General features: G+C 43.9%; 3 protein-coding genes and 2 long non-coding RNA genes across 10 annotated transcripts in view; 4 read left to right on the forward strand and 1 right to left on the reverse strand.

Moving 5' to 3' along the window:
* The first annotated feature begins 63,900 nt into the window (after positions 1 to 63,900).
* Positions 63,901 to 127,071, forward strand: LOC140063967 (sodium-dependent neutral amino acid transporter B(0)AT2-like). Of its 4 annotated transcripts, none has more exons than XM_072110298.1 (12): positions 63,901 to 64,025; positions 104,362 to 104,618; positions 108,516 to 108,673; positions 109,181 to 109,307; positions 112,659 to 112,825; positions 114,007 to 114,117; positions 116,448 to 116,689; positions 117,609 to 117,783; positions 117,865 to 118,066; positions 122,263 to 122,422; positions 124,502 to 124,664; positions 124,891 to 127,071. In XM_072110298.1, exons 2-12 carry the CDS (start codon positions 104,432 to 104,434, stop codon positions 125,206 to 125,208), a joined length of 2,010 nt encoding a protein of 669 aa, XP_071966399.1. In that variant the 5' UTR covers positions 63,901 to 64,025; positions 104,362 to 104,431; the 3' UTR covers positions 125,209 to 127,071. The 4 variants fall into 4 exon arrangements, with proteins under 4 accessions (XP_071966399.1, XP_071966397.1, XP_071966400.1 ...); XM_072110296.1 differs by lacking the exon at positions 63,901 to 64,025 and adding an exon at positions 81,859 to 82,060; XM_072110299.1 differs by lacking the exon at positions 63,901 to 64,025 and adding an exon at positions 92,157 to 92,177.
* A 176-nt stretch (positions 127,072 to 127,247) lies between these two features.
* LOC140063969 (uncharacterized) lies at positions 127,248 to 147,973 on the reverse strand. Of its 2 annotated transcripts, none has more exons than XR_011847670.1 (3): positions 147,706 to 147,973; positions 137,936 to 137,969; positions 127,248 to 127,458 (listed from the first exon to the last, which is right to left on the reverse strand). It is a non-coding gene; the product is annotated as an uncharacterized lncRNA (long non-coding RNA). The 2 variants fall into 2 exon arrangements; XR_011847669.1 differs by lacking the exon at positions 127,248 to 127,458 and adding an exon at positions 128,123 to 128,809.
* Positions 147,739 to 165,236, forward strand: BAX (BCL2 associated X, apoptosis regulator). Its single transcript, XM_072110301.1, has 6 exons — positions 147,739 to 147,977; positions 157,889 to 157,937; positions 158,069 to 158,230; positions 159,917 to 160,052; positions 162,079 to 162,183; positions 162,924 to 165,236. The coding sequence occupies exons 1-6, from the start codon at positions 147,878 to 147,880 to the stop codon at positions 163,023 to 163,025; spliced, it is 654 nt and encodes a 217-aa protein (XP_071966402.1). The 5' UTR covers positions 147,739 to 147,877; the 3' UTR covers positions 163,026 to 165,236.
* A 34,805-nt stretch (positions 165,237 to 200,041) lies between these two features.
* LOC140065804 (uncharacterized) lies at positions 200,042 to 253,192 on the forward strand. The gene is made up of 4 exons (XR_011848058.1): positions 200,042 to 200,101; positions 204,698 to 204,771; positions 250,084 to 250,169; positions 251,917 to 253,192. It is a non-coding gene; the product is annotated as an uncharacterized lncRNA (long non-coding RNA).
* Positions 253,193 to 283,878: 30,686 nt separating this feature from the next.
* LOC140063970 (galactoside alpha-(1,2)-fucosyltransferase 2-like) overlaps positions 283,879 to 288,358 on the forward strand; it is an 11,317-nt gene continuing 6,837 nt past the window's right edge. The window contains exon 1 of one of the 2 annotated variants that reach the window (XM_072110302.1): positions 283,879 to 284,083. The gene's annotated coding sequence lies outside the window, so the exon portion shown is untranslated. Of the gene's footprint in view, positions 284,084 to 287,096; positions 287,333 to 288,358 lie in introns of those variants that run through there. The other variant, XM_072110303.1, reaches the window with a different exon arrangement.

The raw sequence follows: 288,358 nt of genomic DNA on the forward strand, positions 1-288,358 counted from the left end.
AACATTAGCCCCGCTGTCGATCCTAAACTCCTCTCTTACCACATTTGAGGAACTTTGCCTCACCAAGACCCCAATCACACACACCATCTCACTACTATATGGAATCTTTTTGACAGGGGAGACAGGAGACTGCAGACCGTACTACGCTAGGGCTTGGGAATCAGCTATTGGTAAGGAGCTAACCCCAGAGCAATGGGACACAGTTTATTCACTAACTCATGTTCTATCATCATCATGTAAACTGCAAGAGCTTAACTTTAAAATTCTTTCATGCTGGTACCGTACTCCGGTAAAGTTGAAACAAATATACCCCCAGGTCTCGGACCAATGCTGGCGATGTGAGAGGCATGTCGGAACAATGGTACATATATGGTGGAGCTGTCCCTCAATTGTACCCCTCTGGCATGATGTCAATCTTCTATATAATGCCTTAACAAAATCTAATTTGACTTTTACTCCAGAACAGGCTCTGCTTTCAGCTTTGTCTGGGCCCATCTCAAAGATTAAAAAAGGCATGTTGAGGCACTTTCTTGTCGCCACACGCCAGATTATTCCCAGACTTTGGAGGTCAACCACACCCCCGTCGAGAGCTGACTGGGTGGCTGCCATGACATACATTCATAGGATGGAAGAGCTCAAGGCAATAGATGAGGGTAGAGTGACGGGATTTCACGCCACGTGGTCCACCTGGCTGGTCTTCAAAGACTCACCTGCCCTCGCTACGTGGGTCTCGTCTGGGGTGGTTCCTTGACTTAAATGTACCTCACACCTTTACAGATCATCCCTCAGGATACCGATGCTTTCCTTGGTTGTATATTCTGATCTAGACGTGCTCCACCTCCTCCCTGTGTCAATTGTTGTATGCTTGGATGTATGATTGTAATTGTGTTTTAATGTTTGTTCCTGTTCTTAAAAACTTTTTACACGCATGAAGGTAACTCTGAACTGTTTGACGCTGCTCATCACCTCAAGCCACACAGCCTCAGCCCTGACCAGGCACATAGATAAGTAACATGAGTTTATCAGTTAGTTGACTATTAAGAGGCCATGTTAGTACTTTTGAATTGACCAAAAATTGTTTTAAGTCAGCACTGATCTGACATCGGCAATACACTTATCCTAAACTGCATGATTTTCAAGCCTCATGAGGCAAGAAGTTCAGGGATACAAGTTACCGGTTCAGAGAACCATCACATTGTTACGCTACTATTGTTACTTTTGTTTTTGGATTGTTCAGAAATACTCTTTGTATAACTTGTCTTGTACTTTCCAATAAACGTTTATTGACTCTAAAAAGGAACATTCTCATGTTAATTCTTTCATTTAAACCTAACGGACCTAAAGCATTAAAACACAAGATCCATTTCCCTTCCTTTTGAAGTAATACATGTTGCCAGTAAAAGTTGATTTTAAAGGTGGTACATGCTCTAGCACAGTAAATCACCAAACTCTCGGATTTCCATCATGTCATTTTCTTACACGTTCAATTAATTTAGGCGCTCCCTCACCAGTTCTTATGAATCTAACATGCTCTCTGAACCTCACACAGAGCATTCTTATTGTCTCTCTGTGTAATAAAACCCACAGGGATGAAAAATTATGTAAACATCATATCAGGGCACATTTACTTACCAGGTCAGTACCAAGTCAGTAGGTGGAGTTCACAGAAAGTGCATTGTTTGTGTTTAATGCTGCGTACAGCGATTCACTAAGATCGTGCACCTGAAATCATGAATGTGTCGCTTCCCAGCACAGGTCCGACGGAGCTCACCATCTTTTTTGTGGTGCATCTGTAATATACAGCGTGCAACACAATTTGAAAGTGAAATATGGCGCTCAGTCAGTTTGTCCGATGGCACACCCCTAATTTGTGTCACATGGAAGCCAGCACAGCTGTGCCACAAAAGTGTAAATACCTGTGCAAAGCCTTTAGTGTATGTTCCCCATTCTGTTTTACAATTCAGAAATTGTTGAATAGGGACCTTGTGGACATTAATTACAAATCTACTTGTTCTGTACTGTTTATTCTCCTGAGCCTCAAAAACTGATCAAATGGTATCAACTTCTTTACGTGGTAGGGGTGGTTGTTATCAAAATGGAGCAATGCAATTCTTGCAGTTGGTTCCCTAAAACCAGTGCTAGTGAGTACTACCAACTTGATCTCTATCAACACATCCAAAAATTTGAGGCGGTCACCTCCTATTTGATAAGTAAAAAACATATTCATGTTGTTGGACTTTTTCAAAACTTTTATTATCTCCTGTCCATACAATAAAGATATCATCCACATATCTCTTGTAGAAATGGATATATCTTCTGTACTGATTCCGGGTGGAGAAAATATAGTTATCTTCTAGTATGGCCAGAAAGAGTTAGCATGTGTACAGGATACTGGTGTACCCACAGATGTACCCTCTCTCTTACTGTTCCATTTCTCTCCAAATCTAAAAGCATTATGGGTGAGGACAAAAAAGTAAACCTTTACTGACAAAATGTATGCAATTGTCCTCTTTCCCAGCTGCTTGTAAGACAGTACAAACTGCTCCCACCCCTTGTTGATACGGACTAAATGTGATCAAATTTCCACATCTATCGACATTAGTTATATAGTCCTATAACTGAAACTATGGGCCTTTAAGGGGGTGCCGTTATGCTTTTATGGACTTTTGGAACAAGATACCAACTTGTTTTTTTAGGAAACTGTGTCCATTTTTTAGCTGTTTTAGATAAAAGTCCTTTTTCCATGTTAGTTCTAAGGAAAGTCCTCAATTAGATTTTGATATTTCAAAGTGGGATTTCTAGAGTATATCATATGTACATGTGTCTCCTAACAACCTATTGGCCTCGTGTAGGTAGTAATCTTTTGACATAATCACTAGACAATCTCCATTGTCTAAGTGTGACCAAAGGTTTAGGATAATGTAGAACACTGTTGTAATTTTTTTCCTGATCCCCTTTTCTGATGAGTGGCAGAAATCTCTGCAAGATGTCTCTCAAAGACTAAATTTAATCTCTTACAGCAAAAATGCTATTTTCCATTCATGATGACCCAACAATGTGTGGACCAGTATGCATGAGAAAACAAGGACAACCCTGGTGATTAGGAAACAAGGGAAATATGGCTATGTATTCAAGCTATGACATTTCGGAAGGCCTTGGATCTTCCCTCTTCTAGCAGCTGCACATGACTTAACAGGAAAAAACACTTTTCTCCGTAAACCAATACAGCGTAACAATAACGTTAGAAAGGAACCGAAGGAAATAACTGAGACGAAACGTTGCAGTTGAAGAGATGTGGGGTTTGGAGGATGGGGGGGGGGGACTTGGATGCAGGTGACAAAATATCCCACGTTTGCATAATATCCTGTGTTACTGTTTACACTGTAAGGTCTTTGGTCTATTTGTGTGATAGAAATGTTTGGTAATGGCCGTGCGGGGGGCACTGAATTCTGGGAAAATAAGAACATCTTATTTTCCCAAATTACAATGTAAGGGGAATCCTAGACACAGACACTGTACACACATAGTATATTGTCAGTTACATTCCAGACTGCATTCTTCACTCCTATTCCCCAGGCAAAGATGCTGAAGACTATTCAAGCCACAAATCAGCACGTGAGTAGGTGAATCCTTTTTATATTGGCATCCAGGGAGACAAAATTCTTCATGGCTGCCAAATGGGATCTCTTTGACTGGTATTTTAAAAACTAACTTCCTTTTTTTCTCTCTAATTCCTAAGCACAGAATTCAAAGACTTGCCAAAGCCTTTTGTTAAAAGTACACTCAGGGCAGGACATCACTGCTTTTTATTTTCTTTTATTGCATCAAAAAGTCCCATCTCAGTTTTCATGTCACTTCAACAAAGAGGAATTAATCCACAGAATTAATAATCCTATTCAAGATTGGATTCATGAGTTGCAACTTAAAAAAAAAAAAATCACATAAAAAGTTGTACGTTCTTTCCAGTCCCCCTTGGCATATGTGAAGCACATGTGACTTTTTCACAAAAAGTACCAAAAAATCCAGTAGTGCTGAGGAACACTGCCTCTAAAATAAATCAGACAGCAGATCATAAAAGGTGATCATAGAACTAACCCAAGGCACTTGTCAAATTCAAAATAACCCCCAGTGAATTTATTGTGGTGTGGACTTGCCTAACGCTGGCAAGTCTGTACTACAAGAAAAACATCAGCGCCTTAAAGGTAGACAGAGGGGGGCAGCACAGCACCCCACTGTTACCCTCTCTGTAGGATACAGGTCATTGTGCATGATGAGGTCATCAGGCACGCCGGCCTGTGTCTCTACACAGAACATGGCTCCCAGCGCCAGCAGGCAAGGTGTCATGGGAGAGCGCTGTGGCTGGAGGCAAGTTCAAGTTTTATTTTTTTATGGGTGTCATAGCTGTATTTACTGGGGGGAGGCATTGTATATACTGGGGGGTGTATAAAGGGGAGGGAGGCTGTGTATACTGGGGGGGCTGTGTATACTTGGGGAGGGGGCAGGCTGTATACCACTGGGCAGGCTGTATATATACTGGGAGGAGTCTGTGTATATACTGGGGGACGGCTGTGTATATACTGTGGGGAGGTTGTGTATATTCTTGGGGGAGGCTGTTTATATACTTGGGGGAGGCTGTTTATATACTTGGGGGAGGCTTTATATACTGGGTGGAGGCTGCATGCTACTTGGGGGAGGCTGTGTTTTATTAGGGGTTGGCGTACTGGGGTTTGGCGTAGCTCTATATACTGTCCATGGGGGGGATCTAAATATAAGTAATGTCACAATCTTGGGGGATAAACAGTGGACTCCCTGGACCACCGCGGACGATAACAGGACCACGGATGGCAGGCAGGACCTCGGATGGCTGGCAGGACCTCGGATGGCTGCTGGATTACCGGAGCGCCACAGGATACCAGGACCGCCACAGGATAACAGGACCGCCACAGGATAACAGGACCTCCACAGGTTGACAGGACCGCCACAGGATAACAGGACCACCAAAGGATAACAGGACCACTATAGGATACCACGGAACAAGGGAACACAGGAAACCAGGAACATGGGAACACCACGGAACACGGGAATCACAGAATCCACAGAGGCGTCTGGAAACGCTCGGGAACACGGAGGGCTTTCTCTTCAGTAACAGGACATGAAGATCCGGCAGGGAATGCTGGGAGTAAGTAGATAGAGAAAAAATAGGTTTAAATAGCGGCTCTCCTTTGCCTGAAGTCGTGCACGTGGAGTACGTCCGGACCTTGACGTGGTAATGCAGCTTGTAAACAGAATCACTCCGGCACTGACGTGGCTTGGTTAAAATATTTTCGTCTTTTATTGTCGTCCAAAGTTAAAACATAAAAAGCTGACAACCCAATGGCAACACCAGTTGTTACGTATAGCGGGACAAAGCCTACGCGTTTCAGGTGCTACACGCACCCTTAATCATGCCATGATTAAGGGTGCGTGTAGCACCTGAAACGCGTAGGCTTTGTCCCGCTATACGTAACAACTGGTGTTGCCATTGGGTTGTCAGCTTTTTATGTTTTAACTTTGGACGACAATGCTGGGAGTAGCCAGGCTATATAGCAGAGCCAGGTATGCCAGCACCAATAAGGAGGACGCTGGCCCTTTAAATTCTTAGAGAGTAGGCGCGCACGCGCCCTAGCAGCGGGAGCGCGCGGCCTACACAGGAGACAGACCTGCAGCCTGGACGGGACCGCAATGGAGCCAACAGGAGCCGGGACAGGTAAGTACTGACCCGAGGGGAACAGAGGAGCGGCAGCAGAGCACGGGTGCACCCGCGATCCGCAACATGGATCGCAAGGACACCCGTGACCGTACCCCCCCCCCCTTAGGGCCCCTCTTCTCTTCTTCTTCAGCCCGCTGTCCTTCCTTCTTCGCCTCCTCCAATTCTTCTTGATGATAAGACACCTTAGGGGGAGAGCAGGCACCGAGAAGACTTGGGAAGCCGCAGGCTGGGTTGGCTCTAGGCACACCGATGAGGCCTCAGGGGAGGCCGGTGGAAGCACTGGAGCAGCCTCAGGGAGGCCGGTGGAGGCTCTGGAGCGGCCTCAAGGGAGGCCGGTGGAGGCTCTGGAGCGGCCTCGGGGGAGGCCGGTGGAGGCCGGTGGAGCGGCCTCAGGGGAGGCCAGTGGAGGCTCTGGAGCGGCCTCAGGGGAGGCCGGTGGAGGCTCTGGAGCAGCCTCAGGGGAGGCCGGTGGAGGCTCTGGAGTCTGCGTAGTCAACGAAGCAGCACTGGCAAGCTGCGGAGGCTGGGATGACTTCTGGAGAGCCAAGGGAGCAGCACTGGCAAGCTGCGGAGCCACGGGAGCAGCACTGGCAAGCTGCGGAGCCATGGGAGCAGCACTGGCAGGCTGCGGAGCCACAGGAGCAGCGCTGGCAGGCTGCGGAGCCATGGGAGCAGCACTGGCAGGCTGCGAAGCCACGGGAGCAGCTGCGGGAAGCTGTGGAGCCACTGGAGCAGCTGCGGGAAGCTGGGGAACCACTGGAGCAGCTGCGGGAAGCTGCGGAGGCTTGGGCACCGCTGGAGCAGCTCTGGGAAGCTGCGAAGGCTTGGGCGCCGGTGGAGCAGCTCTGGGAGGCTGCAGAGGCTTTTGCGCCACTGGAGCAGCTCTGGGAGGCAGTGGAGACACTGGGGACACCGGGACCAAGCTGGACAGGCGAGATAGCCGAACTTGAGGTGGTTCAAACCTGGACCGGATTTTAGCCAGGAACTTGGTATGCGAGACCATGTCCGGGTCACCACTATCCAATAGGGGGGTAGCCCAGGCCAGGGCCTCTCCAGAGAGCGGACAGTAGATGAATGCCACCTTAGAGCGTTCGGTGGGGTACTGGGAGGATAACAGTTCAAGATGCTGCGAGCACTGGGAAATAAATCTCCGGCACAATTTGGGGTTGCCATCAAATTTGTCCGGCAAAGAATTTCCAGGTACAGTTTCTACTGTCAAAAAACATTGCGGGGTGACTGAAGCAACGGGAGGAGTCGTGGGAGCCTGCTGCTGGGAGGCAAACATCCGAAGAGTGGCAGCAAGTTTGTTCAAGAGTTCCTTTTGGACAGCAATCTCTTGGGACTGCTGGGCGATGGTGCTAGGGAGGTCACCCAGTAGCACGTACGGATCCTCGACACAGTCCATGGCTTTTGCAGGATACAAGACCTTGGCGGAGTCCATGGCCGGATCTTACTGTCACAATCTCGGGGGATAAACAGTGGACTCCCTGGAGCACCGCGGGAGATAACAACCATAGCCACACCCGGGAGCGGAGTCTAAGTGATCTCCTGATCTTCGCCAGAGCCCGCCGCAAAGGGGGATGGCCTTGCTGCGGTGGGAGTCACCAGGACGCTCCGCGGGTGTGACTAGGCCCGTGGTGGCAGCCAAGGTAGGGACACGGGGACCACGGATGGCAGGGAGGACCACGGATGGCAGGCAGGACCATGGATGGCAGTCAGGACCACGGATGGCAGGCAGGACCTCGGATGGCTGGCAGGACCTCGGATGGCTGCTGGATTACCGGAGCGCCACAGGATACCAGGACCACCACAGGATACCAGGACCGCCACAGGATAACAGGACCGCCACAGGATAACAGGACCACTATAGGATACCACGGAACAAGGGAACACAGGAAACCAGGAACACGGGAACACCACGGAACACGAGAACACCACGGAACACGGGAATCACAGAATCCACAGAGGCGTCTGGAAACGCTCGGGAACACATAGGGCTTTCTCTTCAGTAACAGGACATGAAGATCCGGCAGGGGATGCTGAGAGTAGCCAGGCTATATAGCAGAGCCAGGTATGCCAGCACCAATAAGGAGGACGCTGGCCCTTTAAATTCTTAGAGAGTAGGGGCGCGCGCGCCCTAGCAGCGGGAGTGTACGGCCTACACAGGAGACAGACCTGCAGCCTGGACGGGACCGCGATGGAGCCAACAGGAGCCGGGACAGGTAAGTACTGACCCGAGGGGAATGGGGCAGCGGCAGCAGAGCACGGGTGCACCCGCGATCCGCAACATGGATCGCGGGGACACCTGTGACGAAACCGGGGGCGGCGCGGCAGACCGAGACACGGGTGACCCCGCGATACGAGACATGGATTGCGGGGACACCCGTGACAAGTAATAATTAATATATGTAATAAATTGTGGGTGTTGTAGACACTGAAAGTTATTCAGGGGACTATATAAAGAATGATTTATGTGGGGAATAGTGTGTTTATTCATGTTGTGTATTTAAGAACATGATTTTTTATAGTGTAAGTGACTGTGGTTCTTAGGGGTGCCGTGTGGAGATAAACCATAGATGGGAGAAATCGTAAGAAAATTCTCCTGCTGATGTAGCAGATCATCACCTGTCACCAATTCACTGTCTTTGTCATTTACTGACTATTAGTGTGTGAGGTTGCATCATCGGGGGCCAGCATTTTCAATTTTCACCTCAGGCAGAAATAAATTCTAGAATCGGTCCTGTACTTGCCAAACTGTAACAATGCACTATAGAACTCTTTGGCAACAGTGAGTAGTTTTTCTGGCTGGCTCATGCCTACCATATACAGCCGTGTGTATAAGGCCTTTCTCTGAGTTGTACGTGCTGCTTTCCTCCTCATAGCCATTACCAGCCAGGGTTTGTATTTCCAAATTCTATCCAATTGTCACACTTGCGGAGGGAAAGTGTGTAAAAGTCTCTTAGGGAAGAGTCTGTGGACCATCTGGACCACCGCGCGAGATGGTGTGAGGCCCGCGGTGGCAGATGTGCAGGAAACAGTCTAAGCCTGGGATGACAGCAGGAACACGGGGGAACATTGGTAATGCTGGCAGACAGGACTGAAGACACCTCTGGACTGGAACCCTGGAAGGCACAGCAGGAAGCGTATGGAAACGCTGCAGACAGGAGACACGGAGGCGTCTGGAAACGCTGGAAGAAAGGAGCGTCTGGGAACGCTGGTGGGCAATCACTTCAACAGGAACCACTGTGGAAAGCGAGGTGTGGAAACCTTGGAAGTTCCTAGAATGCTGAAACAATGCTGAAGATCGGACCAGGAAGGAAGGGAGGTGCCGGATTATAAAGGGTGGGCCAGATTAGCCAGCACCAATCAGGAAGACGCTGGCCCTTTAAATCTTCAGAAGTCCACACGTGGGTGGCCTAGCAGTGGGAGCGTGCGGCCTACACGCCGGGACCCGGAGTACAGACAGGAGCCAGGTGAGGTAATTGTGGGCAGGGGACAGGGATCGCGGGAGCAACCGTGACACCAGTCAACTGAATTTACCACACCACAGGTGCTAAAATTTAAATACGTATATCCATGCAAAATACAATTTTTTCCTGTTGTAATAAAGTTTGATTTTATATTGTCACTATGGGTTATTATTTTGTGTTGTTTTTAAACACATTTTTAATTGAGCAGCTACAAAGCTGCATCATGACTTCTCTCTACCCCCTGTTATTCATTATTCTTAATACAGTCTTCCTGAGGAAATCATATTTTATACCATCCTAATTAATTCAATTATATGCCATGATCCATAGTAAATAATAGTACATTTGGCGGTCTGAAAAATGGTGGAGGGGGGGGCATGGGACAACCTGACGGATTCGGACTACTCGTGGGATTTAACATTTTGAATTGTGTCACAAGACACGCACTTACAAGCATCGGAAAGAAGAAGGTGAACTCCGGCGGTCCTCAGCGGGGAAGCAACGGATGCAGGAACTCAAGCGCACAAGCTACGTGAATCGCCCCAGACGTGTATTGCGCCGGACCAGGTAAGTAAATTTGCCCCTGTATGTTTGTAAATGTAATTCACTTTGTATTTCAAAATAACACATTTTTTTCTGCTGGAGGCCATCGTAGGGGGAGAAGATCTAGCAGCAGCTCTTCATTCTTCACTGAGCTCCTGCCACTGCGCTGTCCCCACATACTCTGGTCAGCCAGTAGTGCCAGCTCAATGTGACTGTGAAAAGTGAATGTGAGTGTTTGACTCCTCACTGCCTGAGCGCTGCGGGAAGAGCAGAGACCTGGTTCTGGCTGAATAAACCTGTCTGCCAGGAAGAAAGTCACCTCCTACTTCTCCAGGTTTTACTGAATGTGCATCCTCGCTGATGCAGCTACGTGCAGGCACATTGGAGCCTGTGCAGATGCCTGCCAGGAGGTGCTGCATGTTTTATTATGATGAGGGGGTGGAGCCAACAGACATCGGGGCCCACCAATGAATTCACCGCCGCATCAGGGGTCCAGTCCGAACGACGCACTTTCATCAGGTTCCCCGAATATTTCCGCTTTGCGCCGAATTACCCTGGGATTTTGGCGCACGTGATCGGATTTTGCCCCGGTTTGCACGCAAGAGAAATCGGAGGGCGTGGCCGTCGGACAACCAGCGGAATTTAAAAAAGGATTTGTGTCGCAAGATCAGCACTTACATGCACCGGGAAGAAACAGGTGTACTCCGGCGGACCTCGGCGCAGCAGCGCCACATGCAGGAACTCGGACGCACAATGTTGGTGAATCGCGCCGGACCTGAATCCTCGTCGGACAACGCACCGCGGGATCACGACAGAACCGGGTACGTAAATCTGCCCCAATGTACAGTAGTGAGTATAGGAGAAAGACCTGTATGCTTTACTATGGTAATCAATTACATCATGACACATGACATCGGTTCACACGACTAGGGCCCCCCAGTGCCCAAACCAACATATGCATGGATGTTAGGACTTCAGTGCTACTCTATAAAATCTATATCCTCTATATGCTTAATCTTGTACTATTCATAAAAGTAATTTAATGATGAACTTCAAACATGCTCTTAATAATCCATCTATTTAGGAAAGCCAATCACATACATAACTGTATGCAAAACCATCCACCCCGACTACTGTCCAGACCAGATCTCCCCGACTACTGTCCAGTCCAGTGCAGCAGATCTGGACTGCTGTACCTGGCTGGCCCAGCCTCTGTGTGCACTGCAGCTAAACTCCTCTCCCTCTCCATCCCCAGAATCGTGCCCCAAAGCCTAATCTCCTCCGCCCGACGGCACCGCTATAGTCCATACTGATTTTTTTTCTAGGGACTGGGTCAGGTAACTCCCTTACCATGGTCACCCCGTAAAAATTGGTCACCCCAGATCTAACCCCAACCCACATAATGTGCTATTTCCAGCAGCCCCTGGTCTGAGATGCCTCCTTTCCTGCAGATGCCCCCTTTTCTGTAGCCCTTCCTGCTATATGTACAATTCCGCTTTTTAGGCACGGACATTACACACATGGACGTTACAGTACCCCCCCCCCCCACACACACTTTTATGAGGGGCCCTGGACCCTCACCATTCCCACAAAGGTTGGGAGGAGTGCTTACACGAAGAAGTGACATGATGCCTACCCTCTGGGCATCATTACCAAAAAACTGGGACCTAAGGCGGAAATACAGCTTGCAACTCTCCCTGAAGGGAAAAATGGGGGTCATTTACTAAGGGTCCAATTCACGCATTTTGGCGCAGGCGATCGGATTGTGGCACATCGGCGCGGGCTTTCACGCGACGGAAATCGGGGGGCGAGGCCGTCTAAAAACCTGACGGATTCGGCAAATCCGCGGAATGAAAAAAAAAGTGTCGCTTGACATGCGGTTACATGTACCCAGGATAGGATCGTGAACTCCTACGAACTCCGGCGGACTTCAGCGCAGCAGCGACACCTGGTGGACATCGGGCGCACTACCTTAGTGAATCGCCGGAAGACCCGAATCCTCGACAGAAAACGTGCCGCTGGATCGCGACAGGACCGAGTAAGTAAATCTGCCCCAATGTCTCCAGCGAAGAGATCAGAAAGCTGTACCATAGGCTCATACACAGACTGACCAGAAATCAAAGGGAGACGTTGTCTATGTACCTGACTAACAACAGCTTCCATGGCCTCCATAGTGTAAGTAAGGCTGGTTATTATGTCAGTACCTGTCCAGCAACCACGCAACCACAACCAGGCTTGGTTCTAGCTGTCAGACTAGGTAAGTGATGGTGAACTCTACCCTGCCTAAAGCAGATAAAGCTCCCTGACAAGGGCAAACCCACTATCAGGAACCTAACTGACGGTTCCTGAGCGACCCTACAAGATGACAGGGACTTACTTCGTCTGGCAGCAGCTGGATGGTGGAGCAAAGGTAATGGAATACAGGAATAAACCAGTGTTCACACTGATGCACAGAATACTAACACAGGACTGAGACAGGGAAAGCAGGATAAAACTAAGAGGTAAACGATACTGAGGGACAAACAACAGATATACACAGGTAGGACAAGACTAAAAATAACCAGAAAGGTCTGATGGGAATAGGCAGGTATATAAGGCCGATCCCAGACATGCCTCCAGCACATAGGAGGAACTGTTCCATCAGGATAGTGACCCTTGCTTGGAAGGGCAGAAATGCAAGGAGTAGGGTGTGGCTCAGTTAATCTAAACACAAGAAGTAAGCCACAGTTCACGCACAAATAAACACCTCTATTCCGCCAACTACGGATAGTGTGACATTTAGGCACGGACGTTACACACGGACATTACACACATTTTTTTTAATGACCAGATTCTTTTATAGATTTGCCCACCTGTTCAAAACATATGCTTCTAGAAGTTTATATATGACTAATCTTACACTAGCCAAGTGGATGGGAACATTTTTATATTTGGGGGTATGTCATAAAATACTTGTTGCCATGCCCTTTTTTTATTAGAATGCTGACTATTTCTGGCCATTGTACCAATGGCACCTGAATATTAACACATATATATATTTTTTTTAATTTAAAAAAACATTATAATTAGTCCTCCCTATTGGGAGTTTCTACATGTGTATTTTCCCTTAAAACAGAAAAAACCTTAGGAGTCCATTTTTAGTTTCAATAAACACAATATAATGACTCGGGGCTGGTGGTTATCTACCATCGTAAGCAACACACTTTCCTGTAAGAATAATAAAAAAAGCTTCCCATGCCAAACTGCAATATGTAGTAGAGTGAGAGGTAACAGGATGTGAGTTGGTCATTGACAGGAAGTCACCAGCCCTAGTGCTTAGATATGACTTGTTAGCCACCTGTGGCTTATCACTTGCACATGACTTGAGTAAAGGTCATTAAACTAAAGAAAATGTTTTCTTCCACGTCATTTACTTTTTATTCAGAAATCCCCACTGACATCTATTCCTGTTTGATTTTTCCCGTCATTTGTCATCAAGAGAAAGCTAATTATATTTGCATCTAATATTTTTAACACTGCAAATAAGGAGTCCATGTTCCAATATCACTCAGTAATAGTTTCATCCACATATCTATAGTAATGAAGATACTGCTCACAAAAGTTTATTGGCAATTCACGTCTCGGATTGCAGGCACAGCCGTGCCCCTCATCATGGCGGCACGATCCCCGGCTCTCACTTACCTCTCCATGCTCCTGCTTCCTCCTTATCCAGTCGCCGCCTGCTCCCCAGGGCGCGCACGGTGGCTCTCGAAGATTTAAAGGGCCAGCGCACTTCTGATTGGCGCTGCCCACTTCGGGTTTTCTATATAAGCCGGCTGCTCCCCTCTGCCTGATCTTTGTGCTACATGCCATTGAGAAAACTTTCCTTTCGATTTCGCTGTGTTCCTTGTATTCCAGCTGTGATCTCCCATTGTGACCCCGGAGCTGACTCTGCACCTCTGCCGCCTGCCTTGAACATCTGCCTGCTTATTACCACGAGATTGCCTGCTGTTCCTGTACCCCTACCTTGGCTGTCCCAGGCGTTGGCTTGTGTCATCATCTGCGGTGGTGCAGTGGTTCACTGACCCCGAGCCCTGACAGTAAGATCTGGCCTTGGACCTCGCCAATGTGCTGCTTCCTAAACTAGCTGATCTTACCACTCAGGGCCGGATTATAGGCGGGGCTCACGGGGCTCTAGCTCCGGGGCCCTCACCATCTTGCCCCCCCAGAGGGCCTCCACCAGTTTGCACCCCCGCGGCTCAACTCCTGTGCCGCCACCTCCCTGAAGCCCGGCTGCCCCCCGCCACAGGTGACTTCCAACTGCCCGCCTCCACGGCATAGGTCACCTCCTCCCCACCCGCCTCCATGTCCGAGCCTACCGCCCCCCGTCCATCCCCCTGCAAGGCCGAGCTGCACGCCCACTGCACAGTCGACCGCCAACACGCCTGCCCATCCACCTGCGCTACAATGTTAGTACTCCCGCCGCCCCCCGCCCAAAAAACGCCCTCCGCAACTCCCTCCGTCACAACCCCCTTCCCCCCCCCCGCTGGAAAAAACGCCCGCCCTACGCAACTCCCTCCGTCACAACCCCAACCCCCCCCCCCCCCCGCTGGAAAAAGCACCTGCCCTCCGCAATTCGCTCCGTCCGCCCAACCCTCCCCCCCCCCCGGCTGGAAAAAGCACCTGCGCCGTCCCACCACCGCCGAACAAGCAACCCTGCCGCCCCTCGCCCGAAAGAGCACCCGCCCTCCCCAGCTTCCCCCGTCTGAAAAATGCACCCGCGCCCCCCCCCCCCCCGGCCGAACAAGCACCTGCAAGACCCCCCACCGGCTCGAACACCCGCCTGACGCTGTGGCCAGTAACCCTTAAAGGTAAGTATATCAATATGTATTTGTGTGTATATATAATGTATATTATGTGTATATATGCATTTACTGTATATATGTATATTATGTGTATATATGCATCTACTGTATATATGTGTATATAATGTGTATATATGCATCTACTGTATATAAGTGTATATACTGTGTATATATGCATCTACTGAATATATGTGTATATACTGTGTATATATGCATCTACTATATATATGTGTATATACTGGGTACATATGCATCTACTGTATATACGTGTATATACTGTGTAAATGTGTGTATATGTGTATGTATGCATCGACTGTATATAAGTGTATATACTGTGTAAATGTGTGTATATGTGTATGCATGCATCGACTGTATATACGTGTATATACTGTGTAAATGTGTGTATATGTGTATGTATGCATCGACTTTATATACGTGTATATGCTGTGTAAATGTGTGTATATGTGTATGTATGCATCGACTGTATATACGTGTATAATGTGTAAATGTGTGTATATGTGTATGTATGCATCGACTGTATATACGTGTATGTACTGTGTAAATGTGTGTATATGTGTATGTATGCATCGACTGTATATACATGTATATACTGTGTAAATGTGTGTATATGTGTATGTATGCATCGACTGTATATACGTGTATATACTGTGTAAATGTGTGTATATGTGTATGTATGCATCGACTGTATATACATGTATATACTGTGTAAATGTGTGTATATGTGTATGTATGCATCGACTGTATATACGTGTATATACTGTGTAAATGTGTGTATATGTGTATGTATGCATCGACTGTATATACATGTATATACTGTGTAAATGTGTGTATATGTGTATGCATGTATCGACTGTATATACGTGTATATATGTGTATATACTGTGTAAATGTGTGTATATGTGTATGTATGCATCGACTATATACGTGTATATATGTGTATATACTGCGTAAATGTGTGTATATGTGTATGTATGCATCTACTGTATATACGTGTATATACTGTGTAAATGTGTATATACTGTGTATCTACTGTGTATGGGTACATTCACACGAGGTATGCCCAACATGCGGGCACCGCCATGTGCTGGAGAGGAGGAGGAGGTGATCCCTCCTCTCTTCATAGAAAAAAGCGTTGAGCGGCCACACACACGCAAAAAGATAGAGCATGCTCTATCTTTCTGCAATGTATGGCACGGATTGGTGCCACACATGTGTGGCACTGTACCGCTGCCGGGCCGCCATTGCCCTCTATGGGGACGTATATGAGGCCGCAAATTTGCGGCCGCATGTACGTCCCCCCAGACGGCCGTGTGAATGAGCCTTAAATATGTATATACTGTGTATATATGTGTATATATGCATCTACTGTGTATATATGTATATACTGTGCATATATGTTTATACTGTGTATATATGTATATGCTGTGGATATATGCATAGATGCATATACAGGCAGTCCCCGGGTTACATACAAGATAGGGTCTGTAGGTTTGTTCTTAAGTTTAGTTTGTATGTAAGTCGGAACTGTATACTTTATCATTGTAATCCCAGCCAGAACTTTTTTGGAATCTGTGACAATAGTATTTTAAAAATGTTGGGTTGTCATAAGAACCAGGAATAACAATAAAGCTTCATTACAGACACCTGTGATAACTGTTACAGCTGATCATTGTAGCCTAGGACTAAAGTACAATAAATTACCAATATCCAGAGGTCCGTTTGTAACTAGGAGTCGTATGTAAGTCGAGTGTTCTTAAGTAGGGGACCGTCTGTACTGTATTTATACACGCATAAATTTATATGCACACATATAGGTGCACCTTTAAATATATGTATATATGATGTGTGTTTTTATATATGCTATGTATATGCTCTATATAGTGAATGTGTGTGTGTGTTGCTGTGCGGGCTGAGGTGTATGTTACATGGGACTGCATATCTGGTAGCGGTGAAGGTAGATATAAAGATGTGTTACAGGGGGGCGAGGCGGCTGTAAGTAGCTGTGTTACTGGGGGTGAGGGGGCTGTATGTAGCTGTGTTACTGGGGGCGAGGGGAAGGTATGTAGCTGTGTTACTGGGGGCGAGGGGGCTGTATGTGGCTGTGTTACTGGGGATGAGGTGGCTGTATGTAGCTGTGTTACTGGGGATGAGGTGGCTGTATGTAGCTGTGTTACTGGGGGTGAGGCGGCTGTATGTAGCTGTGTTACTGGGGATGAGGCGGCTATATGTAGCTGTGTTACTGGGGCGAGGCGGCTGTATGTAGCTGTGTTACTGGGGCGAGGCGGCTGTATGTAGCTGTGTTACTGGGGGCGAGATGACTGTATGTAGCGGTGTTACTGGGGGCGAGGCGGCTGTAAGTAGCTGTGTTACTGGGGATGAGGCGGCTGTATGTAGCTGTGTTACTGGGGAGGAGGCGGCTATATGTAGCTGTTTTACTGGGGATGAGGCGGCTGTATGTAGCTGTGTTACTGGGGGTGAGGCGGCTGTATGTAGCTGTGTTACTGGGGGTGAGGCGGCTGTATGTAGCTGTGTTACTGGGGATGAGGTGGCTGTATGTAGCGGTGTTACTGGGGGTGAGGCGGCTGTATGTAGCTGTGTTACTGGGGATGAGGCGGCTGTATGTAGCTGTGTTACTGGGGATGAGGCGGCTATATGTAGCTGTGTTACTGGGGCGAGGCGGCTGTATGTAGCTGTGTTACTGGGGCGAGGCGGCTGTATGTAGCTGTGTTACTGGGGGCGAGATGACTGTATGTAGCGGTGTTACTGGTTGCGAGGCGGCTGTAAGTAGCTGTGTTACTGGGGATGAGGCGGCTGTATGTAGCTGTGTTACTGGGGAGGAGGCGGCTGTATGTAGCTGTGTTACTGGGGGTGAGGCGGCTGTATGTAGCTGTGTTACTGGGGATGAGGTGGCTGTATGTAGCGGTGTTACTGGGGGTGAGGCGGCTGTATGTAGCTGTGTTACTGGGGATGAGGCAGCTGTATGTAGCTGTGTTACTGGGGATGAGGTGGCTGTATGTAGCGGTGTTGCTGGGGATGAGGCGGCTGTATGTAGCTGTGTTACTGGGGGCTAGGCGGCAGTATGTAGCTGTGTTACTGGGGGCTAGGTGGCAGTATGTAGCTGTGTTACTGGGGGCTAGGTGGCTGTGTGTAGCTGTGTTACTGGGGATGAGGCGGCTGTTTGTAGCTGTGTTACTGGGAGGGAGGTGGCTGTATGTAGCTGTGTTACTAGTGGTGAGGCGGCTGTATGTAGCTGTGTTACTGGGGATGAGGCGGCTGTATGTAGCTGTGTTACTGGGGGTGAGGCGGATGTATGTAGCTGTGTTACTGGGGATGAGGCGGCTGTATGTAGCTGTGTTACTGGGGGCGAGGCGGCTGTATGTAGCTGTGTTACTGGGGGTGAGGCGGCTGTATGTAGCTGTGTTACTGGGGATGAGGCGGCCATATGTAGCTCTGTTACTGGGGGGCGAGGTGGCTGTATGTAGCTGTGTTACTGGGGATAAGGCGGCTGTATGCAGCTATGTTACTGGGGGTGAGGCGGCTGTATGTAGCTGTGTTATTGGGGATGAGGCGGCTGTATGTAGCTGTGTTACTGGGGACGAGGCGGCTGTATGTAGCTGTGTTACTGGGGATGAGGCGGCTGTATGTAGCTCTGTTACTGGGGATGAGGCGGCTGTATGTAGCTGTGTTACTGGGGATGAGGCGGCTGTATGTAGCGGTGTTACTGGGGACGAGGCGGGTGTATGTAGCTGTGTTACTGGAGGCGGGGCGGCTGTATGTAGCTGTGTTACTGGAGGCGAGGCGGCTGTATGTAGCGGTGTTACTGCGGGGATAGTGGATAGTGAGCAGGAGGACGTGTGTGCACGCTACAATCAGTGGGGGCCTCCACCAGATTTTGCGCCCAGGGGCCCCCACCAACCTTAATCCGGCCCTGTTACCACTGTGTGGTCCAGCAGTCCCAGCAGATTGCTTCGCAAGGCGAACAGCTAGGACATGTCACCGCCATGCTGCAACAGTTGCTGGTTACTCCACGTCGGATTCCTGTGACTACTCCTGCGACTTCTCCTGCTACCCCGGCTTGTATTCCTGCCTCTTAACCTAGCCTAAGATTGTCTATGCCTGACAAATATGATGGGGACCCAAAGTTGTACAGGGGCTTTATTACCCAGTGCTCCTTGCACATAGAACTCATGCCATCACAACTCATGCCATTTAAGTCCAGCCTTAAAGGTGTTGCAAGCTTTGAAGGGACATGTAGAGGTCTGTAGTGCCTCTCCAGCAACAAGCAAAAGAGTTTAACCAGGTACCGAATTTAGTAAATACCAGCCCAGTGGTACATTACACATCTTTGACCGAAGGCAGACTGTAATATGGAAGTAGAATATTTACTATATACTGCTGTACATTTCTATAAGTGATCAGAGCCTGAAATAGAAAATAATAAATACATTTAAAAAATGTAAAAAGATGAGAAAATTACATTCGAGACATGTTTGGATAGTGAATTTTTATGGTTCCCTGACTTTTCAGCTCCCCACTGTTTTCCATAGACATAATTAACATACCGCTCCATAATCTGGTGTGGCGACTGCCATGAACTGCTCTTCTGTGAGCAGGTCTGATGTAACGCGTCTGGATAGCTGCATATTCATGTAACACATGGTTTGCCTGTGTATAATGCAGGGGGCGCCAGATTCATTAAGAACATGCTCCAGAAATCATGAATCTGGCACCTCCCTGCACTGGTCCAATGGAGTTCACCAACTTTTTTGGGGTGAACCTTTAACATAGGGCATGCGACCAACTTTGTATGTTAAATCTGGTGCACGGTTCAACTGAGCGCCGGAACGCCCCCTAATTTGTGTTGCATACTGCCTAATGCAGCTGCTCCACAAAATACTACACATTTGTTGTGCAGGCACTTCTTAAATACCTGTGCAAGCAGTTTCCACTAGAAAGAGTGTACAAAGTTCAAGAAAACTTGCGCAAAACCCTTAGTAAATGTGCCCCATTGTCTGGCCGATACATGGTGTGAGTCTGATGAAAACACATATGGATATACATACTTTTCCCCAGTGCATCACACCTACTCCATGATTGACTATATTTTCACCGATTTTACCTCCTTATCCTCCATGCTTTATTCTAGGCATAAACCCTCCTCCTGGTCTGACCATGACTCGGTTTTCAAGTTCCAAGCCCAGACTTCCCTCTCAGTGAAGCCCTACTGGTAGATCCCAATGTTCGTTCACAAATATAATTAAAACTGAACTAATTTTTTCTCTACAGCCAGCACCAACCAGCTGGCAACCAATTGCAACCTTAGTGCTAGTCTGCTCTAGCATTGGAAGCTACTAAGGAACCCATGTATGTAAGCTCACCGACGCCACTAACTCGGCTGGCATTCATAGCGCATCCACAACCACATCCATGGGCCCACCAGATTCACCTACAGCAAGAGATGTCATGTGTTAGAGGCCACACCACCCTGGAAAAGCTAGGTGGTGCAGAGACCCCCGCCACATGAGACACACTTCAGTTCTGGGACCCACATGAAGGAAGGAAGCTGTCAGCCTGTCTGCACAGCCATCGAAAAAACACCAGTAAGCTGCAGCTGAGCGCACCAGAGCGCAACCAGAGAGCCAAACACCAAACAGCAGGTGCAGCAGGTGCTTGACACAGAGTCAGTAGTCCATATGTAAAAAAGAAGACTGCAGCACTCACCAGTCCATGTGTAGTAGAACATCTTTATTTCAAAGCGGCAAAGTACAGGGAGGGCACACACCGCGGCAACAGAAACATTTCCCACATAAACTGGTAAGTGCCACAATCTTCTTCTTTATTGCAAGTTGCGTCCTGCTCCATCCGTCCTCATGTGGAATGCTTCTAATGGACCCTAAAGCACCAGGCACAGCTGAGACATTCTGAGGCCGGCCAGGCCTCATGCAGCCTTTGTCTCCAAGGTCACCAAGCTTGGGTCACCAGCATGGACATAACACCTGGCAATATCACCCGATGCAAGACCATGGCATAATTCAACACTGGCAATAGCATCATGCCTGCAGCCAAACACCTTTATGCCATCCTCATGCAGACTATTTATTTGAGAGGACACATGAATATTAGTGTCCTGCGAGAGTTCATTTTGCAGGGCTCTGGCAGCACAACTAGAGCACCGAACACCAGACGCACTAGAGCCCCAGAGCCGTGGGGGTTAACAGCACCCTGCAACAACCCCCCTTCCCCAGTGCTAGTATGTGACTAAAATAGCATGGACATAACACCAGGCAACATCACCCAATGCGAGTTCATGGCATAATGCAAACTGGCAATAGCACCATGCTTGCAGCCAAGCACCTTCATGCCATCCTCATTTGTCTGTTCATTTGAGAAGACACATGAATATTAGTGCCCTGATAGAGGTTACTTTGCTGCATGGACATAACACTAGAAAACAAAGCTGCTTGTTATGGTTGCTAATGGTTGTCCTAGCTTTTTATTTACAGGATTTTAACATATCTTCTATTTTTTGGCTTAATTTTTGGTGAATAAATAATGTAATGGTTGAAACTGTTGTATATTCATCTAAGGCCCTATACCTAAAAATTCTTTATTTTGTCCTGATACATAAAACAATAAAATTCAAAGAGTGAGCATTTTCTTTTTCTCAATACTGTTTAGACACTGCTCTTAACAGTAAAAAGAACTCAAACAAGGCAATGTAAATGTGAATGCAAGCCAATCGCTGTCCAGTTATGAATCAACACTTAATGTGAATCAATTTTTTTGCTGTTGTGCAAATGGAAAAGACAACAAGTGGAAATGATAGGCGAGTAGCAAGACAACCTCTATAAAGAAGCAGTTCTGTAGATGGTGACCACAGACCATTTCTCTGTACTCATTCTTTTTGGTTGTTATGGCTACTTTTGCATTTTGTCATTGCTCTGACCTCTAGAGGTAGCATGAGGCAGTGTTTACTACCCACAGAAACTGCACAGTGCAGCTCATCCATGATGACACATCAATGCTCTATTACCAGTCTCAAGGTTAATTTCCACACAACAGTTGAAGAGAAAATGCCAATCAGGGGGTCTCTTAGTCACTATCCATCTTAGCCCTCCTGCACACAAATGTTTGCAGGACACAGTCACACTCCTGCCAATGACAATAATTTTAAAAGACTGCTCATAATTTTCAGACCAATCAGCTCTTGCATGGATCTGTGGCAACCAAACCCATGTCCATGCGCCCATAGAAAGCTATTGGGCTGTGTGGGCTAGCACATGGCATAAAAACAGTGGTATCTGTTGTCACAATAGAGAAAGCTATTATCTATTGTCATAATAGAGAAAGGCGATGCAGGCCCTAAACTACCCCACAACCCCTGTCACCTACCTAATAAGCCTTGCAAACCCTATTGGATCATCTGGTCGACTATCCCTACACTGACAGATGGTACACAGGACAGATGATAAGGGTAAGATGGCCAAGATGCACAGAATTTAATAGTAAGAGAATAGTCAAATAAAATAGCAGAGGTCAGATACACAGTATAGCAATAGGAAGAAGAAATGTGACAAAAGTGTCTGGAGACTAGTAAAACATAAAGGTATAATGACACTGGGCAGACATATCAAGGAGTTCTTGGACGCCGGCCCCAGCAGTTGACTTGATCAGCCATCCATCAGTCAAGTCACAACTGATCTCTAAAACAGCACCCAGGTTTCCTAGGTGAAAGACTGCAAGGCAGAGACTCAGCAAACAGCCCTAGGTGTAAGTTAAACTCAGAACACTTCAGCAAGAACTACAGTAGTGAGTTGTGACACACATTGTAACCCACTTCACAACATTGAAACATCACATATTCAATAAATCTTGTTTTCTTCTCTTTATGATTGATATATATAAATTACAATATACTTTTTCTGTCTTTGTGTTTAAGTATTTATAAATAAACCTGCAATTATTTTCAAGGCATAGTAATATTTGTTGTATATTCCTAGAGAAATAACCTCAAGTGACCATCTGCTTTTAGAGTAAGAAACACAGTGACCTGCATACTGTGTAAAATAATATCTGATAACATCCTGACTGTAACTTTCTTTGACATTTATTATTTTTTTTACATGGACTGAAACAAACAGGTATGAGCAGCTGCACGATAAAGAACATTTGTTTGTGAGGAATTGTCTTTCTCTTATCAGCCCGATCAGTATTGCACTTGGCTTTCTACATGTTTCATTGTTTTGTCCAGCTACAACAGATGTTCTGTTTGTAAACATAAGTCCAGACCAGGCCATTGTCCACAGCTGTACTGGAAGTACTCAAGCCCGCTAGCTATGCTGAGGTTTTTATGAGCTTTTAACACAGTCCCTATAAGAGACTTCAGCAATTACCCATTCTGGGGGAAAGTTAAAGTCATATGCACGTTAGTCTGCTGCAGGGAGTAGTGTGAGATAGTAGCTCTGCTATACGTTGTGCCCTCATAATAAATGACTTTTAAAATTAATTATTGAGTGAAAAATTTGCATAATATAAAGTAAGAAAAATTTAGTATAAGCACTACTTTTAACAAGGAGATAACTTTAAGGCATATTTAGACATAGAATTACTACATACATATAGCACATACAATGTTGACATTGCTAGTTATCTCCCTGAAACAATATACATAAACATTTCACAGGGACTTCAGCAAATAGACCCTTACAAAAGTATGCCCGAACCATATAATAATAACAAAAAAATTAAAAAAAATAAATAATAGAGTCAAAGGTCCACAGGGAGGATGAGGAGTTGGCGGTGGATGTGGAGCTGTAGACTGCAGAGATGGAAGAGTAGATAGCCAACACTTTAACCACCAGTTTCTGGCACAGCCTAGTCCAATTGGATCCACGCCGAGATGGACAGCAGAAATGGCAGAGAGGTAAGATACAATAGGGCTTATATGCTAAAGATCTGCAGACCGCACTTTTGTTGGATATTCCAACGTTTTCAAGGGTGCGGGCCGTTGGACAATACTATGGATTCGGACTAAGCGCGGGATTTAACTTTAAATTTGTGTCGCAAGACATGCACTTACATGCACCAGGAAGAAGAAGGTGAACTCCAGTGGACCTGAGAGGTGAAGCAACACATGCAGGAAATTGGGCGCACAATCTAAGTGAATCGCGGCAGAGTTCATCATCGTTTAACATTCCGTATTGGGGATCGCGCCAGGGACGGGTAAGTAAATGTGCCCCAATCAGTGACTGCATGAGAGAATATCCTAGTATTCTACAGAACCTACTGTGACCTACATGAATAAACTATTAAGAAGCAATACCTGCTGCGGCAGCTATAACCGCGAGACACAAGGTTAATAATTTGAACTTCATTACCAATCCAAGGGGTGAGACTAAAACTGTTCTGTGATATTTGCAGTGAAAACAATTTATATACATATATGTACAGGGGTAACCCAGGGCCTAGGTTAATCTCCTCGCTCAAGCCTTGCAACCGTATTAGTTAGGGACTTCTGGGCATGCATAATTAGCAGCCCGGAGCACCAGACAGCTTGTCCCCGCTAATTATAACTTTCTTTTCCAGGTGTCAAGATTAGCGACAAACAGTGCGGGGTGAAGATGAAGAGGAGGTGAACATTTCTAGCTTTTTTATTGTTTTTTAAAATGGTTTATTTCCTTTAAAATCAACATAGCATAGGCTATTAGAACCTGTCACCAGCTAAAAACGGTTACTGGTGACAGGTTTACTTTTGCGTTTTAAAATCTTGCCTCGCCATGCTGCCTGCTACCAGTGTCACCTCCCGCACTACTGTTTTGCTGCTATTGAAAGGTTTGTTTCTTCCACTGGGCAGGAGCAGATCATGTGGGGGAGGAGCTGTTACTGAGGACTCATAGGAATTGTAGGATCCTGTGGAGTTATCTTGGTGATAACTCCACCGACTTTGGAAAGCCCACAAAATTTGGTGAATCATAAATGCAAACTATTTAAACTCCAATTTGTGATTAATGACATTGAGTTTTGTTGTTTTCATTTATTCATAGCATTATGGGTTTTGGTTTCAGATGTTTTCATATACCGCTTTTAGCCTGGAGCAACCTCTTTTCTGTAAATGCAATTTTTTATTTTCATGTTAATCTAAACCATTTACTGTACATGCAAAATAGATATAATATATAAAAGTACTTTAAAAAATGATGGCCAATGAAATATTTAATGTCAGCTGAGGCTACACATTCCTAATGTATTTTCTCATGCTGTGACCTCTACCCACAATGTTTTTTTTATATTTATCTATAGATCTTACACCCCCATCTTAAACTGTGGAGTAAAATAGTACTGCTTGGTAAGGGATTAAGTAAACTATAAATTAGTACTTTGTATTGTAAGATGTATAGATAGATCCAGAAATAAATGACATATACTTTGTATACTGTTCAATTCAAGAGAAACAGCAATACAGATCAGATCAGTTCTAAGAGAATTAGTATACACAATCTTATGAGAGAGGATCCATAAAGAAACCCTAGATTACCTTCATATAAACTCCTCATAGCAGAACTCAACCGCCGGGCTGCGGACCAGGACCGAACCTAGATCATGTCATAGAACATGACAAAACTTTAAAAAGAAAAAATGCTCACCTTCCCCGTTCTCCGGCAGAAGTTCTCTCTTTTTGATCACCTTCCACATTTATGTATAGATCTATTGCCGACAGATGCAATGATGTCATCACATATAGGAAAGAGAGGACTGCTGCTGGGGAATGGGGAATGTGAATTTTGAATTATTTCTCTGAGTTTGGCCACAACATCAAAAAGGAAGAGAGGTTTTTTTCCCCCTCCCGTCTTTCCCCTTTCCCTTCTCCTTTTCTTTTCCTCTCCTACATCCCCCTTACCTCTCTTTTCCGCTCCCTCCTTCGCTCTACCATTCCTTTTCTATTTCTGGCTTTTAATATCCTTTTCTTGGTTTTATTTCTATTATTATTTTCAATAATCCCTTGGGGGCCCTTTTTGGAGACCCCGAGGGGTCATTGGGCTCTTCCACTGCCCTATTTCTTCATGTATACTGTTTTCTGTGACTAGTATTGTGTTCCTGGCTTTTATCTCCATTCCTGCTACCAATATGAAAATTATTTTTTAAAAAGGGAAGGGAGTTTTGGTGGGAGGTAAGCTACCGGAAAGGGGACAATGGAAGCATAGGGCCATGTTACAGGTAAGGGGACAATGGAAGCATAGGGCCATGTTGCAGGAAAGGGGGCAATGGAAGCATTTGGCCATGTTATAGGAGAGGGGGCAATGGAAGCAGGGGAGGAATGCTGCATTTAAGGGGCTAATAGAAGCAGTGAAACATAAAAGTGGTAGGGGGATGCTGCAGTAACAGATGGCAGTAGAAGCAGGGGCATGCTGCAGGAAAGGGCTAAATATAAATGGAAACGTCAGGCAGCAGCAAAGAAGGAAATATAAGCGGGGGCATATTGCAGGAAAGAGTGCAATATAGGCATAGGGGCATGTTGCAGGAAAGGGGGTAATATAAGCAAAGAGGGTTTCTGCAGGAATGGGAACAATATAAGTGGGAGGCCACACTGCAGGAAAAGAGGCAATATAGGCACACAGAGAGTTAGGGTGGGGTGTGCATTTTTGGCTCAGAAACTATGCTATTACAGTTAGATTACCGCTACGGTTTAGGAACTTTTGACGCTTTGAAATACCAACTAGAACATGTATATTCCCATCTTGATATTCATGGCATGGCTGTCCAATTGACCTTCTTTGACTTTAGCAGTGCCTTTAATGGGGTTTTCCCATGAACTTGCTGATCAGTGGGGGTCTCAGTGCTGACACCCCCAGAGATCAAGAAAACAACGGATCCAATGGGGACCGCGCTCGGATAGCTCCATAAAGATTAATGGAGCAGAAGGGTCATGCGTGGCCATCTGCTCCATTAGTCTGACAGAGAGATGAGGAGTCCGATGAAGTACACGGGACCCCTCATTTTTGTGATCTGTGGGGATCTCAGCACTGAGGGCCTAACTTTTGTTTTGATCCTGCAGCCTGTGTGTGTATTCAACTGCTTCAGGATGCAGTCATATTTACATTTTATTAGGATTTTTATAACAGTAAAAGAACCAGGGGGGAGGGAATGAGAGGGAGAACACAATGTTGAAGGACGCATGGATATCAAGTTGTACCCAATATGAGGGTTACCAATAAAAGTTATATGTTCCAATTTGGAAAGAAGGAACAAACAACAGAAATACAATAAGTTGTCATAACTGCTTCAGGATGCAGTCATGTGTATAGCAGAACATCTCAGGCACATGTGTAGCTGATGTCTGTGTCTCATGCATGTGTATGGGAGGAGAGAGCATGTCAGACACATGTATGAATGAATGAATCGACTAGATAAAGGCTGGGATGGAATCCTTGTGAGCTGCTCCAACAGGTAGGATTAGTGACAGAGACCTGATGGCCGGTGTCCTTCAAGGAAAGGAGTTTATATTGAGTATAAAAGCACTCTTGCAGCCTTTGTTAAATGCTGTATGGCAAATGGTTTAAACCCAAACCTTTCAAAGACAAAAGAGATTATTATTGACTTCAGCAGAAATAAGAGGGACCTATGGAATCCCTATTGGTGGAGGGGGTTCATATTAAAAAAGTCACAAAAATACATTGGAGTCAAAATAGACAAAAAGTTAACATGGCAGATACAGGTGGATAATGTTTACAAGAAGGCGGCTGGGAAGCTGTTTTTCCTCTGTTCACTAAAGTCTTTTGATGTGAATAGTAGCTTTTGCTAACATTCTATGAGTCAGTAATTATGAGTTGCCTATTTTACTGTGCTTGTGTGTGGGGTCCTTTTTAAAAGTAAGAGAATCGAGTAAATGTAAAAATATAATTAAGAAGGGGCAACATTAAAAGGGCGGGAAACTGTTCTCCGTGGACATATCTTAAATACGTTTGACAGTTTATTCCATAACAAATGTCATCTATTATATATGAATATGTGTATCTATTGCAAGTACAAAAAAATCGTTTTAGTAAGATTTATGGAGAAATGCCTGTATATATACAGTACAGACCAAAGGTTTGGACACACCTTCTCATTCAAAGAGTTTTCTGTATTTTCATGACTATAAAAATTGCAGATTCACACTGTAGGCATCAAAGCTATCAATTGACACATGTGGAATTATATACTTAACAAAAATGTATGAAACAACTGAAAATATGTAATATTCTAGATTCTTCAAAGTAGTCAGCTTTGACGACTGCTTTGCACCTTCTTTGCATTCTCTTAATGAGCTTCAAGAGGAAGTCACCTGAATATGTTTTCACATTACAGGTGTGCCCTGTTAGGTTTGCATTTAGTTGGACCATCATTTATTTTTCAACAGGACAATGACCCCAAACACACCTCCAGGCTGTGTAAGGGCTATTTAAAGGAAACCTACCACTTCTGAAGGTAGGTATGAGATGCAAACACCGGGCACCAGCTCAGGGTGAGCTGGTGCTTAGTCTCGTTAGTGTTAACACCGCGGTATCGCGGTTTTAACACTTTTTAAACTTTATAGTAGAAACTGCTTCGGCGCTGCGCGCGACCGTGTGCGCGCAACGCCTGCGGCATTTCCAATGTAGGCGCGCGCACGATCGTGCGCACGCAGCGCCGAAGCAGTTTCTGCTAGAAAGTTTAAAAAGTGTTAAAACCGCGATACCGCGGTTTTAACACTAACGAGACTAAGCACCGGCACCAGCTCACCCTGAGCTGGTGCCCGGTGTTTGCATTTCATACCTACCTTCAGAAGTGGTAGGTTTCCTTTAACCAAGAAGGAGAGTGATGGGGTTCTACGCCAGATGACCTGGTCTTCACACCAGTCACCAAACCTGAACCCAATCAAAATGGTTTGGGGTGAGATGGACCTCAGAGTGAAGGTAAAGGACCAACAAGTGCTAAGCATCTCTGGGAACTCCTTGAAGCTCATCAAGAGAATGCCAAGAGTGTGCAAAGCAGTAGTCAAAGCAAAAGGTGGCTACTTTGAAGAACCTTGAATATAGGACTTTTGTTATGTACTGTATATACGGTATATGTGTATGTATATGTGGTGTCTTATGTTTTTATGAAATTTTACACTCTACTTTCCCCATTGGAAAATAATAAGTTATTACATTATCTAATTAGGTGGGATTTTATCATACTCAGGCAATAGGAGCACCAGCATATGATGTTCTGCTTTAACCCCCGATATTTTTGGTGGGATACATCCGTGGCTGCGACAGCGAACTATTATATATAAGATCCTATCCAGCCTAGAATTTTGCTTTGATCTGTGCCCGTTTAGGCTAGAATGGGTGCAGGCTGTAGCTAGTGCGCAGACACTGGGCAGAAATACCCTGCACTGGCCCACTCTATCGCCGGTTACTCCCCCTTCAGATCTCTCTAGGACCACTTAGTGTGGAAGCACTGATAATTCTCCCCCAATTACTTTTTTGAAATGACATCAGAATGTGCAATTAACCCTGACTGTGTACATTACCCTTTCTATTAATATGGCACAATCCAATAAACTTGTTAAAAGAAAAGGCAACACATACAATATTGTTTTTAGCTCACTCCAGGATATACAGTGGGGAAAATTAGTAGTTGATACATTGCAGATTTTGCAAGTTTTTCCACCTACAAAGAATGGAGAGGTCTGTAATTTTTATCGCTGGTACACTTCAACTATTAAGAGACAGAAGCTAAAAATATAATCCACTGTATGATTTTTAAATAATTAATTTGCATTTTGTTGCAGGAAATAAGTATTTGATCTCCTACCAACCAGCAAGAATTCTGGATCCCTGAAACCTTAGTTAGTTATTAGCCAACAATCTCCATCCCTCAGTAAGGGCATTGATAATGGGTTGTGGTTAGGTCTTCCAGTATGACAATAATTGAAACACACATCCCAGATAAAGTAAAGTAGTGGCTCTGTAAAAAGCATTTCAATGTCCTCAAGTGGTCTAGCCTGTCTCCAGACATAAACCCAGTCAAAAATCTTTGGAGGGAGCTGAACTCAAAATTGGCCAGCAACAATCCCGGAACCTGAAAGATCTAGTGAAGATATGAATGAAGGAGTGATACCAAATCCCTGTGGCAGTGTGTGCAAATGTATTCAATGGGAAATGTCAGACCTCTGTATACAAACAAATGTTTCTATATCAAATATTAATTTCTGTTTTTATTGTATAAAATAATTATATAAAGCAACAAATTTAAATTCATTATTTTTAAATCATAACATGAGATTTTTCTGGATTTTTTTTAGATTCTGACTCTCACAGTGGAAGTGTACCTACGACAAAAATTACAGACCTCTCCATTCTTTGTAGGTGGGAAAACTTGCAAAATTGGCAGTGTATTACCGGTACTTATTTCCCCACTGTATGTGTCACAAAGAAATAAACATAATGAAATACCATGACCATTTACTTCCTTCATGTGCCGAAATGTCAATGTAAAAAGACCAAGGACAGCAAGAACTATTCTGGTTGTCTGAAGGAGTCATTTGAAAGTCCAAAATGGGTAAGATAATAAATAGTTCAGCTGTGTGTAATTGTGAGTTATGTTCCTCGCGACCTCTCCCTGGTCACATTTTCCCTTTTACAGTACATAATATGAAGTGAATAGATGCCAACCTGTCTAGGTGGCACTGATATATGCCTTGGGTGGCTTTTAAAAGTGTGAAGCATACAGAATCCATATATCTATATTGACAAATTAGTTCTTTTGGTTATGTTTTTATTGGATTTTTTTGCTACAGCTTTGTAAGAAATCCAAAAATATCCATAGTTCTGATTTTGAGATTTATGTAAAGTGACTCATGGATTTGTATGTATGTACTTCTAGTTCTGTATATTTTGAATTCCATTTTCCCTATAATTCTTTCAAATATGTTAGGTATTTCACTTTGTTTTCAGAAATAGAGGCTGCGTATGATCAAAGTCTTAAAAGTGACCACCAATATTACCAACTAATTTGCAACTGGTGCTAAAATGGAATAGGTTGCATACAGCCATAAATTTGCATTCCTATGATGGTTCCTAAACTGCAAGCAGCGTTAAGTTTTAGTGAAGATCTGCAAAGTTAACAAAGGTCAATTTTGCTTAGAGGGATTTTTTTGTGATAATTATAAATAAATTATTTTGAACAAGTTTTCAAGCACTGATGGATTATTGCTAATAATACCAGTTGTTTAGTGGCTTGTTCATATGAAGAATTGTGTGTTGGTGCGACAGCTTGGCAGAATTCACTTCAAAGTGGCTAGGCAGCAGTCTATGCAGAGCCACATTATAGTATCACAAAATTTAGGCACCAATCCCTCTTCTCGCCATTACACTCCGACAGAAAGGTGTCTATAGTGTAGACCTCTAGACGGTCTACTTAAGTTTAACAGATTGTTTGTGACAAACATATTGCTGATTGGAGGCAGCAATTATTATTATTATTGTTTATTTATGGAGCATCATTAAATTCATGGTGATGTACAATCAGTAAGGAGTTCACATACATTTCATTAAGATAAGAACAAATGCAAGTACAAAACTACAGTGATGAGGAGCGAAAGGAGGACCCTGCCCGTGAAGACTCACAATCTATGTGAAAGGGAAGATGGAGACACAAGGTAAGGGAACAGAGCAATGTGGTCAGATATATCTGAAGGACCTTTATTATCTACTCTTTTCTCTGCAGATCCAGTTATGACATCACTGTAGCCCCAACTGCTCAGTTGGTGACATTTGTGCTTCATCTGTGGACAGGTCTCAGAAATGACCTCTACACGAACAGCATATCACCGGTCAGTGACATGCCATTTGTGTGGAGGTCACCTTTCAAGCCGATGATTGGACCTTTGGGGACCTGCACACATCTCCACAACAGAGCCACCGAAGGAGAAACAATGTTTACCAGCAGACCTGGGGGAGAACAGGTAAAGTGTCAGCAACAACACAACACCAGCATAGCTCCCAACCATCCCATATTCGGTGGGACAGTTCCGGCTTGCAGGGAGAATGCCCCAGGCTGGCAAACTCCCGCTTTGTCCTGTCTCCACTTGGTCCTGTACATTAGAGCTGCAGAGCAGCTAAAGTATTGGGGCCAGGAGGTGGCGGGATCAGCCCCTGCTACCTCCTCACATGGTGTCTAAAGGAGTCATGTGAAGATGTAACTCTGCCCCTCGACTGGCCCCACCCCCTCCCTGAGTCAGTCAGAGCCTGGTAGAAGAAAAAGTGACTGCAATGGAGGAATGAGGGAAGGTAAGAGATAGATGCTTTTTTTGTTTAATACCAGGGGACAGTGGGCCACAATAAAAGGAGACTGGAGGAAAGGGTGCTACAGGAGGAGGCTGGGGGACAGGATGCCACAGGAGGAGGCTGGTGGGCAGGGGAACACATGAGGAGGCCACAGGAGACGGGTGGAGTACAGGGGACCACAGGAGCAGGCTGGAGGACAAATGGAGGCTGGAGGACAGGAGAAGGCTGGAGACTAGAGGGTTGCAGGAGATTCCTGGAGGACAGGAGGAGGCTAGAGAACAGGGGGCCGCAGGAGATGGTAGTTTAGGAGGCCAAAGGAGGGGGCTGGAGGACAGGAGGCCACTGAAGGAGGCTGGTGGACAAGATGCTAAAGGAGGAGGCTGGATGACAGGAGGCCACAGGAGGAGGTTGGAAGACAGGAGGCCACAGGAGAAGCCTGGGGGACACGGTGCAACAGGAAGATGCTGGAGGAAAGATGTCCACAGGAGGAGGCTGGAGGACAGAAGTCCATTTGAGGAGGCTGGAGACCACAGGAGGATGCTAGAGGTCACAGGAGAAGTCAGGAGGACAGGAGGCGACAGGAGGAGGATGGAGGACAGGGGCCTATAGGAGGAGGCTGGAGGACAGGGGCCACAGGAGGTGGCGGAAGGACAGGGGGCAACAAGAGGAGACTGGAGGACAGGGGGCCACAGGGTGAGGCTGGAGGACAGGGGGCCACCAAAGGAGACTGGAGTACAGGAGGCTACAGGAGGAAGCTGGATGACAGAGGGCCACAGGAGGAGGCTGGAGGACAGGTGCTACAGGAGGAGGCTGGAGTACAGGGGGTTACCGGAGGAGGCTGGAGTACAGGAGGCCACAGGAGGAGGCTGGAGAAAAGGTGGCCACAGGTAGAGAATCCTGGAGGACAGGAGGCCACAATATGAGGAGGATGGAGGACACAGGGCCACAGTCAGTGAAGGATAGAGGACAGGAGGCCACAATATGAGGGGGATAAAGAACAGGAACCACACCATCTGAGGAGGAGTGGGAGTAGGAATACAGATAATATCATGTATAAGTTTGGAGAGATAAATAAGTGGAAAACCAAATTTAAATGGAAGATAAAATGAAAAAGTGGTTTCATATGTTGCAGAGATGCATTAGGGGTATTATACAGGTCCATAGGGGGGTTGGCCACAGTACGGGGGCATTATACTATGTGGGGGCCGTTAACGGCAATATTAGTATGTTTGTGGTTGGGGCAATGGGAGTGGTTTAGAAAAAGGGGAAAGGCTTTTGTCCCTCATTCTCTCTCCCAAAGGTTGGGAGATATGAACACCAGGGTATGTGGGTAGAAGCAAAAAGAGATGAAAGGTCATAGCCGTGGAAGACTATGGGGAAGATTTATCAAGCTGTCTAAAAGTCAGAATATTTCTAGTTGCCCATGGCAACAAATCACTGCTCCCCTTTAAAATATTCATGGTCACTGGTAAAATGAAAGCTGAGCTATGATTGGTTGCCATGGGCAACTACAAATATTCTGACTTTAAGACAGCTTGATAAATGTTTCTATGTTTCTCTGCCCGCTAATAGAAGTATACCCAAGCTGATGTATATAGAGATTGTAATTTATACTTGTCATACAGTAATATAGTAATATAATACAGTATGCTATGCCTGTGTCACAGAGAGGCCAATTTATCATGACATTGTATGCCTCATTTCTGACATTGTCAGTTTTCTGCCCCGCATGGCACTTTGGAAGTGGTCAGCAGTGGGGCAGTGGGGCAGTGGGGTGTGAATGGCCGAGCATGCTGTATTTACAGCAGTCTCTCAGAAAAAAAACTGTGAAATCTACATCAGAAATCTCCACCAGGTTTAAAGGGATTGTTCGAGAGTAAGAAAAAATAATGGGGCAGATTTATCAAGCAGTCTGAAAGTCAGAATATTTCCAGTTGCCCATGGCAACCAATCACAGCTCAGCTTTCATTTCAACAGTGCTCATGAATATTTTAAAGAGGAGCTGTGATTGGTTGCCATGGGCAATTGGAAATATTCTGACTTTCAGACACTTGATAAATCTGCCCCAATGAGTTGGTTGGGGACTACACAAAAAAAATAAACTTGTACTTACCTGACTTTTTTCTAATATTTAATTACATTTATATCTATTTAATCCAATGTTACCACTCCTAACACATGTGTTTTAAGAACATAAAGGGGCACATTTACTTACCTGTCCCCTCGCAATCCCCAAGGTTTGTTGTCCGACGAGGATTCGGAGCTGCCGCGATTCAGTAAGATTGTGCGTCCAATTTCCTTCATGTGTTGTTTCCCCGCTGAGGTCTGCCGGACTTCACCTTCTTCTTCCTAGTGTATGGGAGTGCATGCCTTTAGGCACAATTTTGAATGTTAAATCCGGCGCTTAGTCTGAATCAGTCGGGTTGTCCGACGGCCACGCCCCCTGATTTGTGTCGCATGAAAGTCGGCGCGATTGTGCCAAAATCTGATCGTGTGCGCCAAAAACCACAGTTAAATGCGGACCAAAACGGAAAAGGTTCGGAAACCCGACAAAATGGGGTGTGCGGACCTTTAGTAAATGTGCCCAAAGAGTCTTGAAAAAGGTGGTAATACACTGAAGCATCGCATCATGGAATACAAAGATCACCCTTTGCATCATTACAATCTGGAGTGCTGCCTCTTCCTTGGATTTATGCTAATTAGCCCAGGCAGGGGCTATACAGTTTAGCACCAACCTTTGCTGTGCAGCTCTGGACTTTTTTAGTAGTTTTAAGAACACTTTTGTACTGAAATAGTTAAAATATTTCCGAATGATTCCAAAAATATCACTATCTAGAATACTGTGTATCTCTTCTAATTTTGTGTTCTCTCTGTATGTAGCTCTGCCTTGAGTATATTGAATGCATGTTAGAAAGATAAATGTATGCAGCTAGTGCCATCTATTGGTTGAGAAGCACATTTCTACATAGGGTTTTATAAATAGTCTAACAATAATAAAAGCATAATAAAGTCTTATATAAAAAATTATTTTTATTATACTTCCAAAAATGAAAGCATCCAAGAATATTTTTGTAGTAGTATCTGCTATATGCGCTTCTTGAATAGACTGTAATAAAGCTCTAAGCAGTGAGCAGTTATTGAGCTACATTTATCAGGGCTTGCATGCCAGTTTTACATTGCATTACAATGCCTGGTGGTTCACCTTTGCACCACCTCCACGCCACGTGGGTTTATATGATTTATATGATAAATCTTCTCCAACCTAATCTGATAAATCAGAGGATGCAGGACCATCTACTGCACGTATTGGCGATTAATTTTCCCACAGGAGCACAAGATAAATTGGAATGGTTTTAGAAGGCCAGAATAATATACTTAACTTAGTTCTACCCAATACCTATATATTGTATTGAGTGTATAAACCATCCCTACATAGAAAACCAGTATATAAAACATTAAAATAATTAAATGAAAAATTAGACGACATAATTCTAAAAGGGGAAGGGGATCTAAAATTTTTCAAAAATCTCACCAGGGTGGGTCATACATAATTAGAGGTCCGGATGTGGCCCTTGGGCCGTACAATGTCCAGGTTTGATCTATTGGATGGAGCTCTATCTCATCCAGACACAAAAATGCAGAAAACAATTTCATCAGTATGTGTGTGTAGACAATGCAATTTTGCATTTAAAACTAAATATTTTCATTAGGTCACAGGAAAAAAAAAATGTCAAAAATCTCTTGGTTGCTTCTGTAATTAATGTTCTCCATGCCAAGACCGACCGTTTAGGTGGACAGCCAGGTTTATGTTTACTGTACTACAATACTCCCAGTGTTGGATTGAGAGATCTTGAGCACAAAATGTGGGAGATGTGGAAAGAAGTTTTAGAGCTACTAAGAAAGTGCATGACTGCCCGAATCACCAACAGTGTATTTGGCTCCGGGCTCCCCGGGCCGAATCCCATCCATGTGCCATCAATCTGTCTATGGCAGAGCGAGGGAACAATAAGTTCCCTGCTCTGCCACAGACAATCAGATGTAAATAAAGATGGTGGCGCAGCATGTGACGTTGCAGCACGTGACGTCGCGGTGCTGCCTGTAGCAGGGCGCCGCAATCTTTGTTTACATCTGATATCCACCCTGATGGTGTATACAGTTATTATAGGGGAACTGTATACTGTTATTATAGGGGGTGTATATAGTTATTATAGGAGGTCTGTATAAAGTTATTTTAGGGGGATTGTATATAGTTATTATAGGGATTGTATATAGTTATTATATGGGGAATGTATATAGTTAAAGGGGGGCTGTATACAGTTATTATAGGGGGACTGTATACAGTTATTATAGGGGGTGTATATAGTTATTATAGGGGGGCTGTATACAGTTATTATAGGGGATGTATATAGTTATTATAGGAGGAATGTATATAGTTATTGTAGGGGGACTGTATATAGTTATAGAAGGCTGTATATAGTTATTATAGGGGGATGTATATAGTCATAGAGGACTGTATATAGTTACTAAAGGGGGACTGTATATAGTTAAAGGGGGGCTGTATACAGTTATTATAGGGGGACTGTATACAGTTATTATAGGGGGTGTATATAGTTATTATAGGGGGACTGTATACAGTTATTATAGGGGATGTATATAGTTATTGTAGGGGGACTGTATATAGTTATAGAAGGCTGTATATAGTTATTATAGGGGGATGTATATAGTTATAGGGGACTGTATATAGTTACTAAAGGGGGACTGTATATAGTTATAGGGGGGCTGTATATAGTTATAATAGGGGGACTGTATATAGGTAATGTTGGGGCTGTATATAGTTATTGCTGGGGGGCTATATATATTTATTACTGGGGGCTGTATATAGTGATTACTGTGAGAGCTGTATATAGTGATTGCTGGGGGAGCTGTATATAGTGATTGCTGGGGGCTGTATATAGTGATTACTGGGAGCTTTATACAGTGCTTGCTGGGGGGCTGTATATATAGTGATTGCTGGGGGCTGTATATAGTGATTACTGGGAGCTTTATACAGTGCTTGCTGGGGGGGGACTGTATATAGTGATTGCTGGGGGCCTGTATATAGTGATTGCTGGGGGGCTGTATATAGTGATGGCTGGGAGCTGTATATAGTGATTACTGGGGAGCTGTATAGAGTGATTACTGGGGAGCTGTATATAGTGATTGCTGGGGAGCTGTATATAGTGATTGCTGGGAGCTGTATTAAGTCATTACTGAGGAGCTGTATACATTGATTACAGGGGGAGCGGTATATAGTGGTTGCTGGGGGAGCTGTAAATAGTGGTTGCTGGGGAGCTGTGTAGTGATTGTTGGGGGACCTGTATATAGTGGTTGTTGGGGGAGCTGTATATAGTGATTGCTGGGGGGATGTATATAGTGATTGCTGGGGGGATGTATATAGTTATTGCTGGGGGAGCTGTATATAGTGATTGCTGGAGAGCTGTAAAAAGTGATTACTGGGGAGGCTGTATATAGTGATTGCAGGGGGAGCTGTATATAGTGGTTACTGGGGAGGCTGCATATAGTAATTGCAGGGGGAACTGTATATAGTGATTTCTGGGGGAGCTGTATATAGTGGTTACTGGGGGGGCTGTATATAGTTTTTGCTCGGGGGCCTGTATATAGTGGTTGCTCAGGGGCCAGTATATAGTGGTTGCTGGGGGAGCTGTATATAGTTATGACTGCTGGAGCTGTATATAGTGATTGCTGGGGGAGCTGTATATAGTGATTACTGGGGGCTGTATATAGTGATTACTGGGAACACTGTATATAGTATATAGGAGCAGTATATAGCGATTGCTGTTCCCTGTCTGGACTAAATTCAATGGGTGCCCCCACCATGTTTTGCGCCCAGGTGCCCCCACCAACCTTAATCCGGCCCTGGTTTATTTAGATGCAGAATCTCTGCAAAACCTGATGGACCAAACAATGTGGATATTCAATGCTCTTTTTATCAGGTTAGGAAAGTGATAGCAGCCCACTGGATGAGACCTCGACCTCCGTTCATGAGGGACTATATACAAAGGGTGAACACGGTAATTCAATTGGAATATGGGTCACACCATCACCAGTATTCCAAAATTTTAGCAAATAATTGGTTTGTGTAAAGTTATACAATATACTTAGTGTATTAATTCCTTGTAGTTTTCCAGATCTCTGCTCGCTGCCCTTCAATAGAAAATCTTCTATGTTTACTTCCACTTGATAGAAATCTGTCCATGGTCAAGTGATGTCACACAAGTGCCTGAGTCGTTATTATCACATTGAGTAATCAGAGCCATGTGATCTTAACAGCTTGTGCACCTTCATGTTCTCCAAATGACCATGGACAGATTTCTATCCACTGGAAGTAAACATAGACACTTTTTATAGCAGGACAGGAAGCAGAGATCTAGAAATCTTTGAGTAATAGAGGCACAAAGTGTATCTGAAAATTCTATAACTTACGCAAACCATATGAATTATTTTCTGAAAGTGGACAACCCCTTTAACAGAGGTCTCTTGGGGTAAAGGGGTACTGGTATTTTGGTATTTTGAATGTCAAAATGATGTATTTGATATATGTTGCTCTGTAATATATCCTTGCCCAAGACCAATTTGACCTGCTATTGTCATGATTTAAAGAGTAACTGTAAAAAATTTTTTTTAAAAAATCAATAGCTCTTAGGATGTAAAACAACTTTGCTTATTATCTTTGTTACCTATATTCAATAGTTTCTTTGCTATGCGATTACCTCAGTGCTACAATGGCTGCTTCCTCTCCATGTGCTGATAAGCCATATGAATCCGCACTTTGTTCACTTTGTTTCTCCGTCGGTTTCATGGGAGGGGAGGAGTTGCTGCTCCCTGCTAACAGGGGAGGAGGTCATGTGACTACTAAGTTGGATGTGTCCAAGACAGTAAATGCAGCAGAGCTGGGTGTGTCTAAGACAGTGAATACAGATGTCTCCTGAACAGAATAGTGAGGTACAAGATCTCCCATGTTCCCTGTCAGTCTCTCCATCCCAGTCTGTGATTCTACAGTCTGTGAGTCTCCCTCTGTACCTTATATTGCAACCCCCCTTCCCCACCTTGTCATCAGCAGTATCAGCTTTGTGTAGATAAGCTATTAACCCTTACTCCTCACACAGCACAGGCATATACTTCATGTACTAATGATTTCTACCACTTATTACATGGCCCCTGCTCCTCTATGTGATGTAGGAGAGGACAGAAAGGTAAACAAGGAGAAACCGAATAGCGCTCATAGAGTAGTATTGTTCGTTCAAGTATGAATGGTGGTTGTAGATATAGATAGAATAACAATTGGACTGAGGCTCACCGGATGTGGTTGTGCTATATTAGGCACAACACTAATAAGCGTTTAGTAAAGCTTTAGTGGGTGATGAGGTGCTGCCTTTAGACAATGGGTATCGGGACACGGTTGCCAAGACGGTCGCGATCAGGGTATGCAAGAGTAGGTGAAGGGTTGTCTGTGGTGGCGCACACACAAATTCAGGTACGGAACATCATGGTATGAAAAGCATTTATTAGAAAATCTCGGATCACAATGCGTTTCGGAGTAGCGAAGACTCCTTTTTCAAGTGGTATGAGACTGAGAACAAAATACAAGTAGAAAAAAACACACTAATAAAAGATAAAGCAATACACGATTTGGAGAATAGGCGTGTTTCGTATTAGTAAATGTAAATTAGCGGTAATAAAATATATTGGTTTGTATGCAGACCATATATATGATAAAAATATATATATGTACACGCATAGAAAATTAAAATATATATATATAATGTGATATGAAAAAAGCTACACCAACTCGGGAGTCGTGGCATAAAATATACAGTAATTGGAGCATTTAAAATATTTAAAATAGCAGACAAATAGATCAGTGATAAATAAATAAATAAATAAATATATATATATACTCACATATGAATGCCATAAGCAGACTAATCGATAAGTAAATAAATAAATAAATGTATACACACATGAATGTCATAAGGGATCTTGGTAAATAAATAAATACATATACACATAGAGGTAGTTTACAAAGTAAATGCCACAGGGGATCTCGGTATGGTGGGAGATAAATGGAGCTTTGTCTTACCTGCAGCGTGGGGAATGTGGATTTCATCCCAAGCGCTTGCAGGAGGATCGAGGGCGCCAGAATTATAATGGTGCACGGGAGGTGGAGAACGCGCCACAAACGGAGGTTGGTGCATGCGCATAACGGTGAGAAACCAAAAAGATGGCCGCTGGGTGTAGGGGCGACACATTATGTAGGTAATGTGCCGGTATCGAGCCGGGATGGACAGTTATGAGAGGGGCATGCAAGAATTCAATGTCTGGCGAATACTCATAAATGAGTGTGGAGATTTTAAGTGATCTGGGATTGGATATATAAGGCATGAATATAAGAGTAATAATAAATTAATTAATTAATTAATTAATTAATAAATGCATATATGGTAATGATCGTTTGCAAAGTATGAAAGAGTTTGAGCAAATGAGTGAATGGAACAACTTGGTGAATGAACACAATGGTTGGATGAGTATTGAATAAATAATTAAATTTCTTTAGATGGATTAGATAAATGTTTTGGATAAGTGGGTAAATCAATAATTGAATGAGTAATTGATTGTGAGAGGATCACATTGAGAAATTATGGCTTGTGGTAGTGATATAGAGGGGTTATAGTTTATTGCAGAGGGGGGGGGGGAGTATAGATAGACCGCTTGGTTAAAAATGATTCTCTAAAGATTCATTGAGGCCGTATGGGATAAGGCATAAGAATAAGAATATTTCTCTTTGGCATAATCTTTTAAAACGTGCCGTGAGATGCTGTGTTTGATATAGCCGTTAGTGGTGTTACTTCTATGGCTATTCATACGGGACTTTAGCTGTTGGATAGTGCAGCCCACGTATTGTAGGCCGCAAGCGCATTCTAATAAATAAATGACATATGTAGAAGAGCAGTTCATAAAGCTCTTAATAGGGAAGACCTCGTTTGTAGTATTACTCTTGAATGACCTGGATTTGTTAGTAATATTGGGGCAGCATTTGCAGCAAACTTGGCCACATTTAAAGCTGCCAGTTAGTTCCAGGAGGATGGAGTTCCTTGGGTTCAGTGTCGTCGGGTTGCGTAGTTTGGTGGGAGCCAGGTGGTTTTTTAGTGTTTGGGCTCGTCTGTAGATAATGCTGGGTCTCTTTGGTAGGTTCTGTGATAGAAATGGATCATTTAGTAATATTGGCCAGTGTTTCTCAAGAATTCTTTTTACGGAATTGTGTTCACCGTTGTAGGTGGTGATGAAATTGGTTTTAAAACTGCTTTTGTTGGGGTCTGCTGGCAGTTTGGAGACTTTGGAGGGGAGGAGACATTCAGACTGTGTTAGTTTCTTAGAGCGTTCAAGTGCGGCATTCACAACTTCTTTGGGGAAGCCTTTTTCGCGGAATCTTGTGGAAAGGATTCCACTTTGTTCAATGAACGTTTTTGTTTCTGTGCAGTTTTTACGTATGCGGCGGAATTGGCTATATGGGATGTTTCTTTTCCATTTTGAGTGGTGGTTGCTCTTATAATGCAGGAAACTATTGGTATCGACTTTCTTAAAGTAGGTTTTGTTTTTAATCTTACCCTCGGTTGTTTGTAAAAAGAGGTCGAGGAACTCGATTTCATGCCTCGAGGAGTTGGGGGTGAAGGCCAGACCCCAATTGTTGATGTTGATTGTGTCGACAAAGGTTTGGATGCTTTCAGCTGGACCATCCCAGATTAGAAGCAAATCATCAATGTATCTTCTGTAAAGGATGATATGTTCTTTCCATATGGGGTTATTCTGGATAAAACCTTTCTCGAATTCCCCCATATATAGATTAGCGAAACTGGGGGCGAACCTCGTCCCCATGGCTGTTCCACGGATCTGTTTGTAGATGTTATTTTGAAAGGTAAATACATTGTGTGTTAGTATGAAATTAATGGCGTCGAGGATGAATAGTTTCTGCTTGTGCAGCATGGTGGGGTCACGGCTGAGGACTCGATCAACCATTTCTAGGCCCTTATCGTGGGGAATATTTGAATATAATGCTGAAACGTCAAGGGTCACCCATTGGTAAGTGGGTTTCCAGTTGATGTCGTTTAATGCTAGAATGACGATGGTGGAGTCTCTTAGGTACGAGTCGAGTTTTGTTACATATCTTTGAAGATTAATGTCTACGTATTGGGATAAGTTGCAGGAGATTGATGATATTCCTGAAATGATGGGTCTTCCGGGTGGGTTAATGGGGTCTTTGTGTACTTTGGGTAGATGATAGAAAGTCGGGGTACTTGGGTTATTGATCCAGATGTAGTCCTTTTCATTTTTGGTTATTACTTTGTTGTTGTGTGCTTCGTCGAGGAGGTTTTTTAATTCTAAAGCATGTTGGGTTAGAGGGTTGGAGCTTATTTGTTCGTAGTACTCAGTATCTGAAAGGATTTTCAGGGCTTCTGCGATGTAGGTATGCCGGTCTTGGATAACAATTCCACCGCCTTTGTCCGCATTGCGTATAGTAATCGATTGGTTAGACATGAGGTCCTTCAAGGCATTTCTTTCTCTAATTGTGAGGTTGTGTGATTGCTTCGTAATAGAGTTAATGGACCTAAATTCTTTTTCCACTAGAGACATAAAGGTCTCTATGTTGCTTCCTCTGTGGTGGATGGGGTAGAACGTGGACTTTGGTTTCAGTCCACTGGGTCTAATTGGGGGTTCATCATGTAGACTGGTGTCGTTCTCAGTGACGGTGTGAGGTGGTTGGTTGGACACGTTTTCCACTGAGATTTTGTTTTCTGTGGGGGGTTCTTTCACGGTTTTGTTTGGGAGATTAAAATGTCTCGTGAGGGTTAGTTTTCTAATAAAGGATTGTAGATCAACGAAGAGTTGGAACTCGTTGAATTTAGCAGTGGGACAGTAGGACAGGCCTTTGTTAAGAAGACTGATTTCGTGTTTTTGTAACTGGTGGGAAGAGAGATTGAAAATCTTTACTTCAGCTTTTTGTTTTTCTTTGGGTTTTGTATTAGTATCTGTGGTTCCAGTGGCGGTTGGTTCTGTTTTATTGTTGTTTCTTTTTCCGCCTCTAGTTCCTCGTCTGGATTTTTTCTTTTTTGGCTCTTTATTGAGCCCCATTGAAAAAAATGGTGGTGTGGCTTGTTCGGTTTGGATTTGGGTGTCAGGTCAGTTGATAGACTGGAGGGAGTAGGGGTGTCAGTAGGATGTGTGGAGAACTGCGTTTGCATGTTCCTGGGGGTGTCGGTTTGGTCTTTGTGGTTGATGGGGGTGGAGGGGGGTGTGGTATGTTGGGTGAGGATATATAAATTGGAGCTGAAGGTGGTGGGTGGAAGGTTTAGTGGGCAGATGTTGGGTTCAAGGTCTATGGGCAAAGGGGAGTGGGAGGGTGGAGTAAAAAAGTTGGGAGTGGATGATGGTTCGAGTTGGATGGGGTTCGGGGTAATGGATGGAAATTTCGATGTTTGCGAGTAGTAGGTAGTCTATTCTTTGGGGAGACGATATGTATGGGACTTCTGGTATGTGGTTGGCCAGCTCTTGTGGGGTGTTGTAAATGATTCCTGTGGGTTGGTGAGTCATTTCTCTTATTGTTTCTGTTGTTTTTGTTGATATTGTTGTTGTTTTTATTTCTAGAGTTAACCCCTAGGCGCACCAGGACGTTATAGTACGTCCCCGTGGCTACATGTTAAGCGCACGGGGACGTTCTATAACGTCCTGCTTCTGGCACCGGCTCACGAACGGAGCCGGTACCAGAAGCAGCGGCTGTCAGCTGTCTAGTACAGCTGACAGCCTGCGCTAACACCCGCGATCGGAGCCGGCTCCGATCGCGGGTGTTAACCCCTTACACGCCGCGGTCAAACATGACCGCGCCGTGTAAGTGTGTTTGAGCTGTGGATCGGATCCCCCGCGCCGCTTACCGGGGGATCCGATCCACTTCTGGGCAGCTCCGAGGACTGGCATGTGCCCCGGAGCTGCCCGGTCTCCATGGCAGCCAGACCCCTTCCGGGTCTGGCTGTAAACTGTCTGAGCATGCGCAAGCTTGCTCAGACAGTTTACACTGCTCTACAAAATAGTATTGTAGAGCAGTGTATTGAACTTAAACCAGTGATCAGAGCATCACTGGTTTAAGTTCAAGTATGTATAAGTAAAAATATGAAAAAACACTTAACACTACACATTATAATAAATAAAAAATAAATACATAAAAATATAAGCCCCTAAAATGTCACTTTCCCATAAAAACACTTAATAAAGAATAAAAACCACAAAAACACAAAAAACCCCGCATATTTGGTATTGCCGCGTCCGTAACAATCTGTATAATAAAACAGAATCGTTACTGGACCCGCACGGTACACGCCGTAGAAAAAAAACCGCAAAAACGTTCCGAAAAAAGATAATTTTTAATTATACCCTATCAAAAAATGCTCTAAAAAGTAATTTAAAAAATGTTATGCACTCCAAAATAAGCCCACTAAAAAGAACAACTCTTCTCGCAAAAAATAAGCCCCTAACCAGATTTTTCAGCCGAAAAATAAAAAAGTTATGCATATGAAAAGATGGTGATGCTAAAATGAACAAGATTTTCTCCAAATTGGTTTTTATTCAGTACAATTGAATAAAATACACAAAACCCCCACATATTTGGTATCCCTGCGTCCGTAACAATCTGCATAATAAAAAAGAATCATTATTAGATCCGCAAAGTGAACCCCGTAAAAAACAAAACAAAAAAAAGCTCCAGAAAAAAGATCATTTTCAATTAATACTCTATAAAAATGCTCTAAAAAGGGATTTAAAAAATGTTATGCACTCTAAAATAAGACCACTAAAAAGAACAATCCTTCTCACAAAAAATAAGCCCTTAAACAGATTTGTGAGGCAAAAAATAAAAAAGTTATGCATATGAAAGACGGTGCTGCTAAAATTAACAAAATTTTTGCCAAATTACTTTTTATGCAGTAAAAATGGGAAAAAAATAAAAAATCTATAAATGAGGTCTTTTTGTAATCGTGGCGACCCATAGAATAAAAATAATATACTATTTTTATGGTATGGTAAACGGGCAAAAAAAAAAACCCATAAAAATCTTCCTGAAAAGTGATGATTTTCATTTCCTACACCAACAAAGAGTTAATAAAATTAGCCTATAGATTCCCCCAAATTACGTACCAGAAAAGTGCATCTCATGTGGCAAAAGAAATAAGCCCCTATAGGTCCACATTAAAAAAAAGAAAAAAATTATAGCCTGTACAATGTGACATAGAAAATCTATACAGCAGGTTACCACCACATATAGAGTATCGGTGTACTCGGGAGGAATTGGGTATCAAACTTTGTGGAGCCTTTATTCATTTAATCCATTGTAAATGTTTAATTTTCCACCCAAAATGGGTGTATTGTGAAAAAATATTACAATTTGCAGACTGCACCTCCATTTTGTTTTAACCCCTATAAAACACGTAAAGCGTTAACAAACTTCTTAAAAGTGGTTTTTCATACGTTGAGGTGTGTAGTTTCCACAATGGGGTAATTTATGAGTCTCACTATTATTTAGGCCTCTCAGTGTCAATTAGAAGTTGAGCAGGTCCATCTAAATGCGGGTTTTGGTGATTTTACAAAAAATGTGAAAAATGATACCTAAATTCTGAGCCTCATAACATTCTAGTAAAATATGTGGAATCTTAAAAAACCATGGCAACATAAAGCAGACATTTGGGAAATGTAAGTTATGAATTTATTTGGGAGCTATGACTATCTGCATCAAAAGTAGAGAATTTAGAACGTTGAAAATAAAGAATTTTTCCAAATTTTTTCCAAATTTTGTTTTTTTTCATAACTAAACACAAAAGATATCATCCAAATTTTTAAACTAATTTGAAGCACAATGTGTCATGAGAAAACAATCTCAAAATCCCCTGGATATCTCATAGCGTTCCAAAGCTATAACCACTTATAGTGACACAGGTCAGATTTGAAGAATGGGGCCGCGTCCTTAAGGCCAAAATAGGCTGTGTCCCCTAGGGGTTAATAAACACTGTTCCCTGGTTAGGTTGATGTTTGGTATTTCTGAAGGGACGTGAGGGCTTATTGGGGTGTGGCGGGTTGGTTTTAGATGGGGACTTGTTATCGGGGTTAGTAGGAGGGTTGGTTTGGGTTAGCCAGAATTTGATGTTATTGGATTCGAAATCTGATTTATCTCGTTGTAGTTTACCCAGTTTTTTATCTATATTTTCTTTTTCGAAGCTGAGGATTCTACTCGTGATCATTCTGTCAAATTTTACAAAATCTGGGTGATTATGGTGGTGGCTTAGAAGATTATGGCACGTGTTAATATCAAAAGTCAAGTTTCTGATGATCTCCTCTCTTTTACTGCTTGATTTACCCACTTATCCATAAATTTAAACATTTATCTAATCCATCTAAAGAAATTTAATTATATATTCAATACTCATCCAACCATTGTGTTCATTCACCAAGTTGTTCCATTCACTCATTTGCTCCAACTCTTTCATACTTTGCAAACAATCATTACCATATATGCATTTATTTATTTATTTATTTATTTATTATTACTCTTATATTCATGCCTTATCTATCCAATCCCAGATCACTTAAAATCTCCACACTCATTTATGAGTATTCGCCAGACCAGGGGTGCACCTAGCCTTTCTGCTGCCTGAGGCGAACTATAGAAAAACGCCCCCCCCCCCCCTTCTATACATGTAAAATATCAAGGAGTGTCAGGACCAGACCCAATCATATTGGTAAAATGTGAAAATAAAGCAATGCAAAATACATAAAGCTTCCCTCCATGAACTATATAATACACACAGCGAGCTACTACAAAGAACAATATACATAACACAATCCGCCATATAATATAAAATCAGTACAGCATGCCGCCATATACCATATTATACATACAGCGTGCCCCCATATACCGTATAATACATACAGCGTGCCGCCATATACCATATAATACATACAGCGTGCTGCCATATACCATATAATACATACACTGTGCCGCCATATACCATATAATACATACAGCGTGCCGCCATATACCATATAATACATACAGCGTGCCACCATATACCATATAATACATACAATGTGCCCCCATATACCATATAATACATACAGCGTGCCGCCATATACCATATAGTACATACAGCGTGCCACCATATACCATATAATACATACAGTGTGCCCCCATATACCATATAATACATACAGCGTGCCGCCATATACCATATAATACATACAGCGTGCTGCCATATACCATATAATACATACAGCGTGCCGCCATATACCATATAATACATACAGCGTGCCGCCATATACCATATAATACATACAGCGTGCCTCCATATACCATATAATACATACAGCGTGCCCCCATATACCATATAATACATACAGCGTGCCCCTATATACCATATAATGCATACAGCATGCCCCCATATACCATATAATACATACAGCGTGCCTCCATATACCATATAATACATACAGTGCGCCGCCATATACCATATAATACATACAGCGTGCCCCCATATACCATATAATACATACAGCGTGCCCCCATATACCATATAATACATACAGCGTGCCTCCATATACCATATAATACATACAGCGTGCCCCCATATACCATATAATACATACAGCGTGCCGCCATATACCATATAATACATACAGCGTGCCGCCATATACCATATAATACATACAGCATGCCGCCATATACCATATAGTACATACAGCGTGCCGCCATATACCATATAATACATACAGCGTGCCGCCATATACCATATAGTACATACAGCGTGCCGCCATATACCATATAGTACATACAGCGTGCCACCATATACCATATAATACATACAGCGTGCAGCCATATACCATATAATACATACAGCGTGCCTCCATATACCATATAATACATACAGCGTGCCGCCATATACCATATAATACATACAGCGTGCCGCCATATACCATATAATACATACAGCGTGCCTCCATATACCATATAATACATACAGCGTGCCGCCATATACCATATAATACATACAGCGTGCCTCCATATACCATATAATACATACAGCGTGCCGCCATATACCATATAATACATACAGCGTGCCGCCATATACCATATAATACATACAGCGTGCCGCCATATACCATATAATACATACAGCGTGCCGCCATATACCATATAATACATACAGCATGCCGCCATATACCATATAATACATACAGCGTGCCGCCATATACCATATAGTACATACAGCGTGCCGCCATATACCATATAGTACATACAGCGTGCCACCATATACCATATAATACATACAGCGTGCAGCCATATACCATATAATACATACAGCGTGCCGCCATATACCATATAATACATACAGCGTGCCACCATATACCATATAATACATACAGCGTGCCGCCATATACCATATAATACATACAGCGTGCCGCCATATACCATATAGTACATACAGCGTGCCGCCATATACCATATAGTACATACAGCGTGCAGCCATATACCATATAATACATACAGCGTGCCTCCATATACCATATAATACATACATATATATACCATATAACCATATACCATATAATACATACATATATATACCATATAACCATTTACCATATAATACATACATATACATACAGTATATACAGCAAATATACAGATATATATATATATATATATATATATATATATATATATATACACATACAAATACCACAGACACATCTATACATACACACACACATATACATACATACATACATAGAAGTTACCTTTACTCTTTTGTTCTTTTCTCTATGGGCTTGTCCTCTGGTGGGGGGGGGGGTGTTGCCGGGGATGTCAGAGCGGGGGGGGGATCGGGTGCTACGGAGGCAGTGACGGACCGAGGGGGGTGCGAAAACGGAGTGTGGGGGCGGAATCGGAGCGTGAAGGGGGGGACCAGCGCGGACATTGGGGTGGGGAGGGGTACTTGTGCCGGGCAGGTGGATGAGATAGGCGGGCTGCGGGGGGTGGAAGTGTCAGTGGGCGCGCAGGAGGAAGTGTCAGAGGGCGCGCAGGGGGAAGTGTCAGAGGGCGCGCAGGGGGAAGTGTCAGTGGGCGCGCAGGGGGAAGTTTCTGTGGGCGCGCAGGTACAGGTGCCAGCCGCGCGCGCGCATCGAATGGATGGGCGGGCTGTGGGGGGAAGTGACGGCCGGCGCGCAGCTACATTTGCCAGCCGCGGGCGGGTGGATGTGATGGGCGGCGGAATGTGCGGGGAGTCGGGGAGATGTACCGGCCGGAACACATTCCGGCGGGCGGGAGCCCAACGCCGCCCCCTAGTGTAGCAGGAAGCGCGCCGCCTGAGGCGAGAATCTCAACTCGCCTCATGGCAGGTGCACCCCTGCGCCAGACATTGAATTCTTGCATGCCCCTCTCATAACTGTCCATCCCGGCTCGATACCGGCACATTACCTACATAATGTGTCGCCCCTACACCCAGCGGCCATCGTTTTGGTTTCTCACCGTTATGCGCATGCGCCAACCTCCGTTTGTGGCGCGTTCTCCACCTCCCGTGCACCATTATAATTCTGGCGCCCTCGATCCTCCTGCAAGCGCTTGGGACGAAATCCACATTCCCCACGCTGCAGGTAAGACAAAGCTCCATTTATACCGAGATCCCCTGTGGCATTTACTTTGTAAACTACCTCTATGTGTATATATATTTATTTATTTATTTACCAAGATCCCTTATGACATTCATGTGTGTATACATTTATTTATTTATTTACTTATCGATTAGTCTGCTTATGGCATTCATATGTGTATATATATATATATATATATATATATATATATATATATATATATATATTATTTATTTATCACTGATCTATTTGTCTGCTATTTTAAATATTTTAAATGCTCCAATTACTGTATATTTTATGCCACGACTCCCGAGTTGGTGTAGCTTTTTTCATATCACATTATATATATATTTTAATTTTCTATGCGTGTACATATATATATTTTTATCATATATATTCTATTATACTCGTGACCTATCTTGGCCCTTATATATATTTTTTATGCATTTAGATGTATACTTGTATTACCAAATATCTGCATACAAACCAATATATTTTATTACCGCTAATTTACATTTACTAATACGAAACACGCCTATTCTCCAAATCGTGTATTGCTTTATCTTTTATTAGTGTGTTTTTTTCTACTTGTATTTTGTTCTCAGTCTCATACCACTTGAAAAAGGAGTCTTCGCTACTCCGAAACGCGTTGTGATCCGAGATTTTCTAATAAATGCTTTTCATACCATGATGTTCCGTACCTGAATTTGTGTGTGCGCCACCACAGACAACCCTTCACCTCTATGTGATGTAAGCTGCCAGGTTGGTCACCATATACATCCTGTATGTGCACTGTGCACTGTTCAGTGGATTTACTTGTGGGAAACTAAATGGATTTAATGCTAAATTGCTTTGAGAGAGAACACAAGGCATCATGGGATCTGTGGGCAAGCTAGCTGGCTTTAGCCTGAGGGCATAGACTGACAGATATTAGTCTCCGCCTACTTTACCTATGGTGAGAAAGATTTTTTTCAGAACAGAAAATGCCATAACATTGGAAAGAAAAGGACGAGCAGAACAAAGTGAGAATCACATATAATTATTTGGTAAAATCATTATAGCTTTACAGTTATGCTTTAATGTCATGTATCTGTTATTTGATTTGTTTGTGCAGAAAATAAAAAAATATAGTCCGATTAGAAAAAAAATTCTAGCCGCCCATTTTAAATATTATTGATTGCAGTAGTTCAGGATCTGGGAATTTGTAGACACTGGTGTGGCAGGCAGTGAACAATAAAGTAATAACTTCCCCTCTTCCAGTATAACAGTGATACGCCAGGGCAATAATATTTAGGATGCTTTAATTATAGCTGGTTTCCCAGGGATGGGTAGGTGATCGTCGGATGGGTTTTAGTGGCAACATTTTCTGCATTCCTCACCAATTTATAACTGCTAAAAATAACTACCCCCCCACCATGTGGTCAATGCACCAAATACAGAGGGAAAACTTGTCTCACTGCCAAAAACTCTACACCACTTCGAATGGTGTCACACAGTTGAATTTTCGTGAGGGGTAGATGTGGGATCTAGTACCTCACAGGTGACATCTCTTTAGGTCCAGAAGTCATTTTAGAATTTTTTCTGCCTGAGGCGTAAATGCTGACCCGTGCCTGATGATGCTGCCTCACTCACTAGTAGTCAGTCATTAGACACAGACATTAGTGGCATCTAGATCTCAGGTGATCTCTGCTGAATTCACAGTCATAGCTACAGCTGTTGCGCTTGGGCAGTGTCATCTTGGTGAAGGTCGTCGCTCCCTGTGATGTCATCAGGGAGCGGCGATCCGTTGCTACGACAGACTCAAGTCTTCTGAAAACCCGAGGCTGTCTTGTTTTAACCCATTCATTACAATGTGCTAATTGCACATTGTAATGAATGAGGAAGAAAATTCCCATATACTTCCATACTATAGTATGGATCGATCAGACAACCTAGGGTTAAAGTACCCTAGGGAGTCTGAAAAATAGTAAAAAATTTTAAAAAGTTAAAAAAGAATTATAATAAAAAAAACATAAAAATTAAAATCACCCCCCTTTCCCTAGAAGTCATATAAATATAAATTCACACTAAAAATCATAAACACGTTAGGTATGTGTGTGTTCGAAAATACCCGTTCTATCAAAATATCATAAAGTTTTTTCACTGCGTGTAACAGAAAATAGCGTCCAAAGTAAAAAAAATGGTACTTTTTTGCTATTTTGAAAAATATTTAAAAATTCTGTAAAAAGTGATCAAGCGGTCACACAGTCCTAAAAATGATAGCATTGAAAACATCATCAAAAGTTGCAAAAAATTACACCACCCACGGCTCCATACACCAAAGTACGAAAAAGTTATTAGCACTGTAACATGGCAAAATTTAAATTTTGTAGAGGAGGTTTTAATTTTTGTAATTGTATGAAAACATTATAAAACCTATACAAATTGGGTGTCCCTGTGATCGAACCGACCCAAAGAAGAAAGTAGACATGTAATTTGGGGCGCTCAGTGAAAGCCGTAAAATCCATAGCAAATGCGTTTTTTCACCATTTTCACTCCATTTGGAATTTTCTTCCAGCTTCCCAGTACACAGCATTGAATATTCAATACCATCACTATGAAGTGTTGCGCAGAAAACAAGCTGTCAAAGAGCTCTTGGAAATGCAAAAACGAAAAAAGGGCTATGTCGTTAAGGGGTTAAGAAATACTTATAGTAATAAAATTAGACGTTTCTATACAGCTTCTATAAGACTGCAACTTTAAGAGTGGTTATCTGTCGTTATGTGCAGTATCCTAATCCATACATGCATATATAACCCATATAGCATATTGAAGAGGGGGAATATAAGGACCCTCTAATTAATTGCTTTACGTAATTAATGCTCCCTCTAATTGTTTTATGCATTACCCCTACTAATCAATTAAGGTATGTCAGTAACTAATCTATTTTATAGTAGTAAGAGTGTATAAATGTGTATGAGTTAAAAACTGTATGAGTATACATTGTGGGGTTCATTTACTAAGGGTCCGAACGCCACACTTTCGCTGGGTTTCCTGAATATTTCTCTTTAGCCCTGATTTGCCCCGGGTTTTTGGCAAACACAATCGGATTGTGGCACATTGGAGCCAACCACTCACATGCACCAGGAAGAAGCAGGTGAACTCCGGCGGACATCGGCGCAGCAGCGACACATGCAGGAACTCGGACGCACGTTCTTACTGAATTGCGTCGGACCCAAATCCCCGCTGGACAACGCACCGCGGGATTGTGACAGGACCGGGTAAGTAATTCTGCCCCAGTGTATATTAATGTGGGTGTATATATGTGTGTATAAATGTGTATTATTGTAACAGAAGTCTGCTATGGGGCCCTGCCTCTCCTAGTTACTGGACCCAAATAAAGAACTCTTTGTAAGAAGGCTTGGAAAAGGCTTCTTCATTAATCCACTACTTTCACCTGCTCTTATGTGCTTATACAGCATTTAACAGACAGTGGAGATTTATCAATGTGCTCCAGAATTATGTAGAAAAAGGGTTTTCGTCAAAAAAGATGTAAGGGAAAGTAATCTCAGATTAACCAAAGGCATCAGATTGGTACTTTGTACTAAGAATTAATTTTAAAAAACGCCATGACACATCCTGGTAGGCCCATAGTGGCAGCTATAGGTTCCATTACAGAACCTTTATCACAGTATTTGGATTGGCTCCTTTAACCTACAATCCAATATTCTTTCATATATTAACCCTTCCGTGACCGATGTTCATTGGTAATAACTACCATAATAACTTTTACCGAAATATGGTATAAATTGGTACAGCATTCTTCCATCACAATATTTGATATGGTTAGTGTAAGGAAAAGTTATGCAATTTTCCAATCTACTTTCTGTATCAATTCCTCACAGTTTTCTAGATCTCTGCTTGCTGTCCTGATAAATGTGGATACGCAGAGAAAAAGGGATGGGGACAGAGAGAAACAGCGCTACTAGTGCGAGATTATCCTTGGTTAGTTCGGGGGTGCTCTTGAGAAAGAGGTGCTCTTGGGTGAGATTGGGTACTCACCTTTGCTGGTTGTGCTAGAGGCAGGCACAACGCTGGGTCAGGCATATGTGATAAGTAACCGCTGCCGTGTCCCCACCCTCGCCCCAAGGTTGGGTAACAAGGGCGTATAGCAAATGGGCTGGAGGGTAGGTCACTGGTTGTGCCATCCTATGTGTAAAAATGGGACGTCAGAAAGGTGCTGGTCATCAGGGGTAAGAGGTTTCCTTTTATTCAAAGATATTTTGGACAACGCGTTTCGCACTCCAACGAGTGCTTCCTCAGGTCTAATACAATACACAAATAAATTAATTGTAATAATTATGATAAGTTAAACAAGAGAATAGCATGCAGAGGCTCGGTATACCAAAAGGAATAAAACATAGGCTTTAAAAAGTTCATATAAGTTAGGAAATGATACATCTGAGGAAAATACAATAAATATTCCTATGGCCTCCTCTAAGGGAATTGGTGATCACATTGGAAGTGGAGGAGACAGATAATACATGATAAAAAAAAAATAAAAAAAATTAATAATAGTTTTTATATATATACATATATACATACACATATACATATACATAAACACATACATATATATACATATAGATGAATGAACCTATAGGCAAAAAACGACCAAATAGATAAATAAATAAAAAATATACCAATATCTATGCTTTAAAATCATAGAATATTATATAGTACAACATAATAATAAATATAATGACCTGTGACAAAGAGTATGCATCGGATGGCTTAAAGATGAGGGGCCCTGGAGTTGTGTTTAGCTGAGGGCCAATAGTCTATGTGGCTGGTTGTGATGGATGTCTGTATAGAGACTCACCTAGGCTTGTGCTGGAGAAGTGATCTTGGTTCCCCTGTTTTGGCGGAAATTTATTGGTGTGAGCGTCTAAATTAAAAAAAAAAAAGGAATTGTTTCTAAAAAAAGAAGAGAAAAAAAAAAGGAGAAAAAAAAAGAAAAAGTGATGCTGCTGTGTCTAAATAAAGAATATATATATATATATATATATGAGGTCTGATTAGATGAAGGATTCTTATCTGGGGCTGTGGGAGAAATAGAATGGGATGAATTCAATGAATGATAGTCTCAGTAACTTCATTTAGACCTGTGGGGCTTAAGGTTTTAAGTTTGAAAATCCAAAAGACCTCTCTCTTGTAGAGTGTCTCATATCTGTTGTGGACGTCCTCCATAATATGGTCGATAGGCATGATTGTTAGCAAGTTCTCGTTCTTGGCATGTCTCATGAGATAATGTTTAGACAGCCCATGCAGTTGGAAACCCTTCTTTATGTTTGCCCTGTGGCCATTGATCCTTCTGTTCAGGGCCTGTGTCGTTCTCCCCACATATTGAAGTCCACAGGGGCATTCCAGGAGATATATGACGTATTTGGTCTGACACGTCATATGGTGTTTAACCTGAAAGCATTCAGAGGTGGTGTTAGACCGGAAGGTATTAGCATTGTGTTTAATGTTGTGGCAACACAGGCAAAGAGGTTGGGCACATCTGTTGACTACTGGTCCAGTGGATACTGTTCTCTTGATCCCATGTTGTTTAATCTGGCTTGGGGCTAGAATATTCTTGAGAGTGGCCGCTTTCCTGAAGGTTACCTTGGGGTATTTGGGGATGATCTCTTTTAGTACATTATCACCTTCTAGGATGTGCCAATGTTTGTAGAGAATGTCCTTGATTTGTTTGTGCTTGTCGTTGTATCGCGTGATGAACGCCAACGGCAGATCGATGGGGTCTTTATTTTTAGCTCCGGTGGTGAGACATTCTTCCTGGGTGAGTTTGGAGCTCCTCTTGTATGCATTTTTAAGAATATGTGCAGGATACCCTTTTTCTTGGAAACGTTTTTTTAGGATCGTTGCTTGGGACTTGAACGGGGAGGTGTCGGTACAGTTTTTCCGGATTCGCCGATACTGGGTGAATGGTATATTGTCTTTCCATTTCTGGAAGAGGGAGCTGTCGTAGTTTAGGTAACTGTTAGTATCAACGTCTTTGAAGTATGTGGAGGTGATGATTCGTCCATGTTTATTTTCTAAGTTCAGATCAAGAAAGTGGATGTGAGAGTCGCTGTACTCCATGGTGAAGGAGATACCCCACGGATTTTGGTTGAGTGATTGTAGAAATTAAATGGCATCGTTGTTTGAACCAGTCCAGATGAAGAATAGGTCATCAATGTACCTGCGATGAGAAAATATATGTTGGCGAAATGGGTGTTGTGATATAATAAACAAATCCTCAAACAAACCCATAAAGAGATTTGCGTAGGACGGGGCCACTCGGGTGCCCATGGCCGTACCACATTGCTGTAGGTATAGTGAAGATCCATATGAGAAGAAATTGTTTTCCAAAGTTATCCTCAAGAGTGATATCAAAAGGTTCTTAAACTCTGTAGGGAGTTCCAAATCTTTGTTCAGAAAATAAGCTGTGCACTCAATACCTTTCTCATGATCGATGTGGGAATAGAGGGCACTCACATCCATTGTTAGAAAGGAGAACTTCTCAGGCAACAGGTCTAGAAAATGTGAAATGTTGCTGGTAGGGGAGCCGATGCCCGATATGATGGGTCTTCCGGGGGGTGTTTTGTCATTTTTGTGGATTTTCAGTAGAAAATAAAAGTAGGGTGTAGTGGGAAAAGGTATAAAAAGAAATCTGTGTTCTTCTTTGGTAATGGTCTTTTGCTTGAAGGCCGCATCCAGAAGTAGTTTGAGTCTCTTTTGAAGTGCAGGCATTGGGTTGGCTACTATTTTTTTGTAATATGTAGTATCCGATAGGATGTTTAGAGCCTCTTCATTATAGTAGGTGTAAGTCATAATGACTAACCCTCCCCCTTTGTCAGGCGGTCTGAAAACTAGGTCCTGGTTTCCTTTAAAATCTTTCATTGCTTTGCGCTCTGTTGGTTGCAGGTTCCCCCTATTAGTTCTAGAACTCGGTGGAGCAGTTGCTGTAGTGAGTTTCTTAAAGTCTTCCATCACTAGGTCTTGATAGACTTTAAGGTGGTGTCCTTGATCTTGTAAGGGATAGAATTTGGATTTGTTTTTAATTTTTGTGGTACGGACTCATGGAGACATTGGTGGACGCTGTGGAGGATTGTGGAGGCAAAATGGACAGGAAACAGCAGGGGCAGCATGCATGGATGCCTCTGAGGCTGCCTAATCTTGGGATGGAGCTGGCGGTCCACTGCCAGGCGAGCTTTCGCCTGTCCAAGCCCCTGTCTCTCGGCTCCTCCCCACCCACAATGGGCCTGGAGGCCAGAAGCGTTTACTTTGAAAAAATTATAATTTTCAAAGCAGGCCGGGTCGTTTGAATATTTCACCTAGGAATAATGGAATAGCATAGTGGTTCTATTTTTAATTGTTTTTACGGAAATGGTTCCATGATTAAGAGCGACAGTATGGGGCATCCATATTGCGCTGCTATGATTGCAACTTCAGGTCTCCAGCATGGCGGCGACAGATGGGCCGAGTTCCACTATGTATCTGGTGAAACACCTGAAAATTCTGCCTGACACAGCTCGTTTGATAAGGGGACGATGTATGGAGGCAGTGAACTAGTAGTAGATTAAAGGTGCTGCAGTTAAAACTATGTTAGTTGGATCTTGGGATGGAGCTGGCGCTCCGCTGCCAGGCGAGCTTTCGCCTATCCAAGCCCCTGTCTCTCGGCTACTCCCCAAACAGCACTTCTAAGAACCTTTTGTATAAGATCAAGTGTAGTAGCGTTGTTATAAGTTTGGGTTATGGCGGGTGAGGGGAATGTAAACAGATGCGCAAGAAGCGCTGAAATAATATCGGTAAATGATAAAAGTTTGCCAGTATATTTTGTGGATTACACAGCAGGGTGGTGACAAAGTTAACAAGTTTCTTGTGGAAGCCATGAAAACAACCCAAAATTCTGCCTGACACAGCTCGTTTGATAAGGGGACCATGTATGGAGGCAGTGAACTAGTAGTAGATTAAAGGTACTGCAGTTAAAACTATGTTAGTTGGATCTTGAGATGGAGCTGGCGCTCCGCTGCCAGGCGAGCTTTCGCCAATCCAAGCCCCTGTCTCTAGGCTACTCCCCAAACAGCACTTCTAAGAACCTTTTGTATAAGATCAAGTGTAGTAGCGTTCTTATAAGTTTGGGTTATGGCGGGTGAGGGGAATGTAAACAGATGCGCAAGAAGCGCTGAAATAATATCGGTAAATGATAAAAGTTTGCCAGTATATTTTGTGGATTACACAGCAGGGTGGCGACAAAGTTAACAAGTTGGATGTGGAATCCATGAAAACAACCCAAAATTCTGCCTGACACACCTCGTTTGATAAGGAGACCGTGTATGGAGGCAGCTTTATGGACGACTTTGGGAGGCAGCTATGGAGATGATGTGTGGAGGTAGCAATGGAGACAACGTGTGGAGGCAGCTATAAAGACGACGTGTGGAGGCTGCTATGAAGACAATTAAATTTAGATAGTACCTGTATGTGGCAGTCCAAAAAAGTTTTCAAACCAGAGGAGCAGGTAGGTGGTCCTCCAGAAAAATTAAATAGATTGAGTGCCTGTATGTGGCACTCCCAAAAATTGTTTAAAACAGAGGACCGGGTAGGTGGCCCTCCAGAAAAATTAAATACATAGAGTCCTATAGCTAGAGCCAGTTGGCCCTGGCAAAAAAATAGCCAGTTTCCTCTGCTTTAGTCTACAAAGAGGAGGAGAAGGAGGAAAATGAGGAGGAGTACATACATTATTAGGTTGAGCTTCTTTCACCTGGTGGAGAATGGAAATCCTGAGAAATCCAGGCTTTATTCATCTTGATAAGCGTCAGCCTGTCAGTCGACAGGCATGTACGCTTATCAGTGATGATGCCACCAGCTGCACTGAAAACCCGCTCAGACAACACGCTAGCGGCAGGGCAGGCAAGAACCTCCAAGGCGTACAGCGCCAGTTCGTGCCACATGTCCAGCTTTGAAACCCAGTAGTTGTAGGGAGCTGTGTGATCATTTAGGATGATGGTATGGTCAGCTAAGTACTCCCTCACCATCTTTCTGTAAAGATCAGCCCTACTCTGCCGAGACTGGGGACAGGTGACAGTGTCTTGCTGGGGTGACATAAAACTGGCAAAGGCCTTGTAAAGCGTACCCCTGCCAGTGCTGGACAAGCCGCCTGCTCGCCTACTCTCCCTCGCTACTTGTCCCGCAGAAGTAAGCCCTCTGCCGCTAGCGCTGTCAGAAGGGAAATACTGTTTCAGCTTGTGCACCAGGGCCTGCTGGTATTCATGCATTCTCACACTCCTTTCCTCTCCAGGGATGAGAGTGTAAAGATTTTGCTTGTACCGTGGGTCCAGGAGAGTGAATACCCAGTAATTGGTGCTGGAATAAATTCTTTGAACGCGAGGGTCACGGGATAGGCAGCCTAGCATGAAATCTGCCATATGCGCCAGAGTCCCAACTCGCAAGAATTCAATCCCCTCACTGGACTGACTGTCCTTCTCCTCCTCCTCCAACTCCACCACCTCCTCTACTTCTGCCCATACACGCTGAACAGTGAAGGTCTGAGCAATGCTCCCCTCTTCTGTCTCGCCAACATTCTCCTCCTCTTCCTCCTCATCCTCCTCCACCTCCTCCGATATGTGCTGAGAAACAGACCTGAGGGTGCTTTGGCTATCAACAAGGAAATCTTCTTCCCCCGTCTCTTGTGACGAGCGCAAAGCTTCTGACTTCATGCTGGCCAGAGAGTTTTTCAACAGGCCAAGCAGCGGGATGGTGAGGCTGATGATGGCGGCATTGCCACTGACCATCTGTGTTGACTCCTCAAAGTTACTCAGCACCTGACAGATATCAGACATCCACGTCCACTCCTCATTGTAGACTTGAGGAAGCTGACTGACCTGACTACCAGTTCTGGTGGAAGTTGACATCTGGCAGTCTACAATCGCTCTGCACTGCTGGTAAACTCTGGATAACATGGTTAATGTTGAATTCCACCTCGTGGGCATGTCGCACAACAATCGGTGAGCGGGCAGTTGGAGGCGGCGCTGCGCTGCCCTGAGAGTGGCAGCATCTGTGCTGGACTTTCTGAAATGCGCACAGATGCAGCGCACCTTCGTGAGCAAATCAGACAGATTGGGGTATGTCTTGAGGAACCGCTGAACTATGAGATTTAACACATGGGCCAGGCATGGCACATGTGTCAGTCTGCCGAGTTGCAGAGCCGCCACCAGGTTACGGCCGTTGTCACACACAACCATGCCTGGCTTCAGGTTCAGCGGTGCCAGCCACAGATCAGTCTGCGCCGTGATGCCCTGTAATAGCACTTGGGTGGTGTGCCTTTTATCGCCTAGGCTCAGCAGTTTGAGCACCGCCTGCTGTCACTTAGCGACGGCACTGCTGCTGTGCCTAGAGCTACCGACTGATGGCGCCATGCCCACGGATGGTAATTCGGAGGAGGAGGTGGAGGAGGGGTGGGAGGAGGAGGAGGCATAGTAGGCCCTTGAGACCTGGACCGAGGTAGGCCCCGCAATCCTCGGTGTCGGCAGTATATGACCAGCCCCAGGGTCAGACTCTGTCCCAGCCTCCACCAAGTTAACCCAATGTGCCGTCAGCGATATATAGTGGCCCTGCCCGGCAGCACTCGTCCACGTGTCCATGGTCAGGTGGACCTTGTCAGAAACGGCGTTGGCCAGGGCACAGATGATGTTCTCTGACACGTGCTGGTGCAGGGCTGGGACGGCACATCGGGAAAAGTAGTGGCGGCTGGGGACCGAATACAGAGGGGCGGCCGCCGCCATGAGGTTTCGAAAAGGCCTCGGTCTCTACTAGCATATAGGGCAGCATCTCCAGGCTAAGCAACTTGGAGATGTGGACGTTGAGGGCTTGGGCGTGTGGGTGGGTTGTGCTATACTTCCTTTTGCGCTCCAGCGTCTGGGGTATGGAGAGCTGAACGCTGGTGGATGCTGTGGAGGATCGTGGAGGCGAAGATGGGGTTTTCGCACGGGAGGTGTTTGGGCCGTGGTCCTGGGCAGGGGGCTGACTAGCAGATGACACAGAGGAAGGAGCAGTGGTGTGCCCAGCCGGAGGTGAACGGGCTTGGTGCCATTGAGTGGGGTGTTTAGCATTCATATGCCTGCGCATACTGGTGGTAGTTAAGCTAGTAGTGGTGGAACCCTTGCTGATCCTGGTTTGGCAAAGGTTGCACACCACAGTCCGTCGGTCATCCGGTGTTTCTTTAAAGAACCTCCAGACTTCTGAAAATCTAGCCCTCGCCACGGGAGCTTGACTACAGGCAACATTTGGCGCTGATGCACCAGCTCTGGCCCTGCCTCTCTGTCTGGCCCCACCACTGCCTCTTCCAACCTGTTCTGCTATAGGACTCGCCTCCGTCTCAGAAGCACTGTGTTCACCCGGCCTATCAATCCAGCTTGGGTCTGTCACCTCATCATCCTCCGATCCCTCAGTCTGCTCCCCCCTCGGACTTCCTGCCCTGACAACAACTTCACCACTGTCTGACAACCGTGTCTCCTCATCGTCCGACACCTCTTTACACACTTCTTCCACTACGTCAATAATGTCATCATCACCCACAGACTGCAACCGGTGGAAAACCTGGGCATCGGAAAATTGCTCAGCAGCAACCGGACAAGTGGTTTGTGACTGTGGGAAGGGTCCAGAAAACAGTTCCTCAGAGTATGCCGGTTCAAATGCCAAATTTTGCTGGGAGGGGGCAGACTGGGGGGAAGGTGGAGGAGCTGGAGGAGTGCTGATTTCGGTGACATGGGTGGACTGCGTGGAAGACTGACTGGTGGACAAATGGCTAGAAGCATTGTCCGCAATCCACGACATCACCTCTTCGCACTGTTCTGGCCTCAACAGTGCTCTACCACAAGTCCCAGTAACTTGAGACATGATGAACCTAGGGAGTGTAGCTCTGCGGCGTTCCCCTGCTCCCTCATCAGCAGGTGGTGTCTCACCCCGCCCAGGACCACGGCCTCTGACCCCTGCAGTAGTTGGACGCCCACGTCCACGCCCTCATCCTCTACCCCTAGCCCTCGGGTTAAACATTTTCAAAATTAAAGTGTAAACTTCAAATTTTTTTTGTGTTTTTTTTTGTGTTTTTTTTTAAACAAAACGATGCTATCCTATTGCTACGGCTAGTTTCTAACCTACACTGACAGCACATAACTGGATTTTGTGCTGTGCCAGATGACTTTGAGTTATAAGAGAAATAAACGTAAAAAATAAATAAATCAGCAGACTGTGCCTAATTCAAATCAAACCCCTAATAAATTGTCCCACTTCGGTGTTTGAGGTGGATATGTGTGTCACTAAGAGCTAAACACAACGGTCGCAAGTCTCCCAGCAAATTCCTCACAATATGGTATTAGCTGCACTAGTAATGCCAACAAGCCCAGCCACAAGCAAACAAAAAAAAGGAAAATATAACGCTATTGTAGGCCTAAGTAAGCCGTTGGGGTTCTCCTATGGCTATTTTCTAGCCTACACTCAAAGCACACTGCTTTGCCAGATAACTTTAAGTTATAAAAAGAAATAAACGTAAAAAAAATAAATCAGCAGACTCTGCGTAATTCAAATCAAACCCCTAATAAATTGTCCCACTTCGGTGTTTGAGGTGGATATGTGTGTCACTAAGAGCTAAACACAAGTCTCCCTGCAAATTACTCACAATATGGTACTAGCTGCACTACTAATAGCAGCAAGCCCAGCCACAAGCAAACCAAAAAAAAGGAAAATAAAACGTTATTGTAGCCCTAAGAAGGACTGTTGGGTTCTTGTAGAATCATTCCTGCCTAACACTATTCTAATAGAACACCCTAACGCTTTCCCTGACCAGCAGCAGCTCTCTCCCTAGCGGCATCCAGACAGAGAATGACGCGAGCAGCGCGGGCAGGGGCTAGTCTATTCCAGGGTCACCTGATCTGGCCAGCCAACCACTGCTATCGACGTGTAAGGGTACCACGTCATGCTGGGTGGAGTGCAGAGTCTCCTGGCTTGTGATTGGCTCTGTTTCTGTCCGCCAAAAAGCAAAACGGCGGGAGATGCCATTTTCTCGAGCTGGCGAAATACTCGTCCGAGCAACGAGCAGTTTCGAGTATGCTAATGCTCGAATGAGCATCAAGCTCGGACGAGTATGTTCTCTCATCTCTAATTATAATCAAATTTATCCGTTCCCATCTTAAAATTTTCACTTAATGAATCCACTATTTTACCTGCACTTATGTGTATATACACTTTAGAGACAGTGGAGGAATTTATCAAGCTGTCTGCGTCTGCATTCTGTATAATTTTGTGCCACATTTATTATGGGTTTTTGCCACTTTTACTACTAGTACGACAAAGAGGAGTGGCATCAGAAAAAAGGACATAGCTTTGCAATAAAATGTCTGTGCACTAAAAATAGTTTGGCAGTTTGCTGAAGTGAAGTAGACCAACTAATAGATAGTAGCTGAAATTATATAGATAAAATACTCCCAAATGTATTACATTTGTTTGTTTATACAATGCTACCAATAAATTAATTTTAGTTTATTCAATGACTGTCTCTTTAATTAAAATACATATAGTATGTGTATATATTGTGCCCAAATTGTGCCCTCTAATAGTATAATAGTAAATAAGGTTAGAAAATTACATCAGTCCATCAAGTCCAACCTATTTATTTTACATTATTATTCCATTCTAAGGAATGTAAATATCCAAACTGCCCAAATTAATACGTGCCACCTCATTAGTGTAAATATATACAGTGACCCATGATTAATGTAAATATATAGTGTGCCTCCAATTATTGCACACATATAGAGTGCCCATTAGGAGGAACAACAACACAAAATTGTAATAATATGTTGCCTAATTTATTTATGAATAGAGTTATTTACTCAAATAAAATTGTCAGGCTGAATGAAGGGTCCTACTAGTACATGTGAATATCTTACATTCATTATATAAATTATTATTATTTATTTATACAGAACTAGTAATTCTATAGTGCAGTACAGTAAAATTGGGGGTTTGTATACATGTAAGAACAAATTAGTACAAAAGACACAAAACCGACACAAGTCACAGGACCCTGCCTACAAGCAAATGACAAATTCAAAGGCATTAGAAACATGTATACATGAAGTTCTGCCTGAGCTGAACTCAATGGGTTAAGATGTGTTTATTTTGGAAGAGTGTGTTTCAAGGAGGAGAGAAGGCGTGGATATAGAAATGCCAACACATCTCCACGTGGCGTACTGCACAGCTGGCTGAATATTGCACACTGCAGGTGAGAGGAGCCCCTAAGAAAATTCAGACCCTTAGTAGAAGAGAGGCAACACAGGTGATACAAGTAAGTACAAGATCATGATTATTTTACATTAATCTATTTACATTGCTGGATTTGGGTCTGAATCCTTGCTTCCTCTGAGGGTAAGCCACAGCAGAAGAGTTTGGGACTCGCAGCCATTTTCTGTGCGCTCTGTTGGGATACCATGCATTCTTGGCCAAGCTAAATATGTATGTTCATACATGAGCTGAGACCAATTGTTCTCTGGCATGTATTGTGTGTATGGACAGATCCTGGCGTGTGTTTGTGTTTACTGAAATATTCAGAATTTCCGCTTCAATATCCCACATGTTATACAATAGTAAACAAATAGCAGCCCTGAAGAGTAAGAAGAAACTTTCAACCTCCAGGGCTTCTATTTTCTTCAGATGATAAAATCCCACCAGCTTTACAGTGTAAAGAACCTATTAAATATTGCAAAAAGTTTGACCTCCGGAAAAAGAACAGGGACGAAAAAGAAGAAACAGAGGAGCTACTGAACCGGCACTCTCCCACTATAGTAACCAATTCACACAGATAAAAAAGATCAGTGCTCAACTCTTCTAAGTCACAATTCACATTCAGTAGGTAATCTCACCACCTTCTCTTCAGTTAGAAATTGAGGATCTCCTAGGTTTCTCCTGCTTTTTCTTCGTTCTCCCGAACACTGGATTCCAATGCACCCCAGAACCACTCCTGTGTCCGTGGTGCACTCTTAGTCCTGTGCCAGAAGATAAACGAACAAATAGTGCAGAATCCCAAGGTTCAAGAAGGATATTTTATTGTATATACTCACAAAGTGGAGTTAAAAAGCATGCACGTAACAGTGTAAAAAACGCCAAACACCTCGCCCGACCCAGTGTAATCAGTGTAAAGAACCTGTCAGACATTTCTAGTTTCCTGCACCACTGTCAGTTTAACATGGAGGGAGATGAGTACATGTATACACATAATAAAAGTAATACATTTATTCTACATCCCTCAAGGAATAGCAGATGATGTTATTCTTCGTAATGTCTCTTACAATTGTATCGTTATAATAATATATATTTAGTTGTATGTTTATCTAGATTTTCAGGCAATGAAAAGGGATGATTCTGTACGTGTACGATAATACCGTATGTGACTGCAGATCTCCTAAGGGAGATTGCACATTTTGGTGAAGCTAATAGTAGCTGTAATACCAACACCATGGAGCAGATTTATCAAGTGTCTGAAAGTCAGAATATTTCTAGTTGCCCATGGCAACCATTCACAGCTCCCCTTTAAAATATTCATGAGCACTGGTAAAATGAAAGCTGAGCTGTGATTGGTTGCCATGGACAACTGGAAATATTCTGACTTTCAGACACTTGATAAATCTGTCCCCATGAGTATTGTGCCACCATATTTTGTCTTTTTGAAATGTTTTCTTGCTATTTGCAAAACTGGCACATGTTCTCAGCTATTTCCACTGACTCATCCACAATGCAGCATATTCCTTTTAGAGTTCTCCATACACCTCATTTTTTTTCTTATTTGTATGGCTAGATAAAAGGGGTTATCCCGGGTAAACTTCTGACCATACAATATGGGGGACATTTGTTAATAGTACAGGTCTGTGTTCGTGGTGGAGAAATCGTGCGGTAATATACTGGGATGTTAGATTGTGGTTCATGGAATTAATGAATTGGCACAGGCCTGAAAAGGTTCTGAAATGACTCCATATCCACGAATGTGAAATAGCTTTTTGCTCTTCTGTTTGTGCGGCAAAAATTTTGTCGGGATCCTAGAAGTGCTAGAAAAGTTACAAAGCTGCGTCAAAATTGAACGACCACAAAAAAATAAAAAATTGTGTCGGAAAAAGACCAATATTGTGCCGCATACACTTCATAAATATGGCACACAAGGTGCAGCATGGGAAAAAGAAAACAGCCAAAAAGCTGATGGAAAGTCAATAAAGAATGCCCCCCTATTTCTTATTACCATGTCTTATGCCCTCTGCATATATACACAGCTTACTCTCTCTCGCTGCTCTAGGCCGTCCTCATGGCGCCACCAACTATGTCTCTCTTTTCACTTTCTGTCCTCATTGACAGAGACAGGAAGAGGGGAGGTGGGTACAGGAAGGGTCATGACTCTGCTTCTGCAGCCCCTCCTATTTATCAGAATGCAGACATGTAAACAAAGACTCATGGAGAGTCTGCACACAGCACAAAAGTAAGTGGCAGGATTGCTGAATCACTTGATGAACATTCAGGGGTTATCCACAAGGCAGTAAGGGCACATGGGCAACTTGTGTAAAAGAGTGGCCAAACCCTTTAATAGGAAGAAGATGCACTGTGGTCCTATCTGAAGTATGGAAAAAACTGCAGTGCAGATATCCAAACTAAATCAAAAAGTTAAAAAATCAAAAGATAGTAGAAAACAGGTTATAACCTCTATTGTGTTTATCTAGGGTCCTCTAAACATGGCAGAACATTTATGAAAGTAGCTTCATCTTTCACATTCTTGCATCGTCTGTGTATTTTTTGGATGAAGATTCCATAAAAACCAGATTAAATCCTTAATACTACTTGCTTCAAAATCCTATTCTGTGTATGAACAGGATTTCATTACCCTTTTCACTGGTTATTTTAAACCATCAAAAAGTAGTTTCTCACATCCAAGCCCTTTATGGGTATAAAAATCTGTACAGGTAAAATATAAGATGCTGTTTACACTGCATCTGAGCCTTCCATCAGTAGCATACAGTATCAGTATCATTTTCTAGGGTATGCCTGGAATGGGATCTATTCCAGTATAAGTAAGTTGCTCATTTACTCAGTATATTTTGTAATGTATCTTGCTGTACAGAATTGTATGATCTACTGCATTATTCCCTTCTGTTAAAGGTATGTCAATGCTTAAAGCGTAAACGGAAAAAAATTGTTTTAGCACAGCTGGAGAGACCCTTTGACAACAATACCTGTATGATGCTTCTGGCTTCTTCCTAGCTTGAGATATAGGGCTAATAGTTATATGAGGCTATCTGTAATATCCTCTCAGCTTTTCCTAAAGTGGGAGGGACTTCCTGGCTGTGACATCGGCTAAGGGAAATGATGCCAATAGCACTCAGGGCATCCACATGAACAAACAGCTCAGCCAATCAGGACACAGAATCAGTGTTACTGCTTGTACAGAGATCTAGTGCAGAGCAAGGCATGAGAGACTGCGCACTGGAGCTCTGCATCATACAGTTATCTACTACATCACAAAAAAAAAGATATATTAAAACATGCACACTACAACCTTTCCAGAAGAGCACCTCTCTGATAGGAACCCCTTCCTAAAAGACTCTTTGTTTTTTTATTCAATCACTGATTTTTAATTTTTTTCCCATTAAACTCTATAGAAGCTGCTTCCTATCTGCAGACCACCCCTTTCCCGTGCAAAGAGATTTGCACTGTATATACACTGTGCTATGTGTGCAGGATTCTAAAGCCATTCATTAGAACTGATGGTGAGCCTGAGCTCTGTCTTTTTTCGTGCATTCAAACTTTCACACATACACATTTCTACTATATTCAAACTTACAAACAGCTCTGCTACATGCCATTCTTAGTATGTAATTGGATGACCTGAAACATGTGATCAGCCACATGCTTCACTGCAGGTCCTGAGTTTTTTTACATACTGTCAGGACTGATATTTTGACGGTACTGATCAAGAGGGTGCATGTGCTAGTGGTGGTAATTTCGGCTCATCTTAGTGAGCTGGCTCAATAGGTTCCGCTCAATAAGAAGAACAGGCTCTTCTGGCTCCTGAACGGCTCCCTATTAAATATATAATAGGGAGCCGCAGGTCAGTCAATCTTCCCACGCCACTCCACTTTTAACCCAATTGAATCGGGTTAAAGGGGGTATGGTGAGCCGATAAGGAATGGGGTTAAGTGAGCCATCGGCTCACTGAGGTGAGCTGGCTCACGTTGTTCACGAACAAGAGGCAGCTCGTAGAGCCGGCTCGGTCGCAAACGACACATCTCTAACATGTGCTAGTAACCCCTCCCAACAACATCCACCCACCTTCCTCTCCTCCATTTAGCTACTGATTCCCGTGGCAAACAATGAGAGCTAGAGAAGATGAGGTAAATGATAGCTGCTAGCCTGCTAGATGACATACAGCTGCAGATAGCTAATGAGTGTAACGTAATTGCTTATTATGGCTTAGTGCAGAGTTAAGCAAAAGTTTTTATACTTTACATTTGTACTTTAAAGGGGTTGTCCACTTTCAGCAAATAATTGATATTGTTTGTGTAATGAAAAGTTATACAATTTTCTAATACTAATCTAATACTTTCTGAATCAACTCCTCACAGTTTTGGAATGGAACAGAGGAATGGATACATAAATGAATACTTAATAATAATTTATTTTATGAAGAAATAAAAGCCGTGAAGACTTTTCACTTGATGCTGGATAATTTCATTCTTATTAGTCAATCATTATGAAAATTGCGCTAAAAAACCCTAACTTGGCTTATACTTGAGTCTATACAAAATTAACACTGTACTCACCTTTCCGATGCCCCCTGCAGGTCCTCTTCTTGCTTTGGGTGCTCCGGATCCATCTTCAGATCCTCCAGCTCCTCCTCGGGTTCCTTGGTCTCCTCTTCGGGTCCCTATGCGATGCTGGTGGCGCACACAATGACGTCGATAAGCAGCTGACGGCATTTAGTGTGCCGTCATTTAGTGAGCCAGAGGAACCGAAGAGGAGCGGTGGAACCCGAAGAGGAGCTGGAGGAATCCGAAGACAGATCCGTAGCACCCGAAGCTAGAAGAGGACCTCCAGAGTGCATCGGAAAGGTGAGTACAGTGTTCTTTTTTTTTTTACAGGCATGGCATGCTCGGGGCAGCGGCTGGCCGGCTATATACTTGGTGGTTGAGCTGGCTATTAACTGGGGGGGGGGGGGCAGGGTCTGCGGGCTACATACTTAGGGCAGGGGCTGTCGGGCTATATACTGGGGGCATTGGCTGTAGGCTATATAATGGGGGGCAGGGGCTTCAGGCTATATAGTGGGGGCACAGGCTGACACACTATATACTGGGGGGGCTGGCGGGCTGTATACTGGGGGCAGGGAAGGCTGTATACTGGGCGGCAGGGGCACTCAGGCTGTATACTAGGGGGCAGGGGCTGTCAGGCTTTATACTGGGGGCAGGGGCTGCAGGCTATATACTGGGGATAGGGGCTTCAGGCTATATACTTGGGGCACAGGCTGACACACTATATACTGGGGGGACTGCCAGGCTGTATACTGGGGGGCAGGGAAGGCTGTATACTGGGGGGCAGGGGCACTCAGGCTATATACTGGAGGCAAGGGCTGGCTGTATACTTGGGGGACATGGACTGGCAGGCTATATACTGGGGACAAAGGGATTCTGGCAATGGGGTGCATGCGGTGCCTGGCTATGTACTGGGGGCAGGCTGGCTATATACTGACTGGAGGCTGTGACCAATGCATTTCCCACCCTAGGCTTATACATGAATCAATAGGTTTTTCCCATTTTTTGTGGTAAAATTAGCAACCTCGGCTTATACTTTGGTCGGCTTATACTAGAGTATATATGGTATAGTGTGCACAGTGGTAGCATTATTTCTGTAGTGATACAGCATGCGCATCGAGGGGTAGGGTAAGTTGTAGCGGTATAATTGTATATATTTTCATATGCCAAGGAACCTTTTGAATCACTGAGGCCCGAAAAGTTGATTTGGTGCATAAGACTGAAGGTGTGATGCAAATGCTAAGTAAGCTTTTAATATTGAGGGAAAGAATAGTGCCAAATGGACATCTTGAGACTGCCCTTGTAAGGGTAGGAGTCTGTTGGAGTTAAGGACAGCACCTGTGCCTGCTACCAGCATCTAGGTCATCTCCAACCTTGATGACTTGAATGATATCCATCCAAAAGAACAAACCAGAGTATTTCACATGCAAGTGCTATTTTTGGCTATTTTTTTCCCATGGCATTGCTTGTTGCTATTAGTCGTGGTTATGCATCTTGGTGATAAGGTATTCTATGAGAGTTAGCCTTTTATAAGCATGCTTTAATGCATATTAAGTAAATGTTCAAGTTTTGGAAAAATGGCCAGCCCCTTTAACAGGGAAGGTATAAGATCCTAATAGGGTCATCCATATTGTACTTATCATGTTAAATTTTAAGACCTTTAAGATTTAACTAAATTATCATCTTGCTTGAACAATAAACACTAAATATGCATAAATATGCCTTAACCCCTTCCCGACGCACGCCGTAATAGTACGGTGCGTGTCGGGTTTGGGGGTGTTATCCCATTGATCCCCGCTAGCAAAGGAAAATCCCCATATACTGACATAAAGTGGTTTGGAAATTTATGGTAGGATCAGACAACCTATGGTTAAAGTACCCTTAAAAACCCCCAAAAATTCTAATCACCCCCCTTTCCCTAGAAGTCATATAAATAAACAGTAAAATTTATAAACACATTAGCTATCGCCGCGTCCAAAATGCCCAATCTATCAAAATATAATAACAGTTTTTCACTGCGTTTAACCTTGTAAAGGAAAACAGCGCCCAACGGCATGAAATATTAAATACTATCATTATGGAGTGCAATTTTTATGCACAAAACAAGCAGTCACAGAGCTCTTTACATGGAAAAATAACAAAAGTTATAGATTTTTGAAGGTGGGGAGTGAAAAATGGAAATGCAAAAATAAAAAAGAGCCAGGTCGTTAAGGGGTTAAAAAGTGTATGTAGTCCCAAAAATAACCAGATGCTTCACTGACTTATATGGGACTTTTGGCAAGATTCACACTATGATCTTATGACAAAATTCAGCATCTCAGGACAGCAAGGGAAACTCCAGAATACAGGCAGTCAAACCCTCCGGGAGCAGACAAGATACGGTATAAATATTATTAATGGGAAAACCCTTTTGAAGTCAGTTTCTACCTACCTGTAATAGCTGATAATAAACTACAATAGGTGTTGTTTATCAAAAAATACCAATAGCTTTACTTAAAAAGGGTGTGGAGCATTACATCTGATTTCATATCCTTCTCATAGAACATTTTCCCAGGAGTATTTACAGCCAGTATTATTCATTAAGCTGTAGCCTACCACTCAAGTTACATTACCACAAACTGAAATGATAAAATATGGCACATGCTGCCCCATAAATAGTAACTTTGGTTTAGAAAACTCGGACATTTAAAGGGAACCTTTCATCAAGAACAGGCACAATAAATCTTACTCAACCCCCAAAACGCTTTTATTGAAAAGTGCAGCGCAGGTGTCCCAGCTTAATTCTGCCTCCTACCAGTAATTTCATTTCCCAAACTTTTTCTGCCTTTCTCTATGTAGACTCCACCCACTGCCACTTGGTTCTCCAAACATCACGTGCGTGAAATGGCGAGAGGATCTGCAGTTTTCCGCACATTGCTCACTGAAAAAGACACCATGCAATGAGAGGGACAGCATTCTGATAAAGAGAGGAAGTGGCAGGGCAGAGGGCTAGGGCACATTTATTAAGGGCCGTGCACCAGTTTTCTGTCGGACTTTGCCCATTCTTTCTAGTGCAAACTTCTTGCAAAGTTATTTAAGAAGTGTCTGCACCACATTAGTGTCTCATGCGTTCCAGTGCTCAGAAATTTTTAATTATCATTATTAGCAGTGGATCAGTGGAGAAATCCTAATTACGTATTGTATTGATAAATTGCAGGTATCTTCAAGCAATTGTAACAAATTAAGGGGTTACATTTTTCTATTTAACAGATCCATGTATGCGAGGACTCTGTCGAGCAGGATTTTTTAAATAAAATGGTTAAAGGAAACCTACCACGTGAAATTCAACTTGTAAGCTTCAAATACCGAGCAAGAGCTCAGGGTGAGCTGGTGCCGGGGGAAAATATTCGTTATTTTCCTAAACCTCTTTATTGCGGTTTAAACACTTTAGTATGTGAAGCCGGTTCGCCGCACTGTGGTACACGCTCGGCGCACGATGCGTGCGACCGCGCGCCTAAATAGGAATTACCGGAGAGCCGGTGACGTCACGCGTGCACGGTCGCGCGCATGGTGCACCAACCGCGTACCACAGGGCGGCGAACCGGCTTCACTTATAAAGATTACTAAAGTGTTTAAACCGCAATACAGCGGTTTAGGAGAATAACGAGAATATGCTCCGGCACCAGCTCACCCTGACCTGGTGCTCGGTATTTGAAGCTTACAAGTTGAATTTCATGTGGTAGGTTTCCTTTAACCTGTTACCTCCCCATTACATCCTGGTATGCCATATTATTAAAATAAAAGGGGGTTGGACTGGGGGGCCTAGGACCCACCAGTGAAATTGATTCTGGGGGCTCACTTAATGCTAGATGGAAATATGTCCTGCATATTCTTAGATTGCATTTACACAATGCATTTTCATTGCGTTTTGAAAGGTACAACAAATGCATCAGGCAAAATGCATCCCAAAACACATCAGTATTAATGATAGTAAAAATATGGATTTTGAGTTGTGTTTTTCCCAATGTGTTTTAAAACGCAATGCAAACACATCATTTGTGCAGAGTTTAAGATTATGGGGCAGATTTACTTACCCGGTCCATTCGCGATCCAGCGGTGCGTTCTCTGCACTGGATTCGGGTCCTGCCGGGATTTATTAAGGTAGTTCCTCCGCCGTCCACCAGGTGGCGCTGCTGCGCTGAAAAGCATCGGAACGCGCTGGAGTTCACCGGGCCGAGTGAAGGTAAGTGCAAGCTCCGCAACAGATTTTTTGTTTTAAATGCGGCGTTTTTTTCGATTCCGTCGGGTTTTTGTTCGGCCACGCCCCCCGATTTCCGTCACGTGCATGCCGGCGCCGATACGCCACAATCCGATCACGTGCGCCAAAATCCCGGGGCAATTCAGGGGAAATCGGTGCAAATCGGAAATATTCGGGTAACACGTCGGGAAAACACAAATCGGGCCCTATGACCCCCTATGTGCACAAGATGCATTTGTGTTTTAAAATGCATTTTAAGCGCAACTGGAGAATCTCCTCCTGGAACACAGATGTGTTAAGACCTACTGTAAATGCTTGTGTTCGGTAAGTAGTAACATGTTTTGTTGCTACTTACATAACATAAGCATTCAAGTCTAAACACATCTGAGTTCTGGGCACAGATTCTCCAGATGCGCCTAAAATATATTTCAATCTTGTGAAGATGGATGTGCAGGATTAGGGAGGAACTATCAGTGCAATCAGTGCATCTGTCAGCTAATATTGTGGCCCTTCACCTCCCCGTCATATTGTATCCCCTCCCATCTCCTGCTCATATTGTGGCCCCTTTAATCCCCCTCTCATATTGTGGCCTCTCATCTTCCCCCATATTGTGATCTCTCATCTACTTCTCATATTGTGGCCCCTCTCATCTCTCTTTTATATTGTGGCCCCTCTCATACCCTCCATAATGTGGGCCCCCTCTCATATCCCCCCATATTTTGGATCCTTTCTTATATTCCCCCATAATGTGGGCCCCCTCTCATATCCCTGCATATTGTGGGCCCCCTCTAATATATCATAGATGGCGAAACACTTTTACATTTGTCCGTTTCCATAAACTTTTTTTATATCACAAAGCTGTATGAGGGCTTCTTTTCTGCAGGGCAAATTGAAACTCCTACAGTAGTGGTGGCAAGCCAGTGGCACACAGAGCCCTCTCTATGGGCACACATGCTGTTGCCCCCATCAAGCCCAATTATTCTTTGGAGCTCCACCCAGGCACTAGATGCTGCAGCACAACGGAAGCTCCAGTGATTCTCCAAGCCTTCTCTGTGTGCTTTTAACTGTACTGGTATCCTGGTGGAAATTAGTGGCTGCACTATGAGTAGCATACTGCCTACTCTGCCACTGCACACAGCAGCTATAAAACAGAGTAAGGCTACATGCACACTGCATACGTAGCACGGCGGGCACACAGCAGCGCGCGGGGAGAGGAACATATGGGCCACGGCGCCGTAATACGGGAAAAGATAGGACATCCTATCTTTCTACGGGCTACGGAGCGGTACGGTGCCGCACGTGCGCTGCAGAAATGCAATTTTTAGGTAGTGTCAGGTTCCAAAAGCATTCTGAATGATTTCAAAACTTTATATAAGTTTCATTTACATTACCTCATATTTTTATTATTATTATTATTACCTCAGGGGGATTATACAGGTGAGGACTGAGACTGCCTGGCACATTGGCACAATGCATATCTGGCTATTATTTTTCCTATCCTCTGTGGTATCTACAACTCTCAACATGACCTGACAAGATCTGTGGATCTGCAGGGAATTGTAATTTGTTTTACTACAGACCACCAAGCCATTATGTCCCAGTGATGGTGTGACTACAGCAGTTGTGCCCACACTATCACTGGCTGGTGGCAGCTCCTTCATCCTTGTTTCAAAATTTCATATAAAATAATAAAATACCTGTATTCAATGTTCTGGGCAATTTCAAATAATATTTCTACTTTACCTTGGCACGTGACTGCTGTAGTCACTCACTTGCATTGACCAAAAGTAAACAATGATGGTTAGTTGGGTTCTGTTATGTGAATTCACCACTGGTTCTGATGGCTGCTGTGTGTATTGGCAGAGCAGAGAGTCTCTGGTGCTCCAGTTGCTGAAGAGGAATCACTGTACGGCGCTAATATTTGTTCCTGTATGGCGGGTAATATTAACCCCTTACTGATGTGTAATGTATTAGGACGTCATACATTGGCTGCGGGTGTATGGAGAGGACTCACGTCAGGTATCCCCCGCATCCCAAAATGTCCGACCTATCAAATTAAAATAACGGTTATTGCTCACCTAAAAAACACCAAAACACCACTTTTTAACCATTTTGCAACATATAAAAAATATTTGAATAAAGTAGATGTATCATTTGAAGCACACAGTGAAAGTCGTAATAACTGAGCCCACAAAGAAGTGATGAAAATGTGTTTTTTCACCAGTATCATAGAATTATAAATAATGTCACTAAGAAGTAAACTTTGTTACGCAGAAAAAAAGCCCTCACACAGCTCTGTACAAAGAAAATTTAAAAAGTTATAGATTTTTGAAGGTGGAGAGCGAAAAATGAATGGAAAAACGCTGCATGCTTAAGGGGTTATAGATGCAATTATACAGCAGACATACTTTTCAGCTCACAGCACAATGTGTTAATTAAACATGATGTCAACGCTATTTAACATAAAATATGTTTTAACCATGATGACATTGTGCAACATCCCCCACCGGGGCCTTGCCCTTTCTTGGGGCCTGGAGGCAGCTGGGGCCCAGAATACCGGAGTGGCTGGCGGTTGCGGCCTAGGCACGCTGATGTTATGGTGCTCTGTACGTGGACCGGAGGGCTGTCCTACAGCCTGGCAGGTCTCCAGCAGCTGGTGTATGTAAGAAATATGGAGGGAGAGGCTGATGTACTAGTTTTCCCTGGGGCAACCCTTTGTGTCTGTAATACATGTCCTTGGGTAATGGATGGGGAGCCATTGGTGGTAACCACCGTATCCAGGGACCAGACGGAGGCAACGTTGTGCAAATCAACTTACAGTTCTTTATTAGAACAACTGCAGGGAAATGGCCAAACGATCTTGTAACGGATTCCGGATTACTGGAGTGGTCATGGAGAGGGATCCTCATGAGTAGTTCAGCAGCCTGGTAGTAGATGCAGGCTGGGAGGTAGCTGTGTCCAATTGTGAAAGCTGCCACTTGTGTCCTGGGTTTAGAGGAGTATCAGCCCTCATGGTGGAGTGACACTGTCTCCCTTCACTCAGGGTGTTCTGGAAGGTGTGCTCTTCAAGAGAGCTGGGTTCCAACAGCTTGTGCGCTAAGAGGTTTAGGAAAAGCAACATTAACATAATGTGAGTAGGCAAATCTCTCCACAGCTGATGAATTGCATTTCAAAATTCAATGTAAATGTCATGTGTGAATCCACTCCCATTCTACTGGATTCCAGTATGTGACCACACTGGTTCTTTTGATGGTTAGGCCAAAATGTATCTTGGATTAGACTGGGACTTGTTTAGTACAATGAATAAGTTATTCCACGTGACTAGACAAAATTTAATGCATTATGGTCACTTACAATGCATCAAAAATTGTCCAGGGAATGTTAAAATTCCTGTGGTCCTTTGATCCTTTTCTTTGTACTTTTTCATTGCTGGAGTGGTTAAAAGAGCTGAACAGTTTAGAAAAAAACAGCCCCTTTCCAAATAGGAAGTATAACGGAGGCCATTTATAATCAGTTTGGAAATAGAGAGGATTATACTGGGATCTCACAGAAGGTCCCAAAAGCAGTTGCTACTTGGTCATGTGACCCACATTTCTGAAGGGGAAAGTTTATCAGGATAAGTTAAATATGAATGACTATATTGGGGTATTCCCTTAACATCCATAGATGCCCCCAGCAAATGATTGACACAGCCACAAATCTGGGCTAGAATAGGACCTGCTCTATAGTTTGCAGCCGGTCACACATTCAATTTCCTGAACTTTGACTCCACAGTCCTGTTTTTCTGGTTGCGAAGGAGATTGCATTAGTCTCGGACGCCATGTTGCCTACTGTCAGCCATTTTCAGACTCAGCATTCATTTCACATAACTTGCCTAGTGAGTCTTTTCTCAGATTCACTAGTGCTTAAAGGGGTTTCCCAGGAATCAGCATAATTCATATACAAATGAGTCAATAAAATATAACCTAATATGTAATTAGTTGTTATTTAAAATTTTGCTCCCCTTAGCAGAAAATGCTGCTGACATAGACTGTAATGAAGAATTAAAATGCTACTGGCCCTTTAATCAGTCCGTTGATTTTCTCCCCGCGGAGGAGACACAGGACAGAAGATGGTCACATATCCACATCACATGTCCTGCACCTGCCTGGGCAGGTCATGTGGTCACCACTATGTTTGGCTGTAGTGGGTTGGTTGCAGGGCATCCAGTATGGCCAGTGTTGTGGTGGAAAGGGGATTAGTGGTGAACAAACCCACGGCAACAGGCCATATGCGCTTGTCACGCCATGAGTTGTGATCTGCACATCGGGTCCTCTGCTGCCTCCTCACTTTGTGTCCTGATTCCTGACAGTGGTTGTGTGCCCTAAGGACCCAGGAGAGGTAAGTACCTGTCAGCTGTACAGGACTGCTCCCGAGTCAGCTCCTGGCACAGTTCTGCTTTAGGTCCTGATGCCACCACATCCAACCAGCACGGGACATGGAGCAGAACAGCACATGGAGGAGATAAGAAGCTGCAGCCAGGAAAGGAGAGGATTTATTTATATATTTTTGTCTGCTTTGTGGTCTCCAGTATCATTATCTGCTATGAGGTCTACAGTATTTGTAGTTTAATGCTTTGGGGGTCTCCACTATTTGAAGTTTGCAAGTATTATTTATCTGCTGTGGGAATCTCCGGTACTACTATTATTTGCTCTGGGGTTTCCACTATTATTATCTGCACTGAATGCAATATTTGGTTGCTGGGGAGGTATTTATTGCTGTACTGCGGCATTTATCATTTCAGGGGGTATGTGGAGTCGGTCCATTTTATCACGACTCCAACAAATATTCAATGTATGTTCAATATAATTCCTGTAAATTCAATATACTGCGAAATAATAAGAAAATGATGCTTATATAAACATGGTAAGCCATAAAATGGTTCATTTTACAAATAAAATTGGTCACTAAAGGGTTAATCAGTCTATCATATCTGTCTTTGTACTTTCTTCTTTATAAGTTATTCTAGATACCGTGCAGGCGATTAGAAGGGGGTACAATAATTCCACTGTTCATGTGTCACAGTTATTAGAAGAAATATGTGTAAGGGGCGCTAACCGTTCAAATCAGTACGATTAAGTGTTTCTGTGTACAGAAGGCTGCAACATTAGGAAGTTTTATTCGCTATTTGATGTTCTGATCTGAAAAAGCAAACAGAATAAAGGCTTTACCGGTACTATAATCTACACTTAAGTGATAAGTAAATGTTCTGAAAAACTTTAAGGTGACTCCTTTCTGGATAAACCAGACGTCAGTAAGAAAATTACTGACGTCCCTTAGGATAACCTTCATATATTACACATTGAAAGGTCACACCCAACATTTAAGTATTATGTAGTTATTAACTAAATGAAATACCTGAATCAAGGCATTCACAAATATTGGCACAAGGCATATGAGTGCATAATTTCTGGCCCTTTTTTGCCACTTAAAAAACTTTGATAGACCAAATAATTTACTATAATTCATGACAGAAAGAGGAGTTGTTTACAGCAAACATATATGCGATAACTCCTATGCATTACAGTTTTTGGAGATAGATTGTTAGGTCAGGTGAGAGATAAGGGTAAGTGAGTCCTGATATTGACCTGTGTAGCTGTCCTTCCCTTCTCACTGACCTCTCTAGATGATAACCCCAACTAGATGATAATCTCAACACTGAATAACCTAAGGCCGCGGTCACACATTCCGCTAGCGTTGCGTTCATAACGAGATGCTAGCGCACAGGGGGCAGACCTCGGCCCGATCCCACATGCATTTCCAGTGAAACACATGTGATCGATAACTAGCCCCGGTGTCTTGCATTTAAACAATGCAAGACACGGGGCTTGGTTAATCATCGCATGCTTTTCACCCCGTTATTAACTCAACGCTAGCGGACTGTGTGACCGCGGCCTAAAGTATGGGGAGAGGGGAGCAAGCCAGCAATCCTATTTAAAACTTGGAGAGTATCTAGGGAAAGGTATATGAGGAAAACCAAGGTCACAACTGCAACACCCTCGCCGATGCAATGGCGAAGGAGTGCTTGCGAATACGTCCCACAGCATGTCATCACATCACACAGGGGACATTGCAGTGGTAGCTCCTGCCTGGCAAGGCAGGAGTTAAGTGTTTTGTATGATGCAAGATCTGTCGTCCAATCACTTGTATTGCATTCTATCCAATGTAAGCTGAGATGTAATTGGAGGAGCAGCCACCACCTGACCAGGGGAGTTACAAAACCCCTGGCCAGGAATGTTCTAGAGAGCAGTCTCTACCTGGAGGGAGAAGAGCTCAGTTCTAGTCAGACCCTCAGGGTCTGCAGGACACCAGAAGAGTTTAGTTTAGCCTAGCTCAGATGAGAAGAAGCAGACTGGGTTACCCCAGTCCAGACTCTATTCAGCCAGCATACCATACCAGAGCAGGAAGAGCCTAGCCCCTGCCTCTGAAGAGTGGAGCTAACAGATAAGAGTTAGTGAGGAAAGGGGTATCATCCTACCTTCAAGGGTGATACCTGAAGCACTACAGGACAAGCTGAAGCTTCCTATTAGGACACAGCTACCTCCCAGCCTGCCCTCTGCATCCAGGCTGGCGATCTACCTCCTGTGGCTTCCTCCAACTGCATCTCAGTACTCCACCACTCTGTTAAAGGCACGTTGCTGAAGTTCCTGTCGGTTCCAATAAAGAACTGTAAGTTGTTTTTGTTCAGCCTCTGCCTCCGTCTGGTCCCTGCTACTACGGCTGTCACGATCACGGCACCCTGTCCACCACACAGAGACTCATACTCTAGACACCAAAGGGTTGCCCCAGGGAGATCCGCTATAGCAGCCTCTCCCTCATCATTTCTTGCCAACACCACCCTGCTGGAGACCTGCCAGGCTGTAGGACAGCCCTCCGGTTCCCCATACCAAGCACCGTGACACAAGCGTGCTTAGGCCGCAAACCACCAGCCACTCAGGTACTGCGGGCCCCGGCTGACTCCAGGCCCCGAGAAAAGGCTAGGCCCCGGTGGGGGATGTTGCAAGTGGCGTCACGAACAGGATATATACTTCTGTTCCTTATTCTGGCACTAAGGACTATCCTTTATTGAAAAGACTGTGCTGCCTAACCCTGCTGCCATTCGGGTTTAGGCCCAAGTGATTGTGTGCATTACTACTTTGAACTGTGTTATACTGCTGCCAAGCTCCGCTCCAGCACTCAAGAGGTTAAACCCTGCAAAGAACTTTGTCAGCTCTGCTACATCCGGCGCTGCTGCGCCTGAAGCATTTACCTCACGAAACTGTGGCGCAGCAAGTAATTCCAGCCCGCCAAAACCTTCACTGGCGGGAAAACCCAGAGGCATCGCTAAGCCCCGCCACCTGCGCTTATGGCGCGAATCCTGCCTCAGCGCGCTGTGGCGCAGCAGAAAATTCAGCCCGCCACAACTCCTGGCGAGAAAGACTCAAGCTCCGCCCTCTGGCGCAAAACTCTCCCGCGCTGCAACGCCAGTGAGAGCCCACGAGGTACCTCAGAGTCAGCGCAGCCGCCATCCAGCATCAAAGAGGTTAATCGGCCATCTTGGATTTCTCCACGTGCTGTCTCCTGTCCTGCCGACATGCCGCACAGTCTCCGAGATGAAGACCCAAGTCTCGCATGGCTTGCCCACGAGCCTCGGGCCCCTTCCTCTGCTGCACCGCTTACTGCTGTCTCCCGTACGCAGTCTTCAATGGCGGATTCTCCACAGCGGCTGCCTCCTCCGATTCCGGACCTCCTGAGGACCACCGCGGATGTGAGTACCGTGGCCCCAAGGGCCTATATCACAGTGACTGTCACTATATCTCCCTTAGCCCCGGCTGGGGTACAGTCCGGCCTCCCTGCAGAGGGCCAACATCTCCCCATAGGAGGCCCGGCTACAAAAGGGACTCTCTTAAAGGGGCCTGACCCCTTTTCTAATGCTGCTGACCGTCCTGCGGAGTATCCAGGACCACCTGCTAAGAGGCGCAGGCTGTCCGGTGAGAACGCCCTGCCAGCTACAGAGGTTACCACCGCCAGCGCAACAGCGCCCCCAAGAGCTGCAGGTCAGTCCAGGAACAACAATCCTTCAGCTGTCAGCAGTGAAGAAGTTACAGCTCCTGCGGTCATCATCATGCGCTCCACAGCGCCCCCAGCTACAGAAGGTCAGCCAGAGAAGTGCCTGTCTCCTTCCTTTGCTGAGATGCCTGCCGTCGCAGGTGACCTCCCTGCTGTTCCAGCTCCAGCTTCTGGGTGTTCCATGTCAGCAATTCCAGTGTCTACCACCAGATGTCTTCAGGTGACAGATCTCAACACTGCTTTCTTCACCCAGGCTGATGATGTCCCTGCTGCAGTTCCTGCTCCCATGCCTGCAGCCATTGCTCTTGAGCAGCAAGATTAACCCCTGATGGGCTGAATGGGCGGGGGTGAGCAGCGTTCATCCCCTGCTCCTCTCAGCAGCGCCTATGTATGCCCGCCGTACTACGGTACGGCGGGCATACATCGTGTGAATGTAGCCTTACCAGAGCTCCTCTGTGCTGTAGTTTCATAGGCTGTTATTCAGTCTCCCCCTCTGCTCCCTCGGCACTTTCCCCTACCTACTGTAATCTCACACAGTAGTACGGGAGAGGTGCTACTGCACAGTGTAACAGCCTTCGAAGCTACATCTCAGAAGGTCCTGGTAATGTCCCCATGGTTAACATAATTTTGTAAGATAAGATTCCCAGTCACAGTTCCCCTATCTATGAGTAGGGGTCCCTGTACTATTTCCCACTGCAGATCACCTTTACCATGATCGCAGTGCGCTCACTGGAATCAGAGCTCTTATGCGTATCTTCTGGATATGATAAAGGTAAACCCCATTTAATGCTGAACACGTGTATAGAGCAGCAGCCCAGCATTCAGTCAGGTGTAGTCTGCCCCATTCTCTGCACTGTACCTAGATCCCTAGAAGTGTACTCTCCTGTCAGTCTCATAGTGGAAACATCAGAGCTGCAGGGAGAACACGGCTGCCCAGGGACACGCTATGTTTGGGGTGAGGACTCATTCTCCAATAAGATTTGGCTGATGCAACAACCTGTGTTGAGCGAGCGCCATCTTTCTGTAGACCTGGGCGCATAACAGTTAATGCAAATGGAGACGACTAAATGGCGGCGACGCTGGAGACAAGATTGAGAATACCGGCTCTCTAGTGTATAGTGAATGTTCCACGCGTGTTCTGGGCTAGTGACATTATTCTGGAGGTCCGGTGGGTTCTGTATAGAGTCTTTCCACTAATAATACAGCGGCAGACAGGTATGTATACTGGGAAACAGACACTGATGACAACTTGCGGGACACTGACGGACAGACAGCTGTCAGTCAGACCTGATGTTCTGTCACACAACATGTGGCACTAGGGACAGGGCTGGCGCCTTTACTGGGGAGTGAATGGCTCAGGGGGCTTTGGGTATAATGTTGCTTTATGTTATTTGAGGGTGATTACTGTGGTGAATGACGTGGCAGTAAGGGTGGCAAGTCCACTCTATATGGGTGGGTAATGCCCCCTCATTGTGACCACTTACCTCAGTGCCGCTGTTGTTAGGCTACATAACATAACTACGTAACTATGTACGGGAAATGTATGTTACTGCTACAGGTGACACATTTTTACTTCAATTTGTACCTAATTTAGTTCACCAAATGGTCTGGGTCTAATGTCTGTGACTGAAGCTATTCTCACGCTCTCTTTAGGGTTTCCCAATTTTCTGTGAATAATGCAGGCATATGTGCTCTCCAAATTTGTATTTCTGTTTTATATCCGGGACTAAAAGTCAGGTGACAGTCGGGGTGATGCCACACATTGCCCCCAGAAATATTAGAGCTCAATATAACGTCAGTCTCCATTGACGAAGGGGACAGGTAACAATATGATGTCTTATATTCCTGCCAGGGCACGCTGAGAGTTGTAGTCCCCTCAGGTGACAATGTGGGAGGGTCCTAGAATTATTGGAATTCCAGTGTATGATAGGAAAATGTATTTACATTCCAATCTCCTTCCAGCGTCCATGTGTCCCAGCTGTGGGAGTCAAGGTCAGGCAGTCCCACATATGTGTATATGTTATGGTGTTCTAATATGGAACGCTGCCGTCTTCTTGTGTATGAATTACATGTTTCTAGGTGTCTAGGGGTGACGTTGGTCGCTTGGAATAGGTAACAATGTATATTTCTAGGAAGAAGGGTGATTGTGGCTGACCAGGAATACTCAGTGTCATAGAAAAATATATGGTCGCTTAAGGGCATAGCTGCATTTTTGGATAATTTTTGGAAAAATGCACTTATATTACATAGTACCCTGATATGTATACCATATGGGAGCCGGGATCTCCTGAGAGTAAAGCAGGAACACTGCACCATTGATGGCAGATGGATTCAGAGGGACTTCGGGTAGTTTGCTGTACTAAGTAAACTCCTGTCTGTACAGATATTTATCAGTAACGTGGGGCAGGGAAACTATAAAGGAGTAATGGTATTTGCCCCAATAACTCCCCAAAACATACTTTTACCACCTTACATATGCAACCTGTTGAATGATAACTGAGTTTTCATAAATAATATCATTTGTCCATCGGCTTAGCACAACAGGAAGCGGTGCTTTTAGTTGGCGGAAGAGGAACATGTCTTTATGGTATTAGCCAAGTCTGTTACGCTGTGAAGGAAGTGACCTGGACTGTACAGTCTTTAACAATTCCCATTATTCTATTAGAAAACACTGTCATTGTGTCCCCTGGTAGTGACTGAAATGTACTGTACTGTGGTTGATGTCCCCATCCAATTCTGGCCTGAACCTACTGGACGAAGGAGCCATAGGTTAGCACTAGAGGAGGTAATAGGAGGAGGAGGTATTTCACAGTCAGCTGCCACACCATGGACTCTTAGCAACCAAGGTCTTACTATGAAGTTGTCATGCATTATATCTCTAGTTAAAATTGGACAGAACGTAGGACGGGCTGGAGGCCCTCTAGTGTTTCTTAAAGCCACTTTTACCCTTTAAAGGGGTTTCTCAGTTTCACCAAATAAATATTGTTGTATAATGAAATGTTACACGATTTATATACTTTCTGAACCAAATCTTTAAAGTTGTCTAAATCTCTACTTACTGTCATTCTAAAGTAGGGGTAGGGAACTTGTGGCTCGGGAGCCAGAGGTGGCTCTTTTGATGACTAATCTTTAATAAATAGTCATCAGTGCTGTGTGCGTCTAAGACACACACAGCGCCAATCAGTGGATGCTGTGACTCCATGGTCGTCGTTGATTAGGCAATGGCGCCTGGGTCATAGAGAGGACCGGCTTATGTTGCCTAAGCAACGACGGAGTGCGTCAACGATGAGGAGTCAGCTGCAAGGAGCACAGGTAGGTCAGTATTAATTCATTTATTTATTTTTTTGCTTTGTCTTCCTATCTACTGGGAGGCATGTGCTATGCTGTAGCTGCAGACCTCCCCAGACCAGACAATGCCTGTTATCTCCAATCCCAGATGATTGCTCTGATGGATAAACTTGCTGCTTTTTAAAAAAAAAAAAAAAGGTTTGATTTGAGGAGTAAAACTGCCTGTACAAGCGTCACAGTTGTATAGGCTTTAATATGACCACTGTCTGCAAGGGAATGAAAAAGGTGTCTCTGGTCATGTGACGTGACACAGATGTATGGCTCGTTATAACATCGATCATAGCAACCAATCAGGGTATAGGTGGCAATCCGTTCATGTGCTGCACTGATAGCAGTTAAATGCTAATGTCTGCTACATATAACAGAAACCTACCCTAAATGGTAAGGGTCAGCCCATGACAGACAACATTAACGAAAACATGACATTCTGGTATTTCATGAGTCTTTAACCCCTTAAGGACGCAGCCATTTTACAGCTTAAAGGGGCATTCTCGTCTGGGTATTCACATTCAGTTTCATTAATCTGCCTACATAATTTTTTTTCAGTTACAGTATTTTTTGGACTATAAGGTGCACTGGAGTATAAGGCACATCATCAATAAATGCCTGCTAAAATGTCTAGGTTCATATATAAGGCGCACCTGATTATAAGGATGAATGACCAGCAGGTGGCAGACCTGTGCACAGTTCAAGGCAGCGGTTGTCTGTAAGTATGGTTCATATATAAGGCGCACTGGAGTATAAGGGTGAAGACACACATGGCGTTTTTAGGCCGTTTTTGGGACGTTTTTAGTTTTCAGATTGTTAAAAACGCATGCGTTTTTGACAGGTTTGAGCAATTATCTTAATTCACACTGGTAACGCATGCGGTTTTAACGATCTGAAAACGCACTAACTAAAAACGGCCCAAAAACGTCCTAAAAACGCCATGTGTGTCTTCACCCTAAGGCGCACCATCAATAAAAGCCTGCTAAAATGTCTAGGTTCATATATAAGGCGCACCTGATTATAAGGATGAATGACCAGCAGGTGGCAGACCTGTGCACAGTTCAAGGGAGCTGTTGTCTGTAAGTATGGTTCATATATAAGGTGCACTAGACTATAAGGCGCAGCTTTGATTTCTGAGAAAATCAAAGGATTTTTTGTGCGCCTTAGAGTCCGAAAAATAAAAATTTACCCATGTTTAGATAATTTCTCATAAATGTAGTTGTATGGTCCCTTAGAAACAAGATAGCTTCCTCGGATACGTCCGAGGGATTGCACAAGACACAAAGGGTGTTTGTATATGAAATGTCCAGGAGTTACTGCAAGTCCTAGAGCACATGTCTGGCCACCGCTGCCAAAATGTGAGGTGGTCGTATCCGAGGAAGCCATCTCATTTCTAAGGGACTACATGGCAACATTTATGAGAAATTATCTTCACAAAGGAACTTTTTTTTTAATAACTTCCAATTAAAGAAATGTTTGCATATGAGAAATGAATTAAATTAACTGTAAATGCCCAGATGGGAATACCGCTTCAAGGCTCAGCCCCATTTTTTTGGATTCTGACTTTATATGGTTATAACTTTTGAACTCTGTTACTTATCAAAGCGATTCTGAGATAGTTTTTTCCCCACATGTTGTACTTCATTTTAGTGGTAAATGTTGGCTGATAAGTTTTTGTATTTTATTTAAAAAAAAAAAAAAAAGATTAATTTTTTAATAAATTTGCCATTTTCGAAATTAGAAATCATTGCGTTTTCAGGCAGATAGATTTACCACCTAAATAAGTTGCTGAAAAACATTTCCCATATGTCTACTTTACATTTTCATAATTTTTAAAATGTCTGGATAATTTATTTTGATATCACGCGGCTTACAAATGAATATCGATTTTCCGTATTTTCAGAATTGACTATTTTGGGGATAAATACTGTTTTGAATGAAATTTTCAATTTTTGGAATTAAAACCCTCTATATAACAACCAACCCATTTTTCAATTTGCACCCCTCAATCTATCAGAAACAGCTTTTAGGAAGATTGTTAACCCCTTGAGATCTTCATAGTAATTGAATCAAAATGGAGGTGAAATTTAGAATGGTCAAATTTTGTCGGTTAAACGTTCATTTAGCCCTAAAATTTACACGGTAGCAAAAGATAAAGAGAAAACCCGTCATAAAATTTGTTATGCAGTTTGTCCCAAGTACAGAGACCCCCCCTACTTGTTTTATGGGCGCACAGTGAGGCTCAGTAGGGATGGAGCACCCTGCAGCTCCCAGGATTTAGTTTGCTCATTGGCCCCTCTTCCACTTGTAGGCTATAAAATGTTAGTTTTTTTGTTATTGGGGCCATGTGACGGCATTTTTTTAGCGGGACAAGATGCTTTTTCCAGTTTTACCATTTTGGGGTTGGATTTTTTACTTTTACTGTTCACCGTATAGCCTAATAATCATGTTATCTTTATTCTTAGGTCAATAAGATTACGGGGATTCCATACTTCCATACTAATTTTTTTTTATGTTTTACTTAATTTGCCAAATAAAACCCTAATGTGTAGAAAATTCTATAATTTTGCATCATTGTCTTCCAAGTGGCATAACATTATTACTTTTTTGGCTACAGAGCTGCTGGATGGCTTGTTTTTTGCGGGACATGTACTTTGCAACAGTATCATTCTGGAGTACGTATGTTTATCACTTTTTATTTCATTTTTTGTGGTATTAAATAGGTAAAAATCATAATTTTTGGCGTATTTTTAAAGGTTTTTTATTATGGAGTTCATCATACGGGTTGAATAAATATTTACTTTTATTTAACAGGTTGTTACGGACGCGATGATGTATATCATATATATATATATGTGGGGTTTGTGTTATGATTTAGACTTTTTTCAGCGTATGTCTCTTTATATGTTATGGGACTTATGGACATTTTTATTGATTTATTACTTTATTTTTTATTGAAAAGCATTTTTTTTTTTTTTTTACTATTTCCACCATTGGACATGAACAAGCAATCATCTGATTGCTTGTTCCTGATAATACTCTGTAATACTGATGTATTGCAGGGTATTATGCACATGCATAGGCTGACACTGCCTTTAAGATGAAATCATAGACGCAATCTTTCAAGCAGTGCCTGCAGGTAGATCTAGGGTCCTGATCAGACCCCAGGGCTTCCATAGCAACGATTGGAGCCCCCCTGAAAACTGCTCGGGGAGGGGCGATCATGGGGGAAATGCCGCGGTCAGCACGACCGCATTTAAGTGGTTAGATTACCACTGACTGACACCCGGTGACCCCTAATGCCGGCTCAGCTCCGGTGCAGAGTCGAACCAGCATTGGCTCAGCGCTGGTACTGCGCTGAACGCTAATCGCGGGAGCCCGTGCAGTACAAGTATGGCGCAGAGCACTTAGGGGTTAAGAGGTTTGTGCAGAGCACAATGTTATTGAATGTCGTGATGCTGAAGTGGGTGAATGCAGTTACACAGCTAACTCCTGCCTTTAACAGCACTAATAGGCACTGACCCTGGTACTTAGCAATGCTGCCAGTTGTCGCCACCACCATTAAATGCCAAATGGTAACGCCTTTAATGTCATCGGTGGGCGACGATCAATTGCCGTAGCAGCCTGGAGTCTCATAGAGACTGCTTGGTCTGATCTATAATGGTGTTGCGGATGAGCTAGCTTTGATTCTGTGAAAATTCTTAATAATGCAGAATGGGGGAATTAATTTAATCGCCAAGCCCTAATATAGCCTATTAATGCATCACCATTCAGGTGTGCATCTGCACTCCATGTATGAGTCACTGCAGAGAAATTGGGGACCTGGGAGCCTGGAGATGATGAGAAAATCCCCAACAGTGTCCCACATAGACTGGAAAGCAGGTGTGCTTCAACTGCACTCTATTCACTTCAATGGGTATTCGCCTCTGCTCACTTGAGCATTGGAGGTTCCAGTGATCAGACCCCATTGATTAAAGTGAACCTTTAAAAATGCCTTGGTCAGCATTTTTAACCATTTTAGTAGTTCATATAAGTTTAATTATCATTATTATTTTTACATGGATCCCTGCCAGCAGTAGGTGATGAGTCCTGGGGGACAGCTCCTCTCCTCCACACTTTCGCAGCACTCATACCTCTTTTCATTGAGAAGGCAGTGGAGGAGGATGGTGTTGAGTAGAGGAAGAATTCATATGACAGGAAGTGGGAAGGTGTGAGGGAGTGCATGAGTGTGGAGGAGAGGAGACTAATACAGGCACACACAGCCCTCCCCAGGGACTTACCACATGCTGCTGGCAGGGAGCCAGGTAATGTGAATTAAACTATTATAAACTACTGATATGATTCAGAATGCTGACAAAGGCTTGATGATGGATGCGGTTTAATCATGTAAACCTCTGTTGTGCCAAGACATGGACAGGGCTCCATTCTATTTAACTATAATGTTAAAGATTTAGATGGTTCCTCTTATCTATTCAAGTAGGAGTACTACCAAACCTTTAGAAATTACTTTTGCCTTGTAGGTATTTAACAGCGAACCCTGAAAAATAAACATACCAGAACGTTATAGAATAGAGGGTGGCGCTGTGAAATGTAATGCCACCTTGGCCTATAATTATGAGGTATGCTTCACTAGTCTAGAAATTAAAGACTAGCTCTTTTCTACCCACAGGCGTCATACATTTTTAAAGAGCAGGGACAGAATTATTTTTATCACCTTGAATAATTGAAGGCAAAGTCAGTGGTTTCTATGTGATGGCCTTATATATGGGTGTGTGTATATATATATAAATATATATACATGCTAGACATTAAAATTTAGAACAGTGTATGATCATTTGATTGTTTCAGAAATAATATAATCACTATTGATGAACATTTGATAGATTTTTTGTAAGGGGTACACCATGCCACTAGAACTGTGTTTAACAAAATTACCAGAGTGTGTCAACATAAAACCTTTATTTTGCAAAAAAAAAACCTGTGAAGATTGTATTTGGGGAACAGCAATGACTGTAGAGAAAAATGTATAATATTTTCTGATGGTAACAGCAGTCACCAGTAGGAAGTGTACAGGCTTTTCCTTTAAATGACTTTACCACATCTGCAGCCACAGGAAATCGCACACCTCTCTCTGGTGTGTTTTAAGTCCTCTTCCAGTCTCTTCCACAGTTCTGTGACTGTTGTGGGGTTCGGGCCATAACTTTGTCACCAAAGGTTTTCTACTGGGTTTAGATCAGGACTCTGGGTTGGCCATTTAATTCTTTCAATGCTTTCTGTTTCAAGGAACTGTTTGACAGGGGCATTGTCCTGCATGAACATTTGTCGCAGTGATGAACTCATAGAAGGAACCACATGTTGAAGAAGGTTCTGATACACACCTGCATTCTCTCTGCAATGTAGCTGTAGGAGAGGTGCATAACCTGCTGCTGATAATATTCCCCAAACCATGATTCCCCAAATATTCCACCACCTTTCTCTAACTTCTTAACACACTTCAGTCTTTCCCCAGTTAGTCATTAAACATAATGTTTGCCATCAGGCCCAAATCAATTAAACTTGATTTCATCACTAAAATGATGCTCCTACATGTTGTGACACTGTATGACTAGACAGATCAATCAGTGCTGAACTGCCAAGCAATTCGATCTGTAGTATTGAAATGATTACTCATGGAAATTCACTGTATTATCCCGGCTGTTCGTGCAGAGGCCGGGCTGATGCATACTGGCTCTGCTTCTGAGCCTGTGCAATCTCCATGACATTGGGGAACATCATGGTGCGCAAAGTACAAGCACATCATGTCATTCCTCAATGTCATGGTGTGTTAAGGGGTTAAAGGAAATCTAACATTAAAATCAAGCATGATAAGCAGAGGCATTTACTCATAGATTCAGGCCCTGTCATCATGGTAACCGTCTTATATTTGTTATCTATAGCCTCCTTCCTTTAGAATAAACTTTTACAATAATGTTAATGATTTCAGCAATATTGGTGCAGTTCCCAGAGCTCCTCCATGCTGCAGATTTACAGGCTGTTAGACCGTTTCATCCTGCCCCTGCTCGGCACTTTCCCATCCCTTTGCCTGATCCAATGTCAGAGCAGCACAGGAAGTTTCAGCACACAGTTGGAGGAGGTGTGCTCCTAGCACACTGTAACAGCCTTTGAATCTGCAGCACTGAGGGGCTCTGGGAACTGCCCAGTAGCCATTCAAGCTCATTAGCATAATGTGAAAAGTTGATTTTAGAAGAAAGGAGGCCATGGATAACAAATATAAGAAGATTACTACAGACTTACTACAACATGGTTTATCATGCTTGATTTTGATTGTAGAGTTTCTTTAACAAAGAGGGATTAAACAAACCAGAGAAAACACCCTAAAGCCATAAAGACAAGAATACCCAGGTTGTACAGTAAATGATTAATTGTTAGATATATGCCCCAGGGTGTGAGACAAAATTGCTGAGCTACCTCCTTTACACACAGGTCACTCATTTCGGCTCACATATAAAGGAAAGGTTTGGACTGGTCTATTTCTTAGGACATAAACAGGTCTCATCAGTTCTTTGTGTATATTCTTGCCTGAATAAACATTGGTCAAATATGTTCTGGATAGGTGTTTTGTCGATCTCTCTTTAGGAGCGATCAGTATGTGATCCTCAGTGTTAGTGTGGCTGTGTTTGGTATTACATTTGATTTTGATCTACTATCTCAAGGATAGAGGATAAAAAAAATAATTAAGATCCACTTTAAGAGGGGACTAGTCACGTTGAATATGTAGTCTGATCTGGGCAGTGTGTTATAGAGCAGGAGCTCATGAACCAATGAGAAATGACTATAATTGCTGCACATGTACTTAGTCAAATAAGTCTTAGAAGAAGCCTACCCACAATCTATGTGTACGAAAAACTCCTGACTGTCCCCCAAACTAAAGTGTCAGGGGAAATAACAATGTGATACTTTATCCTTCCCGTGAGTGATGATTTCAGAAAAGCTGTAGTGTGAAGCATTGTAATCTGGACTAGATAATCCAGAGTCACTGATTATTATAACAGGCCACAGTCACACGTGGAAACACAATTCATGCACAGCGGGGCAGTGTTTCCCATGATTGCAGATACATCTAGACCAGTGATGGCAAAACTTTTAGAGACCGAGTGCCCAAACTACAACCAAAATCCAAAGTGACAACACGGCAATTGAAGCGGTAACTTATTGTTCTCTTCTCTGTCACAGCTTTCGCTCGTATCAGCAGCCTCAGGACACCAATACAGTAAAAAGAGAGAGAATATATTCAGATTATCATTGTAGCTTGTCTCCAGGGTCCGCTGAACAGGTAGAATCACAGGACCTGGAGTTGGAGCTCCAGTGTCAGCCCACACTCTTCTTGCAATCGCAGGCAGCCATGGGTTTGTCACTTTAAAACTGTGTTGATTGCGGCACAATTTAAGCCCTGTCTGGCGAACTCTGTCTTGGATTGATGGCCTGGGTGCCCACAGAGAGGTCTCTGAGTGCCACCTCTGGCATCTGTGTCACTCCTTCGCCACCACTGCTCTAGACGTAAACAATTGCAATTTGGAACGAGCACCACATATTTTTGTATTTCTAATTGCAGTTGAGATGCAGCAAGTGATGGAGCAACCAAGAGGAAGAAGATGATATCTGTGGAATAGAACAGGCTAACAGTAATAGTACACATGTATTGAACTGACTCTAATGTTCATGCGGGACAGTTCCCTGTAATGGAAAGCACCACTGATAGGAATTACTCAGAAGGAATTTCCACATTTGTTCATGTTGCGTACGACCTTTCTTTTGTATGTCATGTTGTCATGGGATGGGAGAAAATAAAGTACCTCATGTAATCTGATGTCATGTGGACGTATACTGATGGGGGAGTGTCAAGAGCGAGTCTTTAAGCTTTTCTGTGCAGTCTAGTCACCACTTTCACCTTGGAGGAGGGTTTAGAAGGTTGTAGGAGTCTCAGAATCTTTCACAAGTAAGACATTGAACATTATTGTTGATTTTGTGGGCCTGTGTTATGAGCTTGTGCTATCACCTGAGCTTTGTCTTTCCAAATAACTTATTGTGGTATTTAATCAGGTATCCACTACTGAAGTTGAACTTAGAGACTTGCCCTTGTCACCATACATTTGATGACATGGATGCTTAGTGAATACTTTTACATTCTTGGTTTGACCATCAGTGAAATTAAAGATGAAGCGGCGAGATCACTTGATATTTTTTGCCCCCTATTTTCTTTGAGTGGCCATTTTGTTATAAATCTTCTATTCCTTGCACGCACATGGTTGTCTTTTCCATGGCCCTCTGTGTTTGCCTGCTGCTACATTCTGAAAAACTCTGAGCAGGTCCTGTTCCTATTGTGAAGTGGTAAGCTTGTAAGTGGACCTCACATGCCAATAAAAGAAGGCTGCAAACAACGCATGACGAGCCTTGTTTGCAAATTTGTGCAAATGAGCTTCTTGGGGCACCAAGGATGGAACTGTGTCTGCCGCTGCACCCATATTCTTCTTTACACATCGCCTTTCTAATAGGCATGTCAGTCATTGAGTTAATGGGATGATGTTGGGAAGCATAGAAAGAAGAAAACAGGTACACCAGCAAACACAGCCCCGACCCTGGTGCACCAAGTATTTTGCAGAAAAATAAAAACTGAATTTTTGTGTTAACTTAAGTGTCAAGTTGTAGGGAACCAGAAAATGTATGTTTGAAAATCTTATACAATGCCCTACACAATACTGGTTATGCTTATGGGGGTGTTGGGAGGTGGTAGACCCTTACCCTAGATGAGGTTTTTAGGATACTCCTTATGCACCAGTGTGCAAGCAGTTGCCTTGCTTTCATTACATTATGAGGTTGGAGAAAGGTAAATGACATAGAAGTTGTGGATTGCTTTAGATAATCATATTTGCATCGTATAGGGATTATAGTTTTAACGCTGTAGTATTTAGCAGTAGTAGACATGTTTTAACACGCTGAAGGCAGCTTAGTCAAAGGAGGGGAAACGCATTACCTTTGATGGAATTTTACATATATTTTGCTATTCTCACAGGGGAATCGCCATCTCCTGATGTTGGTTGTCTCCTGTTGAAGTCTGGATTATTAGGTCCCATTATGTAGCTTTAAAATGAAGGTAGAACTATGCAAACTTCAGATGGCCTCATTCCGTCATTACATAATCTATTCTACGTCACGTCTTTAAAGTGTTGTAGAACCATGAACCAGATGATTCATTGTACAAGGTGTACAATACTTAGCTAGGCTTTGCTCGTGAATCTTTCTAGATGCCCTGCCTCAATGCATAATTGTTAAAACAAAACTGTGTGAAATTGAGAAAAATCAAGAAATAACTCTCACTTTATCACAAGAAGCTGAAGAGCTCTGGGGATCAAAGAATAAAGTCTGTAGAGGCCCTTCATTTACCATGTGTTATGTTAGCTTCTGACAGAAGGGCCAATGGTCCCAAATGTTACCTTAGCGTGTTTGTGTATTCAAGGTGTAAAATGTAGAGCAAACTCCTTGATTGTGGTCAAGACACGGAGACAATATCATTGAGACTACATGATCTGTGAGAAGGCCTCTCCACCTCAGTGGTGGTCCAAGATCATATAACCCGAATAATCTTCCGACATGTTCTTTATTTCACTGCGTATGCCATTTTACAGCTCTGCTTCTGCCATGAAATTCTGTAGTCTAATTGTGGCATTGGTCGGGGGCACAGAAACCTTTCACCCATTAGATACTGCAATTTGGAAACCACTGCAGCATCTTAGTAGTTTCAGAAGGAGAGCGCCTGTGACACATGTGTCCATGACAGCCAACTCATCGCATTGTTTATGGCATTTAAGTGAATGTTTCTACGTTAAGGCTCAACCTCTTTTTATGTAATCTGACGTGTTGCTTCATATGGTTATAACTTTTGAATACTTTAACTTACCAAAATGATTTTGAGATTGGCCTTTCATGTTGTTCTTCATGTTTTTTAAAAGTCCTATTATTTTTATATGATGTTAGACAGATTACAAATAATAGAGAGATTAAAAATTTTTTTCACCCTACTCTAGTAAGTAGCGCCTAGTGCACTTTTTCAGGGTGACCGGTCCTCTTTAAGGTCTTATACCAACTCTTCCACAGCAGGAACATCAGCAGACAAGGAGAAAGGACGAGGTGGGTGTGGATGTCATCCATAAACAACAAAGAAAGGAGCGGCACTGGCAGACTCCGAGTCCAGAGAATTGTAGGAGATTTTTGCCCAAGGTAACAGGGTGGACCAGTCATCCTGTCGAGCGGAAACAAAATGCGATAGATAGAAGCCCAGTCTGATTGACTCTCTCCACTGTACTTGAAGTTGGTTCCACAAGGAACGCCAAAATCTAGAAACAAACTGACTATGTGAACGAGACGATGTGCTGAGGAAGTCCATGAAGCCGGAAGATGAGGAGAAAGAACAAGTTGGAAAGACGAGGAGCTGATGGCAAACCAGGCAGAGGAACAAAGTGGGAGATTTTAGAGAAATGGTGCGGACCACAGGAGCTGTCGCTGGAGCTTGGACAGTTGAGTGCGCCTGCAGCTGCCGCACAGAGGTTCATGGGGACACCCAGGTGCCCCTGCAACCCATTTCCATTACTGAAGATGTGGCAACTGTACATCGTCAAAGGCCTGAAATCTCACCCCACTCTTCTCTGCAAAATTCAGCAGCCTTTAGGTTCCGCCTGTGCTTACCACACTGGCTGTAGCCTTATGGTGCCACCTGAACACAAAAGGAAAGTGATAATTCCAGATCGGCACCAGTACTTTATATGCTGTATTGGCGGTTGTATTAACAGTGTTGCCACACCTGGCCAAACCTCTTTGTGAACAGGCACCCTTCAAGTTATTCCATGTTGCGGCAGGATTATGAAATGAAGGGGTTATCAGGTATAAAGGACCTTTGATATATGAGATATACTAAGAGATGACCTATTCCTCTTTAACATAGTGTTTCATAGGCTGTCCATTGATTTATCCTTGAAACATTTCTCTGTGAAAGTGTATTATACCCTGACTACTGGTGGTTGTAATAGTGGACACGTTATAAATTTGTTTGTGAGAGACCTTTTTATTCTACAATTTAAATCTATTTTTATATAATAAAAATAATGCAGACAATAGTGGGAAGGAAACATCTGTGCTTGCAGTCCGACTGTGTAGACGTTGTTGTTTTAACAAATACAGAAGGAGCAATAATGTCCCAGTTGCGTTTAGATTTCTTCCTACATGGATGGATTGTCCTACATATCCTACGACTCACTTACATTCGGCCACCTGTCCCATCTCAGTCAGACTTGCTTTTATTAAGGCTATATTCACGCTGCCGTTGCCCGCCCGTACCGCACCGTAGCGGGCAACGGCAGTGCACGGGGAGAGGAGGAGGAGGCGAGCGCAGCTCACCCCGCGCTCTCCATAGGAAGTAATGGCGCACGGCGCCGTATTACGGTAAAAGATAGGACAGGTCCTATCTTTTTCCGGGTATGGAGCGGTATGGTGCCGCACGTGTGCCCATTGCCCGTGCGCCCATTGCCGTCTATGGAGGACGTATATCGGCCGTATATAAGTCGGCCGTATATACGTCCTCCATACGTTAGTGTGAATGCAGCCTAAGGAATAGTTGACTGTGGCCCTTGGCTCGGAGGGTCCCTCTTAGTTAGCACTGTTCTGGTTCACCTGCCATGGCAGTTCCTTACTTCCTCTATTTAATGTTGCAACTACCAAGTGGTTGCAGGGGAAATCCTTTATCTCTGACCCAGCTCTGATAAGCAGTAAATCTGTAAAAAGAAAGTCACATGTTCATATTCCCCATGCATGATTGGCACCAGTTAGGAAATGGTGGCTTCTAGGACATAAGACATGGTAACCAGGTCACTCCTATTCTTTGATAGGAAATATTGCCCAGGGAAGGATTTGCTGCTATTTCCATCCATAACAAAATCTATCTGATTTGTTATATAGTAAAATGGAACCTACCATCTGGGATCTACTTCCCCAGGTAGCTCCAGTGGCAGATTTCCCAGGGCATTCTGATTCTGGATCAGGTATTTTTATGTTCCTTTGTCTTAAAACAATTCTTTGGCACTATATGGATCAACTGCAAGTGCTACCTGGGGTTTCCCTCTAGGCTCTGGGAACCCCGGGGCTATTACACGGTCACTGGAGTTCTGTAGAGACGCTCTCTTGCACAGCTGTAATGTTTAACTTTCTAAATTACTTTTGTAAACAATTTTGTAACGATCTTGTAGTAGTAGTGTTATTTTTTTGTATATATTCTTTGTATCTTATTTTATTTTTTTGTATGTTTTGTGATATTTTAGAAGACAAACGGTATTTTTATAATATAAGATTTTGTGTAATATTAATAAATATCCGCAACCATTTTGAATAGAAACGATGCCGATTTTATTATACTTTTGTAAAATACAGGCAGTCCCCGGGTTACGTACAAGATAGGGTCCGGAGGTTTGTTCTTAAGTTGAATTTGTATGTAAGTCGAAACTGTATATTTTATAATTGTAGATCCAGACGAAAAAAAATTTGGCCCCAGTGAAAATTGGAGTTTAAAAATTTTTTGCTGTAATGGGACCAAAGATTATCAATAAAGCTTCATTACAGACACCTTACAGCTGATCATTGCAGTCTGGGGCTATAGTAAAGTATTCAGAAAGCTTCATCAGAGGTCAAAGGGGTCTGTCTGTAACTATGGGTTGTCTGTAAGTCGGGTGTCCTTAAGTAGGGGACCGCCTGTACAAATACATTTTTGCAAAAATGGACATTTTTTTAATAATAAGTAACAACATAACAGATAATTTATTTACTTTTCTGTTTTATTCTAGTTTGGTCTCATAAAATGCCCAGTATATAAATACTATTTATATTTATTTTCTTGCAAGGAAATAATATTATTAAAGGAATTTGACCATCAAAATCCGGCATGATGAACCAGGTACACTTACTCTTAGATCCAGGCCTCTTGACTGTGGTAATCTTCTTTTAAAATGATGCTAATGAGCCCGAAGCACTCCTGTGCATCCCCCTGTGGGGACAATTTAACCCCTTAAGGACGGAGGGTTTTCCGGCTCATTTCTCGCTCTCCAACTTCAAAAATCCATAACTTTTTCATTTTTACGTGTACAGACCTGTGTGAGGGCTTATTTTGTGCGTAACAAATTTTACTTTCCCGTAATGTTATTTATTTTAACATGCCGTGTACTGCGAAGCTGAAAAAAAATTCCAAATGTGGAAAAATTGAAAAAAAACCGCACGTGCGTCACGTTCTTGTGGGCTCAGTTTTTACGACTTTCACTCTTCGCTCCAAATAACACGCCTGCTTTATTCTTTGGTTCGGTGCGATCGCGGTGATACCAAATTTATATAGGTTTTATTGTGTTTTAATACATTTTCAAAAATTAAACGAATGTGTACAAAAAAGAAAAAAAATTTTTTGCCATCTTCTGACGCTAATAACTTTTTCATACTTTGGCGCACGGAAATGTGTGAGGGGTCATTTTTTGCGAAATGAGGCGACGTTTTCATTGCTACCATTTTGAGGTCTGTGCGACATTTTGATAATTTTTTATTTCATTTTTTATGTTATGTAAAAAGGTGTAAAAGTCGCATTTCGGACATTTGGGCGCCATTTCCCGCCTCGGAGGTCACCGCCGGCCGTAACCGTTTTTATATTTTGATAGATCGGGCATTTTGGGACGCGGCGATACCTAATATGTCTGTGATTTTTACTGTTTGTTATGTTTTATATCCGTTCTAGGGAAAGGGGGGTGATTTGAACTTTTAATATTTTATTAATTTTTTTTATTTTTTAAACTTTTTTTTTTCTTTTTTTTTTCACTATTTTTTAGACCATCTAGGGTACAATAACCCTAGATGATCAGATCGCTCCTACCATATACTGCAATACTACAGTATTGCAATATATGGCGTTTTTGCAGGTCTTACATTACAATGAGCCACTGGCTCATTGTAACGAACCTGCATAAACCATGTAGCCTCGTGTCAAGAGAAGACCCGAGGCTACCATGGTAACCGATCGCCGCCCCCCGATGACGTCTTTTAAACGCCGCCCGCGACTTTGCGGGCGGCGTTTAGAGGGTTAATAGCCGCGATCGGTGCAAGCACCGACCGCGGTTATTAGCGGTGGGGGTTTTGTGCAAAATGCAAAAACCCCCACCTCTGTATGAAGAGGACTCAGCCCGTGAGCCCTCTTCATACATCCCTTATACCTCTGCGCCGTAGAGCTATGGCGCTGAGCGTTAAGGGGTTAAACAGAGGTCATAACAGAGGTCCAAGGGTTCACTATACTGGTGTAAACATAGAACTACTGCTAGTGCAACACCATCCAAAGCTAGATTCATAAATAGTCATAATAGTCACTCCTGTTCTCTGCTGGTGTATATGCTGTGACTTTTTATGCATTTTTTATTTTTTGACAGTTTTCGAGAATAAATCCCAAGTAGAGGATAAGAACATTTATTTTAAAGGAATATGAGTGGCAGAGCGCTCCAAAAACAGATGTAGAACTGTCCCAAGGAGACGCCTAATGTCTGGGCAACTACCTGTTCGAGTGACTGTGCTATAGCAGAAGTCCTAGTTGTTATAGGTCCCTCTGTTCTGTTTTGTATCCAGGGGGGATGATGTGCCATAACAGCATGTGTCTACTGCAGACAGTCACCTGCCTTACATGCTTGCATTACATCTCAGGCCAACGAGTACAACAATAAAACTTTAACATTTTGATAAACTATTACTTTTTTGTAACAGCCAATAATGCTCCACATTAGCTACAGAATTTGATGGCGTTATATAAATAAAGATTATTATTATATTTCCTCAGCCCCAGTGTTTGCAGCATATTTTATTGGACCTGTGCAGGGCATTTCATAGCAACTATTATAAAGTCTAAAGCATTACTACGTCCTCCCAGTGCACAGACATAGGACATGACTAGTAGAGAGAATGTGCAAGGAGTACAAGGTAAGAATGGAGGAAACTTGAGTAGAGCGGTGCCGGGACCTTCAGGTCTTTACTTTCTACCTGCATGGTAGGTATTGTAGTTAGAAAGCCCGTACACTATGGCACATATGCTGCAGATTCTTTGCCTGAATTTTTTGATTAGGCCGCGTTGTATCACCGCGTTACCAATCTCTACACGTCCCAAAAGGCAAAATCTGTAAGAAATTGAAATGTCAAAAGGGCAATAGTCTCTTTGGTATAAAAACTTTGCAATACATAAGCTGAATGCAGTGATCTAATGCATAGGCAAAACCTTGGCGGGAAACCTGCTGCAAAAAAACTTCTGTGCAGACTTGCCAAAAAATATATAATTGTAATTAAAGTAAAAAACTTTAAATAGGTGCATCTTCCAAACTGCTATTGCAGTCCCGTAATTCTCTGTAATCTCTTTTGGATCCCATTGTTTTCTCTGTGTGCCTAATCTACTGGCATATCAGGATCCAGCATGTTAGGAGTTGTAGTTTAGCTACAGCCAAAGGTTAGAGACCACTGATAGAGTATACCCTTCATTAGAGTATGTGTATGACATCCGATCTACAAGGTGTATGCAGAATTCAATGTCATCTAAAAGGTACAGGGGTTAAATTGATGGAAAATTTGCTGTGTGATATTATCACAGAGGCGTGAAGTCACACACCTCCTTAGACAGGACGCCGATTGGCTCAGATATAGAGAGGAGGGCGAGGACCGAGAAGGCAGGGTAGATGTTCCCTCACTGCTGAATGACGTCTTGCATGTGAATTTTACACAATGTTTCCACGCTGGGTGGTTTGTACTGGCGCTATCCCAGCATTGGAAGCAAAGCGTGTATGGAGTAATGTCTTAAGTATACAATCTTAATATGACTCAGAGCAATGGAAGTAGTGATATTAAGTTACAGCCTCTGGGTGGTTTCCTTAAAGGGTGTGGATGTCATCTTTGACTTCCTACATCGCTACCTACGGTGATCCTACTATTGTGGTTGTCACTTACCCTCCCCCCATCCAGAATTCGAGGCACACTCTGACTGGTCTGTGTTTTACCTCATGGTCAGAAAATGTTAATCAGATGAAAATTATTACCATGGATCTCCTATTAATCCAGCTTCTGATGGTCCAGAATGACCAATGAGCCACATTTCCTTTATTGGTATGCAAAGTGGAAATTCACAAGACTAGAAGGAAGAGGCTGAGCTGATGATGAAATGTAAGGACTGGTCCACACCGGATGTACTTGTGGCTGGTAAGCTGGTCCCGGCTCGTAGGATCTGCTGCAATGTACTGCACCAGCAAAATGCATACAACTGCTCTGCCTGGGAGCGGGGATCAAAATAGTCAGACCTCCTCCATAAACACCATATATATGTTACCAGCCGGAAGTTGGCATAGCTTATCTAAAGGAAAGCTACCACCCCGCATCTACCTTTTAAGGTAGATCCGATGGTAGGTGCATCTAATGTATGTGAGGATAGCCTGTTTTAGGGCTAATCCTTTAATCCACTATATCTTTTATTATCTTTAATCGGGGAATATGCAGATTTTCTAAAGAGGCTACTGGGGCGTGGAGTAGCCGGAGCTGAGGCTACACAGCGCGGCTACTCCCCGCCCCAGTAGCCTCTTTGATCCTCCTACCAGATAGCTTTAGCACGCAGCTATGAGGAGCTATGTGCACTCGTCCGCGAAACCGGAGTTTTGTGCAGTAGCTCATGCTTCGGAGCCGAGATTGTGCAGCCACCGGCCTGCGTTCTGCACATGCACAGAACTCCAGTTTCGTGGATGAGTGTGCACAGCCACGAAGTTATCTGGTAGGAGGATCAAAGTGGCTACTAGGGGGTTGAGTAGCGGCGCTGTGTAGCCTCAGCTTTGGGTTACTCCACGCCCCAGTAGCCTCTAGAAAATTTGCATATTCCCCGATTAAAAATAATAAAAGATATAGTGAAATAAAGGATTAGCCCTAAAAAGGGCTATCCTTACATACATTAGATGCACCTACCACCGGATCTACCTTAATATGTAGATCCGTGGTGGTAGGTTTCCTTTAAGGTTTTTTTCTGAAGTTTCACTATTTTCTATCAATACATGAAAATATCCAGTAATTTCTTGTCGCATTCCATTGAAGACCAATAAAAGGAATTTTGCTGTGTTTTGTCAGCTCTGTAGTTAAATATATCAGGAATAACATGGTTTGCCATAGTAATTAAAGGATTGTATTTTGCCTTGTCAAAATCATATAACAAAATGGGGACTGCAATCTTCCCTGAGCTGTAGTAACAGCATATAGTGATATACTTTACAGCAGCCTCATGGCCATAAGCAGCAATGGTCTGAAGCTGAATCATCTAGGCATCCTCTTCGTTACAGGTGTGAATAAATTGTGCCTGTTATTCATCTATCTAGATCAGGGGTCCCCAAACTTTTTACATAGGGGGCCGCTCACTGTCCCCCTCAGACCGTTGGAGGGCCGGACTAAAGTCTAAAAATAAATAGCGGTACATGTGACCGCATCCATAATATACTGGCACCCCCCTCAATTAATTATTTAATATACCGGTACTGCACCCCCTTGTGAACTATTTTATATATTGGCCCAATTAATTAATTAATATACTGGGACCTCTCTCCATTAATTATTGAATATGCCTCCCCCCCCCATTAATTACTAAACTGCCCCTCATAATTAATTATTTCCTATACCCGCACCATTAATTATTTCCTATGCTGCCCCTCTTAATTAATTATTTCCAATGCTGCCCCTTATAATTAATTATTTACTAATTTGCCTCTTATAATTATTTATTTCCTATTCTACCCCTCATAATTATTTCCTATTCTGCCCCTCATAATTAATTATTTCCTAAACTGCCCCTTATAATTAATTATTTCCTATTCTGCCCCTCATAATTATTTCCTAAGCTACCCCTTATAATTAATTATTTCCTAAGCTGCCCCTCATAACTAACTATTGGCCCCCAGTCGCCACAATCTTTTTACTGCCCTTTAATAAAAAAAATAAAACCCTGTACTCACCTAAGTCTTCTATCTTCTTGCCGCGTCCGGGCAGGAAGGGGTGCGCGGCCGCGTGATGATGTCATCGCGTGGCCGCGCAGCCTAGTTCATGGAGCGATGTGCGCCGGGGTTGTATTCCGGCCACATCGCTCCAGTAATAGTGCTGGAGCGGCCGTTTCCGGCCGCACCGAGCACTATACAGTGACGGGCAGGAGCTTCCTGTCCGGACGGACGGAGGCTCCTGCTCGACTGTTGCAGGCCGCGAGGGCCCGGCGCTGGCGCGCAAAGTGTCGGGGGCCGGATCGAAACGGTCTGCGGGCCGTAGTTTGGGGAACCCTGGCTTAGGATGTTGAAATCCCCAGCATTTTTCATGTTGGCAGCAGGTTTATCGGCATAATATGGTCCCTGTCCCTTCGGACATCTGGGATAGCATTCTGTCAGCACTCACACTGCTCCTGAGATGCTAATTAATTTTACAGGCAGTTTTGATTTCTTATTAGAATGATGATTGTCATAGCCCAAATGCAATCTTTAAAGGCACAAAACACACATAGAGAAAGAAAGATATGGAGATTTAAAGTTATATTTCCATAAACCATAATTGGAGTCCTAAGTTCACATCCCATCTGAAATGTATTATAAGGCCCCATTCACACTGCAGTAATCACGGCCACAAAAGATGTCTATGGTAACCTGACCACTCAACTTTCAATGGAGAGGGGAGGGGTGAGGAGCGTGTATTCTGCCTCCCTTCTCCCCCTGGCCATGTGCTATGCCCAGGATCCAGTCAGGGTGAGCACACGGTTGTGTCAATGAGGCCTAAAAATGTATCTATAGACAGGAGATGTTTGTTAGAGGAGTATTCACTGCTGTGTCAGAAATAAACTTCATGGTAACAAAGGGGCCTAAATGTTTGCCTTCCCCTTTTGGCGATTTTTATATAAGAATAAACTTATCTCAACAACAGTAGCACTTTTATCCAACTTTCCTTGGTCTGGCAGATATCTCTAATTCAAATGGAATCCACACCAGGGGTTGAAGTGCTGAGAAGTTCACCAAACAAAGGGGGGGATACCATTGCCAAACTTAGTGATGGCTAGAAAATTGTATGGTAAATGTGGGCAACCCATGGAAATGCAGAGATGATCTCTATCTTATGCCTTGGATACCTTCTCTGTGTGGATTGCATCTTCTTAGTGCCAAGGACAAGAGCAAGGAACATCTTCACCCTACAACTGCTACCAGCAAGATCTGCTTGGCCTTAAGACATTATCTTACAGCTATTGGGTCTTTTCTAAGCTACACAAAGAATTGAGGGTTGCAATCTCAGTTTTAAGGGCATGTGAAATCAAAGATTTTATGTAAATGGTTGTCTTTGAGCCATGTTTTTTGCCCTACTTGGGGGGGCTTTACTTTTCCCTATCATGTTGCAGCTTTCGGGGTAGGCATGTCTATAGAAAGCTGGCAGAGATTGCTGGGTGGATTGGGTGCGGAGCTTTTTGGACCCATCTCCTCATGTAAAATGCAGCAGTCAAGAGGTTGTGCAGACATTGTCACTACAAGTATGTGCAAGTCATTGTTTCTGGGGTGTGTTTATTGGAACAAATTTACATCATTATTGCCGCCAGGGTCCTGTTCACACGGACTATACCAAGTGTTATTTACAATTTGGCACATGTTACGTGAATAACTTTGGAGAGTTAGACAAGTACACCCATCTGTTTAAAGTTTGTAATAAAAAATCCTTTCAGTGTGAAAGTGAGGAACTAAGCAGTAGGAAACTTGGCCAATATCCTTCTGTTTACATTGAGAAAGAATATTTCTCATCTGTATTTTTTTTTCTTTCCCAGGTATTTACTTTTGAGTGTTCATTTTTTTGGTGGGCTCTCACACAATAATACATGAAATTAATAATTTAATGCTACACCTACATGTGTGCTGTGACACTTGGATCCCCGTTTTAGATGTCAGAAATACCAGGAATTTAGACTCCAGCAGACATATAATAGGAAAGTGGGAATTTAATATCCGTAATGAGACACCTTCTAAATACCACCTTCTAATTTTTTTTTTGTGGCTTAACATGGTTGATAACTATTTGTTTTCATTTTTTTTCAGGATTAAAAAACAACTGGCTTTGTAACGTGACTCCTACACTACCAAACATATTTTATTGTGACAGCACCCAATGGAAAAATCCCTAAATGAATTAGAGGGCAGCGTTGCAGGGGAGTCCAGCCGCGATCTGATACCTGAACCCACCGCCCGTCCTACTTGGGGCAGTAAAGTGCAGTATATACTCGCCCAGGTTGGATTTTCCGTAGGCCTTGGAAATGTCTGGCGATTTCCGTACCTGTGCCACCAGAATGGAGGAGGTAATTTCTGTAGCTTTGTTTTCTTTATTTCTGTATTTTGCATCACCTACACATATTTTTAATTCTGCCTAGTATGGAGAAGCAATAACTTGTAAGGCTAAGTTCACACCTGCTTTTGTCAGGTTCATTCCATGTTCTCTTATTAAATGGCAGAAAATACACTACTCAAAAAAATAAAGGGAAAACTCAAATGACACATCCTAAATCTGAATGAATTAAGTATTCTCATTGAATACTTTGTTCTCTATAAAGTCGAATGTACTGACAACAAAATGCATAAAAAAATTCATCAATGGAAATCAAATTTATTAACCAATGGAGGTCAGGATTTGGAGTCGTCCACAAGTGGAAAAACACACGACAGGCTGATCCAACTTTGATGTAATGTTGGTAAAACAAGATAAAATGAGGCTCAGTATTGTGTGTGGCCTCCACTTTCCTGTACGACCTCCCTTCAACACCTCGGCATGCTCCTGATGTGGTCACGGATGGTTTCCTGAGGGCCAACCGCACCAGCATATGGTGTCACAAGGGCTCTGAGGATCTCATTTTGGTACCTAATGGCAGCCAGGCTACCTCTGGGTAGCACATGGAGGGCTGTGTGGCCCTTCAAAGAAATGCCACCCCACACCATTACTGACCCACTGCCAAACCTTTCATGCTGAAAGATGTTGCAGGCAGCAGATTACTCTCCACACCATCTCCAGACTCTCATCTGTCACATGTGCTCAGTGTAAACCTGTTTTCATCTGTGAAGAGCACAGGGTGCCAGTGGTGAATTTGACAATCCTGGTGTTCTCTGGCAAATGGCAAGTGCCCTGCACTGTGTTGGGCTGTGAGCACAACCCCATCTGTGGACATCAGCTCCTCATTCCATCCTCATGGAGTCGATTTTTTTTTTTTAACCGTTTGTGCAGACACATGCACATTTGTGGCCTGCTGGAGATCATTTTGCAGGGCTCTGGCAGTGCTCCTCCTGTTCCTTCTTCCACAATAATGGAGGAAGCAGTCCTGCTGCTGGGTTATTGATTTCCTATGGCCCAATCCACATCTCCTGGTAGCGCCTCCAGCCTTGGAACACTACTGGGTGGTAGAAAAAATTATTCAATAAGAATATTTATTTCATTTAGATTTGATGTGTTTTGTGAGTGTTCCCTTTATTTTTTTGAGCAGTGTACAGGCAGTCCCCGGGTTACGTACAAGATAGGTTCTGGAGCTTTGTTCTTATGTTGAGTTTGTATGTAAGTCGGAACTGTATACTTATTATTGTAACCTGAGTCAAAAATTTTTTGGTCTCTGTGACAATTGGATTTAAAAATGTTGGATTGTCATAAGAACCAGGATTAATAAAAAAAAGCTTCATTACAGACACCTATTATAGCTGTTTATTGCAGCCTAGGCCTAAAGTACAACAAATAATCAAAATCCTGAGGTCCGTTAGTAACTAGGGGTCGTATGTAAGTCAGGTGTTCTTAAGTAGGGGACCGCCTGTATATTGCTGCCCATTTCTCTTTTGCTGCTATTAATAACAGAGGTGTTAAGGAAGGTAACAGAAGGTCCATTAAAGTCTATGAGGAAGGAAAAGTGAAAAGAAGACCTTTCACTCGCCTTCATTTTTTAATTTTTGTTACACTTTCCTAAAATAGAGAGTGCAGTGGTGTTCCCAGGTGCAGGTCTGAACTGCGGCTTACCTATTAAAAGGGAAGCTTTTAGCAGGAATTGACCTAATAAACCACTACCAGAAGGTTGTCAGGCTGCTAAACACCATTCAGATCATGTTTCTTCCATGGCCCAGAGTGATGGCATCATCCAGAAAAATCAACTTTGACATGAGATATAAATTGGGTGTATATAGTAATGGGGCAGAGAGTTCAGCACTGAAGTCAAGCTGCCCCCACCTCAGCACAATCCCCCTCCTGATGTAACTGACATCAAGAACCAGACTTTTGAGATGTAGTTAGTGATGTCCCTAAATGCATGGCTGACCGTTACAGGAAAGGGGATGCTCTGAGGATGAGAGAGCTTGACTTCATAGCTGAGTTCTCCCCTTCTGTAACTTAAAAAAAAAAAAACATTTTACATTTCACTTTAACATGTAGTTTCTGCATTATGCCACCACACTGAAAGAAACCTGATCTGGAAGGTGTTAATCTGCTTGACAGCCTACCAGCAGTGGTTTATTTGGTCAATTTCTTTGGACAGGTTCTGTTTAATTAGTTTACATTGCGAAGGGTGTAAACAGCTCTACTAAAATTTAAGGTAGTGTCCACAACGCGGGTATCATTGATGATTTTATACAAACAGTTTACACCCCATTTCAAAGATTATTTTCTCGATGATGCCACCATGCAGGGCCATGAAATAAACATGATCTGGAGATTTGTTAATCTGGTAGTTTATTAGGGCAATTTCTGATGAGAGCTTCCGTTTCTATCACATAATTTATCACAATCTTCTTTTTGATCTCAGTGTGTCAGCTTCGATTGAGAAGGGTGTAAACATTTATTTCTAAGGTTTAAGTTAGTGTCCATACAGCAGGCATCCTGTGATGTGGAGAGATTGAATTCCGCACTTGCACACCACATTTGCACATATAAAGCCAGTGACAGGTTCCTATAGAGCTCTATTAACAAACTGACACCCTTCTTTTAGCTAAAAATTGTTTCGCTTGCATCCACATAAATCACCTTTTATCTTTTATTACCTGCCATCAGAGGGGGGATAGTCCTGCTCATATGGCCCTTCCCATCTAATACTCCACATGCCTTATGCCTCCTTACTGATCACAGGTCATGTCGTGTGAGCAGAGTGACATGTGACATGTCATCTCAGGTCCTTAAGCCTCTTGGCAATAGCAAACTGTACCTCATGCATGTATCTGGCCACATGAAGTCACAGCTGCCTTCATGGACTTCTATTCCTCATCATCCTCCATGGAGGCTGCTGTGATTTCATGTAATCACAAACATGGTGTACAGTTTGCTATTCTGAAAAGGCTAAAGAATTTGTGATGATGTCACTCTGGTCACATGTCATGAATGTAAAGCAAGGCATTGTGTAAACAAATTGACACATTATTTCCCATCTGTACACCGAGCTTTATATGTCTGTAGTAGAATATAAGCAGACAGTCCCCAAGTACAAAGAGGCAGAGCAGGGATTTGAAGAGACACAGAGCTGTCAGTCAAAATAGTGGGGTGTGGCTCACTGCCAGCCTGAGAGAGAGAAGAGTCACAGATACCAGACATGAGTCAGAAAAGCTAATTTGCATATCAGCAGGCATTGTTAGGTCAAAATCTGGTGACAGGTCCTCTTTAAGCTTTCCATCTTCATGACTTTATACAACCAATTTACGGTAAATTCATAGATGATTTTCTGGATGATGCCACCAGGGTAGACCATAAAAGACGCATCATCCAGGAGGCGCTAATCCACTTCACAGTATACTGGTAGTTGTTTAACAGGTTCCCCTTTAACTGTGTAGGATATATTCTCTGTTGACCAGGGCTATTTTGTGGAAGCATCTTAATTGCAAAAGAGAGAATTTACTGCAGCCCAAATAAGTACTGTCACCTAGTGGTCAGTTTGGTTGCAGTTATATATTTTTCGTACAGGATTTAATAGTCATTGGAGCTCCACTACTAGAGTTTTATTTAGTTGTGTAGAAGAATTTGATGTGGATTTTTAGTCCAAAAGTATGCATTAAATTTCATGTCAAAATCACATAAGGTGCTTAGAGGGATGTATATTTATGGCATGAATTTTTCACCAGAAAATCTGTGGTAAATCCATAGTGTGAGCGACCCTTTAGGGGTATTTAATTTTTGACTTGCTGTTTTGCTAGACTTAACAGCATTAATGTAATTACTTCATCATGCCTGTTGTTTTGTCTTCCAGGTGCTTTCTTGTTATTGTACTTCTTGTTACTTCTCGTCATCGGCATCCCACTGTTCTTCCTGGAATTGGCAGCTGGCCAAAGTATTCGTCAGGGAAGCATTGGGGTCTGGAAGCACATCAGTCCACGGTTAGCAGGGATTGGCTTTGCCAGTTGTGTGGTAAGTCAGGCATAGAAATATCAGGTGCTAAATCTGAAATCTGTCACATCTCTCTTTTTTAATGTGTCAGATATTAGTAGAATGTTCAGAAGTTAAATGAAAGTGTAGTTAAAACCTGTACCCTGATTATCTAAGCACATTGTCAGCACACAGTGACAGTTGGATGGTAGAGTATGCATTAGCATAGCACAGAGAAATCGGTAAGTGCTCAGTTAGTGCAAAGTAAGGGATTAAAAGTTAGCATAAATAATGGGTTAAGATTTCAGTTTCATTGGTAAACCCCTTTAATGCAATTTTTAAAAATCATTCCTTATCGGCAGCTGAAAACATCCATTTTGGTGCTGCTGACCATAATGGAAAATATAGAGGATTGATTGTACAAACAATCCATCATACGATTATGTAAAGTAAAATGTAAAGTAAATCAGCATGAATTGACTTTCTATATCTTGTTAAATTTACATTATGTGCTGTGTAAAATAAGAAGCCTTATCTTTCTTCCCTTAGGTGTGTTCTTTTGTAGCACTTTACTATAATGTCATCATTGGATGGAGTCTTTTCTACATGTTCAATTCCTTTCAGTATCCACTGCCATGGGAAAACTGCTCCATTCTGGCCAACCAGACACAAAAGGGTAAGTTGTGTTGACCAGTAGTCCCCAACCTTTTTGTATATGGAAAAAAAATAAGTATAAGTCTACCTGAGTATAAGCCGAGGAAGCTAATTTTCCCACAAAATAAACTGGGAAACTTATTAAGTTGAGTATAAGCCTAGTGAAGAAACTCATAAACAAAATGTCCACAGCAGGGCCCCCTCAAAACCGCCTAGCCCCCATAGTTATGTCCCCTGCCCAGCCCCTCATAGTAACGTCCCCTACCCAGCCCCCCGATAGTAACGACCCCTGTCCAGCCCCCCCATAGTAACGCCCCCCATAGTAACGTCCCCTGCTCAGCACCCCCATAGTAACGTCCCCTGCTCAGCACCCTTAAAAGTAAAAAAAACGGTATTGTCGCCTCCGATGCGCCTCTTCTCGTGGCTCCAGGTTCTTCTTCGCTCTGCGTCTTCCCGACAGACGAGCAGAGGCACTTCTATGTCATAGTGTGCGCACTGGCAGTGCCTCTGCCAGGGGTGGAAGAAAAACCTACAGCCACAGGCAGAAGAGGAACATTGGAGGTAAGTATATCATTTTTCTTTTTAAGTTCTTTTGGCTAAGGAGCGGGTGTTCCATAGCCCAGTGCTTGGGGACCACTAGTATAGACAACACAAAGGCTCATATCACTTTATTTATATTAAAGGGGGCTATCCCATAATCGACACTTATAGGTTAAGGGAACCTATAAGGGAAGTACTGTGCCCCTGTGTGGTTGGTGTACATCTGAAGATGGGCAAGCATAGTAACTACTGTATTCAAACCTGAAGCCTAATTCCTCAATTCTTGAAATCGATGCTCAACATGTGTGAGATATTTATTGCATATTCTGTGGACATGCCATTAATATCTAAGCTTTGAAAATCCCTTTTAAAAATCATGCTGTTCCTTCAAAGTCTTTTCTTGCACAACATTTAGTCCCACCAAGTGCTGATCTTCAGAAGGATTTTGGAGGGGATCCCAGGGCTCCGACTTCCATCTTATGTCACATCCTAGAAATATACTTAGAACATTAGATTATTAGATGCAGAGGTCGCGATAACGCCTCTGCAAGCGCCATAGACGCGTTTAAAGGCTGATTTACTCCCCCAAAAGATCACCAAGCGTATAAGTACGCTTGGTGATTTTCCTGTCTGAATGTTAGCTGCCGCTTCCAAGCGGTGACGGGCGCCGGCTGCGATCCTGCAAAATATTCTCTGCAGGATCGCAGCGCTGAGTGTCTGGAGGCAGGACAGGGAGGGACTTTCTGCTCACTGTCCGAGCCTCTCCCGCGGGGCGCTGAGCGATAGGTGAGGAGATGGAGGAGCCGAGCGGGGTGAGGGGGCGGAGCCGAGCGAGTGGTGGGGGCGGAGCCGAGCGAGTGGTGGGAGATGGAGGAGCCGAGCGGGGGGTGGGGGAGGGATATGTGTTACCGGGGCTGTGCTCCTGATCGGTGTACGATCGTGCACACAGCCAGTAACAGGATCGTGCTGTCTATGTGACAGCCCAATCGTGTACTGTGACAGGGGACTGATAATAATCGGCCCCCTGTCACAGCAGCCCCTGTATACAGTGAGAGGCTGCAGGGAAGGTGCTGTGCATCCTCTCTGCAGGTCTCTGTATATAAATCACTGATGACAGTGATCCAATGGGCTCTTACCATTAGATCATTGTTATCTGTGATCTATATTTGAGTATATTATATGTTCCTTTTCTAAATGTGCCCCTGTAAAAAAAAAAAAAGTTATGTTCCCAAACTCCAGAAAATAAATTAAATAAGAATTCAGCAGCATTAGCCCCAGACTGGTCTGGGGGCTGCCATCAGCCATAGTCCGCTCTGTAGACAATGAGGCTGCATTCACACAAACGTATGCCCGCCAGACCGTAGCCATGCAGACATGAGTTTAGTGCCATGGAGAGGAGGAAGGGGTGACCCCTTCCCTCTCCATTGAAATGCATTGGGTAATGTCCTTTTCCCGTGTACGGAGCGGTATCGCTCCGTGCGGCCATTGCCTTCTACTAGGGACCTAAAAGCCGCAAACTTGCAGTTGTACATATGTCCCCCATATGGTGTGAATGTAGCCTAAGTCCGTTTTTAGTCAGTTTTTCCCAATTATCTTAATAGAAAAACAGGTTGTAAGCAGCCAAATGCATGGTAAACGGACTGAAAACGGAGGTTTAAAAACGGACATAAAACGCCATGTGTGACATCACCCAAGGGTGAGGTTATTACATACATTTTCAAACACATCACAAAAGATCTGAGAAGAGATTTGCCTAATTGCATTGCTGTTAACATTTTGTTTACAAAACGCAATAGATGCATGCGTTGATGCATGCGTTTTGTTAACACAATGTTGACTGCAATGTAATTATGCAAATCTCTTCTCAGCTGTTCTGATGTGTTTGAAAACGCCATGTGTGAAGACACCACAAAAATGTTGTGCAGCACTCGTTTAATACATACTTGCTTTTTGAGGGAGCATTCACACGATGCGTTGCGTTTTTGACACATTCCAAAGGCTTGAACCTTGATCACATGTTGAAGTAACATTGCGTTTCCATTGCATTTGCTAAAACCCAATGTTACTTCAACATGTGAAGCCTTCGGATGCGTCAAAAACGCATAAAAAAGTGACTGAATGCATCGTGTGAATGCTCCCTAAAGGGGTTTTCCCAAGAATTCAAATTGGGCCCTATCCCGTGGATATGACCTAACTTGAATTTGTGGGAAAACCCTTTTAAGCACAGAAAACAGGAGCTGTAACTTTTTCCTTGTATTAATAGACGTCTCTTAACACTATATATATGCCCGGGAGTTATATATTTATTAATGAAAATTTCGTACTCCTCCTCGGTTAAAAATACTCCTCAAAAATTGTGAGAGGAGTATTATTACCCTTCTGGAAAAATGTTAGTGCGAACCTCTGATTAGATGGTTTAAATTTTTTTAGGAAATGTACTTACAAGAAAAGAATGCAAATCTCCTGCAAAACCTGCTGCCTTCCGTTTCTTTTTTTTTTTCCTTCTGCTTTTGGTCTTGTGAAATTCATCATTATCATGCACTTCTGTGTTGGCAATAAAAACATTGCTTTTCTTTAGTTTTTTATTACTTGTTATAATGTACTAACCCTTTTACTGTACATTTTCCATATTATGCTCCTTCCTTAATCAAATTCTAAGCTTATCTGCAAATGTTACAAATTGTTATCTCTTGCCTTTTTTACCTTTTATATTCCTTATTGAAAATTGTAAAAATAAAGACTACATGTAAAATATATATGTTTGCATCCAAATGTAATTTACTGTGGGACCAGAATCTGACTAGAGTATTCAGGATATTTGTTTCCTTTGCAGAATGTGCCAAGAGTTCAGCCACTACATACTTCTGGTACAGAAAGGCCCTGGATGTCACCGACTCCATTGGGGCCTCAGAGATGAACTGGCCAATGACAGGATGCCTGGTCCTTGCCTGGATTCTTGTGTGTGGAGGAATGATCAAAGGAATTAAGTCTTCTGGAAAAGTAAGATCTTAGAGCTGTCTCAATTCAGTATGTTTACATTTAATATTCAGCAAAGACAATAAGCACAGTAAGATTATAGGTAGCAAACCACATATTTTATAAACCCGGGGGAAGATTTATCATATGCCATCGCTCATGTGAAGCAGCACTTCACATGCCAGCAACAGGTCTATACCCTGCAATACATACAGCACATAGACTTTATGGCAGTGGTGGCTAACCTATGGCACGGGTGCCAGAGGTGGCACTCAGAGCCCTTTCTGTGGGCACTTAGGCCATCACCATAGAGAACTCCAGGTATCTTCCTGCAGTCCCAGACAGCACAGGACTTGCTGTGCACAGAGCTATTATAAAGTGACAGCTCTACCTGGGACTACTGGAGGAGCAGGACAGATCTGGATTATCATTGTAGCTCCTGCTCCGGCCCTGACAATTCTTCCTGCTTATGGGACCCTGGAGGGAAACTACAATGATCATCCAACTTTCTCCTATTTTCTGCTTTATTGATGTTCTCGGGGGTGCTGGTATGAATGAAAGCTGTGACAGAACAGGGAGTATAAATCACAAATGAAATTTCTGTGTTGGCACTTTGTGATAAATAATTGGGTCTTGGTTGTAGTTTGGGCACTCGGTCTCTAAAAGGCTCGCCATCACTGCTTAGTGGCATATTGATTGTAACGGGCAGGGGGATCCTCATGTCTGAAACACAAATAATACCTCTTTTCTGACATTGTAGCACTGTAAACCAGACATCTCGGGGAGGTTAGCAGTGCAGCACCCTTATTCTAGGGAGAGACCCCCATACCCAGGCTCTGTTGTTATACCCTAGCTAAAAGCAGATTACTCTAGTAGGCATATCACATTGCAGGGGTCCCAGGTGCATAGACTCATTTGATAACTTGTCCTCATTTTTCTGCTGTAAAATGTTTTTTTTTCTGTTGAAATCTGTCTCTACCCTATGTACAGAATTAATTACTATATTTTTTTTCTCCTAGTCAGATTCTTTCTATACCTTATTTCATGAGGTGCTAAACATGCTACACATTGAATACACATAGTATTTCAAAACTGAAACTTTTATATGCACATCTTCTTGATTCTAGATTATTCTAGATTATCTTGGAGCTTGGTAAACCCAGTACATATACTAATATATATTATTATTTCACTTGTCTTTTTAGGTGATGTACTTTAGCTCAGTTTTTCCGTACATCGTTCTGGTTTGTTTTCTTGTCCGTGGACTACTACTTGATGGTGCTATGGATGGGATCCGAATCATGTTTACACCAAAGGTAAAGTTTTGGTCATTAAAGGATTTTTTGGTTTAAGAAATCCATATTGGGAATTCTGAATGAATAGAATGATTGAGAGTTTACAAAGAGTGTTTCAAGCCCTTTATCTATTGAGATATGGAAACTGTTTCATCATCCCTGTAGTGGTGCTGTACAAAATTTGATCTCCTACTGCAGTGATGGTGAACCTTCTAGAGACGAAGTGCCGAAACTACTGACAAAAACCTACTTATTTATCACACAGTGCAAATATGACAATTTAATCAGCAACTTATTGCTCCCTACTCTGCCACAGCTGTCAATAGTGTTGGCTACCTGAGGGCACCAATACCGTTGACAGAAAGGGAAATTCAGATCATCATTGTTGCTTCCCTCCAGGGTTCCCTTGAACAGAAACAATTGCAGGGAGGAGCTCCAATGATAATCCAGCACTGTCTACACCTTCCTGCTACTCCTGCAGTGCCAAGAAGCCCAGAAAGTGTTGCTTTCTGGGCTTCTGCCCTGCCCATAGCCGGTAAGTCTTTGCTGCATATTGCAGCGAAGGCCTACCGGTAACACCTGCGATCGGTGCTAGCACCGATCGTGGGTGTTTTCATGTCGATCACCGCCAGCAATGCTGCCGATGGCTTCAAAAAGATGGATCGTCGCTCCCCGATGAAGTCACGGGGAGCGGCGATCCGTTGCCATGACAGCTTCGGTTCTCACGAAGGCCCGAAGCTGTCTCGTTTTAACCCATTCATTACAATGTCTATCAAAATATAATAACACTTTTTCACTGTGTTTAACCCCGTAACGTAAAAAAGCCCCCAAAGTCGAAAATGGCACTTTTTTTCCATTTTGAAAAATATAAAAAAATTAATTAAAAGTGATCAAAAGGGCGTAAAGTCCTAAAAATTATAGCAATGAAAACGCCATCAAAATTTGCAAAAAATGACACCCACAGCTCCTTAAACCAAAGTATGAAAAAGTTATTGGCGCCAGAAGATAACAAAATCCAAAACTTTGTACAGGAGGTTTTAATTTTTGAAAATGTACGAAAACATTATAAAACCTATACAAATTTGGTATCCCCATAATCGTAACGACCCAAACAATATAGTAGTCATTTGCGGCGCACTGTGAAAGCTGTAAAATCCAAGCCCACAAAAAAACGTTGCAAATGTGTTTTTTTTTTTTACCATTTTCACTGCATTTGGAATTTTTTTCCTGCTTCCCAGTACATGGCATGGAATATTAAATACCGTCACTATGAAGTGCAATTTGTTACACAGAAAATAAGCCATCACAGAGCTCTTTATGTGGAAAAATAAAAAAGTTATAGATTTTTAAAGGCGATGAGTGAAAAATGGAAGTGAAAAAACTAAAAAAGGTGAAGTCGTTAAGGGGTTAAACCAGATCCCATCAGTGAGACACACTGCTAAGTAATCAATACTTCTAGGTAGACAGCACTCCGTTAGTCGCAGTGCTCAGGGTACAGCCAACTGCCAAGATGAATCACTATCAACTACTATAGTAGTTGGAAAAGGCTTGCGGATGTTCCGAAACGCATTCTTCTGTCATGCTGTGACTTAAAGGGAACCTTTAACCACATTTGCACATATACAGCCAGTGACAGGTTCTTATAGAGCCCTATAAGCTAACTTCTTTTAGCTAAAAATTGTTTGGGGGTGTGTGTCCTGCTCATATGACCCCTCCCATCTACTCCTCCCCATGCCTTACAGTACCCCATGCATGTATCTATGTGACCGCATGGAGTCACAGCAGCCTCCATGGACTCCTATGTACAGTTTGCTATTGTTAGAAGGCTGGGAGACCTGCAGTGATGTCACTGATCACATGTCATGAATGTAACACAAGGCACCATGTAAAAAAATGTACACAATATTTCCCATCTGTACATAGAGCTTCATATGTCTGTAGTTGAATATTAGCAGACGGTCCCTAAGTACAAGGAGGCAGGACACTGTTTTGAAGAGACACAGAGTTGTCAGTCACAAAGGGCGTGTGGCTCACTGCCAGCCAGAGAGAAGAGTCACAGATGCCAGACATGAGTCACAAAAGCTAATTTGCATATCAGAAAACCTATGTAATTAAGGTACAGTTCCACTGGCAGCTAATTTTAAGTAATGTGGGGAGGACTTGTAACCCTTTATCAGCAGGCATTGTTACTCGGGTGGTCCAAATCTGGTTACAGGTCCTCTTTAAGATTGCATAATTAAAGTACGTTGATGAAGAAAGCGAGTGCAGAGAACTTTGTTTGATAGTGACACTAATAAGCAATGTCTACAATTGTTGCTCAAATGATCTAAAATATGTTTTTTTATTTCTAGCTAGAAATCTGGGGAGATGTACAGGTTTGGCGACAAGCGGCTACCCAGGTCTTCTTTGCTTTAGGTCTTGGATTTGGAAGTGTGATTGCCTACTCCAGCTACAACGATCGGGACAATAACTGCCACTTTGATGCCATCCTGGTGTCTTTCATCAACTTTATGACCTCTATACTGGCAACGCTCGTCGTTTTTGCTGTCCTGGGATTTCGTGCTAACGACATTGCAAATCAGTGTATTTTGGAGTAAGTACGTGATCTGGCTAATACAATTGCATTTTAGGGGAACTTGTCTGTCACATCTAGCCCCCTAAAATCTAGGTCCTACCTCATTTACTGTAGTGAGTTGTTCTGCAGGATGAGTCAGCGGCTCCTTTTGAATTATAAAATTACCCCCACTCTGCATTGTTATCCTGCAAATTCAGTGGGGTGTTCCTGAGCTGACCCTAGTCAGACTGTAACACCCCCTTCCTCCGTCCTCTGGTAAATGTGTGTTTACCAGAGGAGGGAGGAGGTTTTGCAGTCTGATGCAGCTCAATTAATAGGATTACAATGCAAATTTGGTGTGTGTGTGTGTGTGGGGGGGATTTAATGATTTACACTGCCTGAAGCATAACCATTTCTTAAAGAGGCATTCCCATTTCAACAAGTAATTGATATTGTTTGAATAATAAGAAAATAATACAGATTTCCAATATACTTTCTGTATCAATTCCTCCCGGTTTTCTGGCTCACTGAATGCTGTCCTGCTATAGAAAGATTCATTATTTACTAACAAGCTTTACACCTGTGTGACCATGGTCAGATTTCTGTCCACTGGAAGCAAACATGGGAGTTTTCTATAGCAGGACAGCAAGCAGAGATCTAGAAAACCGTACGGAATTGATACAGAAGTATATTGGAAAATTGTATTGTTTTTCATCATATAATAAATAACATTAATTTGCAAAAGTGGGAATACACTTGAATGCTTGTCTCTTAGATTTTGATGAAAAATGCGGACAATAGGACAATGGACCTCACTACAAGTCTGTGAAGTTTTCCAGCACCATCCATCGTGCAACAGATTTAGAAAAACATTGTGGCTTCTGTTATACATGTAGGAGACAATTCCAGTTTTTTTGTACTTACAATTATATTTTTGTTTTATTTTTAACTTTTTTAGGAATGTTAAGAAGATTAATGGTTTGGTGGAAGGTGGTGCTTGGTTAGATATCCCTGCTCCGTTGGACAATATGACCAGTACAGAGTACAGTGATTGGTACATGAGCGCAGATGCTGTGGCCAACCTGACAAAGTATGGCATTACCAATTGTCGGGCTGAAGATGAGATGAACAAGGTTTGTAGACTGATGTTTTTGATTTTTCTCTGGACACATATAAGCCTGTTTGTGTAAACATTGCACACATCTTCTTTGCAGGGTGTGGAAGGGACTGGCTTGGCCTTCATTGCATTCACTGAAGCAATGAGTCGTTTCCCTGCATCTCCATTCTGGTCTTTATTGTTTTTCCTCATGTTACTGAACTTGGGTCTCAGCACTATGTTTGGGAACATGCAGGGAATAATCACCCCCCTGCTAGACAACTTCACATGTTTACGGAAGAGGAAAACCATATTCACAAGTAAGAGTCTTATGTTTTTGAGATGTGCATATTGAGTCTTCATATTCTGTTGTACTGTATGGGATTGTTATCAATCACGTCACTCACATATCTCTCACAATGCAAATTCCTTATAACAAACCCACTCTCATTTGGCCAACAGCTATCTTTGATGAATTTCCTGTACACAAGCTCCGTAATTCCATATAACTGCATCTGATTCCAAACTGTATAACAATTATTGTGTTGAAAAGCCCTACTCGGCTTATACTCGAGTATATATAAAAACCCCTTGGTACTCGCCCTCCGACGCTGTACCCTGGTGTCCTCTTCTCCCCGTATCTTCCAGCTTCCGGGCAATGTGGGCAGAGGTACGTCTATGCTCTCCCCCGGCATACACACACTGTGTCACCGCCTAATAACGTCACGCGCGACAGTGTGTTCATACGGGCGGAGGGCATAGATCTACCTCTGCCCGCACTGCCTGGAAACCGGGAGATGCGGGGAGAAGAGAAGAGGACACCGTGGGTGAGCGCCAGAGGTGAGTAGTGTACTAGGGTTTTTTTTTTTATAATGAAAGGGACACTGCTGGTCAATTTATTTGTAAAGGGGGCATTGCTGGACATTTATTTTTAGTTTCAACAAAACTTTATTGTTCAAGAGGCGAAAAGAAGCCTTACAATATGACAGGTGAAACATATGCCCCTCGCAGGGGGAACATATATGCAATAGTCTCATTGTATACATAGCTAGCTACTGTATCAGATGAGAAAAAACAAGCAGTAAATATCACAGATTATGTGATGCCTGTCAGCTGCAGGGAGACAGAGCTGCGTTTGAAGAAAAGGATTTATGAAATATGTAATTAGTTGTTATTAGCAGAAAAACATTGTGGATATACACTCTGCTACTGGCCCTTTTAATCAGTCTGTAAATTTTGTGCCAGTGGAGCAGACACAGGAGTAAAGATGGGTGCTGGTCATATGTCCTGCTGTCATGTGATCATCACTATGTTCAGCTGCATTCAGGTGTGTAAAGCAAAATGGGGCTTGATATGGTCCAGGCCTGCTTTTTATAGGAGGTTATACCTTTGTAGCGCTTTAACATATCCAGGGGGTTTTATATATTTTTTTTTTTTAAATTAGAAAATTTTGATGATATCTTTTGTTTTTAGTTATGAAAAAAATTTAAATTTGGCAAAATTTTCAAAAAATGATTCATTTTCAAACTTTAAAATTTTCTGCCCAGTAAATTTATTACTAACATTTCCGAAATGTCTGCATTATATTGGCATGGCTTTTTATGCATCCTCTCTCTTTTCTAGGTTGTTAGGAGGTTCAGAATTTTGGGTGCAATTTTTTTCATTTTTATGAAAGTTGCCAAAACCCTTATTTAAAGGCACTTGCTCAGCTTTTAGTGACTTTGAGAGGCCTAAATAACAGTACAACTCTGTAAATTATGCCATTTTAGAAACTGCCCCTTCAATGTGAGGAAAATCAACTTTAAGAAGTGTGTTAACTCTTTAGATGTTTCACGGGGGTTAAAACAAAATGGAGGTGTAATTTACAAGCTATAATTTTTTTTTAGACAATACATAAATTTTGGCCAAAAATTAAACCGTCACAAAAAGTATCAAATGATGAAAAAATCCACAAAGTTTGATACCCAATTTCTCCCGAGTATGAGGATGCCCCATATGTGGTGGTGACTGCTGCATGGGCACACGACCGGGCATAGAACGGAAGGAGCGACGTTCAGAGCAGATCTCCATTTCACATTTTATGGGGTTTTTTTGTAATTTGAACATTTGGGGGATTATTTTTTTTTCAGTAGCTTAATAATCAGATTTTATCTTTTTCTTGGTGGTGGTTAAAAAAAATCATTCGCTCTTGTTTATGGTTTTTAGCACTGTATCATAAAAATAATGTGTACTCTTTATTCCATGGGTCATCACAATTACTGCGATACCCCATTTATATGGGTTTTTTATGGTTAACTTGTTTTGCAGAATATCAAACTTGGTGGGGCAGATTTATCAAGCTGTCTGAAAGTCACAATATTCTTAGTTGCCCATGGCAACCAATCACAGATCTCCTTTAAAATATTCATGAGCACTGGTGAAATGAAAGCTGAGCTGTAATTGGTTGCCATGGGCAACTAAGAATATTCTGACAGCTTGATAAATCTGCTCCATTTTGTGAGAAATTTGCTTGTGTTTGCATCCTCTTGTAGCAATATATTTTTTTGTTTACAGAGCTGTTTTAGAGCTTTTTTTTTTTTTGTGGGACAAGCTGTACTTTTTCTTGGTATTATGTCGGGGTAAATGTTTCTTTTTGATTACTTTTTATGCGCTTTTTTGAGGTCAGATGGGAAAATTTCATAATTTTTGAGTTTTTTTTTTTTTTTTTTAACGTCGTTCACCGTACGGGTTTGCTGACAATTATTTTATTGTACGGGTTGTTATGGACGAGAGTGATACCCTATATGTTGTGTTTTTTTTGTGATTTTCACTCTTTTAATGTTGTATGTGATTACTGCATGGGATGGGACTTCATGGGGCTTTTATTCTTTTTTTTTATTTAATTTTTTTTTTAATTGCACTTTTTTTTTACTGTTTTTATTTTTTTTCCCAGGGTGGGACATAGACAAGTGCTCATTTGATCACTTGTTCATTGTAAAATTCTGCAATACTAATGTATTGCAGCATACTACAGTCAGCCTATGCATTCTCCATAGGCTGACAGCTGCACAGTTGGATCGTGCTGTAAACATGATCCTAGCAGGCTGCTAGTAAAGGCAGCCTTGGGGTCCGTATCAGACTTATTGCCCTGCACGGAAGGTCCCGATCGTCACACCGATCGACTATAGACTCTGTGGTCACTATTACTCTGGCTGTTACTGTGGGATCCCGGCTACCACATACCACCAGGATCACACATTAATCGCATGAGCTCAGTAGCTGATTAAGTGATTCTACATCAAGGTGCGGGAACCACCCGCATCCTATGACATAGAATCACGTCTAGGTGTGGGAAGGGGTTAAACAGGGAATACATGGTATTCCAGCTCAAATACATTACATTTCTACAGTAGAAACTGTTGGATATAAATCCCCCTACTTTATAAAGCCATAAAATTTTGTGAATCATAAAAGCAAACAATTGAAGCTCCATTGTGATTAATGACATTTAGTTTTGTTCATTTATTTATAGTATTATGGGTTTTTGTATGAGATGTTCATATTCCCGGAATACCCCTTTAAACCTGGGCAAGGGAGACAGATCGACTATATACATATTTTTAACATATTTTGGAAAGGTTTATTAAATGCAAAGGTAAAAATGTCAAAGAACCGTTGTTTTTTTTTTTTTTATTTAGAAATGCTATAAACAAAAAAATGTTATTAATAAAACTATGCTATCAAGATAAAGTTAAAGTCATAAAGAAAATTGTTATGATATGTAAAGTGCTTCTAAAGATATTGTCAGTTAAAGAACAGTCATAGTGCCCAGATGGTTTATCATGCTTGATGGTAGATTTTCTTTAAAGGGAATCTGTCTGCAGAAATTAAAACACTAATTAAATGGAGCTAATAAATCACTACCAGTGTGTCATCAAGCAGCTGAACACATTGCAGACCATGTCTATTACATGACCTGGTGTGATGGCATCATCCAGAAAATTACCTTTTAAGTGAGATGTAATTTGTTTGTATATAGTTGTAGTTGAACACTGAAGTCAAGCTTTCCTCACTTTAGAATGCCCTCTGCACTGTAATTGATGGCCCTACATCCAGACACATCACTAACCAGATTGCCTTCATTCTGAGGTGGGGAGAGCTTGACTTCAATGCTGAGCTCTCCACCTCCATGACTTTATACAACCAATTTACATCTCACTTAAAGTTGATTTTGTAAATGATACCACCACACTGAGCCATGAAGGAAATATGATCTGGAAGGTGTTAATCTGCTTCACAACATACTGGTAATGGCGGTAGTTTCGATATATTTTCAAAAATCTGTGGGAAACTTCAGTCCCCTACCCCCTGTACTATAATGGGAAACTTCTATATGCATATAGTAAGATGTTTTAACCTACTTTTTACAGGAAGAAATGTTGTGTTTAGTAAGTGTTATGCAGAGACTGCCTATGAAACATATAGTAGCCTCCATAGAACTCAATAACAATTTTTCACTGTGCTTTGCCTATTCTAGTTCTTTGCTGTTTATCTGGTCTCTTGATTGGGTTGATCTTCGTTCAGCGATCTGGATCCTATTTTGTCGCCATGTTTGATGACTATTCGGCAACATTACCTCTTATTATTGTTGTGATATTTGAGAACGTGGCTGTGGCCTGGGTGTATGGGGCAGACAGGTACTTATTTTTTTAATTCTTTCTATTTAGTCCAGTTTTACTGTACATTAGTTTTTCTGGTATTTCTCTTTGAGATAATTACAATATGGTTTATGTTGCATGATTTCCAAAATCTTCTAGTGTGATGTTGCAGTATTTTCAGTCTCGGCTGAATAGATGGTGCTGTAGGAGAAATTTTCTCTTTTCGCCTTTTGGTTATTTTAAATAATTTCCTATTATACAGTAATTACCAAACTGCATGGAGAACATTATTCTGTCCTTTAACCTCTCAATGGCCTATAAAGCGCTATGGAATATAATGACTATATAAATTATTATTATTAACATTTTTACCCTCTTCTTCCAAGAGTCATAACTTTAATATTTTTTTCTATTGACATTGCTGTATTAGCATTTTTTTTTTAAAGCAGACAACCTCCATTAATGCACTGAACAGATGTTAAAAGATATCTACTACTAGGATGAAGGAATGTAAACCAGGCACACTGACATACTGGTGTGTGCCTCCTCTAGCAGGATCTGCTTTTCTTTAAACTTCTTATGTACTTGTTATTATACTTTTAAAAATATGCAAATAAGTCTGAGGGGCTCTAGGCTCCATTAACACCTATGGAGCCCAGAGCTTCTATGGCTCATTTACATAATTGTGGAAGCTTTTTTTCCCCCTTAAAAACCAGGGCATAAGAAGGACAGTCTTTTAGAGAGATGGTCTTCTGGAGAGGTTTCACTGTGTGTGTGTGGAATATATGTATGTATATACATATAAATATACATACACATAGACGGACATGTTTTAGGGTGCGTTCACACATGGCAGTAACGCATGCATTTTCAAACGCATCAGAACAGCTGAGGATATTTGCCTGATTACATTGCTGTTAACATTGTGTTAACTAATGTGTTAATGTTATGTTAACGATATGTGTTAATGTTATGTTAACGATATGTATCTCTGTACAATCAGTAACACTGATTCTGTGTCCTGATTGGCTGAGCAGTTTGTATACGTGAATGCCCTGAGTGCTATTGGCATCATTACACATAGCCGATGTGAAAGTCGCTCCCAGTTTAAGAAAAGCTGAGAGGATATTACAGGTAGCCTCATATATCTATTAGCCCTGTATCTCAGGATAGAAGGCAGCCAGAAGCATCATACAGGTGTCGTTGGAATTGTTGTGAGAGGCTCTCTCCAGCTGTGCTAAAACTATTTCTTTGTCAGTGACTTAACAGTTACTCTTTAATATTACATTTCATGCAGTTGGAAGTAGAAAAAAATATTCCACATGAGGTGAAATGGTTGACCTTCTCCATACACAGACCGTAACAGCAGTTAACCTGTTGATACCATAGTTAAGGGCGTTGTTTGTTTGCCGTTACAGGCTCCAACAGCTGTCATTTGCCATTCTATATTACAGTCTGCAGAAGGCAGACTGTAAGAGAGAATATTGACAACAGTATATTGACAATATATTGCAATACAGTTCATTAATGGTATCATTAAAAATGCATCCAGCAAAAAAATGACATCTTGCCTACCTCTGTACACCAAAGTATGAAAAAGTTACAGGTGCATTAAAAGAATAAAACTCTGGTGTTGGCAAGTTTTTCAATTTTTCTAAAGGCATTCAAACATAAACTATATACATTTGATATTAATGCAACTGACCACAAGAATAAAGGGGATGTGTTGTCTGGTCCTCACATTTGTATTTTTTTCCCAGCACATTGCACAGAATAATAAATGGTGGCACTAGAAAATAGAATTTTTTCCCTGCAGATAACAAGCCCTTATACAACTCTGTACATGGGAAGAATCAAAAAGAAATGGTGTGAAAAACCAAAATGTGAAAACCTCTTTTAAATTGCAGAGATACAGGCTAAAGATAAAGGCAGGAAGTGTGTCCTTATCTGCAGATTGCATTTTCAAATTTGACTTTACCTGCTCATATATCCAGTTCTCTATCTGCTGTAGGGCCAAGATATAGGTATATAAAATGATGTTTTCCCTTTTGGCATATTTAAGATTGTTGTACTTTATAACTACATCCAATGTATTGTTCTTTATTTGTCTGTGTTCAGGTTTATGGACGACATTCAAAGCATGTTGGGTTTCCGCCCTTGGTGTGTGTACAAGTATATGTGGCAGTACGTCAGCATCCTGGCAATGATTGGTCTTCTATTTGCAAGCCTAATTAGAATGTGTATTGCACACCCCACGTACCAGTCCTGGAACATGGAAAAGGTATGTCCTAATGCCAAAGTATGGCGCAGTTCTTAGGGTCATTTTGGCTTTTGATCATGTGTTCACACCTATGCTCAGCAACTATAGCTTGATCCTCCATACAAGTCTTAAGAAGCAAAAATGAAAAGAAGTCCCACTTTGCATTCTGGATCCTGCTGTACATGCTGAGCATTTCCTTACTGATACATTTATTTTTCATTTTCCTCCTCTATGTTCTGTCTTTTAGGCAGCAGAAGAGAAGTTGGAGTACCCACCATGGGCTTTGGGCCTCCTGATCAGCTTGATTATATTGGCATCCTTGCCCATTCCAGTTGTATTCCTGAAGCAAACCTTACAAGACTGGTTACAGAGTAGGAGAACAAAAAGTTATGGACAATGTGAATACAGTCAGGGTTGTACAGTTGATGAAGTGCTGGAACCCATCGAGGAGGGCATTCCAAGGTGTTCAAATGGTTTCCTTCACGTGGAGATGGAAGATCTTGCAGAAAGGGGAAAGCTGCTTACTGATGGAGATGAGGAGGACAATGACAATGTAACGGGCTAAACACACACAACTATTTATGGGATTTAGAAGTAGATCAAGTCCACTGAAGCACCTTCAGGTGATATCCAAACTTTCAAGTGGTACCTAGCAGACAAGCAGGCTTAGTCTGCCTGGGGATGGTGAACAAAGTCTTTATTAGCCGGGAGGGCAATCTGGTGCCTGGCAGTGCCATGCAGAAAATCATACTGTGCCAATTAAACCAAGGCCAAGTCCTTTCTCAGCCACAGCTGCTTCCACCAGTATTTTCTGTTCCTACCTCTCAGCCAACGGTACAGGTCTGTAAATCGTATCCTGGGAATGGATGTTACAAAATAGCAAACAGTGACATCATCCAACACTGAGCACTTTTCACTTACCAGTCACAGATCTGATAAGCTTTTGCCTAGAGCAAGCAGGTAAATGCTGGAGTAGATCTGGTGATAGCTATCACAGTAATGTGGTCAGAGCCAATTTTCTACATTACTGATGGATTATAGTTACTGACCCTATGAGGAGGGGACCTACCTGTTACAACATCTCTTTGTATTGAACCGTATGTAATATCTATATTTTTATAATTGGAGGAAGAAAATCTGGATTTTATTGTGCACTTTCCAAATGCTTGAAAGACAATACTGAACAACAAATGGACATATTAAAGGTATTGTCTGAACTGAAGATAGGGTTATACAGGCTCTACATATGTGTAGATATTTTATTATTTATGGCTCTGTGCAAGCTTCTGCTTTTAGGAGTAAATAATGTGTCTATTTTATTATGTGCACGTTTCTAATTTCATTTGTTTGACCTCATGATCTAATATACATGTCCTTACTGTAATATACAAAGCTTGCTATTGTGTTATCAGTAGTATGACTGTGCCCATGTCTCAGTTCTACATCAATTATCAAGTAACTGAATGGGCTTAAAGAGACTTTCATCCTCTGAACTAAGGGGCCATATCATGCTGCTGGTGCCTATTGGTTTGGCTGGCTGTGTTCTTGTATCCTTGCTGTATAACAGATCTACAGTAGTTTGCTCACCCCTGATTATGACGGCCGAGGCTATGCTGTGAATACAGCCATATAATGTCTGGTGGATAAGAGGACTTTTCACATATTAAAATCTCCTTTACTGTTTGGCTCTTATGTAACAAAAAAGTTGCAACTTTTTGACAAAGTTTTGTTGCCTACTTACCGTATAAGATTTGTTAGGGCATAGGGATGTCTTCTTGGTTGAAGAGTCACTGCATAGAGATACTCTATGTAATATTACAGCTGCTGTATAATATGCCTTAAGCAGCTTCTGTAACAGAATCCTGAGCGATCAGTTCATCATCATGGGAGATGCTGACAGAATGGGGTTTTCCCAGCTGGGCAGCTCCTTTTAAAGGGAACCTTTGATATTGAACAAGCAGTCTGATTTCAAAGCATCATATAACATAGCAGGAGCAGAGATACATACTGAAAAGATTTATTTTAACCTATTGACCACAATCCCCGTTTATTCTAGGTTTAGGCTTTCAGTGGGAGGAGCTTTCTCTGTAGAAGTCGATGAATAACTAGGACCACTCACTAGATTCCTAAGGCCAAAATGAACAGACATATAGATAAATTACATTTTATCAAAACTATATACAGTATTGATCATCTCGGCTATAAACTGCTTCCTACAGATAACACTGCATTTACATAGCAACAGGTTCCCTTTAAGTCGCTAATACTGTTTGAACTCAATGCATTCCTGTAGATGCAAATTCTGTGTGACTTGAAGATCCCAGTCCAGCCTGGGCTGAACACTGTAAACAGTTAACATATGAGATTTAGTGTGTGAATTGGACATAAATGTACAGTTTTTATAAATAAATATATGATTTAAAGCTGATTTGTTTCGTTCCAATTTTTTCCGAAGCTGTTATAGTCTTTGTTAGCAAATATTGACAAACTGCATAAATGACAATTCCAGAAAATACTTACACAATTGGCTACTGCTACATATTGGCTTAGGGGTAGTGGCATAAAGGTTTGCATTGGTTCTTAGCCTTCCTGTAGACTTCCTGTAGTACTCCTGCAATCTTTTTTTCCACAAATAAATAGCTCTTGTGATGTAGGACACTTTGCATGTTACTTTCTTTAGCGATTTCAAGCCGTTTCTTTGCTATCCTCCCCAGTTTAGCCTGTCCTTGCAGTTGACTTCTCTGCTGATTTTCTATGCGAGATGGTAGTTTCTGTGGTGTGGATGGTGTCCATCCACATGTCTGCATGCTGAAGCCTAATAAAATGTGGGAACAGTGATCAGTGACTGCCTACCGAGACCGTAGTTTGTGTACACAAGAAATTCTCTGTGGACTAACTACTGGAGAGGTGTGGTTGCTGCTTCCTGCTCACTCTGGAGGGAGGGGAGGTCCTGTGAGGCTGCTCTGTGTAGCGAGCAAACTGTATGAGTTTGGAAATCTCCTACAAAGAATAGTGAGGCTTTGAGCACCTTTGCCAGGCCCAACATCATCCACAATGGGTGTTGGAGAAGTGGAAGCAAAGAGGGAGTAAAAACACCTTTTATGTAAATGAGCGACTTAAAAATGAAAAGTATTTATCTCACATTACTGGTGTTAATTAGTAATCAAGAAAAAAGTGGGATGAGCAGCTGATTTACTATAAATATGTAGGGAGGGGAAGTTTAATACATTTTTCTGTACATTTTTTACGTTCCCTTGTATAACTGTCAATCAGGAAGACAAGCTTAGACTGTGGAGGCTGTATATATAGTTACATATGGATCTAATTCAGTGCTAGCTATGTTTATATGGCCATGCAGCTGTTGGTATCCAGACTGTTATGACGTGGATGGAAATTGCAGAGGTCGAACTGTGTTCAGAGCTCCTGGAACTACTAGCCTAATTTATTTTTACTACACATAGGGTGGCTTCAAACTAAATGCTTTAAGGGAAATGCCACTTACATTTCATGCAGTTTGTAGAGCTGAAACCAGAGGCAGCTTCTCATTCCGCTTTTACTTATAAAAATGCATTGATACAGCCACAAATAAAAATTGTGTGAAATGACCCTCTGATGAATCCAGAAAGACTGGTTATCAGGGACCTTCAATACTAAAACCAACCCATTTCAGGCATTTTTGTATTTCAACGATATAGTAGAGTGTTCAAAGTGGCAGTAGAGTGTCCCCTTGGAGCCTTATGGGCTGCATTATCATAGGTCCCTGAAGGGGCATGAATCGGCATGTTAGGCGCAACCTTACATTTCTGCTCTAAAGACTCCTTTTCTACTACGTAGGTCAATTGCAAACTTCAAAGTATCCGATGTGTCCCCCTTCCTCATTTCCAGATGTAATATTTACAATAATGTCCAAAAATCATATTAGTTGCATTTGGAGCCATCTTCAGCACAATAATATATGTGCTCATTTGTTTTTCATTTGCTTAGTCATCAGATTGCCATTTGTGTGTGTCATAGGACGTAGATTTGCTTAAGGGTAAGTAGGGCAGCAGTATAAAGCAGAAAAACCCTCCATTCCATGTGAATGAGTACATGTATTTTTCTGTATTATTCAGCTGACCTCAACACCGCAGTTTCTGTGATTGCATCACGTAACATTCCTGGGAGATCTGTATTAAGGGGACAAATATATGAAAATGATTTTCCTAAGCCACACATGGAGCATGACCTCAAATACATTTCTATTATTGCTATGTTCTTCTCTGCTTTGCAATATTACAAAGGGTTATAATAATGTTGTCTCAGGAATATGCTAGAATACCGCTCAGATACTTAAATGTAGATACTGCCGCTCAGTGACTTTTTGATCTGCATAGCCAGGTTGGTGTTTTACATGTGGATATCACAGTGGATTAGTACCAAAATTCTCCGGCTACTGCAGGAAAAGCCACCATCCTGCAAACATCCCAAGGAACTATTTCTTAACACTTTTTTTTAAGTTTAGGTTAAAGGATGGCAGGGGTCTGGAGTTAGTCTCTTGTGGGGATGAGCCATAAACCCAGGTGCAATATTGAGGCCTTGTGTCAGTGACTGGAAGGTCATCATCAGTTTGAACTCCCAGGTTTTCCTTTCTCTGTTGTCCTTAAAGTCAAAGAGTACAAGGAAAGTGGAGGACCAATATAAAACTTAGCTTTTAATGCAAAATATCCTTACCAGTGTTCGTGAGGATGATGCCGTATAATGGGTGTAGGCACCGATGATGCAGAGTGGCACTCACAATTTTTTGGGTATATGTGGTTCTGCAGAGGTTATCCCATTGCGGGATGCCGAATGTCATGCAGAAAAGATACCGTCTGTGATAATGTATCGATGCTTAAAGAAGATGTGTGGTGCGGAAACTCCGAGAGAATGAGACAATGGTAAGAAGGGGTGGGGGTGGGGCACTCCAGGGTGTAGAGTGCGGGGTACCCTATAAGACCCTAGTATTAAAGATGAGTGGTCCCTGTCCGACCCTTCGAACCTCGCCACGGAGCCGCAGCCCTAGATGGCTGCCGCCCCGTCTGGAGCCTATCCCTACCAACGGCCCTCTGACCCTAATACAGGGGAGGGGGGAGGAGGGGGGAAGGAGGTGTCCAGAAATGAGTCTCTTGTGATGCAACGAGTACCCGACCTATCTAGAGGGGAAAGATAGATGTGTCCTCTATTGTGAAAATGGTGGGTATTAATGGCAATAGGCAGGTAAAAAGTGTGTAGCTGCAGGGTCACATCTGGTCTTGAGAACCCTACATGTCATGTTTCGCCTCTTCAATTGGGCTCATCAGGGGCAAAAGGAGACCTGGTGGAGAGAGTCACAAAGGAGAAGCTTGTAATAACCTTCCACAGTGAGACTACAAACCTGCATGCTAAAGCATATATAAATATAAGTATTATCTTACCAGAATAACCTGCTTCAAAAGCCTATATAGATGTCTCGGCTGAAGACAGCAAAATGGTGTTAAATAATCTGTGAACAGAGTGCATCAGGAACTTTTAGGGAAAGATGATCCATAATTGTAAACAATAGTAGACAATGTAAACAATTGTAAACAATGTAAACAAAACTAGTGGTGGTTGCAAACAGACAAGTGAAGTCTGTAGTGAGATCAATCTTACCTTGAGATAAATTAGGGCAGTGGCCGGATCAAGAGGGTCCGTTCCAAAGAATGGTTGGCATGGACCATAGGTGCCTGGACTTAGAAACGCCAGATGCTGCGCTTAGTGTCCGGCGTGGTGCCCAAGATGTCAGTGGGACACATGAGGCATAATGGAGCACTGGTGAGTGAGAGGCCCGGCCTTTTATTGAGGGGAAGCGTCATAACCACGCCCCTAAGGGGCGGGATCTGTGTGCCTAGTTTGGGCTACAGAAAGATGGCGCCCAGAGCGGACATGCGCAGTACGGGCGCAGGGGAAAACCGCGACGAAACTGGCGCAGTACGTCACGGCGTGCGCCCAATTGTGGGCACCGCCACCCCAGGATGCGTCAATTCATGCGCATCATCTCCCCGAGATAGGAATCCAGGAATATAGGCGGGCAGTAAGGGGCACAGGTAGGTGACCCTTATAAGGCCAGAAATTGGCTGCAGAGAGGACTTAGTGTACAGGTATCTTGTAAAACAGGATTTAAAAAGATACAATTGAGAACATATTTAGAATCAAAGAATAATAGTCACATAGAGTGAGACTGGCACAACCATAAGTCAGCATGTGTAACCCATTGGGAGATAGTGCTAGTATGGGTAGATCTTTTTTGGAGATCGTAATGGGATGGGTACAATTATTGATGTGGACCAAGGTGGATCAAATAAAGCAGGCAAAGCTGAGTTGCTCGTTTAAGCCCGAGGGGGACATAGTTTTAAGGCGGTAAATCCATTGGGTCTCCTTCTGCAGAAGGATACGATCCCAGTCCACGCCTCTAGGTGGAGGGTCCACTAGGTCAATTCCAATGAAGGTGAGTCCCTTGGTGTCACCGTGGTGTACTTCCATCATGTGTCTCGAAAGGGGTTTATCTCTCCCGTGTCTGATGTCCCCCAGGTGGTCGCCTATTCGACGACGGAATTCCCTGAAGGTTTTACCGATATATTCCTTCCCGCATATGCATGTTGCCCGGTAGATGACACCTCTAGAGTGGCAGTTGATGAACCTACGGATGTTGTAGGAAACACCTGTCACGTTGCTGGTAAAGCTACGTGCACTTTGAATTACGTTGCAGGCTATGCAGCCACTGCACCGAAAACATCCTTTGATCTCCCTGCTAAGCCAAGATGTAGGGGCAGCTGGCCGAGTGTAGTGGCTGTGGACTAACCTGTGCCTGATATTCCGACCGCGTCTAAATGTGATACTCGGGGTATCGGGTAAGTGGGAGGTAAGATCAGGGTCCATCCTGAGGATGTGCCAATGTTTTGATAGCACCTCCCTGACGTGATTCGAGGCGCTATCATAGGTGCCTATCAGACGGATAATGGAGTCCTCCTGGGGTTTGACCTTGGGGACCAGGAGACTGGCACGGTTTGTGGTGAGTGCCCGTTGATAGGCTTGGCGCAGAATGTAGTCAGGATATCCGCGGTTGCGGAAGCGGGTCCTTAAGTCATTGGCTTGGTGTTGAAATTCGTGTGGAGTTGAGCAGTTCCTACGGATCCTCAGGTATTGCCCGAATGGGATACCCCTTTTAAGAGCTGGGGGATGATGAGATTCCCAGCGCAAAAGGGAGTTTGTGGCAGTGGGCTTACGGAAGATTGTGGTCTGTAGGTCGCCTGATGCTGATTTCATAATTTGGACGTCAAGAAAGGGGAGACAGGAGGGGTGAATTTCATATGTAAAGCGCAGGCCTATATTATTGTGATTAAGGTCCTGTACCAATTCTACGAATGCCTCCCTACTCCCTTCCCAGATGATAAAGACGTCATCAATGTACCTAGCCCAAAGGCTAGCGAACCCAATGCCGTGTGCCTGAGCGTCGTCGTTAAAGACGCATGTGTGTTCCCACCAGCCCAGGAACAAGTTGGCATAGCTGGGTGCGCAATCGCTCCCCATAGCTGTGCCCCTGAGCTGGTGGAACAAACGACTATTAAAGATGAAGAAATTATGCGTCAACGAGAACTCAAGTAATTGTAAAACAAACTCATTATGCATCTGGAACTGTGTCCCCCTGCCGTCCAAAAAGAATTTGACGGCCTTGAGGCCAAGTTCGTGCGGAATTGAGGTTTACAATGCTTCTACATCAATACTGGTGAGAAGACAGTGAGGAGAAATATTAACCCCTTAACGCTCTGCGCCGTAGCTCTACGGCGCAGAGGTATAAGGGATGTATGAAGAGGGCTCACGGGCTGAGTCCTCTTCATACAGAGGTGGGGGTTTTTGCATATTGCACAAAACCCCCACCGCTAATAACCGCGGTCGGTGCTTGCACCGATCGCGGCTATTAACCCCTTCAACGCCGCCGGCAAAGTCGCCGGCGACGTTTAAAAGACGGCGGCGCGTGGGCGCCGCCATCTTTTTTTCGATCGCCACGCCCCCGAACGTCATCGGGGGGCGGCGATCGGTTGCCATGGTAGCCTCGTGTCTTCTTTTGACACGAGGCTATCTGGCAGCTGCAGATTCGTTACAATGAGCCAGTGGCTCATTGTAATGAATGTGCTGCAAAAATGCCATATATTGCAATACAGAAGTATTGCAGTATATGGTAGCAGTGATCTGACCATCTAGGGTTAATGTACCCTAGATGGTCTAAAAGATAGTGAAAAAAAAAATTTAAAAAAAAGTTTAAAAAATAAAATAAATTAATAAAATATTAAAAGTTCAAATCACCCCCCTTTCCCTAGAACGGATATAAAACATAATAAACAGTAAAAATCACAAACATATTAGGTATCACCGCGTCCCAAAATGCCTGATCTATCAAAATATAAAAACGGTTACAGGCGGCGGTGACCTCCGAGGCGGGAAATGGCGCCCAAATGTCCGAAATGCGACTTTTACACCTTTTTACATAACATAAAAAATGAAATAAAAAATGATCAAAATGTCGCATAGACCTCAAAATGGTAGCAATGAAAACGTCGCCTCATTTCGCAAAAAATGACCCCTCACACATCTCTGTGCGCCAAAGTATGAAAAAGTTATTAGCGTCAGAAGATGGCAAAAAATTTTTTTTCTTTTTTGTACACATTCGTTTAATTTTTGAAAATGTATTAAAACACAATAAAACCTATATAAATTTGGTATCACCGCGATCGCACCGAACCAAAGAATAAAGTAGGCATATTATTTGGAGCGAAGAGTGAAAGTCGTAAAAACTGAGCCCACAAGAATGTGACGCACGTGCGTTTTTTTTTCAATTTTTCCACATTTGGAATTTTTTTTCAGCTGCGCAGTACACGGCATGTTAAAATAAATAACATTACGGGAAAGTAAAATTTGTTACGCACAAAATAAGCCCTCACACAGGTCTGTACACGGAAAAATGGAAAAGTTATGGATTTTTGAAGTTGGAGAGCGAGAAATGAGCCGGAAAACCCTCCGTCCTTAAGGGGTTAAGGCCATCAATTCTCCTTAGAAGGTCAGTGGTATCGCGGGTATAGGAGGGGAGTGCAGTGACAAACGGGGCCAAAATTTTGTCAATATAAACCCCTAGGTTATCACACAAGGATTGGACCCCTGAAACTATGGGTCGGCCCTTAAGGGGAGATGTGCCCTTATGGATTTTGGGTAACCCATAGAATGTTGCGATCCTGGGTTTTTTGGGAAGGAGAAATGAAAACTCATCTTTGGAGATAAGTTTCTTATCAAGTGCTAGGTTCAAGATGTCCCTTAGTTCCTTGAGGTAACGTTCTGTTGGGTCTGCTGAAAGGATGGCATAACTCTTCTTGTCTCTAAGTAGGGCATCGCACATCTCTTGGTAATCCTCCGTCTGCATTACCACAATGTTGCCGCTTTTGTCCTTAAAGTCACCTTTCAGTATTAGGACCTTTAAATCCTTCTCGCTGTGGCCTGGTCCAGAAAAGTGTTTTCCCACAGGTGTGTCCATCCCCTCACTTATGGTGTGTCTGTGAGAGTTCATCCTGCTCTGAAGTTTTTGTTGAGTCTCCCCAATGTATATATTATTTTTGTGCACAGTATCATGTACATTGAAGGATCTACAGGAGAATGTGCCCGGAATGTTATACTCCCGTTTTTGTGTTGGGGATGTGGACTGTGCTTGATGATAGAACATGGGCACAAGTCTTGGATCTTTTGTTGTTGCAGGGAAAAGTGCCCATCTGTGTTGGAGGTAAGAGGGCACTTCTTACCAGGAGATTCCTCATATTTGGTGGCTGTTTGTAGGCAAGGAGGGGTAGGTCCAGGAATATGTCCGTTAGCTTGTTGTCCTTATGAAGAATGGCTTGGAGATCTGCTGCAATATTCTTCAAAATCTTCAGTGCGACCGCAGCATTTAACTTGCCTTTGGGGGGGTCTTTCCCCCCATGATCGGCACCCCCGAGCCGTTTTTTCGGGGGCGCCGATCATTGCTATGGCAGCCCTGGGGTCCGATCAGCCCTGGCACTGCCTGAAAGATGGCGTCTATGACATCAACTTAAAGGCACAGTGTCAGCCTATGCATGTGCACAAGCTGACACTGCTAATACCCTGCAATACATCAGTATTGCAGGATATTATCATCAACAAACAATCAGATGATTGCTTGATCATGTCACATGGTGGAAGTAGTAAAAAAGTTAAAAAAAAAATCTTTTTCAATAAAAAATAAAGTAATAAATCAATAAAAATGTCCATAAGCCCCATAACATCTAAAGAGACATATAACGCTAAAAAAAAGTCTAAATAATAACACAAACCCCACATAAATAGTATCACCGCATCTGTAACAACATGTACAATAAAATGAAATAATTATTGAACCCATACGATGAACGCCGTATAAAAAAAACTTTTAAAAACCCGCCAAAAATTATGATTTTTACCTAATTTAATCCCACAAAAAATGCAATAAAAAGTGATCAAGAAAACATATGTACTCCAAAATGATGCTGTTGCAAAGTACAACATGTCCTGCAAAAAAAAACAAGCCATCAAACAGCTCTGTAGCCAAAAAAGTAAAAATGTTATGCCACTTGGAAGACGGCAATGCAAAAATGACAGATTTTCTCCACATTAGGGTTTTATTTGGCAAATTTAGTAAAACATAAGAAAAAATATTCATGTCTGGTATCCCAGTAATTGTATCAACCAATGGAATAAAGATAACATGATTATTGGGCTATACAGTGAACACAAAAAAAAAGTTAAAAATCCAGTACAGAATTGATGCGTTTCTACTCCTGACCTCAACAGAAAGTTCCTAAATTTTCAACAATAGGTGATACCAACTCCAAAATGGTAACACTGGAAAAAGCATCTCATCCCGCAAAAAAAATGGCGTCACATGGCCCCAATAGCGAAAATTTTATAGCCTTCAAAGGGGGCAACGAGAAAACTAAAATCCTGGCAGCTCCTTCCCTTCTGCGCCTCGCTGTGCCCCCGTAAAACAAGTAACGTCCACATGTGGGGGGTCTCTGTACTCGGGAGAAATTGTAAAACAAATTTTATGGTGGGTTTTCTCTTTTTATCTTTTGAAAATGTGTAAATTTTAGGGCTAAATGAACGTATAACCGACAAAATTTGACCATTCTAAATTTCACCGCCATTTTGATTCAATTACTATGAAGATCTCAAGCGGTTAACAATCTTTGTAAATGCTTTTCCTGATAGCTTGAGGGGTGCAGATTTGAAAATGGGTTGGTTATATATGGTGGTTTTAATGCTAAATATGTAAAATTTAATTTCAAACAGTATTTATCCCCAAAATGGTAAATTCTGAAAATACGGAAAATCGCTATTCGATTTGTAAGCCGCGTAACGTCAAAATAAATTATTTTTATTTTTATTATTTTTATTTTATTATTATTAAGTAGACATATGGGAAATGTTATTTAGGTGGTAAATCTATCTGCCTGAAAATGCAGTGATTTCAAATTACGAAAATGGCAAATTTTTCATTTTTTTCTTTTTTTTCAAGAAGGGTCTAGATGCCTTTTTACACCTAAATAACATTGATGGTTATGCTATATAGGATTGTTTCCCCTAAATCCCTTCCTCATCCAATCCCTTCCCTTCCTTGGTTGAACTTGATGGACAAGTGTCTTTTTTTTTAACCGTATAAACTAAACGCAAAACTTATCAGCCAAAATGTACCACTAAAATGAAGTACAACATGTGGGGAAAAAACAGAGTTCAAAAGTTATAACCATATAAAGAGACGCAAGTCAGAATCCAAAAAATGGGCTCAGTCCGCTACAAAATGGCTGCGTCCTTAAGGAGTTAATGGCTTCCGTACCCCGTCTACCAATATGGGCCACTCACAGAGTACTATGCAGTACCATCAGTACCCATCTGTGCATCTATTGATAAAACGTACCATTTTATGATGGTTTATTATGAACTTGTTTCTTAGAACTTTGGAATTTGTTTACAAACATAGAAATATGTTCTGCAACAGTGTGTAGTAATCTACTCCTGCCCGTATGCGATGCAGGAATTTGGCAGCGCTTTTTCTTGTTTAACCCATTACCTGTACAATGTATTGCAAGTATTCTGCCAGAGGAAGAGGTCAGTACAGTCTCAGAATTAAGCGTTTGGAGCGATACCCTAACTAAATGCTTAATTCCTGGAAGTATTAAGACAAGATACTTCTCCAGTCTAAATAAAGGTTTCTGATTGAAACCGTTTTTGTATCAAGCTGTTACTTTTTGGGAGCCCGGAGGGAGTGAGCCAGTAGCTGCTATACCACATTGCCTTACTTCTGTGATCACAGTAATTATGCGCTCAGCATAACTGTTTCAGGTGAATGTTTACCTGTTTTATGCATATGAAATTATTTTAATCAACAGTGTTGTCCTATATATCATTCTTTACTTTAAAAAAAAAAAAAAAAAGTAGAGGATGGTAGAGCCGTTTTCACTGACTATTTGTACAATAGAAGTCAATGGGTCAGTGAAAAAAAAACAGCACTCAGTTGGCCTCCAAGTGCCATGAAAAGTAGGTTGTTGCTTGGATACAATTGAGTATGACAAATTGACATAAAAAGAACTGCTGACAGATGCAACTTGTCAGTAACAAACAGATTCATTTGAAACCTTAACAATCAGTTTTTCATGGCTAATTTTTTCCTTACTCTTTTGCAGGTGGCATACGTAATAAAAAACCCAACCCCAGTGACATTAATCATGTGACATCCCTGGGGTATTCTGTAGTTGTCAAAAACTAAGGTAGCTCACACTAGAGACTGGCCATATGCAACAGTTGGTCTAATACTACTGATGATATGGATACTGTGGCAGCACCTGATAAATATATTACCTTTACTGAGTACTTTGTGGCCCTTGCTAATGTTTGAGTCCTCTATTATGGAGGGTTTTTCTTTTTAAAGGGAGCCTGCCACTGTTTCACAAATGCAGTTTATGACAGTTCCCTATTGGAACCTGACACCCTTCTTTTAACTAAAAATTATTTCCCCTACATCCCCATAAATCAACTTTATGTTATATTCCAAAGGGGGCGTGTCCTGCTCGGTCAGCCCCTCTTATCTACTCGCCCCATGCCTCTTCTCAGCCTCATGTATTAGCAACTCTAAGTAAGGGAGAATAAATGTCTCTAATGTGGCTTAATGATGGTGAGAATGCGATAAGTGGCAGACTAGAACTATGTGTCCAATTTTATCTTACCGTTGAGGCCAACCTGGTGGGGAAATTAGCGAATCTGTGGAGGAAATAACAGAATGTAATTAGAACTTTCCACTTAATAACACAGTCACTTGGTAATCCTTGACATATCTTAATAAAATAAAAGTAACACAGCAAGGTAGAATTTAGTCCCGATTGTTGTCAGTTTCAAGGGATGGTAAAGGGTTCAAATGAAACTCTGTGGTTCAGATTTACTTACCCGGCCCATTCGCGATCCAGCGGCTCCTTCTGTGCGGTGGATTCGGGTCTTCCGGCGATTCACTAAGGCAGTTCCTCCGACGTCCACCAGATGTCGCTGCTGCACTGAAGTTCCCCGAGGTCCACCGGAATGCACCATCCTATACCTGGTGAAGGTAAGCGCGAGTCCCACGACACTTTTTTTTTTTTTTTAAATGCGGTGGTTTTTATGAATCCGCCGGGTTATCGTTCGGCCACGCCCCCCAATTTTGCGTGCATGCCGGCACGATGCGCCACAATCCGATCGCGTGAGCCAAAAACCCGGGGCAATACAGAGAAAATGGGCGCAAATCGGAAATATTCGGGTAACACATCGGGAAAACGCGAATCGGGCCCTTAGTAAATGACTTCCCCTTTAAGTACATTGGTGCATTCAGCAGCCTTCTCCCTTACTGTTAGGGCCGGTTATTGCTGGTGGAAAGGTTTTGATGTATAATGTGTTGGGGTTACCCCTTGTCTGAATTTCTTTCAATTTGACACACACTTTGCCAGCTTTAGAGGAATCACTTTGCCAGCTTTAAACATCACTTCTGGTGACGTGCCTCCGATTAGCGGTGATATGGAACGCATATGACACACATACTCCTCCCAGTAGGCGATTCCTTTACTATTTAAACCCACATGGGTCTGCAAACGCCAGAGCAAGACACAGGAATAGTGCGGGCCGCACTCTACCCAGCACCGGATAACTCCCATACCTTGCACTACAGTGGAGAACCTAACTTATCCATGCATCTATATATGACTGACTCCAGGATACTATTCATAAAATATTATATGTTATTCTGTATCCAATATATGTACATCCAATAACACTAACACTAGTGCCACATTCACTTACAGTATAGCATTCCCTGGATAACAACTTTCCCACACTATGCTACTAAATAATTTATACCACTGACACAACAAAACTCACCATGCTGTATGCCCTGTATGTATGAAATCTCACAATCTGAATACATTTTACAGCACCTCTTTTCCTTAGTGCTGTGACTAGGCCCCTGATGGGAATCCCAACAGTAATGCCCAGATGGCGGCCCTAAGGGTTTCAATCTTGTTTCTTTATTATAGCCTTAGGTTATGCTACTGGCAACAAGTTGACAAATTAATGAGCAGTAGTAACCAGATTTTATTTGCAATAAACTGTGTTATATCTGTGAATGAGAACCTGTTTGACAAGTTTTGATAACAGCCATAAGCTGCTCTGGCTATAGTGACTGCAATAAAATAATTTGCTTCATATCTAAATCTCTAATCTTCTGCATGGCATGCTTGCGCTGTAAAGATCTTACAGTATATCATATTTCCATTCGCTACAACATTTGGTACAGAACTACAGTGAAAGGACTGCTTAAAGAGAACCCGTCATGCAAAATAACCCCCCTAATCTAAATATATTTTCATAAACTGCCATTAGAGAGCATTGCCTCTATCCCTTCATTGTCCCTCTTCATGCCTGTAAACCTAAGCAATGAGGTCCTAAAGCTGTATGCAAATGACCTGTGAAATGTCCAATGAAGCATTAGCATATTCAAGCTGTCCACTCTATTCATGAGTGGGAGGCACAGCCACACCCCCAGTGCATGACTGACAGCCTGTATAATGATGTGAGGCTGTATAATGATGTGCTTCCTGGTGCTGGTGGCCACGCCCCCTGCAGCCTGTGTGTGCATGTGTGTGTGTTTAGGAGAGATACAACAGCTCCAGGCAGCCATGTTACAGCAGAACATGTCAGATTCATGTGTAGCTGATGTCTGTGTCTCTCACCTGTATATTAGGAGGATGCAGCATGTCAGCAGATGACATACACACACACTAGCAATGCTTTACTATAGATTACACACAGACATGAGCAGGGGGAGGAGAGGGGAGGGGTAACAGGGGTGACATCACTGCCTCTGACCATGTGACAGCCTCATTTACATGATAAAAAATAGATGATTTTACAATGATTAATGTATGAATTGACTAGATAAAGGCTGGGATGGGATCCTTGTGAGCTGCTCCAACAGGTAGAGGTGACAGGACAAGTGACAGAGACCTGATGACAGGTGTCCTTTAAACTGGGTTTCGCATATATGTACAGAAAAACTGTGAATACTGACACAAAAATTTAAAACCTTAGGAGACAGCATAAGCTCTGTATATAAAGCATGGATCATTTATAGTCAGGGAACAACCCCTATGGCCATCATCAAAAATCTCATACAAGAAATCTCATACCTATATATAACTATATATAAGATATAAGATTCAGTGACCTCCATAAATGTCAAATGTTGGTGTAAAAAAGACTCTCATGGATTTTTATTGGCTGGCCAGAACAATAGCAGGAATCTTTCCACCACTTATATACTGTCAGAAAGAATCCAGGCAATAGGACTGAAGATATGTTATCAGCGGGAGTAAAAAGAACAGCAGAGGTCACATGGCAGGAACAGAATAACCATATAAAGACACTCTTCTTTAATTATTACAAAAATAAATTGCCCAATCTTTTTTTTTTTCTTAGAAACCATTTCCAGACAACCCTTCCTTCTCTTGTCTTACTTTATATGGGGCTCAAGTGGTGCTGGAATAACATGATCTTATACTTATCTTTATGCTTACTTGTGGTCCACCATGGCCCCTCCCGCTTCCTGTCGACAGCGTACACCGACTGCAGCCTAATACAAACCAAAAGTTGTACAGGGTACAACCTCTTTTACCATTTCCTATGTCACACCTCAGCTTCAGGTGTTCGGAGAGGGCTCGTGGCTGCATAACACCGATTGCGGTTGTTGGCTTTGATCGTTGCTCCCTGTGATGTCATCAGGGAGCGGCGATCTGTTACCGTGTCCCGTTCTACCCCTTCAATTATAATGTGCGATTTTCACATTGCAATAGATAATGTCAAAAATTCCCATATATGGCCATACTGCAGTATGGCAGTATAAGCTATGATCAGACAACCTAGGGTTAAAATACCCTAGGGCAGTGGTGACGAACCTATGGCACTGGTGCCAGAGGTATCACTCAAAGCTATCTATGTGGGCATCCAGGCCTTTTCCCCCAACACAGGGCTTGGAAGACAAGTTGAGTGACTCCTCCTGTAGCTCTGGGTAGCCCAGGATGTGCCACATTCAGTGCTTTATAAAGCAACACTTTCTGGGACTTCAGAAGGATCAAGGTGGTGTGGACAGGGCTGGATCATCATTGGAGCTCCTGCCCTGCAATTCTTCCTGTTCGTGGGGCCTTTGAGGGAAGCTACAATGATAATCTGAATTTCTCCTACTTTCTACCGTATTGGTATCCTCAGGACGCCAATGCAATTAAAAACTGTGGCAGACGAGTGAGCAATAAGTTGCTGATTAAATTGCCTTGTCGGCACTTTGTGATAATGAAGTGGGTTTTTGGGTGTAGTTTGGACACTTGGACTCTAAAAGGTTCACATTCACTGCCATAGGGGGTCTGAAAATAGTGAAAAAGTAAAAAAAAAACTACAAATTCAAATGACTACCCTTTCCCTAGAACTGATATAAATATACTGAAAAAATCATTAACATGTTAGGTATTGCTGTGTTCCAAAATATCTGATCTGTCATAATATAACAACACCTAATCCAGGTGTTTAACCCTGTAAAAAAAATTGTGCCCAAAGTCAAAAATTGCAAAATGTAAAAACAATTATAAAAAGTGATCAAAAGGCCGTACAAGTCCTTAAATGGTAGCACCCACAAGAAAATGGCGCAATTGTGGTGCAAATTTTTCTCCAATTTCACTGCATTTGGAATTTTTTTCCCACTTCCCTGTACACGGCATGGAACATTAAATACCGTCACTATGAAGCGCAATTTGTTGCGCAGAAAACAAGCCCTCACACGGCTCTTTACGTGGAAAAATAAAAAAGGGCCAGGTTGTTAAGGGGTTAAAAAGATTAAAATGTCCATGCACCCCCAAAACCTATGTTTCTGGAAAGCAGACAACCGGGAGTTTGAATTTGTCTTGTCTTAAAGAGGACCTGTCACCCCCGAAAAATACCCCCACCAAATATGTTCCCCCTAATCCTCTCCCCAGCCCCTTTATATTTAATAAATTTTTATTAATACTTTGGGGCAGATTTTTCAAGCTGTCTGAAAGTCAGAATATTTCTAGTTGCCCATGGCAACCAATCACAGCTCAGCTTTCATTTTACCAGTGCTCATGAATATTTTAAAGGGGGGCTTTGATTGGTTGCCATGGGCAACTAGAAATATTCTGACTTTCAGACAGCTTGATAAATTTGCCCCTTTGTTTTAATCGATTCAAACTATTACCAAATAAGAGGTCGGATCCTCATACAGGTCCCCTGGCAGTCAGGCGTATTCATGAGGGGGCCCGCTGACACACCCACTCCACACCCCTTTCAGTCGGGGACCTGTAAGAATAGCCGGCAGCAGCACATACACTGCACAATCGCTGACGGCTCTCTGTGATGCGGCTATTCTTACAGGTCCCCAACAGGGGCGTGGAGGCAGTGTGTTGGCCGGCCCCCTCATGAATATGCCCAACTGCCAGGAGATCTGTACGAGGATCCAACCTCTTATTTGGTAATAGTTTGAATCGAATAAAACAAAGGGGCAAATTTATCAAGCTGTCTGAAAGTCAGAATATTTCTAGTTGCCCATGGCAACCAATCAAAGCCCCCCTTTAAAAAAATTTTCGTGAGCACTGGTAAAATGAAAGCTGAGCTGTGATTGGTTGCCATGGGCAACTAGAAATATTCTGACTTTCAGACAGCTTGAAAAATCTGCCCCAAAGTATGCACACAAAAATTTAAATAAAAATGGAATAAATATAAAGGGGCTGGGGAGAGGTTTAGGGGGAACATATTTGGTGGGGGTATTTTTGGGGGGTGACAGGTCCTCTTTAACATCTGACAGCTTGTACAACCATTTTGGATCATTGTGACAAACACAAATTAGTAAACCAAATACATGAAAACAAACATTTTTACATAAAACTCAGATCAAAGTGGTGGTTTTATGCACAAATAGGGATATAAAAATAATAACATATAAATCAAAAGACCCACAGAGTGGGCAGTCTGTAAAACATAGGTCATGAGGTAGAGTTTGCTCTAGCATCTTCAAGATTGAATGAAAAGAAGAAACAGGAGAATAATAAACAATAAAACAGATTGAGGGGCAGGGGGAATAGTGCCTCATGAATCTGTAAGTATGTGCACAAAAGTAAAAAAAAAAAAAATAAATCAGTGGTCAGGGAATTATTGTTATATTATTAGGGAATTGAGAGGAACTCCTAAACTGTATCCATTTATACCAGGTAGTAGCATCTAGTAGGTTACTGTATAGGGCTACGAGCTCCTCCATTCAGCGAATCCGGTCCACCTCCTCTGCCGACATTAATCTAGTGGAGGAGGTCGTGGACTTCCTTAGTCTGAGGATCCTTAGTGTTTCTTAATGTTGTGAAGGCAGCCTGGAGGCATAGATAGCAGTGCAACAGCTGGTGAGAGGTCTCCAGTGGCTCTGCAAATAGTACTGTAAGTCACCTATAGAAAGACCAGACCAGAAAGAGGATACTCCCCTACATTTCTACTAGACATTTAACATGGAGCTTTAAGTTAAGGGGCATCTCCAGCACTCCAGTGAGGAAGGGAACATGCGGTGAAGTCGTACAGGAGTCCTATACCAGTGAGTAGGGATCTTATAATTAGTTTCCTGTATCCTACCAGATCCTGACAGTTTATGGGTCAAAAGAGATTTATTCTAAGATTCTTTGGAGAACTTCTTCCCAATCCCACTTCCCCATTTAGACATATAGGATAAAGACAGAACCTCATCACAATGAGACACAATGAAAAGGGGCTGACAGCTGTTCTCAAATGAGGTAAGCTCAGAACGGAAATGCTCCATCGGGGTCAGGAAGCCCTACAGTTGCAAGTAATGCAGCCAGGCCCCTGGGTAACTTCCTCCCTCCCGGAACACATCGGTAAGAGGACAAACCCCAAATTCTGTAACTAGATCTCTAACCCTACTCTGCCATGAGCATATAAGAGGGGCCAATTGTTTAGGATCAAGGGAAGCCCTGGATAACCCAAGATGGGAGAAAGTGGCCCATGAATGGTAGCTATTTTAGAACTAACTGCAAACCGACCACAATAGCCAATCAGTCCAAGTGGGTGGTCAGTACATTCTTGGTAACTGCCTTGGGAAAGGAAGTTTACATTCAACTTCTACCCAGAGTTTGTTCTTTCTTTGCGAGAAAAATTAGTTTACATATACTCGACCTACAGTAAGTGAGTGAAGTGTGGAAGCCCTGCACCCCCAGCCTCATTGTGTCTAGTCAATATGCTAAGTTTTAGGCGAGAAGATGACTCTTTCCAAATAAATCCTGTGGCTATTCTTCGTAAATGCAGAATGAAATCTAATGGTAAGTCTAGCAGGACAGAAACTGTCACTTTAAATGTGAATAACTCTAGTTCCCTGACACCTAGAAACACAATTCTAAAGATATGGCTTCTAGCATTCTGGACCTATCTCATATGTCCTTGGCCACCAGGGTAGTGGAGATGAAGTTGTGAACTGGACCGACTCTGACTCCTCAAACATATACAAAACTATAAAGATTTAAAATAATTACATTTCTTTTAAATATCTGTTATATTCCTGACTCTCAGGAACCAGAGGTAGTGGACCCACTGGACTGGATGATGTCAGCCGAAACCTGGGACCGCAGTATAAGTGGTACCCAAGCAGGTTGGACCACAAGGTAGTTCCACAGGCGCGACTGCCTGCAGTGGCGACCAAGGCGTAGTACAAAATCATAAGGCAAACTCGTGGTCGAGGGCAGGCAGGAGGTCGAGGCAGGAAGCACAGGATCAGAGTCTGGGACAAAGCGGCAGGTCAGGACAGGCAGCACGGGAGTCACGAACGGAATCAAGGTCACAAGGGGAGATCAGGATAATTGCAGAGGGCTTGGAATACAGTTTTCTCTTAGGCATAGAAGCACAAAGATCCGGCAGTGGCACAGGAAGGAGCTGGGAATTTATCAGGGAAGGCTGCCGGTCAGTGGCAATTATCTGTGTGCACCTGTGCCCGTCACACTAACCACCATTTTTGTGGAGTTGGAATCGGAGTTACTGAGGTGTCACCCTGTGAAAAGGTATGAGATACATCCTTGGAGATAAAAGAGTTAAGGCACACCACTACCAGCTGTGATAAGGAAATTATTACAGACAGGAAATTTAACTGATTATAATGATTATGTAAATATTACCTCATAAACATTGCCGTGCCTGAAACCGACACCAACAACAGCATTAGTCATGACATTGTTACGTGACTTAGTAATAAAAGGATTGCTTGGACAGAGAAGTAGTACTGTGTGTATCACTACTTTACTTATTATCTGTGATAGCAAGGCTGTAAACACTACTGGCTGCAGGTTTATTAACAGGAAACCTGTCTTCACCCAAACTCCTGCATAGAAAATCGGTCAAGTACTATCCCCCACTACTGGGAGAAAACTTGTCTAGAACCCCAAGGACTGAAATGGCATTTAATAGGGTATTCATATGTTAACTGCTTCTCAACTTTTGACATACTATTGTGTCACTCAGAATGGGAGTTTAGGAAGGGCTCAGAGCTAAGATGTTGGTGGGTTCAGGGTACGTATTGTTGTAGGCATGGTGATCATTCTTCATGATATCCATAAGTTTATGTAAGAAAAGGAATGTTTCATTAGACATGGGCGGGTGGGTCACAATTTTGGTGTGACGGGCTTGTCCAAATTTCACAACAAAATTTGGTCCAGGACACAGACTTCGGGCAGAACTCTATTGAAATTGATGGGGACCTGGATTTTAACACCCAAAAATGGCTGTAAAATAGGGGTAGTAAAGGATAAAGGGTTGAAATATGGTGGTAATAACAAGACAGTCCTGCCCACAATGAGGTATGGAAGTTATGGTAAACCACAAACCCTTCCTATTAGGAGTGTAATGTGTGTAATGGCGTCTGGACATGTAACCCTGCTCACATGACCCAGTCACAGGCATATCTACAGAGGACATTAGGTTTTTAAGAGGCTGCAAGCTACTTGATTGGATCCTGAACAACTGCACTAAATTCGGCACAGACCAGAACTTTGTAGTCTTTCAAACTGTATGGAACTGACACACAAATAAGAAAGTTTTATTACTTTTAATTGATCGAAAGGTTTTCCCTACAACGTGTGTGCCTTATGTACAGGATTGTCATAATATACTGGACTGTCAACTGTGACTCATTTGTTTAGCTCATAGCTAGACGGAAACAGCAGGATGTCTCGGTATCTCTTATTAGACTGCTTTTTATACTGTTAGGCTTGTGAGGGAATTATGCCCCATGATAAGAGGATCATAATAGTGCAGGTATTGCACAGAAATCAAGGTACCTTGAGAGATCATGTGACTGGTCATATCTGCTTAGTTTCCTGTTGGTTTGAAGTGGGCAGCTGTCACAATTGATAACTACTATTAGAGAATTTAACAACTGTCGATTTTTGTTACATTATTAAACATCTTAAAGAGGACCTGTCACCCAGAAATTTGGCACCTAGTGATAAAACAAATGCAGCAGTGTTAGAATGATAGCGTTATCGGAAACCTCTAACACATGGCGGCAGAGTACAATGTAAACGTCGGCCCGCTCTCAAAGCGCTCCGGTGTATTCATGAGGGGGCGGGATTGTGGGCGGGTTAAGGGGCGGTGACTGCCGCATGGCGCGTGGCAGTCACCGCTGGCCTATGGTGCAAGCGGGGCAGATCGGGGAAGAGGCAGCACCTCGGACCGCCCCCTCATGAAAACACAGGCTCCGCTACCTTAGTAAGCAGCTCCTAGTGCCGAATTTCTTGGTGACAGGCCCCCTTTAATTAAAGGGTTTTCACAAAAAAACCTCTCACTTATGCATTGTATATAATATGATAGACAGTATAGATTTTCCCAATGCTGAATGTAAATTATTCTGAATTTCATTGCAGATTTCACCCTTCATGCAGAAGGATTAAGTACCAAAGGATCAGCGCCAAGGGGAAGGGTGGTCCTCGGGTACTGAAATAAGGGGTCAGCACTTAAGTTGATACAATGGATTTATATAGTATGATATTTAAGTTGATACAATGGTATTATATAGTGTGTCAGTAAGTAGAGGGTATAATACTATGTGGGGACACCTGAGAGAAATATTATATAGTATGTCAGTAAGTAGAAGGTATTACACTATGTGGGGACACCTGAGAGAGATAGTATATAGTATGTCAGTAAGTAGAAGGTATTACACTATGTGGGGACACCTGAGAGAGATAGTATATAGTATGTCAGTAAGTAGAAGGTATTACACTATGTGGGGACACCTGAGAGGGATATTATATATCAGTAGGTAGAGGGTATCTGCTTTGCGCTGATGTAGTAAATGAATTTCCTGATTTGTGGTGTATGGCCGGCTGATTTGGAGTACGTCAAGTAGGTTTCATTTTCATAAGGAAGAACACACCTTCCGTACAATGACACAGCACACTATCCAGTTGCCAGGAGTCAAGATGGCGTCTGTAGCTGCAAAGTGACGTAGAGACGCGCTGGGTTGGCTGGGAGGCGTGGCTTAACTAGCCGCTCTGTGGTGTCTTGGCGCCAGGAACGTAGTTGGGTAGTCTCTGTTTAAAGAACTGATGGCGGATAAGGGAGCCGGGGATAGGCGTGAGGAAGAGGGCGAAGGAGCCAGCGGAGGAGTCCCGGCAAGAGATGGACGGAGGGGAAGCAGCTGCTCAGGTGAGGTGTATAGGAAGGCGCGGGATACACTGCAAAGCAGCATGCTCTGGCCTTGTAGTCCCTGCTTCCTGGATCTCATATGTGGTGTCTCTATGGTGATCATCGGGGCTTCCTCTTGTGGCACTACAAGGCCCAGCCAGACTCTTTGTGCAATCAGTTCTATGGTACCGGCAGCATAGGGCCACGTAGAGAGGCTCCTAAAGGCTGTTTTATCCCACTAACTTGTCCATGTGATTCCCCGAAACTACTGAACCCAATGTAAGGTGGTAGTTTCACATACAAACTTGTCCACTTTTTTCTTACAACCCTTGGGGTGTGATCACACAGTGCTGGTTGTACGTGGGACTAGTTCAGTCTGGAACTGTAAATGCAGCAAAGATGCATCAAACAAGGGGTCTCATTTTGTGGCACAGACTCTTATGGGGTAGTAACTTCTGCATCATGTACCAAGTTTCCATTATTTATGGGAGGTTTGTAGTGTAAGCCACTGTTGTGCGTTTTCACATGGATTGGGGCTAAACAACCCACAAACTGTGTGCTGCTCGTATTTCATGAGCTAAATGCTGTGCTGAGTACAGTTATATATGATGCAAGGAGTCCCTGCTTCCCTGTGGTCCTTAGCATTCGTGTCCATTATTGTGGTATTTGACTGTGTTGTATGTGTAGCATATGTCCCTGTGTATTTCTTTGGGCTTATACACACTGTCATGATTTTATTGTCATTGGTGAGTGATGATACATAGGCCTATTGCCCAAGAGCAGTCCTGACCATTGAATCATGGACTGGGCAGTGTCCTGTTTCATGGACCTACCACGCTGCCAGCACCTCTGAGCAGTCCAGCTTTGTCATGGTGCAGTAATACAATGTGTGTTCACTGCCCTATGACCGCGAGCCGCAGATCTCTATGGGGGCCACAAATTGTGTCTCCGTATACCTGACCATCTTACGGTCCTGCGAGTGCTCAGTAGAACTAATTGGTGTGTGACCGTGCATCATGGATTCAGTGGCAATAGATCCACCTAAATGCAGTGGGAAATAATTCTGTGCGGTGAAGATTAGAGACATGTTTTTGAACAGATTGAAAATGCCATGGTCTTCTACAAATATCTTGGTGGGAATAAATCCTAACAGGTTTTTTTTTTTTCCTTTTACAATCTGGCTGATAACTAGGTAAAGAAGAATCTAAACAATGGGGGAGATTTATCAGCACAGATGAAGAAACTGTGATTTTATTTATTTTTTTTCTGGAGACAACGCCACCTCCACGCTGCAATATATTGGTGGCAGTGGTTTCATAGCAGAAGACCCTTATACTCACCAGCTCCCTGCAAAGAATTCACTGAGCGCGGCTCTGCATAGATAGTCTCCTGCTTCGCAGACTATCAGGTGCAGCGAAGGCGAGCTGCACGCTTAAGACAGGAGGGATTAAGTAGTCTCTTAAGAAAATTATTAAAATATCTAGATCTAGCTATATCTAATTTATCTATGTCAGATAAAATTCTAATAGTGTTCTGGGTCACTAAAGTTTTAGCAGAAAAAGAGGAACGTACCACCGGATCTAGCTTATTAGGTAGATCTGTGATCCTTTAAACTACCAGCAGTACCCGGATTACTTACAAGAATTTTAGGTTTGTTCTTAAGTTCAATTTGTATGCAAGTCAGGACAGGTATATTTTATAATTGTAAAAACTTTTTTTTGTCCCCTTGTCAATTGTATATTCAAAATGTTGTGCTTTTATGGGAACCAGGATTATCAGTGAAACTTTGTTACTGACGTTATAAAGCTGATCATTGCAGCCTGGTGCAACCAGTGGATACAGTGGGCAGAAAGGTCTGTGTTCAAGTCAGGTGTCCTTAAGTCAGGGACCACCTGTATCGCCTTCAAATCTATTTAAAAATAAAAACCTCAGTCATGTGAAAATAAGTAGAGGAGAGTCATATTTTGCTTAAAATGAGTCAGGTTTAGCATATACAGTTGAGTGTCACTTCAGACAATTCATTTTCTATAGTCTCTACATGCTTTTGCTTTCATATTAAAGATAAGAATCCCATCTTTGAGACAACTTGATATTTGTGAAATATTGTGAGCTACAGAACCTGAGATGCAGGTAATTAAAGGTAAGGCAGGGTGGATTGGATTTATATCTGCAGCTCGCTTTTCCAATTACAGGCAGTCCCCGGGATACATAGGTTGTTTAGGTTTGTTCTTAAAGGGGTATTTATACAAGGTCAAGTTTCGTACATGGACTCAGGATAGCAAAATAACACATTCTGTAATTCACTGTTCCTAACAAAAATACAGCATTTCACAGATATAATTCCAACCTTTCTCTATCAGTCCCTCTGTACACAATTTCAGTTGCCCCTAGACACCCCCCATTCCCCCTCTACTAAGCTGGCTGAATCTTATACCAGTTTGTGTCAAGGAAAAATCCTTGTGTAGGAAGATTTTACTCAATATTTCTCAAAGACAATCCAACAGTTCTGGATTCCCTAAGTCAACCATGGAACTTGAAACTGGCTTTTGCTTTTCCACCCCTACCATTAATACCTACGGTGCTGCAAAAGATTCAGCAGAGCAAGGCCAGCGTGATTCTGATCACTCCCACATGGACCAAGAAATCTTGTTTTCCTCTGCTTTAGAGAATGGTGATCTCAGGACCCGTCTCTCTAACTATAATAGCCCTTTGAAGCACCAATGATTCGTAAATTCGATTCTGTTTTTCTTCCAAAGGATTCAGATTTCCATCGTAACCATGAAGTAATTGTGGAATATTAAATATTGTCACTATGAAGTCCAATTTATTATGCAGAAAACAAGCCCTTGCACAGCTCTATACAAGGGAAAACTAAAAAGCTACAGATTTTTGAAGGTGGTGAGGGAAAAATGAAAATGCAAAAATGAAAAAGGGCAGTGGCGGGAAGGGAATGTGCAGCCCAGGACATGCCACATTCAGCATATGGAAATGTATGGGCGTAGCTGAATTAACATTGTAGCTCCTACTCCGGGCCCTGTGGTTCTTCGTGTTCAGGGGACCCTGAAGGGAAAGCTACAATGAATTTCTCCTTTCTACTGTATTGTTGTCCACGGGAGACTGATGCGATTGAAACCTGTGACAGAGCAGCAAGCAAGGAGTTACTGCCTAAATTGCCATTTGCCACTTTGTGAGATAATGTGGGTTTTGGTTGTAGTTTGGCACATAGGGACATATTTATCAGGACCTCTGTGCCACTTCAGAATATTCCCCTCTGGCCAATATCCCATGCTGCTTTGTTTTTCCTGTGTCCCTGTTGGTCTTTACCTACCATCTCTTAGCACATGGGAATCTCTTTTCTAGGGTGCGCTGAACCCAGGTCAGTCAATGTCTGATCAGCATCTCCAGGCATTTCATCTGTGTCACACACCAGGAAGTGAAAGTCAGCAGAAGATTAACCCTCTAAATGCCATGATATATCTCCAGAGTTATGAAATTGGTAGTTTTGTGTTTATTACAGCATCTCTTTTCAGTATTTACTAGTGAAATAAAATGTACAGTAATGAAAATCGCCACACGGACTGAAAGTAGAACTAGTTATACAGCTCACTCAATGTTGAGCTTCACTTTAACCCCTTAACGACTTGGCCTTTCTTAGTTTTTTTCACTTCCATTTTTCACTCGCCAATTTCAAAAATCTATAACTTTTTTATTTTTCCACATAAAGAGCTGTGTGATGGCTTATTTTCTGCGTAACAAATTGCACTTCGTAGTGACGGTATTTAATATTCCATGGCGTGTACTGGGAAGCGGAAAAAAAATTCCAAATGCAGTGAAAATGGTGAAAAAACACATTTGCGGCGTTTTCTTGTGGGCTTGGATTTTACAGCTTTCGCTCTGCATCCCAAATGATGTCTACTTTATTCTTTGGGTCGGTACGATCATGTGGATACCAAATTTGTATAGGTTTTATAATGTTTTCATACATTTAAAAAAAAAAAATGAAAACAACCTGTACAAAATTTATTTATTTATTTTTTATTTTGCCATCTTCTGGGGCCAATAACTTTTTCATACATTTGGGTAGTGTCATTTTTTGCGAATTTTGATGGCGTTTTCATTGCTATAATTTTTGGGTTTGTGTGACCTTTTGATCACTTTTTATAAATTTTTTTTATATTTTTCAAAATGGCAAAAAAATGCCATTTTCGACTTTGGGCGCCATTTTCCGTTACAGGGTTAAACGCAGTGAAAAGCCGTTATTATATTTTGATCGGACATTTTCAGACGCGGTGATACCTAATGTGTTTATGATTTTTAATGTTTATTTATATTTATATCAGTTCTAGGGAAAGGGGGGTGATTTGAATTTTTAGGTTTTTTTTTTTTTTACTATTTTTCAGACTCCCTAGGGTACTCTAACCCTAGGTTGTCTGATTCATCCTATCATATACTGCCATACTACATTATGGCATAATATGTGGATTTTACTCCCCATTCATTACAATGTGCAATTAACACATTGTAATGCATGGGTTAAAACGAAGTAGCCTCGGGTATTCGGAACACCCGAGGCTACCATGGCAACGGAACGCCGCTCCCCGTGACGTCATCTTTTTGAAGCCGGCGGCGATCGAGGTGAAAACACCCGCGATCGGTGCTAGCACCGATCGTGAGTGTTACAGGTAAGCCTTTGCTGCAATATGCAGCAAAGACTTATTGGCTATGGAGAGGGGGTTAAAAATATACTTTGGGAATTGCGAAACTATTAATTCTTCAATGTTGGCCGTCAAGCACATTAAGGGGGAGGCACTGTGTGGCGTATCCCACTGTATAGTTGGAATCCTCCAGACGTGGCATGAACCCAGCAAAATACAGTCCACCTTCATAATCATCAACCCTACACAAACAGAATTTTACAGTGTGTAAGGACCACTTCCCCCTCCCACCGTGCACTGAAACTTCCTAAGCTGCAGTGAGATTACATGGCAGAGGGTGGGGATTCTGTCTAACGCCTGTAAAGCTGCAAAATGAGGGGCTCTGGTGACCCCCCCCCCCCCCCCCCCCCCCCTCCCAGAGCTCTTCAGACTCAGTAGCATAAAAGTAGATTTTAGAAGTAAGGAGGTCATGGGTAATAAATATAAGGTCACCACAGTTAACAGTGCCTGGATCTATAACTTGCCCTGCTTAATCATGCTTGTTTTTGATGGTTCATCCCTGCATCATCTCTGAATCTGAGAGAATGCATATAAATAGTTCTAAGTATCTTTCTAGATGATCTGCTTAACTAGTCTTCTCAAGCACCCACTAAGGCAACACAGTTCAATATTACATCCTGATTTAGCCTTTGTAGCTTGGTCTATGTTCTGCCCAAGGCACCATACACCTCCAGTACCCCCTGTTTGATCCACTACTTCAATAATAACTGTACAGTCCTCCTAGTTTTAATGTGGCCGTATGTACTGAGTAGGTTTAAGTTGCACGGTAACACACCAGATTGTGTATGGCAATCTTTTGATGTCTGTCTTTTGCCCGTTACAAAACAAGTAATGAAAGTCTGTTTTGGGAATTTTCGTCAAGAGTAAGATTAAAGGGGTATTCTCATCTGGGCATTCACATTCCGTTTCATTAATCTGCCATATATAAACATTTCTTCAATTAGATATTATTAAAAAAATGTTCCTGTGTGAAGATAATTTCTCATAAATGTAGCCATGTTGTCCCTTAGAAACTATATAGGTTCCTCGGATACGGCCTCCTCTGCTGGAGGAATTGCACAAAGAAACAAAAGGTTTTTGTATATGAAATGTCCGAGGAGTTACTGCATAACACCACAGCCGTCCTGTGGTAATGATCGCTGAAACCAGGAGGTCAAGCAGGGCTCAATAGCGCATGTCTTGCTACTGCTGCCAAAATGTGAAGTGGTCGTAACCGAGGAAGCCATCTTGTTTCTAAGGGACATCATGACTGCATTTATGAGAAATTAACTTCACATAGGAACTTTTCTTCAATTGGATGTTATTAAAAAAAAGTTTATATATGGCAGATTAATGAAACTGAATGTGAATGCCCAGACGAGAATACCCCTTTAAGTACCCCTTTTTCAGATTGTGTTTATAATAGAAGACCTGCAGAGTTGTTCGGCACATGTATCATTGGGGATTATTTATAAGTAAGCGGGTTCCATGAAACTGTTCTATGTCTATTTTTGGAGCAGAGCTTCGCTGCCCATCAGATTTATTAAAGTGGCTTTTGTCAGAGTCAATTTGCTTAACTTAAATGGAAAGTCTCAATTTTAATGCAAGATTAAAGCATAACTGTAAAGCTATTGTGATTTTACCAAATAATGTGATTCCTCCTTGACAAAGATCTTTCTCACTAGAGGTGAAGTAGGCGGAGACTAATGTCTATGCCCTCAGCATGAGGCCAGATAGCTTGCCCACAGATCCAACGATGCCTTGTGTTCTCTCTCAAAGTAATTTAGCATTAAATCCTTTAGCATTAAAGCATTTAGTTTCCCAGAAGTAAATCCACTGCACAGTGCACTTACAGGAGGCGCAGCTTCCATCACATGGAGGCGCAGGGGCCATGTAATAAGTGGTAGAAATCATAAGTAACCCAGTTACATGAAGTCTATAGCCTGTGCTCTATGAGCAGTAAGGGTTATTAGCTTCTCTGCACAGAGCTGATAGGGCTGTAGCATGAGGTGAACAATTAAAACTGGGATGGAGGGACTTATAGGGAACCGGGGAGATCTTATTCCTCACTTATTACAATGTACAAATACCTGAACGGACAGTACAAGGATCTCTCCAAAGATCTTTTTATACCTTGGCCTGTGACCAGGACAAGGGGGCATCCTCTACGCCTACAGGAGAGGCGATTTTAACATCAACATAAACAAAGGTTCTTTACTGTAAGAGCAGTGAGACTATGGAACTCTCTGCCGCAGGAGGTTGTTATGGAGGACTCTATGTACATGTTCAAGAGAGGCCTGGATGACTTTCTGCAGAGAAAAAATATCATGGGTTATGGGGATAAAACATTTATTTAATTCTTAAAGGTTGGACTTGATGGACTTGCGTCTTTTTCCAGCCTTATATACTATGATATGATACTATTCTGTGCAGGAGACATCTGCATTCACACATCCAGCTCTGCAAATGAAATGGATTTCATGCTAAATTACTTTGAGACAGAACACAAGGCATCATGAGATCTGTGGGCAAACTAACTGGCCTCAGCTTGAGGGCATAGACTAACAGATATTAGTCTCCACCCACTTCACCTCTGGTGAGAGATTTTTGTCACACTTTCGAAACAGAGAAAATTCCAGAACTTTGGAAAGAAATGGATGAGCAGCACAAAGTAAGCATTGTTCTGTTTGTTTTCAAAGGGGGAATCACATAATTTGGTAAAATCGCTGTAGCTTTACAGTTACTCTTTAAATACATAATGTTTTTATTGTTTTATATATTTTGCGATTTTACAACTTTTAGGTGCATTTTAATACATGTATCGGTTAGTTGTGCTTTGATTTATTTTTGCGCAAATTTGGACTTTGTAGGCTGTATCCTGCTTTGCCAGACCCTCACATTTGCTCCTCCCCACTCCTTATGCCTCCTTACTATTTAGCACTTCATGTCATGTGACTGGGGTGATGTTGTCATTTGTAAAAAAAAAAAAAATACCCTATGTATGTATCTTATCACCTGAAATAACAGCAGCCTCTATGGACTTCTACATCTCCCCATCTTCTATGGAAGCTGCTATTATATTGTGATCAGATACATACATGCGGTACATTTTGCTAATGTATAGAGTATAGGATCTTAGATGACCTCACCCCGGTCACATGACACGAAAGTAACACAAGGTACTGTGTAAAGAAAATTGATACCATATTTCCTATAAGTATTTCATATTTCCTAACTTTTAAAAGCCTTCACTTATCAAAGTGGACATTACTCGTTTCTTGGGCGCACAGCACAGCGAGGCGCAGAAGGGAAGGTTACCTGCAGGGGCCAGTTTTGTCCTATAGACTTCACCTCTCCCCCAACACCCCCAATATAGCTGAAAACATTTACTATTTTGGGAAGGGAGGAGTAGAAAGGAGTAAATTATGTAATTGGTTCTAAGGAACCTCCTCCTTTTTTTCAGGTTTTCATCCATCTCTGATCCGTCTTATCTTTCTGTGTTGGTACAATGTCAGAAACCAGATGACATTTTATATACACCTGTACCCTGGTAATGTAACCACACTGTCACCCCAAAGAACTAAATGGATAATAGTGACTGCTTAGAGAGGCCCCGTCCACACCCCAGGATTTTGCACTGAGCAGCCCGGGGAGTGATGGGAGCTAAAACAGCAATTACACTGAGTAAAATTTTAAAGTAAGGGGTTAAAATGATCTTTATTGTGTTAACACCAATTTCCTTTCATGGGAAAACCCCTTTAACACCCTTGCTTGGGCGCAAAAAAATTTGCAATGCTCCCCAAAAAAAAAGAAATATGGCTGTCCAAGCACTCATACAAGTGGTGTATGAGGAGAATGCTGTGGCCATACACCGCTTGGTGGTCAGTTGTCTCCGGTCAGAAATAAACAGTTGGGTAGTGGAGGAACCCCCCCCCCCCCCCTACACATAATGGGGTCAGTATATGTGGTGAAATAACTCCTGAGCCCAGGTTTATGAGATGTTACTTATTTCCTCCAGTAAATCCAGCAGGTTTGTCGGAGATTAGCAGCCGAGCCTATTGCTGTGCCGTTGTACTAGTTGTGAGGTTTTCACTGATTGTGTGATTGTTGTAGTCATCAGTATATTTCAGTATAAATATAATAGCACTGTATGCTTACTCACAGGGGTGTTCTTAAAAATTACACCTTGTCACCTTTCAAGAGCCATAGTTGTAATGTTTTTTTCTCTACTCATGGTAGTTATTGAGTCTTATGTAACTGAATTTCATTGAAACTTAATCCGGGTTTCATGCTTGTCAGAAACAAAACAGGAAGTTCATATCCAGATTTGTGCCGCATTATCTGACTCTAATGTGATGTATAAAAAAACCTCTTACTCTGTAACTGTCTCTTCAAGGCCTGTTGTTAATGGGGGTTATTTTTACAGACGAAATAAGACTTTCCAGAACAATAATCTGGTCAGATGAGGCCCTACTCAGGAAGAGGTAGAATGTGATTTTTTTTTTTTTTTTTTTTTTTTTTTTTTTTAAGTTTAAAAAAATATTGGAGTAAAAATAACTAAATGAGTTGCTCTGAATCTCCACAACTGCTCGCATACCCTACAAAGCTTGGAAAGGACATTTCGGAGGGTCTTTGTTTCTTCTTACTAGTGAGGATTGGAATTCCACCTCGGTCATCTATTCTGCCATGAACTTTATAGTAGAAAACCACTTTCTGCTATAGAAAGTTGGCTTTTAGCGTTCTTCATCTCCCAGGTCTTCTGTAATCTGATCTCCGTGTTGTTGGAGAGACCTCAGGCCTAAGTAGAGTAACTGTCTGTGGTCTTGGAGACGAGATGTCTATATGTCAACATACAGAGGTGGTAAGGTGACTCACACCAGGAAACTGAACCAAACAACTACTATCTGCCTTGTGATTTGTTGGCCCTTGTCATTGGTTAGGATTTCCTCATCAACGTCTGCAGAGAAAATAGTCTGAGAGGATTGGTGAGAAGATGCAAAAATGTATTGCATCTATTAACTACTAGATGAGAAGTACAGACGTTGACAGGCAAACTTTTCCTCATTGATGGATGTAATAAGAAGCCTTTCCATTGTGAGTGATTTTAGTGTAAATAAAAACCTCAATGTCCCTGCTCAACTCCACCTGAGACAGTAACCACTATTGCCTATATCACAAAGGTTTCTGCAAATCTGTATTGCCTGACTTTCTAGCTGAATATATATCTTTTTATTGCAGGTATATCAACAGAACAAATCCTGCAGACTGGCAGCGTACTGCTGCGGGGGTGAGTTGTGATGAATTTTCCTTTGGCAGCATTTTCTTGCTTAGGCCTTTCCTCTTTTGAAATCACTAGCATGCAAAGGACAAAAAGTAATCAAGAGCTATCTTTATATGGAATGTCCTCTCCCTCATCAGGTTCATAGCGGATCGGGTGCAGCGCAGTGAAGTTCCAGATACTACAGGAGTTCCAGAGCTGGGAGCGGCAGAACAGCTGCAGGTGAATCCTTCCACAAAAAGACTGTGTGAATGCCTCCGTAAAATAGGAGACGAGTTGGACGGAAACATGGAGCTGCAGAGGTAGGGCCTTAGCTCTTGTGGGTTATATTACCTACACATCATTTGTACAGTATTTTAACCAATAATGTTCACTTCTTTTATGTTTGGGATTTTATGAAGCTTCTTACAGAAGTTTTCTCTCCCTAATATTTGTTTTTGTCTGATGTGGCTCCCACTAAAACAGTAATTATTTGAAACTTTGGGGAGTGTTTAAAATCCTGTTTGGGTATAACCAGGGAATTTATGGTTCTTTACTAGGCACGTTTTGCATTTTACTACACAGTCTTACCACTTTATTTATAGGTATATCTAAATTCTTAAGCTTATGAATAAAACAGAACCTTTATCTGGTGTCCTATAAAAAAAATCATATCTAGTGATAAATTGAAATAATTCACACTTTAGAAAACTGGAACCTTTTATTGTGACACATCTGCGCATAAGGGTCACCACTGCATGGACTGGCTTTGCTACAGGTGAAGGTTTACTTTCAAGGACTTCATTAACTTAGACTTTATGTGATTGTCCCCTGGACTATGTAGGATAAAAGCCTTAGCAACCTGGAGCTGACTCTGCTTCCTCATGTGTCGGTGATGAACGTTATGTATGCGTTCTCTTCGTCCATGTCATATGACCTCTACAAAAAAAGAGGGGAGAGCCTTTGTGTTATAAGCTTCTAAATGGAATGCAAGCCTGGCCATTGCTACTTTTACTTTACATCCCGACACTATGTAGGTTTATTACCAAGACTCCCTGTTGAACTGGAGACTGTAGGAATGGTTAGAATGAGTGAGATTTGCAATAATTAAGAAATACTAAATTGTTAAGAGGCAATGTCTGTAAGAATTTGGTGTTGTCTTTTTTGAGGGCTTCAGCAGGCCTACTTGGTTAACCCAGGATAACCAAATACAGCATTTCCTAAATATATTACCAACCTGTCTCCTTCCGTCCTGGTGTATACATTTTTGGTTGCCTATGGAACCAACCCTTCTTCAGAGTTTAGGGTCGGCAGACATATTTTTCTTCTGTCTGATGCTGTGCAGAGCTGCTCTCTCCCTCTAGTCTCCACCCTTGCATTCCAAGGCCAGCTCACACACTGGGGGTCATTTACTAAGGGCCGATTTGCGTTTTTGCGACGTGATACCCACATTTTTCTGTTTTGTATGTATGTATGTATCCATGTATGTATCCATGCATGTATCCATAATTTTCATACTCCTCCTCGGCTAAAAATATTCCTCAAAAATAGTAAGAGGCGTATTATTACCCTTCTGGAGAAATGTTAGTTCGACCTCTGAAGGAACCAATAAAATACAATTGCAGTCATCTAGAAGGTACTGTTGGGGGTTTATAGTGTGGTTTGGGCAGTTTTCCGACTAGGTATGGTGTTGTGTCTTAATCCGTGTGGCCAACTAGACCAACTAATAGTTTGTCTAAAGTAGACTCCACAGTGATTAAATCATGGTAGATGATCTATCTGGCAGAGAATGACTGGAGTCACTGACACTAGGGGAGCTTTATGAGACCAAGTCCTCCTCCCCTCTTCAGTTATTGCGGCTACTCTCAATGGTAGAGCTGCCCAGTCACTTATCACCTACTGTGTCTGGTACATAAATTATTCATTCAATACTGGGGAAAACCCTTCTGAAATTCTCAAATATATGCTACAGTTTAATTCCTTTTATCTGAACATTATCTTATGCTTAGGATGATTGAGCAAGTCCATGGAAACCCTCCCAAGGAGGTATTCTTACAAGTGGCTACTGAAATGTTTGCAGATGGGAACTTCAACTGGGGACGTGTGGTAGCCCTGTTTTACTTTGCCTGCAAATTGGTTCTAAAGGTGAGCTTCATATTTTAAAGATGTCCATAGTGCGTAATGTCCTTATTTAAAGGTGTTTTTCCATTAACAAAATCCACAGGATAGGGCATAACTTGCTGATCAGTGGGAGTCTCAGTGCTGAGACCCCCACAGATAACGAAAATAAGGGGTTCGTTGGACCCCTTGTCGCTCAGTCAGACTAATGGAGCAGACAGCTGTGCATGACCGCTCTGCTCCTTTAATTTCTATGGAGCCGACGGAGATCGCCAAGAACGTTCGCAGAACGGTCATGTGCGGCTTTCTGCTCCATTAGTCTGATGGACTAGTCAGACCTCGTTTTCGTGATCTGTGGGGGTCTCTGCACTGATAACCTCACTGATCAGCAAGTTAGGCCCTATCACGTGGATTCCTCTGATGGGCGCCGCCAACTTGGATGGCCGATCGCCTCCTTCCTCCAAGCCTCTTGGCAAAATGGAAAACATTTTCTTTGTGTGAAAGATTTACTTTCACCGCACTTTGAATTTTTTTCCCCAGTACATTGCATTGCAATACTACGTCACATGCCAGGTGCGGGCTTAGCCCTCTCCACAGCCAGTAAGTCTTTGCTGCATATTGCAGCAAAGGCTTACCGGTAACACCGGGTGCTGTCATCTTGCCAAGGATCGTCTCTCCGCGTGAAGTCATCGTGGAGCCCCGATCTGTCGCCATGACAGCCGGTGTTAACCCATTCATTGCAATGGGTTAAAGTACCCTAGGGATTCTGAAAAATAGTAAAAATTAAAAAAAAAAAGATTAAAAAAAATTTATTAAAAAAACATAATTGCAAATCGCCCCCCTTTCCCTAGAACTGATATAAACCGTAAAAATCATCAACGCATTAAGTATCGCCGCGTCCGAAAATGCCCGATCTATCAAAATATAATAACATTTTTTCACTGCGTTTAACCCCGTAACGGAAAATAGCGCCCACAGTCAAAAATTGCACTTTTTGCCATTTTAAAAAATATAGAAAATTCTATAAAAAGTGATCAAAAGGTCGAACAGTTTTCAATTTCAGTTTTCAAAGTATAAATAAGTTATTAGTGCCAGAAGATGGCAAAATCCCAAAAAATTTTTTGTACAGGAGGTTTTAATTTTTGTAAATGTATGAAAACATTAAAACCTAATACAGATTTGGTATCCCCGTAATCGTACCGACCCAAAGAATAAAGTAAACATGTGATTTGTGGCATACAGTGAAATCTGTAAAATCCAAGCCCACAAGAATACGGCACAAATGCGTTTTTTTTCACCAACTTCACTGCATTTGAAATTTTGTTTTCCCGCTACCCAGTACATGACATGAAATATTAAATACCACCATTTTGAAGTGCAATTTGTTACGCAGAAAATAAGCCATAATACAGCTCTGTACATGGAATAATAAAAGTTATAGATTTTTGAAGGTGGGGAGTGAAAAATGAAAACGCAAAAACGAAAAAGGGCATCGGCGGGAAGGGGTTAAATGGCGCCACTAAAATGTATATTTTGACCTGCAGAAATCAAGCTCTCGCACATCTCTAGAAACCTAAAAATAAGTTATTGCTTTTGTAATGAGGAGTAAAAAACTAACACAAAAACAAAGGGTTGATTCCTGTAAGGGTTAAAAAGTGATCAAAAAAGTCGTACCTTTACAAACGGTAGCTCGTTCCCACAGAAAATGACACCTCACGCAGTTCCTTACACCAAAGTATAAAAAAAAAGTTATGGGCATCAAGATATCAAAAAAAGAATTTGTACAAATGGTTTTAATTTTTTTTTTTAATCTTTTAAAACCTTATAAGCATGGGATCTAAAATACTGACACTAGGATTTACAATTTGTTATGCTGAAAACAAGGCTTTTACACAGAAAAAGAAGTTTTAGATTTTTAAAGACTGTTAGTTTTGAATGGAAATGCAAAAAATAAAAATGGCATGGTCCTTAGAGGGGTAAACGTATATACACACAATGTTATGCTTTGGCACTTACTGTTGTAAGTAATTGTACTTCTGTTGTGCTTCTGTAGGCACTGTGGTCACATGTTCCACAAATGATCCGCACAATCATAGACTGGACTATGGAGTACCTTAGAGACCATGTTGTCCAGTGGATACGGGATCAAGGAGGCTGGGTGAGTTTAATATTTTTTTTTACATCAATGTGTCTTTGTAAAAAAAACTTACAGAAAAATTCTGCTGTTGTTGAGATATCAAGAATACAGATAAAATATAATTCTGAAAGGGTCTGACAGATTCCAGTCACCCTGCAAGTAAAAACATTGCCAATGCATTGAAAGATCAAAGTCTGGCAAGTATGTAGGATAGGATATGGATCTAGCATATGTATGTGTGTACTGTATAAATGAGGGACAAACCAAATATATGGACAATTGTCACTGAACATCAGAAGCATCCTGCCAGGATCGGCATGATATACCACTGAATAATTACCGTATATACTTGTGTATGAACAGAGTTTTTCAGCACAAAAAGCTGCGGTGTCTCCTGGATCGCTGGAAGGTGTAGTATGTAAGTTTATTTTTTTATGTGCTTGGCAAACACTGGGTTGGCTGTATACTGGGAGGCTGTGACCAATGCATTTTCCATCCTCTGCTTATACACAAGTCAACAGATTTTCCCAGTTTTTGGTTTTAAAATTCGGGATAAAGCTAAGAAAATACTGGCAAAATGGTAAAAAGCAATGATTTTCAAGAAGACAAACATATGATTGCTATGTAAATGTTTTTAAATGCTGAGTAACCAGAATACCCCTCTAATTCGCTTTATCCTGTTGAAGTGATGTAATTCACTTTTTCTCTTACTAACTAAACTCTACTGCTGTGCTCTAAAATGTTTTTATTTATTTTCACAGGAAGGACTTCTATCTTACTTTGGCACACCTACCTGGCAAACTGTTGGGGTCTTCTTAGCTGGTGTTCTCACTGCCACTGTTGCCATCTGGAGATATTCTTAAAACTTCTATTACAGTCTTTAAAGCTTTCATAAGCTTTGTATTCTACACCTGGAAGCACAAACTCCACCACAATTCACTCCAGCATTGAAAGCAAGTGCTTCCATCAGGATTCCTCCATCAGGGACTCAAATGGCCGCCTGATAAGTGGCCACTAGCTCCAGTTCTGGGATCACTTTTATTCACCCCACCCAACCCCTTTTTTTTTTTTTTTTTCTTTTTTTTACCATTAAAACGTGCCTTTTTAATATGTCCTATGAAATGGTTTAACTAAGCCTCTTTTGATTTAATACTTGAATTTGTACCCTTGCCTCTGCAGCATAAACCAACAAAAGCAAAGATATGTGTCAGAGGGTGAGGCAATACATAAAGAATGTGTAATTGTGCTTCTATCCCCCTGTCTTGGATTTGGTGGATAAGTAGGGGTTTTAAATCTCAACTTTGCTGAGTTTGCACCTTTAGAAAGATTAATTCCGTTATTTAAATAAAGGGAAATTGGTTACAGCTTCAGTTAGAGAAAGCAGCATGAAATGTTAATGTCAGTAATGTGTGTACTGATATGGGGTCCTGTATGTCTTTTTTTTTTTTTTTTTTTCCTAATGTGAAAATAACTGGCCAAAGTCTTGCATAGTGACATGGTTTTTCCCTTGTATGTCCTGACTGCTTTGTACACATTGCAATAGGCTTGGTAAGAAAGCATTTTTACATTTGGCTCAATTGGGGATTGTAAGCATTTTCTTAAAAATGAAGAATTGCCAGTATATCAGGCTTCACCCCAGTCCTTTACCTGTATGTAGTATCATACTGCCTCTATCCCCTACTACTTGGAAACATCATTTTGGCAGGCTAGCAAGAAGTAGGACACTGACCGGAGAATGCGTGTAAGAATAGATGATACAGGACTGTTAACAGAGGTTTGCATGGGAGTTGTGGTGCCTTGGAGTAATGGAAAATGAGCATATATAAATGTTAAAGAATTGATTTTAAAAGAAGGAAATTCTTATTACTTTTTTAAAATATACATTATTTTGCAGCGTTTGTATTGTGACTGGGTTCTTACAAAATAAATCTGTTTCCACCCTTTTAATTGATGAGATTAGACTAGAGCTTAACTGCAGACACACATCCTATTGTGAAATGTAGAAATGGCACCTCCTGCTGGCTGGGAGCAGTACAGCAGATGTTAAGAGCCATTTGTTCAAATGCTTTATACCAAAACTAAAATGGCTTTCAAGTTCCGATTCTTCAACTTTTGGTTTACTGACCACTTTTGTTTTGTGATGGATATACATAGGGTAAAAAAAGGCCATATTGTTATAACAATTCAATGCCATCTGTGAATTCTGTCATCTATTTTACTAAAGTTCTTGTAGGTTTTTTTAATTTATTTTGTGTATTTTTTTTCTAACTGTAGAAGGTGTCGATGGATGTGTCAGTGCAATGATGAACTTTACTGGACAAATACTTGATACCACTATACCTCAGCCACATGCTGTACAACCTTTATTTCTGGATGGTGGACAGTGAAGACTTTTTGTCAATATTACTTAACCAGCTTTATTGGAACTGAACACAAAATGACAGATATTTTATAAGCGAGTACCATAGGTTTTAGGAATAGACAATCATTTGATGGTTTTAGATTCTTTTTTTTTTTTTTCATTTACATTTGCTCCTCTAATTCTGCTGCCATATTCTATTTGATGCTTCATTTATATGGAAATAACATGCCTTTATAATAACCAGGACTGTACAGTGTATATTTTCTTGGACTTGGTGAGTTGTAACTTTTGGATCCAAATGTCTGTGGTGCAGTGATTTTGCCAGGGCAGAGGTCAGGGATTGAACGGTTGTGCACCTCTGTCCACTCCCCCCACCCCACACCCCTCCATGTAATTGTATGATGCATATTTAATCACTGACTGCTATGATTGTCACCTATCCAAGTCACTAACCAAAATTGGATCCCTTGGTCAGCAGATGTAAATTTGCGCCAAAGGATGTATCTGAATTCTGTTTGAGACTGCATTAGAAGTTTGGCTTTCTGTTAAAGGAAATCCACCAAAGTCAAGCATGATAAATCAGAGGAACTTGTGTTAAACAAAAGAGAATGTGTGTCACAAGGCAAGTATAATACAAAATAGGTAAAACTTTATTTGTACAAATCTTGCCTCTAAGGAAATACTAGTCACGATAAAAACAATTAAAAATGTACCAAGTACATATGTGATACACATAGTTGGCCACACCAGGGAGTCTGACCAACAGAACACCTCCTCTCACAAGGGATAGTATCAAAACCACCGCTGCTATTAAATAATTGTGCCAGAGTACCAAACAGTGTCCGGTCAGTATGTAGGTCACATCAATCTATGCATAGGGGTATTTAGGTATAAAGGATGCAAGACATTACAACTAAAGTACTCCCATACATTACAGATAAATGTAGTAGTAAAGTACACTGGTCAGCGTAGTGATAGTAAGTCTACTGGGTGATTGAACGCATGGGAGCCCGCCATCTCCTCTATAGTCTTCTGCTGGAGACTACTACCGCTGAAGAAGTCTCCAGCAGAAGACTGATCTGTAATGTATGGGAGTACTTTAGTTGTAATGTCTTGCATCCTTTATACCTAAATACCCTTATGCATAGATTGATGTGACCTACATACTGACCGGACACTGTTTGGTACTCTGGCACAACTATTTAATAGTAGGGGTGGTTTTGATACTATCCCTTCTGAGAGGTGTTCTGTTGGTCAGACTCACTGGTGTGGCCAACTATGTGTATCACATTTGTACTTGGTACATTTTTAATTGTTTTTATTGTCTAGTATTTCCCAGCTGAAACTTCCCCTGCTGCAGTGTTGGTTACATCAGGTAGAGGAAGGGGAGTGCTGAGGATAAGAGTGTAAAATCCTGTGAAGCTGCACAGAGGGGCACTGGTAACATCCCCTGACCCATTCTGGTTCTTTAGCATAATTCTAAAAGTTGATTTTTAGAAGGAAGGAGGTTGTGGATAACAAATATGATTTCCACATACTGGGTTCTTAGATCTATGAGTAAGTGTTTCAGGTTTATCCATGCTTGATTTTGATGGTATATGTCCTTTAAAGATCACTTCTATGCACACATATCTATTCTCAGGGATGTTCCTGAATGGACCACTACATAAATCAACTTGAAGCAGTATTGGACACTTCAGATTAAAAAAAATTTACTACAGAGAACAAGGGGTCTCCTTCATTAACTTAGAACTCCCTATGAGGATATTTAAAAATTCCTCTTCCTCTTGGAATTTGGAATGCTGTTATGCCTATTTAGGTCTCAAATCAATTTTATCGAATAGATGGTTGTTGTCTGTCGATAATCAGTCCACATCAGTACATGTGTGAGTGTCCTGAAGTGGAGCTTCCATCTCCCTCTTAGGTGTACATGTGCACAGTCATACATTTACATCAGTACGTAATATAAACATAATACTTTGCCACTGCAATCATGAAAATATGTTCGTGCTGCAGGTTTTTTTTTTTTTGTGCACTGAAATTGAAATGCAGGGAAGATTTTATGTCCATTCCTTTGAAAAAAGATTTTGCTCAAATTGCAAATCCTTCAATCTGCATCCTTAAATACCTTCCAGACAAGGTAGCAACCTAAGCATTAATGAATTTTTCTCCCTAATGGAATACCCGTAGTAGGAAAATGTATGTATTGAGCAGATAAAGACCTACATCTAAACAGATCTAGGAGCACAAGAACAATATAGAATTAAATATTCAGTGTACATTGTGACCTTTCTGTAATGGGCTGTGCACGATTTACAAGACTATACACTTCTGGTTCCTGGTTATTATCTCTGACTATCTGGTGCTTCCCCCTGCTTAGTCAGTGCAGACACTGCATTGTGGAGGGGTGGACTATATGCAAACCTACCACTTGTACAATATCTTAATAGGAATTAACTCTTTCAGGAGTGCGGCTAACATTTTATATTATCTTTTTTAATTGTGGTTCTCATGTCTGTTCAGTCCAATTGAAATAAAACCTTGAATATTATGTCCAGATTTCTGTCTTTACTTTCATTCTGTACTATAATGTGGATCTTTAATACATCATGGTACTTAGGTTATATCAATTAAATCTCGTTGTGGCAGGTTAGATGGGGTCTTGGTAATGACTTCTAAATGAATCTGTGACCTGCTGTAAGAAAGTGTAGGTAGTTGTATATGGGATGCAAGAAGAAATGATTTTGCATTTAATGTGCATCTGGCCGTGTCAGATTAGGTCCTGTGAGAGCGCTCTAAAATAAATGGGGATCTAAAGGAAGTAGGGGCCGGAAACCCCTTGGGTACTAATTTTTAGCTAAGTTCTAAAGAAAGGGAAGGCCACACCCTGGTCACGTAATGTTGCTGATGACCACAATGCAAGGTCCCCTGGGTGTATTTTCTACACCTAGCTCACCTCCCTATTTACTTCTATGGGCTCTCACACACAAGGCAGTGGAATCCACATGCATGGGCAGAGCATTAGGGAAGCAAAAAAATAGAGCATGTTCTATAACTGCCCATGCAATCTTTTATTCAATCCGTGGAGACTGTTTTGCGGCCTGTGAAACTGCACACATGTACTGGTAGCATAACACAGTAGTATTGCATGGGATTGAAGTCCATTCCTTACACACAATGCAGTAAAGCCTTTACCTGCAGCAAATGAGTGACAACTATTGCTGCCAATCATTGTGTGTGAACCAACATTTGCAATGCAAAGGTTTAGCTCCCCCACTGGTTGCAATAGAATCGTACTTGATCCATGTCAGAAACCAGAATCTGTTTTGATGCTTGCTTACCCTGCTGGGGTAAATTTTACAGCCATTCTGCTACGTGTGAAAATACCCTAAGGCTCCTTGCATATGATTATATTGTGGCGGCATTACGGCCCCAAAATGATGTCTTTATGGGAACCGATCATGGTGCGGTGAGAATATACTGTTTCATCGCACCATGGTGGTCGGGCAGCAAAATATGGGGCATATCCTAGATTTTGCTGTTTTTATGGAAGAGCGGGGAGCTGCGAGGAGCGCTCAACCTTCCTCTTTACTGCATGCGGCAGTATGCTCGCCTGGCCGGGCACATGTTCGTGTGCAAGGAGCCTAAGGCCCCTTCTCCACTGGCGTTTTTCACGCGCGAGTTCTGCGCGTGCATTTGACGCTCAGAACTCGCATTGCACTCTGTCCCATTGTATTCAATGGGTCTTTCTCCATTAGCGTTGTTTTTGACGCGCGTGCTTGCGTTCGTTTGCACGCGCGTCAAAATCGCAGCATGCTCTATTTTTGCGAGTCACGCGCAATTTTCACGCCCCATTCAAGTCTATGGAGATGCATCAAGAACGCATTGCACTCGCAATCATTGCAAGTGCAATGCGTTTTAAACATAAGGGTTGCTAGGTGACCAGAATAACATTATTTCCCCTGCTCGCGAACGATCATTTAATTAAAAAAACACAGTGAAGAACAGTGAAGAATAGAATAAAAACAGTGAACACAGGATCATTTAAGATAAAAACACAGTGCAGAACACAGTGCAGAATAGATTACAGATGTTCGGCACATCTGCTTACTTGTCGGGAGATACGCGCGGAACGGCGCGAACAAAATAGCATGTGAAGAACAATATATATGTGTGAAGAACACATTGCAGATGTATTTAAACATCTGCAATGTGTTCTTCACACACATATATATTGTTCTTCACATGCTATTTTGTTCGCGCCGTTCCGCGCGTATCTCCCGACAAGTAAGCAGATGTGCCGAACATCTGTAATCTGTTCTGCACTGTGTTTTTATCTTAAATGATCCTGTGTTCACTGTGTTCACTGTTTTTATTCTATTCTTCACTGTTCTTCACATCTGCTAAATTGTCGGGAGATAATATACGCGCGGAACAGTGAAGAATAGATCGCAGATGTTTGCAAATTATCAGAAGACATTATTTTTCAATTAAATAACACATTTTAATCCCAAACCATGGTCCCTTTGAAAAATGCTCGAGTCTCCCATTGAATCGCGCGTCAAAAATGCGCCGAAAACGCAAATTACTCCAAGGAAAAATGGAACAAAAACGCAGCCAAAACGTCAGTTTTTCACGCATTGCACCCTGACGTGAAACGCAACGCTAGTGTGCAAGAGGCCTTAGAATGGTAGTTCCTACCAAAGTTTTGTGCACGTCTGGAGCTGCTTAGATAAACCTGTAACTTAAAGGAAACCTTCCACTTGAAGTGGCAGGTTTCAGATGGAAATACCGGGCACCAGCTCAGGGTGAGCTGGTGCCGGAGATTATTTTTGTTAGTGTTTTAAACCGCGGTATCGTGGTTTAAAACACTTTTTAAACTTTATAGCCAGCGCAGGGAGGTACACGCTCGGCGCTTACCATGCGCACGGCTACATAGGAAGTGAAGGAGAGCCGCGCGCATGGTAAGTGCCGAGTGCGTACCTCCCTGCGCCGGCTATATAGTTTAAAAAGTGTTTTAAACCGCAATACCGCGGTTTAAAACACTAACAAAAATAAGCTCCGGCACCAGCTCACCCTGAGCTGGTGCCCGGTATTTCCATCTGAAACCTGCCACTTCAAGTGGTAGGTTTCCTTTAACATGGCAAAGGCAACATGATGACTTCACTCTATCCCGCTTAGGACAGCATGCTATTTTCGGAAGGGAATACAAATGAACATAAAATACTAATGAATGTGGCCTCTCCGCTTCAAATGCTCAGCCTTTATACCCAGCTGCGTTTAAAGGTTGATTATAGAAGGAAGGTGTCTACCATCTCCAAGTGTTTTCTGCTTGTTGCATGTTACATGCATTGTTTAAAAAGTAGGTTTGCAGTGTATAAATGTTTCAAATCACATCTCACAATACACATCACATAATAATTTCAAACTGTAACCTCAAAGTAGACCAGACCGCAGAATTAATGCAAACTACAAAATGACTACATGCCCCAGACCCCACAAGCCACGCACCTATGTGGCCTTGGATAGATGGTCACACAGGGAGGGAAGTGCTTGATGTGAAATCCACAATAAATAACTCATTCTGGCCACATCCACACGTGACGTCACGTGATTGTGTTAAACCCAATTGATCATAGAAACTTTTGGGCAGAAGTTGAGCATTAAAATAAACTGGGATAAGTCTGTATTGCTATCTGTTGATCAGAAATATTGGGACTGGAGGAGATGCGTATTAAGTCTGTGCAGCCCTTTAATTACTTTACTTTAAATCTATTTCTTAATATTCTTCTGTTATTGTATTGGTCTGCACAATTTAAAGATGATATTAAGGGGATGGAAACCTTTTCCCCAATGGGGTTATTAGAACATTCTGGGGGAACACGGGTACTTTCTCTCTACAGTACAGTTACTGCTACAGAAATTCAGCACATGATGTCATTGATTACAGATCAGTCGCCATGGCAGCTCCCATAGCTAGGGGTTTTGTATTTTGTTTTGCCTTTTTCCAAGGTCAGTATCTTTCATCTGTGAATGATGCTTCTTTCATGTCTTTATAATGTGAATTATGTACTGTTTTTTTTTTTTTCTCATGAAAATGGTTTGGCGGTTATAATTTGAAATCCCCCCCGATCACAGTTTGGTAAACTTACGTCGGCCAATCATGAACGGGTCATGGAGAGCGCTATTTTACAGCAGACACTTGTCACAATCGGTGCCATCAATTAACTTGTTAGGAGCCATGGTCAAAACTGACCATGGTACCTAATCGGCACCTGCACATGATGACGTCATTGGTGGATGTGATTAGTTGTCATGGCAACTGGGAACTTGTAAGCAGCTCCCATATTTGCATTTGGCATGATTACAGTCTACAATGTTATGCTGTTTTGACAGCACTATTTATATTCCAAGGCATTCTATTCACCATGTTCATCAGCTAATTTCTTTTCTGATGGTTTCCTTTAACCCCTTCAGGATTAAGCCATTTTAGGGCTTCAGGACGAAGTCCAATTTTTTTATTTTTTTTTGTAAGAAATAGCATCTCTATACACAGCTGGGCGGACTCCACTGTACGAAGTAGGACAGCAATAGTTACTGGGGGCATGTGTGAACTTGGCCTCCTCTATTTCTCTATATGTTGCAGCACTGTTTTAAAAAGCAATTAACACAATTATTAGTACATACAGGCCCGACTAATATACGCATAAATATGTACAAATATTACATACCAATAAAAATATGTATGAGCAATCAGACCCATAGGGTTAACTTACCCTAGAGGGTCTGAAATTTAAAAAAAAAAAATGTAAATTAAAAAAAATGTTTTAAATTGCCCCCTTTTCCCTATATCACATTTAAAAATAAACAGTAAAAATCATACACATGTTAGGTATCGTCATGCACTTGTACGTTACCTGTGCTTGTCCTGCTCTCATTACACGATTCTGCAGGTTACCCTCCCCCATTGCTCCCAACTGACCCGGATTCAGCAGGATTGCCCTGCTTTATCACTGCTGTCCCACTGCCCTGGTTGGTTGAGAGATTGTCCTGTTGTAAAAGGGCGAAGCTTTTTTTTTTTTTTTTTTTTTTTAATATCCGCCCCCCCCTGTCACGACTTCCAGACACAGTGGGGGACATTTACTTAAAGTGTCGGTGTCTGCATTGGCTTTGTTACCGACCTGCTCTGGGAAAGAAGACACACATTTAATATTGTGGAGCTGTGCAGAGACATTTCTGGCGCCGAGACCATTTTCTGTCCCTGGGACCAAAATCTGTCCCGAGCACCAGAAATGTGTCCAACAGTCCCTGCTAGACCAGTTTTCTTTTGGTCTACTTTCCGCCAGTTTACAGCGGCCAAAAATGGCTGCGACACATATTAATTGTGTCTGAGTTTCCACTCCACCAAAGCCACGCCCCTTTTTGGAGAAGAGTCGGAGCAGACGGAAAAAGTCAGTTTTTCTGGCGCCGCCAGCTAATAAATAGGTCTGAGAGCAGAACATGTGGTGAGAGCGCCACAAAACTGTCGGAAACGCCATAGTAAATGTCCCCCAGTGTGCAGCCTCCTGTCACTACCTGTCTCAGGGGAAGGAGTGAATGATAGACACTGAGTAGGATCTGATCAGCATCAATAGCCTAGTACCACATGGCTGTCTTCAGTATTAGACATCACCAGCTCAGCTGCTCATGCCTGACTGGCTCAGCTAGTCATGACTTATACTGCTGCTCAGTGTTCAGAGACGAGAAGAAAAGTCATACTAACCCCTGCTGACACTCATCCAATTCCACTGCTTAGGAAAAGGAATTAACTAACCACACAGTGCAGCCGAATACAGACTACTATACTATTACACTGTACTCACAGCGCATAAAGTATGTTGCTCACGAGAGCAAGTGTGCGGTCTGGAGCACTTTGCTGAAGGAACACCACTTGTGATCTGGTCCTGCAATAATCAGCTGTGTCGACTAATGCAGCTGATTATCAAGGAGGCCCTGCAGTGCAGATAGGCGAGAAGCAGTAGGCTGTGAATGATGAAAATCCGGCTACATGCCGCACACTTTATGCATCAGATCTAGCTTGTCTGTGAAATTTACACAACCAAGTAGCATTATTTGAATAGAATTTATACTTGGGGTGATTATTACCTGTTATCTCTCTGCTAATTCCCTCCCTGATCCCCTACACCTGCTTTTCATACTATGCACTCCACTAAAACAGCGATTTCTAAAGTCTCCATTGATCTCTTCACTGCTAAATCCAAAGGTAACTATTCTCTCATCACTCTTCTGGATCTCTCTGCAGCGTTGGATACCATGGACCACCAGCTCCCCCTCAGGATGCTTCACTCTTTTGGCTTAAAGGACATTGGTTCTCTTCCTGTCTCTCTGACCGCACTTTAAGTGTCTCCTTTTCTGGATCTCAATGTTCTCCTCTTATACTGACCCCATCGGACAAACCATCAGCAGATTTGGTTTCCAGTATCATCTCTATGCTGATGACACCCACCTATATACTTCTGCAAATTGCAACTACTCTGCTAAGTATGCTGGTTGGGCAGGGAGGCTGCCAGGCAATGCAGTAGGCCCGTGCAGGGTGTTACTGTCCTGCACCAGTTCAGGCACAGTCTAGGGCACAAATGTACACCAGATCAAAACTGTTGTAGAAGTGCCCCGCTGCCGTAGCACATCTCAGGTGCCCGTTGTGATTTTTCTGGAGGCTGGAACCTTCTGATAGATTCAGTGAGTGTCTGGACACCATCATATGATCATATAAAAATGTGCCCCATAGACTTCTATTGTATGCAAGGCACAGTACACCTCAATGTGACCAAGGTTTGTAGAGGATATGATGACTATTCATACTGGCTCACTTGCTGTTGTCTTACGGACCGTAAGCAAGGGAATAAGTAATTCTCCTTGTGCACGCCCAGCTATAAATGTAGATAACCAGAAACACATAGATAGAAATATACATTCGGTGTTTACATCAACTACAGTATGGACATCTTCACTCTTATAGATTTATATCTGGGGCTCAAACCCCTAATCATTGTAAGGTGACTTTCAAATTAAATGAGTCTGTGTCCAGCGCTGGAATTTGACTAACTTGAAGAAAAGACAAGACCTGTCCTTGCAGGAAGTTAGCAACAAGACTGATAAGTTTATTGAGGGACGGACATTTATAGAAAACCATAAGGCACTTTACATAAGGCGTGTAATTAGGAAAGCAGCAACTATAATTGGGTGTTCTCACCCAGGAAATGTAACACTATTGGATGTAAGCACACAAAGGAGTCTAATACTATTGGCTACATGCAAATACTGAAACTTCCCAGGTGCTTGCCTGGATACCTTCCACTAGGTGGTGCTAGTGAGCACTAAGCCTTTGTTTGCAGAGGGAAACACCCAAACTTTGTTATCACTACACAAAGTTATATGAAATGAATGCTGAGTCTTTAAAATGTCCGACAGTACGTAAGATGGCGTCTGAGTCCAGTGTAATATCTTTAACATTTCCCCCCTTTTGAGCTTTGCATGGCCTGTAACTGTTGTCCAGGGTGACCTCCTCAAACTCAAGGTACATACAGGTAGGCTAAGCCCTTACCTGCTGGACTTGTTAACTCTTCACCAGATCCCCTGGAGGCCAGTCACTCGGGGGTTACAGGCCTGCATACTCAAATTACATAATTGTGTTTCCATAGTTTATGGGTTTATTAACAGGCTGGTTCTTCAACAAGACGGTATCCTCCACACCGGGACTTCTCCTGTCATGGTTCTTACCACCTGGACGGCCATCTGGGACATGGTGGACTTGATGAGGGGGACCACACAACACGCAATAAGTGACGAGAGCAAAATCACAATCCCCAATATCACCCCCACTTAAAGGAAACCCTTCCAATCCCCCAACCACAAAGTGAAGGACAAAGTGTCCACGCCAGAGTTTCTCTCGAGTTCCCTGGACAGTCCTTCAATCTCTTCAAGTGCATGGGTAATGGATCCATAGGGGGCGATGTCATCCGGGATGTACATGCGACAAGCCACTCCCACCATCTTACAGACTCCTCCCTTCTCAGCAAGGATCATGTCCAAAGCCGTGCGGTTCTGGGAAGCATCTCGGATATAATTCATCTCTGTTGATTACAATAACACCAGTTAACCCAACCAACATCTTTACTCATAGCTCTCTGGGGAATAATGGACTCTAGACCTGCCCATATCTGATTGTGGGCCTTGTACTCATCTGGGACCCTCCTTGGTGCTCCCACTGTATCTATATAAACGTTGTCATCTAGGTGCTTCTCTCTCAGACCTTCAGAATTCTTTGGGATTCTCTACCTTTACTTTATGTGTCTGATCAAACTTATCCCTGGGGATCACGAGGAAGGAATGCACAAACCTTATCACTGTACACTCGCCTTCCCAGCCTCTAGGCCTGACCTGACTCTCCTATCCCCACAAATCCAGTACACATCAGACACTGCGAATACAGGGTTACCTGTGCTGTCAATGTTATAGAAGGTCATTGTCTTGTTGCACCAACCGTGGGTAAAGTCTCCTACCCTGGGGGCATCCTGGTCAGCCCTATAGATACAGTGATAGTCATGGTTGGGGTGTCCCTGAGCATACAGTCAGTCAGAAGAGACCAGCTAGCAGCAAGAATAAGTAAGCGTGGAAGCGTGATGACTTCCCTCTAGCTTCACAGACGTGGCACTGGTCAGCAGGACTTGGAAAGGACCATCTTAGCAAGGCTCCAGACTCTCTCTCTGGTGTGTCTTTACCACCACGTAGTCTCCGGGCTTCAGGTTATGTATCCTGAGGTCTCTGTCTGGATCTGTCCAGTGAAGTGGGTTCTGCGACCGGACTCTATGGTCTCCGGAAGTCCAAACCTGCAGAAAAATCTCACTCACCAACTTCTTGGCTGCAGCTCTGGCAGTAGCCTTGGTCATGAGAAAAGCTTCTGGCCACCCTGGAAAGAGATCAATGCACACAAGCACGTACTCCTTTGTACCACTTTTGGTAGCTGGATAAAATCCATCTGCAGTCTTTGGAAGGGATACAGCGGCTTGGGTGTCACCTTCCGTGGGGTCTTTACCACCTTACCCGGGTTGTGGCGGGTACAGACTATACATGCTTTCACTAGTCTAGTGACAGGGGTAGTAATGCCCGGGGCAAACCATTGATGGTTTATGAGCACTAGCATGGCCATTTTGGATGTGTATGTTTCCGCAGGCTACTCGACTTACTGTCGGGTGCAGGGCTCTGGGCAGGCACACCCTCTCTCCCAGCATCCAGGTCCCATCGGCATCTGGGCTCCAGCTCTCCTCCACACTCCCTTCACTTCTGATGACTCTCGGGCCACCGGGGACTGGAACACCTGTGGATCAAACTTTTAGCTCAGAACTCACCGCTGAGACTTCAGGACAGTCTCCGGGCTCCATCTGTGCAGCTGCCTTCGCCATCCCGTCAGCCACATACTTGCCCTTGGCTTGTGGAGTTACCAAATTGTGTGTGCTTTTAGTTTTACTATCCTCACCTCTTGTGGAAGTAAGAGAGCATCCATGAGCTCTTTAACCAGCGTGCCATGCTTAACGGGGGTCCCTGCAGAAGTGAGGAAATCTCTAGCCTTCCATATGGGTTCATTGTCGTGTTTAGACCCCAGAACTATACCTTGAGTATAGATGTTCGCCCTTTTACCTTCCACCAGCTGTAGCACTTCCCTGAGTGCCATCACTTCACCTCCTGCGCTGACCTGTGTGGAGGGAATGGTTCTGCTTGTACTACCTCATGTGCGACACTGACCACTGTATATCCAGTGTAGAACCGTCTGTCTCCTCCTGCAGACCTGGAGCCACCTACGAGAAAAAACTCAACATCTGGGTTAATCACCCTTCTCTCCCCCCTCTCTGAATCCTGGAAAACTGGCGATAGAATGAAGGATTCAGAGCTGTGCACCTTATCAGTGTATCCTGGGGCATCAGGAGTGCACACTGGAGTCTGAGCTGTCTGGCCTTTGCTCAGATGCTTGGGCTGTATTTGGGTGAGGACAATGTGCAAGGTATATGGCGTTTGCACTGTAACTGAGTGATCTAGGATCAACTCACTGGCCTTGCTGAGCAGATTGCTGGCTGCAGCTACTGACACATGAGGGGCTCCCCTCACAACTGAGTCTAACCGGGCCTAATAGTGGGCCACTCGGGAGGCCACCACGTTCCTGGACTAGACACCTGTGGCGTCGCCTAGATACTCAATGCAAAATAAACCAAAAGTTTGATTCAGTGGAATGTGCCTAGGGCCGGGGCAGACAGGATTTGCCACCTTAAGGCTATAGAATGCATCAATTGCCTCTTGACTAAGGGCAAATGGGGAAGAGTCAATTCAGTCAGAAAGGGGCAGCATCAGACTGGAGGCAGCAGACCTTATCCCAGGCTGCAGGAGCTGGCCAGTCCTAGAAACATGTGAAGAGGCTTAGGGCCTCAGGGCAGGGGCATATTCTGGAGTGCCAGCTTTCTTCCCTCTGTCAGGTATCTGCCTGTGGCTGAGAAGCAGTGGCCTAAGAAGACCACCTTCTCCTGGCAGTACTGGAGTTTGTCTCCGGGAACTTTACAACCCTTCTGTAACAGAAAACACATAAGGTCAATAAATGCATCCTGGCAAACAAAAACAGTAGGTCCTCCGCATACTGAAAAGGAGAACATCCAGTAAGGGGCTAGTCTGCCAGTCTACTCCCTGTAGGGTCGTGTAGTATGGAGTACTGGCTGGGGGAGTTTTACCCCCCTTGTGGGATTCTGCATCAGATATACTGAAATACTACACTGGTAAAGGCAAATAGGTCCTGGTAATCCTCATGTAGGGGCACAGAGAGGAAAACATTTGCCAACAGGGAAGAGTTCTACAATGAAAGGCACTAACTCTATTTGGGGGGGGGGCTTTCAGAAGAGGGGGACTGTTCTTGCTGACATCCTTGTCCATTACCACCCCCCTTGTCCCGCCCTGTTGGGGCCATCTACGTTTCCTAGAGTGTGTCTCTTTGTATTCTTATCACAAGCAAATTCCTTTAAGTCTTTTAGATTGTCAGCTCTGTTTCCCCCACTCAACACAGATGCTTTCTGTGTGCTTCAAGGCCACTTCTCACAGACATAGATAAGACAAAGCCCAGCTGCACAGAGATCTCCCCCTGATTAACTCTTTCAACTCCAGAAAGCAGGTACCAGAGACATTGCAACACTTTTTCTACTAATTTTTCTGCAATTGTCAGAATCAAATAAGTTTTAAAATAAAATAAACAAACAAACAGCGTTGCACACTCAAGACCCTTAGCAAATGTTTGAAATTGGTGAAAATATTCACCTGCCGGCATTTTATTTATATTTCAAACGTCCGCCAGGATGCCTCAAGGGTGAAGCTGCTGCTATCCTAGAACCAGCCTACAGTGTAGAGCTATAGGCAATTAACTTTCAGGGACTTGAAAAGAATATACTGTCTTAAGATGGCCACCACTAAAAGATGGTAGGGCGTGTCATCTTCTCTAACCCCCCAGATACGGGGGTGGAGTCTAAGAGGGTGCTGGTCTGCATTCCAAAAGGTTTTTTTTTTTTTTTTTTTTTTAAATGAGCACTCTCTAGGATTCCTGTCCCTCTGTCCTGGTCCGTCCGTAGTCACTGGTATAAGTCTCCAGTAATCAACCCCATCCACTTTCCTTTGTCATTAACTCTCTACTTACATCAAAACAACCTTCTGCCTGGGTGTGCCACTTTTTGTCTTTGAGCCAGCCACCATTTTCATCAAGTGCTGTCTCCTACCTCTGCACACTCAGGGGATCATCTAACATACCCAAAAACTTCAATACCTCATAACTTCCTTTAACCCACTCTTTACCTTTCCTGTGTTACACTATGTCAGTTGCCTTTTTAGGTCTGCAGTGTCCAGCTACAGTCTTACTTTGCTCACTACCCATTTTGTGGAATCTGTGGAATACCTGATTTTGTTCAAGGGCTATAGATATCCTCCGTACATACAGCTCCAGACTACCCCGCTAACTATCAGTAAGTACAAATTAGAGACCTTCACACAATATTTCAGAAATCAAGGAGTTAACGCTCAACTGTAAAATTCCCGTCAGTGTCCCTCTTGTCTCTACTGTCCTTTCCGCATCATGGGGCCGCATCAATCCCGAAGGAACGATACGTAAATTTGGCCAGAATTTGTCTCTGCAAACTTCCAGATTCTATCCGCGCTTACATGAACAAAATCTCAACACCATCACAAACTTTCTGAACTATCTCAACAATCCACAAGAGGGCACTGCAGACCTTTTTCTACAACATACATTGTCACGTCCAGTCTCTGTCGGTCACCGTACAAGTGATCCTTTGCCGAAATCATTGTGAACATACTATTATATATGGACATGTAAGGCAAAGTACATAATATCACACAAGGAGATGACCTTACCCAGTCCCTTTCAGCCAGTGAAACAGTCAAGGTAGACAAAAATAGACTTGACTTACCCCGACGAGCGCTCATTGTCAGTTCTGGTCACTGGCCGTCTGGACTCTTGCGGAGGTCACCTCGATGGTTAGATGTCCATAAAAGTATGGCCACCCAGGAGAAGCCAATTCTTATAGATTTATATCTGGGGCTCAAACCCCTAATCATTGTAAGGTGACTTTCAAATTAAATGAGTCTGTGTCCAGCGCTGGAATTTGACTAACTTGAAGAAAAGACAAGACCTGTCCTTGCAGGAAGTTAGCAACAAGACTGATAAGTTTATTGAGGGACGGACATTTATAGAAAACCATAAGGCACTTTACATAAGGCGTGTAATTAGGAAAGCAGCAACTATAATTGGGTGTTCTCACCCAGGAAATGTAACACTATTGGATGTAAGCACACAAAGGAGTCTAATACTATTGGCTACATGCAAATACTGAAACTTCCCAGGTGCTTGCCTGGATACCTTCCACTAGGTGGTGCTAGTGAGCACTAAGCCTTTGTTTGCAGAGGGAAACACCCAAACTTTGTTATCACTACACAAAGTTATATGAAATGAATGCTGAGTCTTTAAAATGTCCGACAGTACGTAAGATGGCGTCTGAGTCCAGTGTAATATCTTTAACATTCACATAACTTACTATGTTTAATGGAGGATAGTTGGAAGTGGCTAGCTTTCTATTGTATAAGGTGGCTAGAAGACGGGGCTGACGTAATAGCTGCAGGAATCCTCCCTCCTCTTCCATGTGGACTGCTGTTATCACACTGCTCATCAAGGAAAGGCTATGTGGAGAGCTAATCCATCAACTTTCTGCCTGCAGGTCTAAGATCCTGCACAATGTAAGACTGCTCCACAGACAGTAAATGGTTAAAAGTATTGTATTTATTTATTGTTATGTTACCGTATATACTCAAGTATAAACTGAGTTTTTCAGCACAAAAAATGTGCTGAAAAAATGTGCTGTCAGGCTATATACACTGGGGCAGGGGATGGCATGCTATATACACTGGGGCAGGGGCTGGTAGGCTATATACTGGGGAGGCTCTGACCAATGTATTTCCCACCCTCGGCTTATACTCGAGTCAATAGGTTTTCCCAGTTTTTTGTGGTAAAATTAGGGGCCTTGGCTTATACTCGAGTATATACGGTACTCTGTATATGCCCCCTATGATTTGTAAAGTGCTACAGAATATGATGGTGCTATATAAATAAAGATTATTAATATTATTAGGAAACCTTGTCATTAATGTTTCATCTTGTTATCTAGCACAAAGAAAGGGATCCTTAAATCGATAGAGGACTTGGATTTGTTCCTGCACATAGTGGATAAAAGTCATGGTTGATTTTTACATGTTTTGTATTTTTTTTTTTCAGGGAAAAAATATTGAACATGAAATGGAAATACCAACATCCTTAACACCTTCAAGATGCAGCAAGTACGATAAGATGTTTTGTAATCTGATGTGTCCCTTTATATGGTTATAACTTTTGAACACTTTTTAGCTTACCAAAGAGCTTGTTGGAGTTGAACTTCATGATAGTGGTAAATTTTGATTGATTTTGATAGTTTTAAATTTATTTATTAACAAAAATTTGAATTTGGCAAACATTTTTTTAAACATTTGCCATTTTCAAAATTCAAAATTATCTCCTTTTCAAATAGATAGTTTTACCACGCAAATTAGTTACCATATTTTTCGGACTAGAAAGCGCACAAAAAAATCCTTTGATTTCCTCAGAAATCAAAGGTGTGCCTTATAGTCCAGTGCGCCTTATATATGAACCATACTGACAGACAACAGCTGGCTTGAACTGTGCACAGGTCTGCCACCTGCTGGTCATTCATCCTTATAATCAGGTGCACCTTATAGTCTGGTGCGCCTAATATATGAACCTAGATGTTTTAGCAGGCATTTATTGATGGTGCGCCTTATATTCCGGTGTGCCTTTCAGTCCGAAAAATACTGTACTTACATTTCCCATATGTTTTCATCATATTTATGGAGCTCATTTAGGTTTTTAATGAGTTTTGAAATATATAATATTAGAAATCCGCATGAATCATCCCATTTTCAAAGCTGCTACCCCTTAAACTAGTGAAAACAGATTTTACAAAGCAAGAGCTTTGTAGTAACTAAAACATAATGGGCCACATTCATAAATAGTGGGGCAAACTGCTCAACGTGGAGTTTGCCTCACTAGTGTGCGGAGTGCACAAGAAAAATGAAGACAGATGCACGGTTTAAATAAATGTGGTGAGCCCTGTGCGCGCCCAAAATGCTTAAACTAAGTGCACCTGTTTCTTTCAGTTTAACGGTCATGACATAAATGTGGTGCACGGTGCGAATGTGCAGGGAAACGCACAGTATTGTGTCGTGGCGTGTATAGTGCAGCCACAACACAATATTGGTGGAAACACAGCAGTTTGTATTTCTGTGCAATCTATGCCAGAATACAGGTGCAGATTGCTTAGTGAATGTGGGCAAACAAGTGAAATTTAGAATGGTCTAATTTTGTCAGTAATACAAAAAAATGTGTATTTTCTCCAAAGCGTGTAGGTACCCCACAAGTGGATGTTATGTGCTGTATGGGTGCCCATCAAGGTGTAGAAGAGAAGGAACACCATGGAGATTTTTAGTTTCTTCAATGGCGCACTTTTGTGAGCTATAAAATATTTGTTTTTCTTTTAATGTGGCCGTGTGAATGCTTATTTTTTGTGGTAGGAGTAGCATTTTCCAGTGATACTACTTTGAGGTGTGGAGTATAAAAAATGTCAATCCTGTAATTGATTTGTGACATTTTTATGTTTGGTGTTCACCATAAAGCCTAAGTAACATACTGGGGGTAATTTACTAAGGGCCCGATTCGCGTTTTCCCGACGTGTTACCCGAATATTTCCGATTTGCGCCGATTTGCCCTGAATTGCCCCGGGATTTTGGCGCACGCGATCGGATTGTGGCGCATCGGCGCTGGCATGCACGCGACGGAAATCGGGGGGCATGGCTGAACCAAAACCTGACGGATTCGGAAAAACCGCCGCATTTAAAAAAAAAATCTGTTGCGGAGCTTGCACTTACCTTCACTCAGCTCGGCCCCGTGAACTCCAGCGTGTTCCGATGCTTTTCACCGCAGGCTGGTGGACGGCGGATGAACTACCTTAATGAATCCCGGCCGTACCCGAATCCAGCGCAGAGAACGCACTGCTGGATCGCGAATGGACCGGGTAAGTAAATCTGCCCCACTATCTTTATTTTTTTCAAACTCAGTTTTATTATATGTCACGTGCAATAAAATACAGTCAATTATCATTCATATATGACAGCTCAGTATTATAGTACAGAGTACAAAAAGCACGCAAAAGCAATATGTTAAACAAGCATAATTGAGTTTTAAGAACATCAAACACAAAATAACATGCTACTGTTAAGGTATTATCAATGTTAAGACTAATTAAACATGTTAATGCCAGAGAAATGCATCTTGAGTGGTTAATTAAAACCTTGAAACTAACGTATCCAATGTGGCACCCAAAGGGTGGAAGACAAGAGAGACAAGGGGTAGTGGGAAAACTCACATATTAGGTGAGTTCTCTAATAGCCAAGGAGAGATCTTGGGGCCAAGCCCTGTGGCGGAAAAGTTACACCATTTGTCCCACACCTTGTAGAATTTAGCTGGGCATTGTCAATGTTTGTAGGCCAACTACCTATAAGGTACAACAGAGTTACCCAGCTAAAGATGAGACTGACACAGCTCAACCAGCATATCTGCATCAAGGTGTGGCATTAAGGACTTGCCTCTCTCAACCACCGGTAGGGGAGTAGAAGAAACTCTAGCATTAATTAAAAGGGAGTATATTAGGGAGATAAGCCCAGCCGAGCCCTCAGATCAGATCACCCCTATCAGTGGGTACATGGAGATGTTAAGACCACGACCAGGAAACTGGACTGACAGGGCATGGCGGAATTGCAAATATTTATAAAAATATGAGGAATATCATATTTTCCCCTCATCAAAAGAGAGTGAGGTGTCATTTTCATATGTGTGATATGTGTGTATAGGAGCTCTACAGGAGCACAAAGGTGCGGGCCAAGAGCTGAGTCATATGTTGTTTTAAGAAATACATCCAAACCAAAACCCAACCCCTGGGACTACACAGATGATTCTGTCAGGGTACAAGGTAGGTTATAACACACAATTATATTTCAATGCAAATGCTTAGAGAAAGCAGAATGCATGTTTGCAATGCAGCTGTAATGGGCTTTTGCAACATGTTTTTAGTGGAAATGAGGTGCCTGATGACAGGTTCCCTTTAAAGCTTGGCTCTTTTTTTTTCTAATCTGGCATGTGTTGCTTTATATGGTTATAACTTTAGAACACTTTAACTTTTTGTGACACATTGTACTTCATGTTAGTAGTAAATTTTGGTTCATATGTGCGTTTGTCATTTTCAAAATGTTACCACCCAAATGAGTTACTTACTAAGATTTCCAATATCTCAACTTTATTTTTTCATCATTTTTTAAAAGTCCTTTTATTCTTATATGACGCTTACAAATATAACAGAGTTTATACCGTAATGTTTTTCTGAAATTTCTACATTGAAAGTTTTGGGATCATTTTTGTTATGAGTTTGAAATATAAAATTATTAGAATCCCCCTATGATTGCGATGCCAATCATCCCTACACCTTAGAACTGGAATTAATAGCATTGCACAACTTCCAGTTCAATACACCGCACGCTCACAGACGTGGCACCCAATAAATAGCAGGCTGCTCCAGTGTCCAGTATGCGCCAAATTACCCGAAGTACTGTTGTACTATTCCCAGGCGGCCCCACACTGCATTTCTCCCTGTACTTCTACTGGCCTATGGTAAGATTTCTCTTACACTTACTTTTACTTTTTACTTCCTACAATCGGGATTTCTACTGTGCTTCACTCCCCATCTGAGGACCATTTACCCACATCTGATAAGATGGTTTCCTACTACCATGCGCCTTACTGGTGTTAACTAGAGATGAGCGAGCACTAAAATGCTCGGGTACTCGTTATTCGAGACAAACTTTTCCCGATGCTCGTCTCGAATAACGAGCCCCATTGAAGTCAATGGGAGACTCGAGCATTTTTCAAGGGGACCAAGGCTCTGCACAGGGAAGCTTGGCCAAACACCTGGGAACCTCAGAAAAGGATGGAAACACCACGGAAATGGACAGGAAACAGCAGGGGCAGCATGCATGGATGCCTCTGAGGCTGCTTAATCGCACCATTATGCCAAAATATGGGCAACAGCATGGCCATGACAGAGTGACCGAATGAGGCTAGATAGCATCTAAAACATGCAATAATTGACCCTGACACTATAGGGGACGGCATGCAGAGGCAGCGGCAGCAGTGGCAGGCTAGAGAGTCTCATGGCGACATACCCTAAATGGACTCAGGTTTCACCAAAGGAGGTGAAATGATTTCCTATGTGAACAAAAGGTTGACGGTATATTTAGTCGATAACACAGCATGGTGGCGACATAGTGACCAAGTTCCATAATGTATCTGGTGAAACACCCGAAAAATGAGCCTGACACAGCTCTTTTGATAAGGGGACGACATGTGGAGGCAGCCATGGAGACGACTTCCATGATGAAGAGCGACAGTATGGGGCATTCATATTGCGCTGCTATGATTGCAACTTCAGGTCTCCAGCATGGCGGCGACAGATGGGCCGAGTTCCACTATGTATCTGGTGAAACACCTGAAAATTCTGCCTGACACAGCTCGTTTGATAAGGGGATGATGTGCTGCATATCCTCTCGTGCTCCAGCGTCTGGGGTATAGAGAGTTGAAATGAGACATTGGTGGACGCTGTGGAGGATCGTGGAGGCAAAATGGACAGGAAACAGCAGGGGCAGCATGCATGGATGCCTCTGAGGCTGCCTAATCTTGGGATGGAGCTGGCAGTCCACTGCCAGGCGAGATTTCGCCTGTCCAAGCCCCTGTCTCTAGGCTACTCCCCAAACAGCACTTCTAAGAACCTTTTGTATAAGATCAAGTAGTATTAGCGTTCTTATAAGTTTAGGATATGGCGGGTGAGGGGAATGTAAACAGATGCGCAAGAAGCGCTGAAATAATATTGGTAAATGATAAAAGTTTGCCAGTATATTTTGGGGATTACACAGCAGGGTGGCGACAAAGTTAACAAGTTTGATGTGGAATCCATGAAAACAACCCAAAATTCTGCCTGACACAGTTCGTTTGATAAGGAGACAATGTATGGAGGCAGCTATATGGACGACTTTTGGAGGCAGCTATGGCGATGACGTGTGGAGGTAGCAATGGAGACAACGTTTGGAGCCAGCTAAGAAGACGACATGTGGAGGCTGCTATGGAGACAATTTAATTTGGATAGTGCCTGTATGTGGCAGTCCAAAAAAGTTTTCAAACCAGAGGAGCAGGTAGGTAGTCCTCCAGAAAAATTAAATAGATTGAGTGCCTGTATGTGGCACTCCCAAAAATTGCTTAAAACAGAGGACCGGGTAGGTGGCCCTCCAGAAAAATTAAATACATAGAGTACTATAGCTAGAGCCAGTTGGCCCTGGCAAGTAGCCATTTTCCTATGCTTTAGTGTACAAAGAGGAGGAGAAGGAGGACAATGAGGAGGAGGAGTGCATACATTATTCAGGTTGAGCTTCTTTCACCTGGTGGAGAATGAAAATCCGGAGAAATCCAGGCTTTATTCATCTTGATGGTGGCGACATAGTGACCAAGTTCCATAACGTATCTGGTGAAACACCCGAAAAATGAGCCTGACACAGCTCTTTTGATAAGGGGACGACATGTGGAGGCAGCCATGGAGACGACTTCCATGATGAAGAGCGACAGTATGGGGCATTCATATTGCGCTGCTATGATTGCAACTTCAGGTCTCCAGCATGGCGGCGACAGATGGGCCGAGTTCCACTATGTATCTGGTGAAACACCTGAAAATTCTGCCTGACACAGCTCGTTTGATAAGGGGATGATGTGCTGCATATCCTCTCGTGCTCCAGCGTCTGGGGTATAGAGAGTTGAAATGAGACATTGGTGGACGCTGTGGAGGATCGTGGAGGCAAAATGGACAGGAAACAGCAGGGGCAGCATGCATGGATGCCTCTGAGGCTGCCTAATCTTGGGATGGAGCTGGCAGTCCACTGCCAGGCGAGATTTCGCCTGTCCAAGCCCCTGTCTCTCGGCTCCTCCCCACCCAAAATGGACCTGGGGGCCAGAAGCTTTTACTTTGAAAAAATTATAATTTTCAAAGCAGGCCGGGTCGTTTGAATATTTCACCTAGGAATAATGGAATAGCATAGTGGTTCTATTTTTAATTCTTTTTACGGAAATGGTTCCATGATTAAGAGCGACAGTATGGGGCATCCATATTGCGCTGCTATGATTGCAACTTCAGGTCTCCAGCATGGCGGCGACAGATGGGCCGAGTTCCACTATGTATCTGGTGAAACACCTGAAAATTCTACCTGACACAGCTCGTTTGATAAGGGGACGATGTATGGAGGCAGTGAACTAGTAGTAGATTAAAGGTGCTGCAGTTAAAACTATGTTAGTTGGATCTTGAGATGGAGCTGGCGCTCCGCTGCCAGGCGAGCTTTCGACAATCCAAGCCCCTGTCTCTAGGCTACTCCCCAAACAGCACTTCTAAGAACCTTTTGTATAAGATCAAGTAGTATTAGCGTTCTTATAAGTTTAGGATATGGCGGGTGAGGGGAATGTAAACAGATGCGCAAGAAGCGCTGAAATAATATTGGTAAATGATAAAAGTTTGCCAGTATATTTTGGGGATTACACAGCAGGGTGGCGACAAAGTTAACAAGTTTGATGTGGAATCCATGAAAACAACCCAAAATTCTGCCTGACACAGTTCGTTTGATAAGGAGACAATGTATGGAGGCAGCTATAAGGACGACTTTTGGAGGCAGCTATGGCGATGACGTGTGGAGGTAGCAATGGAGACAACGTTTGGAGCCAGCTAAGAAGACGACATGTGGAAGCTGCTATGGAGACAATTTAATTTGGATAGTGCCTGTATGTGGCAGTCCAAAAAAGTTTTCAAACCAGAGGAGCAGGTAGGTGGTCCTCCAGAAAAATTAAATAGATTGAGTGCCTGTATGTGGCACTCCCAAAAATTGCTTAAAACAGAGATCCGGGTAGGTGGCCCTCCAGAAAAATTAAATACATAGAGTACTATAGCTAGAGCCAGTTGGCCCTGGCAAGTAGCCAGTTTCCTATGCTTTAGTGTACAAAGAGGAGGAGAAGGAGGACAATGAGGAGGAGGAGTGCATACATTATTCAGGTTGAGCTTCTTTCACCTGGTGGAGAATGAAAATCCGGAGAAATCCAGGCTTTATTCATCTTGATGGTGGCGACATAGTGACCAAGTTCCATAACGTATCTGGTGAAACACCCGAAAAATGAGCCTGACACAGCTCTTTTGATAAGGGGACGACATGTGGAGGCAGCCATGGAGACGACTTCCATGATGAAGAGCGACAGTATGGGGCATTCATATTGCGCTGCTATGATTGCAACTTCAGGTCTCCAGCATGGCGGCGACAGATGGGCCGAGTTCCACTATGTATCTGGTGAAACACCTGAAAATTCTGCCTGACACGGCTCGTTTGATAAGGGGATGATGTGCTGCATATCCTCTCGTGCTCCAGCGTCTGGGGTATAGAGAGTTGAAATGAGACATTGGTGGACGCTGTGGAGGATCGTGGAGGCAAAATGGACAGGAAACAGCAGGGGCAGCATGCATGGATGCCTCTGAGGCTGCCTAATCTTGGGATGGAGCTGGCAGTCCACTGCCAGGCGAGATTTCGCCTGTCCAAGCCCCTGTCTCTCGGCTCCTCCCCACCCAAAATGGGCCTGGGGGCCAGAAGCTTTTACTTTGAAAAAATTATAATTTTCAAAGCAGGCCGGGTCGTTTGAATATTTCACCTAGGGATAATGGAATAGCATAGTGGTTCTATTTTGAATTCTTTTTACGGAAATGGCTCCATGATTAAGAGCGACAGTATGGGGCATCCATATTGCGCTGCTATGATTGCAACTTCAGGTCTCCAGCATGGCGGCGACAGATGGGCCGAGTTCCACTATGTATCTGGTGAAACACCTGAAAATTCTACCTGACACAGCTCGTTTGATAAGGGGACGATGTATGGAGGCAGTGAACTAGTAGTAGATTAAAGGTGCTGCAGTTAAAACTATGTTAGTTGGATCTTGAGATGGAGCTGGTGCTCCGCTGCCAGGCGAGCGTTCGACAATCCAAGCCCCTGTCTCTAGGCTACTCCCCAAACAGCACTTCTAAGAACCTTTTGTATAAGATCAAGTAGTATTAGCGTTCTTATAAGTTTAGGATATGGCGGGTGAGGGGAATGTAAACAGATGCGCAAGAAGTGCTGAGATAATATTGGTAAATGATAAAAGTTTGCCAGTATATTTTGGGGATTACACAGCAGGGTGGCGACAAAGTTAACAAGTTTGATGTGGAATCCATGAAAACAACCCAAAATTCTGCCTGACACAGTTCGTTTGATAAGGAGACAATGTATGGAGGCAGCTATAAGGACGACTTTTGGAGGCAGCTATGGCGATGACGTGTGGAGGTAGCAATGGAGACAACGTTTGGAGCCAGCTAAGAAGACGACATGTGGAGGCTGCTATGGAGACAATTTAATTTGGATAGTGCCTGTATGTGGCAGTCCAAAAAAGTTTTCAAACCAGAGGAGCAGGTAGGTGGTCCTCCAGAAAAATTAAATAGATTGAGTGCCTGTATGTGGCACTCCCAAAAATTGCTTAAAACAGAGGACCGGGTAGGTGGCCCTCCAGAAAAATTAAATACATAGAGTACTATAGCTAGAGCCAGTTGGCCCTGGCAAATAGCCAGTTTCCTATGCTTTAGTGTACAAAGAGGAGGAGAAGGAGGACAATGAGGAGGAGGAGTGCATACATTATTCAGGTTGAGCTTCTTTCACCTGGTGGAGAATGAAAATCCGGAGAAATCCAGGCTTTATTCATCTTGATAAGCGTCAGCCTGTCAGTCGACAGGCGTGTACGCTTATCGGTGATGATGCCACCAGCTGCACTGAATACCCGCTCGGACAACACGCTAGCGGCAGGGCAGGCAAGAACCTCCAAGGCGTACAGCGCCAGTTCATGCCACATGTCCAGCTTTGAAACCCAGTAGTTGTAGGGAGCTGTGTGATCATTTAGGTCGATGGTATGGTCAGCTACGTACTCCCTCACCATCTTTCTGTAAAGATCAGCCCTACTCTGCCGAGACTGGGGACAGGTGACAGTGTCTTGCTGGGGTGACATAAAACTGGCAATGGCCTTGTAAAGCGTACCCCTACCAGTGCTGGAAAAGCTGCCTGCTCGCCTACTCTCCCTCGATACTTGTCCCGCAGAAGTACGCCCTCTGCCGCTAGCGCTGTTAGAAGGGAAATACTGTTTCAGCTTGTGCACCAGGGCCTGCTGGTATTCATGCATTCTCACACTCCTTTCCTCTCCAGGGATGAGAGTGGAAAGATTTTGCTTGTACCGTGGGTCCAGGAGAGTGAATACCCAGTAATCGGTGCTGGAATAAATTCTTTGAACGCGAGGGTCACGGGATAGGCAGCCTAGCATGAAATCTGCCATATGTGCCAGAGTCCCAACGCGCAAGAATTCACTCCCCTCACTGGCCTGACTGCCCATTTCCTCCTCCTCCAACTCCTCTTCTTCTGCCCATACACGCTGAACAGTGAAGGACCGAACAATGGTCCCCTCTTCTGTCTCGCCAACATTCTCCTCCTCTTCCTCCTCATCCTCCTCCACCTCCTCCGATATGCGCTGAGAAACAGACCTAAGGGTGCTTTGGCTATCAACAAGGGAATCTTCTTCCCCCATCTCTTGTGACGAGCGCAAAGCTTCCGACTTCATGCTGACCAGAGAGTTTTTCAACAGGCCAAGCAGCGGGATGGTGAGGCTGATGATGGCGGCATCGCCACTGACCATCTGTGTTGACTCCTCAAAGTTACTCAGCACCTGACAGATATCAGACATCCACGTCCACTCCTCATTGTAGACTTGAGGAAGCTGACTGACCTGACTACCAGTTCTGGTGGAAGTTGACATCTGGCAGTCTACAATCGCTCTGCACTGCTGGTAAACTCTGGATAACATGGTTAATGTTGAATTCCACCTCGTGGGCATGTCGCACAACAGTCGGTGAGCGGGCAGTTGGAGGCGGCGCTGCGCTGCCCTGAGAGTGGCAGCATCTGTGCTGAACTTCCTGAAATGCGCACAGATGCGGCGCACCTTCGTGAGCAAATCAGACAGATTGGGGTATGTCTTGAGGAAACGCTGAACTATGAGATTTAACACATGGGCCAGGCATGGCGCATGTGTCAGTCTGCCGAGTTGCCGAGCCGCCACCAGGTTACGGCCGTTGTCACACACAACCATGCCTGGCTTCAGGTTCAGCGGTGCCAGCCACAGATCAGTCTGCGCTGTGATGCCCTGTAAAAGCTCTTTGGCGGTGTGCCTTTTATCGCCTAGGCTCAGCAGTTTGAGCACCGCCTGCTGTCGCTTAGCAATGGCACTGCTGCTGTGCCTAGAGCTACCGACTGATGGCGCCATGCCCACAGATGGTAATTCGGAGGAGGAGGAGGTGGAGGAGGGGTGGGAGGAGGAGGAGGCATAGTAGGCCTTTGAGACCTGGACCGAGGTAGGCCCCGCAATCCTCGGCGTCGGCAGTATATGAGCAGCCCCAGGGTCAGACTCAGTCCCAGCCTCCACCAAGTTAACCCAATGTGCCGTCAGCGATATATAGTGGCCCTGCCTGGCAGCACTCGTCCACGTGTCCGTGGTCAGGTGGACCTTGTCAGAAACGGCGTTGGTCAGGGCACGGATGATGTTCTCTGACACGTGCTTGTGCAGGGCTGGGATGGCACATCGGGAAAAGTAGTGGCGGCTGGGGACCGAATACCGAGGGGCGGCCGCTGACATGAGGTTTCGAAAGGCCTCGGTCTCTACCAGCCTATAGGGCAGCATCTCCAGGCTAAGCAACTTGGAGATGTGGACGTTGAGGGCATGGGCGTGTGGGTGGGTTGCGCTATACTTCCTTTTGCGCTCCAGCGTCTGGGGTATGGAGAACTGAACGCTGGTGGATGCTGTGGAGGATCGTGGAGGCGAAGATGGGGTTTTCGCACGGGAGGTGTTTGGGCCGTGGTCCTGGGCAGGGGGCTGACTAGCAGATGACACAGGGGAAGGAGCAGTGGTGTGCCCGGCCGGAGGTGAACGGGCTTGGTGCCATTGAGTGGGGTGTTTAGCATTCATATGCCTGCGCATACTGGTGGTAGTTAAGCTAGTAGTGGTGGAACCCCTGCTGATCCTGGTTTGGCAAAGGTTGCACACCACAGTCCGTCGGTCATCCGGTGTTTCTTTAAAGAACCTCCAGACTTCTGAAAATCTAGCCCTCGCCACGGGAGCTTGACTACGGGCAACATTTGGCGCTGATGCACCAGCTCTGGCCCTGCCTCTCCGTCTGGCCCCACCACTGCCTCTTCCAACCTGATCTGCTATAGGACTCGCCTCCGTCTCAGAAGCACTGTGTTCACCCGGCCTATCAACCCAGCTTGGGTCTGTCACCTCATCATCCTCCGATCCCTCAGTCTGCTCCCCCCTCGGACTTCCTGCCCTGACAACAACTTCACCACTGTCTGACAACCGTGTCTCCTCATCGTCCGACACCTCTTTACACACTTCTTCCACTACGTCAATAATGTCATCATCACCCACAGACTGCGACCGGTGGAAAACCTGGGCATCGGAAAATTTCTCAGCAGCAACCGGACAAGTGGTTTGTGACTGTGGGAAGGGTCCAGAAAACAGTTCCTCAGAGTATGCCGGTTCAAATGCCAAATTTTGCTGGGAGGGGGCAGACTGGGGGGAAGGAGGCTGAGGTGGAGGAGCTGGAGGAGTGCCGATTTCGGTGACATGGGTGGACTGCGTGGAAGACTGACTGGTGGACAAATGGCTAGAAGCATTGTCCGCAATCCACGACATCACCTCTTCGCACTGTTCTGGCCTCAACAGTGCTCTACCACGAGTCCCAGTAACTTGAGACATGATGAACCTAGAGAGTGTAGCTCTGCGGCGTTCCCCTGCTCCCCCATCAGCAGGTGGTGTCTCAACCCGCCCAGGACCACGGCCTCTGACCCCTGCAGTAGTTGGACGCCCACGTCCACGCCCTCGTCCTCTACCCCTAGCCCTCGGGTTAAACATTTTCCAAATTAAAGTGTAAACTTTTAATTTTTTTTTTTTGTGTGTTTATTTTTTTTATTATTATTTTTTTTTTTAACAAAACGATGCTATCCTATTGCTATGGCTAGTTTCTAACCTACACTGACAGCACACAACTGGATTTTGTGCTGTGCCTGATGACTTTGAGCTATAAAATGAAATAAAGGTATAAAAAAAAAAGAAATCAGCAGACTCTGCCTAATTCTAATCAAACCCCTAATAAATTGTCCCACTTCGGTGTTTGAGGTGGATATGCGTGTCACTAAGAGCTAAACACAACGGTCGCAGGTCTCCCAGCAAATTCCTCACAATATGGTACTAGCTGCACTACTGATGCCAGCCAGCCCAGCCACAAGCAAACAAAAAAAGGAAAATATAACGCTATTGTAGGCCTAAGTAAGCCGTTGGGGTTCTCCTATGGCTATTTTGTAGCCTACAATGAAAGCACACTGCTTTGCAAGATGAGTTTGAGCTACAAAATGAAATAAAGGTATAAAAAAAAAATAAATCAGCAGACTCTGCCTAATTCTAATCAAACCCCTAATAAATTGTCCCACTTTGGTGTTTGAGGTGGATATGTGTGTCACTAAGAGCTAAACACAATGGTAGCAAGTCCCCCTGCAAATTCCTCACAATATGGTACTAGCTGCACTACTACTGCCAGCAAGCCCAGCCACAAGCAAATAAAAAAAAAAATGTATAACGTTATTGTAGCCCTAAGAAGGGCTGTTTGGTTCTTGTAGAATCACTCCTGCCTAACACTATTCTAATAGAACACCCTAACGCTTTCCCTGACCAGCAGCAGCTCTCTCCCTAGCGGCATCCAGACACAGAATGATCCGAGCAGCACGGGCAGCGGCTAGTCTATTCCAGGGTCACCTGATCTGGCCAGCCAACCACTGCTATCGACGTGTAAGGGTACCACGTCATGCTGGGTGGAGTGCAGAGTCTCCTGGCTTGTGATTGGCTCTGTTTCTGGCCGCCAAAAAGCAAAACGGCGGGAAATGCAATTTTATCGAGCGGGCGAAGTATTCGTCCGAGCAACGAGCAGTTTCGAGTACGCTAATGCTCGAACGAGCATCAAGCTCGGACGAGTATGTTCGCTCATCTCTAGTGTTAGCATTTTTCAGTATTACGCCAAAGGCTGTTACGCCAGCCGAAAACGTTCATGCATGAACTTTGGCCATATGTCCTAATAAAAACCTGTTTCTGCATATTGGTGTGCTTGGATTACATTTTCTACATACATGTTGGCGTTTTTGAGCAAAGAGAGACTGTTTTATGTTTTTGACTTTTGGAATGAGCAGCTCAAACACCCAGAATCAGGAGAAGCACTACAGGCACCACGAACATTTTTTAATTTATTCCAGTGTTATTTTAGTCAAGATAAGGTCACGTACAAGCAAGTCAGGGATGCAATTGCTATTTTATTGCTGCAATATATTTTTCTATTCCAGGACAAGGTTCAAGGCAAAAGTTCTTTTTTTACCCTTCTGCTCAGGATTCATGAAACTGATGGACACTTAATTGCTTGGTAACTAAATGCATGACAGAGGCCATACAGTATATTACTGTAATAGTTTTCTCATTTAATTTTTTTCCCTTTTGCCATTTGTGGGATATGGTTGTTGGGACCAGGTGACATGCTTGGTTTATATACTAACATTAAAATCAATTTACATGTACTTGTATAGCTGTGCTTTTAACAACCTGTCTGACCTACCGGTATGTGTAAAAAATAGGCCCAGGCTCAACATGTTCCCCCTTGCTTCACTAGGAGCATACAATATGAGTAACAACTTTGGCAAGTATTGGCACAAAACTGACTTTTTTGTGGGACATTTCTATGAGGGACAAAAAGGTATAATATATTATCAACCTTCCTAATGTGATCCTAAAGCGAACATTTAATACAGTTCCTCGCATTGTGGTGACCCCCGACCATAAAATTAGTTTTGTGCCTATTTTATAACTGTAACTTTGCTACTGTAATGCTCCTGTGATAATAGTTACAGCCCCTGCCCCCAGTAGCCAGTAGTGACAGTGCATGCCCCCAGTAGTCACAGTATTGACCCTAGTAGACAATAGCCACAGTAGCATTCCCTGTAGTCACATTGCCAGCTCCGAGTAGCCATTGCTGATCCCCATTGGCAGCAAGTAGTTGAAGTGATGCTCCCAAAAGCCAGTAGACACAGTGAAACCCCTAGTAGCCAAAGTAATGACTCCAGTTGCCAGCATTCACAGTACTTTCCCTCAGTAGCCACAGAGATGACCCCCAATAGCCAGTAGTCATTCGGGTATCCCAGTAGCCACTAGTCACAGCACCTACCCCCAGTAGCCATTAATCACAGTGTCTGCTCCTAGTAGCAAGTGATTACAGTGATTACCAAAATAATCAAAAGGAATTCCCCCAGTAGCCAGCAGTCACAGTGATCATATGGGAAAAACAACACACAGTACCTTATTTCTCTCTGTGCCTTCTCTCTGCTCTTGCCACCTTCTACACTTCACTGCCAGATCTGTGGCACAGGCAACACATGATGACATCATGCATCCGCCTGTGCCGGGTCATCTCTGGCACTAGGCCTCTGCAGTCTTTGACCCAGGCCGACGTATCATCCCCCAATATTGGTCTTTGTGATAGATGGAGAGCAGTGGAGCATGACAACTGAAAGCACCCGTGCTTCGCTGCCACATGTGGCAGGTGGAAGCCCGCCCTGGGAAAAACTCTGATGGTCTTAGGCAAACGCCGTGAAGGACTGTTTGACCGCCAAAACGGTCGCAACCCACAGGTTGAGTACCTGATCTAGAGTAAACACAGAATTTGGCTACTTTCACATAGCAGTTTTCCGGTTTTTATTATGGATATGTAATCCAGAAGAAAGTCAGAGATGACATGCAATTCTTTCCATTATTCGTTTTCCTTAACACCTTAACGGCCGCTGTATTGGGTTTTACAGCAGCTGTTTATGGTACTCCATCTGATGCAATGCTTATCTACTGTGCTGCTTCAGAAGAAGATTGCAGTACATTGGGTCCTGCTGCTGCCACGGCACCCCACAGCAGGGATCGAGGGGTGCCTATAACATCACTGGCAGCCAAGGGATCCGCGGAGTACTAAAGTAATAAAATTTTAAGTAAAAAAAAACTAAAGAAAAGCCAACACACAAAAATTGTCTTTAAAATTTTAAATATATAGATATATAGTATATAGTAGAGCTGGAACGGGTGCAGAGGAGAGCAACCAGGATTATTAGGGGAATGGGGGGACTAGAATACAACGACAGATTACAAAATTTATTCAGTTTAGAAAAAAGACGACTGAGGGGAGACCTCATTACAATGTACAAAATACCTGAGCGGACAGTACAAGGATCTCTCCAAAGATCTCTCCTAGGCCTGTGACCAGGACAAGGGGGCATCCTCTACGCCTAGAGGAGAGGCGATTTTATCATCAACATAGACAAAGGTTCTTTACTGTAAGAGCAGTGAGACTGTGGAACTCTCTGCCGCAGGAGGTTGTTATGGCGGACTCTATGTACATGTTCAAGAGAGGCCTGGATGCCTATCTGGAGAGCAAAAATATCTCGGGTTATGGGGATAAAACATCTATTTAATTCTTAAAGGTTGGACTTGATGGACTTGTGTCTTTTTCCAGCCTTATATACTATGATACTATGAAATGTAAAATCACACATATTTTTTACCTCCACGCCTGTACCAAAATAGTATTTATCCCAATAGCTAGCAATCACAGTGCCTGCCCCCAGTATCCAGTAATGACAATGATGCCCAAAATAAACAGAGGAATGCCCCCAGTAGCCAGCAGTCAGAGTGATGCCCCACAGTGGCCACCACAGAGCACAACCTGTGTTGCACCATACAAAAAGTCTCACAGACCCGTTGTATTGCATTAGTGGAAAAATTAAGGCTATCAGCAAACACATTTGAGTAGTGCCACACAGTCACAATTACTTTTGTTCTAGCAGTAGTACAAATAAGCTGCCAATGACATAGTAGTAGCCTCATGTGCACATAAGAGTTTATGATGGCTGTAAATATAAAGGCAACAATATAATCAATAGTCATAAACGAATTAGGGAGCAAAGCATAAAAATAGTTAATTTAGAATGTAGGTAGCTTAAAAATAAAGATAGCTGGGAGTATCATAAGTATGTTAAGGTGTTGCTATAGTATGCAGATGTATACGGAAACAGAATAAAAAATAAACATGATGGTGAGAGAAGTACATTGGAGGACAGAGGTACTCACTGGATTGCGAGTGGAAATTGGAATAAGGCCGATTGTAAGGCGTCAGTGGAAAGATAACGGCGTATAGCAATCTTAGTCCAACAAGCGCGTCACGTGGACAAACATCCCAGCGCCAATGTGCTAGTGAGCTGCGCACTAAATACGAAGATTGATTAACGTGCTATATAAATAAAGAATTATTATTATCTCTCTAGCTTTCTCTGAGTGTTTTTTTTTGGGGGGGAGGGGGGGTTGGGGCTTCCCTAGAGCTAACATTATGGGGCACATTTACTTCACTAAAAGTGCTTTTTCCATTTATAATGCTGGGTCCGACCGATTCATTCAGAACGGGTGCCAGAGATCATGAATCTGTCGCTTCCCCGCACTGGCCCGACTGAATTCCCCAAATTTTTTGTGGTGCACCTTTAACATAGGGCGTGCATTTTGCAATTTGCACGTTAAATACGGCACTTGGTCCGAATCAGTTGAACCGACCGAAGGTATGCTCCCTAAATTGTGTCTCATGGAAGCCAGCGCAACTGTGCCACAAAAGGGTTGCATATGACACAATAGTGGCGCAGGCACTTCTTAAATAATTCTGAAAGCCGATTTCCCCAACAAGAACGTGCAAAGTCCGAAAAAAATGTGGTGCAAAGCCCTTAGTAAATGGGGCCCTATGTTTTTATTGCTTGATTTGCATCGAGCATTTCACTCCCTAGAATGGTATTATTTTTTATTTACCCTTAGCAAATGAGGCTTTGGTGATAAATTCTAGGGACTGCTTTTATCTTTTTACTCAGCCAGGGTTAATGCGGCAGGCTATCTGTCCCAACCCTGCTCAATCTGAAGAGGTACAAGTCAGGGGTGCCTCCTCTCCCCCATAGTCGTTATTTTGGTTATTGAGCTGTTGGCCCACTTGATCAGGATGAATGATGATATTAAGGGCCTAGAGGTGTGAGGGGTGACACATAAGTGTGCTCTTTTTGCTGATGAAATATTATTGACTCCTTCCTCCCCATTGACTTCTCTCCCTAATTTATATCAAACTTTCAGTGAATTCTCAGGCATTTTGGGCTTAGGGGTACACCACAATAAACCCATGGCTCTGAGTATTTCTGTCCCCCTTACATGGCAAAGCTGCTTCAGCTAATTTTTGATTTTCAATGAAGGGATGATAGGATTCTGTATCTTGGCATGTCTTTGATATCATTGATTGACACCTTTTTCTAAGCTAATTACAAGCCACTGTTACATAAGCTGAGAGGGGATATGAACTGGTGGATGAGTCTGTCAAGGATAGGCTGCATTTCAGTGAAAATTACCCTTTTACCGCAGTAGTTGTACTGTTTTCAGACGGTAACTATTGATGTACCTCTTTCATGCATGAAGACCAGAGGGACATTAACAGATTTGTTAAGGGCCTAGAAGTAGGATTACAGCGACTACACTGTATGCATCTAAGGCGCAAGGGGGACTGGGGTTACCAAATATACTTAAGTATTATTATGCCTCTAGGCTAGAGCATTTGGTGGTCTTGCATTCAAAAGTGGCTTTACGCCAGTGAGCCTCAATTGAACAATATGCTTGTCTCTAGGTACTCCTTGATGCTCTACCTTGGCTATGTAGATAAGTCTTTTTCACTAAGGGAATGGCAAATATGGCTGAAAGTATGGAAAAAATTTCCATTAACATGTCTCTGGTGGAGGTCAATTATAAGGTCTTCTTGCGTTGGTACTTGGCTCCTGTGTGTATAGTACAAGCTGTCCCAACCTATTCTCCATTGTGGGTCTGTGGGAGGAGGGGCTCTCATCTTCATATTTGGTGGAATTGGCCCGAAATCTGTAGATTTTTACAATATCCTTCATGCAATTACTCTGATTAATCTACTCCTTTCTCCTAGCCTTTCTCCTTTCTGTGGAATGAGAAGATTCCAAGCATCTCCGCTCTTTCCAGATTTTTGCCTTTCATTTTCCTTGCAGCTAGAATAGCCAAAGCTACCTCATGGAAGAAATCTACGGTTCAGTTAGATCTAATTCGAAAGAAACTAATGTGGAATATGGTAAAGGACAAACTTCAATGTCTTGGAAATGATAAGGTGACTGTTCACTGACACTTGGCAGCCGTGGCTTACGTACCAATCTAGGGTATGAACATGTCTAACTAAGATCCCACTAGGGTCCTCTTACTTTCCCCCTATGTTCCCTTCTACCTTGACCTCCCCCTCTTCCTCCCCCTTTGAAATGTGTTCAAGTAATTGGTAACGTTTTATTGGCCGTTTTCTCAGGTGATTATGATGTATAGCGGAATGTATGTAATCGGATACGTTAATTGTATTTTGCATGATTGTTGGTTACCATGTCGCACCTTTCCTGAAAAACCTTATAAAAACCCAATAAAAACATTGTGAAACAGAAACAAAAAAGGGTTGAAGAGTCCTGGAAGGGTTAAATGATAGAATTCTAAGAGGGTGCACTCACTTCTTGACTGTATAGTATATCAGCAACTCTTTGTTAGGGTTGACTTAAGCTTGTCATCATGAAAATGCTGTCAGCATATTATAGTGCAGGATGAAGAAAGTATTGAAGTTGTAGTATTAGTGTATTATTTATTAATTTATAGCTTTGCTCTTTTTTTGCTCAGAAGTTATTGGGATAGTCCCATCAGTGCTTAAAAACCATCCGTGTATCAATGTGCAGACAGTGGCCCCCTGCACACAAACGTGCCTAGCCAGTGGAAACTGACCTGTGTGCAGGTCAGATGCCATGGACCAAGCCAGGAACAGTGCAATGGATAGGAGTCCAAGCATCATAGTGAAATATGATGCAAAGCCTCACTGTATGATGGCCAAAAAGCAGAGCCAGCACTAACATTGTCAGCACTGCTCTTCGTCTAGCAGACAGGGAGTCCTTGCATCATGTTTCTCGAAGATGCAACGACTCCCTTCCACTGCACTCTGCACAGACTCTTGGATCTGACCAGCTCACTGTTCCATTTCCACAGGTCGAGCACACTAGTGTGCTGGAAAACAGGAAAGCACGTAAACAAGCCTATACTATATTGTCTTACCTGGCCACTAAGAATCTGTTAGACTAAAATGACATACACAAGATCGTCATGAATGACATAGAAAACTCAAAAGCACACCATCTAATATACTCAGCCTGATTTCTTCACTCTACACACTTCAGATGTTGAGTTTTAATTATAGTAATATTTAGCTTCCTTATGAAAAAATGATACATTGATAAGTCATTGGTATATTGCAATGAACTGTACTTCATGGCAGATTCAGCTCTGCATATGTGAACATGTTCTTTTAGTAGAATTGCCATTAGAAATTGTATAAGCATTTGTCATGCCTAGTGCTCAAAGGTCAACCTGTGTCTCCTTCCCTCCTGAGCTGCATACTTTAACTTCCTGTGTTCTTATGAACAGGTGAACAAGCTGCAACCATGAATACAAGGTATTTTCTGTCCAGGCAAGGGGAAACAGCAACATAATAGGTTAGTAAGTTAGGACTTTTCAATAACAGGCCAGACATTGTCTGTATGTCTATACAACAGCATAATAGTAAATTGTCTTTGTAATCCATGGGATTATTAAATACATTTTCATTAAAATAGCAGGGCTGTAGAGATTATTAGGTCATCATGAATAGGTACACAATGAACATCACAGGAAATGGATAGAATATTATTTTTATGTATTTACTTAAATTCATATTGCGATAAATTACCTTTATGTAATACAATACCGTAAAGTAGCAACCATATGAAATGTTATAATATGTCAAAAACTACACAATACCATTTGCAATACTTTTAATTAATGATAGATTTATTGCTAAAATATTTATGCTGTGCTGTGCTGTACTATGTTATGCTTTTATGTTATGTTATGATTTTATATAATTCCTGCCATACCCACCTGCAATCAGCATCTAAGTGTCCTGTCAAGTGCTGCAGGGCACGGTTTCTTTTCTTACATTGTGCCATTCTGTTCTGGAAATGTATAAATATATTGGCTAATGGGGTTTACCTTACACTTTAATAATAGGGTATAGCTTTATATAAAATTTTACTTTTCAAGCTGAAAGTGTGTAGTAACACTCCTAAGATTTAGTGCCACAAATGGATAAAAGATGTTGAAAATGATACCAGTAAAAACTTCAAATAAATGTCTATACTCCAGTATAGCTCCATAGATGGATTTATAAAAAATGTGGGCCACACAAGAAAAACCAGCTCACTATGGGATCATGAATATATGCATTAAGCCTGTGTCTGTGGGAGGAGAGGTGAGCGAAAATAACTGTCAGACAGTCCAGCCCGAGGATGTGTCGGAATGTGAGCACGAAAGTGCAGGTGGATCCTCTACGCTGGAGTGACTGAGAGTGGATGGAAAGCCCACTAGACACCCATCTAGCCTGTAATATTTACCAAATGTGTGAGGAGGAGATGTGGACCCAGGACAAGTCGCCCCACGCGTTCCGCCGCGTATCGCGGCTTCCTCAGGGGTGCCCTGCTAGCGGAGTACCCGGGTTTTTATACCTGTGCCCGATGCTGTTTGATGAATGGCCGGTGTGTGTCGGGATCGCGTCCAGGACGGCGTCACCGGAAGTGGGGAGGAGCCCAGCGCGGCCCGGCGCCACTTCCGCTGACGCGGCTCGCCGACCGCGCACGCGCACCCCCTGTATCCAGGCAACGCCGAGGACGCGAAATGGGGAAATGATGGTAAGTATGAACATATTAATCACAGTAAGGGGAACAAAAAATGCATTGCTGGCAATTCAGTGAGTATTATACATGGGCTAAGGTGCAATACAAACGCTGTTATGTACATCCAAAGCAATAATGCAATATTGATAATGTATTCTCTTAAAGACATTGTAGCCAGTGTGAAGTCATAAATAATGGACAACATTAAGACAATAGCATAAAGGATGATTATATATAGATAACAAAAATTCTAATAAAGACAATAACCGTGATTGATAAAGTGCACAAGTACATGCATGATTCATACAATATATTATATGAAGGGCATTGTGGCCAGTGTCAAATCATAAATAATGGACAACATTATGACAATATCATAAGAAATAATTATATATAGATAACAGAAATTCTAATAAAGACAATAAACATGGTTATTAAAGTGCAGAGTGCATACGTGATTTATGCAAAGTGCAGCATACACATAAACAGAGCACCAAAGGCCTCTCAGATATATCTTGAATCTTCGGTGGACATAGTCACACTCAGTCCAACATGTATACCTGCATGGGCCCATGCACATTCACCCATTCGCCCAACACTCATCCCGGAACATACAATAATAGTCGCATCACAAGAATGTTACATCATGGTAGCATCAGAAAGGCTAAGAATAGTGTAATAGACGCACGAAAGTGCGAGATGGGAGGATACTTGGTTTGTCAGAGAACTAAACAAGTCCTAAGCGCAGGATTATATGCGGTGACAATACACGGAAAGGTAGGACCTGAGGCATGGGAGGCAGGCATCGATTTCTGCGGGGAGAACATGGATTAGGCAAGCAGAACATAAATCTTGAGGATGGAGACATAGACGGATGGAGTTGAGAACCTGGAGGTGATAAAGCAATGCAAAGTTATACTCGGCCCAACCCCAATGGGCCAGATAGTGAGATTGCAGAGGACTGCCAAACGAGGTAAAAAAGAGACCAGAAAACGGAAAACAAGAGACAAAAAACAACAAAAAACAAGAAACGAAAGGCGGGGAAACTGGAAACCGAAAAATAGAGTCCGGCTCCTACGAAAGGGCCCGTGCCCAGCTGCACATGTAGTCCAAATTGAAGGTGTCCAAAGTGCAACCATGGGCTGCCAGCGCATGCCCCGGAAGATAGAAAAAAAGGGGGGAGGGAAGAAAAGAAAGAAAAAGAGGAAGAGAAAGAAAGGCAGAAGAGAAAGAGGCAAAAGGAAAAGGGGGAAGGGGAAAGAAGGAGGGGGAACAAAGGAGGGGGAAGAAGGGAGAAAAAGCCGGAGGGAAAAAAGAGAAAGAGACAAAGACAAGACCGCCAGGGGGAAAAAAGGAAGTAGAAAAGGAAAAGAAAAAGAAAAAGAAAGAGAGAAAGAAAACCGTCCGGGCGGGAAGCCAAGGCGGAAAAGAAGGAAAATAGGCAACAAGAGGGAATGGGTGACGTATGCCAGAGGGGAACCCAAATAAATATGAATGCCTCATAGTGATGAATGGAGGTGCCAATAGATGAGGGCCCCAATGACCAGGGTCCAGCCAGAGTGATAAGTGACTGGGTTGTGACAATATGGGAGCGTGATGCCCAGGGGAAATGGCCGTGCCGTGATGGTGATGGCGGGTTGGGGTTGGCTGTTGTGAGGCATGTGCAAGGGGAGGTGTGAGATGTGCAGCTGATGTGAGGAGGGGGTCACAAAGGCAGAGGGTGACCCGGGGTGCAGAAAGTAGGTGTGCAGTGAGGGGTGAACAAAAACGTGATGGTGAGAACACCATGTGCCTGTGAATCAGGAGTGAGGGAAGGGGGAGGGGGGAACAGAAAAGAAAGACCAAGAAAAGCCTGAGTGGGCTGGCTGTAAGAGATATATGTGCGATGGGGATCTCAGGGGTGTGTGTAAATACCTACTTTTTGTAGAAGCCCGAGAAGAGCATATCTTCATTCATCCCCAACGGAGCCAGCGTTTTCAGTTCGAATATCCATTTGGCTTCAAGACGGAGCAAAGCCGGGGTTAGATCCCCTCCCCTTATGTTGGATTGTACTCTGTCAAGGCCAATGACTTTTAGGCTGGAAGGGTCACCCCTGTGCACGCTAAGAAAATGTTTGGCAACTGTAGATAGTTGTTTCCCATCTTTGAGATCTCGTTCCGCATTATTAATCGTAGAGATATGTTTTTGCACCCTTTTTCGTACCTCTTGGCCCGTTTGCCCCACATACATCTTGGGGCAGGAGCATATTAAACCATAAATGACACCACGTGTCCGACAGTTCACATAGGACCGGAGTCTGATGGTCCTAGAATCCGAGGGATTTTGGATATTGTCGCCTCTTAGGATCAGGGGACAGATTGTACAGTCTCCACATGGATATGTGCCAAGAAGTCGTTGACCATGTCCAATTGTTCTCGTGGGTCGTTGAAAGTGGCTCCTCGTTAGATTGTCGCGCAGATTTTTGGCTCGTCTCGCGACCATTTTCGGTACCGGGGGAATATGTATATCCAATTTGGGCTTACTTTTTAAGATGCCCCAATTTTTATGTAGCAATCTGTAGATGTCCGACCATTGGTTATGATAGGTCGTAATCAGGCAAGGTTTGCCATTGGATGTTTTTGTTCTTGGTGTAAAGGTGTCTTGTCTTGGAGTTTGTTTAGCACGGGTGAAGGCTTTGGAGATCACTTTTTTCGGGTAGGCGCGGTTCTTAAATCTGGTTGTTAAATCTCTAGCTTGCTCCATGAATTCTTCTTGTGTGCTGCAGTTCCTCCTAGCGCATAAGAACTGCCCTATTGGGATGCCATCTTTCAAATGTCGGGGGTGAAAGCTCCGGTAATGTAAGAGGCTGTTCGTCGCAGTTTCTTTCCTGTACAGTGTTGTTTCAATGACCTTCTGCTGCAGAGAAATCCGTAGATCCAGGAAATTTACCTCTGTTTGAGAAAATACTGGTGTTAGCCGTATTTGCCATTAATTAACATTGAGATCCTCCACAAACGTGCGACAGGTCTCGGGTCGCTCCAGCGTAGAGGATCCACCTGCACTTTCGTGCTCACATTCCGACACATCCTCGGGCTGGACTGTCTGACAGTTATTTTCGCTCACCTCTCCTCCCACAGACACAGGCTTAATGCATATATTCATGATCCCATAGTGAGCTGGTTTTTCTTGTGTGGCCCAGGTCTGGTTAAACCCGACATTATCAGGTGTCGGGCTCCGGAAGATTTTGTACATATGGGTGCACTGGGGTGCATTCCTTTTTTAAATGATTTTATGACATTTTTGTCCTGTTCATGTTTGTCTTGTGTCCAAATTTCAATAAAGTTAATTTTCATTGATTCGCTACTCCACACATGTTGTTTCTCTTATTTAATCTTCCTGCAGCATGCACAATATATGCGTCCCAACCGGCGGGTACCGTCATGGAAACAGCATAAACAACATGTGAAAGTGACTGGGTAAGTCACCGGAACTTGAAAAACATAAACAAATATTAAATTAAAAACAACATAGCGTGTATAGAGTCTTATTTTCGTAAGGGGACTTAATGTACATATATATTGTCAGGCTTACAGGATGTGGATCCACTGGACCACTGCAGATGATGACTCAAGCCACTACCTGGGACCGGAGTCTAAGTGGTACCCGGTTTTCACCAGAGCCCGCCGCAAAGCAGGTTAGATAAGCTGCGGCGTGGTACCACCAGGTCATTCCTCAGGCGTGACTTGTCTGCAGTGGCGGCCAAGGTTGAGGTACAGAAACAGCAGTCAAGCTCGAGGTCACAGTCCAGGCACAGGGTCAGGGCAGGCGGCAGAGATGAAACGTCAGAGTCCAAACCGGGGTCAGCAACAGGAGGTCCAAGCAGAAGTGTACGGGAACACAGCACACACGACAGCAACACGGAGGAACACTGGTACACGGGAACACGGGGGAGGTCAGGCAACACAGGAACACGGAGGAAGTCTGGTATATAGGAGACACTGGAACGCAGAAGACACTAGAATGCAGAAGACACTATAACGCAGGGAAATCTCAACAGAGCTTTCTCTAAGGCTGTGAGGCACAAAGATCCGGCAGGGTAAATTGGGAGAGGCAGATATAAATAGACTCATGGGAAATGACCAGCGCCAATCAATGATGCGCTGGCCCTTTAAATTTCCTAGACGTGTCGACGCGCGGCCTAAGGCGCGGGACCGCGCGCACACGGAGCGAGGCCGGGACTCGGGAGCGGGGAGAGGTGAGATGCACTGGCGCTGCGCCTGGGGGGGGGGGCGAGAGGCACGAGTGAGCCCGCGACAGGCGATGTGGGTCGCGGGTCCACCCGTGACAGTACCCCCCCCCCTTCGGCCTCCCCCTCTTCTTGGGCTAAAGAAATCTCTGCAGAAGATCACGGTCCAGAATATTGTTCTCCGGCTCCCAAGACCTCTCTTCCGGACCGAACCCCTTCCAGTCGACTAAGAAGAACCGCTTCCCCCTTACAGTCTTCATATCAAGGATGTCTTTTACCTCATAGGTGTCGGTGGAGTCAGCCACAGGGGTAGGAGGAGGTACTTGCCGGGAGAAGCGGTTCAGGATGACAGGCTTGAGTAGGGAGACATGGAAGGAGTTCGGGATGCGCATGGTGGGAGGAAGGCGCAACTTGTAGGATACAGGATTGATACGGGACAGGACCTCAAAAGGACCCAAGAATCGAGGACCAAGCTTGTACCCGGGTATCTTCAGCCGGATGTACCTGGAGGATAACCAGACCTTGTCCCCAGGAGAGAAGACGGGAGGAGGTCTGCGTCTCTTGTCGGCCTGGATTTTAGTGAGGGCAGACGCCCGAAGTAGAGATAAACGAGTCTGTCTCCAGACAGAGCTAAGGTCCTGCACCAATTCTTCCACCGCAGGAACATCCGAGAGAACTGAGAGAGGGAGTGGTGGGCGTGGAATTCTTCCATAGACAATAAACAATGGAGCTGCACCAGCAGATTCAGAATCCAGAGAGTTGTAGGAGAACTCTGCCCAGGGCAACAAAGTGGACCAGTCGTCCTGACGGGCAGAGACAAAATGATGCAGGTAGCAGCCCAGACTCTGGTTGACTCTCTCCACTTGACCATTGGACTGAGGGTGGTAGGCTGAAGAAAAGTCCAACCTCACCTGCAGTTGGCTGCAGAGTGAGCGCCAGAAGCGGGAGACAAATTGAACTCCACGATCAGAGACGATGTGCAGGGGAAGCCCATGTAGCCAGAATATATGTTGGAAGAAGAGGCTGGCAAGACGTGGAGCAGACGGTAGACCTGGAAGGGGAACGAAATGAGACATCTTCGAAAATCGGTCTGTCACCACCCAGATGACAGTATTGCCCGAGGAAGATGGAAGATCCGTGACAAAGTCCATAGCCATGTGTGACCACGGGCAACTGGGTATCGGCAACGGAAGCAAGAGACCAGCCGGTTTTAGATGAGAAGGCTTATTTCGAGCACAGGAGGTGCAGGATCCCACAAAGTTCCGAACGTCTTTGACCAAGTCAGGCCACCAGTAGTAACGAGAGATGAGGGCCAAGGAGCGTTGCACCCCAGGGTGCCCAGCCAGGCGGGAAGAATGTCCCCAAAACAAAATCCTCTTCCGCAGAGCAGGTCGGACATACGTCTTGCCAGGGGGAAGCTGGCGAAGATCCACAGGAGCGGCTGCAACCAACTGTTCCGGAGAGATGATATACTGAGGAACCGGCTCTTCTCCAACAACATCTGAGGCATGGGAAAGGGCATCAGCCTTGATATTCTTCTCTGCTGGCCGGAAGTGGATCATCAAATTGAAGGGGGAGAAGAATAGTGACCAACGGGCTTGCCTGGGATTAAGACGTTGGGCTGTCTGGAGGTACGAAAGGTTCTTATGATCCGTGTAAACACAGACTGGATAGCGAGCACCCTCCAAAAGATATTGCCATTCTTCCAGGGCAAGTTTAATAGCCAAAAGTTCCTTGTCACCAATAGAGTAGTTCTTCTCTGCAGGAGAAAAAGTTTTAGAAAAGAAACCGCACGTAAGAGTTCGGCCCCTGGGTACCTTCTGGGTAAGCACGGCCCCTGCACCAACAGAAGATGCGTCCACCTCCAAGATAAAAGGCTTCTCCGTATCAGGTCTAGAAAGGATCGGAGCTTTAGCAAAGGAGGATTTTAACTTTGCAAAGGCCTCTTCAGCTGCTGGAGGCCAAAGGCGTGGATTAGCGCCCTTCCTAGTGAGTGCCACGATGGGAGCAACAAGAGTAGAAAAATGAGGAATGAACTGTCGATAGTAGTTTGCGAAGCCTAGGAATCTCTGAATGGCGCGAAGACCCTCTGGACGTGGCCACTGAAGAACGGCAGACAGTTTGGTAGGATCCATCTGGAGACCCCTGTCGGAGATGATGTAACCAAGAAAAGGTAGACTCCGTTGATGGAAGAGACATTTCTCGAGCTTAGCGTAGAGACAATTGGCTCGAAGACGGCCTAGGACTTGCTGAACGTGAGATTGATGAGTCTTGAGATCTGGAGAGAACACCAAGATGTCATCTAGGTAGACCACTACACACGTATACAGAAGGTCCCTGAAGATGTCATTGACAAACTCCTGGAAGACAGCTGGAGCATTGCATAATCCAAAAGGCATCACAAGGTATTCAAAGTGACCATCTCGGGTGTTAAATACTGTCTTCCATTCGTCTCCCTTGCAGATACGAATAAGATTGTAGGCCCCGCGAAGATCCAACTTAGAGAAAATCTTGGAACCGCACAGGCGATCAAACAGTTCTGTTATCAGTGGCAGAGGGTAGCGGTTTTTAACCGTGATCTTATTAAGTCCATGATAATCAATACAAGGACGCAAGGAGCCGTCCTTCTTAGTAACGAAGAAGAAACCTGCACCCACAGGAGAAGAGGACTTCCATATGAAACCCCTTTGCAAGTTCTCCTGGATATATTCTGACATGGCAGTGGTCTCAGGAACGGAGAGTGGATACACCCGGCCTCTGGGAGGAGAAGTGCCCGGCAATAACTCAATAGGGCAATCGTAGGGTCGATGCGGTGGTAAAGTCTCAGCCTGCTTTTTAGAGAAGACATCAGAGAAGTCCTGGTAGCACGTGGGTAAACCCTCCAAAGGCTTCGCAGACAGAGAGGAGGCCAACACAGGTACAGACAGGGAGGCCCCCATGCAGCGGGTCCGGCACTCAGGACCCCAATGAAGGATCTCCCCTGTCATCCAATTGAGAACAGGAGCATGGAGCTGCAGCCACAGAAGACCCAACAGGACAGAGGACGTGGACCGCGGTAGCACGTAAAAGGACAGTCTCTCCTTGTGCAAAACTCCGACTTGTAAGGACAGAGGCTTGGTGCGGTACAGGACCGGGTCAGAGAGGATCTGGCCACTTACGGATGAAATGACCAACGGCTTCTCAAGGTGAACCACTGGGATGTGATGCCGGGAGACCAGAGCGGCATCCACGAAATTCCCTGCAGAACCGGAGTCCAAGAAAGCAGAGACTTGGATCTGGGGACTGGCGCCATCGCTGAGAAGCACCGGAATCATCAGACGTGGAGAAGCTTGGCAGACACCTAGGGACGCTTCTCCCAAGAACCCTAGGTGCTGGCGTTTTCCGGACGCTGAGGATGGATAGGACAGGACCCGATGAAGTGCTCCGGACTAGCACAATAAAGGCAAAGGTTACCCTGACGCCTTCTGATGCGTTCCTGGGAGGAGAGTCTAGCTCTGTCCACCTCCATAGGCTTCTCTGCGGGTGGTATGACCTGAGGCTGGAGTGGTCTTTGGTAGGCCGGGGCCAAGCGGGGAAGGCGTCGAGGAAAGACTTGAGGTTGCTCAAAGCGTGATTCCTCAGCACGCTCTCTAAATCGCACGTCTATCCTGGTGGCCAAGGTGATGAGACCACTCAGAGTAGACGGCAGATCACGAGCGGCCAGAGCGTCCTTCACATGAGAGGCGAGACCCTTCTTGAAAGCGGCAGACAAGACGGCGTCATTCCAGGCAAGTTCTGACGCCAAAGTACGGAACTGGACCGCATACTCTCCCACGGAGGAATTTCCCTGGCGTAAGTTCAACAAGGCAGACTCAGCGGAGGAGGCCCGAGCTCCGAAATAAACTGGGTCGGCATAAGCTCAATATGCAGGGAGCACCGAGTTAAAAAAATACACATCTTAGGATCACCATCATATTTGCTGGGCATGGACAAGCGCATCCTGGGTTCAACAGCTGGAAGAGGAGTCGGAGCTGTAGAAGTCTCTAGAGCAGCTTCCAGAACCTGTTGTGGTTGTTGGTTGGCTAATAGTTGCTGCAACATGGCGGTGACCTGCTCCAGCTGATCACGTTGCGCGGCAATCTCCTGGGATTGATGGATCACAATAGTAGCGAGGTCAGGCTTGCTAGGAGATGGAACCTCGGCGGGATCCATGGCCGGATCTTACTGTCAGGCTTACGGGATGTGGATCCACTGGACCACTGCAGACGATGACTCAAGCCACTACCTGGGACCGGAGTCTAAGTGGTACCCGGTTTTCACCAGAGCCCGCCGCAAAGCGGGTTGGACAAGCTGCGGCGTGGTACCACCAGGTCGTTCCTCAGGCGTGACTTGTCTGCATTGGCGGACGAGGTTGAGGTACAGAAACAGCAGTCAAGCTCGAGGTCACAGTCCAGGCTCAGGGTCAGGGCAGGCGGCAGAGATGCAACGTCAGAGTCCAAACCGGGGTCAGCAACAGGAGGTTCAAGCAGAAGGGTACGGGAACACAGCACACACGACAGCAACACGGAGGAACACTGGTACACGGGAACACGGAGGAGGTTGGGCAACACAGGAACACGGAGGAAGTCAGGCACGCAGGAGACACTGGAACGCAGAAGACACTAGAATGCAGAAGACACTGGAACGCAGGCAAATCTCAACAGAGCTTTCTCTAAGGCTGTGAGGCACAAAGATCCGGCAGGGTAAATTGGGAGAGGCAGATATAAATAGCCTCATGGGAAATGACCAGCGACAATCAATGACGCGCTGGCCCTTTAAATTTCCTAGAAGTGCGGACCGCGCGCACACGGAGCGAGGCCGGGACTCGGGAGCGGGGAGAGGTGAGACGCGCTGGCGTGGCGCCTGCGGGGAGCGAGAGGCACGAGTGAGCCCGCGACCCGCGATGTGGGTCGCGGGTCCACCCGTGACATATATTAACTTGAGCAACCTAATATACTTTAATATAGAAAGGCAAGGAGACATGTTCAATCTGTATTTGGACATTACTCACTAGAGGGGGCAACTGCCACCCGCTCGATACCTGCAAATTTTAAAACATCGGGATGATCTAACATGCTCAATCAATCGTGTACATCCATTACCAGTGCTGATTGATCTCTGATATGAACATATAGCCTGCGTATGGTCTTCCTAATGTAGAAAACCTACATGGGCAGAAGACTATATACACAACATATGTTGATTTACAAGATATAAAAGAATGAACTTTTTGTGTTTGTCCACCAAACTGAATATATTTTAGCTGGCTATTAAAGGAACAACAGTTGCATGTACTACATTTGAAGTTACCTATAGGGGTGCCCTTTAACTATGTGGAGCGGAGTGTATGTGCAACACCCTCGCCGATGCAATGGCGAAGGAGTGCTTGCGAATAAGCCCCACAGCATGTCATCACATCACACAGGGGACATTGCAGTGGTAGCTTCTGCCTGGCAAAGCAGGAGTTAAGTGTTTTGTATGATTCAAGATCTGTCATCCAATCACTTGTATTGCATTCTGTCTAATGTAAGCTGAGATGTGATTGGAGGAGCAGCCACCACCTGCCCAGGGAAGTTACAAAACCCCTGGCCAGGAATGTTCTAGAGATCAGTCTCTCTCAGGAGGGAGAAGGGACCAGGTCCAGTCAGACCCTCTGGGTCTGCAGGGCACAAGATCAGAACAGCTAGAGACTAGTTTAGCCTAGCTCAGATGAGAAGAGAAGTAGACTAGGGAAACCCAGTCCAGACTCTATTCAGCCAGCATACCAGATAAGAGCAGGAAGAGCCTAGCCCCTGCCTCTGAAGAGTGGAGCTAATAGATTAGAGTTAGTGAGGAAAGGGGTATCATCCTACCTTCAAGGGTGATACCTGAAGCACTCCAGGACAAGCTGAAGCTTCCTATTAGGACACAGCTACCTCCCAGCCTGCCCTTTGCATCCAGGCTGGCGATCTACCTCCTGTGGCTTCCTCCAAAAGCATCTCAGCACTCCATCACTCTGTTAAAGGCACGTTGCTGAAGTTCCTGTCGGTTCCAATAAAGAACTGTAAGTGTTTTTGTTCAACCTCTGCCTCCGTCTGGTCCCTGCTACTACAACTACCCTCATCACAGGCACCCTGTCCACCACACAGAGACTCATCCTCTAGAGACCAAAGGGTTGCCCCAGGGAGATCCGCTATAGCAGCCTCTCCCTCATCATTTCTTGCCAACACCACCCTGCTGGAGACCTGCCAGGCTGTAGGACAGCCCTCCGGTTCCCCATACCAAGCACCGTGACACTAGCGTGCCTAGACCGCAACCGCCAGCCACTCAGGTACTGCGGGCCTCGGTTGACTCCCGGCCCCGAGAAAAGGCTAGGCCCCGGTGGGGGATGTTGCATATGGAATGTACTTTTGACTAATGCATTACTAATCGTAGGGGGACGTCTAAAGGCAATGCATGGTCACTCTGTAGTAATGTCCCCAAGCTGGGGATCTTGTTTTAAGATACCCCAATTTTTGTGAATAGTATCACGAATTATCTTCTCACAGGGACTCAATTGAAATGAAAAAGCAACTCTTTTTTATTATCTTTGTTGTTATGGGACATGTGTCTCTCTGGGTTTTGTTCTTGTCCCTACCTTTTGACCATAATAACTCTTACTGGGATAAAGCCATAACCTTACAATAGGCTTCTTGTAGCAACTCCTCTGGGTAACCCCTTGCTAGAAAACGACCCCTCCACTCTTCAGCTTGTATCCTGAATTGTGCCTCATCACTATTGATTCTTCTAAGTCTCAATAGTTGGCTATAAGGCAGCCCTCTTTTTGTCTGTAGTGGAAGGAAACTATCAAAGTGGAGGAGTGAGTTGGTAGTGGTAGTTTTTCTGAATGCTTGTGTATGTAGTTCACCCCCTTCCTCTTTTACCTTGACGTCAAGAAAATTCCAATTCATTTTCTCCATGTACTGCAGTAAATTGCATGTTCATGTGGTTGCTGGTATTCAACCAAAATAAAAAAATTCAAAATAAAAAAATTGGGTACAGGTACCCTCCCACACAACAAAAATATCATCCACATATGGGTGGTACACCTTCATGTTTGAGACAAAAGGGTTGTCCAGATAGATGTGGAAGTTGCATCACAGGAAGGTTAATACAAAGGGATGTTGCAGCACAGGGGATTAATGCACAGTGATGTTGCAGCATAGGAGGGAGTTAATACACAGTGATGTCACAGCCCAACGGGTTAAATCACAGTGATGTCACAGAACAGAGTTTATTACACAGTGATGTTGCAGCACAAGGGGTTAATACACAGTGATGTTGCAGCACAAGGGGTTAATACACAGTGATGTTGCAGGACAGGGGGTTAATATACCGTGAGGTAGCAGCACAGGGGGTTAATACACAATGATGTTGCAGCACAGGGGGTTAATAAACAGTGATGTTGCAGCACAGGGGGTTAATACACAGTGATGTTGCAGCACAGGGGGTTAATACAAAGTGATGTTGCAGCACAGGGGGTTAATACACAGTGATATCACAGTACAAGGGGTTAATACACACACCGATGTTGAGCTCCTCACTCGGGCTTGGAGGGCTAGGTTAGTCTGTAATCAGCAGACTGACCTGTGGAGTATAGGGAAAAGCTTGTACAGGGCCAGGGGTTGGTGCTTCAACAGCGCCAATGATTATTCGGCCCTGGCTAACCCTATTTATGCAGTTGGTTCACGGAGCTCACACAAGTGTTCCTACCAGGGGCGTCACTAGGTCAAAAGATCCGGGCTCGTGCCCCGGATCTTTTGGCCAGTGCCCCGAATCTCCTCCGGTCAGCAGATCATCTGCCCCGCTGCCCGGGAGATTCCGTCCCTCTCTCATCAAGATCTGTGTCTGAGGACACAGATCGTGATGAGAAGGAGTGCAGGCGCTGCTTTCCCCTGCAAGGACCTAGCCTCCGGGAGTTCCAGAGGCTGAAGGACCTGTGATGATGTCATGATCACATGATCTGCTGGGGAAAGCAGCGCACAGAAAGAGAGAGAGATGCATCTGTGAGGTGAGACACATGATAGGGACTAGGGAAGGGGGAGAACATTGTGGGCAGTGTGGGGCACATTATTTACTGGGGGGGGGCTGTGTGGGGCACATTACTTACTGGGGGGCTGTGTGGGGACATTACTTACTGGGGGGCTGTGTGGTCACATTACTTACTGGGGGGCTGTGTGGGGCACATTACTTACTGGGGGGCTGTGTGAGGACATTACTTACTGGGGGGACTGTGTGAGGCACATTACTTACTGGGGGGGGGGGGGCTGTGTGAGGACATTACTTACTGGGGGGCTGTGTGAGGACATTACTTACTTGGGGGAATGTGTGAGGCACATTACTTACTGGGGGGGCTGTGTGAGGATATTACTTACTGGGGGCTGTGTGAGGACATTACTTACTGGGGGGGCTGTGTGAGGACATTACTTACTGGGGGGCTGTGTGAGGACATTACTTACTGGGGGGCTGTGTGTGGGCACATTACTTACTGGGGGGCTGTGTGGGGACATTACTTACTGGGGGGGCTGTGTGGGTACATTATTTACTGGGGGGGCTGTGTGTGGGCACATTATTTACTGGGGGGCTGTGTGGTCACATTACTTACTAGGGGGCTGTGTGAGGCACATTACTTACTGGGGGCTGTGTAAGGCACATTACTTACTGGGGGGCTGTGTGAGGACATTACTTACTGGGGGCTGTGTGTGGGCACATTACTTACTGGGGGGGCCTGTGTGGGCACATTATTTACTGGGGGGGCTGTGTGTTGGCACATTACTTACTGGGGGGCTGTGTGGGGACATTACTTACTGGGGGGCTGTGTGGTCACATTACTTACTGGGGGGCTGTGTGAGGCACATTACTTACTGGGGGGCTGTGTGAGGCACATTACTTACTGGGGGGCTGTGTGTGGGCACATTACTTACTGGGGGGCTGTGTGAGGACATTACTTACTGGGGGGGGTGTGGGGCACATTACTTGCTGGGGGTCTGTGTGGGCACATTACTTACTGGGGCGCTGTGTGGGGACATTACTTACTGGAGGGCTGTGTGGGGCACATTATTTACTGGGGGTCTGTTTGGGGCACATTACTTACTGGGGGCTGTGTGGGCCCATTACTTACTGGGGGGCTGTGTGAGGAAATTACTTACTGGGGGGGCTGTGTGGGTACATTACTTACTGGGAGGCTGTGTGGGGCACATTATTTACTGGGGGGCTGTGTGGGGCACATTATTTACTGGGGGGCTGTGTGTGAGGCACATTACTTACTGGGGGGCTGTGTGTGAGGCACATTACTTACTGGGGGGCTGTGTGGGCACATTACTTACTGGGAGGCTGTGTGGGGTACATTATTTACTGGGGGGCTGTGTGTGAGGCCCATTACTTACTGGGGGGCTGTGTGTGGGCACATTACTTACTGCGGGGCTGTGTGGGCACATTACTTACTGGGAGACTGTGTGGGGCACATTATTTACTGGGGGGCTGTGTGAGGACATTACTTACTGGGGGCTGTGTGGGGACATTACTTACTGGGGGGCTGTGTGAGGAAATTACTTACTGTGGGGCTGTGTGGGGCAAATTATTTACTGGGGGTCTGTGTGGGGCACATTACTTTCTGGGGGGCTGTGTGAGGAAATTACTTACTGGGGGGCTGTGTGGGTACATTACTTACTGGGAGGCTGTGTGGGGTACATTATTTACTGGGGGACTGTGTGTGAGGCACATTACTTACTGGGGGGCTGTGTGGGCACATTACTTACTGGGGGGCTGTGTGGGGACATTACTTACTGGGGGGGCTGTGTGGGCACATTATTTACTGGGGGGACTGTGTGAGGCACATTACTTACTGGGGGGCTGTGTGGGGACATTACTTACTGGGGGGCTGTGTGAGGAAATTACTTACTGGGGGGCTGTGTGGGGCACATTATTTACTGGGGGGCTGTGTGAGGAAACTACTTACTGGGGGGCTGTGTGGGGACATTACTTACTGGGGGGCTGTGTGAGGAAATTACTTACTGTGGGGCTGTGTGGGGCACATTATTTACTGGGGGTCTGTGTGGGGCACATTACTTACTGGGGGGCTGTGTGAGGAAATTACTTAATGGGGGGCTGTGTGGGTACATTACTTACTGGGGGACTATGTGTGAGACACATTACTTACTGGGGGGGCTGTGTGAGCACATTACTTACTGGGGGGGCTGTGTGAGGACATTACTTACTGGGGACTGTGTGGGGACATTACTTACTGGGGGGCTGTGTGTGGGCACATTACTTACTGGGGTGCTGTGTGGGGACATTACTTACTGGGGGGGCTGTGTGGGCACATTACTTACTAGGGGCTGTGTGGGGACATTACTTACTGGGGGGGCTGTGTGGGCACATTATTTACTGGGGGGACTGTGTGGGGCACATTACTTACTGGGGGCTGTGTGAGGAAATTACTTACTGGGGGGCTGTGTGGGTACATTACTTACTGGGAGGCTGTGTGGGGCACATTATTTACTGGGGGGCTGTGTGTGAGGCACATTACTTACTGGGGGGCTGTGTGAGGACATTACTTACTGGGGGGGGTGTGGGGCACATTACTTGCTGGGGGTCTGTGTGGGCACATTACTTACTGGGGCGCTGTGTGGGGACATTACTTACTGGAGGGCTGTGTGGGGACATTACTTACTGGGGGGCTGTGTGTGGGCACATTACTTACTGGGGGGCTGTGTGGGGACATTACTTACTGGGGGGGCTGTGTGGGTACATTATTTACTGGGGGGGCTGTGTGTGGGCACATTATTTACTGGGGGGCTGTGTGGTCACATTACTTACTAGGGGGCTGTGTGAGGCACATTACTTACTGGGGGGCTGTGTAAGGCACATTACTTACTGGGGGGCTGTGTGAGGACATTACTTACTGGGGGCTGTGTGTGGGCACATTACTTACTGGGGGGGCCTGTGTGGGCACATTATTTACTGGGGGGGCTGTGTGGGGACATTACTTACTGGGGGGGCTGTGTGGGCACATTACTTACTAGGGGCTGTGTGGGGACATTACTTACTGGGGGGGCTGTGTGGGCACATTATTTACTGGGGGGACTGTGTGGGGCACATTACTTACTGGGGGCTGTGTGAGAAAATTACTTACTGGGGGGCTGTGTGGGTACATTACTTACTGGGAGGCTGTGTGGGGCACATTATTTACTGGGGGGCTGTGTGTGAGGCACATTACTTACTGGGGGGCTGTGTGAGGACATTACTTACTGGGGGGGGTGTGGGGCACATTACTTGCTGGGGGTCTGTGTGGGCACATTACTTACTGGGGCGCTGTGTGGGGACATTACTTACTGGAGGGCTGTGTGGGGACATTACTTACTGGGGGGCTGTGTGTGGGCACATTACTTACTGGGGGGCTGTGTGGGGACATTACTTACTGGGGGGGCTGTGTGGGTACATTATTTACTGGGGGGGCTGTGTGTGGGCACATTATTTACTGGGGGGCTGTGTGGTCACATTACTTACTAGGGGGCTGTGTGAGGCACATTACTTACTGGGGGGCTGTGTAAGGCACATTACTTACTGGGGGGCTGTGTGAGGACATTACTTACTGGGGGCTGTGTGTGGGCACATTACTTACTGGGGGGGCCTGTGTGGGCACATTATTTACTGGGGGGGCTGTGTGTTGGCACATTACTTACTGGGGGGCTGTGTGGGGACATTACTTACTGGGGGGCTGTGTGGTCACATTACTTACTGGGGGGCTGTGTGAGGCACATTACTTACTGGGGGGCTGTGTGAGGCACATTACTTACTGGGGGGCTGTGTGTGGGCACATTACTTACTGGGGGGCTGTGTGAGGACATTACTTACTGGGGGGGGTGTGGGGCACATTACTTGCTGGGGGTCTGTGTGGGCACATTACTTACTGGGGCGCTGTGTGGGGACATTACTTACTGGAGGGCTGTGTGGGGCACATTATTTACTGGGGGTCTGTTTGGGGCACATTACTTACTGGGGGCTGTGTGGGCCCATTACTTACTGGGGGGCTGTGTGAGGAAATTACTTACTGGGGGGGCTGTGTGGGTACATTACTTACTGGGAGGCTGTGTGGGGCACATTATTTACTGGGGGGCTGTGTGGGGCACATTATTTACTGGGGGGCTGTGTGTGAGGCACATTACTTACTGGGGGGCTGTGTGTGAGGCACATTACTTACTGGGGGGCTGTGTGGGCACATTACTTACTGGGAGGCTGTGTGGGGTACATTATTTACTGGGGGGCTGTGTGTGAGGCCCATTACTTACTGGGGGGCTGTGTGTGGGCACATTACTTACTGCGGGGCTGTGTGGGCACATTACTTACTGGGAGACTGTGTGGGGCACATTATTTACTGGGGGGCTGTGTGAGGACATTACTTACTGGGGGCTGTGTGGGGACATTACTTACTGGGGGGCTGTGTGAGGAAATTACTTACTGTGGGGCTGTGTGGGGCAAATTATTTACTGGGGGTCTGTGTGGGGCACATTACTTTCTGGGGGGCTGTGTGAGGAAATTACTTACTGGGGGGCTGTGTGGGTACATTACTTACTGGGAGGCTGTGTGGGGTACATTATTTACTGGGGGACTGTGTGTGAGGCACATTACTTACTGGGGGGCTGTGTGGGCACATTACTTACTGGGGGGCTGTGTGGGGACATTACTTACTGGGGGGGCTGTGTGGGCACATTATTTACTGGGGGGACTGTGTGAGGCACATTACTTACTGGGGGGCTGTGTGGGGACATTACTTACTGGGGGGCTGTGTGAGGAAATTACTTACTGGGGGGCTGTGTGGGGCACATTATTTACTGGGGGGCTGTGTGAGGAAACTACTTACTGGGGGGCTGTGTGGGGACATTACTTACTGGGGGGCTGTGTGAGGAAATTACTTACTGTGGGGCTGTGTGGGGCACATTATTTACTGGGGGTCTGTGTGGGGCACATTACTTACTGGGGGGCTGTGTGAGGAAATTACTTAATGGGGGGCTGTGTGGGTACATTACTTACTGGGGGACTATGTGTGAGACACATTACTTACTGGGGGGGCTGTGTGAGCACATTACTTACTGGGGGGGCTGTGTGAGGACATTACTTACTGGGGACTGTGTGGGGACATTACTTACTGGGGGGCTGTGTGTGGGCACATTACTTACTGGGGTGCTGTGTGGGGACATTACTTACTGGGGGGGCTGTGTGGGCACATTACTTACTAGGGGCTGTGTGGGGACATTACTTACTGGGGGGGCTGTGTGGGCACATTATTTACTGGGGGGACTGTGTGGGGCACATTACTTACTGGGGGCTGTGTGAGGAAATTACTTACTGGGGGGCTGTGTGGGTACATTACTTACTGGGAGGCTGTGTGGGGCACATTATTTACTGGGGGGCTGTGTGTGAGGCACATTACTTACTGGGGGGCTGTGTGAGGACATTACTTACTGGGGGGGGGTGTGGGGCACATTACTTGCTGGGGGTCTGTGTGGGCACATTACTTACTGGGGCGCTGTGTGGGGACATTACTTACTGGAGGGCTGTGTGGGGACATTACTTACTGGGGGGCTGTGTGTGGGCACATTACTTACTGGGGGGCTGTGTGGGGACATTACTTACTGGGGGGGCTGTGTGGGTACATTATTTACTGGGGGGGCTGTGTGTGGGCACATTATTTACTGGGGGGCTGTGTGGTCACATTACTTACTAGGGGGCTGTGTGAGGCACATTACTTACTGGGGGGCTGTGTAAGGCACATTACTTACTGGGGGGCTGTGTGAGGACATTACTTACTGGGGGCTGTGTGTGGGCACATTACTTACTGGGGGGGCCTGTGTGGGCACATTATTTACTGGGGGGGCTGTGTGTTGGCACATTACTTACTGGGGGGCTGTGTGGGGACATTACTTACTGGGGGGCTGTGTGGTCACATTACTTACTGGGGGGCTGTGTGAGGCACAGGACTTACTGGGGGGCTGTGTGAGGCACATTACTTACTGGGGGGCTGTGTGTGGGCACATTACTTACTGGGGGGCTGTGTGAGGACATTACTTACTGGGGGGGGTGTGGGGCACATTACTTGCTGGGGGTCTGTGTGGGCACATTACTTACTGGGGCGCTGTGTGGGGACATTACTTACTGGAGGGCTGTGTGGGGCACATTATTTACTGGGGGTCTGTTTGGGGCACATTACTTACTGGGGGCTGTGTGGGCCCATTACTTACTGGGGGGCTGTGTGAGGAAATTACTTACTGGGGGGCTGTGTGGGTACATTACTTACTGGGAGGCTGTGTGGGGCACATTATTTACTGGGGGGCTGTGTGGGGCACATTATTTACTGGGGGGCTGTGTGTGAGGCACATTACTTACTGGGGGGCTGTGTGTGAGGCACATTACTTACTGGGGGGCTGTGTGGGCACATTACTTACTGGGAGGCTGTGTGGGGTACATTATTTACTGGGGGGCTGTGTGTGAGGCCCATTACTTACTGGGGGGCTGTGTGTGGGCACATTACTTACTGCGGGGCTGTGTGGGCACATTACTTACTGGGAGACTGTGTGGGGCACATTATTTACTGGGGGGCTGTGTGAGGACATTACTTACTGGGGGCTGTGTGGGGACATTACTTACTGGGGGGCTGTGTGAGGAAATTACTTACTGTGGGGCTGTGTGGGGCAAATTATTTACTGGGGGTCTGTGTGGGGCACATTACTTTCTGGGGGGCTGTGTGAGGAAATTACTTACTGGGGGGCTGTGTGGGTACATTACTTACTGGGAGGCTGTGTGGGGTACATTATTTACTGGGGGACTGTGTGTGAGGCACATTACTTACTGGGGGGCTGTGTGGGCACATTACTTACTGGGGGGCTGTGTGGGGACATTACTTACTGGGGGGGCTGTGTGGGCACATTATTTACTGGGGGGACTGTGTGAGGCACATTACTTACTGGGGGGCTGTGTGGGGACATTACTTACTGGGGGGCTGTGTGAGGAAATTACTTACTGTGGGGCTGTGTGGGGCAAATTATTTACTGGGGGTCTGTGTGGGGCACATTACTTTCTGGGGGGCTGTGTGAGGAAATTACTTACTGGGGGGCTGTGTGGGTACATTACTTACTGGGAGGCTGTGTGGGGTACATTATTTACTGGGGGACTGTGTGTGAGGCACATTACTTACTGGGGGGCTGTGTGGGCACATTACTTACTGGGGGGCTGTGTGGGGACATTACTTACTGGGGGGGCTGTGTGGGCACATTATTTACTGGGGGGACTGTGTGAGGCACATTACTTACTGGGGGGCTGTGTGGGGACATTACTTACTGGGGGGCTGTGTGAGGAAATTACTTACTGGGGGGCTGTGTGGGGCACATTATTTACTGGGGGGCTGTGTGAGGAAACTACTTACTGGGGGGCTGTGTGGGGACATTACTTACTGGGGGGCTGTGTGAGGAAATTACTTACTGTGGGGCTGTGTGGGGCACATTATTTACTGGGGGTCTGTGTGGGGCACATTACTTACTGGGGGGCTGTGTGAGGAAATTACTTAATGGGGGGCTGTGTGGGTACATTACTTACTGGGGGACTATGTGTGAGACACATTACTTACTGGGGGGGCTGTGTGAGCACATTACTTACTGGGGGGGCTGTGTGAGGACATTACTTACTGGGGACTGTGTGGGGACATTACTTACTGGGGGGCTGTGTGTGGGCACATTACTTACTGGGGTGCTGTGTGGGGACATTACTTACTGGGGGGGCTGTGTGGGCACATTACTTACTAGGGGCTGTGTGGGGACATTACTTACTGGGGGGGCTGTGTGGGCACATTATTTACTGGGGGGACTGTGTGGGGCACATTACTTACTGGGGGCTGTGTGAGGAAATTACTTACTGGGGGGCTGTGTGGGTACATTACTTACTGGGAGGCTGTGTGGGGCACATTATTTACTGGGGGGCTGTGTGTGAGGCACATTACTTACTGGGGGGCTGTGTGAGGACATTACTTACTGGGGGGGGTGTGGGGCACATTACTTGCTGGGGGTCTGTGTGGGCACATTACTTACTGGGGCGCTGTGTGGGGACATTACTTACTGGAGGGCTGTGTGGGGCACATTATTTACTGGGGGTCTGTTTGGGGCACATTACTTACTGGGGGCTGTGTGGGCCCATTACTTACTGGGGGGCTGTGTGAGGAAATTACTTACTGGGGGGGCTGTGTGGGTACATTACTTACTGGGAGGCTGTGTGGGGCACATTATTTACTGGGGGGCTGTGTGTGAGGCACATTACTTACTGGGGGGCTGTGTGTGAGGCACATTACTTACTGGGGGGCTGTGTGGGCACATTACTTACTGGGAGGCTGTGTGGGGTACATTATTTACTGGGGGGCTGTGTGTGAGGCCCATTACTTACTGGGGGGCTGTGTGTGGGCACATTACTTACTGCGGGGCTGTGTGGGCACATTACTTACTGGGAGACTGTGTGGGGCACATTATTTACTGGGGGGCTGTGTGAGGACATTACTTACTGGGGGCTGTGTGGGGACATTACTTACTGGGGGGCTGTGTGAGGAAATTACTTACTGTGGGGCTGTGTGGGGCAAATTATTTACTGGGGGTCTGTGTGGGGCACAATACTTACTGGGGGGCTGTGTGAGGAAATTACTTACTGGGGGGCTGTGTGGGTACATTACTTACTGGGAGGCTGTGTGGGGTACATTATTTACTGGGGGACTGTGTGTGAGGCACATTACTTACTGGGGGGCTGTGTGGGCACATTACTTACTGGGGGGCTGTGTGGGGACATTACTTACTGGGGGGGCTGTGTGGGCACATTATTTACTGGGGGGACTGTGTGAGGCACATTACTTACTGGGGGGCTGTGTGGGGACATTACTTACTGGGGGGCTGTGTGAGGAAATTACTTACTGGGGGGCTGTGTGGGGCACATTATTTACTGGGGGGCTGTGTGAGGACACTACTTACTGGGGGGCTGTGTGGGGACATTACTTACTGGGGGGCTGTGTGAGGAAATTACTTACTGTGGGGCTGTGTGGGGCACATTATTTACTGGGGGTCTGTGTGGGGCACATTACTTACTGGGGGGCTGTGTGAGGAAATTACTTAATGGGGGGCTGTGTGGGTACATTACTTACTGGGGGACTATGTGTGAGACACATTACTTACTGGGGGGGCTGTGTGAGCACATTACTTACTGGGGGGGCTGTGTGAGGACATTACTTACTGGGGACTGTGTGGGGACATTACTTACTGGGGGGCTGTGTGTGGGCACATTACTTACTGGGGTGCTGTGTGGGGACATTACTTACTGGGGGGGCTGTGTGGGCACATTACTTACTGGGGGGGCTGTGTGGGCACATTATTTACTGGGGGGACTGTGTGGGGCACATTACTTACTGGGGGCTGTGTGAGGAAATTACTTACTGGGGGGCTGTGTGGGTACATTACTTACTGGGAGGCTGTGTGGGGCACATTATTTACTGGGGGGCTGTGTGTGAGGCACATTACTTACTGGGGGGCTGTGTGTGAGGCACATTACTTACTGGGGGGCTTTGTGTGAGGCACATTACTTACTGGGGGCCTGTGTGGGCACATTACTTACTGGGGGCTGTGTGTGGGCACATTACTTACTGGGGGGCTGTGTGGGGACATTACTTACTGGGGGGGCTGTGTGGGCACATTATTTACTGGGGGGGCTGTGTGTTGGCACATTACTTACTGGGGGGCTGTGTGGGGACATTACTTACTGGGGGGCTGTGTGGTCACATTACTTACTGGGGGGCTGTGTGAGGCACATTACTTACTGGGGGGCTGTGTGAGGCACATTACTTACTGGGGGGCTGTGTGTGGGCACATTACTTACTGGGGGGCTGTGTGAGGACATTACTTACTGGGGGGGGGTGTGGGGCACATTACTTGCTGGGGGTCTGTGTGGGCACATTACTTACTGGGGTGCTGTGTGGGGACATTACTTACTGGAGGGCTGTGTGGGGCACATTATTTACTGGGGGTCTGTGTGGGGCAGATTACTTACTGGGGGCTGTGTGGGCTCATTACTTACTGGGGGGCTGTGTGAGGAAATTACTTACTGGGGGGCTGTGTGGGGCACATTATTTACTGGGGGGCTGTGTGAGGAAACTACTTACTGGGGGGCTGTGTGGGGACATTACTTACTGGGGGGCTGTGTGAGGAAATTACTTACTGTGGGGCTGTGTGGGGCACATTATTTACTGGGGGTCTGTGTGGGGCACATTACTTACTGGGGGGCTGTGTGAGGAAATTACTTAATGGGGGGCTGTGTGGGTACATTACTTACTGGGGGACTATGTGTGAGACACATTACTTACTGGGGGGGCTGTGTGAGCACATTACTTACTGGGGGGGCTGTGTGAGGACATTACTTACTGGGGACTGTGTGGGGACATTACTTACTGGGGGGCTGTGTGTGGGCACATTACTTACTGGGGTGCTGTGTGGGGACATTACTTACTGGGGGGGCTGTGTGGGCACATTACTTACTAGGGGCTGTGTGGGGACATTACTTACTGGGGGGGCTGTGTGGGCACATTATTTACTGGGGGGACTGTGTGGGGCACATTACTTACTGGGGGGCTGTGTGAGGAAATTACTTACTGGGGGGCTGTGTGGGTACATTACTTACTGGGAGGCTGTGTGGGGCACATTATTTACTGGGGGGCTGTGTGTGAGGCACATTACTTACTGGGGGGCTGTGTGAGGACATTACTTACTGGGGGGGGTGTGGGGCACATTACTTGCTGGGGGTCTGTGTGGGCACATTACTTACTGGGGCGCTGTGTGGGGACATTACTTACTGGAGGGCTGTGTGGGGCACATTATTTACTGGGGGTCTGTTTGGGGCACATTACTTACTGGGGGCTGTGTGGGCCCATTACTTACTGGGGGGCTGTGTGAGGAAATTACTTACTGGGGGGGCTGTGTGGGTACATTACTTACTGGGAGGCTGTGTGGGGCACATTATTTACTGGGGGGCTGTGTGGGGCACATTATTTACTGGGGGGCTGTGTGTGAGGCACATTACTTACTGGGGGGCTGTGTGTGAGGCACATTACTTACTGGGGGGCTGTGTGGGCACATTACTTACTGGGAGGCTGTGTGGGGTACATTATTTACTGGGGGGCTGTGTGTGAGGCCCATTACTTACTGGGGGGCTGTGTGTGGGCACATTACTTACTGCGGGGCTGTGTGGGCACATTACTTACTGGGAGACTGTGTGGGGCACATTATTTACTGGGGGGCTGTGTGAGGACATTACTTACTGGGGGCTGTGTGGGGACATTACTTACTGGGGGGCTGTGTGAGGAAATTACTTACTGTGGGGCTGTGTGGGGCAAATTATTTACTGGGGGTCTGTGTGGGGCACAATACTTACTGGGGGGCTGTGTGAGGAAATTACTTACTGGGGGGCTGTGTGGGTACATTACTTACTGGGAGGCTGTGTGGGGTACATTATTTACTGGGGGACTGTGTGTGAGGCACATTACTTACTGGGGGGCTGTGTGGGCACATTACTTACTGGGGGGCTGTGTGGGGACATTACTTACTGGGGGGGCTGTGTGGGCACATTATTTACTGGGGGGACTGTGTGAGGCACATTACTTACTGGGGGGCTGTGTGGGGACATTACTTACTGGGGGGCTGTGTGAGGAAATTACTTACTGGGGGGCTGTGTGGGGCACATTATTTACTGGGGGGCTGTGTGAGGACACTACTTACTGGGGGGCTGTGTGGGGACATTACTTACTGGGGGGCTGTGTGAGGAAATTACTTACTGTGGGGCTGTGTGGGGCACATTATTTACTGGGGGTCTGTGTGGGGCACATTACTTACTGGGGGGCTGTGTGAGGAAATTACTTAATGGGGGGCTGTGTGGGTACATTACTTACTGGGGGACTATGTGTGAGACACATTACTTACTGGGGGGGCTGTGTGAGCACATTACTTACTGGGGGGGCTGTGTGAGGACATTACTTACTGGGGACTGTGTGGGGACATTACTTACTGGGGGGCTGTGTGTGGGCACATTACTTACTGGGGTGCTGTGTGGGGACATTACTTACTGGGGGGGCTGTGTGGGCACATTACTTACTGGGGGCTGTGTGGGGACATTACTTACTGGGGGGGCTGTGTGGGCACATTATTTACTGGGGGGACTGTGTGGGGCACATTACTTACTGGGGGCTGTGTGAGGAAATTACTTACTGGGGGGCTGTGTGGGTACATTACTTACTGGGAGGCTGTGTGGGGCACATTATTTACTGGGGGGCTGTGTGTGAGGCACATTACTTACTGGGGGGCTGTGTGTGAGGCACATTACTTACTGGGGGGCTTTGTGTGAGGCACATTACTTACTGGGGGCCTGTGTGGGCACATTACTTACTGGGGGCTGTGTGTGGGCACATTACTTACTGGGGGGCTGTGTGGGGACATTACTTACTGGGGGGGCTGTGTGGGCACATTATTTACTGGGGGGACTGTGTGAGGCACATTACTTACTGGGGGGCTGTGTGGGGACATTACTTACTGGGGGGCTGTGTGAGGAAATTACTTACTGGGGGGCTGTGTGGGGCACATTATTTACTGGGGGGCTGTGTGAGGACACTACTTACTGGGGGGCTGTGTGGGGACATTACTTACTGGGGGGCTGTGTGAGGAAATTACTTACTGTGGGGCTGTGTGGGGCACATTATTTACTGGGGGTCTGTGTGGGGCACATTACTTAGTGGGGGGCTGTGTGAGGAAATTACTTAATGGGGGGCTGTGTGGGTACATTACTTACTGGGGGACTATGTGTGAGACACATTACTTACTGGGGGGGCTGTGTGAGCACATTACTTACTGGGGGGGCTGTGTGAGGACATTACTTACTGGGGACTGTGTGGGGACATTACTTACTGGGGGGCTGTGTGTGGGCACATTACTTACTGGGGTGCTGTGTGGGGACATTACTTACTGGGGGGGCTGTGTGGGCACATTACTTACTGGGGGCTGTGTGGGGACATTACTTACTGGGGGGGCTGTGTGGGCACATTATTTACTGGGGGGACTGTGTGGGGCACATTACTTACTGGGGGCTGTGTGAGGAAATTACTTACTGGGGGGCTGTGTGGGTACATTACTTACTGGGAGGCTGTGTGGGGCACATTATTTACTGGGGGGCTGTGTGTGAGGCACATTACTTACTGGGGGGCTGTGTGTGAGGCACATTACTTACTGGGGGGCTTTGTGTGAGGCACATTACTTACTGGGGGCCTGTGTGGGCACATTACTTACTGGGGGCTGTGTGTGGGCACATTACTTACTGGGGGGCTGTGTGGGGACATTACTTACTGGGGGGGCTGTGTGGGCACATTATTTACTGGGGGGGCTGTGTGTTGGCACATTACTTACTGGGGGGCTGTGTGGGGACATTACTTACTGGGGGGCTGTGTGGTCACATTACTTACTGGGGGGCTGTGTGAGGCACATTACTTACTGGGGGGCTGTGTGAGGCACATTACTTACTGGGGGGCTGTGTGTGGGCACATTACTTACTGGGGGGCTGTGTGAGGACATTACTTACTGGGGGGGGGTGTGGGGCACATTACTTGCTGGGGGTCTGTGTGGGCACATTACTTACTGGGGTGCTGTGTGGGGACATTACTTACTGGAGGGCTGTGTGGGGCACATTATTTACTGGGGGTCTGTGTGGGGCAGATTACTTACTGGGGGCTGTGTGGGCTCATTACTTACTGGGGGGCTGTGTGAGGAAATTACTTACTGGGGGGGCTGTGTGGGTACATTACTTACTGGGAGGCTGTGTGTGAGGCAAATTACTTACTGGGGGGCTGTGTGTGAGGCACATTTCTTACTGGGGGGCTGTGTGGGCACATTACTTACTGGGAGGCTGTGTGGGGTACATTATTTACTGGGGGGCTGTGTGTGAGGCACATTACTTACTGGGGGGCTGTGTGTGAGGCACATTACTTACTGCGGGGCTGTGTGGGCACATTACTTACTGGGAGACTGTGTGGGGCACATTATTTACTGGGGGGCTGTGTGAGGACACTACTTACTGGGGGGCTGTGTGAGGACACTACTTACTGGGGGGCTGTGTGGTCACATTACTTACTGGGGGCTGTGTGAGGCACATTACTTACTGGGGGGCTGTGTGGGGCACATTACTTACTGGGGGGGCTGTGTGAGGACATTACTTACTGGGGGGCTGTGTGGGCACATTACTTACTGGGGGGCTGTGTGGGGCACATTATTTACTGGGGGGCTGTGTGTGAGGCACATTACTTACTGGGGGACTGTGTGTGAGGCACATTACTTACTGGGGGCCTGTGTGGGCACATTACTTACTGGGGGGGCTGTGTGAGGACATTACTTACTGGGGGACTGTGTGGGGACATTACTTACTGGGGGACTGTGTGGGGACATTACTTACTGGGGGCTGTGTGTGGGCACATTACTTACTGGGGGGCTGTGTGGGGACATTACTTACTGGGGGGCTGTGAGGTCACATTACTTACTGGGGGGCTGTGTGAGGCACATTACTTACGGGGGGGCTGTGTGAGGCACATTACTTACTGGGGGGCTGTGTGAGGACATTACTTACTGGGGGGCTGTGTGGGCACATTACTTACTGGGGGGCTGTGTGGGGCACATTATTTACTGGGGGGCTGTGTGTGAGGCACATTACTTACTAGGGGACTGTGTGTGAGGCACATTACTTACTGGGGGCCTGTGTGGGCACATTACTTACTGGGGGGGCTGTGTGAGGACATTACTTACTGGGGGACTGTGTGGGGACATTACTTACTGGGGGACTGTGTGGGGACATTACTTACTGGGGGCTGTGTGTGGGCACATTACTTACTGGGGGGCTGTGTGGGGACATTACTTACTGGGGGGCTGTGAGGTCACATTACTTACTGGGGGGCTGTGTGAGGCACATTACTTACGGGGGGCTGTGTGAGGCACATTACTTACTGGGGGGCTGTGTGTGGGCACATTACTTACTGGGGGGCTGTGTGAGGACATTACTTACTGGGGGGGGGCACATTACATGCTGGGGGTCTGTGTGGGCACATTACTTACTGGGGCGCTGTGTGGGGACATTACTTACTGGAGGGCTGGGTGGGGCACATTATTTACTGGGGGTCTGTGTGGGGCACATTACTTACTGGGGGCTGTGTGGGCCCATTACTTACTGGGGGGCTGTGTGAGGAAATTACTTACTGGGGGGGCTGTGTGGGTACATTACTTACTGGGAGGCTGTGTGGGGCACATTATTTACTGGGGGTCTGTGGGGGGCACATTATTTACTGAGGGGCTGTGTGTGAGGCACATTACTTACTGGGGGGCTGTGTGTGAGGCACATTACTTACTGGGGGGCTGTGTGGGCACATTACTTACTGGGAGGCTGTGTGGGGTACATTATTTACTGGGGGGCTGTGTGTGAGGCACATTACTTACTGGGGGGCTGTGTGTGAGGTACATTACTTACTGCGGGGCTGTGTGGGCACATTACTTACTGGGAGGCTGTGTGGGGTACATTATTTACTGGGGGGCTGTGTGTGAGGCACATTACTTACTGGGGGGCTGTGTGTGAGGTACATTACTTACTGCGGGGCTGTGTGGGCACATTACTTACTGGGAGACTGTGTGGGGCACATTATTTACTGGGGGGCTGTGTGAGGACACTACTTACTGGGGGGCTGTGTGGTCACATTACTTACTGGGGGGCTGTGTGAGGACATTACTTACTGAGGGGGCTGTGTGAGGACATTACTTACTGGGGGGCTGTGTGGGCACATTACTTACTGGGGGGCTGTGTGGGGCACATTATTTACTGGGGGGCTGTGTGAGGACACTACTTACTGGGGGGCTGTGTGGGCACATTACTTACTGGGGGGCTGTGTGAGGACATTACTTATGGGGGTGCTGTGTGGGGGACATTTCTTGGAGCGTGTTCACACATCTCACTAAGACAGGCCTCGGTTTGATCTCATTTGCGTTTCCAGTAATACACAAGTGATGGGTAACACGCACCTGGTTTTGTTTAAATGCAAGACAAACGTGTGAGCGCAGCCTTATAGTATTTGGGCAGACTGTTAGCGGCGGCAGCAGGATAACACTGCCCGGGACCCAAGATGTAGGAACAATGAGGAACATAAGATGTGGTGATGGGGATTTCTCCTTTGTTCTCTGTATATACCAGAAGTAACCTTGTTATTGGCACAACCACGTGTGAGGGGGTTATGTACAGGAGGGGCCATTACTGAAAGTGGAATACACATGCATTGGGGCCCGTGCCCCAAATCTTTTACCACCCTAGCAACGCCCCTGGTTCCTACTATGTATTAATGATGGATTGCTGGATATTATACTTTATAATCATGCACACTTTATACAGTTTATCACTTACTGCCCTGCACTGTATTTCCTATGCACATTTGTTCAATCTGATCATGTTTCACTATTGTCTTAGGAATGATTATGTTTTTTTTGCACTACTGAGTTGTGACCATTTAATTGATTACTATGCTTTATTTACTGTGGTCTAAAACACCACACATTGCTTTAGAAAGGTTGTAATGCTAAACCAAAACGTTACTACTGGGGTGAATAAACCTACACGTTTTCACTTTCGTGCCTCTTTTTTTCTAAATCTCTTTTTTTTTTTTATAAATATCCTTATAAATGGACCTATGGGAAAATTACTTTTACTCCCCTCCCCCAGGAAATTAGCCATAACAAATTAAAGCTTATTGATCAATTACATACAGATATCAAGGAATATTTATAAGGGCTTCTGTGCCACATCAGGGGGGCGTGGAGAGCCGTGAAAAGGGTGTGTAAAGGGGGGGGTGCGGCCGTCCAGGCGGGGCACTTTTGCTTCAGCTGGTGAATTTTCATATGTGAAGCCTCTTGATATATCCGGCTACCCCATTAACTCTTTATCCAGTTACCCTATCTCATGGTTAGGTAGAATAGCAGTTTATCTAAATATGTTTAACTAACCCAAGATTCTATATTATGTTCATAAGTTACCCATTTTAACTCCAACCTCCACTATTAACCATCTACACCAGAAACAAACCAGCACTCTTGCTTTTTGATCTTTCCAAATTGAATTTTGGATTACAGGCGGTCCCCTACTTAAGACACTCCCCACACTTAACACTCGACTTACATACGACCCCAAGTTACAAACGGACCTCTGGATATTGGTAATTTATTGTACTTTAGTCCTAGGCTACAATAAATAGCTATAACAGTTATTAAAGGTGTCTGTAATGAAGCTTTAGTGTTAATCTTGGTTCTTATGACAACCCAACATTTTTAAAATCCAATTGTCACAGAGACCAAAAAAGTTCAGACTTACATTCAAATTCAACTTAAGAACAAACCTACAGACCCTATCTTGTATGTAACCACGGGACTGCCTGTATTTGAAAACATCAAAAAGCAAGGATGGTGGCTCCATAAACCTCCTCATTTAGTGGCCTTAATAGTCCATGTTTAGGGCTCTGTCACATTGGCTTAGTTTTTCACATCCGTGATTCAGTGATTTCCACGCATGCCTCACAAAGCCATTGATTTCTGTGGGTGTTCTCACACAGGCTTGAAACATGTTTTATGTTTTTCACTGATGTGGATCACGGATGGTAATAGAAGTCTATGGGTCTGCAAAAAAAAAATTAAAAAAACTACATCCGTGATGTTCTCAAACCAATGTAAAACCTTCAGGTTTTTTTTTTGTGGACACAGAGACAAAATGGACACAATGGATGCACAACTGAATCTGAGCACCAATGCGAATGTTAAAGAGTTAAAGAGATTCTTATTATGCAGCAACAGTTTTGGACCAATTGAAATCCTGATGAATGAATAACACTTCTAAACATTGGGTTCCAATGGAAACCATTATACTAAACCAGTAAACCTTAAAACCACTACTGTGCCATACAAGTAGAGATGAGCCAGTAGGCTGAAAATTCAGGTTCCACAGGTTTGTCTGAATTTCACTACAAAATTCGGTTAGGGGCCAGTACTTTAGGCCAAACTTTGACCTGAACATGAATTCCATTGAAGTCAATGGGAACCTGAATTTTAACACTCAAAAATGTCTGTAAAATGGGGCAAGTAAGGGCAAGAGGGTTGAAAAATAATGGTGCACATTTGCGTACCCCATCCAGCGAGTTCACCAGTTGTCCAATGATAATGCATTATGCCGCGATTCACTAAGATTGTACGCTGGATATCCTGCATGTGTTGCTTCCCGCTCAGGTCCGCCGGAGCTCACCTTCTTCTTCCTGGTGCTTGTAAGTGATTGATCTTGCGACACAATTTGAAAGTTAAATTTCATATTCCGGGAATATGGAAAGTCAAAATTTTAAGTTAAAGCTCCACAAATGCGGAACTGAAAAATTTGAATTTGATGTTCTGGAAATGAAAAATTAAAAAATATTTAAAAAAATCTTGGAATGCGTAATGTATTCACTGGAAAATCCAAGTTCCATGGGATCCATGTCTGGTTCATTTTAATAAACATTCAGATGTCCACGTTGCCTGTGGAGAGTAAAATCTTCTTGGCGGTGATGACACCACCGACAGCGCTGAACACACACTCTGATAGCACACTAGCTGCAGGGCAAGGCACCTGTAAGGCATAGAATACAAGCTATGACCACGTAATTAAACAGGGAGGAAGCATCTTTTGGTACCAGGAGACCTATGGACAGATAATCCTCCATCATGTTAGTCACATACAGCCTCCTGGTATTGGATGGTGCTGGAGGTTGAGCAGCAGTCAACGTGGCTTTCCACCTAAAATACCACATCTACAACGTACTGCTACATCATGGGGTGAATTCCTTACCTCATATCAAGAAAGAACTACTCCAAATTGGAATAAATATCGAAAGAGAAAAGGAGCAACACTGTTCATTAAAAGCAACATGAAATTCATGTATTTTTATTTCATTTCCTTGTACAAACAACACACATGCATGCAGTGGCACCACCATGGGACACAGGCAAATCATCAAAGTCTACAGCGTATGCGCAACTTCTCGCCATACATGCTGACAATGTCATCACAAGGATAGGAAGTAGATATAAGAAGAGTAGGGAATACTTATTAACAAATTCTAAAAGTACTAGTGGAGTACAAAAAAGTACTTAGTATGTACAAATAAATAGAAACTACAATATCATATTGTCAATACAATTTATGACTTCATTTTTTCATATATATATTTTCAAGATATTGATTTGTTAAGTTAACAAACATATTAGAAGTATATTTCTAATATAGTTTCTACCGATTAATTCATATTGATAATACAGAAAAAAGATATATACCTTATTATTCGTACTATAAAGCGCATTTTCGGAGCATCCCGCTCCGACAATTTCAAACTATTTTTTGTTCTATTAAATTTTAAAAGTAACTTCACTAACTTGGTAAAAAATCTCTGGGCATAGCGACAAAGAGGAGAATGCTGCGGTCCTTTGCATAATGTTCTGGGGGAACCTAACTTGAGTTTCTATCATTTGCTCTTGTAAGAGTTCCTCCAACGCTTGAAGCACCTCCCTCTCCCTTTTGTTACTCAATTCCAGTCCCGCGCCACCTCCACCATGAAACTTCCCCAAAAGCAACTTTTGTGAAAATAAGTGAAGATACTTTAACCCCTTACCACATTTGGACATTACTGTATGTTCAATTGCAGGGGGTGGGGGGGAGGGGAGAATGAAGCGGGCTCCTGGGCTGACCCCTCTTCATATTCAGCAGGTGTTTGCTGCACAATGGAGCAAACACCCATTGCTAACACCCAGGGGCGGACTGGCCATTAACTCCACCGGGAGAAATCCCGGTGGGCCGACCAGTCTGGGTGATCTGGGGTCGGTCCGTGCAGGAGCATGTGACACAGTGCAGGCTGACATTCCATCAGCACAGAGAGCAGCCTCACCCACACTACAGGCCACCCGTGCACTGTACTGGGGTCAGCAGCAGAGAGTCCGATGGAAGCTGCTGCCCCTGTGATTAGCAGACAGCTCATTACAGCAACACGGAGCTCAGCACGGTCCAGATAGGACAGCGCTGAGGTCAGGCACAGGGTACTGCTCCGGCCCCTCCCATAACCAGGAAGCAGGAGGCTGCTAGACGGGACGGAGAGGGCTGGGGAGAACTACAAGAGCCATGTGTATGGAGATCTCAGGCCTGCCAGGCAGCTGCTTCCCTGCACATTCATTCTCCACACAAAGAACTTTGTTACTCTCATAAATAGTAAGTGCAATGTGTAAAGTATTTTCTTACATTTTATTGACATATTTATGTGAGTTTATATATATATATGTAATGTATGGGTATGTACTAGTAATTCTGCTGGCATTGTATGGAGAAAGCTTGTAGGCTGAGCTCTCAATACAGAGCAGGTGTCAGCCCTTGTGGTATACAGCCCGCCAGCCCTTGTGGTATACAGCCTGGCAGCCCCTGTGGTATACAGCCCGGCAGCCTCTGTGGTATACAGCCCGGCAGCCCTTGTGGTGTACAGCCCGCCAGCCCTTGTGGTATACAGCCTAGCAGCCCCTGTGGTATACAGCCCTCCAGCCCCTGTGGTATACAGCCTAGCAGCCCCTACGGTATACAGCCCGGCAGCCCCTGTGGTATACAGCCCGCCAGCCCTTGTGGTATACAGCCCGGCAGCCCCTGTGGTATACAGCCCGCTAGCCCTTGTGGTATACAGCCCGGCAGCCCTTGTGGTATACAGCCCGGCAGCCCTTGTGGTATACAGCCCGGCAGCCCCTGTGGTATACAGCCCGCCAGCCCCCGTGGTATACAGCCCGCCAGCCCCCGTGGAATACAGCCCGCCAGCCCCCTGTGGTATACAGCCCGCCAGCCCCTGTGGTATACAGCCCACCACCCCCTGTGGTATACAGCCGGCCAGCCCCTGTAGTATATAGCCACCAGCCCCTGTTGTATATAGCCTGCCAGCCCCTGCTCCCCCCTGCTCCTTGTAGCGCAGGCAGTGGTTTCATCACTGCACCCGCCAGCAAGCCGATGCCATGTGCAATCGTGGGTATCCCAGGGCGCATGCATGATCTTAAAAGCAAAGTATCCTTGGAAACCCACGATTGATTGTAGGAGGATATAGCGCTGAAACGTCTGCCTGCGCTACATAAAGAAAAGCTATAAAGATTTACCCGGCTCATTAGCAAAACATTGTTTGAATTAAGTCAATCCACTAACAATGTGACTTGTAACATTTTGCAAATTCCACCCACATCACATGACCCCGCCTACTTCATTTGACTCCACCCACAACATAGGGCCACTCTTAGAATTTTTTCCAAGGCCTCTTTAATTTCCCAGTCCGCCCCTGCTAACACCCATGATCGGTTCTAGCACCGATCGCGAATGTTAACCCTTTGATTACTGCCAGAAAAGCTGCCAGCTGCATTAACGAGCCAAAGGCATGTGGGCGCTGCCATCTTGCCTCGGATCGTCGCTTCCCGTAACATCATTGGAGAGCGCCTATCCATTGCTATGACAGCCTCAGGTCACACAAAGACCGGAGCCTGTCATGTTTTAGGCCATCTGATACAATATGTGATTTGCACATTGTAATAGAAGATGTGCAAAATCCCCATTTACTGCCATACTGTAGTATGGCAGTATACGGTAGGATCAATCAGACAACTTAGGGTTAGGGAACCCTAGGGGTCTGGAAAATTTAATTCAATTAAAAATAAATTCTAGCGGGTGTTGCTCAGATTATAATATAACATTGTTCTCTTCTAGTACTCAAAGGAGAAAGGAGAAGTCGGCACTTACCGTCCTGTAGTAAATCTTTGTTTTTATTTCATCTCTTCATAAAAGACATACAAGAGACACAGGAAGGGGTACAACATGCACTATACAAAGCGCTACATGGTGCGGCTACTCCACGCCCCAGTAGCCTCTTGCGTTCCGCCTACCAATACGTCTTCAGAGCACTGCTCCTGGTAGCTGCGTGCAAAGCTGGGTTCTGTGCAGTCTTGGCTCAGAAGCCGGAGCTCCTGCACAATGGTGGTTTTTGGCATATTCCCTATTTATATTTTGCACCTTCGATTCTTGTGAAATCTAATACATTTTATGATGACTATTTTTATGAAATTTAAATAAAATATAGAATTTTTTATGAAGTTCATGTCTTGACTGGCTATTTGGGGGAGATATATCTCTCTTTTGGGATTGAATTTTGGGTTCACATGATGCATTTGCATTGTGTTTTGAAATGCATTGGTAAATACATTGGGGCACATTTACTTACCTGGTCCGTTCGCGATCCAGCGGCGCGTTCTCTGCGCTGGATTCGGGTCCGGCCGGGATTCATCAATGCAGTTCCTCCGCCGTCCACCAGGTGGCGCTGCTGCGCTGAAGTCCGCTGGAATGCCTCGAAATACACCGGCCTACCCAGGATGAAGGTGAGTGAAATTTTCGCGACACAATTTTTTTTTTAAATGCGGCGGTTTTTCCGAATACGTCGGGTTTTCGTTCGGCCACGCCGACATTGTTTGACCCTTCTAGCAAGTTCAGTGATTTGCTATCTCTCAGTCAGCTCCATAGAGATGAGCGGGGCAGCATGCACACGTGCGATTGGCTGCTCCAGTCATCTCAGGGAGCAACAGGGGTACATCGGACCCCTGTTCTCATGATCTGTGGGGGTCCCTTCACTGAAACCCCCATCGATCAGCAAGTTAGGCCCTATCTTACAACCCCTTTAAAGGGGTTTGCTCATTAAAGAAATGCCATGTCATGCTACACCCCCACATTACATGCATGTCACCCTGCAACCCCATAAATTTCATGTCACACTGCACCCCAGCAAATATCCATGTCACGCTGCACCCCCACATTACATCCATTTCACGCTGCATCCCCAGATTACATCCATGTCACACTGTACCCAACATAACATCCATGTCTATGGACTATGCATAAAGGGTTGTTTAAGACTCTATTATATGTCCCTGGATGTTTAATTATGACCTGTATGATTTACCTAGATGTACTCTTCACAGCTTATACATAAAGCTGCATACTGCACCATCCCTTCTGAACCCTAGATTATTGGCACAAATTGGATATTGTTGTACCCAGGAGAACCCACATAATGCTTTTTTGGGGTGATTGTCTCCAGTGGCGTGAGCTGAGCACAGTATATGTGGAATAAATTGGCATATGTGAGAAAAAAAATGCAACATACATTATGCATTATCTTCAGGTCATCACCTGTGAGGTGGAAATGCTCCCCTAGATAAATTCTTTGAGGGGTGTAGTTTACAAAATTAGGTCTTTTTTAAGTTTTTATTTTATTGTATTTGTCCCTCAGGGAATACTTTCGTGAAATGTTAGTCCATACCTTCTGAGCCCTGCTGTGTTCCCAGACCATAGATTAATGCCACATGTGGGTGTGAGAGATATAGTTCTCTACAGATGCCATCTTGGACCAAGCGGATGCCATTTTGTCTTAGCCCGGGGGGGGGGGGGGGGGGATCATTCCGACCACTGTCAGCCATATTGTAAAAATGTCTATGCATCTCATGATTCAAACATGATTTTGTTTCATCTGCTGAGAGACAGTTCTGTCCTTGACTCTTGTCCTATATTTTTGCCTCAGCACCTGCTTATCTTATGTTTTGGCCTCACCGAGGAGCCATCGGAGTCTTCTTCTCAGAACTTTTAGTAAAAGCATTCTGTCTCCCTGCAGACAGTCCTCTGTGTGAGAAATAATATGTAAAGTTCATCTGCATGTTTTGGGAAGTGAATTTATGGGGAGATATTCAAGCTGGCCTATAGCATTGCAGTATTCTATCACCTTTTCACGCCCCTATGAAGATGATTTTCCGTGTTTAATATATGCGGCTGTGTGCTAATAAAGATTGTGGGGCAGATTTACTTACCCGGTCCTGTCGCGTTCCCACGGTGCGTTGTCCGACGTGGATTCGGGTCCAGCGCGATTCACTAAGATCATGCTCTCGAGTTCCTGCATCCGTCGCTTTTGCACTGAGGTCCGTTGGAGTTCACCTGCTTCTTCCTGGTGCATGTGAGTGCTTGATCTTGCAACACAATTCCGTTTTTAAATTCGTACAAATCCGTCGGGTTGTCCGACGCCCACGCCCCCTGCTTTCTGTCGCATGCAAGCCAGCGTCGATGCGCCTGAATCCGATCGCGTGCGTCAAAACCTGGGGGAATTCAGCGCAAAACAAAAATAATCGCGAAACCCGACAAAAGTGCCCCTGTGAGTCTGCATTTTCAAAGAGACTGGTGTGTCTTAGTGTCTGCTCTCATCCCAATACCAGTAGCTATTTTTGCCTAAAACGCACCATACAACTGATATGGGCAGTTTTGAGCCCTAGATAACGATCTTTTATATGGGGTACCCGGGAGATCATGGGTAATAATTTTTGGCATGTTTGTCCCCAGTGGCATGAGTTGGACAAAATATATTTGCACTAAAATAGCATATTTGAGAGAAAAATGCAATTTTTACTATGCGCCAATCCCTTTGTATTACATTTGGTCAGCACCTCAGAGGTTAAAATGCTCACTTCACCTCTAGATAAATTCTTTGGGAAGTGCAATTTCCAAAATGGTCACTTCTTGGGGGTTTCTATTGTACTGGTACCTCTGCTGCTCTAATAACACAACATGGCAACCCAAAACCAATTGTCACACATGGGGGTGTGGGAAAGCCTCTTGGGGTTAGAGTATGTGGACTCCCTGGATCACCACGTGGGATGATGGCACCAGCCGCAAACGGGACCGGAGTCTAAGTGGCGCATGGTCTTCGCCAGAGCCTGCCGCAAAGTGGGATGGTCTTGCTGCGGCTTGGTGTCACCAGGTCGTTCCATGGGTGTGACTAGGCCCGCAGTGGCAGCCAAGGTAGGGAAGCAGGAAACAGGACACAGGGAAGGCAGGACCTCAGGATGACCACCGGGATACAGGACCGCCACAGGAACACAGGACTGCCACAAGAACACAGGACCTCCACAAGAACACAGGACCGCGACTAGTTCCATGGTGGCAGCCAAGGTAGGGAAGCAGGAAACCGGACACAGAGAAGGCAGGACCTCTGGATGGCAGGACCTCTGGATGGCAGGACCTCTGGATGGCAGGACCTCTGGATGGCAAAACCACCACAGGAATACAGGACCGCCACAGGAATACAGGACCGCAATAGGAATACAGGAATGCCCGTGGTCGGTCTCCTGCAGTCTTGCTCCCTCCCGCAACGATGTATTCTAAAGCGTTGGAATAAAGAAACTATTTTTTATCGGTGAGTGCCAGCTCTATTCTTTCTTTCTACTTTGAATTGTATGCCGTACTACAATGGACTTGTCTTTGAGCTAAGAGCACCATGTTTATTCTTCTATATGGCTGACATCTGCTATCAGCATGACATATGCTTAAACATTGATAAATGGATCTACGTGAAAGTTTCTGTGTAGTGCCCCTCATTGTATCCTTCTCCTTACCAAACCGCAAAAGGAACACAGGACCGCCACAGGAACTTGGAGGAACACTGGACAATAGACACTCGGAGAACGCTGGGAACGCTGGAACACTAGGAAACACAGGAGGGCTTTCACTACAAGGAAATGACTTAAAGATCCGGCAGTGATTGAAGGGAGGTGCCAGATTATAAGGGCGCTCCGGATTAGCCAGCGCCAATTAGAGGGATGCTGGCCCTTTAAATCACAAAGTATTGCCGGGCACGCGCCCTAGAGAGCGGGGACGCGCGCAGGGCCTAGTCCTGGATGGGAGCGGGAGCCAGGACAAGGAAGACCGGGACCAGAGTGGGACCAGGAGAGGTGAGTGCAAGTTCGGGGACGGGGCATGCTACATAGGGGGGTCTGGGTCGGGGGAGCCGCGTGGCAGCGCCACACGGGTGCACCTGTGATCTGAGACATAGATCGCGGGGTCACCCGTGACACCAATCCAGTGAAAACAGAGCTCCTACAGGTAAATTTCGCTCCTTCTCTTCTGAGCACTTCTGTGTGCCCAGCCTGTAGATTATTGCCACATATTGCCATACTTTGGAGAACCCACATAATGGATTTTGGAGTGTTTGTCCTCAGTGGTATGAGTTGGCAAAATATATTTGGCACTGAAATGGCATATTTGAGAAAAAAAATATGCAATTTTTACTCTAGACCTTTCATTTTGTATTAAACTCAGCAACTCAGGGGTTAAAATTCTCACTACACCCCTAGATAAATTAAATAAAAGGAGCCCTGCAAGTATTTTGTGGCACCTGAAAACTTTTGTATGCCAAAAACCCAATACCACCTATTCCCTTCTGCAAATCACTGTGCACTGAAACAGCACCTCCACATGTGAGATATTGCCTTATTTAGGAGAAACAACCATAAATATTTTGGGGTATATATTTACCTCTAACACCCTCTGAATATGTACATTTTAGGGCTAAATTAGATTATTCTTACAAAAATTTGAAATGTTAAAATTTCAACTCCATTTTTATCTGATTCATGCAAAATAATCAAACGTTTAACAGAATTCCCAAATGTTGATTTCAAATTTTCAGATTTATTTGAGGTATTCCCATGAAGACACGATTCTTAAATATACTCAGGATAACACATTCTCTTATTCACTGTTATTAACAAAAATACAGCATCACATAGATTCCCACCTGTCTTTTTCAGTCCTGGTGCATACAATTTTGGTTGCCCCAGGATCCGACAGTAAATCTTCAGACTATGGTCGGGCAGGGCAGATTCTTCTCATAAATAGCTTCTCATGTCTGCACACTGCAGTGCTCTCTGCCTCTAGCACCTCCCTCCTGCATTCCAAGACAAACTCACTCACAGACACTTCCGGTCAGCAAGTTATAGATAAGATAAGATTTTTATAGCAGGGGAAGGAGATATAGCAGGGCTGACTGTGTGTGTGTGTGTGTTTTATAGCTGAGATGTAACAGATCTGAGAGTGACATTGTTTGTAATATGCATCTTATGGATGTCATCATCTCATCTCTGATCTGTTTCATATCTCTTTTTCTATGTGTCCAATACTGGTGCATGCTCAGAAGCTAAATAAAAGTGTAAACCTGGACCCTAATAATCTAACCACATTTTCAGCACACATCATCTCATAGCACTCGAGGGGTCATGAAGTGTCTGCTTAGAGTGACACTCTGGAATTGTACACTGACCATCACTGAGTGATATCAGCTAAAACATCAATAAAAGCAGTAAAAATGTAAAGTAAAGGGTTAAAAATTATCTTTATTGTGTAGACATCACTAGGGGATTGAAATTTAAGGACTTTCTTTCGAGGGCAAACCCTTTTAAGTTAATAAAAGCCTCAAAAAGGCAAAAATATCTGAAAACTTGCTATGGTAAGAAAAAGAAGACAAATGGCAAATGTATTTTACAAAAAAAAAAAAAAAAATTTGGATTAAAAAAGCTGGGTCTAAAAGACCCCCTTTCCTGGTGGGCAACGGCGCTGTGAAAAAAAATAAAACTATACTTACTTGCCTTGGAGCTGCCAGCGTCCCGCATTGCTGTCTGACGCTGTTGTGCTCCTGTTACAGGGGTATGGCAACTCTGCTTCGACAACGTCGCCTTGTAATGTCCCCCCCCCCCCCCCCCGATCCCACCTGTAAAGGTATTATTAATGTCTGACAAACCCTTAAAATTCCTTAATGGGTTAAAGCATAAGCAAATAAACACATGCAAGCGGTTATCAAATTGAATGCAAGTAATTCCAACCTTTTACCACTAGATGGCAGTGGTACACACTCTAGTCCTACTAGTGAAACCTAGAATCTCAAAATAAGAGTCTCAGCCCCATTTTTTGTAATCTGACATGGTTATAACTTTTTAACACTTTAACATACCAAAGTGATTTTGAGGTTTTTTTTCATCACATGATGTACGTCACGTTAGTGGTAAATTTTGGTTGATAAGTTTTGTGTTTTTATTTTAAAAAATGTTAGAAAATTCTAAAATGTTAGAAAAATTTGCCAGCTTCTAAGTTTGAAATTATCTCCGTATAGTTTTACCGCCCAAATGAGTTCCTAACTAACATATGTCTGTTTTCATCATGTTTTGAAATGACTGGATATTTTATTTTGATGTCACACGTCTTGCAAATTGAAAATCGGTTTTCTGTATTTTCAAGGAGATTTCATACTTGACTTTTCTGTGGATCATTTTAGTTTCATAGTTGAAACCCCCCATTTATCACTCCATTTTTAACTCTGCACCCTCTTTGTCATGGCGTTTTGCCGGCTCTGCCAGAAGCCAGAATTAAAGAGTGTCTATCAGCCATATCCTCCTTCTTCTCTTCATGTTTTCTAAAGCTTAACATGGACAAAACAGAACTCATAGGCCCACATTAATTAAATTGTTTGCACTAGTTTTCTGTCTGACCAGGGCCACATCTTCCTTGAGGTGAGAAGAGAATCTTGCCTCAGGCGGCAGATGTCTGAGCCCTTAAGGGAGTGGAACAGAGGTGAATCCTCATTTACCTTGCTGCTCCCTCCCCGGCGCCGGGCCCACTGAAGATTATGCCCTAGGAGGGTGACACTCCCCCCGCCCAAGCGCCAATATACACTTCCTGTCAGCTGGCAGGAAGTATATTTCTGCTGCTCCGCAGTGTGCCCGCTGAGAGGAGCAGGATGTGACCGCAGAGAGAGGGTTGAGAAGAGCAGCAGAGAGAAAAGCAGCCTATTTTCAGGAGTGCCATGACTTTGTAAGGGTCACAAAGGTAGCAGAGCAGTGATAATCTCTACCCCACTGAATAGGCCTTCCTGTCACAGTCACCTCCAGTGGGGTAGAGATAACCACTCCTGCTTTGTTAACCCTTAGAGCACCAGTTTTGCTTTAAGGGTTAACAAAGCAGAAGTGGTTATCTCTGCCCCACTAAAGGTGCCTGTGACAAGAAGGCCCCTTCAGTGGGGCAGGGATCATCTCTGCTGCCTTTGTTAACACTTAGAGCATTTAACCCTTGCTTTAAGGGTTAAGCATACGCGACTGGCATGCTCTAGGTTAGTTAGGTCATCCGTGATCACTGAGACCGCCACTGATCAGAAAGTTAGGCCCTATCTTGTTAACAGGGCCGAATTTGCTATGACTGGCCAACCCCTTTAAATTTTAGAAGAATAGTCGCCCTGATTTGTTATGTGCTTCCATTGAAAAGCATGCAATGAGTAATGAGCACCCAGTGTTTTGCATGTAAACAAAGAAAAAAAACAAGGTGCTTCTTACCAATGTCATGCATTTCAATGTCAGGTCACATTTTAACCCCTTAGTGACCAAGCTCATTTATTCCTTGATGACCAAGGCCTATATTTCAAAACCAGCATGTGTCACTTTATTCGGTCAGGCTTTAACTTACCCAAGTGTTTTTGAGTTTTTTTTGGTTGAAATATATAGCATTTATTTATGAAAAAAGGTGAATTTGGTAAATATTTTGAAAAAATTAGTCAGTTTACTAACATTTACCATATCTCAGCTTTGTGTTGGCGTCATTTTCTAAGTGTCCTTTTGTTTTATTACGACACTAGAAAGATCAAAAATCGAACAGCATTCTCTCAAATTTTCAAGAAAATTTTAGAATAAATTATTTTAGGGACCATTTAATTTCTATAGGGGTTTTTGGAACTGAATAAAAGTAGAAAACGTATCTACAAATATATTGTGCAGTTTTTTCCAAGTAAGAGGACACCCCATATGTGGATGTTACTCACTGTCAGGGCACATGGCGGGCCGCGGAAGGGAAGGAGCCATTGAGATTTTGTAGGGCAGAATAGTTTTATTGTCCCATGACGTGCAGAATAGTTTTATGGTCCCATGAGGTGTTTGTAGAGCCCCAGGGGCCACGTTCACACGTGGCATTTTGGTTGCATTTTGAAACGTAATACAAAGGCTCCACTTGCGATTGCACGTTGAGGTAAGATTGCTTTTCCTTTGCGTTCAGTTAACCCCTAGGCGCACCACGACGTTATACTACGTCCCCGGGGCTAGATGCTTAGCGCACCGGGACATAGTATAAAGTCCAGCTTCTGGGACCGGCTCACGAACGGAGCCGGTACCAGAAGCAGCGGCTGTCAGCTGTCTATCACAGCTGACACCGCGCTGTAACACCCGCGATCGGAGCCGACTCCGATCGCGCGTGTTAACCCCTTACATGCTGCGGTCAAGCATGACCGCGGCGTGTAAGGGTGTTCCTGCTGTGGATCGGATCCCCCGTGCCGCTTACCGGGGGATCCGATCCTCTTTCGGGCAGCTCCGAGGACTGGCATGTGCCCCGGAGCTGCCCGGTCTCCATGGCAGCCAGACCCCTTCCGGGTCTGACTGCAAACTGTCTGAGCATGCGCAAGCTTGCTCAGACAGTTTACACTGCTCTACAATAAAATAGTATTGTAGAGCTGTGTATTGAACTTAAACCAGTGATCAGAGCATCACTGGTTTAAGTTCAAGTATGTATAAGTAAAAAAAAATGCAAAAACAGTTAACACTACACATTATAATAAATAAAAAATAAATACATAAAATATAAGCCCCTAAAATGTCACTTTCCCATAAAAAACTTAATAAAGTATAAAAAACATAAAAACACAAAAAACCCCCCGCATATTTGGTATTGCCGCGCCCGTAACAATCTGCATAATAAAATAGAATTGTTGCTGGACCCGCACGGTAAACGCCGGAGGAAAAAAACGCAAAAAACGTTCCGAAAAAAGATAATTTTTAATTAATACCCTATAAAAAATGCTCTAAAAAGTGATTTAAAAAAATGTATGCACTCTAAAATAAGCCCACTAAAAAGAACAACTGTTCTCGCAAAAAATAAGCTCCTAACCAGATTTGTCAGCCAAAAAATAAAAAAGTTATGCATATAAAAAGATGGTGATGCTAAAATGAATAAGATTTTCTCCAAATTAGTTTTTATTCAGTACAATTGAATAAAATACACAAAACCCCCACATATTTGGTATCCCTGCGTCCGTAACAATCTGTATAATAAAACAGAATTGTTATTAGATCCGCAAAGTGAACCCTGTAAAAAACAACCTAAAAAAACTCTCTCTGAAAAAGATGATTTTTTATTAATGCCCTTTAAAAATGCTCTAAAAAAAGTGATTTTAAAAAGTTACGCAATCTAAAATAAGACCACTAAAAAGAGCTATCATTCTTGCAAAAAATAAGCCCTTAAACAGATTTGTGAGGTGAAAAATAAAAAAGTTCTGCATATGAAAGACGGTGATGCTAAAATTAACAACAATTTTGCCAAATTACTTTTTATTCAGTAAAAATGGGAAAAAATAAAAAATATATATAAATGAAGTATTTTCATAATCGTGGCGACCCATAGAATAAAAATAATATACTATTTTTATGGTATGGTTAACGGCCAAAAAAAAAAAACACATAAAAATTTTCCTAAAAATTGATGATTTTCATTTCCTCCACCAACAAAGAGTTAATTAAATCTCACCAATTAGCTGTAGATGCCCCAAAATTACGTACCAGAAAAGTGCATCTCATGTGGCAAAATAAATAAGCCCCTATAGGTCCTCATTAAAAAAAAGAAAAAAATTATAGCCTGTACAATGTGACATAGCAAATCTGATTTGGATGGCGCCTCTTTCCCTTCTATGCCCGGCCGTGCGCCCATACAGCAGGTTACCAGCACATATGGGGTATACGTGTACTCGGGAGAAATTGGGTATCAAACTTTGTGGAGCCTTTTTTAATTTAATCCATTTTAAATGTTTAATTTTCCACCCAAAATGAGTGTATTGTGAAAAAATATTACAATTTGCAGACTCCACCTCCGTTTTGTTTTAACCCCTATAAAACACGTAAAGGGTTAACAAACTTCTTAAAAGTAGTTTTTCATACGTTGAGGGGTGTAGTTTCCACAATGGGGTAATTTATGAGTCTCGCTATTATTTAGGCCTCTCAGTGTCAATTAGAAGTTGAGCAGGTCCATCCAAGTACGGGTTTTGGCGATTTTACAAAAAATGTGAAAAATGGCACCCAAATTCTGAGCCTCATAACATTCTAGTAAAATATGTGGAATCTTAAAAAACCATGCCAACATAAAGCAGACATTTGGGAAGTGTAAGTTATGAATTTATTTGGGTGCTTTGACTATCTGCATCAAAAGTAGAGAATTTAGAACGTTGAAAATAAAGAATTTTTCTAAATTTTTGCCAAATTTTGTTTTTTTTTCATAACTAAACGCAAAAGATTTCATCCAAATTTTTAAACTAATTTGAAGTACAATGTGTCACGAGAAAACAATCTCAAAATCCCCTGGATATCTCATAGCGTTCCCACGCTATAACCACTTATAGTGACACCGGCCAGATTTGAAAAATGGGGCCGCGTCCTTTAGGCCAAAAGATGCTGAGTCCCCTAGGGGTTAATGTGTTGGAAACACAATGTTACCAAAATATGTCATCATGAGTGGAGCGTTTGGATTGCCTTTCCAAACACTACCAAAATGCCACTTGTGAACTTGGCCTCAGGTACTACAAACCCTTATCCCAGAGAATTTTTAAACTTTTTATCATGTGGTGTGTGGGGGGGCATATTAACCCCTTGTCCCTGATGGGCTTTTTCCATTTTACTTTCTGTTCGTCAGGATCCAGGATGTGTGGATCCACTGGACCACCACGGGAGGTGATACTAGCCGACACCTGGGACCGGAGTCTAAGTGGCACCTGGTCTTCACCAAAGCCCACCGCAAAGCGGGATGGACTTGCTGTGGCAGGGTACCACCAGGTTGTACCACAGGTGCGACTAGCCCGCGGTGGCAGCCGAGGTCGTGGTACCTTAGCAGGAGACAGTTTTGAGGCCAGGTCCAGGCACAGGGTCAAGGCAGGAGGCAGAGATGCAACGTCAAGTGCAATCCGGGGTTGGTCCAAGCAGATGGGTACGGGTACACAGGCACACAGGAATGCAGGACATGGGAACTTACGAGCAGGAACACATGGGAACGCAGGAGATACAGGAATGCAGGAAACACAGGAACGCAAGTGTCACAGGAATGCAGGAGTATCGCTGGGAAGCTTTTTCTAAGGCTGTGAGGCACAAAGATCTGGCAGGGGACACAGGAAGGGGCTGAAATTATAAGGTGGAGGTGTTCACGAATCAGCGGTGCGCTGGCCATTAAAAATTTTTGGGGTAAGTCCAGTCAAACGAACAGGTAAGGCGAGCACTGCAACCGTAAGCGCTGCAACGGGTAAGTCCAGCGCTGCAGAGGGAGCGGAGGCGAACGGAGGAACACGGGTGCGCCCGCGATCCGAGACAGGAATTCCGGGAGCACCTGTGACACTGAGGTTGGAGCTAAGGTTGGAGGTAAGTGCTAGCACAAAGCCCCAAATAATTACACCCACCACCACCAGGGTGTCCGCAGGAAAATATCATCTACACTGATGGTCTGGCCCTGAGGCAGCAGCAGGCTGGTTTTGCTAGGCCAGGAATGGCCAGTAACAGAGGCTCATCCTGCCCTGGTACTGCTAAGCTATTGCTGGTTGTATATGGCTGGAGAAAAAAAACTTGGGGGGTCTCAAGCATTTTTTTTTTTAAATTTCACTAGTTTCACTAGTTTCTGAAAAACAAAGTACTGAAGACATATTTGCAACCTGAAGAATGGAAGTGATGATGGTTGAAGAACAAGAGGAACTAGAACCTAGTGCAATTGCGACAGAGCTTGAGGTGCGGCCTGAAGCCAGCCTGGACTTTGCCCCATTTAGACATGAACAAAAAGCCGAAGGACTTCCTAATATTGCGTGGTCCACAGCAAGTAAAACATTTTAGATATCCCTAGGATGCAAGTAAAAGAAGCTTTGATAGTTAGCATTATTATTGTAAACTTCCCAACAAGGACATAACAGAAAGTCAGTGGCTCATGTATTCAGTAAGCAAAGATATGTTTATTGCTTTTGCTGCAAAGTCTTCCTTCCCCAATTTATTGTAGCTACCATGTGTTCTACTGGAACAAATGATTGGAAGAACTTGGCTGGAGATTTGGCTACCCATGAAAAAACTGATTACCATAAAAAGCATTTCAGAAATGAAAAGATCTTGAGACAAGATTGCGGATGAAGCTAACAATCAAAGACCAAAATAAAGAAGTAATTGAAGCTGAAACGAATCATTGACAAAATGTTTTAAAAAGACTGATTGTGCTTGTTAGAACATTGGGTATGCAAAACTTAGCTTTCTGTGGGACATCCAATAAATTATTTGATAAAAACAATGGAAACTTCCTGAAGTTTGTGGAGGCGATAAGAGAATTTGATGAGGTCATGAAGAAACGTGTTAGAAGGGTAACCAATCGTGAAACTCATTTATCTTGGAAGTGGAATTCAGAACAAGATGATCCAATTACTAACACAACAAGTAAGGCAAGAGATCTTAGCGCAGCTGCATTTGGCAAAATATTACTCACTTATCTTACACTGTACTCCGGAGAACATATGACTTTAATATTGCGCTTTATTTGGTTGCAGGAAAGTGATTCAAACAATACAACTGTGGTGACCATTAAGAGCACCTCTTGGGTTTTATTGAAATGGAAAGCACAACTGGTGCTGAAATGACAAGTGGACAAATTTCAAGTTGACTTTAAAGATATGCTAGGCCAGGGTTATGATAACGGCTCTAATACAAAAGGCAAAATCAGTGGTGTTCAGGCTCGTGTGCGGGAACTAAATCCTTTTTTGTACCTTGCAGCACACATTCATTGAACCTTGTTCAACCTTGTCAGTGATGCTGCATCTACTTGTGTGGAAGCTGTGGAATTTTTTTTTTCTGCATCCACCCAACAATGGAACATACTAAAGCAAAATTTGGTAGCTTCACAACAGTATTTAACCATAAAACCATTGAGTACTACACACTGGTAAAGCCGAATAGATGCTGTGAAGGCTGTCAGGAACCTGTTGCTCAAAATAGACAATGCCTTGACTGCAGCTATGGAGGATACTACCTTGAGAGGCACAGCTCATTCAAAGACCATTGCAGATAGAGTAATTCAGAAAAATGTTACAGAATTGACATTTTTTTCTGGACTTATACTGTGGTTTGACATTTTATTTGACATAAATCTCACTAGCAAGAGACTCCAAAGCATTGAAAGGACCATTTCTGGGACCACAGAACAATTGGTGAAAAGAGAATTGTACCTTCAAGAATATCGTTCTGATGCACAATTTGAAAATATTCTGAGATTTGCCAGCAGTCCAAGGAAGAAATACCAGAATAAGACTATTTGATTACGAGGTAGAGGATAAAAAGCTTACAGATCCAAAGGAAATTTTATTAGATTGTGCAATCCAGTCAGTAGAAGAACGCTTTTTGCAGCTTTGGGAGCACAGCATTGTCTTTGGGGTACTGTATAAAGAGAGTGGAAGAAGTTAACACTCATTAAGATAAGTTAGGAGAAATTCTTGCACACGTCAAACAACGGGGTATTGATGGAGCAGATTTATGCTGCCATGAACTAAAATCTGTCTCCTGATAAATTCCCACTGGTTGCATTACACCTAAGAATGTTTTAGAGGATATTGCCAAAACAAAAATGACCAGCATATTTTCTAATGTCTTGCTCTTTGTATTCTCCTTGCACTTACAATAACCATTGGAAGTGGCGAGCAGTTTTTCCAAATTAAAGCTCATCAAATCATTTTGTGGTCAACTGTAACACAAGAAAGACTCATAGGCCCGACAACATTATCCATTGAGCATGAACTTGCCCAAGAATTGGACCTGAATGAAGCAGTACACACATTTGGTTCTCAGAAGGTAAGAAGAACAACTTTATTTTTAACATATTGGGGCTTATTTACTAAGAATGCACAGACGCATTTTCGTCGGGTTTCCCGACTGTTTGGGGATCACACCAGGGATTGTGTCGCACGCGATTGTATTGTGTCGCAATTGCACATGCTTTCACACGACGGTGGGGGGGATCCAACGGATTCAGACTAGGCACGGGATTTAACATTTACATTTGTGTTGCAAGCCATTCACTTACATGTACTGGGAAGTACTTACATCTGCTGGGGAGTTCATCCTCGTCGGACAATCCGGATAGGGTATAGTGCAGGGACCAGGTAAGTAAATGTGCCCCATTGTTGAAGTTTCAAGGTATCTTTTATATGTTTCAAGCTTACAAGTTATCAAGTTTTTGATGTTAAAGTTCTCTGATCCAGAGGGAAAGTAACCATTAAGTCTTCCTGGTAAGTTAATGTGAGCAAAATTAATGACAGAAAGCGTAAATATCCTTGCTTGCTGAAATTCACAGAAATATTTGATCCTTATTAGTGTAATGAATATGCAGTGCATCTTTCTTTTCATGATCAAAATCCTAATTATTTGAGTATGTTTTTTTGTCTTTATTATAGTTTCAAGTGTTTTGATTACTATGATTACAAAGATGACCTGAAATTTCAAGAAGTTTAAAAACTTGAGCCTTCATCCAGATATCCTGGTAAGTTACTACTTTTGTCAAATATTGTCATAATATATATCTTTATTATAGTTATATGCCTGCACATCAGTGAAATATTTACTGATGTGAAATTTGCTGAAAGAAGCTGGATATACATTTTTCTACTTACAGCTGAGGCAAATATTCACAGTTAAATGTTCAGTTTATTGTGGACGATTAAATACTAGAAGGCTACTTGGATTTTTTTTAACCTATTATTCAGTGGAGGGGAGGGGGGCATTGCCCTGTGTCTGACTATGCACTAAAAGATTATGCAAACTGCTTGCAAACGTATTTAAGAAGAATTTGTGCCAGTATTGTGTTGCGGCTGCACTGTGTCCTCCACGTCACAATATTCTGCACATAAAATGCAACCATATTCATTACTGCGACTAAAAAAAGTTGGTGCATACTTTTTGAGTGGTGCAGGGTGCGCCAGATTAATGAAGGCTGTGCGCCACTTTTAATTAATCAGGCGCACCATGCACACTCCACTGGCAAACTGCACCTAGGGTTGTTTGCACTGCTTATGATAAATGTGGCCCATAATCTTTCCTCCACATCCCTCCCTTCAGACCTTACCATCACAATTCATGGCTCCACCCACTCTCGTTCCTTAAGTCCCGACAGAGTTCAGTAGTTGGGAGACACCTGGTACTCACACTGTAGCACAGCTCCATCATAGGAATTTGCTTAAAGAGGACCTTTCGCCACCTCACTTAAATGGAGATTAGCATACTCTTCTTTAGGGGCTGCTACACAGATATCAGTCCATTATAATCTATCTTTAGTAAGAGAGCTGAATATGGAGGCGTGTGGTTTGCTCATCTTCTCTTCTCAGGACTTATCTCTGGCTCATTCTCAGGTGCTGGACCTTCTCCCCTGTATGAACCTCTTTCCTCTGAATCTCCCGCACTGCTGAAATCCAGTGCCCTAATTGGCTGCAGGCAGACAGTCCCCTCCCCTCTCTGTCACACAGAGGAGGTTGCTGCAAGGAGGGAGAGGGAGGTGCCGCCCCTGAAATAACCCCGTGTACCCCTGCGCTTCTCCACCGATAACATCCAGGGGCACAACAGGGGCCTGTATTTGGCTTGTGTCTCTGGCTCCTGTTGTGCCCCTGGATGTAATCTCTTGACAGGCACCGTAGCAGCTGCTACGGTTGTAGTTACGCCCCTGGATAGGAGCCCTGGCTGCAAGCCAGATGCGGCCATCAAAAGAGCCACATCTGGCTCGTGAGCCATAGGCTCCCGATCCCTGATCTAGAGGCTATGTTTACACATTCTGCTAATATTCTGTTAACATAGCATTTACACTGCATTTACATAATCCCAATGTTACAGTATTGCGTTCACATTGTGTGTACTTTTCCTTTACATTGAAAACGAGTTGTGAAACCAAATGCGATGTTACCACTAACACAATATAAATGCAAATTTTATACCATGATGTAAATGTGAGGTGAACGCAGATGCAATGTAAACTCAAACGCAATGTTATCGCAAAAGAAATGTAAACATAAAACATGATTTAAAAGTATCTACATTACATTTACGCAAACATGATGTTAACATGGTGTATGCACTAATATTTCATATACTTGTGTCTTACATTTGTGGGTACGTGGCATTTGCGATAACTTGCAGGAATTTCACTTGTGGTTGCGTTTATGTGCTGTGTTTTTCAAGTTTACATTGTGTTGCGATTGTGTCGCGTTTACACTTACGTTTACATGGTATTTCTTTTCTAGGTGTTCCCGGCATATCAAGACTTGTGAAGGACAGCCCTGGGATCAAGATGTAGAACACCAATAACTTGCACATATCTGAAAGTGTTCTTTTTCAATTATCTCATTTCCTTTTTTATTTTATTTTGGAATGTACACAATGTTTGAAATAAGCTTAAAATTTACTCATGTTAGGATTGTAACAAGCAGCAGGTTGTGAACCCACTGTGCTATCTAACTAGTTTAGCTTTGGGCTACACACTAAGGGCATTATCCCTGGACCTCTCCAGTATTCACCCATTTACCCCTACACAGGGAACTGGACTTTGCTTTTGAGAGATCGCAAGGCTGCTACCTCTTGTGGTGTTAGATAGGAGTTGGCCCACCGGGCACAGAGACACCAGTGTATGGTACCAGGAGATCAGGCAAAGCGGCCAGTCAATGTCAGTTCGTAAACAAGGCAAAACCAAAAGACAGGCAGAAGGTTGAGGAAAGCAGCACATATTCGTAATACAAGCCAGGGAGCACAGATCAAAGAGTCAGAGAACAGGCTGGGGTCACACAAAAATGAAACATTAGAAGCATTACACCTTACAGCAGGACTAGAACCCTTTTTGCTCAGGTGCAGGGAGCAGGTCATGCTAGGGTATATGGCTGGAGGTGCGCGCTGATAGGCTGAGACAGTCTAGCTGGGAAACGCCCTGCTCCTTTAAGAAGGAAAAAAAGGTGCTGCCTTGGCCAGACATGGCTGCTGAAGGTATGCCTGCAATGGGGAATGCAACCAGGGGCTGAACCCATTGCCAGCGGATATATGCACATAGGACTACACAATGACCTTGACATTTAGGAAATGGTGTAATCTAAGTTTGATCTCCATTGTATCTGTATGAGAAAACACACTGAGATCTCGGTCACATGTTCTGCTAGCGTTGCATTCATGACGCAATGCTAGCATACGGGGGGAATGCCTCGGCCTGATGGCATATGCGTTTCTAGGGAAATGCATGCTTTTGTTAACGAGGTCCGGTGTCTTGCGTTTAAAAAGTACAAAACACCAGGGTCTGATTACTAATAGCATGTGTTTCCGTGGAAATGCATATGTGATTGGGCCAAGGACAACCCCCAACCCCAGGCTAGCATTGCCAGTGGCTCATTGTAATGAATAATTTGCAAGAATATCATATACTGAAATACAGGCGATCCCCTACTTAAGGACACCCGACTTACAGATGACCTGTAGTTACAGACGGACCCCTCTGCCCACTGTGACCTCTGGTGAAGCTCTCTGGATGTTACTATAGTCCCAGCTGCAATGATTAGCTGTAAAGTGTCTGTAAAGAAGCTTTATTAATAGTCCTTGGTCGCATTACAGAAATAAATTTTGAAACTCCGATTATCACTGGGGAAAAAATTTTTTGCTCTGGATCCACAATAATAAAATCTTCAGTTTTGACTTACATACAAATTCAACTTAAGAACAAACCTATGGACCCTATCTTGTATGCCTATTGCCTATACAGTAGTATTGCAGTATATGATAGGAACAATCTGACGCTCTAGGGCTAATGTACCATAGAGGGTCTAAAAAAGGTTAAAAAAAGGTTCAAAAATAGTAAAAAACAGTAAAAAACCTAAAAGTTCAAATCACCCCTCTTTCCCTAGAACTGATATAAAACATTATAAACAGTAAAAGTCACAGACACAAAAGGTATCACCATGTCTCAAAATGCCCGATCTATCAAAATATAGAAATGGTTGCCAGTGGTGAACCACGTAACGAAAAATAGCGCCAAATGTTCAAAATGTGACTTTTACATCATTTTACAAAATGGTAGCAATGAAAACATTGGCTCGTTTGCAAATAATGACACCTCACACAGCAATGTACACCGAAGTATGAAAAAGTTATTAGCGTCAGAAGATGGTGAATTTTTTTTTTCGTATACATTTATTTTTGAAAATGTATTAAAACACTATAAACTCTGTATAAATCTGGTATCACTGTGATAGTACCAAACCAAAGAATAAAGTATAGGTGTTATTTGGAGAGCATAGTGAAAGTCGTAAAAACTAAGCCCACAAGAACGTGACGCAAATACCATTTTTTTCCAATTTTTTCACATTTGGAATTTTTTTCCAGCCTCCCAGTACACAGCATAGAATAATGAATAATGTCTAGGAGTAGTAAAATTTGTTGCGCACAAAATAAGCCCTCAAACTGCTCTGTACACAGAAAAATGAAAAAGTTATGAATTTTTGAAGGTGGAGAGTGAGAAATGAGAAAAAAAACCCTGCATCTTTAGGGGTTAATACATCTCGCCCATTGTGTTATTGGTAATAATTAGAGATGAGCTAACATACTCGAAACTGCTCGTTGCTCGGACGAATACTTCGCCCGCTCGAGAAAATGGCATCTACCGCCGTTGTGATTTTTGGCGGCCAGAAACAGAGCCAATCACAAGCCAGGAGACTCTGCAATCCACCCAGCATGACGTGGTACCCTTACACGTCGATAGCAGTGGTTGGCTGGCCAGATCAGGTGACCCTGGAATAGACTAGCCCCTGCCCGCGCTGCTCGGATCATTCTCTGTCTGGATGCCGCTAGGGAGAGAGCTGCTGCTGGTCAGGGAAAGCGTTAGGCTGTTCTATTAGAATAGTGTTAGGCAGGAGTGATTCTACAAGAACCCAACAGCCCTTCTTAGGGCTACAATAACGTTTTATTTTACTTTTTTTTGGTTTGCCTGTGGCTGGGCTTGCTGCCATTAGTAGTGCAGCTAGTACCATATTGTGAGGAATTTGCTGGGAGACCTGTGACCGTTGTGTTTAGCTCTTAGTGACACGCATATCCACCTCAAACACCGAAGTTGGACAATTTATTAGGGGTTTGATTTGAATTAGGCAGAGTCTGCTGATTTATTTTTTTTTACGTTTATTTCTTTTTATAACTCAAAGTAATCTGGCAAAGCAGTGTGCTTTCAGTGTAGGCTAGAAAATAGCCATAGGAGAACCCCAACGGCTTACTTAGGCCTACAATGGCGTTATATTTTACTTTTTTTTGTTTGCTTGTGGCTGGGCTTGCTGCCACTAGTAGTGCAGCTAGTACCATATTGTGAGGAATTTGCTGGGAGACTTGCGACCGTTGTGTTTAGCTCTTAGTGACACACATATCCACCTCAAACACCGAAGTGGGACAATTTATTAGGGGTTTGATTTAAATTAGGCACAGTCTGCTGATTAATTTTTTTTTACGTTTATTTCTTTTTAGAACTCAAAGTCATCAGGCACAGCACAAAATCCAGTTGTGTGCTGTCAGTGTAGGTTAGAAACTAGCCATAGCAATAGGATAGCATCGTTTTGTTTAAAAAAATAAAAAATAAAAAATAAACACACAAAAAAAAAAAAATTTAAGTTTACACTTTAATTTGGAAAATGTTTAACCCGAGGGCTAGGGGTAGAGGACGAGGGCGTGGTCGTGGGCGTCCAACTACTGCAGGGGTCAGAGGCCGTGGTCCTGGGCGGGGTGAGACACCACCTGCTGATGAGGGAGCAGGGGAACGCAGCAGAGCTACACTCCCTAGGTCAGTGGTGGCGAACCTATGGCACGGGTGCCAGAGGCGGCACTCGGAGCCCTATCTGTGGGCAACCAGGCCATCACCCAGAATGAAGTTCACCAGACAGGACTCAAAGAATCTTCATGTAGAATCTTCTTTCAACGATAGACAAATTTGCTCTCCTCCTTTTAACTGCATTGGTGTCCTCAGGAGGCTGATATGATTGAAGTTGTTAAAGAACAGGGAAATTAAATTATTGCTTAAATTGTTGCGTTGGCACTTTGCAATAAATAAGTGGCTTTTGGTTGACGTTTGGGCACTCAGGCTCTAAAAGGTTAGCCATCACTGCCCTAGGTTCATCATGTCTCAAGTTACTGGGACTCGTGGTAGAGCACTGTTGAGGCCAGAACAGTGCGAACAGGTGATGTCGTGGATTGCGGACAATGCTTCTAGCCATTTGTCCACCAGTCAGTCTTCCACGCAGTCCACCCATGTCACCGAAATCAGCACTCCTCCAGCTCCTCCACCTCAGCCTCCTTCCCCCCAGTCTGCCCCCTCCCAGCAAAATTTGGCATTTGAACCGGCATACTCTGAGGAACTGTTTTCTGGACCCTTCCCAGAGTCACAAACCACTTGTCCGGTTGCTGCTGAGCTATTTTCCGATGCCCAGGTTTTCCACCGGTCGCAGTCTGTGGGTGATGATGACATTATTGACGTAGTGGAAGAAGTGTGTAAAGAGGTGTCGGATGATGAGGAGACACGGTTGTCAGACAGTGGTGAAGTTGTTGTCAGGGCAGGAAGTCCGAGGGGGGAGCAGACTGAGGGATCGGAGGATGATGAGGTGACAGACCCCAGCTGGGTTGATAGGCCGGGTGAACACAGTGCTTCTGAGACGGAGGAGAGTCCTCGACCAGAACAGGTTGGAAGAGGCAGTGGTGGGGCCAGACGGAGAGGCAGGGCCAGAGCTGGTGCATCAGCGCCAAATGTTTCCCGTAGTCAAGCTCCCGTGGCGAGGGCTAGATTTTCAGAAGTCTGGAGGTTCTTTAAAGAAACACTGGATGACCGACGGACTGTGGTGTGCAACCTGTGCCAAACCAGGATCAGCAGGGGTTCCACCACTACTAGCTTAACTACCACCAGTATGCGCAGGCATATGAATGCTAAACAGCCCACTCAATGGCACCAAGCCCGTTCACCTCCGGCCGAGCACACCACTGCTCCTTCCCCTGTGTCATCTGCTAGTCAGCCCCCTGCCCAGGACCCCGGCCCAAACACCTCCCGTGCGAAAACCCCATCTTCGCCTCCACGATCCTCCACAGCATCCACCAGCGTTCAGCTCTCCATACCCCAGACGCTGGAGCGCAAAAGGAAGTATAGTGCAACCCACCCACACCCCCAAGCCCTCAACGTCCACATCTCCAAACTGCTTAGCCTGGAGATACTGCCCTATAGGCTGGTAGAGACCGAGGCCTTTCGAAACCTCATGGCGGCGGCCGCCCCTCGGTATTCGGTCCCCAGCCGCCACTACTTTTCCCGATGTGCCGTCCCAGCCCTGCACAAGCACGTGTCAGAGAACATCATCCGTGCCCTGACCAACGCCGTTTCTGACAAGGTCCACCTGACCACGGACACGTGGACGAGTGCTGCCGGGCAGGGCCACTATATATCGCTGATGGCACATTGGGTTAACTTGGTGGAGGCTGGGACCGAGTCTGACCCTGGGGCTGGCCATATACTGCCGACGCCGAGGATTGCGGGGCCTACCTCGGTCCAGGTCTCAAAGGCCTACTATGCCTCCTCCTCCCACCCCTCCTCCACCTCCTCCTCCGAATTACCATCCGTGGGCATGGCGCCATCAGTCGGTAGCTCTAGGCACAGCAGCAGGGCCATCGCTAAGCGACAGCAGGCGGTGCTCAAACTGCTGAGCCTAGGCGATAAAAGGCACACCGCCCAAGAGCTATTACAGGGCATCACGGCGCAGACTGATCTGTGGCTGGCACCGCTGAACCTGAAGCCAGGCATGGTTGTGTGTGACAACAGCCGTAACCTGGAGGCGGCTCTGCAACTCGGCAGACTGATACATGTGCCATGCCTGGCCCATGTGTTAAATCTCATAGTTCAGCGTTTCCTCAAGACATACCCCAATCTTTCTGATTTGCTCACGAAGGTGCGCCGCATCTGTGCGCATTTCAGGAAGTCCAGCACAGATGCTGCCACTCTCAGCGCAGCGCCGCCTCCAACTGCCCGCTCACCGACTGTTGTGCGACATGCCCACGAGGTGGAATTCAACATTAACCATGTTATCCAGAGTTTACCAGCAGCGCAGAGCGATTGTAGACTGCCAGATGTCAACTTCCACCAGAACTGGTAGTCAGGTCAGTCAGCTTTCTCAAGTCTACAATGAGGAGTGGACGTGGATGTCTGATATCTGTCAGGTGCTGAGTAACTTTGAGGAGTCAACACAGATGGTCAGTGGCGATGCCGCCATCATCAGCCTCACCATCCCGCTGCTTGGCCTGTTGAAAAACTCTCTGGTCAGCATGAAGTCGGAAGCTTTGCGCTCGTCACAAGAGACGGGGGAAGAAGATTCCCTTGTTGATAGCCAAAGCACCCTTAGTTCTGTTTCTCAGCGCATATCGGAGGAGGTGGAGGAGGATGAGGAGGAAGAGAAGGAGAATGTTGGCAAGACAGAAGAGGGGACCATTGTTCAGTCCTTCACTGTTCAGCGTGTATGGGCAGAAGAAGAGGAGTTGGAGGAGGAGGAAATGGAGAGTAAGGCCAGTGAGGGGAGTGAATTCTTGCGCGTTGGGACTCTGGCACATATGGCAGATTACATGCTAGGCTGCCTATCCCGTGACCCTCGCGTTCAAAGAATTTATTCCAGCACCGATTTCTGGGTATTCACTCTCCTGGACCCACGGTACAAGCAAAATCTTTCCACTCTCATCCCTGGAGAGGAAAGGAGTGTGAGAATGCATGAATACCAGCAGGCCCTAGTGCACAAGCTGAAACAGTATTTCGCTTCTGACAGCGCTAGCGGCAGAAGGCGTACTTCTGCGGGACAAGTAGCGAGGGAGAGTAGGCAAGCAGGCAGCTTGTCCAGCACTGGCAGGGGTACGCTTTACAAGGCCTTTGCCAGCTTTATGTCAGCCCAGCAAGACACTGTCACCTGTCCCCAGTCTCGGCAGAGTAGGGCTGATCTTTACAGAAAGATGGTGAGGGAGTACGTAGCTGACCATACCATTGTCCTAAATGATCACACAGCTCCCTACAACTACTGGGTTTCAAAGCTGGACATGTGGCACGAACTGGCGCTGTACGCCTTGGAGGTTCTTGCCTGCCCTGCCGCTAGCGTGTTGTCCGAGCGGGTTTTCAGTGCAGCTGGTGGCATCATCACCGATAAGCGTACATGCCTGTCGTCTGGCAGCGCTGACAGGCTGATGCTTATCAAGATGAATAAAGCCTGGATTTCTCCGGATTTTCATTCTCCACCAGGTGAAAGAAGCTCAACCTGAATAATGTATGCACTCCTCCTCCTCATTGTCCTCCTTCTCCTCCTCTTTGTACACTAAAGCAGAGGAAACTGGCTATTTTTTGCCAGGGCCAACTGGCTCTAGCTATAGTACTCTATTTATTTAATTTTTCTGGAGGGCCACCTACCCGGTCCTCTGTTTTAAACAATTTTTGGGAGTGCCACATACAGGCACTCAATCTATTTAATTTTTCTGGAGGACCACCTACCTGCTCCTCTGGTTTGAAAACTTTTTTGGACTGCCACATACAGGCACTCAATTTATTTAATTTTTCTGGAGGACCACCTACCTGCTCCTCTGGTTTGAAAACTTTTTTGGACTGCCACATACAGGCACTATCCAAATTAAATTGTCTCCATAGCAGCCTCCACATGTCGTCTTTTTAGCTGCCTTCACACGTTGTCTCCATGGCTACCTCCACACGTCATCGCCATAGCTGCCTCCAAAAGTCGTCCATATAGCTGCCTCCATACATGGTCTCCTTATCAAACGAACTGTGTCAGGCAGAATTTTGGGTTGTTTTCATGGCTTCCACATCAAACTTGTTAACTTTGTCGCCACCCTGCTGTGTAATCCACAAAATATACTGGAAAACTTTTATCATTTACCAATATTATTTCAGCGCTTCTTGCACATCTGTTTACATTCCCCTCACCCGCCATATCCCAAACTTATAAGAACGCTACTACACTTGATCTTATACAAAAGGTTCTTAGAAGTGCTGTTTGGGGAGTAGCCTAGAGACAGGGGCTTGGATTGGCGAAAGCTCGCCTGGCAGCGGAGCGCCAGCTCCATCCCAAGATCCAACTAACATAGTTTTAACTGCAGCACCTTTAATCTACTACTAGTTCACTGCCTCCATACATCGTCCCCTTATCAAACGAGCTGTGTCAGGCAGAATTTTCAGGTGTTTCACCAGATACATAGTGGAACTCGGCCCATCTGTCGCCGCCATGCTGGAGACCGCAAGTTGCAATCATAGCAGCGCAATATGGATGCCCCATACTGTCGCTCTTATCATGGAACCATTTCCGTAAAAACAATTAAAAATAGAACCACTATGCTATTCCATTATTCCTAGGTGAAATATTCAAACGACCCGGCCTGCTTTGAAAATTATAATTTTTACAAAGTAAACGCTTCTGGCCCCCAGGCCCATTTTGGGTGGGGAGGAGCCGAGAGACAGGGGCTTGGATAGGCGAAAGCTCGCCTGGCAGCGGATCGCCAGCTCCATCCCAAGATCCAACTAACATAGTTTTAACTGCAGCACCTTTAATCTACTACTAGTTCACTGCCTCCATACATCGTCCCCTTATCAAACGAGCTGTGTCAGGCAGAATTTTCAGGTGTTTCACCAGATACATAGTGGAACTCGGCCCATCTGTCGCCGCCATGCTGGAGTCCTGAAGTTGCAATCATAGCAGCGCAATATGGATGCCCCGTACTGTCGCTCTTAATCATGGAACCATTTCCATAAAAACAATTAAAAATAGAACCACTATGCTATTCCATTATTCCTAGGTGAAATATTCAAACGACCCGGCCTGCTTTGAAAATTATAATTTTTTCAAAGAAAAAGCTTCTGGCCCCCAGGCCCATTTTGGGTGGGGAGGAGCCGAGAGACAGGGGCTTGGATAGGCGAAAGCTCGCCTGGCAGCGGAGCGCCAGCTCCATCCCAAGATCCAACTAACATAGTTTTAACTGCAGCACCTTTAATCTACTACTAGTTCACTGCCTCCATACATCGTCCCCTTATCAAACGAGCTGTGTCAGGCAGAATTTTCAGGTGTTTCTCCAGATACATAGTGGAACTCGGCCCATCTGTCGCCGCCATGCTGGAGACCTGAAGTTGCAATCATAGCAGTGCAATATGGATGCCCCATACTGTCGCTCTTAATCATGGAACCATTTCCGTAAAAACAATTAAAAATAGAACCACTATGCTATTCCATTATTCCTAGGTGAAATATTCAAACGACCCGGCATGCTTTGAAAATTATAATTTTTTTAAAGTAAACGCTTCTGGCCCCAAGACCCATTTTGGGTGGGGAGGAGCCGAGAGACAGGGGCTTGGATAGGCGAAAGCTCGCCTGGCAGCGGAGCGCCAGCTCCATCCCAAGATCCAACTAACATAGTTTTAACTGCAGCACCTTTAATCTACTACTAGTTCACTGCCTCCATACATCGTCCCCTTATCAAACGAGCTGTGTCAGGCAGAATTTTCAGGTGTTTCACCAGATACATAGTGGAACTCGGCCCATCTGTCGCCGCCATGCTGGAGACCTGAAGTTGCAATCATAGCAGGGCAATATGGATGCCCCATACTGTCGCTCTTAATCATGGAACCATTTCCGTAAAAACAATTAAAAATAGAACCACTATGCTATTCCATTATTCCTAGGTGAAATATTCAAACGACCCGGCCTGCTTTGAAAATTATAATTTTTTCAAAGTAAACGCTTCTGGCCCCCAGGCCCATTTTGGGTGGGGAGGAGCCGAGAGACAGGGGCTTGGACAGGCGAAAGCTCGCCTGGCAGTGGACCGCCAGCTCCATCCCAAGATTAGGCAGCCTCAGAGGCATCCATGCATGATGCCCCTGCTGTTTCCTGTCCATTTTGCCTCCACGATCCTCCACAGAGTCCACCAATGTCTCATTTCAACTCTCTATACCCCAGACGCTGGAGTACGAGAGGATATGCAGCACATCATCCCCTTATCAAACGAGCTGTGTCAGGCAGAATTTTCAGGTGTTTCACCAGATACATAGTGGAACTCAGCCCATCTGTCGCCGCCATGCTGGAGACCTGAAGTTGCAATCATAGCAGCGCATTATGAATGCCCCATACTGTCGCTCTTAATCATGGAAGTCGTCTCCATGGCTGCCTCCACATGTCGTCCCCTTATCAAAAGAGCTGTGTCAGGCTCATTTTCGGGTGTTTCACCAGATACGTTATGGAACTTGGTCACTATGTCGACACCATGCTGTGTTATCGACTAAATATACCGTCAACCTTTTGTTCACATAGGAAATCATTTCAGCGCTTCTTGCTCACCTCCTTTGGTGAAGCCTGAGTCCATTTAGGGTATGTCGTCATGACACTCTCTAGCCTGCCGCTGCTGCCGCTGCCTCTGCATGCCGTCCCCTATAGTGTCAGGGTCAATTATTGCATGTTTTAGATGCTATCTAGCCTCATTCGGTCACTCTGTCATGGCCATGCTGTTGCCCATAATTTTGGCATAATGGTACGATTAAGCAGCCTCAGAGGCATCCATGCGTGCTGCCCCTGCTGTTTCCTGTCCATTTCCGTGGTGTTTCCATCCTTTTGTGAGGTTCCCAGGTGTTTGGCCAAGCTTCCCTGTGCAGTGCCTTGGTCCCCTTGAAAAATGCATCGGGAAAAGTTTGTCTCGAATAACGAGTACCCGAGCATTTTAGTGCTCGCTCATCTCTAGTAATAATATTTGCATAGTAAAATGTGTGAGTTATTAAATTCATCACCTAGAAAATCACATTTTGTAATGTGAATACATATGCAAGTAGCACAGTAACAAATATAACACAAGAAAGGTGACTCTGAATGCAGAAAACATGAAGCATGTGCATCACAGATCTGTATCAATGTAATATTTAATAAATATACAGCATGTAATTTTCTAGCTCATGCCATTAAGAAAACTGGAGTCGAATCTAAGTATCCAGGAAGCCTTCTTCCTAAGGTGGAGCTTCCTTCAGTCACTAGCTGTTGCCGGTAAATAAACTCATTCTATACCACGGAAATGGAACAAACTAACATCTTCTTTATGCACTGCCACAAAGTGCCTCGCTGCCCCTGAAGCAGATTTTTTGTCATTTTTTTATGCTTCTAGATAAGATTTTAGCTAATACAATAAATGGCAAAGGCTACAAACCAGAAGAAGCGCATATAGCGTGAAATAGCCGTACAATAAAGGAAGCTTTTTAAACATCAAGTCGGGTGAGTGCCGTGCTTTCTGCACTTCTTATGTGAATATAGAGTATAAGATGGGAGAGGGCAAAAATATTTTCAGTCAAGGGCCCCAAAATTCCACACCACTGAGTGCCACACTTACTCAGGGCTGGAACAAGGCATTTTGGTATAGACAAACAAAATTGCGCCCCTCTTACCAAAAATGCAGCCAAATTAGGTATGATCCTAATCAGAAAAATGAAATGCCCCCCATTAAAGATTATAAGAAAGAATTCTTATAATTCTTAAGGCCTTCCAGCAGTGAATATAGAGTAAGAAAGAAAAATATGCCCCCCCAGTGAAAATATTTGTGATGCTTACACCATAAAATATAAATCTGCAAAGAATGAAGCAAACGCATAAATATATTCTGTCAATGAATATACCAAACATTTACCAGCAAGGAATAAGCAGCACAGATAAAAAATATTCTGCACTTATATATACCAAAAATGTATTTACTACCTGTATAAATATATATCAGCATTAAATGTACTGCACATCTGGGCGGTTTATACATTACTTTCTGTTAGGCTAGAGCTGTTTCCTTATATGTCTGTGGTGGTCTATCTCGTCCCGTTCTTCTTCCTCATAGTCTTCTCATAGTTGCCAATCATTCTCCATCAGGTAGAGAACGTCATGGCAACTTTTCCCAGTCGTGACTTATCACTGCAGAATTTGTCACCCGGGTGACTGTGGCCTCTGGATAACATCTCCACACTCAGTCACTAAAAAAAAATATTATGTTAATATAATGTAATATATATATATTACTATATATTACATATATTATATAATATAATGTTCCCTAGGTAAGTGCCCCCTCCATATATACATAGTACAAAGTGATCCCTCAATATATTATGATATATTCTACCATATAATTTCCCTCTCATTAATTCGGTAGCCCCAGCACATACCTCCAGTATATAGGCAGCCCAAGCTCCCAGTATATTGCCCGCCCGTGCCCTCAGTATATAGCCAGCCAATATATAGCCAACTCAAGCCACCAGCATTTAGCCAACCCAAGGCACCAGTATATAGCCAGCCTCCTCTCCCTAGTAGATAGACAGCCAGCTCCCTCTATATAGCCAGCCAGCTACCCAGTATATAGCTTGCCTCCTACCCCCAGTATATAGCCGGCCAGCCCCCTGTATATAGCCAGCCATCTGCCTAGTATACAGCCTGCGCACAGTATAAAGCCAGCCAGCACCCTAGTATATAGCCAGATAACCCCCTAGTATATAGCCAACCAGGGCTGCACTGGGGCACAGACATCACTTACTGTTTGGCTGCTGCAGTATTCTTCTATATTTGTGTTGGCCTGGTCCATCCTGAACCACACTTCTTCCTGTAGCCTCCTTATTGTTGCCAACCCTTCTCCATCAGGTAGAGAATGCCATGGAAACTTCTACTGGACATGACTTATTACTGCAGGGTGATTGTAGCCTCTGTAGAACATTTCCATACTCCTTCTCTATTAAAAAAAATCAGTCAATATAATATCTCCTAGATAACAGCTAAGTGCCCCCTGCATTTTCAGATAATACACTGCTACCCATCAATATATTATAATATATACTACTTAATAATTCCCCCCTCATTAGTCCGGTAGCCCCAGCACACTTCCCAAGTATAAAGGTAGCCTATGCCTTGAGTATATAGCCAGCCAATATATATCCAGCCTGACTCCTCTGTAGTATAAAGCCATCCACCCCCTGTAGTATATAGCCAGACTGGCCCCTCTGTAGTATAAAACCAGCCTTCCCCCTGTAGTATATAGCCAACCTGCCTCCTGTACAATATAGCCAGCCTGCCCCCTAGTAGTATATAGCCAGACTGCCCTCCCTGTAGTATATAACCATACTTCCCCACCTGTAGTATACAGCCAGCTTGACTCCTGTAGAATATAACCAGCCTGCCCCCTGTAGTATATAGCCAGCCAGTCTCCCCCCTGTAGTATATAGCAAGCCAGGCCCCCCTGTAGTACATGGTCAGTCTGCCCCCCCCCTGTAGTATATAGCCAGCCAACCCCCCTCCTGTAGTATATTGCCATGCAAAAAAATAAATAAATAACACTTACCTACCTGGAACCACATGCTCTGTCCCGCGTCGCTGGCGTCCTCCCACTCTATGACCCAGGCGGCAGTGTACAGCAACCAGCGATATATGTATGTTAAAGATACACATATCACTGATCGCTACTGAGTGCCAGGATTGCGCCCCTGGATGGGAGATGAGAGTAGTGCCCTACCCTCGCGTACCCTTTGTCCTGACCCTGGTATGTAGGGTGTGGAGACTGACACGTGGTATACCTGTTAACTATATAGGAAGGTTACACCACGCTCCATGTAAGTGAAAAATTGTGAGGATGCAGACGTATGGTTAAAACTGTTATACAGTCTGTTCAGTATACATACCCTCGGGAGGGCACCTGACTCCTCTTGAAGGAATATATATTTTATAAGCTGCTGCGTACTCTGGTATGCAGGAGATGAGTCCGGATTATAAACAAAAATAAGGAGCTTAGGGTGAGTGACCAGTTAGGATGTCACGCTGATTGTTTTTGATAGACCAGTGCTTCTTATGTAATAAATATTTTTTAAGAAGTTAACTTTACTAAATGTGTACTCCCCTTCCGATGCCCCTATGGCAAGTCCTCTTCTATACATTGACGCTCCGGCATCGCTCTGTGTCCCTGCGCGGTCGGTCGCAGGCATCAGAATGTCAGCGTGAGGCTGACGTCATGATGCTTGCGACGGACCATGAAGGTACACTGAGCCGATGCCGGAGGATCAATGTATTAAAGAGGTCCTGTCGAGGGCGTCAAAAGGTGAGTACACTTTTTGTTTTTTTCTTTTCTTGACTCCAGTATAAGACGAGTTAGGGTTTTTCAGCACATTTTTTTGTGCTGAAAAACTCGGCTTATACTTGATTATATATGGTATATTGTGACTATCAATTAATGTCACGCACGGATATGTTTAAACCAGTTATACTTATTGTAATGACATTTATGATAGAACCTCTTTCTTGTAATAATATTCTTTCTCTTTACTGATACAGGGAAGAGCATTCCTCACTGTGTACCCCTCACTGTGTGCTCCTCACTGTGTGCTCTCCATGCTACAATTTTTCATGCACAGAGAAAGGTTCAGTAAAGCCTATATTTATGTTGCTACACATGACAAACTTGTTTTTTGTTCCCATTTCTGTCTCTATTAGAGCTGTTTTATCACTTCCGTTTCTCCTCTTCATGGACAAAATGCTCTTCATCAAAGGTAAATGATTGACAATGAAGATTACTCAGAGATAGGAGGGCTTCATTATATTTGTGTGGACCCACAGTACTGCTAAACTAGTGTTACTTTCGCTACTTCTGAGTGTGTTATGTAAGTGGCCTTCACCATCTAACCCTGCACAGGGATCTGGAACTCAAGAATAACAGAACAGGTTTGTATATGTGTGAACTTCTGTGGGAATAGGTTTTAATATGGGTAAGCAAGCAGATGAGCAAATGGACAGATAAAGAAACTTGTAAAAAGGTTTTCAGGAATTCTAGGAATCTTTTTCTTGCGCACCTTTCTTTGAGGTATTGTACTCTGGAGAAATTATTTAAAGGGAACATGTAATCAGGACATACATTTGAACCAAATGACAGGTTCCCAAGGCCTTTTTAATACTTTTTTCCAATATGCTTTTACAAATCAACATAAATGATTCCACTCACTTTTAAAAGTTTCTAAAAGTTAGCCTCAATCCTTGCCAGCAAACTGCATCAACTCTTAGGGGAGTTGGAGTCCCTGGTGTCATTCATCATCATTATCTCCTCTCTGCTAGCTCTTCCTCCCTCCTAGCAGAAGTGAGCTGACAGATTATCTTGGGGCTTGGGTCAACTAACTGCTGCATAAAGGAAGGGTGGATAAAGGAAGGAGGAAGAGCAGGGAGCAGATAAAGATGATTATTGCAGCCTTTTAACAGTCACCCCTGTGATGCCTGGAAGGGAGCCTATATACTTTTATATACTTTTAAAAATGAGTGGAAAGATTATTGTTAATTATAAAACAGATAGTGAATTATTTTAAACTGTCATTAGGTGAAAATGTGTATCCAGCCCATTTTGTAGTTATTATTTTCCATTTTTTATTCCATTTACTACACTAAATTATATATTATTGGAAAAAATGCAATGTTTTATTTTTAAAACCCAATTCCAATAAATGTTTAGAAAAAACAGTATACTCAAGATGGCTACAGAACCAATAGGGGTTTGTTTACCATGCTTTTACAATGTGAATCTTTTGTTTTTAAAATGTCAAAGCATCTGTAAACCTAACATGGTGCCAGAAAAATGTCCTTAAAGGGAACCTGTCAGCACAAAATTACTTAATAAACCACTTACTAAACACCTTACAGATTACGTTTCTTTCATAGCCCAGCTTGTTGGCATCATCCATAAAATCAGCTCTGAAGTAGCGTAACTTGGTTGTATAAAGTCAAAGAGCTAAAAAATTTAGCACTGTAGAGGACCTGGCACCAGAATTTTACTCCTCAATAGTAATACCTGCTGTTAAAGGGTTAAAAGTCCTTCCCATATGACCTAAAGTTAAAGGGGTATTCTTGTCTGGGCATTAACATAACATAACCTGCCATATATATACATTTCTTCAATTAGATACTAACATTTTTACCTGGGTGAAGATAATTTCTCATAAATGTAGTCATATGGTCCCTTGGAAACGAGACTGTATCTTTGGATACGGCCACCTCTGCTGGAGTGATTGCCCAAAGAAACAAAAGGTTTTTGTATATGAAAGGTCCAGGAGTTATTACATGTCCCGCAGTTGTCCTGTGGTAATGATCCCTGAATTTAGGTGGCCTGGCAGTACTGAATAGTACATGTCTGGTCACCAGTGCTAGAGTGTGGGTTGGTCGTATCCGAGGAAGCTATCTGGTTTCTAAGGGACAACATGGCTACATTTATGAGAAATTATCTTAACACTGTAACATTTTTTTTTAACAACATCCAATTGAAATGTTTACAGATGGGAATACCCCTTTAACCCATTACTGACGCGGGCTAGTACGGCGCGTCTGGTCCCGGTGCATGGAGAGGGCTCACGGGCTGAGTCCTCTCGATAGTCAGTATGACTTTGCTGCATATTGCATCAATGACTTACCGGTAATACCTGCGATCAGTGATTGGAGAGCTGCCACCATCTGACCAGGGGGTGTATAAAACCCCTGTGCAGTGGGAGCACATGGTCTTACCACAGGATCTAAAGTGAAGAGAGAGACAGTGGGGCTTATTTACTAAGGGTCCCGCGGCGGCATTTTCGTCGGGTTTCCCGACTTTACGGGGATCGCGCCGAGATTGTGTTGCACGTGATAGGATCCGGCTTTCATGCGACAGAAAACGGGGGGCGGACCATTGGACAATCCGACGGATTCTGACAAACCGTGGGATTTAACATTTAAATTGGGTAGCAAGCCAAGCACTTACATGCACCAGGAAGAAGGTGAACTCCAGCGGACCTGATTGGGGAAGCGACAGATGCAGGATTTTGGGCGCACGCTGGTAGTGAATCACGGCAGCTGTGCATATTCTTCTGGGAACGCATCTCGGGCATCGTGCAGGGACTGGTAAGTAAATCTGCCCCATTGTGTGCAGCACACCTTCAGTGCTGGCACAGATACCAATCCCAGGAACTGAGTCAGGAGACTCTATCCCAGAGCTGCAGCTTCCACAAATTGAACACAGCTCCACCTCAACTATCCCAGCCTGCAACTACTATCAGGCTAGTGCACCATTCCTGCAGACCACTCTCCTTGACCGCTTCAGCAGCAGAATCTGATGTGAATCATGTTTGGGCCGTTGCCTGCTGTTTGGAGATCAATGAAGTACTGTACGTTGATTTGCATAACGTTGCTTCCGTTTGATCCCTGGATACGGCTGCTTACCACCATGTGCTTCCCTATCCATTACCCAGGGAATCATCCTACAGACACTCAGGGGTTGCCCCAGGGAGAAACCAGTACATCAGCCTCTCTCTTCTTATTTCTTGCACACAGCACCTGCTGGAGACCTGCCAGGCTGTAGGTCAGCCCTCCGGTCCCCATACCAAGCACCGTGACAACAGCGTTCCATGTTCGCACTAGCAATCCACTCCGGTATTCTGGGCCCTGGTTGCCTCCAGGCCCACAAGAAAAGGCTAGGTCCTAGTGGGGGATGTTGCAAGTGGCATCAGGAACAGTATATTTACTTATGTGCCTTATACTGGCACTTTGAACTGTCCTTTTACAAAAGACTGTGCTGCCTAACCCTGCTGTGATCCTGGTTAAGGCCCAAATGGATTGTGATCTACAAGATAGACAGCATTATTTCATCACCACGTGCAGTCCACCACATGAGGCCTGTGGCCCAGCGAAGAAGAGGATTGATCGGCTATCTTGGATTTCGGCATAGGCTGCGACCGAGCCTGCCGTCTGCATGCTCACCAGCCTGAGCACCAACGCACATGTCCTGCCACCAAAAAATAGCATCGCTAATCCCTGCTGAGCACCTTCTGTCTGCGGGATGTCTGGAAAGGAGATCATCGTGCATCGTGGCTGATCCTGAGTGAGTACCACTGGGGAAGTTAAAGTGGGTAGAGATAGTTTCCGAAGCTAGGTGTATATTGGCTCACCTCCCAGGGAATATCCTGTTTCCCCTAAAATAAGACATCCCCCAAAAATAAGACCTAGTAGAATTTTGTTCAAGCTTAGAAATATAAGGCTTCCCCTGAAAATAAGACCTAGCGACAGTCATTGCGACAGCCCCCCATGTCGCACATAAGTATTAGTAGATCATTTAGATACCACAAGAGGTTGTGACATGCAGGAAGAAAACATTGGATAAAATCTCTGACTGTGGTGCAAATGTGACTACCTGAACAAGAAGGGGATCATTTAAAGAAAGTGCTAAACATGAGAGATTGGGGCCAATGATTCCAATAGAAATGGGGTCACAAGAAATTCAGCATAAAATAAGTTTGGAGAGTTATAAGGATGTAGAGAAGTTGATTATTTTTGTCCAACAATAAATGTGAATTATTTTTCATGGAAATATCCCCTGAAAATAAGACCAAACACTCTACATAGCCGATGTAGTTCTACTAAAACCAGTGCCACCACAGTTATGCCACTGACTATGCCCTACTATTTTGGGGCCCCCTGGTTACCCCACTGTGAAGGAAAGTTACATACTCTCTCCGAATTTAGAGCTAAGATGCTAGCTACATTGACTCTTTATCTGCTCACAGCAGAACAGAAAGTGGGCATTCTAACTGGGCAGTTAAAGGGATCCGCTCTCTGGGAAGTTAAGTCTTGGCCAGAGTGGAATGCCAGAACGTGGCCTAAATCCTCAATAGGCTGCGCGCCACCTTTGAAAAGTGTATTGCCTCTGAGCTGAAGCAGAAGTTCTTTGGGAAAACACAGAAGCCCCAAGAATCTCTTAGAGACTTATCCCTTTCCCTACAGGAGACATGGAAGGCATCCGCCTTGATCTTAAGGAGACTGAAAATTCTGACCAAACCCTACAGGAACAATTTATTATTGGGCTTCTGGATAAGCATCATAAATGTCAGGTAAAAATGCTGTCTCTTCAACACTCCCAGGCTTCCTTTCTTGAGTTCAAGGAATTGCTATTGACATCCTGGGTGAACGCCTGCCTGCTGAACCTCAGAAGGAGTCTGAGCCTGTGATCTGGAAGATACTGCTCTAGCCTTTCCTCCAGCACAACTGGTAACACCGTCTCTGGTGTCCAGAGAAATCGCTGTCCTGGCAGAGCAGGTCCCCATCCTGGCAGACACAATGAGCAAAATGCTTGAACGACTGGTGCAGTTGGAAGTAGCTGGACCACCAAGGAGAAAAAAAGTCCCCAAGATTCCACCTAGATGCCAAGGGTTGTGGGGACTCGTCCCATGGTTCTCTTGACCATAAATGGAGTAACCCTACCTGCCTTAATTGATACCGGCTCTCAAGTGACCACCATCTGCAGTGCTACCTTTGAGAAATGCCGAAAAGTAGCACCCCTGTCACAGCCTCCAAAGGCCTATTTGAACATTATTGCTACTAATGGGAAAAATGTACCCATCCGTGGCTACTGGGAACCCACACTAATCATCAGGGATACCGAGTTAACCAGACAGGGTGTTGTGGTAACGCAAGTACCTGATAAGACGGTCTCCCTGTTGTTGGGTACCAATGTCCTCCGCCACTGCTAGAAGTTTGCTGGCCCCGATGGAGAAATTTGCAGAGCCCGGATCAAAGATCCTCAACCTGACTGCCTTCAACCTGCGACTGAAATGTTAGTATGGTGGCAAGCCTGCATGAGTGTTCATGGTCAAGACTACCAGGCCATGGTAGAACCTCTACCAGCTGATGAAGTCCTACCCATTCTGGCAGCCAGTAGCCTACTCACAGTATCTTGAGGACAAGTACCCACCAGGCTGCTTAATGTGAGGAACTCCCTAGTGGATCTGAGAAGATACCAAGCCATAACCACTCTCTTCAGCATCCACCCTGGAGACCTAGTGGAAATCTCCCTGTCCGCCAACAGTTGGAGGTTAACCAAAGTACTGAAGGTGAGCCTGCCGAGCAATCCTGGTGGCTTGAGCTCAATATTGGAGATGACGATATCACTCCTGCACACCAAGTACAAGGTGTCCTGTAAGTTGTCATGCAGCTCCACCAGGCCTTCAGCAAACACCCACTGGACTTTGGGGAGACTACTCTGATCCAGCATACCATCCCTACTGGCTCTCATACTCCTATCAAGGAGAGGTAGCGGCCAATTCCTCCAGCCTGTTACCAAGAGGTGAAGAAGCTGGTACAAGAGATGAAGACCTCTGTCCCTTCCTATAGCCCCCCCACACTAAACCGTGGGGCGACTACTTGAAGACTCAAAATACACTGGATAAGTGTGGGAAGGGAAAACACGAACAGACTGACAAACAAAAAACACAAAAGACTAGTAAACTAGCCGGAGTCACAACAAGAGGGTACGTCAAGAGCAAAAACAGGGGGGCGTGTCTAGATGCCGGAGGGAGAGGAAGTGTGAGACTTCCGCTCCATCTCCCGTAGGTCCTTAAAGCCCTTAAAGCGTGCCTACCCCTGTGCCATGGGCAACAAAAGACGGACCAGGCTGCCTGCCACCTCTCTGGACCGCTCAGGGGTGCAGCAAATCGCCACATTGGTGGATTTCTTCACCCGCGAGACGTGGGCCTCCAATGTCAAGATGGCGCCGCCACGTGCTACAGCGCAGCACACGGAGGACTTCCTGCCGCACATGGCCGCGGGCAGCCGCGGCGATCAGGAGATGGCTCTGCATCATGGGCTGCTCCTACAGCCACCGCAGCTGGCTCGATATTTGGGGAGCCCAGCCACTATCGGCCCCAGACATGCAGGTACAGGGGGGGAAGGAGGGCCTTGCCACGAGGCAGATACACGGCCAACAGCAGCACCCTCACCTGCCCTGCATCCTTGCTCCCAGCAGGGGGAATTCCCCAACAGCCAAGGCCCGCACCTTGCCATATGGTCCCAGCAGGACCCAGCCATAGGGTCTCAGGCGTCCCACCAGCCGCTTCTTATAGATATGGCCCCCTCATTAGGCCCACTAGGCCTGCTGCCGCCCGTGCAAGCAGGGGCTGTGTCTGATTCACAGACCCCATTACCTCTGCCTCAAAGAGACCCTGCATCCCAGCGGCGCACTCCTGCAGGCACCGATCTGGAAGCGGCAGAATATGCAGCTACCCCTCAAGCTCTGCGACCATCATCACCCCAGCGCAGCTGGTCCCCAGCTTCTGACGGTTCATTTGCAACAGAACCCCCTTCCCAGCCGCCAGCCAACTGGTGGAAACACGTGCACCAGCTACCCACCAAGCTCTGATACTGGAGGTCAAGGAGACGTGTAAAACGGCTATAAACGAAGTCTGTAAAGATATACAACAGGTAGCTCAGCGTGTGGATACGCTAGAGGATGACCATGCTGCAGCCTGAAAGGCTATTAATGTGCTCCATAACCAAGTCACGACTGAGGCAGAGACAATCCAGGACTTGCAGTCTCATATAGAAGATCTGGATAACAGGGGTAGGAGGCATAACATACGTGTCAGGGGAATACCTAAATCTTCAATACCTGAATACCTGAATCTAAGGGCCAAGAGAATGTGTTTGCTATCTTACAGGAACTCTTCAACTCTATTCTAGGCAACCCTCTCGATGCCCCTCTAAAATTGGCTCTGCGCCCCTAAACTACATCTAAGCATCCTAGAGACATTATTTGCTGTGTTACGGATTTCCTGCTCAAAGAGGATATCATGACCAAAACCAGCCATCTGCGAAGCATAGATTTCCATCTATTCCAGGATCTCTCTTGGGTCACCCTGCAACGGCGTAGGGCCCTACAAGAACGCAATATTCCCTACCATTGGGGTTTCCCCTTCAGCCTCAGTGCCCGCAAGGATGGGATCACTGCAACACTTCGAGGCCCCAAAGATCTGCAAGACTTTTGCAAGACATTAGACATTCCAACTCCACAATTGCTCCGACGTTCCCAATGTCATCAACCCCTCCTCTACATGGTAACTTGTGCCAGCCCGGGGTCGGGGAAATCGTACCCCAACCTCAGAGAACTTCTCCTCTCCTTCTCCCCAAGCGCAATCTGACCCATGTTGATTGAAACGGAGCCTTGCTTTCTTCTATTCATTGTTAAATTAATGCTCAATTTTCTCTTCTCTTGTTTTATTGCAGTATAATTGAGTTGTTTTCTCTCTCTGATATGCTGGAGGTAGGCATAACTAATTAGCAAATCTAGGGACCATCGGAGAGCTGGCTGAATAAAAGCTTGCTCCCCTGTAATCCTGCATGATGCCCCTTGGTGGGTGCACTGGATGCTGTGCTGACACTCCATTTTTAGGGGTGCCCTCATTGCATCACTAGTGAGATCTAAGTGCACTTGCCTGCTGGTCCCCCGGGGGGCACTCCCTCAGAGGGCTCTCCCCGGGGGTCCATGCTTTGTCAAGATTTTGAGTTTATGTGTTTATGGTTATTTTAATGTGTTTCTTTGTTTTTTCTGTTGTTTCATGGTTCCCTAAACTTAGATCCGGTCTAACCACGACACATTTGGTTGGCATTGAAGGAGCAGTCTGGCATGGCAGCGCGGAGGTTTTACCGGGACAGACCCCTGTGCCCACGCAATGTTACACTGATGAGCACACACTCAGACAACGCCCACTATGGTGAGATTAATGTCTTTAAATGTTAAGGGCCTTAATTCCAATAGTAAACGTCATCTGTTATTACAAGAGTTGAAAAGACACACCCCAGATATAGCTTTTCTCCAGAAAACTCATTTTTCTGGGTCGGGTTCCTGTAGATTCGCAAGACGGCAATACCCCAGTCCTCCTTAGCTTCCTCCCAAACCAAAAAAGCAGGAGTCGCAATACTGGTCTCCCGCTCATGCCCTTTTAAGGTTTCCAACTCTGTTTCTGACCCAGATATATGGCAGATATATTGTCCTCCAGGGCCTCCAGGGCTCTCTGGAAGGTCAGCCTATAGTATTATGCAACATCTATGCTCCAAATTCGGGACAACTCACTTTCCTATCACATATCCTGACACAGTTGACGCAATATAGAGGTACCCCTATTCTGGTAGGAGGAGACTTTAATGCCCCCTTTTCGGAATGCAGAGACAGACTCTCTATTTCAGACCACCCCCCTGCAAGACAAATCCAACGTTTAGCTTCTGGCTTTAGGAGATTTATTCGCCAGCATGACTTATACGATCTGTGGAGAGTGGACAACCCGACGGCTAGGACATACTCCTTCTATTCTCCCCCACATAATACATACACTCGTATTGATTACTTTTTTGGTGACATTCCTATCCTTAGATCCTTAAATGCATCCTCCATTGAGCCAATTCCATGGTCAGACCATGTCCCTGTACTCCTTGACTTGAGCCTTACTTCTCCCTTAACCCACCCCCTTCACTGGAGGTTGAACAAAACCTTGATCTCTGATATCGCAATGTGGTCCGAATTGCATCAATACTTGCAATATTACTTTGCCGAGAACTCTGCTTCTGCTCCCTCTCACACGATACTATGGGAGGCACATAAAGCAGTTATCCGTGGGGACTGTATTTGTGCGGCCTCTAGGAAAAAAAGACTAATTCATGCAGTCCGGACGCAATGTGAAAAGGATCTCCGTTCCTTAGAGTCGAGACTCACAACTAACCCATCATTTAGACTGCTCCAATGGGTAGTCGATGTCAGGTCCAGGCTGCGTGAACACTTACTTATGAATAGCGAAAAACTGCTCCATTACTCTCGCAGACGCTTCTACGAATATGGCAATAAAGCCCACACCCTGTTGGCTAATCAACTGAGGGCCCAGGCAGCCGAAAACAGTCCATATGGAATAAAAGTTGCTTCTGGGGAGATACAATACAATCCAACAAAATCTTCAACTGTTTGAAGATTTTTATAGCAATCTCTACACGCTTCCCCCTAGATTCCCCAGAAATACTATAGAAGTGACTGATCACCTACGTAAATACCTCTCTGACTGTAATCTCCCGACGCTTCCGTCTGAAGCACTAAATGACTTTAACCAAGACATAACTATCGAAGAGTTATCAGAGGTGGTCAAGGCCTTGCCTAACGGCAAATCACCTGGGCCTGACGGCTTCAACTATATTTACTATAAAACTTTTGGGGATATATTGTTCCCTCATATGGTTAAGCTCATTCCTCAAGGGAGAACCCATACCAGACACCATGCTAAGTTCATATATTACAGTACTGCCTAAACCTGGTAAGGATCCACTGGACTGTGCTAGTTATAGACCAATAGCCCTTCTTAATTCAGACCTAAAATTTTTTACTAAGTTGCTGGCGGATAGACTAAATAAAAGGCTCCCCCAGCTAGTCCATAAGGTCCAAGTGGGCTTTGTCAGATTTTGACAGGATGGAGACAATACGAGAAGAGCTCTAATCTCTAATATCTATGGACTCCTTAACACCCCAGGGACTCCGGACCAAGTGTCACACAAATACATGGATAAGTGGGAATCATGGGTGGGTACCAAATTTTGCAGGGCACAATGGGAAATTATTTGGTCCAGAGCAAGGAAAGCTTCTGTTAACACCCTCTACAAGGAAAACCAAATCAAAATCCTGATGAATTGGTATCACACACCAGAGTTGCTCCACAAATTCAACACTGATATCCTGAATGTGTGTTGGAGGTGTGGCACGGCTGAGGGTTCTCTGATGCACATTTTTTGGAGTTGTCCTGTCATCCGATCTCATTGGAACTCAGTTAGGCAAATAGTTATTGATTTACTAGGAATAGATATCCCTTTGGACCCTGCAGTACATCTACTCAATCTGATACCTGCCACCGTTAGGGGTCCAAGCGCCAGACTGCTCCTTCATATACTCACAGCTGCCAAGTGCCTAATATCCCTGTTCTGGAAAAAGCCTGCTCCACCTTCTGTTCTAGACCTATACAATCGAATTAAGGACATACGATTGATGGAACATTTGACAGCGCAAATTAACAACCAGATGGATAAGTTTGACGTGGTTTGGCCCACCTGGGATAATTTTTGTATAACCTATACGCCCAGATAATATTTTCAGCTGCTCTTCTTGCCTTCCTTTTGTAATGCTCTAAGTGAAATGAATACTAGTTTTGGTTTACAATTCTGGTTTATTGATGTTTTGAATTTTATATAACTTTGGTTGGTAATACGCTATTTCACATTCAGTATAGACTGGCAGTCCTCCTGCTGCGACAGGAGTGAAGACTCATCTGTTTGCCCTACTTACTTGTGAAAATTAACTTGTATTGGAAAAAATTAAAAAAAAATAAAGAGTTGATCAAAAAAAGAGCAAAAACAGTAAGCAAAGAGTCATTGTCAAAAACTAGCCGAGATCACAACAATTCCGACACAGAGCAAGTCAAACCTAATGCAGAAAGCAAGCGATGAAAGGTATTTCACAGACTGGCACAGGTGACTAGTGAGGCTGCAATTTATGCCGCCAGAACCTCACCTCCAGAACCTGATAGGAGCTGGACAACTTCTGGGAATTAACCCCTCATGGTGCAGAATAACCAAGCACAATCACCATGCAGAGGTACCACAAGTCCCAGCAGTTCAGAACACAACTACTAGTCAGCAAGAGGTCTTAGCATCCACTGGCCGGGGTGCACACCAGAGACCGCTGGAAGCGGATGAGAGGTGGAGTTTGCGCGGATAAGCGCCGGAGGTCAGAGAACGCTGCTAGCACCACCAGAAGAACCAGAAGTCCCAGCATTCTCCACAGCGAAGCTGACAATGCCTTTTCGGCAACAATGCAACGCCCGGGCACGTTCCAGCGGTTAATGGAGAGATGTTTGGGACATCGAAACTTCGAGACTATACTATACTTGGACAAAATCATCATCTACTCCAAGACCTATGAGGATCACCTCCAACATCTGACTGAAGTCTTCCAAATCCTGACCCAAGATGGGCTGAAGGTTAAACCGTCCAAGTGCCATCTGTTACAGCCTAGTGTAAAGTACCTAGGATATATGGTGAGCGCTGATGGAATTGAGCCAGACCCAGAGAAGGTTGTAGCTGTCCACGACTGGTCTAGCCCGTTTACCATCCGGGATGTCAATAGCTTCCTGGGATTTGCCAGCTATTACTGGCGGTTTATCCCGAAGTTTGCACAGCTGGTGGCACCCCTGCAAGAACTCCTAAGGGGGCTTCCTAAAGAAGTCCTACGGTCCTGAGGTCCCATCCACTGGACAACAGAACGAGAAGCTGCTTTATAGATACTGAAGTAAAGGCTGACTGAGCCTCTGGATTTAGGATATTCAGATTACAATCTACCCTTTATACTCTGGCTGCTTCCTTCTTCACAAACAACAACCACTTGGCGCATCCACAAGAAAAGGCTAGGCCCGGTGGGGGATTTTGCATGTGCGCCCAAAAATGCGTGCAAAGTTGTGCCCGAATTATTCACCCAAAGTAAGGCGTTTGTGTTGGAAAAGGCCAAATTTTGTGGTGCTGACACTTCATAAATAAAGCGCAACACAAGCAACCAGGAAAAAAATAAATCCACCAACACAAAAATGTCCAAAAGTCAATAATAATGCTGCCCACTGTGTACTGTTTAACTTAGAGATTAGACTCGATAAATCTGCCCCTATGTGTCTCTACTTCACAACCACAATCCTTAGGGTGGACTGAATTTTTCCTGCCGTGGCTAGTCTCTTCAGCAGAAGATTATTTTAAGAATAGATTTATTTCTATTTTATGTCAATTCTATTAGTTTTTAGAATAGTTCAGGTAATGAATTATTAGAATCATCCTGGAAAAGTAAACTTGTATAATTTTGAAAACAAGTAACTAGATTTCCTACTTGCATTGTCTCACTTTCCTGTCTAACTAGTCTTTCTTTTTAGTGACTGCTTTGCTCTATATTATCTAAAATAGTTTCACCTCCGCCAATGCCGTATACTGTATTGTACCAGAGCACTTGCAAGCTGTCTGAAAAGGAGGAAATGAATGCACTCAGACTTCTGATGGCATATGAATTTGTTTTACTTATTTTTACATACCAAACAGTTATTCTGACTTTACAACTTTCACATATTATATGTCAAAGGTTCATATGCTCTTATGCTTTATCACTGCAAATACATTGTTTCCTTGTAGCTTTATGATTGCACATGTGATCACTTTATGTGTTTTTATTGGAGTCCTCAGATCCAGAACTGCTTTAACCCCTTCAGGTCTAGGCCATTTTAGGGCCTTAGGACCAGGCCTGATTTTTCAAATTTGCCCTGTGTCATTATAGGAGGTTATAACTTTGTAATGCTATAACATATCCAGGGGATTTTGAGATTGTTTTCTCGTCACACATTGTCCTTAAAAGTAATTGAAACATTTTAATGATATCTTTTGTGTTTAGTTATGAAAAAAATGGAAATTTGGCAAAAATTTCTAAAAATGATTCATTTTCAAAGTTCTTAAATTTCTGCTCTTCAGGCAAATAGTAATAGAACCCAAGTAACTTTATAACATACATTTCCCAAATGTATGCTTTATATTGGCATGGCTTTTTATGCATCCTCTCTCTTTTCTAGGTTGTTAGGGATGTTCAGAATTGTGGTTGCAATTTTTCTCATTTTTATAAAAGTAGCCAAAACCTGTATTTAGAGGCACCTGCTCAGCTTTAAAGGGAACCTGTCACCTGGAGACCCATTTTTAGCACTCCCCCAGTCCCCACAGAGCATAGTACATACACTGCCAAAGAGTTTTTGTATTAAAAATTGGTTTTACAGCAAAAAAAGATATGTTATATTGTACCTTTCATTAGCATCTGCTGTGTTGCCTTTTGGGAGGAGCTGGAAAGGAGCAGTTCCCCCCCCCCCACCCTTGGGGAACAGCTTCTCCATGTGACCTTTTCAAATATATGAAAACACCCATCACTGGGCTTAGCAACGCCCCCTGCTCCTCTACAGCCAATCCCAAGTGAGGGGAGTTATTCATATATTTGAAAAGGTCACATGTTTCCCAAGGGTGGGGGGAGGAACTGCTCCTTTCCAGCTCCTCCCAAAAGGCAACTGCCTAGTCACACAGCAGATGCTAATGAAAGGTACAATATAACATATCTTTTTTTCTGTAAAACCTATTTTTTATACAAAAACACTTTGGCAGTGTATGTACTATGCTCTGTGGGGACTGGGGGAGTGCTAAAAATGGGTCTCCTGGTGACGGGTTCTCTTTAAGTATCTTTGAGAGGCCTAAATAGCAGTACAACCCCGTAAAGTATGTGATTTTAGAAACTAGAGTGTGTTAACCCTTCAGATGTTTCACAGGGGTTAGACATTCCATTAGTTTTGGCCAAAAATTAAACCGTCACAAAGTTCATTATCATTAAATGATATAATACTCCACAAAGTTTGATACCCAATTTCTCCCGAGTATGAGGATGCCCCATATGTGGTGGTAAACTGCTGTATAGCCACATGGCCGGGAATAGAACCAAAGAAGTGCCGTTCAGAGCAGATCTGCATTTTCACATTTTACAGGCTATAAAATGTTTATTTTTTGTAATTTGGATATATGGGGGATTATTTTTTTTTTGTGGATGAGATCCACTTTTCAGGTACATCATTTATGGGGGTTTAATAGTGAATAATTAGTTTTATTAAATTTTGGTGGTGGTAAAAAAAAATTACAACTTACAGTCCCTTATTGAATGGCAGACAATGGCCAAATTATTAACAGCATATTCCTTAAGCTGGAAGATCATGGAGAGCTGGTCCACAAGAAAGGTACACACAGCCTTTAGATGCTGGGGATGTTCAGATGGAACTGAGTCCAAGTGGTAGAAGCTGCAGTTCTGAGCTTAAAGGGGTATTCCAGGAATCAGCATAATTCATATACAAATGGGTCCTTAAAATATAAGCTAATATGTAATTAGTTGTTATTTAAAATTTTGCTCCCGTTAGCAGAAAATGCTGTTGACATACACTGTAATGGAGAATTAAAATGCTACTGGCCCTTTAATCAGTCCATTAATTTCCTCCGCGCGGTCCGTTGCAGAGCATACACAGGACAGAAGATGGCCGCTGGTCACATGTCCACATCACATGTCCTGCACCTGCCTGGGCAGGTCATGTGATCACCACTATGTTTGGCTGTAGTCGGTTGGTTGCAGTGCATCGAGTATGGCCTGTGTTGTGGCGATGGCAGTTACACATCATTACTATGGTAACAGAGCAAAAAACCTGCTACATCATCACTGTGAGCAGAGCATGAGAGGGAGGAGGAGTTACTGAGAACTAAAGGATCTTGGGACTTGTAGTTTCCAATGCCGGCCAACTTGGTGATAACTTTAGAGAGGCCATAAAATTTTGTGGAAAAAAGTCTCTGGCGGGCACAGCCCCAACGGTACCGCCGACAGCCCAACGCGTGCCCGACTCTCCAGGGGCAGGGGTGATCACGGCAGGACTTTCCAGCGGTGCTCAATCAATATATAAAAGAGGATATCCATACATAAACATAGAGAAAGATGACGGCACTCACCGGTTCCAAAAGCAGGAAAAGCGTCCTTTATTGGTGGGGAAGCATGCAGGGGGGTAAACAGACAGGTTCCGGCATAAAATTTTGTGAATCATAAAATCAAACTATTTAAGCTCCATTTTGTGATTAATGACATTAAGTTTTGTTACATTCATTTATTTATAGCATTATGGTTTTTTGTATCAGACGTTCATATTCCAGACTTGCCCTGTGTGATAGGCAATAGGCCTGAGGCACTAGAAGTTCCTGGGATTAATGGCTGTGGCAGCACTCTCCTTGAATCTGCAGTCTGACTGACAATGTGCTTAGGACTGAACCATGTGCTTCAGCACAGCAGGGGTTTATATACTTCCCTGGTCAGGTGGTAGCACCTCTCCAATCACCTTCCAGCTTGCATAACAGACACATCATTTGATCATTATATTACACATTTAACTGTTGCCTTGCCAGGCAGTAACTACAGCTGCAATTAAACAATACTCCAGGTTCTAGAACCTTTCTAGAGAGGTGATCAGTCTCCCTATAAACTCCCGATCTGGAGAGGATGCTATTCGCAACTGCCAACCTGACTATGCATCAGCAGGGGTGTTGCACACTGTTAGATCATGCAGAGTGCACAATTCTAACAAGCTGCTACTGAAGTCAGAATTGGGGTCCTTATCGAAGCTCAGGGTTACCATGGCAACAATGGGCAGGGTACAGAGTATCCCGATCATGGGGGCAATGCACTATCGGCCGTGGCGTCTACAGATTTAAACAGGTGGGATCGTGATAGTCATGATCAAGGCAGTTACTTTGGGATCCTGGCTACCGTGTACTGCCGGGATCCGCAGTGTTTCTTAAAATTAATAGTTTGTTGGACTTAGAGGAAATCTATAATTTCTTAAGTAGCAGATTAGCCATTAACGTTGCTGGGTAGAAATGAATGAATGTAAAGAGATGTTTATTAGGAGCTGGGCTCCTATACTTAAAAAAACTTTATTTATGTAAGAAAGCTTCTCAACAGAACCCCTCCAGGCTCTAGCTATTATACAGCCACCTTACACAGCCACCAGAGCACTTCCCATTCTGGTACTAAGCAAGCCAAACTCTGCTTAGCTTCCGAGACCTAATGAAATTGGGTGTGTACAGGGTGGGAGGCCCTGGAGCACACAGAACTCTTGGCTGCACAGAGCTAATAATATCTGCTGCGGCAAAAGGGAGGCAAAGTGAGAGTAATAGCAATGTGGTGAGGGCAAAGTGCCCAGAGGGGCTCTGGTGATGCACCCAGAGAACTTGTGAGTCATGTCAATAAAAATAAAGTTAAAACTAAGGACTTTCAAAGCAATAATGACCATGCCTGAAAAGGCTTTAAATGCATTTTAAGTTAAAGGATCTTTAATACTTTTTAGGGTTTAAGGTTACAAAATGTGGAAAAAAGGCTTTTTATTGAAACGTGTAGTACTTTTTTTAGATTTCAAATTAACTTTTTATATCAAATTAAATGCTTTAGACCCAGCTGGTCTCTTGAGCTAGTTGCATTGCCAGAGTGAGGAGAGGAGAAGGCAGGAGCTGTAATAAACCACTTTTACCTCTGGGGTCTATGGTTGTCTCTGACAGCTGGAGAGTTGGTCCTACAATTGGGGCCCCACACCAGCTGATGTCTAAAATCGGTGGGCGGTTGGCATCCTGTTAAGTAAAGGAGCACAGCTCCAAACAAACATTAAGTATATTTCTATCCACGCTGTTGATTAATGGTTAATCTATCACAAAGGAAGTGGTAGATTTCCTTTATATTGTACTATTCAATGAGGATAGAAAGTACAAAGGTAACAAAATGAAGGCAAAAAGTTCCTTGATTAAAAAAAAGCAATAAAAGCCAATAGATTATTAACAGATTAATTCTGCCATATTTCCAGTCATAGTTCTGCCAATTGTCTCTTATTTGATGACTTTGATGACATGACTGTTTCTGTTATTATATATACCAGCTGTATCTCCCAGCATTGTTCGGGATAGTAAATAACTGCTCTGAGCTATAAAAAATAGAATGGGTTAACAAAAAATATTTTATCTGTCTCTGTCTCTGTCAGTGTCTCTGTCAGTCTCTGTCACAGACTGTCTGTCAGTCTCTGTCACAGGCTGTCTGTTAGTCTATGTCAGAGACTGTCTGCCAGTCTACGTCACTGTTGCTGTCTTATACTCATTGCCTATAGTAACCAATCAAAGCTGAGAGCTCATATTAATGACCTGTGGGAAAACAGCAACCAATCACGGCTCAGTTTCTAACTGCCGCAGCAGAAGCAGACAATGGCTCCTGTATATGGTGGTTAATAAGAGCATTTTGGAAAGCGTGGGATTAAAATTTTGGCTCAAAACCTAGTCTATGTCATTCCCAGAGAGCGGCTGGGCAAAGTTTGGTGATTGTAAATCCAATGGTGTAGATTCCTATAGTGGATATACACACAAACGTACACTCAGCTTTATATACAAGATTATCATTATAATTTAAACCTACGTGTACGGCAACATTTTGTTCAGTAAACCTCCTATTCTCTGTCAAGTGCATGAGTTTGAAGAATATTGTTCATTTGCTTGCAGATTGATCTTTTAAGACCAAAGCAACTTCTAATATGTGGACCATTTTAAAAGGAAATATAACTAATTTCCTTAACTCTGTGTTGTTTAATGTGCACCTCAGTATGGGAACTCATATTAGTAAAGGACTACAGTATCCTAACTCATTTTCACTTTCTCTATGTGGCCAGCGAATGTTTGAGCTGATCACAATATACTCAATTTCCTTGCTTTCTGACAAAACTGGCTATATTCACCACACCTAGAGTGACTGCATCTCATAGTCAGGTTACCTTTGTCTGCTTAGTTCACACCCTAAACCTGGGAAGGTGACATCTGATTATGCGCAGTTTTTCTACTCGTACAAAGAATGTTGGAACAGTGTAGAAGAAGGAACAACTTGAAGCAAAAATTAAGCAATCTACAGCAAGAGGTAAGGTCTATTATGATCAGTTAATCTTCTATTGATAGAGTTATAAAAGGGGCAGGGAAATATATTTAGAAGCGTGACAGTAATCATGATATGTAACATCATATGCTGCAAGTATTTGATTGTGGTACATTTTATGGTGATACTTGCAATGGGTTTACTTGTTATGTTATTGTCTATGTTTATTTACTATGTTGAGGCATCTCTTTTGCACCAATGTTTAGCAGCATAGCGACAGGGAAAAAGAATAATATAAGGTGCAGTCCTCACTTCTGCATTGTTAAATTGACAAACACCTGAAGAGATAAAGGGTAGTGATATCTAGAACCTAATCTGTTAATTCTCAACCCATCACATCCCTTACAGCTTTCCCATCTTATTATGTAATGAAATGCCATGTCTAAATTACTCACTTTAATATGTATGGTTCTCCTACAGATTACAACATTTTCACTTGGGTCCCTGCAGCAAAAATCCTAGTATCAGTTTTCTATTTTATCAAGACCCTACTTTGTGAAATAAATAAAGAGATTATTGTTATAATAAGAGAGCCCCTTTAAATAACTTGTTCAAGACAGTTGTTTACATCATCTGGATCCTGATACCAGTTCGATAAAAGGGTCCACTCCATAAATCATTCATTTACTGGCAGTTTACAGTATATGGCAAATAAAGCTACAATGGTAGGAAAGGGTATGAAATAGTCTCAATGTAGCAACAATTTAGTGACATGCAAAAGTTAACCAATGTAGATAATGAATATGTTGCACAAGGGTTTGCTACCTTTTTGTGACCTTACAACAAAATGTCTTATATCCAATGCAAAAAATGAAACCCTATGTACCACATTTGTCAAACAGACTAAGCCACTATGACAAATCTAAAATATAAAAAGCTCCTAAAACAGTAAAAACACACAGGAAGCCTGGTTAATGTAAAAATCTCTCAAAATACTAAAAGGATTGCACATCTAATTGTGCACATACAGTAAAGCTAAATAGGTTTTAGATAACTTTTACTAAAGTTGCTTGCTGTACTGTATTTGACTCTTAACTTTTAAGTTTATCGAGTAAAACTAAAAACATTCATAAAAATATTTATGGCACATTCTTTGTTAGTGGTAATCTGTGGGGAAATTTAATTGGTGACACTAATTCCTATGCAGTGCAACTACAGGAAATATTAGGTTTATGTTAATTTTGTGGGTGTGGTAAATCTTCGAGATTGAGACAGTGTTTGTATCTGCTATCCCTATCTTATTTTTATGTTTTAGTATTGTACTGTATATAATAGCTTAACAGTAGCTGAAGTATTTGTCACATTCCCTACATGTTACAATGCATGCATGAATATGTGTTACACTGGTAACCATTCATTTTCAGGCATACTAAACATAATCTGGCCTCAGGTATCTCTAGCCAGTATTTCCACTTTTGCATACAGAAACCAGTCAATTTCAACGCTCGTAGAATTAGCTCTGTGTAAATTTCACAGCCATTTCACATTGTATGAAGATAAGCTTAATAAAGGGGTAATACAATAATATAAACTTTTATATACTGACCTCGCTGTGGGTGTGCAATAAATAAACAGCTGATACCCACCTTCTCCGTCGTTCTTGTTCAGCCATGATACTGCCCATTACCCCCAACCCCTGTTTGTAAACTGTGTAATCATATTGTATTGTAGTTATCAGCGTACATTAATAAAGAAGCCAGAACATTACAAACCCCAGAAGTACTCCAGAGTGCATCTGAAAATAGAGACCTCAGACCAGACCACACTGAGTATCCTCGGAATAAATACAGATCCTAAGAATACACCTTCATAATCATTTCACGGCAAAATACAGACATTATAACAGATGCAGAGTATGGACAAGACTACCTAACCAATAAATACAGACCTCATATCTGTAGATTCATGACTATTCAACATAAATGAAAACCATATTAGCTCATAGACAGGTACTGTGTACATGCCTAAAACCAGTTAGTGAGGAATGCAGCAGTGTATATCTGTCTTAGGCACAACAAAGATGACGAAAGATGTGAAAAATATTAAAGGAGTAAAACCACTAAAAATAACCCTCCCATACAAACACCTCCCCTGATAATCTAGTGCAAGCAGTAACCTTGTCTTTTGAGTTGCACAAGGATGTGAGAAGTTATACAGTAAAATGTTCTATGAACAATCCTAAACAGTGAGTAAGAGAAAACCTGACTTTCTAATAAACATAGATTATAATGATGTAGATGTATTTCTGTATGACAGTTCAAAGCAGCTTCAGTTTACGGTTACATAGCATGTACTCCTGCATATTATTTTCATGGGTTTTGCAGAGACAGGTACATGAGTACAGAGCCAACTGTCTGTTTCTTTGAAGAAATTGGCTTTGTCTTTGGTTTGTATCATTTTAGTCTATGGGTGTTTTGGTGACAACCTTTAAAAATTAGTAAGATTAGTTCTATGAGTGCATGTATGTAGATTTGTTTACCTTGTCCAGTTATTTTGGCTCCATGTCCTGCATCCAGGTAGTTAGTAGTTGGTACACAGGACAACTGTCAGTACAGATAAATACTTCTCAGTTTCCTTAAAGGGCTATTGTCTGCGTTAAGATGGTGCTGCAGCTTGTATGTCACTTAGGAATCAGAATAATTTATATTCAAATAGGTAATTAAAATCTAAGCAAATATGTAATTAATTGTTATTTAAAAATTTTGGTCCCCTTAGCAGAAAAATGTTGTGGATATAAACTATAATAAAGAATTAAAATGGTACTGGCCCTTTAATCAGTTCTGTCACTTTGTCCCTATGAAGGAGAAGATGGCCGCTGGTCACATGTCCTGCGCCTGCATGGGAAGGTCATGTGATCACCACTATGTTTGGCTGCAGTTGGCCGCATGCAGTGCTTCCAGTATGAGATGTCGTCTCATTGACAACTGACATAAGTGACATACAAGCTGCAGCGCATCTTAAAGCAGACAGTCACCTAGATCTGTATGAAGAGTGATGCCTCTAACAAGTGTTACTTCAGAAGCTGGGTGCCTTATCACCAGTCAGAACAGCTTGGAGCCATTGTTCAAATTATATTCCTATGAAACACCTCCACATAAAATATCTCTGTCAAATTTAGTTGGCCCACTGCCTCTAATCCAACCTATAATAAATTACAAAGGATTATTCCCCTATGCTTTATAAAGCCTACCCTCACTCAAGATATTTTATTGGATTGTTTTATAAGGTCCAGAGGTGAGTATTATTTATTTTTTGGACCTTTGTAACTCCTTCTTTCCATTAGATCTTCATTACCACTTACTGCTAATTTTTGCTTCATATATTTCTTTAAAGGAAATCTACCATCAGACTCAAGGCAGGGGCACTCACTCATAGATCCAGGCTCTGTGACGGTAGTAATCTTTTTATATTTGCTATCCATGGCCTCCTTCCTTTCAAAGTCATCATTTAAAATTATATTAATGAGCCAGAAGGGTACTGGGGGGCATTACCTGAGCCACTCTGTGCTGTGACCTCACAGGCTATTACACTGTGCAGATGCACATCGCACCCACCCTCTGCTTCCTCAGCACTTCTTTTCTCCCTCTGCCTAGTGTAATCTTGTGCAGTGGGAGAGGGAATTGCTCATACACTGTGTAACAGTCTGTGAAGCTGCAGCTGGAGGGGATCTGGTAACGAACCCATAGCACTTCTGGCTTATTAGCATGATTTTAAAAGTTGATTTTAAAAGAAAGGAGGCCAAGGATAACAAATATAAAAAGATTACCACAGTCCCAGTGCCTGGATCAACGAGTAAGTGTCCGGGGTTTATTATGCTTGAGTTTGATGGTAGATTTCCTTTAAGCATATTAATATCTGATCACATTGAGGATCACATTGAGGATAAATTGCTCTTGAGCTCTGCAACTGGTACAGTATCCCAATAATTGCCTCAGAATATTGTATTATTTGTCCACAAATGGAATTTTTTTATTTAGTCTCCACAAGTCATATTATCGTATTGTAATACATATGGTTCAAATGTTCCCTATATCTTGTATTATTCTTTTCCTATTTGTTTGCAACAATGCTCTTTGGCAGTGGCGTAACTTGAAGCTGCCGGGCCACAGGGCAAGATGCGTGCCAGGCCCCCAATTGTAATGTATTGTTTATAGTACTAGTCTTCTCATATAAGAAAGATACACCCTATGGGCCCTCTAGGCCTCATGGGCCTGGTTGCGATTGCACCCTCTGCACCACCTCAAGTTACGCCCCTGCTCT

This window comes from Engystomops pustulosus, chromosome 6, assembly GCF_040894005.1.
Source record: "Engystomops pustulosus chromosome 6, aEngPut4.maternal, whole genome shotgun sequence".
Lineage (NCBI taxonomy): Eukaryota > Metazoa > Chordata > Amphibia > Anura > Leptodactylidae > Engystomops > Engystomops pustulosus.

Excerpts from the sequence above, each read along its gene's own strand:
- BAX (XM_072110301.1), top strand. The coding sequence starts at position 147,878 with ATGGCGGATAAGGGAGCCGGGGATAGGCGTGAGGAAGAGGGCGAAGGA. Across the intron at positions 147,978-157,888 it reads GAGGGGAAGCAGCTGCTCAG|GTATATCAACAGAACAAATC; the intron begins GTGAGGTGTATA and ends TTTTTATTGCAG. Across the intron at positions 157,938-158,068 it reads GGCAGCGTACTGCTGCGGGG|GTTCATAGCGGATCGGGTGC; the intron begins GTGAGTTGTGAT and ends CTCCCTCATCAG.
- LOC140063967 (XM_072110298.1), top strand. The coding sequence starts at position 104,432 with ATGGAAAAATCCCTAAATGAATTAGAGGGCAGCGTTGCAGGGGAGTCC. Across the intron at positions 104,619-108,515 it reads GTGCCACCAGAATGGAGGAG|GTGCTTTCTTGTTATTGTAC; the intron begins GTAATTTCTGTA and ends TTTGTCTTCCAG. Across the intron at positions 117,784-117,864 it reads CTGAAGATGAGATGAACAAG|GGTGTGGAAGGGACTGGCTT; the intron begins GTTTGTAGACTG and ends TCTTCTTTGCAG.